Source organism: Nipponia nippon, unplaced genomic scaffold, assembly GCF_047370975.1.
Source record: "Nipponia nippon isolate SJK-2023a ecotype South Korea unplaced genomic scaffold, ASM4737097v1 scaffold_29, whole genome shotgun sequence".
In the NCBI taxonomy this organism is placed as follows: domain Eukaryota; kingdom Metazoa; phylum Chordata; class Aves; order Pelecaniformes; family Threskiornithidae; genus Nipponia; species Nipponia nippon.
Window position 1 is genome coordinate 6,104,480 of NW_028262346.1, and position 285,340 is coordinate 6,389,819.

General features: G+C 44.4%; 6 protein-coding genes and 2 long non-coding RNA genes across 14 annotated transcripts; 4 read left to right on the forward strand and 4 right to left on the reverse strand.

Annotated features, from left to right (window-relative positions):
* Positions 1-1,598: 1,598 nt before the first annotated feature.
* EPG5 (ectopic P-granules 5 autophagy tethering factor) lies at positions 1,599-78,419 on the reverse strand. The gene is given in 50 exon segments (XM_087763650.1): positions 1,599-3,543; positions 4,833-4,947; positions 5,927-5,938; positions 5,940-5,993; positions 5,995-6,062; positions 6,065-6,131; positions 8,310-8,529; positions 9,385-9,627; positions 12,509-12,653; positions 12,790-12,999; positions 20,125-20,310; positions 21,050-21,225; positions 22,140-22,243; positions 23,173-23,248; positions 23,914-24,121; positions 24,241-24,401; positions 25,195-25,408; positions 26,495-26,689; positions 27,693-27,849; positions 29,462-29,604; positions 30,199-30,361; positions 31,387-31,558; positions 32,646-32,787; positions 33,705-33,828; positions 35,693-35,914; positions 36,115-36,281; positions 37,927-38,046; positions 38,821-38,931; positions 39,531-39,728; positions 40,549-40,693; positions 41,468-41,608; positions 43,261-43,520; positions 45,073-45,195; positions 49,454-49,618; positions 49,831-49,971; positions 50,544-50,698; positions 57,096-57,253; positions 57,612-57,767; positions 58,713-58,863; positions 59,464-59,578; positions 60,079-60,187; positions 63,052-63,125; positions 64,199-64,306; positions 66,115-66,251; positions 67,124-67,150; positions 72,553-72,732; positions 73,434-73,470; positions 75,292-76,012; positions 76,014-76,228; positions 78,411-78,419. Coding segments are annotated over 50 exon segments (7,683 nt in total). The 3' UTR covers positions 1,599-3,360.
* Positions 78,420-79,556: 1,137 nt separating this feature from the next.
* LOC148054961 (uncharacterized) lies at positions 79,557-80,057 on the reverse strand. Its single transcript, XR_015706119.1, has 2 exons — positions 79,965-80,057; positions 79,557-79,656 (listed from the first exon to the last, which is right to left on the reverse strand). It is a non-coding gene; the product is annotated as an uncharacterized LOC148054961 (long non-coding RNA).
* Positions 80,058-82,536: 2,479 nt separating this feature from the next.
* PSTPIP2 (proline-serine-threonine phosphatase interacting protein 2) lies at positions 82,537-106,283 on the reverse strand. Its single transcript, XM_087763665.1, is given in 15 exon segments — positions 82,537-83,916; positions 84,119-84,180; positions 84,692-84,726; positions 86,061-86,142; positions 86,457-86,553; positions 87,056-87,154; positions 90,042-90,121; positions 90,502-90,547; positions 90,735-90,833; positions 91,290-91,352; positions 92,057-92,163; positions 93,260-93,294; positions 94,228-94,305; positions 96,592-96,692; positions 106,210-106,283. Coding segments are annotated over 15 exon segments (1,302 nt in total). The 5' UTR covers positions 106,243-106,283; the 3' UTR covers positions 82,537-83,631.
* An 11,375-nt stretch (positions 106,284-117,658) lies between these two features.
* ATP5F1A (ATP synthase F1 subunit alpha) lies at positions 117,659-125,622 on the reverse strand. The gene is made up of 12 exons (XM_087763659.1): positions 125,448-125,622; positions 124,341-124,419; positions 122,887-123,056; positions 121,896-122,069; positions 121,650-121,816; positions 121,357-121,505; positions 120,229-120,380; positions 119,874-120,098; positions 119,662-119,769; positions 118,971-119,115; positions 118,600-118,750; positions 117,659-117,868 (listed from the first exon to the last, which is right to left on the reverse strand). The coding sequence occupies exons 1-12, from the start codon at positions 125,505-125,507 to the stop codon at positions 117,787-117,789; spliced, it is 1,662 nt and encodes a 553-aa protein (XP_087619785.1). The 5' UTR covers positions 125,508-125,622; the 3' UTR covers positions 117,659-117,786.
* A 1,554-nt stretch (positions 125,623-127,176) lies between these two features.
* On the forward strand, positions 127,177-140,570 carry HAUS1 (HAUS augmin like complex subunit 1). The gene is given in 12 exon segments (XM_087763651.1): positions 127,177-127,192; positions 127,842-128,269; positions 129,467-129,641; positions 130,262-130,397; positions 131,998-132,136; positions 134,703-134,820; positions 135,010-135,020; positions 135,613-135,647; positions 135,649-135,676; positions 137,436-137,507; positions 139,408-139,455; positions 140,511-140,570. Coding segments are annotated over 12 exon segments (1,266 nt in total).
* Positions 140,571-148,768: 8,198 nt separating this feature from the next.
* On the forward strand, positions 148,769-199,816 carry ARK2N (arkadia (RNF111) N-terminal like PKA signaling regulator 2N). 6 transcript variants are annotated; one of them, XM_087763685.1, is made up of 7 exons: positions 148,775-148,934; positions 149,383-149,504; positions 167,100-167,442; positions 167,539-167,916; positions 186,386-186,568; positions 190,611-190,737; positions 197,865-199,816. In XM_087763685.1, the coding sequence occupies exons 3-7, from the start codon at positions 167,193-167,195 to the stop codon at positions 198,052-198,054; spliced, it is 1,128 nt and encodes a 375-aa protein (XP_087619811.1). In that variant the 5' UTR covers positions 148,775-148,934; positions 149,383-149,504; positions 167,100-167,192; the 3' UTR covers positions 198,055-199,816. The 6 variants fall into 6 exon arrangements, with proteins under 6 accessions (XP_087619810.1, XP_087619811.1, XP_087619808.1 ...); XM_087763682.1 differs by having other exon boundaries at positions 148,777-148,934; positions 149,379-149,504; positions 167,100-167,916; XM_087763680.1 differs by having other exon boundaries at positions 148,777-148,934; positions 167,100-167,916.
* Positions 199,817-202,344: 2,528 nt separating this feature from the next.
* LOC148054964 (uncharacterized) lies at positions 202,345-204,147 on the forward strand. The gene is made up of 2 exons (XR_015706141.1): positions 202,345-202,498; positions 203,931-204,147. It is a non-coding gene; the product is annotated as an uncharacterized LOC148054964 (long non-coding RNA).
* Positions 204,148-215,706: 11,559 nt separating this feature from the next.
* Positions 215,707-267,296, forward strand: ARK2C (arkadia (RNF111) C-terminal like ring finger ubiquitin ligase 2C). Of its 2 annotated transcripts, none has more exons than XM_087763677.1 (8): positions 215,707-215,828; positions 252,356-252,665; positions 254,729-254,854; positions 258,403-258,532; positions 259,507-259,611; positions 260,139-260,234; positions 261,433-261,539; positions 262,722-267,296. In XM_087763677.1, exons 1-8 carry the CDS (start codon positions 215,768-215,770, stop codon positions 262,837-262,839), a joined length of 1,053 nt encoding a protein of 350 aa, XP_087619803.1. In that variant the 5' UTR covers positions 215,707-215,767; the 3' UTR covers positions 262,840-267,296. The 2 variants fall into 2 exon arrangements, with proteins under 2 accessions (XP_087619803.1, XP_087619804.1); XM_087763678.1 differs by lacking the exon at positions 215,707-215,828 and adding an exon at positions 219,874-219,955.
* Positions 267,297-285,340: the final 18,044 nt, after the last annotated feature.

A 285,340-nucleotide genomic window follows, 5' to 3' on the forward strand; every position in this document is an offset into this window, starting at 1 on the left:
TAAGGAAGAAGCCCCACATTGGCAGGCCCTGGTCCTCACAGGGGACTCAAACCACCCACTCAAACCAGTATATACTGGAGGGACAAAGCACAGCAGGGCACATGCCAGGGGGTTTCTAGTACTGACCTCATTTGGCCTAACGAGTGTATTCCAGTTCCTCCCCCTTTCTCCCCCCAGTTTATGCACAGTCAGGGTTTGAGAGGATTTGGCCATTGCTCTGTTGAGCACTTTAGCTTCCAGAGTAAACGATACCAACTCCCATCACCACAACGTCCCAGCCCCTGTGGGATGCTGTAGAGTCAGCCTGCATAGGAAGCACTGTCTGCACATTTCATGCATCTTGCTGCTCAGACTTCTGGTTTTCCATTCCACTGACTTAAGTTAATGCCACATTCAACTGTTATGTCCATTTCCCTGTTTGGCCTTATTTTCTTAATAAATACTTAAGCTGCAATCCACAGGCAACAATTCATCCCAATGCAACAACTGCTGTGCAAGTCAAACATTCAAAAAGCCACAGATATTCATTCTCTGACTAAACTGCACAAGTTATCCAACCAATTATCCACTCATTACACAAAACTCAGCTTTCCTCTGAGATGGCCTGATTACATTTCTGATGTGAAAGAGAACACTGCAGTTCAGGGTAGGAGGGAGGGTGGGAGATGCTGAGAACGTTAAAGTCTTTCCAGTAAAACTAGAAGAAACAAGAAGTCAATCTGTTGGGCACCATTTGCAGAATGAGACTCCAAGCCCTGGAGTGCACATTTGTGACAGAAAACTGCCAGGGGATCTGTTAGTTCACAAAACTGCTCCCCTGTATTTGAGGAAAGCACAGGTTCAGACTTCTACCACTCTCCAAGAAGCCAGAAGATTGGTTTGTGGGTAACATGTACATCAAAAATAGCAGCTCACTGTGAATACTCCCTATTTCTTAGGACCTACCATAGTATTATTCAGAGTACTTTAACCATGGTAAAACAAATCATTTTCATCACAATTACCAGATCGAAAAATGGGAAAGAGTCAACAGCACCATTTCTATTACATTTTAAGTTATTAAAGAAGCTGTTTCAATGGTCAAGACAAATGGATGTGATGATGGTGTCAAGGGTGTTTGCTGACAGCAGTGATCCCAGCCTGGTCCAGCCCTGCCCACCAGCAAAGTCCTCAGCAAGAACTGTTGTACCACCAGCACTGGATGTATAGTTTTCCCCCTACTTCCCTCCACACCACCAGCCTTCCCCTCATTTGGGATAAATACCAAATTCCACAGGCTGGGTCAGTTTTGAGTGCTGAAAGACCTGAACCAGTGCATCATCCGACAGTCACATTATCACAGAGGTTTGGGGAATTTTGCCAGGACAGAGAAATGTTATTTATGCCATTACATAGATGAGCTTTCTCCTGGGTTCTGGGCACAAAAACAGGCTGTTGTATCCCATACATGTTAAATCCAGGATGTCTCCAAATCTCCATCAACTGAGCAACTGTGTGGCATTCCCCCATCATACTTTCATCTCCAAGAGCAAGTATGTATTACCTGATGTGGATTTTTCCAGCAAGCTGAAAATATCATGGTGTTTGTCACAAATTACTTGATTTTTCATTTTTATTTTGCGTGGTCTTTGCAGACATAGCATGTTATAAATACAACATTTGTAAAAACTCAACAGCTGAAACAATACCTCATTTTAAAAGTGCATGTCAAACATATTTCTGACTTTTTACATTTTTATGCAACTGATCAATAACATTGAATCTAATAAAAACAGTGCTTTTAAGTCTTTGGGGGGAAAAAAGCAGCAGAACGTATTCTTCCAGATCTAAATTTTCCAAAAGAGTCTGTTAAAAAACATGCTGCATCGATATCTGGTTAATATACAGAGGGATGTACATATGTGTATACATATATGTATATATATTTATAGGCTCACAGATAGACCAAAGAACTCTAAGACCACATTAAGATGAAGGTGATCTAATGACCCAGCTGGCATAGTTAGCAGAATCTGTCAGGAAGAAAAAGGTGGTTTGTTCTCCGGCTCCAGAACCACAGTTAAGAGCAACGCTCCAAAGCATTATTGACCAGACAGTAGGTAGCACGTTTTCTTCCACTAGTGACCAGAACTAATGTTTTAACATGTAACCATGTCCTAAACATAAAGGCACAATTAATGGAGGAAAAGAAGAAGCGATCATTGTTCCTTCATAGAGGTGTACAGACTGGGACTGCAGGACCTTGGGCCACTTCAGATAGATCAGTGATAAAAGGGACGTTAGACAAGCAACTGGGGAAACTCGCCTTCTGCTTTCCCTGAACAAAGGTGCATCTTATGATCAGACAAGACAACAAAACCAGTGATGATTCAGCTGAAACAACAGATTTACAGGCTCAGGGTTCGTGCTTTGGCAATAGAATTTTAACAAGTGATCACCAAATTTAATACAAGATAAATACCTTTTCACAGTGTCATCTAAAATCTTGTCGTGTCATGCCCAGCTAGGAAGAAAAGAATAAACTGAAGTGGTGGATGTCCACTTGTTAAACCACTATTTCCTAAACAACCAGACTTTAAGAATTAAAGGAATCCTCTCCAACATGAGCATAACTGACCGTTCCCCTCCCAGACACCGGGGATCCAGAAAATCTCTCTCTGGATTTAAGTCACCCAACTTAAAAGGAGTTTGGCTAGAAGTGACTTGCATTTAATCAAGCAATATAGATGCAGACTTACTAACATTTAGAAAAAAAGGAAAAAACAAAACTCTTTAGTTCTAATTTTAGTTTGTATTTACAGAAGTGGGAGAAGATTGTAGACATGCCTTTCAACTACAGACTTACGTGGTATAGCAAAAAAAAGTCAAAATTAGAAATACTATCTTTCCAAATACAGTGACCTCACGAGTCTCCAAACACACACTCACATAAGATTCAGAGGTATTGTGGTTAAGAAAGTCAAAACCTCTTTTATACCCAATCCACTCACTTTGAACTGGCCTGAGTGATGACACATTGGAAAATAAAGAAGGCACACAGCAAAAACTTAAGATGCTACAGGATGAGCTTTGCTGTCTAAGGATTTGTACATCTATCCTCAGGTATCCTCCTCTCAGATGTACACTATACACAGGAAGATATTCAAGTGTTTTCAGTCAACAGAAACTAAGCAATTCCACAGGCCTACAAATCAAAAGAAAAGAAAAATCTTAAAGAGGAGAAAGCTTGCCAGTGTGCAGTTCCCATTCACATTTCTGACTTAAAGTGGAACTCTGAAAGGTAAAAATTACTTGTGCAATAACAACATTAAGTGTAAACCAGAGTCATCAACATTGCATGATTCTGCGAGCTCAGTGCTGCTATCGTATGCTGTCCAAATAATGCACTTCTGGGTACAGAGTGTTAATAAGGAGAGCCAAGAGATTATTGCCATCTCAAAGACAATGTTCTGGATGCTTGATGAACTGAGAAGCCTGGGAGAGCTGCTCTTGATAATCCATATATTGTCTGTTTGATGCCATAGATTCAAGAGCCTGCAGTGCCTATAGACACAAGGGAAAATTCTGTTAGCTGTGTGTACTTCAGTCTGTAACAAACTAGTTCATGAGCCATCATATGCACAATTCCACTAGATCCTTATCTACTAGAGAACCCGGAGTATTCAGAACAAAACATTTATAAAATACAATCACGTAACAGTGTTTCAAGTCAACTCATTTTTCAAGCTATTCTCTGCCCAACATCAACACAACAACTGTTCTATCACGGCTTACGAGCATTCTGTAACCCAAATATTGTCAAATATTTACTTCATGAACTCAAGACATGGTTTCAAGGAAATTACACCAAGCTACAAACTGCAACACACTTAACTATTCATTTCAGGTTGTTCTTATGAACTTTCATAAAAGCATTATTTTGCTCCCATTAATAATATTACAGAGACAATGTCAAGGTAGAAATTACATGTAAAAGAGCCTATGCTGACAGTACCAGCCAGGGCAAACGATGGAAGTATGTTTGAACAAGTTTCATTCACTTCTTAGATAAGAGAAACAAGTTGTACCAAGTAAGTTACTTTGCTTGGGTTTCTAACGAAGTCCTCCTTCCTCTTCTCATGCACTTACTGAAACAATAACATGGTCAGTGCACATGCCAAAGAAGGAACGTTTATTTGTCATTGGGCTTTTAAGCCCTGATCTCACATAAGCAAATGTTAGTGTAAATGTAGTCCTGCTTTATCACTGAAAAGCAGGGCAATCACTGCAGCATTGTTTTTTCCTGTTTGTTTTAAATTCCTTCTACCTGTTATGTTCCAAAGTTTCTGAACTCAGGGTTTACAGACCTAAGTTCACCTGCACCTTTTCAGTATTTAAGATTAGAAACTGATGCCTTCATATTAATACAGAACGCTGTATAAACAGTTTTACCTAGGATTACTTTAAGTTAGGGCTCAGACACAGTCCTGCTACCAGAGCTCAGCAAACTCACATCATCACCTGGCCTATGCTGCACCTGGCCTTGTCTCTGGAAAATTCCAAGATGGTGTTTTGATGTATAGCAAAATAGTACACAAGTTTTTGGTACACCCCCCCTTGCCTGAGAAGACAAATGAGAGCAACAAAATATTTCTGAAATTCAGAATTTAGAGTTAGGTGTAAAGCAGTAGCAAAAAGAGATTGAGGGCACTCAGCACCAAACAAAATCAACAAGTTGAGAGTAGGATTTAGCTTGAAGCTACGCTTGCAGTGGCTTTTATAAGCCTCAGCCCACAAACTAAGCAAGGATGCAAAGACTGCATGTCAAGAAGCCAGCAACTGGCACACACTACCTGCTGGGCCTTCTGCGACAGCTTTGGCTCTGCCCCTGCTTTCAGGCGGACTTGACTCTCTGCGGGAATCTGTACCAAGAGGAAGGCAGACAAGCTGCGGGCAACCACCCGAAACCTTGCATAGGGAAAAGCACAGAGAGAGAAGGTGGTATCAAATCTGAAAGTCCTCAACAGCAGATAAACTAGAAGTGCTATCCTGTGAGATATCTCTTGCATGAGGAACATAGTAAAGGCTTTACGGGACTTTTTCAATGCATTAAAAAAAAATAAATCACTTTAATATATACATAATAGTATATCATACATACTAGAGGATAAGATCATTCCATACATACGAAATGTTACATCTATTCCAAGCTTAGCTGCAGCCTTGAGGCCACATATGAAACACTCCACCATTTCACAGCCTTTGAAACATCCACATCAGCCAAATCAAGGGATGAGTTGAAAGAGACTAAGATTTCAGAACAACTTCAACAGGATTGCATCCCAGGTGGTCTTTATAATCATAAAGTTATGTTTAGGTACTGTGTTGAATTGGTGTTCCACAAACATTCACATATTTTTTCTTGGCATTCTTTCCATAGTGAACTTGATTTTAATACCTAACAACCAAACTTGGTGTCTCTCTTTAGAGGGTAAAGTGAATAACAAGCAAGCACATATTTCTTTGAGCTTCTCTTAACATTTCCAACACCTCAAGGTTAAGATGGAAAAGGCAACGTGCATATGATCATACAAAATTCTTATGAGGTCAACTGGAACAGTCTTCTACAGACCAGGTGAAAGTATTTTCCTCTAACAAACAGTCTCCCTACCAACTTCGCTGGAGATGGACATTAAGCCAGAATCACAACTGCATTTTCTTTCCTTTTCCACCACAAACTTTGTAGAAGTTCATATTTACTTCTTAACCAGATTAAAACACTTGCTACATTTTTTCTGTGATGGGCCCAAGCAAATTTAAGGATTTAGGAACAGCATGGATTCAGAACATCTTTTGACATTGCATTGTGCAGTCTGGATCCAGGCTGCAGCTTTTTTAACATGATGACTCATTAAATCAACTAATTCACTGTATCTTCAACCCTTACCTAGGTGACAAAGCCTAGCCCAATAACACCAAGTATTCCAGAAGTCAGTCTCTCCTCAGCCAGCTGACTGCCTGCCCTGGATTGACAGCAGTGTCTGAATGACAGATTCGATCAGAATGGTGTCATCTTGCTCCATATCTGAATCAAGGATAACTGCATAGCTTTATGCCACCAAAGAAACAGCTTTGCCTCTTCCTTTGCTGAGCTTTAGGTAAGATTTAAAGAATAAAACCAAAACAAAATATAAATTTAAAAAAAAAAGTCAGATGCATAGGTTAAGAAGTTTGTATCTCTCCCCATTAAGCCCATGAAGAATTCAGATGGTTAATTAACGACAGCTAATCGTACTATATGAGGATAGCATAACTATACTACCCCACTAGTTATTACGCTGCTGTAACTGCTATTGTTATGGATTTGGTGCAGACATCAGCTAGCAGGTTTTAAGGGCCTGTAAGAGGACAAAGAACAATGCTTCCTTTTAAGCTTTACAACTGAGAATAAACGATATTGCAGCCATAAGTGGATTTAAATTTGTCTAAAACTTGGTATAAAAGGAAAGAAGCTGTAACTCCACTCTTTTTTTTCTTTACTTACCAATAAAACACTTTAGGAAGCACTAGCTGTTGTTTCCACAACAATTTAGACTTTTAATATGAACACTGAAGCTTTTTGTTGAGCAAAGCACAAAGTGAAGTTCCCCCTATGATATTTTTAATCTTTCCCCAAACAGTTTGCAGTTTAAGTTAACAAGCTCAGATTTTCCACATAAAGCATCAGCACGAGTTTCCTGCATCAGACTATCCTAACCTTACTCCACCCAATCATTTCCCATCCCAGGCACCCTCAGCTTTGATGTTTAGACCAAAGTTTAATTTGCTGTGTATGATGTCTTTGCTGTCTCCTTCACACTTCGGCAATCAAATTGCTACGGTACCGACAAAAGTGAAAGTATTCTTTGAATTTCAAGAAGCAGTGGGAACGTACATTTACCCAAAATGTTCTTTCACAGCAAATATGAACATATGGAAAAACATTCACCACGATTGCTAAATTCTGGCAATTTTGGCAGCAACTATAAATACGGTTGTTACATACTTTAAGTACAAAGTATTAGCATTTTAACCCTAAAGGTATCCATCCTTCCCCACCACAACCCTGTTATCTAATAAGTTGGTTTACAGCAACAGAGGCCGCTAACTCTGGGCACCCCACCAGATCCACTGGGTTCAGATTTGGTTCAGAGCTGCTGACAGTCACCATTGAGCAGCTTTGAACACCAGGTCTCTCAGGAATGTCAAACTGAATATTTAGCTCATAACTCATCCCACCTAGTGGACATTCCGGAAAGTGGAACCCACAGTGATTTAGGGTTTGCTTAAAGTAATTTTAACTTAGCACAAATCCAGGCTGCCATTGAAGTCATAGAACCATAGAATCGTTTAGGTTAGAAAAGACCTTTAAGATCATCAAGTCCAACCGTTAACCCAGCACAGCCAAGCCCACCACTAAACCATGGCCTCAAGCACCACATCTACCCACCTTTTAAATATCTCCAGGGATGGGGACTCAACCACTGCCCTGGGCAGCCTGGTCCAATGCGTGACTATCCTTTCAGTGAAGAAATTTTTCCTAATATCCAACCTAAACCTGCCCTGGAGCAACTCGAGGCCGTTCCCTCTCGTCCTATCACTTGTTACTGGGGAGAAGAGACCGACCCCCCCCGGCTCCAGCCTCCTTTCAGGCAGTTGCAGAGAGTGATGAGGGCTCCCCTCAGCCTCCTCTTCTCCAGGCTGAGCACCCCCAGCTCCCCCAGCCGCTCCTCCCCAGCCTTGTGCTCCAGACCCTGCCCCAGCCTCGCTGCCCTGCTCTGGCCACGCTCCAGCCCCTCCATGGCCGCCTTGGGGTGAGGGGCCCAGCGCTGAGCACAGCATTCAAGGGGCGGCCTCACCAGTGCCCAGTACAGGGGCATCATCACCTCCATGGTCCTGCTGGCCACACTATTCCTGATACAAGCCAGGGTGCCATAGGCCCTCTTGGCTACCTGAGCACGCTGCCAGCACATATTCAGGTGGCTGTCAACCAGCACCTCCAGGTCTTTTTCCACCAGGCAGCCTTCCAGCTTCTCTGACTGAAAACTGACCAAAACTGCACCAGAAGTGTTGAAATAAATAAAATTCCCTCTTCTGTTTAACCACAACAACTATTAGTGTTGGCACTGGGGTTGGGCAGACTCCATAAGAGTGGATATAGAAGGACTGGCCATTTCATCCAGCAGCCTGGTAAAGTTAACCTAACTAACCTGGCCACCTAATTATACCAGCTATACAACTACAGCCTTATTTAAAAGTCAAGACATAGTCAGAAGCCTTAAGTTTTGTACCTTGGGTACACTTGCTCCAGCCACTTGCTGATGGTTAGCAGGATCTTCATTTCATTGGTAAGAGTTTGGTTAGTGTTTAGGCATTGCAGCAGGTAGACATACAGGGTCAAGTAGCTTCCTAGAGACAGACACTCCTGCAGGAATTCTTCCATGGTTAGCTCAGGAACTTGGAGGGAGGCAAGTATAGGGCCCCAGCCTAACTCCTGGTGGTGAGGACCATCTATAAAGAAAACAAAAAGGACAGAACAAAGAATGTGTGAGAAAGCAGCACTTAGTAAATCCCAAGAACTAGAACTACTTCACTGTGTTCCTACAAGTTACAGAATTTGGGCTGGTTTAGCTGTTTTCCAGGTAATCAGTTTGTCATGCAACTCTGATGGAGAGAAAAGAAAAACTCCACTATCATAGGGCACCTCCTTGAGGTCAAGATGAGATATTTTCCCAGCATTCAGTAAGGATTAAATTTGAAAATTTTAGCAATGGAATTTTAAATATTTCCTTCAGGTGTTCTGAAATCTGATCACAGAGAATGTGGATGAAATAAAATGTAGTTCCACAAGGATTATGTAAACAGAAAGAAAAAAAAAAAAAACCAACACACCAAAAAAACCCCACACCACAGAATTTCGGAGTTTTACAAATCATGAGCATTTTTTTCTGATTAGCCTACAGAACACCCGAGGAGGGGACAAATACCTGTTGTATTCTCTTGGGATGATTTTTTTTTTTTTAAAAAGTCCTCCCCTTTAGCTGGAAAAATGGCAACCATTACACAGAGCAAACCAGTTTTCACAGAGACAGGTATAGTTCTTAAGAAAATACACAATTAGAGCAGTTGAAAAACTCAAACCACAATGGCCTAACTTTTCTACATCTAGTTACTACAGCATACATATGTGTGACAGTTGGGAGCCATCAGATACGAAGAAAGGAGCTCTGATTATGGAAACCAGATTAAAACCCAGTTCCAGTACGGGGCAGTGTGAAGCTGTAAGGATTCCAGATGATTTGTATTTAATGGGCATCCAAGACTGATCAAAGTTTTTGAGACAAGCAGGAGAAGACAGGCTCCTACCTTCATTGAAGTAAGCAGTGATACAGGCTTCTGTCGTCTCTGCCATGTGTCGCACAGAAGCCAGGCTCTGACACGCTGCTGTGAGAAGGGGCATTGCTAGCAACCCGTGCACTTTGCTGTCAATCCACTTTCGTAAACTCCCCCGTAGCGACTCAGCTGTTGTAACACTAGAATTGTTCATCATCGTCAGCGTTTCTGCAAAAAGACTGCTGAGGGCCATATGACGTGTTTGCAGATCCATATCTGAAAGTCAGAAATAAGAAAATATTTCAGTAAATAGACACTAGAACCCAAATTTTACTTCACCACTGAACCCTTTCTGGAGATACTGGGAAAAGCCTCCTGCTCATTACACACCTCAGTTCCTTGTTTGTACTTGTGAAACTGCAGTGAGACACCTGTTCCTCGCAGTCTCTTCCCTTGATGAAATAGTTCATCATTCATTAAACAGAAAGACAGCAGATCAGACTGTACAGCAAAGTACATTGGAGCCCATCTTTTACCTAGGGTCTTTTACCATAACTACAGTGCAAATAAATTGAATGATAAAGCACGTTTACAATCTCCAAGAAAACCTGGATATTAAAACACAGTTTAAAGTACAGCTTAGAGTGAAACAACCAAGATTTCAGACAATTCAATCTGCAATATGACCGAGATGAGCCTTGAAACGTTGCAATCCCCTCATGCATTTCCAGGATTCTAGACTTCCCGCTAATCCCAGTGTTCAACCCCAGAATATTTTTTTGAAACCATCTCTTGGCATTGCCTGAACATGTTATCATGGGCCACCTGTAACAGTACCCTCGAAGCACAAACATTTCGTGCACTTGGCTCTTAAAAGCCTAACTACAGAGTAGACCTTTGTGCATATTGATTGAAAAAAAGCCACCGTTGTTATAGAAGAAAATTGTCAAGCAAGATTAGGCATTGTAGAAGGAAAAGTTTCACCTGGCTATGAAAAAAAAAGTTGTGCACAAAGACAGATTAATCACTGGAAAAACATCGCCCAAAGAGGCTGAGACCTCCACGCTTGCAGATCGTTTGGAAGCTCACTGTCTAAGGCCCTGAATAACCTGATTTAACTTTGAAGCTAGCCCTCGTTTGAGGAGTAGGTTGGACTACCGGCCTCCAGAGGTCCCTTACAAACTAAACTAGTCTGGTTTTATCATCCACCTCCTAAGAAAAAAAAAAAAGAAGCCCCAAAAGTCATCTGTCATGGCACAGCTCTTCAGTAAGGTAAACACCTTATCACAGACCAAACGAGAAAGACAACGCCAAGTTAACTGACTTACCTAAGGTCACAAGTTTTACAGCCAAGTCTCACTTCACAGGCTGCGGATGACCAAGCGGGACCACCACCAGACACCTGACACCAGGGCCCACCAGATCCCCTGGGACAAGTCCTGGTGCAGCGCCCATGTGAGAATTACAGCTTTCTCCTCTCCAGCTGTTGTCAACAGAAGGTGCTGCCCCAGAGGCTCTTCCAAAAGCCTCCACCAGCCCCCTCCAAACCTCACAGAGAAGCTAAATCTGATACACACAACCCTTTCCTGCCACTCTGCATCAGTGATCCTCCTGCTCTCCACAGCCTGGTTGAGTACCTGTCCTGATTTCAGCTGGGATGGAGTTAATTTTCTTCTTAGTAGCTGGTATAGTGCTGTGTTTTGGGTTTAGGATGAGAATAATGTTGATAACACACTGATGTTTTAGTTGTTGCTGAGCAGTGCTTACACTGCTTAAGGACTTTTCAGCTTCCCATGCTCTGCCAGGTGCACAAGAAGCTGGGAGGGGGCACAGCCAGGACGGCTGACCCAGACTGGCCAAAGGGCTATGCCATACCGTATGGTGTCATGCTCAGTATATAACCTGGGGAAAGAAGAAGGAAGGGGGGGACATTCGGAGTGATGGCATTTGTCTTCCCAAGTAACCGTTAGGCGTGATGGAGCCCTGCTTTCCTAGAGATGGCTGAACACCTGCCTGCCGATGGGAAGTAGTGAACGAATTCCTTGTTTTGCTTTGCTTGTGTGCATGGCTTTTGCTTTACCTATTAAACTGTCTTTATCTCAACCCATGAGTTTTCTCACTTTTACTCTTCTGATTCTCTTCCCCATCCCACTGGGGGGGAGTGAGTGAGCAGCTGTGTGGTGCTTAGCTGCTGGCTGGGGTTAAACCACAACACCACCATGGAGCATCCTCTCTTTCAGCCCTTCAATACATATAAGCATGCACAGGGGTTCATGAAAGAGAGATGCTCCTCTTATACTGGAGCTCCTGTCTCCTCCAAAACTTCTCAGCTACAAAGAGTGTCAGCAGCAACAGGCAAACCTTCACTTCTCTTCAAGTCACAAAGAGTTTTACTGACTATGGGGCTGTCCTACAGAGCTTCCCCAAGTAGCAATACAAGTACTGAGAGACAGTTGTCACTCCCACAGATTTTCAGACACTTTCTGTTCACTTTTGCTAGCACACCTGTGTGGGTCATGGACAGGAAGAGACATGACTCCTGACAAGTATTTCTGTGTAGTACAGTGAGATGACTGATTTCACCTGAAGTTTTAGTTTGATAGAGGAAGCTCAGGACGGTACTAGTACTAAAATTGAGATCAATAAAAATGCTGTGGGTGTGGACACACCATACATCAATATAATTCCCCTACTTCAATACAGTCAGTTTTCCCAATTGCACGACAGTTTAGAACCCTTTCTTAGAACCCGATCCCTCAGGACCAAGAGATTGCATTTGTGTCATCCTTCCTTTTAAAAAAAATGGAAATTCCAAATAAAAAAAGATCAAAAAACTAGACAACAAAGAAAAGAAACCCTCAAGCTCCTGTATAGCAGTCAGTTTTACTCATAATATAACCCCTGTTTTTTCTGTTGGTTCTGTCACTCTTGACAGCTCTACAGGGTAAGGTTCATATTTTTGTTTTGTGCTAATATACCACCTATATATACACATCATCAAAGCAACATGCCCTGCTGCCCATGAGGGAGACATTATAGTAATGCAAGTAATTACATAGTCACAGATGTTCAAAAATCCATGCAGTACAATAAAGGATCTTGACAGCTTTTAAGTTATTTGCTTGACAACTTTAAAGTTACTATCTTTAACACAAACCTGGAGGACTAAAGATGACTACATCATCTAGCAACTTGGACATTTCTTGTTCCAAAACTGCAAGAGTAATCTTTCCACTTTGTTCTAAGGTGCTGAGAAACTGTACCACCTGGCGAATGTATGCTCGGCACTTCAGTGTTGCATCCTGTTAATCAAAATTAAAATCAATTAGGAAAAAAAAATCATGCCTAGAACTCTTTCCACACTCCATAATATACAAAAGCAGAACATTGCAAACAACAAGAACAGCTCAGAGACACTGCAAAACCAGTTCAACTTACAAGGTGGATGTGACTATCTGAAGAAGCACCAAAGCCTGCTGAGATTTTCAGGAGCTTCACTATCAGTTCAGCTGCAGCATCCTTAGCAAGGATGACAGAGGGAGGGTAGTGACTGTTGCAGTAGCTGATGATGCTTTGGTAAGATGAAATGCCCACAAGCTGCCAAGGAAGGGAGCTGGTCTGCCCAAGAAGATTTATGAGTGGCGATTCCTGAAGATTTAAAGACATCAGTCTAAGCTCCACCTTCTTTGCTGTTTTAAATTAATATTCACAGTACTCAATATTGGAAGGAAGCCCAGACTCCAAAATTTGAAGGAGACTTAGCAGAAACCTCACAGAAATAGATGGCCACTGGGATTCTGGCTGAAAAGCAACTCCTCATTCAAGCAGCAAGCCAACACTTGTATGTCATCTCTAGCATTCATGTAACAGTATTCAGACTGCTGCAGGAGCTCTAACCAAGCACAAAAGTCAGTGAGAGACATTAAAATTTGACATGTAAACATGTAAACATGTAAAGACAGCTAGAAAGAAATGGAGACCATACAAGGTAAAGTAACTTCAGTAGAGGTTTAAAAAAGGCATTAAAAAATTATTTAAAAAAAAATAATTAATCTAAGTTCACAGCAGAACCAGGGACAGAAGCCAGGTCCCTCAATTTTCCATTCACTGAATCATCTACTAACCTGGGGGACTCCTCAAGTGCTTATTCTCATAAATACCATCCCGAACAGTACAGCAGTCTATAGCGTCCCCAACTCACACAGGCAGTGCAAGTATGCAGATAGAAAAGTCTCTGTCTACAAGCAGCAGAGCGTCTAGCCTCAGCTACCACCATCCTCCTCTCATGGGTTTGTATACATCTGCAATACAAAAGGGCACCCCCTGGACACTGAGAAGCACCAAATTTCTCCACATTATAGAATGAACAAATACTGGAATTGTGCTGACGGCCAACACAACCTAAAGACTTAAAGGATCCAGAACTAACCCAAATTAGACTACATCAACAAGAATGTGACACTGGTACATCAAGTACTTCTCACGTTGCTCATGCACTGGAACATAGGGTTGAGAAAGTTTGAGATTTAGGTCAAGGTGTCACAGGAGTGTTCTGGGAGGTAAAAAAAATTAGTGACAGCATATCAGTGCTGGAGGCTAGGAAGGAATTCCTGAGGCTGACTCATACAATGTACAAACAGGTATCTTTTGAATCTTGAGAAGCTTCTGATAAGCAAATACATTAAGGTCAAAGCACATGAACTCTGGTAATTTTCCTACGCTGGAATACAATTTTGATCAAAGGCTGCTGGTCACATCTTGACGCAGCATCTCGTAATGCCTCAGAGGAAATGGAAAAACGGAAGACATTGCAATTGGGAGAAAGCTGACAGATGTGAAATGGGACTTCTTGAAAGTTACCCATCCCCTCTGGAAGAGTCCTCCAGAAGCAATGGACTGAATCAGACTGTGTTAAATCTACCCACACAGAGCTCTTAGCAAAAGCAGGGTTTGGAAAGTTCATCCTAACACTCAATGTTTCTCTTCCCTATTCCAACAATTCAGAAATACTGGAATGCAACCATAAATGGGAAAAGCGCTGAGAAATCAGAGATGATCAAATCCCCCTTCAGAGCAAGGGAACAAGAAAACTCAACTAAGATTCAACAGATAATGTAATCTGACCCCAGTAATTCATCAGAAGCAGACAGTGACAAGCTTCTTGAAGATATATCTGGTCTTCAAGATATTGTTACATCACTGTGACTTGTCATCACATCCCGGAAGCAGCATTCAGTCGGCGAGGCACGCGGCAGCAGCAACGGTAAGTCCTGTGACTGGACGCTAGATTGGGGTGGAAAAGGGGGTTTCCTGTGCCGGGGAACCTGATAAAGAGCCTGGTAGGGCCCTCATGCCAAAGGAAAACCGGCTGCTCTCGTGAGCGAGGCAGGCAGGGCTTGGGTGTTGCTGGGGCAACTGCCGGAGATTTAAACGGGCCCCTAGGGAGTGCGAGTGACCAGGAGCAGCAAACAGGGCATGGCGCAGTAGTTTGCGCGGCAGTTCGCGCAGGCAGAGCGAGCAGGTAGCTGGCGAGCTCTCCTTGTGGTCTACACTCTCCTGGAAGAGACTTAGCCATGGTTTCTACTCGGACAAGAGCCATCGCCAGAAGGGATGTGGCGACGCAGACGGAGCTCCCACTCAAACATGCAGCCACCCAGGTCTCTGGCTGCAGGGAGTGCCAGAGCCTTGCTCTGGTGATGGGGTACTGCCGTGACAACACCTGCGTGAGGTGCGAGCAGGTGGAGGATCTGCTCAGCATGGTGGCAGAGCTGAAAGAAGAAGTTGCAAGATTGAGGAGTATCAGGGTGTGCAAGAGGGAGATAGACTGGTGGAGCCACTCCCTACCATGCCTGAGACGAGCACGCCAGATGGAAGCATCAAGTGAGGGAGAGGCTCCCCTGCCCTCATGCCATCAGGCAGAGGGAGGGGACCCAAGAGAAGGAGAAGGATGGATGCGGATCCCAGCTCGGCGCAGCAGGAAAATCCTCTCCCGGCCAACCTCACCCCCCAAGGTGCCCTTACACAACAGGTATGAGGCTCTGGAACTTGAGGGTCAGGAGGATGAAGATACAGACAGTGATCCATCCAAGGGGTTGACTAGGGGGAAGCAGTCAGCCCCACACATTACAACGGCCGCTGGTAAGAAAAAAAGAAGGGTAATTGTCATAGGTGACTCCTTTCTGAGGGGAACCGAGGGCCCGATATGCCAACCAGACCCATCCCATAGGGAAGTCTGCTGCCTCCCTGGGGCAAGGATAAGAAACGTTACCAGGAAGCTCCCCAGGCTGGTGAAAGCTTCCGATTATTATCCACTAGTGGTTGTTCAAGTCGGCAGTGATGAGGTAGCTGATAGTGGCATCAAGACAATCAAAAGGGACTTTAGAGAGCTAGGGCGATTGCTTGAAGGATCAGGAGCACAGGTGGTGTTTTCCTCCATCCCGTCAGTGGCTGGGAGGCATATGGAAAGGAACAGGAAGACCCACCTCATCAACACGTGGCTCAGAGGCTGGTGCCAGCAGCGGAATTTTGGGTTTTTCGATCATGGGGCAGTTTACATGGCACCAGGCCTGCTAGAGACAGATGGGGTTTACCTGTCGCAAAGGGGGAAAAGGATCCTGGCCCAGGAGTTAGCTGGCCTCACTGAGAGAGCTTTAAACTAGATGCGAAGGGGGAAGGGGACAAAACCAGGCTTGCTAGGGATGAGCGTAGGGGTGGCATGCCTGTGTTGGAGAAGAGATCTATAGCCCAATTAAAGTGCATTTACACCAATGCACGCAGCATGGGCAATAAACAGGAGGAGCTGGAAACCATTGTGCGGCAGGAAAACTATGATGTGGTCGCCATCACGGAAACATGGTGGGATGACTCACACAACTGGAGTGCTGCAATGGATGGCTACAAGCTCTTTAGAAGGGACAGGCTAGGAAGGAGAGGTAGAGGGGTAGCCCTGTATGTTAAGGAGGGTTTTGACTGTCTAGAGCTCAACGATGGTAATGATAAGGTTGAGTGCTTATGGGTTAAGATCAGAGGGAAGGCTAACAAGGCAGACATCCTGGTGGGAGTCTGTTATAGAACAACCAACCAGGTCGAAGAAACAGATGAAGTATTCTACAAGCGGTTGGCTGAAGTCTCACAATCCCTAGCCCTTGTTCTCGTGGGAGACTTCAACTTACCAGATATCTGCTGGAAATACAACACGGCAGAGAGGAAGCAGTCTCGGAGGTTCCTGGAGTGTGTGGAAGAGAACTTCCTGATGCAGCTGGTAAGCAAGCCAACCAGGGGAGGTGCCCCGGTGGACCTGCTGTTTACAAACAGAGAAGGCCTGGTGGGCGATGTGGTGGTCGGAGGCTGTCTTGGGCTCAGCGACCATGACATGATAGAGTTTTCAAATCTAGGAGAAGTAAGGAAGGGGGTCAGCAAAACCACTACCCTGAACTTTAGAAGGGCGGACTTTGGCTTGTTTAGGAGCCTGGTTGAGAGAGTCCCTTGGGAGGCAGTCCTGAAGGGCAAAGGAGTCCAGGAAGGCTGGACGTTATTCAAGAAGGAAGTCTTAAAGGCGCAGGAGCAGGCCGTCCCCATGTGCCAAAAGACGAGCAGGCGGGGGAGAAGACCGGCCTGGCTGAACAGAGAGCTTTGGCTAGAACTCAAGAAAAAAAGGAGAGCTTACCGCCTTTGGAAGAAGGGGCAGGCGACTCAGGAGGACTACAAGGATGTTGTGAGGATATGCAGGAAGAAGATCAGAAAGGCGAAGGCCCAGCTGGAACTTAAACTGGCCACCGCCGTTAAAGACAACAAAAAAAGTTTTTATAAATATATCAGTGACAAAAGCAGGGCCAAGGAGAATCTCCCTCCTTTGTTGGATGCGGAAGGTAACCTTGCCACGAAGGATGAGGAGAAGGCAGAGGTACTTAATGCCTTCTTTGCCTCAGCCTTTAATAGTCAAGCTAGTCATCCTCGGGTTTTTCAGGCCCCTGAGCTGGGAGATGGAGATAGGATGCAGAGTGAAGTCCCAGTTGTTGAAGAGGTGGCAGTCACTGACCTGCTCCTCCACCTGGACACCCACAAGTCCATGGGGCCAGATGGGATCCACCCAAGGGTACTGAGGGAGCTGGCAGAGGAGCTGGCCAAGCCACTCTCCATCATCTATCAGCAGTCCTGGTCAACCAGGGAGGTCACAACTGACTGGAAGCTAGCAAACATGACGCCCCTCTACAAGAAGGGTCAGAAGGAGGATCCGGGGAACTACAGGCCTGTCAGCCTGACCTCAGTGCCAGGGAAGGTCATGGAGCAGATCATCTTGAGTGCCATTATGCAGCAAGTGCTGGACAACCAGGGGATCAGGCCCAGCCAGCATGGGTTTATGAAAGGGAGATCCTGTTTCACTAACCTGGCCTCCTTCTATGACAGGGTGACCCGCTTGGTGGATGAGGGGAAGGCTGTGGATGTTGTCTACCTGGACTTTAGTAAGGCCTTTGACACTGTCTCCCACAGCATTCTCCTGGAAAAGCTGGCTGCTCATGGCTTGGATGGGTGCACTCTCCGCTGGGTTAAAAACTGGCTGGACGGCCGAGCCCAGAGAGTGGTGGTAAATGGAGTCCAATCCAGTTGGCGGCCGGTCACAAGTGGTGTTCTCCAGGGCTCAGTGTTGGGGCCGGTCCTGTTCAATATCTTTATCCATGATCTGGATGAGGGGATTGAGTGCACCCTCAGTAAGTTTGCAGATGACACCAAGGTGGGTGGAAGTGTTGATCTGCCTGAAGGTAGGAAGGCCCTGCAGAGGGACCTGGACAGGCTGGATCGTTGGGCCGAGGCCAACTGTATGAGATTCAACAAGGCTAAGTGCCGGGTCCTGCACTTGGGTCACAACAACCCCATGCAATGCTACAGGCTTGGGGAAGAGCAGCTGGAAAGCTGCCTGGTAGAAAAGGACCTGGGGGTGTTGGTTGACAGCCGGCTGAGTATGAGCCAGCAGTGTGCTCAGGTGGCCAAGAGGGCCAATGGCATCCTGGCTTGTATCAAGAATAGCGTAGCCAGCAGGACCAGGGAGGTGATAGTGCCCCTGTACTCGGCACTGGTGAGGCCGCACCTCGAGTACTGTGTTCAGTTTTGGGCCCCTCACTACAAGAAGGACATTGAGGTGCTGGAGCGTGTCCAGAGAAGGGCAACAAAGCTGGTGAAGGGTCTGGAGCACAAGCCTTATGAGGAGCGGCTGAGGGAACTGGGGTTGTTTAGTCTGGAGAAGAGGAGTCTGAGGGGAGACCTTATTTCTCTCTACAACTACCTGAAAGGAGGTTGTAGAGAGGTGGGGGTCGGTCTCTTCTCCTTAGTAACAAGTGATAGGACGAGAGGAAACGGCCTCAAGCTGCACCAGGGGAGGTTTAGGTTAGATATTAGGAAAAACTTCTTCACCGAAGGGGTGGTCAAGCATTGGAACAGGCTGCTCACTGAGGTGGTTGAGTCTCCATCCCTGGAGGTATTTAAAGGACGGATAGATGTGGTGCTTGAGGACATGGTTTAGTGGTGGGCTTGGCAGTGATAGGTTAACAGTTGGACTCGATGATCTTAAGGGTCTTTTCCAACCTTAACGATTCTATGATTCTCTGATCATACGGAGTTAGGAGGGGAGCATTTTATGGGAAGAAATAAATGTTTGCAAAAGCAGTTCTGAGTAAGGACTGAACAACACTTATTTATAACTCCTGAGAAAACATGTTCAAGCAGACAAATAAATATTTTCCTTTCAGACAGCTATTAAAAAAACTGTGCTCAGATCAAGTGCTGCTCCTAACCTCACAGGGACTAATCCCATTGCCGAGTTGTGCTTAACACAATCAACTTGAAGTGTGACCAGTACTGAAGATCAGGTTGGAAAACATCACGAACATGCACAGTAAGAGACAGAGCCAGGCATAAGCTTTTCATAAATGAATGATTCCTTACCATCCCTCCACACATTCACGTTTGCCACTCAGAAAAAGAAGCAAGGCACAGCAGAGATTTACGTGACTGGCTGTCACTTAACTCAGTGAGCCTCCCAATTCTTCTCACAGCACCACAGGTGCTACAAGCATGAAGGCCACATTCAGTACTGCTCCTGCGCTCACAGCAGACTGCCTGAATCAAAGTGGGCTGATGCTAGACACCCTTTTCACTCAGGCTGTCAGAAAAAGCTTCACCTTAAGTTATATATAATATTGCATATATATACATATATGCATATGTACTATATGTAAATTCTTGCTAATACTACCTCTACTTTGCATGTGCTTATAACTAAGGCTCTCCAAAACCAGGAAAGAGAAAAGGAAACAGACATTTTAATTAAGGGCTGGCCTAAGAGACAAGAAAGATCTACTATGCAGTATCCCATATTTAACTATGAAAACAACTGCACAGTAGTTTTACATAACAATTTTTTTTTTTAAATATTAATGAAACTAACATACATATTTGTTCTTTCTAAAACCCAGAGAGTCATTTTGTAACTCCAGGAAACTGTCTGTATTTATTTGCCTACTCTTTACAACACTATTGAATGACAGCACCTACAGAAGCTTCTTAAACAGCAGCTCTTCTTTTCTCACAGAAGTTATACAAAATACCTCACATAAGGATTTACTCTTGGCCATCTCTAGAACATTGTTTGGGGTATTTTACCTAGGCACTTCCAAGATAATAATTCTGGAAGTCAGAAAGTTGTCACAGCCTGTGTCCTTGCTAGCAAAGGATTATTATTCTTCAAGACAGACAGGTATGAAACTTTTCAAAAATTACCTCTTTGCCTATAAGTTGTTCCTCCTTTGCCAACAGGACCATCATATACAGCAAACAGACAATCATGTTGTGAGTCTGAGGATGAGGGTTGGGATTCCAGGCATCAGAGAGGACACTGACCCAGTTTATTTCACATAAAACATAACCCAAGAATAAGAAACAACTCTTGGGGCTGCCTCTTTCAATCTAGGAAGGAGAAAGGAGAGAGAAAAAAAAAACAAACCAGGTACATAAAACAATGTAAGATACAAATACATTCATACTTTTCCACTCCTTAGCCAACCATAAATCCACAGCAGCATTTTAGATTGGCAGAGGAGCAGACAGACACTGCTTCTCCACCATTTTGCCCCCCACCAGAAGAATGGCACATATAACTTTCTAAGCCTCTCAAACAGCCAGTACAGAATACCAAGCTACTGCAAACCAGAAAGAAATAATCTATTACAAACTCTTAGCTGCATGATTGGATCCATTTCTCTTCACTCTAAGAGAAACTAAGAAACTCTGAGCCTGTTTAGAACTGCATGAAGAACTCATCCTAAACAGATAAGCAGTAAATCCTGGAGCACTTCCATGCCTATCTGCAGGTTTACATCGTCTCAGACAACTTCGAAGTGAGAACACAGAAATAGTAAAATATATTAACTCTAACTAAATACATAGTAAATATATATGTAATAATTGAGACATTCAGATAGAGCAACAATGGATTACAGAGACTGCCAGCTTTACAGCTCCCCACAACTTTGTATAAGACTCCATAGCACTCCTTCACAAAAATCATCAATCACAAAATGAGCAGCTGTGAATACTACAACAAACTTTAAAAGCTTACTTGCTAAAGCACTGTCTCCAGCTCTCCAGTTATTTTCAAGGACAACACTGATTATGAACTTAATTCAACAGATGCCAGTGTACTCACTTTAAAGAACTCTTCCATAAGCATCTGGTCTGGATGCATTTCCTTCCACGGAAGCCTTCTGAACTCAGTATGGAAAGTATAGAGAATAAACTCAGGCATTTTGGGGGTGGTGCAATATTCACAGTAGTGCATTAGATGTAACCAGAGAGCCCCAAGGTGGCTTGGCAACAGCTTATCTAGATTCAAAGGATATAGTTGAATTAACAATATAAAAAATTCCGGGAAGCTTGATTACAGAAGAAAGTCCAATTTTGAAGACGAAAAGCCATAAATGCAAGTTACATCAAAATACGTGTGCCAAAGAAAAAAAAATCTGCACTTTAAGCTTTTAGATTTTTTTTCCTCCAAATCAACAAGTGGGGGAGCTTAGGATTTCATGCCCTTCCTCGATCTTTTGAAGAGTTGCTGGACAATAATCTGAAGTCATAAAATACTCCTTCCATGTAGAACTTCATTGTTTTTATGTAGGGTTTTTTTGTTTTGTTGTTGGTTTTAAAAAGATCTTATGAATCTGGAATCTTATGAAACATGCAATGATATGTTATTATTTATTTATTTCTACAAGATAAGTTTGAATCTAGTTCATTCCTAAAGGTCGTTAAGAGGCATTTGTGAAATTAATTTTTTTCTATTCCTCTGTCTAGCTACACATTAGGCACAATAAGCAATACTAAATAGGAGTTCATAATGGTTGGTCCTGGAGATTAAATTACCCCCAAGACTCGCAGTCGAGACACAGGTATTGGTCATCATGACATGCTACTGAATATGTTATACAGGAACAACATACAGCCCTGGAATGAAGTCATGCAATTCTCAGGACAGCTCATTTTGTTTTGTTTTCCTTCACATTAACTTTGTTATCTGACAGAAATGCATTTATCAATCATGTTATCGACCCTTGCCAAGGAAAACAGCTGTCTTTTAAGGATGAAATACAGAAATGCTCCCAGCACCACTGCAGTGGTCATGTTGGCTAAAAATTCATAACAAACAAAATCCCCTCATGTCCCACATCTCAATCAAAATCTTTTTTGGTGTAATAGAACAGAAAGTGTCACTGCATTAAAACAGCATGAATTTCACCTACCTTTAAAACTCTCGTGCAAAAGCTTGATGCAATCTGTAAACAAACAGACCACGGTAGATGCTACAAGAGTGTAACTCTCTAACCAAGGGTAACAGGGCTGGTTACTTAAAAGAAGAAGTGAAGCAACACAAATTTCAGTGCTGAGTTACCAGACCATAAACAGATCATAAATACTTAAACGATTTAAATATTCTAAAGCATAGTAAATCAATATAGTAGGTAGTACATAGTAAATCAATATAGCAGGTATCAGCAATCCTTTCATTCAAACTCAATTCTTTAGAACTGCCTGTTTCTTCCTTAGAAGAAGTACATATTTTAACGTCACACTGAAGATCCACGATACCATTGAGTAAGCAGAGATTACTTGTTTGATATTTCATAACTGAATTAAATACCAAAAAACAGGAATTTCTGAATGACAACACATACCACCTGCAGTCAACCTTCTAACTAAATGTTGGAGGTGTGCTCACAGCTCAAAAAGCTTTTAGCTTTGGAAGAGAGTCAAATTTAAGTGTATAACATTACAAATAACTCTCCATGTGAAGACAGAGGTACACAAGACAATAGATCATCATAGGACTGATTTGGTCCAAGGTTTCTTTATGTACCACTGGCATTTGCGTTTGTATTTGTTTGGCACTTTTGGTTTGTTTTGTTTTAAACTAAGAAGTTATCCGTATTACGGAATCTTAAAAAAAAAAAAAAAGGAATCTAAAATTTAAATTTGAGTGTTTCCAGAACTAAGTGCAATTCATATTTTTCTCATCTCTGCTTCCTGACCAAAGCTTGGTTATATTTCTTGTATCTAAAACAATTACTCAATCCCAGTCTTGGAAAATTTGATTTAAGAAACTCATGAATTAGTTCCGTAATTGTTAAGGATATGACACAAGTCACAGCTATTTAATGGAAGGTCACAATACAGTCATGAATTAGAAAAAAATCAGATAACAATGAAAGACATTCCTATAGGGTTAAAGTCCTTACTTGAGCAAAAACTCATTTAATTTTAAAATGCAATATATACCTTGCATCTTCCTTATCCAAGACCAGTATCCATGGTTTAAACAATCCAGCAATGACTGAATACAAGGACTGCAATGCTAGAAGAAAATAAAACATAGAAGTTGCTTTTTCCCCCCCCTCAAATTAGCACCAGTGAACATATTACACTTTTCCAAACTTGAATACAATGTCTTTTGCTTATTCCAACATTTAATCAGTTCTTCCTGGTCAAATAAAAATTTAAAATACAATATGCTTATTAGTAACTCTGGTCAACAATATGATTGTTTTAGCAACAATCATAAGCATTTTAGATGTTTTATTAATATCACTTTAACACATCTAAGATTGTGGGTGTAATGATGATTCACACTTTAAACCTGCATATACTAAAATAAAAGGTGTTTTGGCGATTTTCTCCAAATCAAAACCACACCATGACAAAATTCAGTAATCCTTCGTTCCCAAACCTCTGCTCAGTGCAAAAGACTATTTTTCTTTGAAGAAAGTATGATCTCTTCATAAAATAATTTTAAAGCAAGCTCAAATATAAACAAGCTTCCTCCAACAAGCATAAAGATAAAGCATAAAGTCCCACATGGCCATGAAGTAGCATCAACATTTCCCATTTGTATTTTAATGTTATCATCATTGTACAAACGCAGAGTAAGAAGATTTTACTGTATATTTAAATGGTCTTTAACAGAGGAAATTAGAGAAACTGACTGCCTGTTCTTAAGTAATTCGCTTTTAAACACATTACCTGCTAGAATTCTGTTACTGCCAACAGGTTCTTGGGCTAAATTGGCAACTTCAGTGTCAATAAGTCGTTTAATAAGATACTCCAGAAATGTATTCACTTCAGCCACATAAGGACTCCATTTTGAAAACAGGCCAAAAGTCCTGAAGTCCATCAAAGCCCGTCGGAGTTTGCAGAAAGATGTGGAAAGCCATTCCATTGTCTCTCTAACCTGTGAAAAGGAGGAAACTATTAATCAGCTACAGAAAGACTGCACAGCAGTATTATTTGTCACTGGTGGGCATCTGCTTCAGCTGAAAAACATAATAAATCAACCAAAGAGGCACCCACCTGTTCTGCAGAGAGGAAAATTTTTGCTGCATCCCGCAATACAGGACTTTCAGTAGAATCACTTTTCTTGAAGCTTCCCTGTTTAGTCACTGGTGAACCACATCCCAAAGCTTTAAGTGATGCTTTCCAACAGTCAGGGCTTAGCAGCTGCTCTGATGAGCCTTAGGAGAAAGAGATGGGAATGCATTTGTGAAAATCAGGAGAAGGATATTAGTCCGTTTCTCAATACAAGTCAGAAAAGGTTGAAATCAGAGCTCCCTACTACATAAAAAAAATTACATAAGGCATGAGTTTGAAAGCTCCAAGTTTAAGGGTGAGAGGTATCTCTAATTCCCGAACATAAGTAATTTAACATTCCCTGTTGGCATCCACATGCTCTCTTCTTAGAGAGTTTCCCAGGCACTTTTAGTACATCTCTGGCTACAAACACATATTAAGAGACAGTTGCTGCCTCAGCGCATATGGTTTGACAGAAAGGAAGTACTTTTGTTCTCATTTTAGAGGCACAGCAGATTATAGGTAGTATCTAATGTCAACCAAGACATTTTCAGCAGATTTCAGTACCAGTCCCAGGTCCCCATAATTCCAGTTCTCGGTTTGACATTGAAGGGTGCTCAAGAACAAGGATGCTGCATTACAAACTGTGGCATAATTATAATTAATTAAAGTGCTTCCATTAATAGAAACCTCTCCTCCATCCTTCTCCTGTAATATGGGCTGAAAATACGTTGTCACTGATGCATGTACTTTGATCTGCAGAAGAGTGTTTCTTCCTAGCAGAGCTATGTCTAATAAAAACATATCACATAGCATGCACATAAAAGTGCATAGAGAAACTTAAAGTTTAAATCATTCCGTATTTGTTGCTATTTAATTCTACTGCATGCAGTTCATATTTTTAAGCCAGAAGAGTTCTGTACAAAAGGCTTAGTATGCATCGATTCGGACACTCACTTTGCATAATCAATCTTAGGAAATCACTATAGTGATCAGGGAACTGACACTAGAGAAGGTTAGTCCAATGCTTGCAGAAGATATTAAAGGGCATCAAAATATCTTCTTCAGGTTCAAGGCCACATGCATTGAAAGCCAAGTGAATAGACTCCAGAAGCTTGGTACGTTCAGATAGAGGTGGCTTAGCAACGCTTAGCCATTGCGTAAGGTCAAACTAGAACAGAGGACAGGAAGCATTTGTAAGTATAAGCTTTAACAGCCGCCACACCTTTAGGAGAAGGGAGAAATTGTCAGGGGAAAAAAAAAATCCTGAAGTTTTTATATATTTAAGAAAAACCTAATGAATTTGCACCTCATTAGCCCTAATTCAAAACCAAGGTAATGCTCTCCAAAGGTTATGATTTTAGCATATTGCAGAAGTCCCTGAATTTATGAAACAACCCTTGGCAGGGGTTCTCAGATTCATAAAAAGATGTGTATGAATTTCCACGCTTCAGTACCACTGCCAAACAAACACTTACAAGCATTAGACTGGGCTAATCTCCATAGTCCATACATTTTCAGGTGGAGATGTAAAGCTTTTGTAGCCTCCAGGCCATCTGTTCAGACCTAGGTCAGCAGGGATAATGCTGATCATTGCCACTAAGGACAGCTCAGTCATGCCCAAAACAGACTGCTTGCTATTCACAGCTGTCAAACCCTAATTAATAAGAGAATCAGAGTGATATCAAAGCCTAAGTATAATAGTAATTTCTCCACTGACAATACACACAGACAGTATCATGCAGCCCTGAAACAAGAGATGTACAAATCACTTGCTCTTACCTAACTCTGCATGTTTTAAGATAGGCAGGAAGGATAGGTGCCAAACAGAGATGGAAGATTCAGACACTGTTCCAAAATTTTTGTTTGTTTGTTTTTATTTTTAAGATACCTGGGATTCACTGGCTATTCTGATGAATGTCTCTGCAGAGATATCAAGCAGAAGCAGACATTGAGAGCCTGCTTTAATTTCAAGAGTGCAATGAAAAGTAAGCCCTAGGAAGCACATACTGATACTATCTGGGCTAGGAAAGGGTAGTTTAAGCTTCCTATTTGCTTTTGCCTCCAGCCCCTCTTGAGCTTAAATACAACACATACCATTCAGGATGAGCAACACAGGTCTATAGAACCTGTCAATGTTATTTTAAGTTACCAGATTTGCACCTCTTTCTTCCTTAGCCTAAAGTCACAGTCTTTAGGGAAAGAACACCCACAAAAGCAACCCACAAACCAGACGCAGTATTCACGAATGCTTTACCTTTGTCAGCAGCATGAAGACATCATCACTGTTAGCCTCACTCAGAAAGGCCACGACTTTTTCGTATAAAGTCACAAATTCACTGGGAGAGGCAACAGGAGTGAAGTAAGGAGAAAGGAGAGTACAGAGCCTTCGATTCTGCAGGATTGTCTGGAGGAGACGTTTGCACTCTGACTTGGTCCCACTGATGAACACCTGAGGAAATCGGGAATGGTGAGAAAAAAGGCCTAGTGAATCTATTAGAAAAACAAACAAACAAACAAACAAACTCTTAGAGCTTTTTGTTGAGACAAACACAATTTTGTCCTTTTAAAAAAAGAAAAAGTTTTCTGAAAAATGACAGACTGTATTAGGTCAACTTCAACTAAATACTGCTGTTCCACAAAATACAATGTAAAATAAATATATTTCCCTAGCACACTTAAGAACAGCACTTGACCACACACACACTGCACAAAAATACCTAGAAATCCAATTTTTCTGATGGGTTAACAAAAGAAAATTAATCCAGATTTCAGCAGCCCTGCCTGACATTAGGAAAAGTTTAAACAGAACTATGCCCATGAAGAGGCTCTTCAGCACCTCAGCTGTTAGAGGTGCTTACGTACAGCTGCACATGAAAACAAACTGCATTTAAGAGATGAAAATAAATGCCTGGTCCCAAAGCAGAGGCTAATGCTTTTTCTTGGAGCACCCACATAATGTATTCCCCACAGCAAATATTACCAGAAACAACAAGCACTTATGTGCTCTACCAGCAAACTTCCAGCTAACTCTCTACACAAAGAATATTTATTGCAAGGCTGTAGAAGAGAGGTGTCTAAACACAGAGGCTGAGAAGATTTATGTCAGCTAGAAAATGATCGATAACAGCAAAACCTATGCCAAAACACTCTTTTATGCACTGGAAGTATTCAAACTTTAGTTACCTGCCCAAAAATCCAGCCTACCTTAGCATTTAACTAACACAGCGAGCATTTATTAGCACTAAGCAGGCATCTCTGAGCAACAGTTTTTATTTTGCTTATATGCAAGCTTTAACTCTCCTAAAGATTGTGTATATTATACAATAACTTGAAAGGAAAATGGGATAGAAGCTTAGAAGTCAATTTTCAGGCTTCTGAATGTTTTATACCCCCAATATCAGCAGACAATTGGAATAAGCATTAGGCATCCAAATATCAGACAACAAACTCACTTGGCCTAGAATCTCAATGCAGGACGTGAAGAACTGCCTTGTGGGAGGATTGCGTTGAGTTTCATCACACACATATTCCACTAATGTAAAAAACAAACTAATTCCGACTTTCTTAATTGCAGGCATAGGCTGCACCTTGTAGATATTTATTAAGGCCCTGCAAAAAAAAAAAAAAGGCAGATTAAATTTATGTATGGAAAATAATCTGTGACAATAAAGAAAGGCTTCTTGCCAATATTCCCAGCTTACATGATAATCAAGCATGGGTTCACAGAATCACAGCATGGTTGAGGTTGGAAGGGACCTCTGGAGGACATCTGGACCAACCCTGCCTTCTCGAGCGGGCCCACCTACAGCTAGTTGCCCAGGACTATCTCCAGATGGCTTTTGAGTATCTCCAAGGATGGAGACTCCACAACCTCTCTGGGCAGCCTGCGTCACCTCTCACAGTAAAAAAGTGTTTCCTGGTGTTCAGAGGGAACCTCCTGCATCTCAGTTTGTGCCCATTGCCTCTTGTCCTGTCACTAGGTACTTTTGAAAAGAGCCTGGCTCCACCTTCTTTGCACCCTCCCTTCAGGTATTTCTTACCTTGATGAGAACCCCCTGAGCCTTCTCATATCCAGGCTGAACAGTCCCAGGTTTAGCTCAAGTAATTTTGCTGCCTGAAATGGGTACCTCCAAACCTTAGACAGTCTCCATAATCAGAGTCAGAAAGTGATCATCAAAAGATTTTTCACAGCATAGTTCCAACAGGTTATTTCTCCCTCAAATCATGTGTTCGTCGTGTTCGTCATGTTCTTAGGCCATCTCAACTATATCTGTAATACAAGAAAATTTAACCTCATTTTGCTTAACAGGCTCAGGATTAAAAGAATTAAAACAGAATCAATCTTTTTTTGTGTATTGCCAAGTAAATGTTTTATTGCACTCAAACCCCCATCTTCATTGAGTCTGAATTAAAACATCTGAAGAACATGCAATTCCACAGATGTAAATCCCAAGAACTAGATCATCCACAGAATTTTTCAGATTAATGATCAAGAATGAACATGTACAAATAGTAAACAAATATCTTCACTTATAGAGGAAGTACACTTTGTAGAAAACTAACTACACTAAAAGAATCCCAGCAGAAATATAGGAGATTGAGAAGAATGGTGTTGCAAAACTGGACCTCTGGGATGAACTCTAAAAGGCCTTCAAGAGGAAGGCAGCCTTGGACTAACCCATTTATTCACTCCCCCAAAAGAAGTGATATTATATAGTCCTCTTCCACTGCACGATTTTGTTTCATATATTGAAAAGCTACTTCAAATCATAACTCTCTATTAAAGAACTATGTCCCGCACTATAACAGGGAAAAACCTACAGAGAGATATTAAAAACATAGTTTAGCCTATGGCTGAGACAGCTGTGGTACGAGTTTGCCATTTCCTGAAGTTTAACATAGCATCTCCATCATCACTCAGTGTGCTTTTGCAGGGTTAGAAGGGCTATTCTAATGCAGAATACAATAAATTGAAGTAGAAAACAATACTGTGTGCCCTGTGGAGGCTGAATGACCAGCAGTTAGCTCTTCTGATAATACACAGAGTTATTCCTTTAGAGGTCTGTGTCACAAACATACAGGCCTCAGGATTCCAGCTTGTTGTCGACCCAAGCTGATAAGCATTATGAAAAACACACAAACAGATGCCACATTTTAACTCTAATATACAGAAAAAGAAATATAAAACATCACTACCTAAAACAGTATCTGAACAACCTACGTTATAAAATTTTCCACACATACTGCTGCTTCCACAACACCCAGAGAAGGTGGCTTCGTAGCTTCTGCCTGCAGTTGTCTCACTTCTTTACACAAAGCATGAAGCTGCTGGCTCACTGCTTCATTTTTATGTTTCCCTTCAAACTAAATGACAAAAAGACATATATTCATTTCAGATAATATCTTTTGCTCAAATTCTTCCATGTTGCACCTATATGTAAAAATGAAGCAGAGCCCAGTAAGAGAACTCTGAATATAGATGTTTTTTCTCTGAGAGTTTTGATGAGATTTATTACATCGTGCCCACGCACACATCCTTGGTCATGTTCCTATTTAATTATCACACACTAATATAATTCATGTCTTTTATGTAAGACTTTTAATCCACAGGGACTGAATCTTAGAGGGGATCAAGAAATTCATATACCAAGCAACATGGGAATACTTCTATAAACATTTTCATGCTTCTATTCCTATGTGAGCGTATTCCCACATTCACACACTGGGAAGCAGTTTAGAATGGACACTATGAGCAAAACAAATTTTATGCAACAACTTATTCTTCAGGAGTTGATCTGCATCTCCTTTTGAGCACTACATATTAGGTATTTCAGCTAACTATTACGTGTGTATGGATTTATTTGGTTAACTGCTACCATTCTTGTAACCATTCAGTTATTTCACTTTCATTATCCATGTCTAACAGCCCCAAAACAGAAGTGATGCCATGTCTCTAACCTGGATTGTTAGAAGAGCTGCTCCTTGGCAGCCTTTATTTGAAGTTCCCCGGCACTCCAAATGGAGGGTGATCTGCTCTTCCCGATTGACGTAGAGCTTAGGTAGTGCGTCCAATATTTCACTATTGAGAGCAACATGCTGAGATTCCCAGAGAGCTGCAGTTCTGAAAAGCATTTATTAATAAAGTTACCAAAATCTTTACTGAAAACAGTAATGCTAAGAATTTATAAGCAAGAGATGGGACTTCAATTTAATGTGCTGTACAAAGACTCATGACACTTTCCTAGAAAACATAAAAGGTTATTAAATGAAATTGAGTTAAAACTTCAAAGTAATAGCACTTCAAAGTAATAAAGAAATAGGTTCATAAGAACAAAACTACTCAAGTCTGCATGAGTTCTTTTTAATTATTCTATATGACAACCTGGAAGGAAATTAAGTACATCACCCTCTGTAGGAAATGTAATTTTCCATGAGAAAAAAAGCTGGACTGTGGGATGATTCAGTTAAAAACAAGCCCACCTAAACTTGCTGCTGGAATTGTTTAGACACATCCTCTCTTGGGCTTAGTGAGTTTTGGGGTGTTTTTTTTGTTTGGTTGTTTTTTTTAATGATAATATTGATATTAAATTACTACATTGGGCAAGAACAGCTATATATTCATCAGCTGTGTTTGAAAATACTTCAGCTGAATTCTCTTAGTAGGAATATTAAAAACAAAGCTTCCTCTCTTTCACACACAAAGCTAATAGTCCCAGAAATCAGATTTCTCTCTTGGGGGTTCCAGAGCTTCACACTGCAGCTACTAGATTAATGCAAAAGGGTTAACTAACTTATTGTCAACAAATCTAGGCTAAAGGGAGGCTTTATTTTAAGAAGTATGCCAAATGAGAACAGAAACTGTAGAAGTTAAATCTCAGCTGATGTAATCTCAGTCATTAGATAAGACTAGTAGTCTTATCTTGGTTAAAGGAGTGGAATAACAACATGATAGCCAAGGAAAAACAAAACAAAAAACAAAACAAAACAAAAAAAACCCACCCAACCACACCAACCAAAACCCTAAGACAAGAAGAAGTCAAGTACTGACAGTCTTATGCCAACACCATAAATGAGGCTGCTGTAAAGGGCACCCAAAGACACTGCTAGACGCGCTAGCAAGGCAGAAGGAAAACAGCTATGTCTTACTTGGCATGTTGCTGCAAGACTTAACGGTCCATGCGCATGAGCTGAATTGCTTCTTTCTGACTTACTAGACTGGCAGAGGAAATAACTGGCACAGGAGCTTTCATCATCTGGAGTGGAAGAAAGGGCTTGGGAGTATCAAACTTCTTCAAATTATTCATTATCCTCTCTTTGGCTAGAAGAGAAAGCAAAAGCAAGTTTTGTCAATAAGAAAAGTTTAGGTGAAACTGAACAAAACCTTTTTTTTGCATGAAACATTTTTAGCAGCAGACATTTCTCAGGATTCTTCCCTTTAAAAAAAAAAAACAAAAACAAACACTTATCTAATCTTCCTATTTTTGTTGACAAAGTTTATTTCACACGTCTAATTTTCATGACCAGCTCCATCACACAAACATTAGGATCCAAGGCCCTACTGTTTTCCTTGTTACCCCCAGCCACTACCTTCTACCCTTCCAATTTTCCTCTTATCGTCCCATTTATTCCCCTCATCTGACAGAGGCTCCCAGACCCAGTCTGCTAAGACAAATTCATCTTCCTTTCCCTACAATTCATCCTCATCTCTAGTCTTGTCAGCTCCAATTCCTCCACAAAGCACAGCCTCTCTCCCGGTCAGTTCTCCTCCTGCTGATTCCCATTCAGTTCCTTTGCCCAAACAGTGCCAATTCACCTATGAAACTATTCCAGTTTCCTTCTATTCCCCTCCCTCCCCTTTTTTAATCAGCCCCCAAAAAATCCAGTCTCATCATATCCTTAATATACCTACCATGACTATTACCCACTTCTGTGCTAGAACAACACTTTCACCATGCCAAAATTCCAGGGAAATAGCAAGGAAAGGCATGGGGGGGGAAACGACACATGACAAAAAACAAACAACAACAACAACAGAGATAAACCCATTTTCAGTTACAAAAAACCCCACTGTCTCTCTCTAAACTTTGGGAAAGTTCAGCCTGTCTGGAGCATGCTCTGTGTGGAAGAATGTTTGGGACGCTCACCCACGAAGCTCTAGTCACAATATGACCTGCTGTTCTGTGATGTGGCAAACTTCAAACCAAAAACATTGACATTAGCCTCTCACAAGGGGCATCTTAGTGAGAACACCATGAAAACTTCACGCAAAATACTGTACCCATAGAAAATAAACTGTATTAACATCTTTATTCACAGACATAATTATGTTCCTAAATAAACCAGGGCTTCAACATACAAATAATTCTTTCTGGCCCAGTTTCATTAACGATATTCTTATCTCTTACCTGATAAAGGGTTGGTGAAATCTGTTTGCCCTGCAGAAGCACAGGTTGTATGTGATTCAAGCTGAACCTGCAGCCAAAGGTTTAGAGCTTCCTGAAACTCGTGGTGTATGAGTTCAATATTGACATACTCCATCCACAAATCCTAAAGCACAAAAAGAATTAAATTATCATTCCCATTTTGGTCAGTACCTTATACTGTTCATCCATCCCAGTAGCTGGGGAACTAAAATAAGTACATAAAACCAGACTCTGCAGTTTTAAGTCATAGGAAAATTATTACTAGGCAGGGGAAAAAATCTATACTGAAGAAAAAAACTGCAGAATTTTTATCACATATACAGATAAGCCACTGAAAAGCATTCGTGACACACAGAAGAAATCTGACAATCACACACGATATCATTTCTAACAAATAAGAGAAAAAGGGTACAGATTATTAAAACTCTGTTCCTAATAAAGGAACACAGAGGAAACCAAGATAGTCTAAAACATCATGGCATGATTAACTGTAATCAGGCTAAAGCAGGCTGCATTTCCAGTAGTCATACACTGGAATAATAAAAACAAAGCAGTCATGAGGAAATGCCCTTCCAAAATCTCCCCTCTCACAGGTTTTTTAATTATACTAACTCTTTAGGCTTACTGGACAGAATAATATACACTTCCCACTCGCTAACTTATATTTGAACCTGACATATTACAGACTACCAACACGAGCAGATTTCGGCTTCCAGTCTTGTCATTTAAAGTTCCAACTTCAATAATTCTCTAAAATTATCTTAGAACATGAAAAGAATTACAGAACAGCACAGAATGAGGACTGTGTTCTCATTAAGACATGCAAGGAATCTATTCATGAGTCCTCACTCAATTATAAAGGAAGACGGTTTGGGATAGCACAGGATTTTTAGGAAAAAAAGTTAGAGCTGTAAAGCAACCATACATGCTGTACGTGTATTAAAGACCAGTGATATCAAGTCTCTCACTACTTTAGAGGACCCACTTTAACAAGCGAAGTGAATTTTGGATCCCAGATTGCCAACGTCATTGGCACTTCACCTGTTGATTCTGCATGACTTTAGCAAGTCTATGTGCATCACATTGCTTTGGTAAAGAAGGAATGTATGTGTCTCCTTTCTGGAAACTCTCTTCTTCCAACCACAAAACAAAAACATTACAAAGCCTAAGAAGAAAAACAAAAAAAGGAAAAAAAATAAATCAATGTGAACTTTAATTGTGTGCATAGCATGTATTACACAGCAGTCTCAATCTGGGGTTTAGAGTTAAGGCAACAAATCATGCCACAAGATGACATGGCTCATAACGTTGGTGTTTCTGATGCCTTGTGACTAGTGTACTAAGTGTCAGTTCAAAGACCAGCAGTGGAAAGAAGCTATTTAGGAAAATATGAAGGGCAATAACCAAGAGTAACAGGACAAATTTTGAAAAGGAAAACATTTACGCAAGTTAGCAAACACGACGCAGGACTGGAAGTGTCTCTTACATCAGGTAATCATATTGACAACCCCATTCAAAAGACATAATTTAATGAAGAAAAAAAAGAGTATGTCTGATCAAGTTTGGCTTCTCACCCCATACCTTCTCTAGAGTGCCTGTTCTAAAAGCTCACACCTGAGTTATATCTTTTAATTTCTTGTCAGACTCAAATTCATGGCTAGTTTATTCCCATTTCCTCCTCTGCTACCACTGTACATACTTCTTTCTTCAACTGACATCACTCTACTGAGGGGTACCCTTTTTATAATCATATCATCCAAGCTTTCCTGATTAAATACAGAGGAGAACTAGAATACCATTAAATCTTTGCACTGTGGTATTAAATATCACTACCAAACTCCTGTTTCCTGTATCAGTGTCATTGGTTACAAGAATAGAAGTAGGCTAGTTCTAAGAGTCAGCCCTTATGAACTCTACCAATATTTTTCCTCCTGTCTAGGTGGTCATTAAACTTCCTAAGCATAAAATTTACTTGGCTGTACAGCAGTCTGGTTTTATGTTGGAGTGAGGAACTCCTTTGAAATGAAAGGCTGACAAAATATTAATCAAGTTCCACCCAGTGAGCATCTCTGGATTATATTTCACATATGACTGAGGAGGATTTATGATCTGCCTTGTTTGTTTGTACAGTACCTATTGATTGCTGGGGGGAAGCACTTAAAAGAAGCTCAGATCCTGTATGCCCAAACCGCCTGAACAAGGGACTCTCAATCCTTTCAACTACAGTTTCTAAGAAAATCCAGATACTGTAATACTGCAAATATTTCTTAAAGTAGACTTCTCAAACCAAAAGTCTCTGTGTAACAGAATCATGGACTTCTGAACAGCATAGCTACAGTTTTGGTGTGCATGAGATACGTGGCTCTTCGAAGTTACCATTCCTTCCAAAAATGAGCAGTTGTCAGCTGAGCTGCAGTGAGTGACCATGCACATCTCCTTAGCTTACTCCAACACAAGGAGTCAGTCTTGTGCTAACATTTTGGTTAAGGAGACTTATCACTTTCCAGCTGGCACAGAACACATTTGTCACAGCTCAACTTTAACATGGTAACTGGGTAAATTAAATCATGTGCACTAATTAAATCATGTGTTGAAATATCCAGTAAATTCCCTGAAGAAGTAATCTTATTCAGACTTCAATTTGGGCCCCAGTCTGTGACAAACAGATGTATACGCACAAAGTAGCACTTTATAGCTAGTGACGTACATATAGGTAGCAGATATGTCTAAACAACAAATATTTTACCAGTATGGGGATACCATTAATTAAAAAGCAAAGCTCTCCCCTAAGGACAACTCTATCAACAATGTTTTATTTTTAGTAGTAAAAGCAGCCTCCCCACAAACAAAACAAGTTTTATCAACAGAGGAAGGGATTTGACTACAACTATGCGTAGAACAAGTGCCAGCAGTACATCTAGGTCAGCCAAGGGTCACATCCCTTCACGTCTCCCACAGCTAAGACTGTGCTCTAGTAGTTGCTCAGGTGGTTGCATTGAATAAGAGCGAACTGGGTAGTCTTTCTTTACCTGACAAGCTCCAGTTCTGGTGAAGTCAGGTAATCTGGTGAGCAGCTCGCCTTCTCTGGTGATCTGTCACTACCCTCTACAGGATTCTCCACTCTTAGTGCTTTACTGGCAGCATGGTGGAAGTCTACTACCTCTATTAAGCGCTGCTTCATTTCATTTAGTAAGTTAATATGAGCTGCACTCTGAAAAAAACATCTTCCAATACAGCCATCTACAGGTAATCTAAAAATGAACAAAAAAAGCACAACAAAGTCTTGTTGCAAGTGTCAAATCAGCATCTCTGCAAATAAATTGACTCTTTAGAGAAGTTGCTGGTACCCACTGCTTTCGGATGCAGTCTTAGCATGAGGCACTTAATCTCATTTGCAGTGCAAACTTCTTAGTGCTTGCTAATCAGCTCGAGCCTTTATGATCAGACTCACCCATATTGTGGTCCTGGTCGGTGAAGGTAAAGGAGGAAGAATTTCTGCCAGATTAGTGGCATGAGAGGGTGATCAGCGGGGGTAGCAAGGGCCTGGTGAGCCCAGTGATAGATCATGAGCCTCTGAAGGGAAGGTACGATGGGCAGCTTCAGCTGGGTCTGTGCTTTCTGCAAAAAGAACATTTTCAGACAAGTGTTCTGCTGTGGTTCCCTGTAACAGGCTGCCGCAGCTTAACCTAACAGATTAACACAGCATGAAAACTCAGCAATTACGGAGGAGAAAACTTTGGAAACATTCACAAATCTCTTACAGGTCTTAGTGGAAGAGCTGCCCAGCTCACAGTTGTGTTGGACAGCTGTTAAAGAGCAGTACTACACCTCTGATGCTTAAAAAAAAAAAAATAGCATGAATGGAAGGGCTACTGTGATGCAAGGCCAACATATGGGCCATTGGTGTTAATTACAGTTAATTACTGTTCGTCCTCACAGAGGTAGATGTTCCTGGTTTAGACTTCCATATAACCAGTGTTGTTAGAGAAGAAAGCAGCAGCCGTGAAGCACACAGCACGCACTTTCCAACCAGTAAAAATAAGTCTTAAGCCACATGAGGATGAAGAATCCTACAGCATGCTACCACTTTTAGCTTTTTCCAGACTACATTCCATACAGCCCTACAGAAAATCTAAAACACAAAGTAAAACTAACATGAAGAAAGAATACAGAAAGAAAAAAAAAATTTCATTCTGTATTTTTTCTTTTTGCAAAAGCAGAACAAAGGCAATGCAACGTATGAGCAGCAGCACTCCCTATTAGCAACATGGAACGCTACTCCACAGACCCACTAAATCATTAAACAGTCACACACCACGCTCGCATGGTCTGTGCCTGAAGCAGGAGAACGGGAGGCTTTCCCGAGTTCCCAGATCTCCGTGCAGGCCCTGGCACTACCTCACCCCCCACACTAGACCTCAGAAACCCTCAGCACCCTTTTCCACACACTCCCCACATAGTATCTCACTGTTTTCCAGGTAAATCGAGACATGCAAGCCAAGGGACAAATGTTCTCCAGACTAGTCTCAAAGGATACAAGACGTACCAGTCTGGACACAGCCCAAGCAAACCTATTTTCATACAGCTTCTAGACTACCTTCTTCATTAAAACACACTGAAACAGCTGAGATGAAGGATGGGCCAAAAGTTACACTTCAAGACTGGACAGCTTTGATTTCCACTTGCTTCATTCCAGAATTTCTAAATTAATTCGGACAAAGAACCTGGAAAATGTTGCAACGTGGCTTAAAGGACACCTAAGTGTCTTGTTAAGGGAGAGACCTAAACAGTTCTGAAAGCCTTGGAAAATAATTCAGCAAATACAGAGAAAAGTAAAGCCCAAACTTATGCAAAATTCAGATCATTCGAGAAACACTCTTTGAAATATAGACACATTTCCCCACCTGTAAAATAAGAGTATCTGCACTCCTCATCTCAGTGGTATAGAATAAATCCACTGAAGATCATGAGGCATTCAGATGACCCAGAAAATCATGCAAAAGCACTAATTAGTGACCAAAGTTTTCTGTAAATAATGCTATATTAAAAAACAGATATTTGCATGGTAGTTTTTAAACTTTCAACTCAAAATGTAAAGGAAAATATCCCTGAGGTATATTTTCTCCTGGAAAGCCAATCATATAAAGCATTAGTTATGCTTTTATCTTGGTAAGAAAAAGCACGAGATAAAAACTAAACACTACAAGAGAACACTTTTCTCCAGTAGTTCTCTCTAATAAAAGCAGATGAACAGTTCTCTCACCTTCAAAGCCTGATCAGGAGTTAAAGCATTGATAACCAACTCCCCCTCCACAACTCTGCGAAGCTGTGAATCTTCTTCAAATATTGACTCCATATTTAACACCATCCATGAAAACCATACCTGTAAAAAAAGTAGTAACAGAAACATTGATAACAAAATGGCAGGGGCAGGATGGGGAAGCTTATTGTTTTCTTAAGAGGAATGTGCCTTTGCCAGATTCTCCTTACAAAGTTGCAAAAGAAATACCATATCTCAACAAGAAAACTGAAAACCAGTTTCCTCCTTATCTACATTCAAATATCCCCTTTGTATTCTGTACAGTCTTGGGAAAGAAGGAGGAAACCAAGGACAACTGACAGACTTATCCAAAGAGTTCTGGAGAAAACAACCTGCTCAAACAAGATCTCCTCTATCCCACCTGCACTACACATCTCCAGTTGGGCTACTGCAGGGTTTTTTTCTTTTTGCTCAAATGAGGAACTTCCTCAAGCAGAGAAAAAGCAACTAGTATTCAAACTATTTATCAGAAAAAGAATGATCTAATAGAAGAGTAAGGCTTTACGTAATGTCTCGCATTAAATATATCAAGAACAACTGAAGATTAAAAAAAGATTTTAAATAATAAATCCTATTATATGAATTCTTAGACACAGATCAGACAAACTTTCTCTGTGCAAAATGTCTGTGTTCCCTTTAGTGTAATAAACCCACAGCATTCTCTTAGGCTAAATTAGGATTTTATCACAAGAAAACTCACAAACACAGGGACAGGAAGAAAGAGGGAACAAGAGAAAATCTGCGAAAATCTGTGAAAGTAAAAAAAAAAAAAAAAAGCTTAACACATGTATATTGCTTATCCCAGGGCTGTTCATACAACACCATCATACGACTTACCTGAGAGGAATTGGCATTGCCCTCAACAAAGGAAGGTGTCACATTGCCTGCCACAATCCAGCTAACAAGCGAAGACAGCAGACCTTTGTCACAATGATAGCCCAAAGCGTTCTACGTGGAAACAGAAAACATTTGGGGTTCTTTGTAAGCATCCTAACAGAAGATTTACAAGCTACAGGCATGTCACTACCTTCACCCAGGTTCCTTTCTGCCTCATGTAGCTACTTCGCAGCCTTAGCTCAGCCAGCCACCTCTGAATGCCTGCTTGCACTTTATTTCTTTTTTGATGAAAAGATTCTGGTTTATAGTGACACACTCTGCTTTCTCAGGAGAGGATGCTCTATTTTTGTTCTAAATACACTATTTCAACATAGGAAACGGAAAGACTACAAATCAAAATACTATGATAGAACTCATATGAATGAAACCTGTGTTCCAAATAGGTTTTAATTCTTCCTCTTATTATTATTCAAATATCAGATATTTCACTAATCGGTCTACTCGGAAACAAATCAGATAACACAACCCCATTACCACTGAATCGTAACTTGATTACATTTGAGTACTTCTTTTTACATTTCAGGAAAATACATTCACACCAAAATCAGAACGAGCAACACATGAACTGACCATTTACTCAACAGTCACACAAGCAACACGTGAACTGACCATTTACTCAACAGCCACACCATTATACCACACCCGTTTACCTTGTGTTGTTGGTAAAGCAGCTTTTGTACACAGTCCTCTTGACTGTACTGAAAAGCAGCTTTACATAAGTCATCCAGCAAGAAAAGTGTTGCCCGGTCCCTGTGCCACAGCTGCTGGCTGGTGAGGACCTGAACCCAGAACTCCAGTACTGCAGCTGGCCCCACTCCATGTCGCTGGTCACTTAGAAAAATGTGAGTCTGCCAAATTAAAGGTTAAAATTATTCAAGAGATTGCAGCTTCAATTAAAGGATAAGAATTTACTGAAAAACTGTTGCATAAGGCTGTGGGCCTATCCTTAAAATAAATAATTTAGGATGATCCTCTCTATGCCTATGTAAAAACAGCTTTATCACCTCCAACCTCCAAAAGAGATTCTGCAGCCTGCAGAGCTGAGCATCTTGTGCAATCAGCAAAAACAGATGCAAAAGCCATAAGCGGGACCTCTGTGATCTGCAAGCATAAATGGCACCTATTTCTGAAGTGTAGCCTGCTGTTCCTGCAAAAGGACTTCCCAGAGTAGGTAACTTTCCCTTTAGTCCTTAACCCTCTCTAACGTTAGGGGGCCTTGGTTCTTGACCTCTCTGCACTTTGAAAAAAATACTAGTTTCCTAACACAGAAACATTTTTCATAGCATAGCTATAAATCAATGGTCAAAAGCAAACCTTTCACACATTAATGTATCTGCTGCATTCCTCAACTAACACAAACGAGAAAGTAGTGCTGTGTATTACATTCCCTTTTTAGGCAGTTTTGACCTGGTATTAGAAAATGCGTTTTTCCGAGACGTCTGGAAGGCACATATCGTTGTTATGTCCAGCATCACATGTATTGCCAGATTTAGGCAAGTTTAAGTGGAAGTATTTCAGGAAACCAAAGCCAATAATTTGTGCCCCGTGGCTGCATAACTGCCAGACTCAGTATCCTTTCTAACTTTAAGCACTAACTTAGTCAAAAAAGCCTACCTGTTCTTAAAAAACTCCCCCCTCTTTTTTTTTTTTTTTCAGTAATCTTCTTACCTGTACCATACTACTGAGCAGCTTAACATTTTCTCCATAGCTCACTCCTGTCAAATGCTGTGTTACTTTATGGGTAACCTGCTGGGTCACACCTTGAGGGACTCCACTATCCAGATGAAGGAACAGTTGGACATAAGATAAAAACCTAGGGATGTCAACAAATTAAATTAATTCTAAAATTTCTCCTACAGCATAATATACAGAAAAGCTACTTCTAGAAAATTTAAAGCACCTCAACGGCACTGGTGACACCCATATACAAGGACTTTGATTCACAACCATGCTGCAGATTTAATTGCTCCATTTTAACCATATCATAGGCACAGTATGAGCAGTTCACGGCAGACTAATTCAAGGCAGCTCATCAGGACTGAATACAGTTCTTGATCCACATCAGCACCCAAATCTAGCCCAGGAATTGTTTGGGAGACTGCCAGGTGGTCCAAGCCAAAAGCACCCCAGGGACCACATTACTAATTTACCAGGACAGACAGCTAAGGTCCACCACTTCAGAACACTCCCAGCTGTTGCTCAACCTACCAGCAAGGACACAGTTGAATAGCACTGCCTGCTTATTTTTCTCATTCATCTAAAAACACAGCAGCTACTCGTCAATACAGCTGTTTGAAGACCACTTCTGTGGCACAACAGCAGCATCAGTGACAATTGTACATGTGATGTCAGCAGGAGACACTTCTACAACTACTTCCTCAACCACAGTCAATGTCAAAAAGTAACTTGGCAAACAAACGAGACTTACTTCCCCATCATCGGCATCGCATTCTCACTAGAGGCAAAACCCAGAATGAAGTTTTTTTTAACAATTAAATTAACAATTATCAATTTAACAAATTTAACAGTTAAGATTAACTTCTGTTGTTCTTTATCAACAAATGTATTAGGAACATATAACGCTTACTGTTCATTCTTCAGAAGATAATACTGGCAAGAGTAAAATAAGGGTAAAATTTTATCCATCACATGGACTACTGTTCTCAGATATCTAGACTGGATGAGTACACCCAGAAGAGGGATCCCTTCAGCACAGAACTTCTCAATGCTGTCAAAACAAAAACAAAATAAGGGAAAACACATTGACTATCAGTAGAAAGGGAGACAGGGTGTTGATTTTTTTTTTTTGTGTGTGAACCAAGATGTAAAGACATTCTAACTTTACACTTAACCTTTGAAATCCTAAACAGCTAAATCCACAGAGTTATTTTCTTCAGCTGTAGGAGTCATTCAATTGCTGACAGATTTGGTAAGTTTTTCCTGCCCTTCTGAGGGTTTGTGTCATGCAGATGTGGGTCTTTATCCATCAAGTTTCAATCAATTTAAAGCTCAAGGTTCTTGCCTAACCTAGTCAGCTAGTCTCCCTCTCCAGGCAGACGAAGAACCTACAGAGGGAGCTTCATATTACCCACCTTTGACATCTCCTCAGGATGGATGATAGACATCTTTCCTCACTACCTATAGATGGAGCTTGGAGGGTTTCCTTACAGCAGGTACGTAGATGGTTGCAGTCAGCTGAGATGAATCCTACTCTTACTGTCCAGAAAACTGACTAGTGGCAACTTACTTAGCAAAACTTGATGCAGAGCAATGTGCCATCTGAGAAGGGTCACACATTAGGAAAAGATGTAAAACATTAATACTATGTCTACTCTGAGGTCATGAAAATGAAATATTATGTTAAGTCACTAGCATACAGTACAGTGCTTTGTTTCTTCTGTTCATTACCATAACTGGCCTTGAACTTTTATGTGTGACAAATATCAGTGGTATTGTTTAGATAGGAGAAGGATGTGAAATGGTTCTTCGCAAGGCCAAATGGGGGGAGGGGGGAGGCGAAAAAAGCCAAAACAAAACCCACAGAAGTAAAGAGGTTTCTTGTTTTTCATTCCATGCTCAAAGTCATGTAAAAATTTCCACTTTCAAACCAGAATACCTTCTCAAATTACTCTAGTGCTTTGAAGAAGCACGTATGTATCTATGGCATAACTTTAGCATCAAGCAATGGCTTGGGGAAGGAGAAGAAAGCCAAGACAATTTCTCTTTGAAGAGCAAAGCAATATTATATGCAGAAAACAAGTTAGTGAAAATTTTGATTAGAGTAAGACATAATTAAAGAGATGACAGATTCAGGGAAAATAGACCTGGGAGAGACTGATTAACCTAGCCGTGGCTCTGTAGCTTAATCAACTAGTACATTTGATTATGTCGAAAAGCCTTACCTACAAACCAGCAGAAAGCACTGGAAAAGACTGGTTTGGAACACAGTCAGGGCTAGGACATTCAGTATCAAGCTTATAAAGCTCTCTATTTATTATTACTGGCATAAGTGTTTTTTGAATTTTCTGAATACTCTACTGCAGTGCTGCTAAACAAATTACCTGTAGATCAGCCCTTTCAGGAAGTGCGGTTAAAGGTTATTCCTGTCCATAGCAATCATGCTAATTCCTCAGTTTCAATACTATTTCTAATTACTATTTTGACTCTAACATGCAGAAGGCAAAAATATAGTACTAGGAAAAGAAAGGAAACAGCACGTTGTTTGGAACTACAGTCCCTGAAAGCCTGCTCAGTCCCTTACATCAGAAGTCCCTTATTCTTTAAACAAGCATAAAGATGTTAATAGCCCTCAGTTCATCATTAGGTAGGTTGCTCAGTCACTGGGGCCACACCTCCAAGGACACAAAAAAGCACACTTACCTGTGACCTAGCGTGGTCATTGCCAGTGCCAGGTAACAGCCGATAGGGATGCCTGCTTTGACAGCCTTCAGGAGGGGGTGAAGCGTGACCGACTCCGTCATGTCGAGCACGCTGTCAGACACGGGGACCGCAGGCCAGCCATGCTGCATGCCACGGTCATTTCTGTGAAGTTTTAACCTCAAAATCAAACCCCATGCCCACTGATTAAATGAAGTCTCTGGTGTTTCTCCGTATCGAACAATGCTGGCTAAGTAGGAGACCTGGAACAAAGCATCAGGAACAGGAATGAGAGGAAGCCCAGCCATACTACAGCAGGTATGGTGCTAGTCTAGGGCTTGGGTCAGCTTGGATGAGTTTCCTCTTTTATCGGAATACCCCGACACAAGATCAGACCAACAGTAGTTATTTTTCAGACACACCATGTGGCACCACCCATTAACTTTTTCTGAAATCTCTGTTTCTATGGCCTTGATTTCCACCTGCCCTTTACCCTTTTGGTACAGGCTATCAACCTATACTGTTTGGCTAAAGTTTTATAAATTAGATATTGGTTCTGGATTAAATTTTGGTTTTGCTATTAAAAAAAACACAAACAAACAAACAACCACACACAACCTTCGATAATGTCTAAGTCTGCTAGTGAAAAGAAAACTAAAAATATGTATACAAAAAAGCCCAAAACCTGGCAGCCTCTCCTTGGAAAGAAGTCTGTAACGTGGACCCGCAGAGTCTCTGTGCCATATAAATGTGTCCATTATCATGAAGAGTCTGTCTAGGTCAGAGGAAATTATAAATCTTTGGGAAAAAATACTGTACACGTTCTGACAGACCAGTGTAAACTGCAGAGCTGAGAGTCAATGCAGATATTTCATCCTCTCTGAGTGGGGGTACAAGAACTTAAGCATTATTTTCTCTCAAGTTCCAGTTACAAGCTCATGCAAGTCAGGACAGATTCACCAATACAAGTGGCAACCAAGGCTGAAATAGGCTTAAAAAGAGAACTCATCTAGCTGGCACAAGACAACAAACCATGACTAAGTAGTGCAGAGATGCAAGTCAGAAAAGAGCAGAGACAATAAGAAACATTCGAAGTGTGGGAAGAAAAGACTGGAGAAAAAAAGCACAGGGGAGGAGAAAGCACTGTACAAGAAACACTTGGAAGACAAAGCACTACACAAAGCTAAAAAGCTCTGAATAAATAAATAGAAGCATCTTGGACTGAATATCCAAAAAAGGGCTTTTTAACCTTGATCTTTCTATCCTTCCATTCCCCTTCTGTAACTTGGAGCCATACCTTCCTCAGTCACCAGTGTGCTGTAAAATCAATGTAACAAGTGTTTGTAGGGCGTTCAGGTAACAGCACTGATCACTACTGAAAAGCTCCTAAAATCTTGAGTCTTTAAACAAGGTAAGACTAAGACCTGGAGACACAGGAAGGATGTCTCTTATGTTCACCAGTAATAGTAAGTAGCCTTTCATTAAGCAAGTACTGGCCAACTCTGCATGAGTAAAGAATGCTTTGCAAGAACAGTTTGCAACTATCCAACTACAGGCTGGATAATAACACAAACCTACAAGGGGAACAAATTTAAAATTTCTATTTCTCATATAGATGTTCAATGTAAGTCTAACAGTATCTTCAAATAGGTCTGTGGGTGCAAAAATACTGAGAGTTGGTATATTATGATGCTCTAGTAGTATCAAGATAGCATAGCTTTTAAAAAGAAGAAATGAAAACAAGGTCTTAGCCTGCAGTTTTTCCTATATATCACCATCAATAAGCTATTCCCTGTAATTCTGAAGAAGGAATACCTGTTTTATGCTTTCAGAAAGCAGCCCAGCATATGGTTTGTGGGAGAGAGATTTCTGATATGCTTCCAGGACCATCAATGCAACTTCAGAATGGACAGCTGAATCCAGATGAAGAGCATCCTGCTAAAAACAGAATCATAACACAAAACTTTGCCTCATTTAAAAGGTCTCTACAACTGTATCTTTCAGTTGCACTACGGAGAAATAAATATTAATTTGAACAGCCAGAAAGAGATTAAATATTGTAATACCTAGGCAAAATCTTGGCCAGTAAGAAAAATTTCAGCTCAACATTGAAGAATAATGAGCTCACACTGGGCAATACAAAGTTCAACAGCTAGATTATTTCCAGAAAAAAGTAACCATAATCACTTCTCATGTGCATTTGGTGGACTTATAGCAATTAATCCAAAGATCCATAGATGGCATTTTAAATTACATAGCACTGGAAATCTTGCTTTCAAAACCAAAAAACATATCATGTTTTTGTATCAAAACATAGTAATTCCTCTTATCAATTGCCGCATTAAAGAACTATTTTTCCCCATATCAAGGAGTACAGACATGACATTGTTATTGCACAGCAAAGACCTCACAGTTAATTTTCCCTACCATTCCTTTGTTTTCACGTGTCATCAAGAAATAGGGAGAAAAAGTAAGGCAATCTTCACGTACAAGTATCAGCACAGCAAAGAGAAGAGTTCAGTACAGGCATTCTTCGATGACTATAACATGCTACGGAGGGACGGAATCCACCTGTCTAGAAGGGGCAAGGGAATCTTCAGCAACAGGCTGGCTAACTTGGTGAGGCAGGCTTTAAACTGAAGGACTCGGGGGGTGGGGTCCAAAACAGAAATGCTCATGCCACTACATCCAACTGGGGAGTAAGTCAGGCCAACCAGAGCGGCGACAAATGTTCCTTAGCTGTCTTCCAAGATGTGTACCAGAGGAGCAACCACCTCGAGTGTATGTATACAAATGCACACAGTCTGGGAAACAAACAGGAGGATCTGGAGCTCCGTGCCCAGTCAGAAGGTTATGATATCATAGGAGTAGCTGAGACATGGTGGGACAACTCGCATGACTGGGGAATCGCAATGGACAGTTATAGGCTGTTTCGCAAAGACAGGCAGGGAAAAAGAGGTGGAGGAGTCGCACTCTATATTAAAGAAAACCTCGAAGGTATCGAAGTCAACTACGGTGATTGTGAGTGCTCTATTGAATGCCTCTGGGTTAAAATCAGAGGGGTCGTCTCCAAGCAGGACCTTACAGTGGGCATCTGCTACCGACCTCCAAACCACGACGATAAAGCTGATGAAGCAATATTTGGACACTAAGGCAAGCTTCTGGTCAACAGAACCTGGTTCTCATGGGCGACTTCAACTACCCAGACATTTGCTGGAAGAACAATACAGCAGCTTGCATGTCATCCATCAAGTTCCTGGAATGCGTAGAGGACTGTTTCCTCTTACAAATGTTAGATGGGCCAACCAGGAAGGAGGCACTACTGGACCTGCTATTCACAAACCAAGAAAACCTGCTTTGTAATATCTCGGTCAGTAACAACCTTGGCTGCAGTGATCACAATATTGAGGAGTTCGGGATCCGGCTGAGCATGCTGAAGGTTAGCACCAAGACAAGGGTTCTAGATTTTAGAAGAGCAAACTTCAGCTCGCTCAGAGCTCAGTTGGGAGGGATTCCGTGGGAAGCTTCCATGGAGGATAAAGGAGCCAGCGAGTGCTGGGAGTTCTTCAAGAATGCTCTCTTGGAAGCACAAAACCAGTTTATCCCCTATAAAAGAAAGGGAAGGAAGCGGAGTGAGAGGCCCCCTTGGCTCAACCACGAGCTCCTGGGTCTGCTTAAAACCAAAAGAGATGTGTACCAGAGATGGAGAAGTGGAAGGTTGTCCACTGAGAACTACAAGGGCATTGCCAGAGTGTGCAGAGATGCAGTTAGAAAAGCAAAAGCTCAGCTTGAATTGGAACTGGCCAGAGATGTCAAAAATAACAAGAAAGGGTTCTTCAGGTATGTAAGTTGAAAGCGGAAACAGAAGGAAAACATAGGCCCGCTGTTAAACAGTAGAGGTGAATCAGTCACCAACAATGCTGAAAAGGCAGAGGTTCTCAACACTTTCTTCACCTCTGTCTTTACCAACACTGTTGGATCCCAGGCCTTGGGAACAAAAATCCAGGAGGATCCAAACATAGACCCACCATCAGTGATGAAGGAGTCAGTATGTGAATTATTACGGGAGCTTGACCCCTACAAATCAATGGGCCTGAAGCCATCCACCCGAGGGTGTTGAGAGAGCTGGCTGATGTCATTGCGGGGCCACTCTCTATAATCTTCGAGAAGTCGTGGAGATTGGGGGATGTCCCAGAGGACTGGAGGAAGGCAAATGTTACCCCTATCTACAAGAAGGGCTCAAGGGAGGATCTGGGTAATCATAGGCCCATCAGTCTTACTTCAGTCCCCGGGAAAGTCATGGAACGGATCCTCCTGGGGGCCATCACGAGTCAAATGAAGCACGTGATGATTGGGAAAAGCCAACACGGCTTCACCAAGGGCAGATCGTGCCTGACAAATCTGGTGGCCTTCTATGATAAAAAGTGACCTGCTCGGTTGACATGGGGTGAGCGGTTGACGTTGTCTACTTGGACTTCTCCAAGGCTTTCGATACGGTTCCCCACGGCCTCCTCCTGGAGAAACTGATGCGTTATGGCCTGGACAAGTGGTCTGTGCAGTGGGTGAGGAATTGGCTGATGGGCCGCACCCAAAGGGTGGTGGTAAATGGCTCTTTTTCAAACTGGCAACCTGTCACAAGTGGGGTCCCCCAGGGATCGATATTGGGCCCAACGCTATTCAATATCTTCATAAGTGATCTGTATAATGGGATCAAGTGTAGCCTGATGAAGTTTGCAGGTGACACCAAACTGAGTGGGGAAGTAGACACTCTGGAAGGGAGAGCCACCCTGCAGGAAGATCTGAATAGGCTGGAAGAGTGGGCTAACAGGAACCTTATGAAGTTTAACAAGGACAAGTGTAAGGTCTTGCACCTGGGAAAACATAATCCAGGAGTGCAGCTCAGACTGGGATCCACCTGGCTGGAGAGCAGCTCCGTGGAAAGGGACCTGGGGGTCCTGGTGGACAGGAAGCTCAATATGAGTGAACAGTGTGCTGCTACAGCCAAGGCGGCCAATAGGATGCTGAGTTGCATCAAAAAGGGCATCACCAGCAGAGATAAAGAAGTCATTACCCCTCTCTACTCAGCGCTTGTCAGGCCACACCTGGAATACTGTGTACAGTTCTGGTCCCCGTTATACAAAAAAGATGTGGACAGGCTGGAGGGGGACCAGAGAAGGGCCACCAAGATGATCAAGGGTCTGGGAAGCCTGCCATATGAGGATAGGCTGAGAGAGCTGGGCTTGTCCAGCCTTGAGAAAAGGACGCTTAGAGGTGATCTCATCACCATGTACCAGTACTTAAAGGAGAGCTACAAAGAAGATGGAGACTCCCTTTTTACAAGGAGTCACATGGTGAGGACAAGGGGTAACGGGTACAAGTTACTGCCAGGGAGATTCTGATTGGACACGAGAGGGAAATTTTTCACAATGAGAACAGTCAATCATTGGAATAATCTCCCCAGGGAAGTGGTTGACTCAGCTGGACATGGTGCTGGGCCATCTCATCTAGATTGTGCTAGAAAGGTTGGACCAGATGATCCTTGAGGTCCCTTCCAACCTGGTATTCTATGATTCTATGAAATACACAGATTACAATGCTAAAACGGATCACTGAACACAGGCAACAGGATTTTTTCCCCAATCTATTTCTGTTTCTCTCTGAAAAAACATTCACCCTCGATTGGATCCTGAACTGATGGAGCTCCTAGAGTAACCCATTCTATGGAATATTTTCCCGTTGTTTAAATAATGCTTAGGGCTTTGAAAACTCTATTTCAATCATGAGTTTTCTTGCATTGTGAAAAATGTACCTGCATAGAATCCTGCAAACTACAGTCACATCAATCTCATTCACTCTTCTTGGAGGATTCCTCTATTTCTGCAACCACAGATACCTTAACCAAGTGACTCACAAAAATTGTCCTGTCAGCTGTTTCCTCTTTTTTAGAGAGAGGAAACTCCTACTTAAATATCTCTTTTAATCTCAGCTGCAGCACTACAAGAAAGCAACACAAGCAAATCCTCAGGCAGAATGCTGCAAAATTACTGTGAATTTCCCATCCTATGCCATCAAGTGTACAGCCATCATATAAAAGCATGTAATTAACTGTTTTCAAATTCAGTTATAGTCCCAGGTTGAGTAATACTTTTGCTCTGAAAAACTGAGTAGGTTCAGGCCTCCTGTTTCTAATACATACATGCTCACCGAATCCCCAGTTTAGCCCTTCCAAGATAATGCAGGCTAGTTTATTCTCCACTGTTGTTAGATTGTAATTTAATAACCAGTCACAAATCAGCGCTATCTCGGACGAAGAAGGCTTCCACAGGTACAATGGCAGTTCTTTAAACAGATATAGAGAAACCTTTGAGGGCAGAAAAGAAAAAGGCTAATCAGTACTCATGGAACAATCATCAGCATTATGCCCTTCTATCTTAAAGAGTGATACAATCAAAAAAAACATGGACAGGACTTTAACACAATCCATTCATACCAAGCTGTATCTTATAACACAGTCTGGTATGGCCTCTAGTTTTAACTGGGTGCCTGCTTTAAATGATGGACATTAGCACTTACCATCCCAACTTTCTCGATGGTCTCTCTAACTCGATCCAGCAGTACAGAAATAATCTGTGTATGGATGCTGGCAATTGCTCCCAAGAGTTCTCGACCAACTTTTGAAAATGTCTCTCTTGTGGAAAGACTAACATAAGACACCTGAGAAGATGAGCAGACAAAAGTTACTGGTTATGGCTGACCTTCAATAAATCTGCAATAAAATATCTTTTAGAAAATACAGAATCAAATTGCTCTTGGTGATCCTGGACGAGGTTGATAAATGCCAATATGAAAACTGAAACCAATTGCCCTAGAAGATAATGAAATTATGTCACAGTGCCAAAAACAAAGTCCAAAACTAAACACAGGAACAGCAATGCCACATACATTAAACAAAAAACCCCACTACACACTACAACAAAACCACCACCACACAAGGAATTTCAGGGCTACAAGTTAGACCTGTGTGAGAAAAATAAAGCAAAACAAAGATACTTTCATTCATTTGTTTCATTCTGGCTTGGTCTACAGAAAACCTGTTCTTTCTCCCAGAAAAACATGCACTTCAGGATATTTTAATTCAGTACTAGATTATAAACCTCAGAAGTAGCACTTTCTTAGTTCCATGGCAAAACAAACTACAGAAGCCATGAATGTTCCACATCTTCCACTGTTAGAAAGAAAAATATCACATTCATCCTTTTCCTGAATGGACCAGTAATATTACTTGCCTCATATATCTCCAGAACAATGATTTTGATAAAATTCTCATCAACATCAGCCCGTTTGGTTTGTGCCATCTGAGCAAATGTGGTGAGCAGACAAATTTCTTCCGAGCAGTTCATTGATTTGAGATACTTCTCAAAATTTTCAAGGTGCTCTGGGTCTAGAAAAGTCACATGAAAGAAACATGATAAAAGAAGTGTTATAGGACATACATCATCAATATTTATACATTTATTGACAGTCCAATCCCAGAGAAGGAATCGGTGACAAAGGAATTATCATCACTGGGTTTGTTACATGTGGGATTCAGAAAAACGTTAATCACCAAGGACTGCTTAAAAGAAGTTAATCACCAACAACCGACAGAAACCAAGGACAGAGGAGAGGCCTGTAAGATAAGAAGGAATATCTGAATGAAATGGTGAGCTCAGAACAAAGATAATGGGGAGTCTGAACATAAAACAAGAACATCCCTGGACATTGAGGAGCATCAGCTGTGTTCCTAACAAAAAAAAAAAAAAAAAAAACAGCCAAATCAGCATGATTAAGTGGGAAAAAAAAAAACCAACAAGGTCAAGAAGCAGACAGCTCGAATTTGAGGATAACAACCACCAAGGACCCCCAAAAGAATTCCCAGAATTAAACAGCGCATGCTCCAGTGGGAGGGGAAATATGTTAATGATTTCTGGGAAATAATTGTAATATTGATGACTTTTCTTGGAAAATTAATGAATACATATGTTCAAGTTTGATAAATACCTTGCTGGCGTGACCTACGGCATGTGCGCTAGGCGGAGATATCCCCCGTGCATCCAGCACTGCAGTAAAGAATGCCTACTTTCTAAATGCCAAATTGGTGTTAGAAAGTTTTTGGACCGGTTTGCAGTAACAAGTTAGTATCCTCTCTTCATAAGTGGCTAGTATCAGCTGCTTTAAAATAAGATGCAAGAAACACCATAATATGCAGTGAGTCCATATGATTCAGTAAATATGCTAGTAATTCATAATGAAAGCTAAAACTGCTTCAAGAACAGCTGGAATTCAATTTTTAATGTTATTTTAACTATGCAATGTCGATCATCCACAGGAAGAATTGCTTGAATCTTTTTGCTTTTTAAAAATGTTATCATGGTTTTGGCTTCCATTACATACTGAAGCAATTAATTCCAAAGATTAAGTCCAAATTATATGAAAGGATTCTAGTTGTAATCAGCACATAGCCAAGAGAAGATTAAAACTAAGCCCATCCAAGCACAGCAGAGAGGTTTTGATCAAGTTGAGAGACTCTGCCCATTCCACATACCATGATCCGAAGCAGCAATTAAACTGGGGAGACCATTCTGATGACTAACTATTGCTTATCTTAGGCATACTCAAAAATGATTACTAACTGATAAGAGTCGTGATAGCCCGATAAGAGTCGTTAGAGCCTGATAAGAATCAAGGGTCGTTACAGACTGAGAGTCATTATTCTAAATAAAAAATATTAAGATAAAATTGGTGGGAGAATCAGCAAAAGGGATGAAAAGAAAAAGAAACAATTGATAAGCCTTAGGTTGTTGCATAAACGGGAAGTGTATAAATATGGACAACTGGTACACTGAGGTGTGGTAGCTTTGTGGGCTTACCCCCTAGCACCCCTTTTTGCGCAAAACGGATAATAAACAAATATCTCGACTCAGTGTGTGAATTGGTCACTGCACACCAGGTATCGGACCCCGCTTTTTGGGACAACAATTCTATGCCGATTACAAATAAAAATACTTCAAGCGTCTAGCCCTGGGCCTAGATTATGTCCCAGAGTTACAAGGAAAGGTCATTTTCAGTTTCTCAGACTCAATACAAGAAGACTACTGAATGCACTTGTTTGGAAAAAATCTCTGAAAACAGAGACCTGGAGCTGCACAGGACAGGAAGGCTAAGAGATGCTCTCACTTGAATCCAAGGCAGGTTTCCTCTTTAAATCCAAGACTGACATGTTGCCAAATGCAAATAAACATTTCATTGCTGGGGGCTGGGGACAGCAGGAAGGGAAATGTACAAAGAAACCTGAACAGGGCTTTAAAATAGTTTTTATTTTTTCCAAATAACTTTAAATAGAGTCTGTGCAGCAAAACAACCACTGAAAGCTGCATATGAGCTGTAAAATGTTTTGGAGAGTGGTCTACTTCTTCTGAAGCATAACATGCCAGTAAACTCTGTTTACAGTGATCTTACCATAGCAGTTGAATATACTGAAAAAGCACTCATTGTGGCATTCAACTACTTAATCTGCACAGGTACCTGCTCAGCGTGCTTGTGAATAAACACTTCCACTTAGGTTACATTCTGTTTTAAGGGCTTTCAAGAATTTTGCAACTGTACTTCAACCTGAGAAGGTCAGATTTGTACAGCCAAAACGTCTCATGAACAGTGTGCTAGAGGATTGTGCAATTTAAGGAAAGAGTTCTTCCATATAATAAGATATACTACACTCCTGATAGATACAATAGACATACAGGGGATGTCTCATCCATTCATCTCCCTTTCCTAATGCTATTTTTTATCCTTATAGCAGAAGTTGAGATATATATATATATATATATATATCAGAAGTTATATACAGAGCACTGTGTTTTTTGTTGTTGTTGTTTGGGGTTTTTTTTAAGGTTATGCAGAAGGACCAAAAAAAAAAGACTATGCCATTACTATATATAAAGGCATAGCAGAATTGTTGGAGATATGCGAGAAATAAGACAAAGGATGTTAAGGCAGAGGACGTTAATCAACTTCTGTAAACAGTTAACAAGACCTGGCCTGAGAGAAGAAACAGGAGAACACCACAGAAGAGTCTAGCAAGGAAATACCAAGATAAGCATGAGAAAACAAGGCCGCTGATAAAGCCGAAGTGAGAATCACTTGAACCATGAGTGAACTATCCTTATTAACATAGTAAAAACCACACCTCCAATAATGAAGCCTCCGGCCCAAGCAAAGACCCCTACCCACTGAGCATGCTCTGTAAATTTAAAACACACTGTACCTTTAAGTGGAGATGAGGCTTGTGAGAACCAATAGAAGCAAGGATGAATAAGTGGAATTGTGAAAATACTGATAACATACTCAGAATGTATAAAATGTCACTGTATGTTAACCAAGGTGTGCTAGCTTTGTGGAGTTACCACCTAGCACCCATCTCTGCGCAGACATGAAATAAACAAATATCTCGACTCTGTGTGTTATTCGGCTTTTTTGCACACCGGGTAAAAGAACCCTGCTTTTTGGGACAACAGAATGACCCACAGCGTGGGGAAGGGGTAGGACACGCAAGTAACGAATGACTCTATGACAGCAATTGTCATATTAGCACTGTGATGTGTGCGTTTGTTTCATTAGGCATAGACTAGCTAAGCAACAGAGAAGGGGTTTGGAGTGGGACAAAAGAGAAAAAAAAGGATCTAGCAAAGTTAAGGACAAGACCATAAGCAGAAGGAGGAGGGCTGGTGCCAGCTGCTGAGCACATGTGCACTAGACCTTCTCTGCTGCAAGTCACAGCTCTGCAATCTCCCAGCTTCCTGATTCAGCTGCACCTTCCTCTTCACTGTACCTGGGGTCGCCTGTGGGCTCCCCACGCTGCAGACCCCACACCAACCTCAAACCCACACCAAGTCACAGCTTGGGACTGAAGGATGGGGACAAGAAAAAAGGGAAGAGCAGAGACTCCACCCAAATCCTATCGTCTCACAGTGGAGCAACGACAACTTCACCACACAGTCACGACTTGAGCCAATTCCCTTCCTCCTCTGCACATTTGATCACACTACAATTCAAGTTCAGAGAGACCCTAAAAATCAGTGGCTCCTCAAATCTTGGTAATGGCAGTCAAGAAACTGTAACTAAAATGTTGTTCAGCAGATTCTCATTGCCAACCACAAGGGAAGCAAAGACAACACTGTTAATCTTATATTTATAAAACTTAAAGAGAACACGTTTGTACTCACACAGGCATCCAACATCAAGAAGAAACTACTAGGTCATTGCTTGTCAGTGAAAATGTGTGTTCCACAGTCAATTTATTAACATTTGGTCCACTCAAGAATACCTCAAGTAACTGGACTTCCCACATTTCCCCAGGGGGTTATTTTATATCTGGTAGCTCTCATAGTCCAGAGATCATCCTAGTAAGTGCAGCTCCATCACAGCACTCCATTTTAGCATGTTATTTCTACCTATCCTTTAAAAGTGACTATGCTCCCACCTCTATACATGCAAGACTAAACCTTCCATCAATTACCAAGGCTTGCTACCACCTGTAGATTCACCACTTAACATTTCTCAAACTTAATTTGGGAAGGGAAATCAATAAAAAAGGTTCTCTCCCAAGAGAATGTTAACGCCATGGTCTTCTAGGGTATGAATTACAGGAAATTAAGTCAGTGTTATATTAGTGACAGTCAAAAGAAGCTATTTCAGAAGATGAGATGGATTTCACTGAAAGAACTGTTGATATTCCCTGTCTAGACAGTTGTGAAAAATAGTATTGTGCTGACATAATCCATTGAGGAGAATGAAGAGGATAAAAATATTGTGCATCAGCATACTGGGGACTTTAAAACATAAGAGTTAGCTAGAAGCAAAACAAAGCCTGAACAAAACAAAAAAAAAAAAAATTAGTGTTTGTTACTGTCAGAGCTGCAACCCACCACATCATCTTATATTCTCTTTCTTTGAGATGCAGTAAAAATTTCTTGCAAAAACAAAAATAAAAACCAGTCTTACTGAAACAGTGTAACTGTTACTGATTAGCACTTGCCAGCCAAAACAGATGAGCACTTCATAAAGTATACACAGCTACAGTCTTGATATCCCTCTCCCACTCCACTTAAATGTTAGCTGAGCTTGCACAGAGTCAATATGCTCAGTAACCTCTTAAGATCGCTGTTTTCTTCTACTTCTCCATCAAAAGACTTGGTTGATGTGGTGACAGCTATCTGGGCTACCAGCTAGCTGAAAAGTAAAACTGACTGAGAGCGAGATTTGCTCTCCCTGAAGACAGCAAAGAGGCTGTGAAATAGGGAGTTACTGCTTTGTTTACCTGTCTCCCTGTCAACCAAGTCCTGAAATATTTTCCATGAAGACAGCAGCAAAGGGAAAGTAGCATTCCAGCTGACTTCTAAATAACTCTGGTATAGCTGAAGCCACCACAATCACTGTAGAGATCAACACAGGACAGAAGTCAAGGGGAAATAGAAAGAAAAGGCGGCATATAGGACAAGAAAAACATCAGAAGGCAGCTTGAGATAAAGGAAACATCTGTAGTTGTGGAAGATAAGCAGATCTCCCACAATATAAGGTACTGAAGCCAAAACTAGCAAGTTTAGAGGTGGGGGAAAAAAGAGGACTGGGGTATTTATACAAATATCAACAGCTCAAGAGTCGACAACAGTCAACAGCTCACAAAAAAAACCTAAGTGATACAAAATTCTTTATTTCAGTGATACCCTAGCTAGGGTATCATGTACATAGATGTAGAGTGCTCACAGACACTGTGTGCACCCACACATAGCGCACACACGGTGCATGCATACGCAGAATGTACAACACAAACCAACATGCTGTTGTAAATAGTTTCTAAAGCTAAGCAGAAACAGTAATTTTCCAATTAGCAAAACTACTAACCACTTGTGCCTTGGGAAAGGAATTTGCGAGGGAGCTAAAAGATATGAAAGTGTTTGTATAAGTAACAAACTGTGGAAAACTAACGGCTCTGGCCCTGAAGAAGAGCTAACAGACCGATAAAAGGGAATATCTTGGCACCAAAGACTGGACGGTAGCCAGAGAAGCATGAAGTTTGATAAAACTGCAGAAACTGGGTGAAAGGTAAACGCGGCGAGGGGAGATCACGACCACCGACTCAATTCAGGACCAAAAAGATTTCCCCCCCCCCAAAGAAGCATGCGTGCTAATTTACATAGCAAGCGAGGCTAATTTAAATACAGTAAACCAATAGTGTATGCAATGTTAATCGCTAACCAATAAGTGTAAATTTAGGCAGGTTTATACTAATCATGTAACCTGATAAATATGCTGTAGTTTTGTATGACAGTATGCACGTTAGGTGGAGATATCCCCCTGTGCATCCAGCGCTGCAACAAAAAATGCCTGCTTTCTAAATGCCAAATTGGTGTTAGAAAGTTTTTTAGACCAGTTTGCAGTAACATCAGGATTTAAATTTCACTCTCCAAATACTATCAAAGGTCAAGATGGGACCTGATACGAGAATACACAAGATGTACCTACTGCATGGCGCTTTTGCAGCTCTCTGAAGCAGCCAGTAGCAGTCACTGTCAGAGAAAAAACTAAAAGGACTGTAGACACAACAATTCCTGTTAAAATGAGAGTTTGGTCAAACAAGTGCTGGAAGCCCCTGAACTGCCCAAAACATTTCTGAGGCCACTGGACCAGTCATGCTGCTGCTGAGGGTGTATTTAACAATGAAAGCTGCAAAGAATTAAATCCATAGCTGATGCAGCAGTAGCTGAATGTATGAGAATTGGTTCCGAGTGAAGGAATTCTACCTTTGAGCCTTTGTTTGCAGTCAGCAGGTTGCAGAGTAGAGCAGAGCTTTTCCAGGTGCTCGCTCTCTGCACAGTGCATGACAAAGAAGAGCCTCCAAAGCATGTTGCTGGATAAGGTTCCGTAAGGCATCTCGGACATGAATAACCAGACTCCCAACCTGTTGGATTTGAAGAGGCAGACAGAAACAGTTTCATCCTGATAAATCCCAGCATTTGAAAAGGAGACATATGCCCACATCTCTGCCATATAACAGAATTAGGAACGTGAGGATGTGTCTTAGCATCTCAAATTCTGAGTTAACCTCATTCTGAACTGAACAAGTCCCCAGAGCTTCTGCCAGATGCTAGAATTCAAGGCATAATTCCTCCCCATCTTAATATTACCAATATGCTGAAAAAAGCTGCATATTGCAATCTTGTTTAAACCATTAAGTATTTAAAGCTACTGCAACTCCCCATTTCAAATATCTAACTCCTCCAAGATGAAGCCAGTATCAATCACATAGGACAGCCTACCTTTTTGCTTTCAGAACATGTAGAACAGCTCTAAAAAACAGTTCATCAAACTCCAGTTGCAATTTTTCCACAGAGTAGGGATGCACTACTGATCCATATTGTTTATTGCTGCTAATGTATTGGGCCCAGTGGTCACTCACATGACAAAGCGTCATCCTATACAGCAGAACAAACAAGTTGAAGAAGGATCATTAAGTATGTCATCACCATATAAAAACACACACAAGTGCAACTAGATCAGAGTCCAGTCGCAAGAAACATGTTCAACCCTTTGTCCTCTGGTTTCCAGAGATTTCCATATAAATAGTATTTCCCTCCCCTCTTCAGACAGGGTTAGTCTAAAATTCCTGTGTTATCCTTCCTTGGTTTTGCAAGCAAACAATGTATAATATTCTGTAATACCAAACTAGTTTGTGTATGAACTTTGGAGCCTTATGGTAATCCTACACTATGAAATGGCAGTACATGCGAAAAGCTCATATAGGAATAATTATACTGAGAAAGTTACTGCTCTAATAACACAAAGAAAAACATGGATTTTGTTTCTGATTTAACTGTATCCCCCTTGAAAACACACTCATAGGAGCCATATAAAGTGACTGCTAGAGATTTAAAAATGAAGAGCAACTTTTAGGTTTCAATTACATTTGCTTACTGCAACAATATGCTCCTAGAAAATCGTCAAATTAAAAACCCTAAAACAATTCTGGATAACAACGGAAAGAAGGCAGTAATACTGGTTATAAATAGGGGTGATTCAAGAAACTGTTTGTTGGATTGCAGTGACTTTACACACTTTTTCCACCACTTTCTGTGGTGTTCCACAGCTCACCTGGCTCCTTTGTAGCCACAGCATTTAGACTCTGCAATTCCCCACTTCAGAGGCAGCTTTAGAGTCAAGGACCCTGGGATTTCAGATTCCCAGATCAGCTAACCCTAAACTGACCAACTCTCAGAGCAAAAGTTACCCAAGAACTGTTGGGGGGGTTTAAGTTTTTTTGTTTTGTGGTGGGTTGTTTGGGTTTTTTTTGGCAGCTCTGAACTTTAAACCAAACTGTATGAAAAAGATTTAGTCACATCACAGAGAAGATATTATCTTACTTGATCAGCTGACCAATTCGCTTCACAAACTGTCGGTATTGTGCTCTGTTAAATGTTTCCAACCCCGCAGACAGAAGTTCCACTAAAGAGTTTGCAAAAGCAAAAATCTTCATCATCTCCTGAGGAGTTGTTTTTTCAGGAAAATAAGCACCTAAGATCAAGACAGAAAAAAGTAAGTCTCAAAAAAGTGTGTGAATTCTGGATTTTTTAAGTAACTTAACAAGCACTTAAAGTAACAGTTCACCATATAGCTGGCAAACAGTTCATTGTTAGTTATAGTGAACTGAAATTTATTTTTTGTTTCTGAAATGAACAATAAATACCTGTTAAGTACAAATAATCTATGCAGGTTATAAGATATCTAGCAAGCAATTATCTTGATGTACCAGAGATTTAACAATATAAAGAATAATCAAATAATTGGAGAAAAAAAAAAAAATCACAGTAACATTACAGCTAAGAGGCAAGTGGAGAAAGCTAGCTCTGAAAGCACATCTGTGAGTATAAATACTAAGCAGATCAAAACAAAGGCAAAGGACTAATGTTTTGCATGCTAGTATTGCTGTAAGTTTTTAAGTTATCCCATACACATGGCATATACTTCCGGCTTATCTATTTAGACTGTGAGCTGTTGCACAAGTTATTACTTCACTCAAAGACTGTCATAATGCAGTATCATTCTTGGCAGTTTTAGTCAATAATACAATTAGCATAAGCAAAATGAAGAATAACTCTTTAGTAGCTGATTTACCTCCAGACTTAAACCCAAGGAACTGCTGAAAGAGTTCATGAAATGGAAACTGTGACAACAGGGAAACCAAGTCATCTTCCAAAAGCAGAATCCAGCTTGTTTCAGGATCCTCATCCTATAAATTCAAACAGTCCCTTTTAGTAGCTTTCCAACAAAACACATGGTAGAAGGGCTTCACTATTGTACGAATTACAGTTTGCTTGTAAGAGGAAAGTACAAAGTTCACACACACACACACACACAACCTCCTAAATTCCTCTTCTGTGTGTGTTTCTACATAAAAGCCTTTATCAGCTAGGAAACAGAACTAGAGGCAACGCTATGCTAGTCCAACACAGCTTCTGAAGGGAAACGCCTCTTCAGACATATGTCTACTTCCATGCTCCTTTTGCATGCAATACCTCCAATAAGTTTAATTTCTACCTGTTAATACTCATTCCTGGAAACTTCACTATTAACAGTTATATCACAGAGATAAGGAGAGCAAAATAGATCTGAATTTCAAATTATGCTTTTTAACTGAACAACAGTAAGTTTTTCTTTCTCCATTTCACAAAATCAATACAACAATCTTGACCAAAAGCACAAAGGGGGAGAAAAAAAAAAGAGCTGTACCTCTTCTCCTCCCTCATCTACCAGGGTCCAGTTTCCAGATTCTTTCCCAGATGAAGAGGAACTTTTCCTTTCACTTGGTTTCATATGACACATGAAGTCCACCCGACTTCTGATTTACAGTGGGGAAAAAAAATCAAGTTTACAAAAATTACAAAATTAAAAATTCTGAATTTGGTCATCTTTTAGTTAAGATATTCAAAAACATATACAAAACCAAGAAATTAACAAGTACTTCAAATAACCTGATGTCCTACAAGACATGTTCTGATGGCCTTTGACATGGTCCCCCACAATATCCTTCTCTCTAAATTGGAAGGATATGGATTTGATGGGCGGACTGTTTGGTGGATAGCAAACTGGCTGGCTGGTCGCATCCAGAGGGTAGCGGTCAATGGCTCGATGTCCAGATGGAGAACAGTGAAGGAAGGACATGAACCTGTTGGAGCAAGTCCAGAGGAGGCCACAAAAATGATCAGAGGGATGGAACACCTCTCCTATGAGGAACGGCTGAGAGATTTGGGCTTGTTCAGCCTGGAGAAGAGAAGGCTGCGGGGAAACCTTATTGTGGCCTTTCAGTACTTAAAGGGGGCTTATACGAAAGATGGGGACAGACTTTTTAGCGGGGCCAATAGCGACAGGACAAGGGGTAATGGTTTTAAACTAAAAGAGGGCAGATTCAGACTAGATATAAGGAAGAAATTTTTCACAATGAGGGTGGTGAAACACTGGAACAGGTTGCCCAGAGAGGTGGTAGATGCCCCATCCCTGGAAACATTCAAGGTCAGGTTGGAGGGGGCTCTGAGCAACCTGATCTAGTTGAAGATGACCCTGCCCATTGCAGGGGGGATGGACTAGATGACCTTTAAAGGTCCCTTCCATCCCAAAGCATTCTATGATTCTAAGACTTGCACCAATCTGTTGCATTCCGTAAGTGATCTTCCAAGCAATATTCTGAACAATGTAAATGGCTATCAGCCCTGTAGAGCAAGCACATTTAAATATGCAAGAAATAACACTATTCTTTTCCATGTATAAGAAAAGTCCTTTAAAAAAAAAATAATAATCAAAGAGTCATACTTCAGAAGAGGTACTCTACAACAACCATTTAAGGCTATCACCTGGTGAGTCAACAATGAACAGGATGACTGCAGGCCAGCTCCACTACACAACTTTGATAGCTGCGTTAGCAGGACACCACGTAAACGTTAGTAAGACTGGTCTTAGGTACGCTGAGCCACCACAACTTAAGACCTTCCAGGGAAGAGTTGCATCAAATCAAGCCAGCTCCAGTTCCATGTATTAGATCACCTTAACTCTGGGATACTAGTTTTCAGACTCTGTACCATATAAATCCTTAGTTGTTCAGGCATATACCAGCAAGTTAAACAAACATGCAGAAAGGTTGTATAAAGTTGAAATCATAACACCCAACTTCCTTCTAAATAGAAATGTTCTGGCAGAACTCTGCACACAGTGCCACAAAACTCCAGCATAATATCACCCTCCTGATCTCCTTGAACTTATACTCTGATAACATAAACATATTAAAAATGAAATACAAGTTTTAAGATGCTGATTTCACAGACAAAATTCAGAATTCAAACTTATTCCTGACATGCAGCAGCTGTAACAGACAAGTGTCAGCTCTTTTAACAGAAAGTACAGCCACTATGGAGACTCCCTGTTCTTGTATTGATAGTTGAGAGCACCACTGCAGACACATTGAATTAGTCCTTGTTCAAAACACAAGCATCAAAATGCACTGGCAATACGCGTGCCCTCAGGACACACTTGTTTCCCCGAGCAGCTCTAGACAGGAAATGTAAAAAGCAAAATCCTGTAAAATAACAGCCTCCAATAAAAAGGGCTCCCACTTAACGCAGGTTCAGACTATCAACGTCATAATGGCAACCCTAAATACCAGCAGTTTGATTCTTTCACTTTCAAATTTGGGCAGAGGGGGAGGTAAGTTGTATATTTTATCTGAAGCATATAACAGTTTTCATTAGCAATTGATCTCATTAACTAGCTTCTCCAAGCACTACGTATTCCTTCTAGATAAAAAAAGGATGAAAAAAATGAAGAAGCACAACCAGCGTATACACCAACTTAACGAACCCTTTACTCAAGGGCTTCTGTTGCAGAGACAGTATAATAAATAGGCCATCATGCAAGGCAAGAACTTTATTTCAGAAGTCACAGTAACAAAACACACGGGTATGTCAGTCTTCACAAGTTATTTGACAGCTGAAAGCAAGCTGCATCATACTGTGCACAGTAGGAGAATGTACTGCTGATGTCAGTAAAGATTAACCTTGCTCATTTTACCCTAACAATACTATGGCATCATGAAACAGGATATATGTCTCAGAACAAAAACCCCAAAGTGAATGATAGTGTGCTTTGCTAACAGTCCGTAAAGGACTGCTTAGTGTTGCCAAAGTTAAGTGAACTTAGGGGAAAGGTAATTCCAGCAGGGGGAGATCACGACCACCGACTCAAGGACCACCCACTCAAGAAACCCACCGACCAAAAGATCTCGAGAATCATAGTGAGCATGCATAGTAATTTACATGGCAGGCAAAGAATTTTAACCAATCACTTAATAAAGGACAATGAATATGTATTAGACGATTGTATAAATAACTGTTAGTTTACATCAACGGTGTGCTGGTTTGTACCATGCACCTGTATTTGCACATTTACGTAACAAAGGAAAATACCTCGACTCTGTGTGTGAATTGGGCAACGCACACTAGGTAACGGACCCAAGTTTTTGGGACAAAACTGCCAAGGCTGTATTTGAAGATGAATGAGTAAAAAGAGTTTGAATTAAACTGTCAATCTCTTATTTGTGCCTGCTTTTATGACTTTGCCTGCAATTAACTTTCAGGGTTTTACAAGCAGATCTTGTGTCACGTTTTCTACTCTTAAATAATCAGAACATATTTATAAAATCATATTCATACTTACTTGACAGGAGACATAAGCAAGGCAAGAGATTGCATGAAATGAAAGACACCTGATGGGTTATCCAAGACTTTGATCTGAAATTAAATGGAAAAATCTAACTAAATCTAAATAAGTAAAACAAAGGGCAAATTAGTTTTATTAGAGAAATTCAAATTCTGAGTTTCACATTTTTCACTAGCTTTTTGTTCAGACTAAAAAGTATCCATAAAAGACAGTACCCACACCTTGGAGAAAGTATTACTATGGCAAAATACTCAGGGTTGTCCAAAAGAAGTACTTCTAGAAATTAAAGGAGGGGAAGAAGAAGAAGAAAAAAAAAACAAAACCAAAAAACATCAAAAGCTCCACAAAAAGACAACTTCTGTCTTTGTTTCATGTGTACTTCTGAGCACCAGGGGGAATTGGGATGTTGAGCACAGGGAAATTAGGATCCTACCACGTTAGGTTAACAGTTGGACTTGATGATCTTAAGGGTCTTTACCAACCTAAATGATTCTATGATTCTATTCTATCCTTTTATTTCATTGCTTGCCTTTCCCCTGTTAGTGTAATTGCAATCCTTTTCCTATGGCTAGATTTCCAACATCTTCCCCTCTTGGAGAAACAAAAATGTTCTTTGCAAGAACACCCTGGTGCCTTTGGATATCTGCACTCCCTCTGATCTATACAAAGTGAACCCTTTCCCTTGCCCTTGAAATTACCTAACTAATAAACTTTCCAGGGAAACCAGTCCCATTTCAACATGCAGGATATAAAAGTCTGTTCTTCCTCATCCTTTGTACATCACAGAGCTGCCTCCAATCTCACTTTTTTTGTATACAGCTGCTGCTCCAAGTCTAAATATTCTTTCCTTTTCTTGGAGAGCACTCCCAAAACCTGCTGCTGCATGAGGCCTTCTGAGGCGCACTGCAAGTCCTTGACTCCCTTTCATGGAGTCTCTCTAGCCAAGGATGAGAAGTGCATTTCCTTGTTAACCTATTCATGGTTGGACTAACATGGGTGAATACATCCCTTGACAAACCCCTCACTGTTACCATGATTCCACAGACCTGGAAACACACTGATGGATTGACTAGGCACAAGACACTCTCCTACCCACTGCACTCCCACTCCAACTTTCTGACAATAAAGTATTAAACATTCACACCTAAATGAACCGAACAGCCCATTCACTGATCCCAGCTGGACACCGAAGGATGTGGTTGAAGAGGAAGAGATGGTCACCTGGACAGCCAATTCTTTGCAACACTGACACCTAAAGGGAAGTATATTGGAATCTCGTAAACATTTCAAGGTTTGTTCCTTTCTAGTCTTGCTAACTAGAGTAATAGTTGTTTTGGGTTTTTTGTTTGTTTTTTTGTTTTGTTTTTGTTTTTTTTTTTCATTTCTCCTCCCATGCTTTCTAACAAACCTCAATTTTTAGAGCAAGTTACACAAGAACAATATTTAAAAGTCTGCTTGCTTGGCTTATGAGCCACTGTCACGTCCCACCTGGGGAGGAGGGGGGGAGGAGTGACAAAGATTCGCAAATCCTCTCGGTGTGGATTAAGGTGGGCCAACACTCAAGGTCCGTACACAAACACCAGCTTTAATAGAAAGCTTCTATAGAGACAAATATTGAGTGCAAATATTCGATACCCGCCAACCCTCTCACAGTTATATCCACCCCAGCTATGCGGCTTTATGGAAAGTCAAGGTCGGCCATGCAGTACTTGACTACAATTTCACAACTTTAACAACTTAATCACCTTAGGAAAAGTGAAAGAGAGAGAGAGAAGGAAAAGAGAATCACCAGTCCTGGATCCAGCGTTGGTCCTGCCAACAAGGGTATTCGGTGAGGAAAGAAGGAGAAGAGTGAGGAGAAGTGAAGGTTCTTATAGAGATGTTGATTCTGCGCAGGGTGCTCGGTGATAATAATTCCACAAATCACACACGCACGAACATGAGCACGAACACGAACATGAGTACCGGCACACACACAAGCACACAAACTACAGCACGTTTATCAGGCTACATGATTAGTATAAACCTGCCTAAATTTACACTTATTGGTTAGCGATTAACATTGCATACACTATTGGTTTACTGTATTTAAATTAGCCTCGCTTGCTATGTAAATTAGCACGCATGCTCCTTTCAGGTGTGGGGGGGGCAAGTCTTTTCGGTCCTGACTTGAGTCGGTGGTCGTGATCTCCCCTCGCCGCATTTACCTTTCACCTCCTTTCTGCAGTTTTATCTTCTCCGGCCACCGTCCAGTCTTTGGTGCCAAGATGTTCACTTTTGTCGGCTTGTTAGCTCTTCTTCAAGGTTAGAGCCGTTAGTTTTCCACAGTTTGTTATCTTTTAGCTCCCTCCCAAATTCCTTTCCCAAGGCACAAGTGGTTAGTAGTTTTGCTAATTGGAAAATTACATCAGCGACCAGTCAGACCAGGAGGAGTGATACCAGGACTGTCCCCCAGGCAGTAGGTGTGGGGGAGAATAAGACGCTTCACAGACCGCGGGGGATGGGGCCGAGGCAAGGCCGCCCTATCTCCACAGGGCTCCCTCCCTCACCCTCACTCCAGGTACTGTCCGGTCCTGGGTCCTAGCGACCGTCGCTCTGCATTGTGGTTTTAGCACCCAGGCTGTTTGAGACATCTCGTTGTTTTGCACTAGCAGTTCTCTACAGCCACAAACCATTTTTTTGGTGTAGAAAAATTAATTACTTTACAATTGCATAAAAAACTAATTTATTTAGAAATCAGCAAGAATAGAAATTTCTCAAAAATGACAAGTCTGAATAGTTTTACTTTCAAAATAAGTAAAAGCATAATGAATATGAAGTCCACTTTGAGCAGTGTTGGCTGCTCAGGTGCCAGTCCTCATTAATGCTGCTGACCTCCATTGACTTCATCAGACAAGGGAATTCATTCTAAAGATTCACTAACAGATTCTGTTCCTCAAGTAGAACAAACCCCCAAAAAATCATTGCATGTGGGACAGTGAGAGAAACACTTTCAGAAATTACTCCCGAATTCATCCCATGTGTTGGATCAAACAGCTATACCCATGCTTACTCCCTCACCAGTCTCCGCAGCCACATGAGAAGGTCACTCTGAAACTGAGGATCTTCGATAACTCTGCGAGTGAAACTGAAAAGGACGCTGATACACTCCTTCAAGTGGCCCAAGTCTGAAGAAAGATTTTCTGACTGCTTTGAAACTGTAAATTAAAAACAGAATCAAGGAGCTTTGATGAGCAGTTCTCAGAGTAGTAGCATAAGTAGTGGTTTTGCAGCTATATATAAAACTTGCTCTCTGTATCTCTAGATACCAAGATATTTCAACACAGCTGCTTGCGACATCTGACAGAGAAGAACGCTTATTTAGAGTACTTTATTTAATCTTACAATTAAGCACTGGATGCTAATTACAAGAAGAATATACTATGGTTACTCTAATAAAAGGCCTTCCCTCAACATAAACTTTGTAAGAACCGCCATTTACTATGCATATAAACTATCTGGGAGGTGGGGGGCAAAGGGAGGACTAGGAAGGATAAATATCCAGGGCAGGAGGGGGAGGAATACTTTGCTAAAAGATAATATTGGCACAAACCCGTATAAGTAATACACCTAGGATGAAAACCAAAAAGATTTCCAAGTATTAGAGCTGTGAGATTTCAAATGGCCTTCCAAGAGGAAGTAAAGCAGGAAAAATATCCAGCTGTTTTTAGAACTGTGCATAATCAATTTAGAAAAGGGACTGTATTATACGTTGCCTTTGACAACAAAAGATTGGAGTCTGGGTGTCCCATCCCACCGAGTGTTCCTCTACAGCAATCAGTGGTAGTATGCAGCTTAGACAGAAGAAGGTACTCCTGCATTCAACTTCCACTCTTAAAGTGAATAAGAGAATCTGAGTTTTTCCTGTGAGAAAAAAGTTTCACTGATCCCTACATAAGATCAGCAGGTTTTAGTATGAGAGGAGAAACACTCCAGTATACAAATTCCACCACAAGACTCCAAAACTGCAGATGAACAAGGTGCTGGGCACCCTAAACAGCGTGGGGAGCAGTCTAGACCAGCAACACACCTTGTTCTTGCTGCTGAAGAGCCATTGTGAAAGGCTTAAAGCCAAAATAGACAAAGCCACTGCATCAAAATGCCTCCTGAAAAGCCTAGGGACAAGGAGTATATTTAAATATCTTAGTCACTTAACTAAACAAAAGAAAGGCCTTTGTGATTTAGGGAGTAGTTAGAATGGCTGTAAGATAAGGGGGCTCAGGGATAATCCCATCTCAGACAACTGGGCCTTGGGAGAACAAATGCATGGAAGATAGGAAGTCACAATAGGATGACACAGTTTACGTGATGCTGGGACTGAGTTTGCGCAGAAGCAAAGGTCAATCAGCGAACACAGTGAAGAAGACTAGGAGCCTTCATCTGAAGACCCCCAAAGACCACTTGAAGACCACCACGGGAGACGACTGCGCATGTGGATCGTACATTTGCATATGTTAATGAGTTCCAGGAAATCTCATGTTTATGTAAATGATTTCTCGGAAATCCTGTGAATATGTAGGATTTTATAGTATATAATCTCTGAAAGTCCACCAAATCGGTGGAGCACTCATGGTGGAGAATCCCCAGTGCTGCCCAGCGCTGCAATAAAGGATACCTGCTTAATAGTAACTTCGTTGCTATTGAGTTTCATTTCAGGGACTCTCTGAATGCTCCCTTTCTCCCTTGGGGAGATTCGGACTGTGAGGAGAAGCATCCGTGAATTTTTGTATCAGTTTTGGCACCCCAGATGGGACCCTCTCTGCTCGGCTGCAGGACCCGTTGAGAATGGGACTCCCTAGGGCACCCCCGGAAAATTTCCGGAGGGACTCCTTGCCTCAATCGGATCGCTGCGGGAGCAGACAAGGACCGTCTTCGGAAAAAGGTATTCTTTCTTAAATTTGGTTTGGGACTAGTCATCTGTCGGAAACCCCTGTAAGCCGTGAGTGGTTCATGCTTGGTGGAGTATACCGGGCTGCTAGCGCCTTAAAGGTATACACTGGGGGCACTTCGATGCCCATCTGGGAGCACTTCTGTGCTCATCTGGGAGTACTTCGGTGCTCATTTGGAACGCTTGCATTTGGGTATATTGGATCTTGGCTTTGGAACTCGGTTATTTGATTTTGGGATTGTGTTTGGCATGTTATAAGGACAAGTAGTTGCTCTGTGTTTGCTTTTAGGATTTTTGTTCATTGTATTGGTATGTGAGGTTTTTGTTGTCAAAAGTGTCTATACTGTCCTGCGCGTGTGTGAATGAGACGTACTTGGTATTTGAGTGTTTTGTCGTCAAAAGTGTGTATGCTGTCCTGTGCGTGTGTGAATGAGACGTACTCTTAGTACGAAGCGAGTGCGGAGTCCTGATCCGCGGTTTCGTTGTCCCGCGAGGGAAACGGCCGGAGACGGACGAAGCGAAAGAAAAAGGTTGTAAGGATGTAAAACAGTAATTCTGTAACCCTCTAAGTGGTAAAGTGTGGACCGCGGAACTAACAGTTAAGATACTGCGGGAATACAGGAGAGAACTGGGACCAATAAAATGGGAGGGTCACAGCAAAGTAAAGAGATAGCAAAGAAATCTCCACTAGGTTGCATTTTATATCACTGGAAGGACATAGGGGGTCCTCCTGGAGGAAATGTGAATAAGAAAACTCTAATTAAGTATTGTAATCAGTGATGGCCATTGTATAAATTAGATGATGAAGAAAAGTGGCCTGTGAATGGGACTCTGAAGTATAATGCCTTGCTGCAACTCCTGTTATTTTTAAGGAGGGAGGGAAAATGGGACGAAGCTATGTATGCGGATATGTTTTTCACCCTCCGAAATCACCCTGAGTCCCAGAAAGATTGTGGTTTTAATTTTTCTCCCCAAAATCCCATGGTGTTGGCTTTGGAAAAGGAAAATCAGAAAGAGTTAGGGAAGTTGAAGCAGTGTTGTTCAGCATGTAGTATTGGACAGAGGTGTTTGAAGGTGAAAGAGACCCAGAAAGGCGGAAGAAAAGTTCCTTTCCAGATGGATGATGTGGATAAGTGGAAGGATGCAGTTAAGAGGTATAGGGAGGACCCAAGTGGGATTGCGAAAAGGTTTGAGTGGATTACTAAGAATTTGGACCCGGATTGGAAAGATGTGGATCTTATGCTAGATGCTATGACTGAAACTGAGAAGCAGCTTGTATTAAAGGCAGCCCGAGCTCATTTAGAAACATAGATTGAGGGACGAGTGTTACAGGGCACGGCCGAAGATCATGTGCCCTCCAGGGACCCGGGTTGGGACCGTAATGATCCAGCTCAGTACCGTTTGTTGCAACGATACCGAACCTGGATCAAATTGGGAATAGAACATGCGATCCCAAAGGCAGTTAACTGGTCTGCTCTGTATGCTATCAAGCAGGGGCAGACTGAAACGCCCACGGAGTTTTTAGATCGCTTACGGGCTGCTGTGAGAAGATTTACTACTATGGAACCGGAGTCAGAAGCTGCCACACAGCAGCTGGTGTCTCTGTTTCTGGGACAATCCACTAATGATACCAGAAAGAAACTTCAGAAACTTAGGGAACCAGATATAAGGAATTTAGAAAAGTTGCTGGAGGAAGCGTGGAGAGTATATCGGAATGGGGAGGGGGAGGACAGAAGGAAACTGGGAAAGGAGATAGTGGCTCCGTTAGCCACATTCTCTGTATTGAATCAAACCTTGTTACCTATAAGTAAACAAAATGTTAATGTTGTGGGAGCAACTGGGCAGGTTGAAAAAGCTTTTTTCTTGAAACCATTAAAATTTAGAATTGGGAAGAGTGTGGGGATTCACAAATTTCTCTACCTGCCTGAGGCTCCTAGACCATTACTGGGAAGGGACCTATTTGAACAACTAAATCCTGAAATAAAATTTAGAAATGGGGAAATTGAGTTTAAAATACCAGACAAAAATCACATTGGAATTTTAAGTATGGTTCTTACCGAACCCCAAATTAGAGAAGAAGAAATGATACAAGAAATAAAAGACCAGGTATACCCAGGAGCGTGGGCCTCAGGAATACCTGGAAAGGCTAAAAATGCTGAATTGGTTGTTGTTAAACTCAAAGAAGGGGCACGACCTGTTAAGATAAAGCAATACTCCTTGGAATTGGAAGATAGGCGAGGGGTAAAAAGTATTATAGAAGAGTTTATAAAATTTGGACTATTAATTGAATGCATAACACTTCCATTCTGCCTGTCAAAAAGCCTGATGGCAAACATTATCAATTGGTGCAAGATTTGCGGGCAATAAATCAAATAGTTGAAGATTTGTATCCGGTAGTGGCAAACCTATATACATATGCTGACTGGTTTAAAGGAAACCTATGAATGGTTTACTGTGTTAGATTTAAAGGATGCATTCTTTTGCCTTACCTTGGCTCCAGAAAACTGCAATTTATTTGCCTTTGAATGGGAAAACCCTGATACAGGATGAAAAACCCAACTGACCTGGACAGTGTTACCCCAAGGCTTTAAAAACAGCCCTACCATTTTTGGGAATCAATTAGCTAAGGAATTAGAGACCTGGGAGAGGCCCCCAGGAAACGGGATTCTTTTGCAATATGTGGATGATATCTTAATAGCCACAGAAAAGGATGAAGAGTGCAAGGAATGGACTGTGAGCTTGTTGAATTTTCTGGGATTAAGTGGTTATCGAGTCTCATTACAGAAAGCCCAAATCGTGAAGAAGGAAGTAATATACCTGGGATTCATGATTTCCAAGGGACAAAGACAGCTCGGGAATGACCGAAAGGAAGCTATCTGCAGAACTCCAGAACCGACCACGGTAAAAGAGCTTCGAACCTTTTGGGAAATGACAGGTTGGTGCCGATTATGGATCTATAATTATGGACTTTTGGTTAAACCTCCATATGAACTGTTGAAAATAGCCAGACACAATTAATATGGACTGATGAAGCTAAGAGGGCATTCAAGGAAGTGAAACTGGAGCTAATGAAGGCTCCAGCTTTGGGCCTACTAGATATAACGAAACCTTTCTGGCTGTTCTCATATGAAAGGCAAGGAGTGGCTCTGGGAATTCTGGCCCAGAAGCTGGGTCCTTATAAACGAGCTGTAGCATACTTCTCTAAACAATTGGATGGAGTAAGCAAAGGATGGTCGGGATGCCTTCGGGCAGTGGCTGTCGTTGTTTTGATTATCCAAGAAGCTCGAAAATTTACTTTGGGACAAAAGATGATTGTGCGCACTTCCCACACTGTAACCTCCGTTTTAGATGATATAGAAGTCATAAGCGATAAACAGGAAATGGAGACTGTCGTGCATGATTGTATAGAAACTATTGAAACTGTATATGCAATCAGACCAGACCTGAAGGAAGAGCTGCTGGAGGAAGCCGACCGAACCTGGTACACTGATGGGAGCAGTTTCTTAAAGAATGGAGTTCGAATGGCAGGATATGCTGGAACCACCACAGACCACCTGGTGGAAGCAAAGTCACCCCCTAAGGGCACATCTGCACAACGAGCTGAAATAATTGCCCTAGTGAGAGCGTTGGAGCTGGCCGAAGGGCTGCGAGTAAATATTTGGACGGATTCAAAATATGCCTTTGGTGTAGTCCATGCCCATGTGGAGCAATTTGGAAAGAACGAGGACTCTTAACTGCTCAAGGGAAAGGTATAAAACATGCTGATATCATTTTACGACTTTTAGATGCTGTACAACTTCAGTCAGCAGTGGCAATTATGCACTGCAAAGGGCATCAGAAAGGTAACACTGACAGGGAAGTGGGAAATAAATTGGCTGATCACGAGGCAAGACGAGCTGCGGAACAAGGTGAGGTATTAAGTATAATTCCTGAAAAATCTTTGCCACTACCTGAGACAAACATATGATGTAGATCTTTGTGAAACCACCTCTGACAGTATCTTCTGTGGACAACAGTCTCAATTATATGAACCATGCTTATTAGAACATTCTGTTAACAATTGCAAATGGATGATCCTGTCTCCTGATGTGTTTGAAATGTTTGTAGAAATTAATGCCAGACATGTGTGTTTAGTGACTAATAACTCATCGTAGTTGAAGAATATCACCTAATCACTCCCTTTATGTGTTTGCATATACAGAAGAACCAGTGGCAATGTTTTGGCTTAAATATAAGTCGTGCAAACATATCTCTGGAAAAATTAAACAAAATCTTGAACCAATAATAACTAAGGATAAACTTATTGGACTGTCTAGTCAAATTAAAGATGATACCTCCCATCATTGGTGGGGTATTTTCTCTGCAGAGAAAAAATTGAATGTTCTAACCCACCCACTCTTGATATTATTGGTGTTTGTTATTATACTAACAGTTGTCAATTGCCTTTTGTGGTATAAGCTGAAGAAATTGGCTATGAGAGTTTGGGCCTTGAAAACTTAAGACCTTTGTAAAGAAATTTACAAAGTTTAAAGAAAAGGGGGGAATGCATCCGTGAATTTTTGTATCAATTGATCTCAGCAGGGACAAGCTGCTGAACAACCTGTAGACATATGACTCCACCTGCAACTGGGACAACACCGAAGCGTATGAGTGCAGCGCCAGTGTCTGATGCACATGCTCTGCTTTGGCTTCAAACAGCTTTTTCAGCTCCCCCAACACACTTTCATTCAGCTCCACTGTCTAGTAGTGATACAAAAATTCACGGATGCTTCTCCTCACAGTCCGAATCTCCCCAAGGGAGAAACCGAGTATTCAGAGAGTCCCTGAAATGAAACTCAATAGCAACGAAGTTACTATTAAGCAGGTATCCTTTATTGCAGCGCTGGGCAGCACTGGGGATTCTCCACCATGAGTGCTCCACCGATTTGGTGGACTTTCAGAGATTATATACTATAAAATCCTACATATTCACAGGATTTCCGAGAAATCATTTACATAAACATGAGATTTCCTGGAACTCATTAACATATGCAAATGTACGATCCGCACGCGCAGTTGTCTCCCGTGGTGGTCTTCAGGTGGTCTTTGGGGCTCTTCAGATGAAGGCTCGTAGTCTTCTTCACTGTGCTCGCTGACTGACCTTTGCTTCTGTGCAAACTCAGTCCTAGGATCACGTAAACGTGTCCTTCAAGGCTGTCGTCATTCTTTTGTGACCTCCTATCTTCCGTGCATTTGTTCTCCCAAGGCCCAGTTGTCTGAGATGGGATTATTCCGGAGCCCCCTTATCTTACAACCATTCTAACTACTCCCTAAATCACAAAGGCCTTTCTTTTGTTTAGTTAAGTGACTAAGATATTTAAATATCCTCCTTGCCCCTAGGCTTTAATTCTTTCAGGAGGCATTTTGAGGCAGTGGCTTTGTCTATTTTGGCTTTAACCCTTTCATTAGCAATGGTGACCTGTCACTTTGCACTGATCTGCACAGAAACCCTAAAAAGAAAGCAATTATTTTATTTAAGTGGCTTTGTCATTTTGTTGGGTCAAGCGTACTTACAGAAATTAACTTTGACATAACCCTCCCCTCAACAGATTTCAAAGCTTTCATAAAAGGGGCCACTTCACAGGTGGACAAAACAAACATGTCGGAACATCCTACATACTTTTTAGAGGTGCTGATTACTGAAGATGCATATCCCTGACTTCTGAAAAGATTACTCTATAAACCCTCAATAACTCAGATTTAGAAATAGATATGAAGTGACTTGTCTGCATCACTGACAGATGTGAACAAAACCAGGTCTCTCTACTCCCAGTGAGCACACCTGCTTCCCAGTTTATAGATTTCCATAAATATTTGGCTCTCCTATTTTTAAAGCTAAAATATCTACTGAAACAAGATAAATATTTTTCTAAGCTCCCAGAACTCAATACGTATAGCAATTCCCCATTATACATTTAAAATTTTCAGAGATGAACTGTACTCTAACTTTTTCCCAAACTGGAATTAAAAGCTGAGACTAGTCTTCCTCTGCTCTGCCTCTAATTCTTCAGCACAAGAAAACCACAATACATAACATTGCTGTTATTTTTTTATGCAACCAGGAAACATGCTTCAGAATCAGTACTTTAGAAGGTTAGCTTGAAAGTATCCCTGTGTTTCCTAAGTTAGTAGAATAAGAATTTTAAATTAGTATAAAGACAACAATTTCTCTGGACATATAATAAATATATAGTGAATCAGACTGGAATAAAGCAAGCAGCGAGCGTAGCCAACTGTATGATGACCAGTGGGGACATAAGAGTGAAGCCAAAATTGCCTTCAGTGTAGAAAGTGATCAACACAAAACTGAGAGTTCAGTGAGGTTCAGTGATACAGGTCATTATTCCCTAGTAAAAAGCAAACGATTCAAATCCGTTCAGTGGATGTCACGTCTCAACTCTGAAGAGCTGCACAGGAGAGGCACTGCACTCAGAAACAATGGTAAAAGCCACCACATACATAGGTACTTAGCACCCTTGGACAATTTTGACGATGTGTTGGCTACAAACAGCATCAGAGCACCAGAACAATTTCATTCACTCCCACTGTAAAGTCCAACTCCAAAAACAAGTTACGCAGAATGAGTTTGGGGGAAAATTTTTCTGATGCATGCACCAAAGAGCTCCCCAGACTCCTCTGGTTTGCAGACAGAAATGCTACAGAGTACTATGACCAGCCTGGAAGTAGCTAAAACCACAGCACCACTTATGAAGCAACAGTTACTGAAAGTGGATGGACTTCACACTCCCTACGCTTTGAGCAACAGGGTCACCCACGAGCATGACTCAAGCTCCTCTGCAGCTGCCACCTCTGAGGGCAGGACAGTCAGGAATGACGTCAATGAAAACTGTCACTATAGGCAGCAGGCCAGATGGGACATCACCGCTACAGTCACGCTGAAGTCCTACTCCACCACATATCCCCTGCATCTACTGCGGCACAAACTTCACCTAACACTACAAGCAGAAGTGGCTGTACACAGGCTCATTCTGACTGACTACAAACATGAGTCTGACTCCAAAAGAGATCACTAACAGAGATCCCACTACCCGACACGCATCAGAGTTTAAAAACCAAACAACAAACTGTCTTAAATCTCAACAGGATGGTAGTTCGAAGTACTGGGAATCAGTGGAGAGACAGAAAAGCAAAGGCAATCATATCTTTTAGAATAAAACAGCTTAAATATGGTAAACTTGACAGCAAGTGAAATTAACGTCTGGAATCCCATCCAAATAGTTTGGATTCAAAAGTAGCTTCAGCAACAGCACCTGGACAGTTTTCTGTTCTTCTTTAAAAGTCCATAATCTCCCCTTAATATTTTGGCAGTCTGTCGTCATAGCCTGCAGCTCTGCCTCAGCCAGCAACAGCTGCTTCCTGCAGCGCGTGTAGTTCAGTAGAAGTTCATAAAATTCATGCCCGTCCTGATGAGCAACACTTTCAAATTCCTCTGCATAGGAGTCAACATTCTCCAACCATGAACATGGCTCAAAAATTTTCAGCTGTTCTCTGGTGAACGGCACCAGTTCTGGTTTGGTTGGGAGCTCTGGATACAGCCTTTCATTGTGAAACAGGGGTTTAACTGCTATTACGGTTGGTCTCTCATAGGACAATTCAGCCGACAAGTCTGGATAAACTGATTTCAATCCCGAACACTGAATACATGTTTTGGATTTCTCAGAGAGCTGTGAGATACTAAGAGGAAGCTTCTCTGAAGAACAGACAAGAGGATCTTTGACATCTTGTACCTTTTCAGTTCCTTTGTCCTGTACAAAGCCCACAGCTGTCTGAGAGCCAGTAGCACTGGAATGAAAGGTACTACTCAATAAATCAGAGTTTCCTGATCCGCTAGCCACTGCCTCGACAGGGCAGTGAGGTTTGTCCAACTTGCTTTTTCCACTCTTCTCAACATCCCCCCCACATTCCTCATGAGAAGGATCGGCTTTGAACTCCTCTGCATCTGTGGGAGGCTCTAGAGTCACTGCCAAAGACATTTGCTGAAGGCAAATTACTCTGGGGGATGTCACACACATCATTTATAGTTTTTCCATCCTCTGCTTCATCATTGAGTCGAATTTCTATAAATTCTCCAGGATGTTCCACTTGCACTTTCCTGGCTTCAGAAGACACCTCTGCCACAGGAGGGAGAAAGACATCATCAGACTCTTGTATCTGGGACTCCTCACTACTTTTTTTCTTTTTTTTTTCCTAGAAAAAAATATTAACAGCGTGTCACTACCAAGTGAATCTCTCCCCCTCACATCCCAAATCCCACCATCACCAAAACTAGTATTTGTCAACATCACAACTCCAAAAGCCCCTCCTAACACATTAATTTTCATAATATTAAAGGTAAAAACAAATGTACCAAACAGTTCCTTGTTCTTTAGCTGCCCTTTGAAGTCTGTCTATCAGTGACTATTTTTTTGGTCAGTTCTTGAACAATGCTTCAGCATTTCTACATAAAAAGCTATAAATATCATAGGACAGAATGTTTCATTAACATATAAAATAACCGAAATAACAGGACCCTGACCTCTAAAAAGAGTCACTAGGTTTCACCATATTACAAAAAAAAGTTACTCTGATTTGTCAGGTTTACAGAAATATTTTAATGAATGGAAAATTATTTTCAAAAAAAGTACTTGCAGAACAAAGAAATTCTGGAATGCATCCCCTAATTACATTCTAAAACCATCACAACATCTGTACAATTACTGAAATACCTATTTTCAATAGGTATTACACACTAGAGAAGTAGAAAAACTTAGCAGGGATATTAAAATTGTAAACTGATTGCCCACTTTTAAATCAAGATCAGTTGGGGAGTAAATAGTTCCCATAAACCTAGTCTAAGGTGTAGATTAGCCTCCTTCCTAAAGCACAGCATGGGAAATAATGTTGCGCAGAAAATCAACAAAGATTTTGTCAATCTGTAAATCATTTGCCAATTTGTAAAAAATTGGCAAAGTGTTTTACCTATTTGCAAATTGTTTGCGTATACCTACCAGTTTATTAGAAGAGAAACTGAGAAGAGTCAGGTTACAGCATTCCAGTTTTGGATGAGCCAGATAATATAACGAAGAACATAGCTGAAATAGGAAAAGCTCTCAATACTCCTCCATGATTGGGGAAAAGATGATAGTTTTGGAAACCTGCTGACATTATCACATATACTTTCACTAAACATCTGATATGACTTTGCCTTACGAGAGAGCATATATGAAAACAGCTCAAATCAAGGCCCTAGCTAACCTCGATCTCAAGCCTAATTTTACATCAAGCATATGCTCACAGCTCCTTTACAAAATGGCAATACGCTGCTTTGCTTTCAGACTGCATTTTCCAGTATATTAAAAGCTGTAAACACTTCTGATCACAAAACACACCTGACACGTTCCAATGCCAGCTAAAGCTACAGGTGAGAGGTTAAAAATAGATCAGCACAATTCTTTAAACTGGGACTTGTAGTTATAATAAACATCTCCTGACAATTAACTCAAAGTCAGCAACTTCCACAGGATACTATCTCACTAGATCGTATTTTTGACAGCATACTGATCTGCATACTTTACAACCACATCCTGGTCCTTTCCCCTTTACAATCTCAAAGTTCCCTCTTGCAGTCCTCATACGGAAGGAACTCCCTTTATCTTTGAGTAGCATCCTGTATTTCTCCCAAATGCTACTGTCAGATAAAATAGTTTCATTTAAAATTTATGAAGTGCCTTTCAGTTCTCAATTTCCAAGGCAAAAAATGCCATAATCGTTAACAGGGATTTCATCTGAGAAAGGATGAGAGAAATCAGGTCCTGAATTAACATGAAAGCAAAACCTGCTGTTCTCTCTTCTGAGGGTTTAGCCTTTAAGTCGAAGACAACACTCGCTCATTATCCTTGTCCCGTGCCTCACGATTCTCCTCTCCTAGCATGTCAGTGAACAACATGCTCTACGGACACCTACTATTTTTCAGGAGACATCTCTGGAGTAACTGAGTGCTACCCACCCAGATGCGCACAGACATACAGCTTCATCTTCACCAGTTCCAGGTTCACTGGTTTTGCCACCTCACTGTGTTTGAATCAGTCTGGTGTTACTGGTACTAGACAAGCTTAACTTTGAGGCTAATATTTTCAGAAAGCCCTGGGCTCCATTCCACTAGTTGGCAGCTCCACAGCTGAGCCAGCCTTTCTCTCAGCTCGTGAGAATTTCAGCTTTTCAAAGGATTATGGCTTTTTCTGAGGCATGGGAATGGCAAAGTCCTTAATGTGACTAGGCCCCAAACTGCATCCTCAAACACCCCTTCATATTAACAGAGCTGAGCATAACAATAGCAACAAAAATATCAGGAATGGGTCATGTGTAACACTGAAGGATTCTGGATTCTCACATGTGACATCGCCAGTGAATTGTTTCACAGTGAATTGCACCTGGAAGGGACGACCAAAGACAGCGGCTGCCGGAGTCACCATACATGTCATTAATGAACTACCAGCGTCATCTGTGACTCACCGCCTTCCCGCAAGAAACTAATTCTCTTAAGCAGCAATCTTTAGAGTTAACTGCCTTGCTCATGCTATGGGGCTGAATCGAAACAAAAACAATGACACACTCTTCTGGGATTGCTTTTCCCTCCAGTCTTTACTTGCCTTGAGTTCAGGAATCACAGCCACAGTTGATACTTGGATCTAACCCTTGTTTTACAAAACAGCGGTCAATTAATCCATTAATTTATTTTCTGAGGGCTTTGACAGCCATGACTCCAATGCCTTTGCTCTACGTGGGGCAGTTTACAACATGTAGAGCTTAAGCAATTAAGGGAAACATTTCCATTTTGACTCAACTCTGAGGCAAGACATTTCAGTTCGGATGATTTCCACAAACTACTGAAATTCTGCATAGCACAGCTGCAAGGAAAGCAAAGCCTTCAGAAAGTTCTTGGTACTAACACCATGAACAAGGAATACACTCACAATAGGATTAAAACCTAGGAAGTGTGGTACTTAACAACTGTAGCAACAACTTGCTTTAAACTCAAAGAGGTTAGGCTTGCATTGGAGATAAGGAAGAAGTTCTTTACTGTGAGGGCGGTGAGGCACAGGTTGCCCAGAGAAGCTGTGGATGCCCCATCCCTGGCAGTGTTCCAGGCCAGGCTGGACGGGGCTTGGAGCAACCTGGTCTGGTGGAAGGTGTCCCTGCCCAGGGCAGAGGGGCTGGAACCAGATGGTCTTTAAGGTCCCTTCCAACCCAAACCACTCTATGAACTAACGAAGGAGAAACTCTGTCACCTGCTATACATGGCCTCATATTTTGAGCATTTCAAAGCCAAATCTATATGTATGAGATGTAGTAAGATTGTCATGCCACACTATACTAAAACACTGCTAAATGCCGATAAGCTCTATTACTCTACAGCTTCACCGCAGAGGCAACCCCAGCTGCCTCGCTGCGCAGAGCTATTTGAGAAGGCCGTAAGCCATAAGAATAAAAAGCTTGTTTACACCCTTTTACAGCACAAGGCTTATCACACCCTTCACCTGGCTGCCAATTACTCCAAGTCTTCTTACATCGCTTCAGAAAAGCGCAGACATTCAGAAGTCTTTTTTAAAAAAACACTTCCCCGATCTCACTGCTTTCTGCAGAAGAGGACGAACAAACGTGGATATAAACACCGCCCAGAGCAGGCACCCTTTCCGTTGCTTTAAAAAACAAACAGAAAACCCGAGTAACCCCAAATACGAGCCAAACCCCTTGACCAAAGCCCCACAGTATGTAACAACATCCCCACACACACCTTCCCGTTGCGCTAAACCCAGCTCGCTACTGCAACCGCCGCCCGAAGCCGCCACAAATGGGAGGCGACGGTGATAGACCCGCCGCTGGGCCGAGGCCCCGGGACCGGGACAGCGGAACGACCCCCTGAAGCGCGCCCCGACCCCCCTACCTTAGGTCTGCTCTTGGCGCAGGCCTTGCGAGTGGCCCTGACGACCCCGTCTATAGCCTCCACCCGCTGCGGCGCTGCTCAGGCGGCTCAGGGCGGTGGCGGAAGGGGCGGGCCCGCCTCCCGGGAGCTCTCGCCCAATCAGCAGCGCGGCGGGTACGGCAGCCACGGAGGGACACACCGCCTGCGGCGCCGCGGGGCTGGCAGGGGGCTGGCAGGGGGCTGGCAGGGGGCTGGCAGGGGGCTGGCAGGGGGCTGGCAGGGGGCTGGCAGGGGGCTGGCTCCCCTACAGGGGCCCGGGAGGAGGCCCGGCTCCCACCTGTGGGGAGACCTGGCTCCTCTATAAGAGCCTGGGAGGAGGCCAGGCTCTCCTATAAGGACCTATGAGGAGATCAGGCTCCCTTATAAGAACCTATGGGGAGGTAGGGCTCCTCCATAGGGGCCCGGGAGGAGGCCAGGCTCCCCTATAAGGACATATGAGGAGGTCAGGCTCCTCTATAGGAGCCTGAGAGGAGGCCAGGCTTCCCTATAAGGACCTATGGGGAGGTCAGGCTCCCCTGTAGGGGCCTGGGAGGAAGCCAGGCTCCCCTATAGGTACCTATGGGGAGGCCAGGCTTCTCTATAGGAGCTTGGGAGGAGGCCACGCTCCATTATAGGAGCCTGCGAGGAGGTCAGGCTTCCCTATAAGAACCTACGGAGAGGCCAGGCTTCCCTATAAGAACCTATGGGGAGGTCAGGCTCCTCTATAGGAGCCTGGGAGGAGGCCAGGCTCCCCTATAAACACCGGCAGGGGGCCCAGGCTGCTGCTAGAGAGAATGTGGGTTGAGAAGCCAAGCCCCTACTGTTGAGGATGGGGAGTGTGAGGTCTCTTTTACCTGCACCGTGGCAGGACCTGGAAGTGCCGTTAGAGCGGGGCAGCCTGTCCTACAGCACCTGAGGCACCTCCAGCCACAGCAGGGCTGCTGGCTCAGCCTGGGGGGCCAAGCACCACTGCCCCTTCTGATCCCTGCCCTGGCGCCCAGCTGTCCTCAAGGAGCTGCAGCTGGAGCCGAGTCCAAGCCCCACTGGGAGCAGAAGTGACTTCTCCCAGTCCCTAGACAGACGAGCCCCTGCAGAGCTCAGGCCCACCTTGCAGAAGACATCGTAGTCAAGGAGTTAATGATCCTGAACAGGCAATGTCCACTCTATTGGACCTTGTACTTAGGGTTTGAGAAGCCCATAAGTTATTAGTGTGATCTGTAATTTACAGTATCTGTGGGCAAGGTAAACTGTACATGGGTCAAGGTGGGTGCATTGATCCTGACCAGGAAGCACATTCAGGAGCCAGTGATCCCCTTGGCAGGCACAGGGCTGTGCTGTGTGGCACAAGCCCCTCGGCCGCAGGATGAGCTCAGCCAGCTTGTGGTAACAGGAGGCCTGCAGGCAGCTCCCGCCTGGTACTGGCCCTTACGCCACCTGCCTGGCCCTGCCTGTATCTGGAAATGCAGCAAAAAGTTCTCATGTCAACTTCCTTTATGAATAGAGCTGTTTTCTTGTGATAATTTATCTATTGGCTCACAGAACCAAAAAGGGAGAGCTCCATCCGACTGCCCAAAGGCAGGGTGCCCAGCATCTGAAGGGACGTAAGATTTACTCACTATCTGTATTCCTCTTCTTATTCTGTCTTATTAAAGCAGTTGTCTTATTAAGGCATTTGTTGTCTCTCTCTCTCCCTGGGGGGCACCCTGGGGAGGGAAGGCAGGAGCTGCGCAGCTGGTTATCAGGGTTTGTAGGGAGGCCAGGCACTTGTATAGGCGTCTGGGAGGAGGCCAGACCCCTCTATAGATGTCTGTGAGGAAGCCCAGCCTCACTATAGGTGCCTATGAGGAGGCTAGGCTCCTCCACAGGGGCCTGGGAGGAGGCCAAAGTCTTCTGCACCACTTGGAAGACAACCAGGCAAGGGAAGATGCTGAAGATGAAAAGCCATTTCAGCTCTCATGGGCACACAGACTTGCTTCCCAGTAGCTCCATGTCTGGGCACTCCTCTTCCAACCCAGGGTTTGCTTGGCTTTAGGTCTATTCAAACAGTTGATGTATTCAGAACCAACACCCCCATTTTGGAATTACTTCTCTGCATTTAGTGAATGTGCGAGCCAAGTTTCAGCTTCACTGGAGATCTCTACATCCGGAAAAGCCTAACACCATCTATTGTGCTCAGTCAGCTGAAAAATCCCAATAAAGAAACCATGCAATGTATTGTAGAGTAGATACTCTTCCAGGGGAAACAGCCCTACGTGATCTACAGTTCATGGCTAATCACAAGTACTTGTTCTCATGCCAGCCTTCCTTGGTGTGTTCTCTCCCACAACTGTCTTGGTACCAAGCAAGTACTGAAATAAAGGCTGAGCAAGGATATGCTCTCATGGGCTTCCTTCCAGGAGAGGCAACTCACACCACCCAAACATCCTAGGGTGCTTTGAAGGTGTACCAGCCCCAGCCCCAACAGAAAGTGAACATGATAACCTTTTAAAAAAAAACCAAAAACATACCCAGCACACAAGCCTCAAAACTTATTTTTAAAATATGTATTTAAAGAACTAAGACTACAGCAGGCTCTTTCAAAAGAATGTTTGTACACTTGGTCTGTCAGAAATAAAATAGGACAACTGGTTCCTTGACATGCGCACTTTGCACAGTTCATTATAATGCAGCAGGACAGATGTTAAAGCTCACTGTAATCTTCTCCGCACAAGGAAATACAGTAAAAGCCCCAGGGACTGGTGGGCTTAGGCACACACTGAAGTCATGCAGATTCAACTTGAAGAACCTCATACAACTAGCAACTCCTGTTGCTCCGAGGTTAGTCACCTGGTACCAGGTTTAGACAGCTAAATTGTGTGCTGGTCCCCATGTCCTGTGTCCCTGTGTCCAGTGGCGTAAGGCACTGAGGAGCTGTTAAGCAACACCGCACACGGAGACTTCAGAGAGAGACCAGCAGCCCTGAGGTGTGTGAGCTTCTGAATCAAAGCCATAATCATATATATGGTAACACAAAGGGCATGAACTTTGAGGAGAACTGGTCAGGAAATGAGTTTCATGGCTCCAGGCCAGTGGTTTGTTTCCAGCGGTGCACAGCTAGAATGAGTCCAAGTTCAGGGACTGCCAGAAGTTAATCAAATGGGAGTCTCCAGAGCCTACCAGGGACAAGCTATACCATGAGCCTAAAAAACCACTATCCCCTCATTGGAAAGGCGGCTGAAAGAGCTGACCAATTTCCCTCAGATCCTTCACAACACTGTAGGGTGCAGGACGTCTCAGCAGGTTTGTGGTGGCACGGCCTCTCGCCAGGACTGCTGCACCAGGCAAGATGCAAATCAGCTTCCAGTATCAGCGCTTAAGCCTGGAGCACATCTACAGCTAAGCCAGACCCATGGTCTTCTCCATGGTTGGTGCTCCTCTAAGTAAGCTCCCTGAGAGACATGACTGAAATTAAATTTAAATTACAAGTTTAATCACCATTAATGAAAGACTTTAGAAACAGGCAAAAGTGTAACCTGAGATCTGAGTGGGATACGTATGCCCTGAACACAAGCCAGTGTGCCCAAAGCATCGCAACGCTCCCCTCAGCACATATGGCTTCTCTAGTTTTCTGCAGCGTGGGAGGCTCCAGCTTCTCCCAGAGGGCTGCACTTTAGAAGAACTTCAAATAAAAAACTTCCTCCGACACAGAAGATTGCCCCATGTCCAGGTCCATTGCTAATATTCCTTTTCTTCTTGAGTGTGAAGATGGAATATCCATCCAACGAGTCTGCTGATCAAAGGCACAGATTTTTAGTAGGCACTTTCTGAATGTACAAATAATTATCAGAGTCCTCAAATACTTTCTTAAAACAGAGAAGCACTTCAGCTCTGTGTGGCTGGGAATAACTGGAAACACCACCTCTGCCACGCTGGCCAGACCAACAGTGTCTTCTGCCTAGAGAACCTACAGAACAGGATCAACAGCATCTAAACCACAGCTCCAGCTCAGACAAATGGTGGGAGGGCTGACACGATCATCACTCCCAGTTGGTCACCTCAAAATGTCATCCCTTAACCAGTGGCCTTTCTTTCTCCACTGTCCCTCCTCTGTGTAGCTGCATCTCACAGTAAACCCTTTCTTCATCAAATGAGAGTACTTACTGTGGCTGTTAATGATGTATCAAGCTGTAGCCGTCAACTGTGGCATAATCAGGCTCACCTGAAACAAAGAGCACAAAAAAATTAGATCTGCTCATAAGAAGTGCTCATTACAAGACTTTATGCAGGACAGAAACACCATGCGCTGGCCACCCGTGTTAAAGGTATGGGAGGTAGGGAGGAATGAGACTCCAAGAGATGACTTGATTTGCCCAAGAGCCAAAGCAGGATCTCATTTTACCGAGTCCTGCTGCAGTATCCCATCACGAAAGTGGCACTGGGAATGATACAGCTCGTGCTGCTGAAGCAGAGAAGGGCCCAAACTGCAGAGACATCCTTAAGCTTCAGAAATGCCTACACGCAGGGCTTTGATCAGAACTCCTCCTGGGTGAAACCTTGCCTCCAAAGTCAGCGCCCAACTTCCCAGCATCTTTCAGTAGGGACCAGACTTAGAGCAGGAGCTTCACCCAAAGCAATCCCTTTAGAGAGCTAAAGCTCATGTTCTGATGGGAAGGAGCAAGAGCAGAGAGTTCCTCTGTGGGGCCAGAAACCCCATAAAGCAAGTAACTCACCTGGCGCACTGGTTGGGGTGGGTAGAGGTCCCCTCCTGCACAGAAGGAAACACAGACCTGAGGATCTGCATGGCTACAGGACTCCCGTTGCCCTGGCTCTGCGCTCCCCAGCTGCCCTCCCAGAGCTGGTGGGAGGGCAAGAGGTTTGGCCAGCCTGGGCTTTATGGAGACCTGGTACCAAGGCATGTTATGGTGGGCTCACCAATGACAGCCTGCATGGCAAACACAGGAATTGAAGCTGATACAGTGGGCGAGAGGAAAAAGTAACCAAAAAGCACTAAGTTGAGGAAACATTCACAAGTGGGCCTCAGGGCATGCCTTTTTGCATGTCTTTTTACATGCCTTTGCCCAGAGTGAGGCATCAGTAAGCCATAATTGGCCATGACTCCTCTCCTGACGTGACAGCCAAAGTGGTACACTCATCTTTAGCAAGAGTCTTTGGCCCTGAATCCTCATCTTCCCCCCGGCAGAAGCATCCTTCACACTGTCCTCCCTGCCCAGCTTCTGTCCCAGAGAGTGAATTTGGCTCTGCTGTTCCTCCCTCTACCCACACACACTTTTAACTGATCTATCTCTCCTCAGATAGACAGACCACATGGAGAACCATGCAGGGAAGCCCAGAAGGTTTCATTTTGGCATCAAAGGCTGCTCTAAAAGGGAGCTCAGATTGTTCCCAGAGAGAGCAAGACATGAAACTGCCTTGCTTTTCTGCTGTCTGAGTACCACAGCCACTCACCTCAATGCAAAGGCCTTCTGGAAGAGGCTTGGCACAAGAAAAAATGAGCACACCTTCACCACAAGCACTTTCAGAATAATATTCCCACCCATGAGAAGAGAGAAATGACCCCAAAAGGGGGAGCAAAGACCTCTGACTGGGCTCGAGGGGGTCCTTGAAGAGCTTATAATAGGCAGCACATTGACATAACTTAGGACCTGAGGGCACGGCAGGAAGATATGCCAGGGGAGGTTTAGTTTGGACATTAGGAAAAGGTTCTTCACCCAAAGGGTGGTGGAGCACTGGAACAGGCTCCCCCGGGGGGTAGTCACAGCACCAAGCCTGACAACATTTAAGAAGCATTTGGACAGCGCCCTCAGACATATGGTGTGAATTTTGGGGTTGCCCTATGCAGGGACAGGAGTTGGACTCGATGATCCTTGTGGGTCCCTTCCAACTCAGGACATTCTATGGTTCTATGATTCTATGATAACTCCTGCTGTGGAGAGTGATGGACTACATAGCATTGGAAATATTTTCCTCTAATACTCACAAGTCAAGCCTCCAAAAGACTGAAAGCAACAAAATATGCTTTTTTGGGGGGAGAGTGTAATTTGCAATAGCAATTGCAATTCTACATGTTATGTCCCTTACCTCGATATAGGTGCAGGAGCTGGACTTCTCACAGGAGTTGCATTTCTCTGTGCATTATAGTAGTTTTCATAAACAACAGGAGCTAGGAAAAGTTAACAACAGTAAAGTACAGACCTTTTATAAGCATAAACTACTTGTCAACACCAACATTCAGCTGCTAAGTCTTTCCTCTCTCTGGGAAAATGCCTGGTCAGGAAATTAAAAGTTACAGAAAGGGGAGATTATCTTCAAGGGCTGGTTATAAGTGGCAGAGACTAGTGCTGCATGCCAGTGAATGAAAGGAGGGATGCTGCAAAATCAATGTTTTTTGCATCCAAACTGATGCTGATCAAAGTAGCAGCTCCATGAGAAGTACAAGGAAGTCAGCACTACTTCGTGAGATTGTATTGAGCTTACCTGGAGCCAAACTTCCAGTTTTGCATAAATTTACAAAAAAATCAATATCCTTCTCAATGCTGCACATTTCTAAACTCTTGCGGATTTCCTCATATTTCTGCAAAAGGGAAATAAAAAGCATTTCTATACATCAGGTCAAAAAACAAGAGGGTTTTTTCCAATCATTTATTGGGGTGAAAGCCAGGAAACAAGGGTCAATGGTAGGGGAATCATAGAATCATAGAATGGTTTGGGTTGGAAGGCACCTTTAAAGGTCATCTAGTCCAACCCCCCTGCAATGAGCAGGGTCATCTTCAACTAGATCAGGTTGCTCAGAGCCTCATCCAGCCTGGCCTTGAATGTTTCCAGGGATGGGGCATCTACAACCTCTCTGGGCAACCTGTTCCAGTGTTTCACCACCCTCAAAAAACATGGGAATCCCAGAGGCAACCTCATCCACAAGAGCTCTGGCCAAAACCTTCTGCCTGCACACTCATGCTAGTGTCTGGTGGCCGATCAAGGGCCACAGCCCAACTTGGACATAATACAGCTCAGTGCACAGGAAAGCAAACTGGGCTTTGCTTTCCAGACAGAAAAATGAAGATTTTCATTTGACATACCTCATCATTCTGGACGCAGTCCTGGGAGAGCTGGTTGACATGAAGCCAGAGGGCGTTGCAGAAGTAGTTGATCCGCTCGCACTCCTGAGTCTCAAAGAACTGTAACGACACAGACAAAATGGCCCTAACATCTTTAAAACGAGAGCAAATCTCTTTTATCCTGAATGTTTCTCATCCCCAAGTGCCACTACAAAGATGACTGTCCTTAGTGAGGCGCAAGTGGTGGTGGTCTCCTGCAGGAAACATGGAAACCACAAGTCCTCCAGCTCGTCCAGAGGAGAAATCATCCCTCTACACAACTAGGTATTTCAAAGATGAGTGTTAAGCTCGGGAAGGTCTGCAGGACTGATGTGGAAGAGGTCACCCGGCACACCGCTCCCTCTGGGGAGACCAAGCCAACTTCTAAAGGCAGTGCATATTCCCTAGGGACGCCGTGGTCCTGTGGTCCCAGCTTATTTCCCTCCCACAGGTATGGAGCAATAAAAAAGCACTGGGGATGTATGAAAATAGAGGTGCATTGACTGGCTGCTCTTCTTCCTCTTTCCTGCCCAGTCCTTTTCCAAGCAGATTTAAACCCAAGTCTTTTGAAATCTGCTGTCTGGTATGCCTCAATTTCATGTGCCTTTACACATTTCCAAGAAAGATAACCTTTCATCCCAAGTGTACATATACACTTGTTATCAGTTTTGACCTTTGCACCACACTGAGAGGAAAACCTCCACGTGATCTCTCTGTGGAAGTGAAACTACTACTTTCCATGCCCCACCGTCAGAGAGGCTTCCAGAGACCCCAGACATCAAAAGCACACCAGCACTGAGACACTGATGCATGCCACACAAAACAGACAGCAAATTCCATTTCAAACGGAAAAAGTAAAATAGAGGCCTGATGAGAAGTAGCTTGGGAAGGGATTGGCACAGCTAGGAATGGGAAGGCTGTTTGCAAGCTTGCAGAAGACCTGGGATAACACTTCAGTCTCTACTGTCCCTGTCCATCTCTCGTCACAGATCACAGGCGGCTGCAAGACAGAGGTCAGCAGCAGAGCAGCTGCACAGTCCTCTCGCCACCAGCTCTGGACCTACCCAGGACATGCTTGCTAGACCACTTCGCTATGAGACAGTCTGCTTTAGGCTGATACAACCACTCGGAAGGGGTTCCCATGCTACTGCGTGGTCTGTGAGACACAAGGTGAAGGGCTCCTGGCACACAGTGTTCACGTAGAGATGGCTTCACCCAGCTTGCATCCCCAGCCTGCCACCAGCCTCTGCTGCAAAGTCATTTAAAGAAGTCTTTCAGAGTTTCAGACAGTCTGCTAGGTGTTGTTGCAGCTGTAGGACATATTGGCCTTGAGTCGCCGAGTATGCAGAGGTGGCCACGGCTGTTCAAGACGACAGCCACATCAAACATGCAAGCAGGTAATGGGCAAAAATGTCACTACTTTGACTCTGTCAATTTTTAAAGGTGGTGGAAGAAAAAATAAAAATAAAAAAATAGTGGAAGCCTTGAAGTAGTGAGACCTTGAATCCAGAAGCCAAGCATGAGGAGCACACAGGGTTAACTGCAACACATCCTGCTGCTTCACTGCCAGGGGAATACAGAGAAGGCAAATCCCCAGGAAAGTCATTCAACGGATCCTCCTGGGGGCCATCACGAGTCAAATGAAGCACGTGATGATTGGGAAAAGCCAACACGGCTTCACCAAGGGCAGATCGTGCCTGACAAATCTGGTGGCCTTCTATGATAAAAAGTGACCTGCTCGGTTGACATGGGGTGAGCGGTCGACGTTGTCTACTTGGACTTCTCCAAGGCTTTCGATACGGTTCCCCACGGCCTCCTCCTGGAGAAACTGATGCGTTATGGCCTGGACAAGTGGTCTGTGCAGTGGGTGAGGAATTGGCTGATGGGCCGCACCCAAAGGGTGGTGGTAAATGGCTCTTTTTCAAACTGGCAACCCGTCACAGGTGGGGTCCCCCAGGGATCGATATTGGGCCCAATGCTATTCAATATCTTCATAAGTGATCTGTATAATGGGATCAAGTGTAGCCTGATGAAGTTTGCAGGTGACACCAAACTGAGTGGGGAAGTAGACACTCTGGAAGGGAGAGCCACCCTGCAGGAAGATCTGGATAGGCTGGAAGAGTGGGCTAACAAGAACCTTATGAAGTTTAACAAGGACAAGTGTAAGGTCTTGCACCTGGGAAAACATAATCCAGGAGTGCAGCTCAGACTGGGATCCACCTGGCTGGAGAGCAGCTCCGTGGAAAGGGACCTGGGGGTCCTGGTGGACAGGAAGCTCAATATGAGTGAACAGTGTGCTGCTACAGCCAAGGCGGCCAATAGGATGCTGAGTTGCATCAAAAAGGGCATCACCAGCAGAGATAAAGAAGTCATTACCCCTCTCTACTCAGCGCTTGTCAGGCCACACCTGGAATACTGTGTACAGTTCTGGTCCCCGTTATACAAAAAAGATGTGGACAGGCTGGAGGGGGACCAGAGAAGGGCCACCAAGATGATCAAGGGTCTGGGAAGCCTGCCATATGAGGATAGGCTGAGAGAGCTGGGCTTGTCCAGCCTTGAGAAAAGGACGCTTAGAGGTGATCTCATCACCATGTACCAGTACTTAAAGGAGAGCTACAAAGAAGATGGAGACTCCCTTTTTACAAGGAGTCACATGGTGAGGACAAGGGGTAACGGGTACAAGTTACTGCCAGGGAGATTCTGATTGGACACGAGAGGGAAATTTTTCACAATGAGAACAGTCAATCATTGGAATAATCTCCCCAGGGAAGTGGTTGACTCAGCTGGACATGGTGCTGGGCCATCTCATCTAGATTGTGCTAGAAAGGTTGGACCAGATGATCCTTGAGGTCCCTTCCAACCTGGTATTCTATGATTCTATGAAATCTGCACCGTCCCTGACCCCTGCAGCGAGGGGTGAACATCCAGAGGACCACACTGCTGCGTGAAGGCACTTTGGGGCATTTACCTCGCAAGCTTTGATGTGCTCTTTCTGCCATTCTTCCTGGATCTTCTCCAGTGTGGTAACGCTCTGCTGGTAACTCCTGTCTGCGAGAGAAATCACACTGTCATCTGATTAACATTAATTAAGAAAAAACCTTCGCTAGAAGGTAATATGGGAAGCCTGAAATGGCTGAGACGTCAGGGAGAAAGCAGGAGTAATGTGTGAGCTTGGCTGTGGGTGGGCACTGCAAGGGGATGCAGAGCCACAGAGCAAGGCGGAGGGTCCTGCCGCAGGGAAATGGTGGGAGCAGCCTTGGTGGGGCCATGCAGGCTTCTCCAGGGCAGTGCCCACCTCCGGTATCTTGGGCATGTGTTTCTGAGGAGCCATGCTTGACCCAAGAGCTAGAGCTTGCCCAAGAGCCATGCCATGGCTTCACAACCCCCCTGCTCCCCTCGCCCTCCAAACACTGCATTTCCATGCTCACCAGAGTCCTCCAGAGCTGATTTCGTCTGAGCAAGCTTCAGGAGCAGCTGCCAAAAATGGTAGAGAGAAGAAAGGTAGAGGAGAGCCCTGGCACTGCAGCCCAACTGGGGAACATCACCAGCCCTCCCGTCTCACCCCAAAACCCAGAGCTGGGAGAAGAGCCATGGGGCAGGAGAGCTGCAAGAAGAAGCACGCCTTTCTCCCCCTGCCCCTTGGCGACCCACCTCTTCATACCTTCTCCTGCTGCTTCTGTGTCACCAGGTTTGCGTTGTGGTGCACAGCCTGTTCTGCCTCGTCCTTATCCCTGCAGCGCTGCTCATAGAGCCGCTTGGCCTAAGAGAGTCACCAAACGTGGCAGGAGCATGTCAGCAAGTAATGAGAAGCAAATACAGCTCACATGTGAGGCTTTGGAGGAAGGCACAGCCTACGAGTGAAGAGGTGGCTGCAGGCTGCCAGCAAAGCAAGGGATGGCACACAAGGCCCCAGATGCCCTACTGCTTGGGCAAAACCAGCCTCACAAGACAAGCTGCTCTTTGTTTGGGATGAAATGCTCATGGCAATCGAGTCCATGACATCTAAATCACTCGTATCCAACCCTGCAAGGCTACCACCGGCCATGTCCCTGGTGTACTCCAGTTTTTCTGAGCACACCGTGCATACCACTCATGCAGACACAACGTTGAGAGTTGCAGCAGAGGAGGAAGACCCTCGCATTTAAGTCTGCCCCAGCACTGTGCATGTTAGCAGCATTAACCCATATGGCAAGAAACAGCAGCATGTTTGCTTTACCTCCATGGTCTTCTTGTACTGCAAATTCCTGTTTTTGTGAATTGCCTCCATTATCATCTCTGTCTGTGAAGACAACAGACCTGGAGTCAGCACGTCATTGACCATCGAAGCTCCAGGATAGACTACGTGACTTAGGAAAGGAAGAGGCATGGACCAGATTGAGATGGGTTTAAGGACCTTCATCCATCCAAAGCATCTTCACAAAACCCATCTTTTATGCTTCTATCTAAGCCTCCACTTGTGTATGCAAAGGAGCTCTACAAATGAAATCCTAGCAATATATAGTACTGTATCATCTCCATAGGGTCTGGCAAAATTGGGAAGCCCGCTCCCCTCTGCTAGGTCCAAACCAACCCCTGGTTCTAACAGTTTTCCCTCATTTTCCAGACAAAGGAATCTCAAGCCAGAAGAAGTTAAGAGGCTTGCCAATTTTAGCAGACCCTATAGAGACCACACAGCACTATATATATGTTTTAAAAACATTCCTGGTTGAGGCTGGCATCCCCAGAGCTGAGGCCCTGCTATAGCTGGCCCCAAAAGGCACCCAAAGGAGAAGACGTGGCGGTGAGAAGGAAGTCGGAGGCTGCTGCACAGTTCACCAACACGGTTACAACACATAGGAAGGAGCTCAGGATTTCCTGGCAGCGGCAGGCACCGGGGGCATGGAGGGAGCTGGGGCATGGCAGGAGACACCAGCCAGGAGCAGCCCATCGCTGGGGCAGGATCAATACCCTGCAGCAAAGGCGCATGCTCCTGTGGTGCCTGACCTTTTTCCGATGCAGTTTTTGCTTTTCCCTGAAGTCCTCCATTTTCTTTGCTTCCTCCCGAAGGGTTTGTGCCAGCTGGATGTGACCTTGCCCCACATTGTCTATCTCTGCAAAGAAAAAAAAATCAAATATATATAATATATATTCCTAAGAAGACTCCGTTGCTCAAGTCAACTGTTGTAGCTGACATCAAACTGACTCAGAGATCCCACATCATACATCCCCTTGCAGAAACACGTAAAAGCAGCAGCACTTTTGAAGCTGCCTCCAAGGAGCGCCTGCCTATGTAAGGAGCTATTCAGGATCAGTCCTGCTGGGGCCTGCCCTTCAGTTTAAGAAAACTCATATCAAGAGAAGTTATTCAAACAAGCACAGTCACATCTCCCCCTCATCCAGATGAATTCAGGCACGTTTCATCACATTGCACCCTGAAGCAGCTGTCTGAAGGAAGCATTGCTCCAGGCTAGCAGACAGCCAACTTGGGGCACAGAAAAACTAATGCTAAAAAAAAATATCTCAGGCTCATCTTGCTGAAGATGAGCAGCCATACCACGAAACACCACCTCAGCAAGCTTATCAAGGGAGCTAAGCCAAACTGTAGTTCACAATTCAACCCCCAGAGCTGTTTCAAACCCGCAACTATTAATAGTCAGCTGCTGCGACGGCAGAGCCTTGTTAGGGAGGTCCAACAAGGTACAGGGCGGCAGACAAACCTGGCTGGGGTGCAGGATGGACTCAGCACAGGAGAGCAGAGCACTAGCCCTCAGGGTACAGGCGGGCTGTGACACGTGGCAATGAAGGGACAATATAAGGTGGCCAAAGCATCATCTTTTAAATGCTCTGATTACTGCATATGCATGTGAAGAGGGCAAGGCGAGCCACTCCAGCAGACTCCAGCTGAGCTCCCCATGCACCTCTTCTGATGCAGAATGCAAGCACGACTTCTGAGCTGCAGACAGCCCTGAAAGCCCAAGAGATCCCCAGGGGAACACCCTGTGGGTCTCCTCTCCCACCCGTGCCCTGGAATGGGTGGGGGACCAGTCCAAACCCCAGGCGCTGGAATGAGCCTGGCCAGGAGGACAGCCTATGCCTGACCCCAACATTGCACTGTTTTGGAGGTTTCTCTGCTATTTTCTTCCCAAGCAGTTTTGCAGGCTTTGGCGCTGCCCAGTGTCCTGACAAACATGAAGAAGAATTACTTACGTTGCTTGAAAACATCCAGAGATCTCTTCAGCGTGCTGAAAAACAGGCAGAGCATTAAAGAGTGGGAAAGCATGGCCAGGTGCAGGCATCAGCAAAGCACCTCTCCCAAACCAGATAGCAAGTCCCTCACTCAATGCCAGCCAAAGCAGCTCGAAGCAGGTTTATTTACCCCCTTTACACCTCTGTCTTTTTCCCTCTTGGCGAGTATAACACAGCTCACTTGGTTTGAGATCAACTTTACAACTTTGTGAACATTGGATGCTATTAAAAATCCTGACTTTCATGACAAAATATTTCAGGCAACCTCTTAAAAGTATCATTTGGGACATATGAGCACCTACATGGTGCATTGGCCAGTGGTTGGAAATGCAGGGAACTTTTCTCCCTATTAATATTGTACAATAAAGATTTCGGAAACATTTTAAGTGACACCTCAATATAAAACTGTAAATAAATGATCTTGGAATATCAGACCAGGCATGTATAAAGTACAGAAACAAAGCAGGAAGCAGAAGGTGCCAAGGGTTGCTGGGGAAATGGAGACCCACTCATGGAGCCAGCCACAGCACCCCTGTGGGGTGGTAGCACTCTGGGCTTTGAAGATTTGCATCGTTTGAGTCAAGGAAGTACCTGTACTTCCCTCTGGTCACAAAAACAGTCAGGAATGGACCCAAGGTCTCATGATCCTCTGCTGAACCACCAGCCCACATCTCGCTTGAGCATCTACGATGCTTTGGCTAGTCTACAGCTGGTGGGAACTTGGTGGAGTCCAACTCATTTATTGGCAAAGGCCAACCCAACTGTGCACCATTCATTCACAAGACCGATTTCAGATCATCTTCTGGTAGCGTCCCAATCACATTTCAACACTGTTTTGTCTCTCACAGCCTCCTTCCTTTTCCTCCTCCTTCGTTGCTCCAAGTAAGGACACTCATAAAAGCAAAACACACACAGGACTGTGAACTTACTTCAGCTCTGTCTGCCCGCAGGGCTGCTTCTTCGACAAGTTAATGAGCTCTTTGCCGTATTTTTCTTCTATAATTGCCCTGTTGAGAAAAGAAAGAAACGAGAGGAAGTTCTCATTTCAGAATGATACTTATTTGCAGCAGAGGCCAAGACCCTCTCTTAATATCCTCTCTGCCTTCTGACCTTCTGTAAACCAACTGTAGACAATTGGCTGAAGGAAGACTGTTGTTTGCAGTTACCCACTGTGAAAACACTTTGTTTTGCTGTGTCTGTGGTCCCGATGCATTGCTCTCCCCATCTCCCCATGGCCGATGGGTGCAAAGACCACCTCCGCAGGAGATAGAGGACGAAGCAGCCAGTGCAGCTGCTGGCTAGATGCAGCCTGGTGAGTCACCTGAGTATGTTTTAGCTCAGTTTCCTATGGGAACAAGGCTTGTGCAATCACACGTTTTCTGTATCTCGGCCATCAGCGTCTGTTGGTCCATCCACACAAAGTAATTTTGAAGCTGTTTTAAACCAAATGTGACAGAAGGGAGTAGGCACCTCAAAGACCACTCAGCCACCATACATGCACCCCAAAGCTCAGCTGGGCCATTTCAGCTCTTCAGCACTTTTTAAAATGAGGCAATAGGTACTCTCCCTGCCCATCTCTGGTCCTAAGGGAGAACACCTGAAGAAGAGGCCACATCTTGTGAGGTAACATAAATAACACCTTTGAGAGATCACATTGTCCTCCCCTCTGGGAAGAAGGAGGGAGAGGAAAAGAAAATCTATGTGTTGCAGTCTAAGAACAACCAGCTTTCTACAGTTGCTTTGAAATCTGTACAGACAACCAGGGCTGGACTTGCTTGGTCAAATGTAGATATCTCCATCTGAGCAAGCTGACCTAGCTGTCTGCAGTCAGTGGAGAGAAACAGGTACTGCTAGAGGCTTGCATTAGAATCATAGAATCATAGAATCATCAAGGTTGGAAACGACCCTTAAGATCATTGAGTCCAACCGTCGAAGGTCTACTGGATAAAATGAATAGCTTCCTAAAATGCCCGTATCTCTAATGCAGATGCAGATGCCTATGTTGTTGATTTCTAGAGTTTGGCAGTGGGGTTCACCTAACTTAATTCTTTAAAAACTCCAAAAGCTTGTAGGGAAATGGAAAAAATAAAGATTATAAATTGATTTTTTTCCTCTATCTAACAATATTCCCATGAACTTCCCTTTGAGACAAAGCATCAAATCCAACAGGCATGTTCTCCATGGCTGGGACCATGTAACAGCCATGCTGTACATGGAGAACTGGGCCACATTCAGAGCAGGATGCCAGTAGCAAGTCCAGGTCCAGTCTCTAATCTCCTCCTGGCTAGAGACATCGGCAGGAACCTACACCTGCTTCAACAGCAAAGATGAACAGGGCACAGGGTGTGGAGGAGGTTTTTTGCACTCTCTCCGTTGTCACAGATGAGTGAGACACGGTTCTCAGGGCTCAGTGGATGGTTCCTTAGGCAGCTGGCAAGCCCAAATTTTCCTGGAACATGGGATTACAGCCTAGACAGATGTAGGTGCATTAGACACTTTTAACTGCAGGTTCTCCTCCTCTTCATCCCCATTACATTTGTTCCAGGCTGTTTTGTACCAAGTCTTGTATTCAGAGGTCTGTTTTCTCCAGTTCTCAATACCAAAATTACATTAATTCATGGTTGTTCTACAACGCTCTTCATATTTAGCTGTTGCTAACCAGGTGAAGCATAAAGTCAAAATAAATGGCCAGACCATCTCAGTTTGCCTTTGTAGCCACAAAACCTCTACTTAGGTCGCATCTTCTGATTAATAAATGCACTATCTAATGCTACTACTTCTTTTTAACATAAAATCTGTGGGCTGTCCATAATGTACAAAGACAAATTCGGGACAAAGCCGTGCCTCTCCTGCAGCAAGGTCTTCACCTGATCTTCTGCAAGCTGAACTGCAAGGTGAACTTCATGGGAGAGCGTGTGGCCTGGGCAGGCCACCAACAGCTGCAAACACATCAGTACAGATGTCTGGCAACATGTAAGACTGAATTATTAAACTGCTCCTGATTCCTCTTTCTTTTTAACAGATAGTTCAAAATGTGAGCATCAAGCCCTGGGCACCATCGCTACCTTGCAGCTGAGTATTCCTGGGCATGGACTTCATACCACAGCACCAGCCGTGCAAGGAAAGGACAGCATAAGAAAACAAGTTCCTCATCAGTCAAAAATCAAAGGTATTTTAACATAGCAGACAGTTAAACGTGACAGAAACCAAACTAGGAATACAAGGAGTAGAAGTAGTGCCAGGGCCTCACTTCCCCGGTTCAACCCAACCCGTTTTCAGAGGCAGCTCCATACCTTTCCTTCAGAAAGTCTTCAAACTCTTTGCAGTTCTTCCTGCCATCATTCAGATGTTGAATGATGCTGTCGTAGCCAACTGTGCTTGTCAGATCCGTGCTCTGAGAACACAAGAACAGGAGTCACATCCCAGTCAGTGCCGTCCACGGCCACTGCCACATCCAGTGGCATTTGCACAAGCGATGACTCAGCTGGGAGCAAGCATGCAAGTGCCTCTTTATGAAATAAGATCTTTTTCTTTTAGGGGTGGGAGAGGCTCCAGAATGAAAACAGTGGCAGCAATCTGGGACAAGGCACTTCCATGACTTTCAGAAAACAGAAGAGCTCAGTCCTACCATATCCTATTGCTCCCCCCTGGCCTAAGCACAGCTGGCCCCACGGCACATGGCATCTCCTCCTAGGAGCTTAGCTGTCAGCTCTAACTTAATGAAATCAAACCCTAAAACCCCTCCAAGTCTCTAGATACAGCCTACCTTACTACTGCTCCTCCCAGTTTCTGCAGACATGGAGATGGATCTTGGCTAGTGTTGACTTGCCATATTCTGGGCATCACCCTCACGTCTGGCTGTAGGAACCTACATCTGGGCTGAAGGTGAATTTAGCAGACCTTTCTGCATGGGATTGCTCAGCTATGGACTTCCCTCACTGCCTCCACAGCAATGTATGGATGCACCCAATGACTGCTGCTTTAACAGCCTTCTCTTTAGCCTTGTGAAAAGCAACCCTCTCCCACTCACATCAATTCAAAACACCACTGCAAAGATCATTTCCCTAAGTACCAGGTCCTCCCCCACCACTGCTGTATGCCCTCCAACACATCACACAGGGCTAGCTTCTTCACTCCCCACAAAACATCACAGCCATGGAGAGGTCCTTCCTCTACCACCCATGGGGCCAAGTCCCATCTTCCAACCCAGGGCTCTCAGCACCGTAGTGCCACTCACACTTCCCATAGACTTCTGAAGGATCAGTTCTTTCCTTCAAATTACTTCTTAAAAACATATATTGTACTGATGCTTATTAAAAAAATAAAAGAAAGATACATGCAGCAATGATGTAGGTGGGCTAGGATGAAGGTTGACTAACTCTACCCCATTCTTTCCTCATACCCATGCCTGGAAGTACCTTAGGACAAAAAATGGATTTTTGCCCTATGACTGTTGAGGATTTACCACCATGGAGACCTGGGCCAAAAGCAGGGCTCCTAAGTACAAAGAGATGCTCTGACCATGAGTTCTCCTTCTCTGGAAGAAGCCTGAAGCAAATGCAGGGAGCTGAGCAGAAGGTGCTACCTGTTGTCTTCTGCAAAGAGGACCAGTCAGTGTTGCATATATGGGAGCAAAAAACATAGGGAAAGAGGCTGCAGAAAGGAAACAATGGTAGGAGCAGATATGAAACTCAGGGAAAGGAAGCAAAAGCCACAAACAGTTCTTAAGAAGCTCAAAGAGGAATAATGTCAGGACGGAGAGATTCAGGAAGTGGTTTGAAGCCGGGATGAGAGTACACAGAGAACTGGCATGAAAGTGTGGGCAGCAGAAGACGCAGAAGAAGTCAATGAGTCAATGAGAAGTCCTGAGTCAATGGACCATATGACAGGGATCAGGGGGGCAAAGTTCCTCCCACTGTAAGTGAAGATCAGGTTCACGACCACCTGAGGAACCTGAATGTATGTAAGTCTGTGGCACTTGACGAGATGCATCCCAGAGTCCTGAGGGAAGTGGCTGATGTAGTTGCCAAGCCACTTGCCATGATATTCGAAAAGTCATGGCAGTCAGGTGAAGTCCCTGGGGACTGGAAAAAGGGAAACATTGCAGCCATTTTTAAAAAGGGTAGAAAGCAGGCCCCTGGGAACTACCGACCTGTGAGCCTCACCGCTGTGCCTGGGAAGATCATGGAACAGATCCTCCTAGAAGCTATGCTGAGGCACATGGAGGACAGGGAGGTGATTCGAGACAGCCAGCACAGCTTCACCAAGGGCAAGTCCTGCCTGACCAACCCAGTGGCCTTCTGTGATGGAGTGACTGCATCAGTGGACAAGGGCAGAGCTATGGATGTCGTCTATCTGGACTTCTGTAAGGCCTTTGACACGGTCCCCCACAACATCCTTCTCTCTAAATTGGAAGGATATGGATTTGATGGGTGGACTGTTGGGTGGATGAGGAATTGGCTGGATGGTCACATCCAGAGGGTAGCGGTCAATGGCTCGATGTCCAGATGGAGATCAGTGACAAGTGGTGTCCCTCAGGGGTCCGTACGGGGGCCAGTACTGTTTAATAACTTCATCAATGACATAGTGAGATTGAGTGCACCCTCAGATGACACCAAGCTGAGTGGTACAGTTGACACACCCGATGGATGGGATGCCATCCAGAGGGACCTGGACAGGCTGGAGAGGTGGGCCTGTGTGAACCTCATGAGGTTCAACAAGGCCAAGTGCAAGGTCCTGCGCCTGGGTTGGGGCAACCCCCAGTATCAGTACAGGCTGGGGGGTGAAGGGATGGAGAGCAGCCCTGAGGAGAAGGACTTGGGGGTGCTGGTAGAAGAAAAGCTGGACATGAGCCGGCAATGTGCTCTCACAGCCCAGAAAGCCAACTGTGTCCTGGGCTGCATTCAAAGAAGCGTGGCCAGTGGGGCAAGGGAGGGGATTCTGCCCCTCTACTCCACTCTGGTGAGACCCCACCTGGAGCCCTGCGTCCAGCTCGGGGGTCCTCAGCACGGGAAGGACATGGAGCTGTTGGAGCGGGTCCAGAGGAGGCCACAGAAATGGTCAGAGGCTGGAGCACCTCTGCTATGAGGACAGGCTGAGAGAGCTGGGGGTGTTCAGCCTGGAGAAGAGAAGGCTGTGGGGAGACCTGATTGCGGCTTTTCAGTACTTAAAGGGGGCTTAGAAGAAAGATGGGGACAGACTTTTTAACAAGGCCTTCTGCAACAGGACAAGGGGTGATGGTTTTTAACTAAAAGAGGGGAGATTTAGACTAAACACAAGGAAAAAATTTTTCATGATGAGGGTGGTGGAACACTGGAACGGGTTGCCCAGAGAGGTGGTAGATGCCCCATTCTTGGAAACATTCAAGGCCAGGTTGGATGGGGCTCTGAGCAACCTGATCTGGTTGAAGATGTCCCTGCCCATTGCGGGGGGATGGACTAGATGGCCTTTGAAAGTCCCTTCCATCCTAAAGTATTCTATGATTCTAAGAAGAAGGGGATTTCTCAGGAGTTTGTACATGGTGCACGAAATGAGGAGGAACAGGGCTGGTATGTGTGATAAATGAAGGATTTCATTATGTGGACTTCCCTAAGGAGTCAAGGACTTGAATGTCAGTGGCCAGAAAGCAAGAAGTGAAGCGGAGATCTGGTGGAGTGGGACCTGCAGGAAATCCCCGGGTATCCCAGATCAGCTTTGCTCCATCCATGGCGTGCACGGGAAGAGAAGACTGTGGAGCAGGACCTAAGCAGAAACCAAAACAGTTTCTGTTTCTTTACAAAGCACAAACATCCCTCCAAAAAGTGCTTATTACTGATAAACCGACAACCAGTTTTCAGTTTGTGTCATGTCTTTGCTAATAGGGTCTGTGAAAAAGGAAACACACTTGCTCTGAAGTTACTCTTCATGACGGTTGCAAAACACAGGAACATCCTAAATTGACTTCCTGGTTTCAAAGAAATAAAATGGATGCAGAGAGCAACTATCAGTCACTGGAAGCTCAGGTGGGACAGAGCAGTGAGACCCACTTCGCTGCCTGTTGAGGGGCACCCAAAGGCTCCTGCATCCCGCTGTGCTGCCTGGGACACAAAAATGTGCACCAAGCTCTTTGTTTAATCACTCTTCCTCCTCCAGTAGAAGGATTTAATTCCAGCAGGTATGTATTTCCTAAGTGCCCAAGGCTGGATCAGACCTCGCACTGCAAGGTGTTATATGAAACATGGGAGGTGCTTCCAGGCAGTGGGAGCTCTTGGCCCAGAAGGAGCTGGGCAGGGTTGTATGCCATGAAACCAGCCTTCACAGCACCCTTCTGGGCAGACATTGGCACGGAAGGAATAAAAAGGACCAGCGTGACTGCCCGTGGGATGTCCCAAAGGCAGGGCTGGCAGGGAGCAATGAAAGAGGAAGGGCAACACAGTGAGCACAGAGCCATGGGCGCAGAGGACAAGATTTAAAGATATAATAAACCAAGAAAACCAAAGACGGGTATGGAGGATGGGGAGTTGCACCAAGCCCTCCCCAACCAGAGGGATGCAGGCAGACAAGCATCTCTCCTCCCACCCTGCAGCACGCAGTTGTCCTGGTCCTCCCCGCTGGGCATAGCTCTGAGCCCATGTGCTATTTAGAGGACAGCCCATGGAAACTAAAACCAGATGATTCAAGGTGACAAAGCAGCAGCTGATGTTTCCCAAGCCCATGGGTCTCAACAGGACGTGCCCCCTCCTTCCCAATCCACCGCCCGGGTTTGCGCCTTCCTCCCAACGGACTCAATGAGGGGAAGGACTTTGTGTGCTTGTTGTGATGAAACTTTCAGTTTTGTTTGCACTTTTAGCCAAAAGAGGGGCTAAAATGCTGTAGTGGGGATCTGAAATCACGTTATGACCTTGTGTCAGTAACAGCTAAAAGGAAAGCTGTTGACCTTGACATTTTCATCTTCTACCCCACTTTACATGGAAAACCCTCTCCAGACACACATGAAGCCAATGGCATGTCAGAATCATAGGATGAGAGAATCGTTTATGTTACAAAAGACCCTTAAGATCATCGAGTCCAACCGTTAACCCAGCACTGCCAAGCCCACCACTAAACCATGTCCTCAAGCACCACATCTACCCGTCCTTTAAATATCTCCAGGGATGGAGACTCAACCACTGCCCCGGGCAGCCTGTGCCAGGGCCTGACTGCCCTTTCAGTGAAGAATTTTTTCCTAATATCCAACCTAACCCTGCCCTGGCGCAGCTTGAGGCCGTTCCCTCCTGTCCCATTGCTTATTCCTGGGGAGAAGAGACCGACCCCCCCCGGCTCCAGCCTCCTTCCAGGCAGTTGCAGAGAGCGATGAGGGCTCCCCTCAGCCTCCTCTTCTCCAGGCTGAGCACCCCCAGCTCCCCCAGCCGCTCCTCCCCAGCCTTGTGCTCCAGCCCCTGCCCCAGCCTCGCTGCCCTGCTCTGGCCACGCTCCAGCCCCTCCATGGCCGCCTTGGGGTGAGGGGCCCAGCGCTGAGCACAGGATTTGAGGGGCGGCCTCACCAGTGCCCAGTGCAGGGGCACCATCACCTCCCTGGTCCTGCTGGCCACACTATTCCTGATACAAGCCAGGATGCCATTGGCCCTCTTGGCCACCTGGGCACACTGCTGGCTCATGTTCAGGCGGCTGTCAACCAACACCCCCAGGTCCTTTTCCACCAGGCAGCTCTCCAGCCACTCTTCCCCAAGCCCGTAGCATTGCATGGGGTTGTTGTGACCCAAGTGCAGGACCCAGCACTTAGCCTTATTGAACCTCATACAATTGGCCTCAGTCCATTGATCCAGCCTGTCCAGATCCCTCTGTAGAGCCTTCCTACCCTCAAGCAGTCTGTCCCAACCTTCCCAAAAATGAAAGGTTTGGGGCACTGCACTGCTCACGGACCATCAGTTGAAAGATCTTTATTTATGCAGAGCTCTTAGTATCTCTCCTCAGCCTAATCTGCTCCGAGAAATACAGCAGAAGCTGGATGTCTATTTTAGTAGTCGGAAACACCGTGCAACATTAAATGGCTATGCTATTCCTCCTCGCAGTCAGGACAGCCTCAAAAACACTCAGGGTCCTGCTGCGGTCACTGACACCAAGAAAAATGGTTTTGCTGGTGCCTGCAGGGAGCAGGATGAGGAGAGCAGGAGATGCTGCAAGAGGCTGCAGTTCCTCCCCATCCCATAACTGGGTTGATATATAACTCCTGGTTGACAACAGGATATATAGATATATAGATATATATACAAAACTCATCGCAGGGACTTACTGCAAATTCACCCACCTGCGAACCGCATCCTGCAAAAAGCAGCTTTTTGATTAATAATTTTCCATTTGAAGTTTCCTCCCTGCTATGCCAACACATGTACCCTGCTCATCCCAGAGACAGAGAAAGCAATGGACCATCCCACCTCAATGCAATTAATTCTTCCCACAAACCGCACCTTGTTCCTTTCAAACGACGACCCGAGGATTTCATAATGCTGCTGATAAACTCCTCCAAGCCAGTCCCCATTTAGAGAAGGACAAGCAGGAGCTCAGGGCTGGCAGCCCTCCCGGGTCCCCCAACAGCGGGGATGCAGAAAAAAGGAGTTTATCCCCAGCCAGCCTCATGAGGCTAAAAAAAAATCATGGCAACGAAGAAGAAATACAGCCGGTCACAGCCCTGACAAAATACCATCCATAACCCGTGGTAGCGGGTTCCTTTGCAGACACCGGCACTCCCTTGCTCTGCAGCAAGGGGTAAAGCATTTCCTTGCCCCCACGCTTCATTTCTGCCATTGCAAAAAGAGATGCAATAGCTCTTTCCTATGTGTTGGAGGGTAAATAAGTGTTTTCAGATACTTTACCACGTGCTTTGTTAGAAAATTAAATACACCAGTGCAGCTTTTACTGCAGATGACTTGCCTGAGCCATGGATTGTTTTAGCAGCATCATTTTTTCTTGGTGTGACAAGTAAATATTTGAGAGTGCCTCAAAGATTTAGATACCTAAGTCTTATTTTAAAAAATTGCTTGACCAGACCAACCTCAGTGAGAGTCAGCAGTTCTCAGTCTTTTGCATCATTTGCGTATTGTTTTAATGTTTTACCAAATGCTTCTTTTTAATGCACCCTGGAACGCACTGCAGAGAGCAGAAATATTACTTTGGTCTCATTAAAAGCAAAGTGACTGCGAATCCACTCTCCAAGTTGCAAGCTGTTAGCCAATAGATCAGACATAAAGTGTGTTTTAGCATTATCATCATTTCTATTTTTCCCCACAAAGTTTTACAGGTGCCTACAAGGACCGAATGATGAGACCCAAAGCTTTGCTGTTGGGTTCCTCGAAATATTCTGCAAGAGCAGGCTTGGAGAGAACCAAGCACATACCAAGAAAATGATTAAAGTGAAAGAAGAGACCTTGTAGAGTGAAAGAAGAAGAGCAGATTGCAAAAACCAAATGAAAACAAAACCCCACATTTGCTCAACTTGCAGCAATTGCTACAGGCGGAGCAAGAGGAAACAAACATGATCTTTGGCATATTTTTATTTTTGCACAGCTCTTTTGCAGGCAGCTGCAGGCAGCACAGGCTGCGGGAGGGAGCATTCAAGGCAACACTGGCCCTCACGTGCAGCTTCAGGCATCCCCGGACTTGGGCCCCTGGGCGAGCAGGAGCTGCGGTAGGATGCAAAAGAGCAAACCCCTTTATTTAAGGGAATTTATCATCTTGTGCTGAGACCTAAGAGCACGAGCAAACTCAAGTGCAGAGAGCAAACTCGCAACATGCTTTCCCAACGCAGCGCATCATGAGCATCACGCCATGAACTTTGGCAGGGACCAGGTTCCAGTGCAGGAAAAGACAGACAGACAGACACACACACCCCCAAAGAAACCAGAACTGCCAGGGTTTAAAGCTAAATCGGTCCCCAGATGAGCCTTGAGGCACAGCCCCACTGCCCTGGCAGAGCCGGGGGGCTGCAGCTTATGACCACAAAGAAATTCGGCAGTCGCCGTTCAGAACCCACCACGTTTCAAAGTTGGAAGCTACAGTACCAAAACCAGTTCAGCTTTTGGGTGTTTGGTTATCTTTTCCTTTGTCGCATCAATTGGAGCATCCCTCCCCTGGAGCCCTCCCAAAATCTCTTTCCCATCGGGCTGTCCTGACCACTTTGAAATCACTTGCTTTGGCAAAGAAGAGTTCTCCTTCCCTTTTTGACTTAGGCAAAGTAATTTAAGAGGAAAAATTGCAGGAGGAAGTTTGCGCTCTTTCACAGCACTTATCAGCAAACCAAAGCTGGACGAGCAGCCCTCTGCACCTCATCTAAATTTGTTTTTTATGCCCATCTCTCTCGTTCTGCCCTTCCCTCCCCAGCCCTCGCAGCTGATGCACAGTCACTGCTACGTGGCGTGGAGACTGCTTGGGGTGGTACCTGCTTTTTCCATGGGCCAAACAACCACAGCGGGGCCTCGATCTCTCCACTGAGTCACGTCCATCACGCTCCCATCCAACCTCCGCCCCAGCTGCCTGCCCCAGGCACGTCGATCGGGGGAAGTTGAAGCACACAGGCTTCGTAAAGGAAAAAGCCAAGCAAAATCCCTGGCAACACCGATAGTTTTAGGCTCAGCAAGAGGATTATTCAGTAAATAGACGTGTTTGCTATAAAAGGGACCGGGCAGGCATGAGCAATCCGTGCAATGTCCCGGCTCCTCCTCACCTTTGGGGCTTGGGGCAGCTCCTGCCCCAGTATTTTCTCCCACCGAGCCCCCTCCTCCAGGATCCTCCTTCAAAAAGCACCACGCCACAGCGGGAGAGGAACAAACCAGCCAGCGCTAACCGAAGCCAGTCCTGCGGCGAGGGCCTCTTCTTCAATCCAACGTGCCACTGAAGCATGACAAACCATGTCTACTCAGCTCTCCTGGCATCACAGTTATTCTCCGCAGCCGGGGGATGCTGCCACCACCCTCGCATCCCTGCACATTTGCAAAGCAAAGGGAGCACCGTGAAAATTTCTCGGGCAACAAATAGCTGAGAAACAGCCGCCAGACACAAAGCTGGCTTTATTTTCCAAGCCAGGCTTGATACCTATATGGCATTTACAGATTTGACAGCGCTATGCCAGATAACATGCTAATGATGCTGGGTGAGCCTGGTGCTCTGCATTTACCCCTCTTATTCCACAACACGCAGCAGCCCCAAACCTGGTGCCCGCTCCTCTGGGGGCCCATGCACCTTTGCCCAGTCCTGCAAGACAGGTGCTGCTTCCCAGGCATCGTCTGGGAAACCCTGAGCATTGCCATTCACAGATGGGGATTTTCAGCCCCGAAAGCCAAAATTTTGTAATTTATTTCCTGGTTGCCGGTACCTGGAACGAAGGCCCATGTACCAAGAGGAACTGAACAGCCACAGCCAATGCTCTGCAGCACATAAGTGGCTATTCAGCACTTCTCCATTCCCAAAAGCACAGCTCAGACTCAGAAAAATAAATTGCACGTTTGCCCAAACTGTGGCTTTTTCTCAGCAGCTGGCAGCAGCACACCGAGAGACTCGCTCCTAGTCCAGGATTAGCTCAACATCAAAGGACCCTTTTTGGCCGTGGTGCCTCCAAGTAGTTCATCAGTGACTAATTATTATTATCAAACCCTCAGCCCGGCACTGACTTCCTCCAACAATGCAGCAGCAGCTCACTGGGGCTGCACAGGGCAGGTTGCAAAGCCACAGCTCTCAGGACACGCGTGGACAGGCAGCACCTGCTGAGGGATGCTCAGAGCCTTCAGCAAAGGCACCCCAAGGACCACGAAGGCAGCTTTGGAGCCAACTCTGACCAGAGAGGGGTGATCCCCCCCGACCCAGCTGTGATCCCCCACCTCCAGCTGTGACCCCCCCATCTCCAGCTGGGTCCTACCCCGGTTCACTGTGCCCCCACTCACCCAGAAGTGGTCCCTGAACCGCGCTTCCCGCATGATGCCGATGCCGCCGTCGCCACCGCGGCTCCCAGTGCCGTTGCCGCCCCGTCCCGCCCCACCCGGCCGGTCCCACCCCACGTCGTGGTGTCCCCACCCCGTCCCCCCCCACGGCTACACCCACCCCACCAGCTGCGTGGAGCTTCGCTATGCACTCCTGGGTCTCTGTGGGTTTGGGGACCAGGGCGTGCTGCTGGAGAGGGCACCTCTTCCCATAGCAGGTGGAGGAGATCGGTGGGGATGCAAGGCACAGTATCACAGCACCACAGGGAGAAACCCACTAGTGATGGTCAAACCCAATTGACCAACACGGTTTCATGAAGGAAACATGGAGCAGAGGGTAAGCAACATGACTGGTCACTGCACAGCCGTGCCCCTGTGACCTGCAGCACCTTCCCCACCTGGCTTGGCCAGAGGTTACTGGAGTATTTTTGGGAAGGTTTCACAATTCTGTTCTTATCCATAGCTGATTAGGGGACACTACCTGAGACCAGACATTGGGTGAGCGACCTTAAAGCAGTTCTTAAAAAAAGATGAAAGCAGATGAGAGAAGATGTTGTGTGCTAGAAAGCCTGAATCACACCACTGCCCTAGTCTGTTGCATCTGCTTTAACATAGGATGTCGTGGTTTAACCCCAGCCAGCAACTAAGCACCACACAGCTGCTCGCTCAGTCCCCCCACACCAGTGGGATGGGGGAGAGAATTGGAAGGGTGAAAGGCAGAAAACTCCTGGGTTGAGATAAAAACAGTTTAATAATTGAAGTAAAATGAAATAGAATAGTAGTAATAGTAATAATAATAATATAATAATACAATAATAATATACAAAGCAAGTGATACACTATCCAATTGGCTCACCACCCGCCGACCAATGCCCAGCATGTCCCCAAGCAGCAATCGCTGCCCCCCGGCCAACTCTCCCCAGTTTATATACTGAGCATGATGTTATATGGTATGGAATAGCCCTTTGGCCAGTCTGGGTCAGCTGTCCTGGCTGTGCCCCCTCCCAGCTTCTCGTGCACCTGGCAGAGCACGGGAAGCTGAAAAGCCCTTGACTAGTGTAAGCACTACTTAGCAACAACTAAAACATCAGCGTGTTATCAACATTATTCTCATCCTAAATCCAAAACACAGCACTATACCAGCTATCAGGAAGAAAAATCAACTCTATCCCAGCTGAAACCAGGACAGTATCCACCCCTTATTCCATACCATCTACATCATGCCCAGGTCCTACACTTCCAATACATTCCAATTAATCACCACCACTTTTCCTGTCTTTTGAGAGATAGATATAGATATACACACACACAGATATAATTTCCTTAGTCTATGGGCCATCCCTCTAAAACGTTGGTTGAGTTCATTCAGTCCATGACTTTGGGCTTCATCTGTCATAACAGCCTTTCAGGGCAGGAGAGATGGTGTGTGGTGGTGGATTGTAGCATGCTGAAGCCAGTTCTGGTTCTATCACCTCTGCACTTTGCTCAGTTTCCTCAAAGTTTGTTCTTCATTAATTTGGGTGATTCTTACTTTATACCGTTGATATGGCACATAGTAACCATAGAAGTGATGACATCCAGTATTATATAGCAACAAACATCATACAATTCAGTTCATTGGCTATTTTCACCCAAAATCAAATCCCCTTGAGGTACACATCGGACTTCCCCATCCTCCCGCATCACCCACCAAGTGCACCCAGGTCCTTGAGCAAAAGCAATCCCACGAATGGGTTTACCTTTGCCTGAGGCGGGAGTAACCCAGACTGTCTTCCCCAGCATAATTTTTATGTGCACTACAGGGACTTTATCCCCTTCAACAGTACGTAAAAGTTTTGATTGGGCGGGGCCAGTGAAAGGATTAAAGCCAAGATAGACAAAGGCACTGCATCAAAATGCCTCCTGAAAGAATTAAAGCCTAGGGGCAAGGAGGATATTGTAAATATCTTAGTCACTTAACTAAACAAAAGAAAGGCCTTTGTGATTTAGGGAGTAGTTAGAATGGTTGTAAGATAAGGGGGCTCCGGGATAATCCCATCTCAGACAATCCCATCTCACACAACTCGGCCTTGGGAGCACAAATGCACCGAAGATAAGAAAGTTGCAAGGGGATGAAGGCCAGTCAGTGAACACAGTGAAGAAAACTACGAGCCTTCATCTGAAGACCCCGACGACCACCCAAAGACAACAAAGGAAGACGACTGCGCATGTGTATCAGACATTTGCATATGTTAATAAGTTCCAGGAAATCTCATGTTTATGTAAATGAATTCTGGGAAATCCTGTGAATATGTAGGACTTTATAGCATATAATCTCTGAAAGTCTACCAAACCAGTGGAGCTGAAAAGGGGCTTTTAGAGCGTAACTACGCTTATCTAACTATTGTGCAAGATGATTAAAGTGAGGAGCCTTGTAATCTCACAACAAAGGACAGTCCCTGATAAACAGAAACTTATCTCAAGAACCAGCTGAAACCCACCCTGCGATTTGGACAAGAGCCAAGGAGCAACGAGGTCTGCACAAGAACAAGGGGTTAATAGCGGTGACAAAGAGGAGTCATCAGCCTTCATCCCCACGACCCCCGCGGCCACTACCAGGAGGCACTGCGCAAGCGCAGTTGGAAGGAGTTTATGGAAACGACTCCCTGGGGCTAATTTTAATACGAAGCGGGGACAGGTCATGCATATGTATAGGCGTATTGGGAAACCTTATGTATATGTAACACGTTGTTGTATAAATCCAGGACAAGCTACCACGTGGGCGCGCACGACTTTGGCAGGATGACACCCCCCCCCGCCCCCGTGCTGCCCAGCGCTGAATAAACATACCTACTTTACAACCTTACGGGTTGTGGAGTCTGTTTCCGCACGTCAGGGCACTCATGGTGGAGAACCCCAGTGCTGCCCAGCGCTGCAATAAAATGCCTGCTTAATAACACTCTGCTGTTATTGAGTTTCATTACATAGGTTTCCTTACCCAGCCCCACCTAGCTTCCCACCTCGGTGAGGAAAGTTAGAAAGCAAGGGGGTTCGGAGAACACTGATATTTGTATCACCAGCTCGACTGGCAGATCCCCTGGTGTTGACTAACCAGGTGGCCTTTGCTAAATGTGTATCCCAGTGTTTGAATGTCCCAGCACCCATTGCTCTCAGTGTAGTCTTTAACAGTCCATTGTATCGTTCAATTTTCCTGGAGGCTGGTGCATGATAGGGGATGTGATATACCCACTCAATGCCATGCTCTTTGGCCCAGGTGTCTATGAGGCTGTTTTGGAAATGAGTCCCGTTGTCTGACTCAGTTCTCTCTGGGGTGCCATGTCGCCATAGGACTTGCTTTTCAAGACCCAGGATAGTGTTCCGGGCGGTGGCATGGGGCACGGGATATGTTTCCAGCCATCCGGTGGTTGCTTCCACCATTGTAAGCACATGGCGCTTGCCTTGGCGGGTTTGTGGGAGTGTGATCTAATCAATCTGCCAGGCCTCCCCATATTGATATTTCAGCCATCGTCCTCCATACCAGAGAGGCTCGAACCGCTTGGCTTGCTTCATTGCAGCGCATGTTTCGCATTCATGGATAACCTGTGCAATAGTGTCCATAGTCAAGTCCACCCCTCGATCACAAGCCCATCTATATGTTGCATCTCTTCCTTGATGGCCTGAGGTGTCATGGGCCCACCGAGCTAGAAATAATTCACCCTTAGGTTGCCAGTCCAGATCCACCAGAGCCACTTCAATCTTAGCAGCCTGATCCACCTGCTGATTGTTTTGATGTTCTTCAGTGGCCTGACTCTTGGGTATGTGAGCATGTACGTGACGTACTTTTACAACCAGGTTCTCTACCCGGGCAGCAATATCTTGCCACAATGCGGCAGCCCAGATGGGTTTGCCTCTGCGCTGCCAGTTGCTCTGCTTCCATTGCTGTAACCACCCCCACAGGGCATTTGCCACCATCTATGATTCAGTACAGAGACAGAGCATTGGCCACTTTTCTCGTTCGGCCATATCTAAAGCCAGCTGGATGGCTTTCACCTCTGCAAACTGACTCGATTCACCTTCTCCTTCAGCAGTTTCTGCAACTTGTTGTGCAGGACTCCATACAGCAGCTTTCCACCTCCGATGCTTCCCCACAAGACGACAGGACCCATCAGTGAACAGGGCATATTGCTTCTCATTTTCTGGCAGTTTATGATACGGTGGGGCCTCCTCAGCACGCGTCACCTCCTCCTCTGGCGATATTCTGAAATCTTTGCCTTCTGGCCAGTCCATGATCACTTCCAAGATTCCTGGGCGACTGGGGTTTCCTATTCGAGCCCGTTGTGTGATGAGTGCGACCCACTTACTCCATGTAGCATCAGTTGCATGATGTGTACAGGGGATCCTCCCTTTGAACATCCAGCCTAGCACCGGCAGTCGGGGTGCCAGGAGGAGCTGTGCTTCAGTACCAACCACTTCTGAAGCGGCTCGAACCCCTTCATAGGCTGCCAATATCTTTTTCAGTTGGAGTATAGTGGGCTTCGGGTCCTCTGTATCCCCGACTCCAAAACCCCAGGGGTCGACCTCGAATCTCCCCTGGTGCTTTCTGCCAGAGGCTCCAGGTAGGGCCATTCTCCCCGGCTGCAGTGTAGAGCACATTTTTTACATCTTGTCCTGCCCGGACTGGCCCAAGGGCGACTGCATGGACTATCTCCTGTTTAATTTGTTCAAAGGCTTGTTGTTGCTAAGGGCCCCATTTGAAATCATTCTTCTTCCGGGTCACTTGATAGAGAGGGCTTACAATGAGACTGTAATTTGGAATATACATTCTCCAAAAACCCACAACGCCCAAGAAAGCCTGTGCTTCCTTTTTGCTGGTTGGTGGGGACATGGCTGTTATTTTGTTGATCACATCCATTGGGATCTGATGATGTCCATCTTGCCATTTTATTCCTAAAAACTGGATCTCCTGTGCAGGTCCCTTGACCTTACTTTGGTTTATGGCAAAGCCAGCCTCCAGAAGGATTTGGACTATTTGCTTCCCTTTCTCAAAAACTTCTGCTGCTGTGTTGCCCCACACAATGATGTCATCAATGTATTGCAGGTGTTCTGGAGCCCCACCCTGTTCCAATGCAGTCTGGACCAGTCCATGGCAAATGGTGGGGCTGTGTTTCCACCCCTGGGGCAGTCGATTGCAGGTGTACTGGACCCCCCTCCAAGTGAAAGCAAACTGTGGCCTGCACTCTGCTGCCAAAGGGATTGAGAAAAACGCATTAGCGATGTCAATGGTGGCATACCACTTGGCTGCCTTTGACTCCAGTTCATATTGAACTTTTAGCATGTCCGGCACAGCAGCGCTCAATGGTGGCTTGACTCTGTTCAGGCCCTGATAGTCTGCTGTTAGTCTCCACTCTCCATTAGACTTTCGCACTGGCCATATGGGACTGTTAAAGGGTGAGTGAGTCTTGCTGATCACTCCTTGGCTCTCCAGTTGACGAATCACCTTCTGGATGGGAATCAGGGAGTCTCTGTTGGTGCGATATTGCTGCTGGTGCACCATTGTGGTAGCGATTGGCACCTGTTGTTCTTTGACCCTCAGCAACCCCACAACAGAAGGGTCCTTTGAGAGACCAGGCAGGGCAGACAGACAGCTGTTTAATTTCCTCCGTCTCCAAGGCAGCTATGCCAAAAGCCCACCGGTACCCGTTTGGGTCCTTGAAATAAACCTCTCCTGAGGTAGTCTATGGCAAGGATGCACGGAGCCTCTGGGCCAGTCACAATGGGGTGCTTCTGCCACTCCTTCCCAGTTAGGCTCACTTCAGCCTCCAATACAGTCAGCCCTTGGGATCCCCCTGTCACTCCAGAAATACAGATGGGTTCTGCCCCTTCATAGCTTGATAGCATGAGGGTACACTGTGCACCGGTGTCCACTAGAGCCTTATACTCTGTGGTGGTGCATCCCCCCACCCCTTCCTCTGGACCACCTTACGACCACAGGGACTCCTGTCAAGGCTTGGCCTCTAAGCAATGAGTCTGGTGATCAGGCACCCCTTGGTCGTACCAGGCACTCTTGCATGGTTGAGTTGGGGAACAAGACTGCCTTGATCCCACCTGGTATAATCAGTCACACCTTGACAGCTTGGGAACACATCATTGTGGATGGTACCTGCCTTGCTGAGATTAATGAGAACTCAGCAATAACTGATCACAGCTGTGGCCAGAATGGAAATTTACTGATGCCTAAAGTCAGTCATCTCACAACCCTATAAACAGCAGTACCACGGGAGACCCTTTGAGCTCTTCTGTGCCGCAGCAGGCTGCACCAGTATCTCCCTCTGAGTGGGACGCCTCTCAGAGTTGCAAACTCTTAAGTTTGCATATGGAGGCCTGGCAACAGGATCTGGGCTTATCTCCAGTACCCTGTGCTCGTTGAGGTTCAACCCTTCACCCATTGAGACAATCACTGAAGTGAGTATTTCACTGAACTCGAGGGGAATTTTTGATGGGTATCTTTATCTGTGCATATCAAATTCATGAAGGATGTTAAGAGGTATTCTTTTATTAGGCCTACTGTGTGATTGTGTGTGTATTACACAAATACTGTCATAAGCTTCATTTAATCACTTTGTAGATGCTAGAGTAACCAATGATTAGTTACTACTAAATTCTTGTGATTCTCTCCTTGCTGTGAATAAACCTAAGTTGCTGCTAAATACATATAATCCTTAGACATAAACCACTGACCAAGTCTGAGACTAGAATTAGATCCAGCCCCACCTAGGCTCTTCTTTGAGGAGTAGTTTAGAAAGCAAGGGGGTCTATTCCAAACTTCGTGACTCAACAGGAGGGCCTCCTTTACCCTGCTCTTGTGTTCCCTTCTACCTGAATATCTCTCCCTCTCTTCCTCCCCCCGTACATTCCATTCATTTAATAAGTAATAGAGTGAACCTTGCCATCGAACTCTGTTAAATCACCCTTTTATAAATTTCTTTTAAAACCACTATTTACTAGTATCTGTGGTGGTGATTATTTAAGCTAACTGCTCATTTGCAACTTACTCCAGTGTTCTGATGTGCCAGGCCATCGAATCCACACAGTCCAGTACTTTCCTCCACCTGGCTGGAGGCAGGGCCCCTCTAGTCCTGGTCATAGCATTCATTACTCACTTCTTGTAAATGCGAGTCAAAAGTCCCTTGATTAAGATCACAAGCAAAATCAGCCCTTCTACCCTGTCTAGGGAACTGCTCACTGGAAACTGGAGCCGCAACTCTCCTGGGAGAACCCCCTCTTGTAGTTGTTTTTCCTTGCAACTCACGTACCCGTGCCTCTAGGGTCGAGCTAGATTTTCCATCCCACTTCCTCATGTCCTCTCCGTGGTCACACAGATAAAGCCACAGGGTGGCCCGTGGTGTGTATTCACTACATCTTCTCTCCTGAACATGAGGGATGCTTACTCCTAATGGCTGAGATACTGGTCCGTACAGGTGAGGAATAGGACATATCCTCTTTGAGTTGCTGGAACTCCTAGGATAATTTCTCAGCTAGCACATCAGGCAGTTTCTCCACAGCCAAGACGCAGGCCCGTAGGGAAGAAGAAAGACTTTCTTTCTATTGTCAGAGTTGGCCAGCCATTTCATCCACTATTGGTCCCTCCCTCTTCATCTTTTCAGGTCAGTATTGCCAATGAGTTTGCTTGTGATGATGGCACGCTCTGTACAAACTTCCGCCACATGGGTCGTGTGCACTGGACTTCATCTGGATCTTTGGATAACTGCTCATTGTCCAGGTCATTATAAATCACCTCCAGCACAGCTAATTCCCTCACGTACTGGATACCTCTCTCCATGGTGGTCCACTTGCCTGGGTGACATATATAACATCTTCCTTGAAGGGATACCTTTCCTTCACGCCTGACAGGAGTCGTCTCCAGAGGCTGAGGGCTTTTGCCCCTTTTCCCTTCCCTAGAAAGGGATCCCAGCTGCTTGGCTTCCCTACCCTCTAATTCCAGGCTACTGGCCCCATTATCCCAGCATCAGAGCAGCCAGGTGATGATGTGCTTGCCTGGACCACGACCGAAATCTTTTCGCATATCTCGCAGCTCACTCAGGGACAGGGATCGGGTGGTTACCACCTCATTTGTGGGTTCTGCCTCTTCCTCCTCCTGTTCTCTTGATGGCCCTGGTTCATCATCAGCCCTTACTAAACGAGCTGATTTTCTTGTGTGTTTTTTTCTTCTGTATAGGGGCAAGTGATATTGGCATGGGTTGGTTCTCTGGCATAGCCGCAGCACCTGTCATTTTGTTGTCTCTTCCCCTTGTGGGTTCTGAATAGTGTTGAATACGGCTCGGTAGGCATGGGCCAGGCCCCAGCACGTTGCAGTGATTTGTGTCTCCCTAGAATTGCCAGAGTGACAGCATACTTTTTCCAAATACTGTACTAGTTTTTCAGGATTCTTCACTTGTTCAGGGGTGAAGTTCCAAAACACTGGAGGGGCCCACCGTCCTAGGCATTTGCCCATGCTCTCCCACACACCCTGCCACTCATAACTGTCCAGCCTTGGGGCAGATTTCTGGATGATATTCTTAAGCTGCTTATTAACCCCCTTAGACAAAACCAAAACGATATTCCCAAGAACTACCAATGGATATATCTTAACTACCCAAGGATGTTCAAAATACTGAAGTTGTTGTAATGAAGGAGGAAACATCATAGAAGAAGGCAGCGAAGGTGCCATTCTGTATTTCCTCCATAAAAAACCTCTCAGAGGAAGAGGTATAATTGCTAATTGTCTCCATGAGGTGGTACCCAAAGTACAGTAATGGCTTCAGTACAGAACCCAAATACCAGATAACACTCAAGACCAGCATTTAATAACAAATCTCCCAGGCAAAACATCACTAATCACTGCAGAGCGCAGCAAACTGCAACACCCAACACTAATCTTTAACATGTACTGCAAAAGCAAGAGCATGGTGCAGATCAGGTAGACTAATACTGAGAACAGATGAATCAGTATTATGACCGGCAGCTGTTAACAGGTACAAATTCCTTAATACACTCTGGTTAATCTGTTATTATCTCAAACCCTTCAAGCCCCACATTGGGTGCCAAGAAGGACTGTTGTGTTTTAACCCCAGCCAGCAACTAAGCACCACACAGCTGCTCGCTCACTCCCCCCACCCCAGTGGGATGGGGGAGAGAATTGGAAGGGTGAAAGGCAGAAAACTCCTGGGCTGAGATAAGAACAGTTTAGTAATTGAAGTAAAATGAAATAGAATAGTAGTAATAATAATATAATAATATACAAAGTGATACACTATACAATTGCTCACCACATGCCAACCGATGCCCAGCACATCCCTAAGCCCCCCTGGCCAACTCCCCCCAGCTTATATGCTGAGCATGATGTCATATGGTATGGAATAGCCCTGTGGCCAGTCTGGGTCAGCTGTCCTGGCTGTGCCCCCTCCCAGCTTCTTGTGCACCTGGCAGAGCATGGGAAGCTGAAAAGTCCTTGACTAGTGTAAGCACTGCTTAGCAACAACTAAAACATCAGTGTGTTATCAACATTATTCTCATCCTAAATCCAAAACACAACACTACACCAGCTACTAGGAAGAAAAATCAACTCTATCCCAGCTGAAACCAAGACACAGGGACAGCTAAAGCAGTCCAATAATGTGTAAAAAAAAAAAAAAAAGACATTTTCTACTTACTGAAATAAATCTGCTCAGTTGTGACCTGAGGCCACTGCCACTTGGCAAATGTTTGAGGTTTATACTGATGAAAGCAGGTTTCCATAGGCTTTGTTTTTAGTGTTTGTGGCTGCAGTTCCTGCCCCAGCAGCAGAGGTAGCGTCACATTTTATTTCAGATCTGAATCAAATCTGCTCAGCTGTAAACACACAAAATACTCCAAGGTATGAATCCTGGAATAAATTTTCAAGTTTTCTCCATCTGAAAATGGACAGGCAGACAAGCCCAAGTGGTGTTGAGAGCCAAAGTGAGCAGGACAGGGCAGCTCAGGGCAGCATATGCAACAGTCATCATCAGCCCCACAGGAACAGCCACAGCTTCAGCATCACCTCCACAGAGCAGGTGTTATCGCAGTACTGGCAGTTACACGTCACAGGATACCATACTGAAACAGCATATTTCTGGGATCTTACTGTGATTTTTCTGAACCAGCTCTTCAGCTGATTTAGTGAGATGACCTTGTGCACACTCCCAATAGAAGAGGGCACAAACCCTCACCACAAATCCACACCATCACAACCCCCTCTGCTTTCCAGCACTACCCCACAGCCAGAGCAGCCCACAGCACCTCTTGGGACTTGGAACCCATCTTTCAAAATCAGCCCCTCCACCCTTTTGTCTGACCAGACTTATTTACCACACAGTGCTTTAATGAGGAAATTATCACCTTCCTGAGTTACAGCAGCAACAGGGCAGAAATCAGAACTTTGGAATATTTATCAGTTATCAGAAACACATATGTCTATGGACTAAGATACCCCTGAGCTTGATGGCTTTCTAACCACAGCAGCACATAAGTAAAGCATGACACAGCAACACCAACAAGTAACTTGGGTTTAGTCACTGTGCAAGAACAGAGTAGCAAGCTGTAAAAGCTGCTATGCTGGATGGACAAGTGATGTAGGGCAGCCACAGCAAAAAAGGCTCCACCGCAGTATTCCTTCACAAGGATTAAGGATTGAGTTCCAGCATACCAGGTAAAGTTGAACACACCACACAGAGCAACTTGAAACTGAACTTTCCCACATCCCAGATATAAGTTCTAACACTAGGATCTTGAACCTCACATAGCATGCAGAAAAAGTCAGGAAATAAAACATGCTCTAGTATATAACCTCCCCCCAAATCATTAACAATTGCAGACAGTTTATTGACAGAACTAGAGTCAACTACAGAGGATGGTAGTATTTAAATCTAGCAGTTCCTACTTTAACAGCTAAATGTGGTGTTGTCCTGAGACACAAGGACAGTCTGTTTTGGAAGAACTGATCTTCTGAAAGCCAGGCACCAGGATGGGTTAGACAGCTATTCTAAGAAATACTCTGTCACAGTATCAGAATACTGTGAGGTCCAACTAGTTACCACCCATGATAAGAGAGCATAAGCTGCATCCCCAGTCATATGCCTTTCTCTGAGATCAGTTGTCAGGTGAAAAGGATAAAAACTGCAAGAGTGACTCTCAGCCCTGTCACAATGGTAACTGCGGTCTTGGCCACAGAATCCAACTGCTACCCCTACTCGTTCTTGCAAGGGGAGTTTGATCCGCCCAACAGTTAAGATGCCCCCTGATTTTTCAGGGTTACTTTAGCAAGCATGCACCCAGGGGAGTTCAGCTCAGGTTTTAGAGGCATGTGTTGCTCAAGTAGCCAGCCAGAAAGGCAATAATTTAGAACAGAATATACAAGCCTTTTTCCATGGAAACTTTTATTCTCATTGAGTTCTGTACATTCAAGTCACACATACTTTTAAGTCTTTGATGGAGCCGGAGCATGGGATTATGACAACAGCCTGGTCTGTTTGAACAGTTAAGAGTTTATGCCTCAAAAGTAGCCAGGAAACTTGTGACTATTTCCTTCAACTTAGCTTCTGTCTGATCAGAGATCTTTCCTTCAGCCCTGTTGAAAGAGTTTAGTTAAACTTCTGACGCAGAAATACAGACACGGTCAATCCCTGACTAAGGCAAAGAAAAACTTTACAGTGAACCTTGCAGTTTCTAACAAAATCAGCAGATGAATTAACACATTTCTGTTTGATGCATGAAGCTATACCACTGAAACGAACGTAACATCCCTTCTAAAAAAGTTAGTCCTATTTAAGAACTAAGGTTTGTCAACAAATACTTTCAAAGCAGCTGTACCTAGTTCAACAAGACTATCTTCTATAGGGCTATGCCTCAGAGATGGAAGGCACATGATTTGACTCATGACAAAACAAGCTAGGACCAGTTTACAAGAGAGGACTATAGAAATACTAATCCCCAACAGCCCACACTCAGCAGCAGGGAAGGGAGTGAGCAGCACTTAATCCATAGTACTGTAATAGCTTAAAGCTATCAAAAAATATGGGAACTGACTAGATTAAGTGATCTTGGTATCAGATTAGGAGGGGTATTAAGGTAGGTTCATTTTAAGCATCAGCTGGATTTCCTAAGTAAAGACCAGAGACAATAAGCTGAGCTCTGGACAGTGCCAGGACAGTAGGAAGGCTGATTTAACCTCCAGTTCTGGTACAGGCAGCTTAAGGCCTGATGTTCTAGGATACACTAAATTAACAGCTCAGTGACCATTACCTGCACTCCAGCCATCAAGTCAATACCCTCAGGATGAAGTAAAATAAATCATCATACCTGATCGTGGAGAGGAGGGCCTGGTGCTGGCTCAGCACGTGAGCTAGGAAAGCACTCTCAAATTTAGTGATTTTGCTGGGCTCCAGCTTGTCCAAGTGACCTCTTACACCAGCATAGATGACTGCAACCTGCTCCTCAATAGCCATGGGAACTGCAGAAAAGAAAGCATTCATGCCATTGGCAACTCTTATAGAAGGACACATCAATACTACAGAGTCCTTCTTCGGAGATCAACTGCACATATACAACATGGTTCAAATAAATCTACATTTACCATGTCCACAGAATGTCTTAATGCTGCCACAAAGACCAGCCTTGTTAGCACAAGAGACTAATAGGCAACACAGACTTGTTATGTCCAAGACACTCACCATATTGTCCTTGTTTGAGAAGCTCTGTCAGACGTACACCACGGTTCAACAGCTGTTGTGTGGCAGCATCCAGATCAGACCCAAACTGAGCAAAGGCAGCTACTTCACGATACTGAGCCAATTCCAGCTTCATGGTACCTGCCACCTACAACACAAGATACAGGTCCAGTTTGACCATTTTTTAAACAAGTCTAGTCATTTGCAGGTTATCTTCAGCTGACAGTTGTCACAAGTCAGCTTTGCCTTGCATACTAGTCAAGTGAATCTCAAGACTCAGATTATTATATGCATTTCTAAAAAATCCCACCATCTGCTTGGCCTTTTAACATGAGCACACCATTCCTCCCTAAAATGGGCACAGCTGATATTTAACCTCTCTAATTCCATATCTGGATTAAAAGTGTGGTGTTAAGAGAACATTCTCTATTTCTAGTTAGATCAGTACCCAGTTCAGCATACTGAAACTTAGTAGTCCTACATCTTCATGCAGATACTATTTTCATTTCTCCCCCCTCTCTCAGCAGGCAACAGAAATATCAGAGATCCCCAAAGTTTGTTCTTTTATAATTTCATAACGCTAAGGAATCCAAAGCTTTATGCCCTCTCTATTCACAACTCTTTAGAGCAAAATGGGTTGGAAAGCCTATACACTACTTGTCTCTACTGAGAGGAGCAGCAGTTTCATGCTTACCTGCTTCATAGCCCTGGTCTGAGCAGCAGAACCTACACGGGACACGGACAGACCGACATTGATGGCAGGACGGATACCTTTGTAGAACAACTCAGTTTCCAAGAAGATCTGTAGGAGAAAATTGTTTTATTATCTTGGTCAGAAGCCTGGAAGCCTCCTCAGAGACCTGCCAGTGAGTTACGCAGAAGTACTGGCGTGTGAAGATGTCCTACCTGTCCATCAGTAATGGAGATGACATTGGTTGGAATGTAAGCAGACACATCACCAGCCTGAGTTTCAATGACAGGCAAGGCAGTCAGAGAGCCACCACCAAAGGAATCATTCATTTTGGCTGCTCTCTCCAGCAGGCGGGAGTGCAGGTAGAACACATCACCTGGGTAGGCTTCACGGCCGGGTGGACGACGCAGGAGCAGAGACATCTGACGATAGGCAACAGCCTGTATGGTATAAGGAAACCTCTCAGACTACAGTAGCACATTTAAAATTTTGAATTTCTAGACCTGAAGTGATCTTATAGCTACAAACACCAATGCTAGACTATGAGGCCTATAAACAATGTTTCCTGACCTGTTTGGATAAGTCATCGTAGATGATTAATGCGTGTTTTCCATTGTCTCTGAAGTATTCCCCCATGGAGCAGCCTGAATAGGGAGCCAGATACTGAAGGGGTGCTGCATCGGATGCTGTGGCAGACACCACAATAGTGTACTTCATGGCATCTGGAAAGAATCGGAGACACACCACTAAGTATATTACCTCATCATACCTGTAATCAGCAAATAGAACATGCATGTGAAGAACTAGTTGCTGAAGCAAGCCCAGGCAGCATCACTACATTGTCACAGGAAAGAACACCGTACTTGATTAACAAGTCCGTTAGCTCAACTAACTCAAGAAGTTTCAAAAGCCAGTTCATGGCAGCTAATATCTAACATTTGCAGACTTATTTCCCATTCAAAATGACGTTTAAACTTTCACTAAGATACGCTTTGGTTCCAGAAGTAACTCAGCCTTAAAGTCTGTGATTTCCTGGCTTCTGCAAGGAAGTACTACCTTTTGTTTCATAGCACCAAACAAATTATTGTCTTTAAAATGGGTTTATTCTCCCGCTAGATACAGCTCTGCTTGACCTGCAGGCAAGAGGTAAGGTGTCTGATCTCTTGCAGGCTCTGTAACATATGCAGCCTTGGTCAATGAGATCACTGTTTCTGAAAAGATGCTATCATTTAATACCTTAAGTTTGGGCTGTGAAGTCTATGTTTTAGCAGTAAAGTCTCTCCGCTAAACTTGCAACTGCCATTCACACTGACTTGCGTACATATGAAACAATTGCCAAGTCCATAAATATTTGTAGGCCACAGCTTGTCATCAGGCCTGCCTGACTGCCAAGAGGAAGCTCTCTGACCTCTGCTAAAAAAAACCCCAAACAAACATGGAAGGTGACTTTTCCAGAAGCAATTCAGCAGTTTTGGGGCCTCATACTAATCTTCTAATGCAATGCAGCAAAAGACAGGTTTTTCTTCCTCCAGGTACCCAGAAAGATTTCTTGTCCAGAAAAGCAAGTAGTTCTCACATCTAACAAGAAAAGAATTCTGTCTGTACTCGCAGCTAGGAGAGTTCATGGTAGTATTCAGCATTATAACGAGAACAGGATGTCACTAGCTGTCAGGCTCAACCATCTTCAAAAATCTGTACCTGTATCAGTGAGCCTCTTCACCAGCTGAGCAACAGTAGACCTCTTCTGGCCAATTGCAACATAGATACAGTACAGCTTCTTTTTCTCATCTGTTCCATCATTAAATCGTTTCTGGTTGATTATTGTGTCAATTGCAATTGAAGTTTTCCTGTGTAATGCAGAGATCGGTAAGTTAAGCTGCCTACGGTTCTCCCAACCTCTACACAGTTCTGTGCTCAGCTTTGTACAGCAGGATACGCTGTACTCCTGTCTCTGTTTAAGGAAACGTTTTTAGCTTGGGCATTTAACTTACCCCGTCTGCCTGTCACCAATGATCAGCTCACGCTGGCCACGACCAATTGGCACCAAGCTGTCCACAGCCTTAATACCAGTCTGCATAGGTTCACGCACAGAGATTCTGGGAATGATTCCAGGGGCCTTTAAGCCAACTCTTCTACGCGTCTTAGATGTAATAGGACCCTTAAAAGAGAAAAAAAACCTGTTGCAGTCTGTATCACATAGATACAAGCCGAGGTAGTAAACACCTTGTTACACTTACCTTCCCGTCAATTGGATTGCCCAGGGCATCTACAACGCGGCCCAGCAGCTCTTCCCCAACTGGAACATCCACGATGGCACCAGTCCTCTTCACAACATCCCCTTCCTTGATCAGTCTGTCATTACCAAATACGACAACACCAACGTTGTCAGGCTCCAAATTCAAGGACATACCCTAGGACAAAGATCACATTATCCTGAGAAAACCCATGCCAACATTTACAAAATTTTGACAGTTTAATACCAATATGATTATTCTACAGTGTAGAACATCCAACATCATCTTACCTCAATCTTATTTGTAACAACAATGTTCTGCTTTCATATACAATGCATGTATGTTTTTCCATACTGGTGAGAGAACCTGCCTAAGCCTTTGACTTACTACATAATTAATTATACTTGCAGCAGTCTAGCATTAAGTCATTTATCTCTAAAAAGAACAGAAAGGATAAGCAGGGTTCAAATACAACATTTCTCTCCTGCCTAGGAACTGGACAAGGGAAAAGCACTGGCTTCTTCTCTGCCTAAGGCAAGTTAGGTCATTAAAAAAAACTGGAAAAGATAGATGTTGCAGTACCCTCAGAACAGTCAGACAGCTTTTTAACTCTAGCCTACTCTTAGGACTACAGGTCAGCAAACTGCACACTGTATTGGACTACAGAGGCTATTATTCAACAGTAAACAGACAAGCCAGCCTGAAACCAAAGAAAACAAAAATCCAATGCCAGATTCATTCTTAATGCTTCCTAGATGAAGACAGATAAAGCTCAAATGTTGGCCAAGAACCATATACTAATACTGAAAGCAAAGTATTACTAATTCAAAGAATATTTGCTTTTTGTAGTATTATTTCAACTAGTTGCTATGCATTAAAGTTGTAATTAAGTCTGCAAAAGGTCCATATGGGTAACTCTAATCATAGTCTCAGGTTCTCCTTTAAAAAGTCTTTCTATTTCTAGGCTAAACAAACTGCTTTAGTGAAGGCTTACCTTCAATCCAGAAGAGAATTCAACCATTTCTTCTGCCTGGACGTTTCTTAGGCCATACACACGGGCAATACCATCACCAATCGAGAGCACACGGCCAGTCTCCTCAAGTTCAGCAGAGGTGTCAGCTCCCAAAATACGTTCCTCAAGAATAGAGGATACCTCAGCGGTGCCTGGAAAGAGAAGTTTCAAACCAGATTTAGCACATCAAGGTACAGTATGAATGCAGCAAGCTTGTCTTGAATTCACAAGCCAAGGTACCCTTTTTCTCAGGTATGCCACAACGTCTAGCAAGCAACGCTCTTCCTGACACATGATGCATAAGATAAATAACAGCTTCTGTATTCACAGCCAATAAAAGCAGCTTCAACTCATCACAAGTCAGCTTCAATCAAGACGCTGACGGCTGTTTAGTTATCAATTTCCTTCATTATGTCCTATACTATTAGCAATCTGTCCCCCTAAAAAGCAATTAGATTAAATAGATTAGACTTCGCTCAGAAAAAACAGACACGCTAGCTCCACTTGCAGAGCATTTACTTAAGACTGGAGGCATCAAAACACCCTGTCAACTGATTTGTAATCCAAGATCCAAATATATTTAAAGGAACTCAGTACATTTAGGGATCACGGTGTTTGATAGAAGCTATAAAAACGTATTCTCCATCTTGCTCAAATTTGTTTGGCAGTGTACCTCCAACAACTTTTTATTTCTACAGCTAGGAAACAATAAATAACACTGTGAAACTATTATTTCCTAATAGAATCATAGAATACCAGGTTGGAAGGGACCTTGAGGATCATCTGGTCCAACCTTTCTAGGCAAGAATTTGCAGTCTAGACAAGATGGCCCAGCACCCTGTCCAGCTGAGTCTTAAACGTGTCCAGTGTAGCAGAGTCAACCACTTCCCTGGGAAGATTATTCCAATGGTTGCCTGTTCTCATTGTGAAAAAATTTCCCTCTCGTGTCCAATTGGAATCTCCCTGGGAGTAACTTGTACCCGTTACCCCTTGTCCTCACCATGTGACTCCTTCTAAAAAGGGAGTCTCCATCTTCTTTGTAAAATAATACCTTTAATCACCCTAAACCACTTCAAAAATTGTACATGAACCACTACCACATACAGCTATGCAATGCCACTGCCTCCTCTAAACACCAAGATACTGGCAGCAAAAAAACTGTACTCAAGGACACAAGGTCAAACCCAGACAGGCCTGTGAAAGTCATCCATTCCTTCATAATTTTGGGCATAATTTGAATAGTTATTAAAGTGAAGTCTCCTGGATGTGACTGCATAACAGATAGTTTACTGTCAAACACTGTCAGTACATAAATGCCCTCAAGTGTTTTGTCAACTGACATACACACGCCTCACACTCCATATTCAAACTCCTTTTTATCTGATCGAGCAAGTTCTTAAACTGCACTCTTATATGAAGACCTTTCTCAGACTCACCAGTTTTCTGAAAGCATGTTTTGGAGACATGGATGTTTCTTGTAGCAAGAAGTGCTGCACCCAGGATGTTTCTGGAAATCTAAAATAAGTAATTGTTTCAGTAACAGCTAGATTTCCTCAATCATTCAAAAAAAATGTTAAGAGATAACATACTGAAATTTTTGATCATGAGCTCATACATTTAATGCATCTCAGTTTTGAGTTGAGCTCCACAGCACTCCATTCACAAGCTGCAGTTATGGAACCAAGTCCAACACTACTAAGGGAGGACAGATGGTAAAAGATACTGCTCTAAATTACTCGCTGCATTTTTCTGCATTGCACTGATGTCACCACCACAGCACCACAGCAGCTCCCAAAGCAACACCTCCTCTCGTTTGCCACAGAGAAATCAGTGTACTTCTCATGGTTATGCACAAGGAAGAAATAAGATTGTCTTCTAATTGTTGGCCTTTCTAAGAAAAATTTAACTGCAGAATTTCTGAAGTATGGCTAGAACATATACGATAACAGAAACGAAAAAAAAAACCACAAGCTTGTGGTAATGAATGTATTAAAAGATTATAATCCTACATCCCAAGCAAAGCTCCCAGTGCAGTCCCATGCAGTGTTAATGCTATTTCTCTGAAAGCCTCGGGAGGCCTCGCCTCCGTTCACCTTCACAAGGGACGCCGGCCGGGAACACGTCCTGACAGATCCTCACACCCTCGCTCTCTCGCTCTCCCCACAACCACGGGAAAAAAAAATGCCGCCTGGCAAAGCCTCGCGGCTCAAATCCCTAACCCTGACTAGGATCTAGCAGCTTTCAGGAATTAACTTGAACCCCAGCAGTACCGATCCACACCTCCGGCGAAGGGCACACCGTCCCCTAAACCCCTCCACCCCTCACGTGAGGGCACCCCCGCTCCTCAGCACGAGGTCGGGTCCCGCTATCACCCAGCCCTGAGATGAGCCTCCTACACACATACCCCGCCCCAGACTCCCGAGAGCGGGAGGCCGCAGCCCCTCAATGTCACCGCAGCCCCCAAGATGGCGGCGGCGCCCGTCCCGTCCCGTCCCGTCCCCCCGGTCACTCGCCCGCTCGCTCCGACGAGAAGGCGCGCTCACCAGGCCGGCCTGCCTCGGCAGGGAGCGGGCGAGGGTGGCAGCCACATGGACGAAGAGCATGGCAGCAGTGGCAGCTCCTCCGGAGAAAACTGAAGCGAAGGGAAGGCGGCTACTAGCCCCACGCTCTTTCCACAAAATGGCAGTGGCGCGCTCAGTCCCTTTTGGCGGCGAGGCCACGCCCACGGCGCGGGGCGGGGCGCAGCCCGGAAATGCTTCCCCTCGCCGCCACCGTCCTCTTCAGGCGTCAATGGTGTCTTCCTTATCCTTGCGCCTCTGAGCGATGAGGGAATATATAGATATGTATAAAATAATTATAAAAAAATGAAATGAGGCTTTTAGAAAAATACCTTGTTGTGGCAGGTGCCCTTGAAATGGCTCTCGGCGGGTGGGAAGGGTGGGGAGTGGCGGCTGGGCTCGGCTCGGGGCATGAGGTGAGCAGGGGCCAGTGTGAGGCGCAGGAGACTGGGGTGTGAGGGTTGTGGGGCAGCCTGGGGCTGGGAACATCGGGCATGGGGTAGCGGCATAGAGGCGGAGAGCAGGAGTGTGAGGGGCTGGGAGGCAGAGGGTGGTGGTGTGGGGCAAGGGGTGGTTGGGGGGTGTCCCCCATTTTCTGGGTGCTCGCGCTCCTGTCCGCCTTGTCTTGTAGCAGCTGCTGGTGGCAGAAGAAAAAGCATGGCAGGGGAGTGCCGTCATCTCGTCTGTGCTCTGGAAGTGGGGATAAAAGGGCTGCAATGTGCAGCGCCGTGTTGGTTTCCTTACCGATACAACAGAGGAACTTAAATTTCTTAGCCAGTCTTGCTGATAACACATGAAATGAGCTGAATATGAGCTGGCAGTGTGCCCAGGTGGCCAAGAAGGCCAATAGCATCCTGGCTTGTATCAGGAATAGTGTGGCCAGCAGGACTAGGGAAGTGATCGTCCCCTTGTACTTGGCCCTGGTGAGGCCGCACCTCGAGTACTGTGTTCAGTTTTGGGCCCCTCACTACAAGAAGGACATTGAGGTGCTGGAGCGTGTCCAGAGAAGGGCAACGAAGCTGGTGAAGGGTCTGGAGCACAAGTCTTATGAGGAGCAGCTGAGGGAGCTGGGGTTGTTTAGTCTGGAGAAGAGGAGGCTGAGGGGAGACCTTATTGCTCTCTACAGCTACCTGAAAGGAGGTTGTAGTGAGGTGGGGGTCAGTCTCTTCTCCCAAGTAACAAGGGATAGGATAAGAGGAAACGGCCTCAAGTTGCGCCAGGGGAGGTTTAGATTGCATATTAGGAAAAACTTCTTCACTGAAACAGTAGTCAGGCATTGGAACAGGCTGCCCAGGGAGGTGGTTGAATCTCCATCCCTGGAGGTATTTAAAAGACGGGTAGATGTGGTTCTTAGGGACATGGTTTAGTGGTGGATTTGGCAGTGATAGGTTAACAGTTGGACTCGATGATCTTAAAGGTCTTTTCCAACCTAAATGATTCTATGATTCTATGAAACCTAAAAGCTGACCCCATAGGTGCTGTCAGAGGTGACGGTGACAGGATAGCAGCATCGCAAGCTGAGGAGAACCTCACTGCAAGAGGTGGTCGTGCTTATGGCACGTGGGGGGTCTCTCCCTTGTCGTGATCCGTCTGTCAAGGCCTAACCCTGCGGGGACAGCACACTTCGCAACCAGTCCCATATGTGAGAGGTAGGATTTAGTCTGCTGGGATGAAAGTGCCAAAACTCAGGCAGGCGCAGTGTGATGGTGTCCCCATGGTAATCCAGAGAGGTTAGTAAAGCACAGATCCCAGCAGAGGTTTCTGGGAATTGAAAAGATTAAGTGAAAAGTCCTTAACCATTTTGGCATGTGTTGTATCAAGCATGATGCTTCAGCAATGTTTCTCATGCTGATTATTTCAGTAATCACTTCAAATTCTGTAAAACTGCCTGAAAGAAACCAAATTGATTTAAATAACTCATTTAAGTCTTGTGCATTTGTACTTTTTCTATATTCCTAAAGAAAGGTTGTTCCTTGATAATTGTTTAAAGGGTTTGATTCAGAAGATGCGTTTTTATGGCATATTTTCTAATAAGGAGCACAGCTTTTATATGAATTTACATAAGCAGTGATATACAAGCTATTCAAATTTCAGTTTTTACCCTTTAACTTAAATATATGATTTAAGCCTTTTTGACGAAGAGCTTTATATGCCTTTATTTGTAGTTTGCCTTATGATATACGTGAAACATACAATTCCATCAAAAAACAAAATCCACTCAAATTATTTTACTGATTCAAGACTTTTCTAAAAGTATTTGGTATAGGGGAAAAACAGATTCTTTCAAAACATTTAGAGAATTTAAATCCACTTTGGTAAAAGCGTTTACTGCAGCTAGTGAATTTAACTGATTTTTTATTATTTCCTCTGTGTTTCAAGAATTTAAAACTAGGAAACTGGGCCCAGCCCCACACACCTCCCCGAACTACAAGTCCCATCAGGCCCCGCGGCGCGAAGGCTGTGCGCGGGGGAAGCCGGGACGGAGGCGGGAGGCTCGAGGCGGTGGAGGTCGCCATAGAGGAGAAGCCCCAGCGGGTGACGTTGGGCCTTGTTCTGGCTCGGTGTCACGTGTGTGGGGTTTCTCTAGGTGGTCACATTCTCTGTCTGCTTCTCGCCCGCCTGGGGGCTCCTTCCCCGCCGGCCCGGCCTGGCTCAGGGCCTCGTGGGGGGCACTGGGTGGGGCGGGTGCGGCGCCCTCCTGGGGCGAGCTGTGGGTGCTGGGGAAGGTACCGGCGCGGAGCTGGTCCCGGTGCGTTATCGGAGCTCTCGTGCTGCTCTCCCGAGAGTGTCTCTTTCAGCCCTTACAGGTGAGGGACCCGAGTGGTTGCGCTGAAGGTTTTGCTGGGCCCTGGCAGCGTTCGCTCTGCTTGTCTGGCGCTCGGGTGTGCGGGGTTTAAGAGTAGAAACGAGCCCGTGTCTTTTTCTTGCCCCCCTAAACGTTGGGGGACAGGCAAGACGTGGTCGCTGGGTGGGTGTTGCAGCGGTAAAGTCTGTGTTCACCTACTTCATCCTTTGCTACTAGGTAACAGCCTGAGCTCACTGACCTTTAAGTATAAGCTTACAGCTGGTTTAAAATGCTAGGTTATGAAGATCTTGGATGTCTGAAGTTTTTGCATTTCAAATCATTGTCCTTGCAGAAAGATGCAATTCATCCTTTGATCGTGAACTTGGCATTTTTGCAGCATCAGAGGTTTCATCTACATATGGCTACTGTTGTTTGCTTCTAAGGGCTTCATGGTTTTCTCCTCAGAATAGCTCAGGGTGATGTTTGCTGTGTGCAGTATATGTAGCTGAGATGCTGGTATGGTGGAAGCATAAAGAAGGACATGCTAGAAAGAAATGTCTATTTAAGTTATAAGGCTGAGTCCTTTTCCATCATCAGGTTGCTTAGCCTTAGACAAGAATTTATGTTTCCTCAGTGTTGAACTTCCATGTATTCAATTATTATTGGTCATAATCTAATTTTTAAGTGCCACCTGTGATCTCTCTCCCATTTCTGACCTTGTTTTCAGTGGTAGAAATTGTGCTCTGCAGGGCTTAGGCCAGCACATTGTAGTAACTCTTTCTCCTCTGTTAGCCTGTAGAGACTGTTCCCAATGATAATGGTTTGGGCAGTTTTATCCCACACTGCTTTAATGCAGTTTTCACCAGCTGCCCAAATACCCATTTAAGATCTCTTGGATCATGTGTGTCTGTAGCAAACAGGTCATGTAAATAAAAAGGTAAAATTTCATCACCTGGAGATAAGCAGGTATCCAGAGAAATAAGGGAGATTAAAAGGGAAATGGTTTTCTAAACTGCAGAGGGTGTTTGAAGAAGAGACAAAGAAGTTGTCTCCCCTTTTTCCACCCATGCCTCGACTGATATAGTAGGAGTTATTCTTCAGGAACGCAGAGCTTGCAGCACTTTACATTTCTTGCATCTGTCAGCTATTTTCTGTCGTTTCACTTTTTTTTTTTGTTTTGTGTTTTGTTTTTTTTTTTCCCCCTTCCCTTCTCTGGCAGGTTACTTTATGGCTAAAGAAAATATATGGGAATTGGCCTATTCCACAGTACAAAGTGAATGCAAGGACAGTTGATATCTTGTATGAGGTTATGGAATGCAATGAAGCCAGAGACAGGGATGTTTCTTTGCTGATAGAGGACATGAAGCAGAAGGCAACAGAATATGAAGCAGAAGGTGAGTCTGAAGCTCCACTTCTCAATTCCATCAAAGCTAGTTTTTCTTAGTGACCCTGAAGATTGTCTTTGTTGAAATCTTACAAATAAATAGGTATATATTTATAAAAAAGAATATATGTAAAAAAAATTGGAATGAACTAAGCTGTTGTTCTGGTACAGCTTTTACTGTAATGCCTCTCATGCCTTCCTTTCAGCAAAATTTACAGTGACATAAGGTTGGTCAAGAGCAATTTTTTAAGCCGTCTTGAGCAGGCTGTAAATACGGACAAGCAGATTAATTGCTAAAACCTCCTAGCCTGCTGGGCTGAGTAGCACAGCATTGAAATATTGGCTGGATAGACAGGGAAGCAACCCTCCAGCTGATTTAAGAGTCTGAGCTGGTGCTAATCCACTGTTAAGGAAAGCGCTCAAAGAATCTGAAACAACAGTGAGGTGATTAAGTTATGCTCGAGTTGTCTAGAGTGGGTGTTTGATAATGTAGGGTTTTTTGAGCAACAGGGTGGTTCAGGGGACCATAATAGATTTTTAACACACTCGTTAAAAGAGAAAGTCCTATCTAGGCCTTAAAAGAACAGTAATACAAAAAAATTACTATTTTGGGTTGTATTTGTTTTCCAGCTAACTATCTGCAGGGCATTCTCGCAGACAGCCTGGATCTTTCCCTATGCAGTCTGTCCAGTGAAGGCACCAGCTGCCTCAATGTCCTGGTAAATAGCACAATGACACTTGAAACAAAGGACACTTCTCTTGCCAGGTAATTCTTCCCACTGTGCATCAGGGGTGATGGTCTGTGCTGTTTCCCTCTGGTTTTTCAATTCAACAGTTTCAAACTTGACTTTCACACCAGGAATCTTACTTGTCCAGCTTCTTCTGCACCCCTTGGGCGGCTTTGGAGGACACAGGAACTGAGCACAAAGCTCTAACTCTTGATTATCCCAGCAAATGAAGTCTGAAGCCCGAGAGGTGCCTCGGCCGCAGTTAAATCCCTCTTTTGCCCCTGCTTTTGCCGTCAGTGGCTGCAGGACCGCTCAGACTGTCGTGCCAGGTAGCACAAGCTAGAGCAGGTTTCATACTGCTTAGGCAAGGACTGGGGAACCGTAACTGGTCTTTCAGTCTCAGCTCCTCTTTCTTCCCTCTCTTTACCTGGCCTCAGTTAATGTAAGGAGATTTCTCTCAGCCACAGAGAAATGGCAGCTGTTAGCCTGCTCTTCCTGGGCTCCTCTCCCTAGCCTGGCTTTGACCCATAACACAGCAGGTTTGTGCTGAGCACTGGCAGTAAGGAAGGGCCAAAATGTGCCTTGGAATCCAGTTTTTGTATGCTGTTCAGGAGCTTGGCTCTTACAGCTCTTCTGCTGAGGTGGAGGGGCAAGCAGCTTTGAACCATTTGGGAAGAGGAAGAGACTGAGATACTGCTGGGTGTGTCTCGGGGACGTGCATTTTCAGCGACTGAATACAGTTTCTCTGAAAGGCAATTTGGCAAGCCAGGAGTGGAGCATCTGATCATGTCAAACCCAGTGGTTATATTCACTAGAGTGCCAGGTCTTGTTCCCTTCCTCCTGCTGAGATTGTTGGGCCGTTTCCCCTTCCAGATGAAGTCTTTGTTAGTTAAGGAGAGCAAATACCCTTAGTGACTTATTTTACTTTCCTCCTTGTCCTGGTTTTGGCTGGGATAGAGTTAATTTTCTTCCTAGTAGCTGGCATAGTGCTGTGTTTTGGATTTAGGATGAGAATAATGTTGATAACACACTGGTGTTTTAGTTGTTGCTAAGTAGTGCTTACACCAGTCAAGGACTTTTCAGCTTCCCGTGCTCTGCCAGGTGCATAAGAAGCTGGGAGGGGGCACAGCCAGGACAGCTGACCCAGACTGGCCACAGGGCTATTCCATACCATATGATGTCATGCCCGGTATAAAAACTGGGGGGAGTTGGCTGGGGGGCAGCGATTGCTGCTCAGGGACATGCTGGGCATTGGTTGGCAGGTGGTGAGTGGTTGCATCACTTGTTTTTCCTGGGTTTTGTTCCTCTCTTTGTTGTTGTTTTCTTTTCCACTACAAATTATTATTATTTTATTTTAATTGTTAAACTGTTCTTAACCCACGAGTTTTCTCACTTTTGCCCTTCTGATTCTCTCCCCCATCCCACCGGGGGGGAGTGAGCGAGTGGCTGTGTGGTGCTTGGTTGCTGGCTGCGGTTAAACCAGGACACTCCTCTAAAATAGCTGGCAGTTATCTGATGTATCATAATATAAGAACAAAAAAGAAGTCATTTGTGGAAAGTGTGGAGAAAATAATAATAATTCTGAGTTTCAGGAGAGCTGACTCCCAAGCATTCCCACTGAATCTCTCTTTTCACCAGCTTCTTCTGTGCCATCAATGAGATGACCGCGGAGCTGTATGCAACAGAATCAAAAAACAGAGAACTGGAAGTGGAACTGACCAACATTAGGAAAAAACTAACTGCAGCGCTGGTGCTGGAAAACCAGTTAGAGCAGTGAGTAATGGATGAGAAAAGGGAAAGATGTAAGCAGTACTGCTGATCCCTGCAATGTGCAACATCGGCTGTGATAACTAACAAGGATAACTGAATTTTCAGGGGTTTGACACATCTCTAATTCACAATATTTGGAAGTATCTATCAAAAGCCATGTGCTTTGGACACATTCAGTAATCAGAAGAGATTTGGGGTATCATCAAACCCATTATTTTAAACAAAAAATGGTCTAAAAGTAGTTTTCAGATATGGGCTGGTATCTTCCACCAGTTGCCTTCATCTGAGGTTGAAGGCAAACCTGATTTTCTTACCACATTTAGCGTGGGCTCTGTAGTCAGAGTGAAGGAGCCAGGCAAAGCAAAAACCGTTCCCAGGTAAGAATTTCCTTTAACCAGTATGTGGGAAACTTAAAAATAAAAAAAGTAAAAAATCAGTACCGAGTCCATTCCCTAGAGGATGTAATCTGAAGTGCTTTGCCAAGCATAGCAGGATCAACCCTGCCTTGAGTGGGGATTGGCCCGGATGATCTCCACAGCCCCCTTGCAGTCTAATTATTTTCTGGTTTTTGTCTTTTAAAGTAGTAATTGTGGCACTACTTGTAGCAAAGACACCGGACCTGTGTGCTTTGTGCAGGTTTGCCATGGCCCCTCTCTGTGATCCAAAGTTTAGCTTGCATAACAGGTCTCCAACTGAATTAGGGAGTTATCATAGAATGCTTTGGGATGGAAGGGACCTTTAAAGGTCATCTAGTCCATCCCCCTGCAATTGGCAGGGACATCTTCAACTAGATCAGGTTGCTCAGAGCCCCGTCCAGCCTGGCCTTGAATGTTTCCAAGGATGGGGCATCTACCACCTCTCTGGGCAACCTGTTCCAGTGTTTCACCACCCTCATTGTAAAAAATTTCTTCCTTATATCTAGTCTGAATCTACCCTCTTTTAGTTTAAAACCATTACCCCTTGTCCTGTCGCTATTGGCCCTGCTAAAAAGTCTGTCACCATCTTTCTATACAAAAAAGATGTGGGCAGGCTGGAGGGGGTCCAGAGAAGGGCCACCAAGATGATCAAGGGTCTGAGAAGCCTGCCATATGAGGATAGGCTGAGAGAGCTGGGCTTGTTCAGCCTTGAGAAAAGGACGCTTAGAGGTGATCTCATCACCATGTACCAGTACTTAAAGGAGAGCTACAAAGAAGATGGAGACTCCCTTTTTACAAGGAGTCACATGGTGAGGACAAGGGGTAATGGGTACAAGTTACTGCCAGGGAGATTCTGATTGGACACGAGAGGGAAATTTTTCACAATGAGAACAGGCAACCATTGGAATAATCTCCCCAGGGAAGTGGTTGACTCCGCCACACTGGACACGTTTAAGACTCAGCTGGACAGGGTGCTGGGCCATCTCGTCTAGACTGTGCTCTTGCCTAGAAAGGTTGGACCAGATGATCCTCGAGGTCCCTTCCAACCGGGTATTCTATGATTCTTATAAGCCCCCTTTAAGTACTGAAAGGCTGCAGTAAGGTCTCCCCGCAGCCTTCTCTTCTCCAGGCTGAACAACCCCAGCTCTTTCAGCCTTTCCTCATAGCAGAGGTGTTCCATCCCTCTGATCATTTTTGTGGCCCTCCTCTGGACCCACTCCAACAGGTCCATGTCCTTCCTGTGCTGAGGGCTCCAGAGCTGGATGCAGGACTCCAGGTGGGGTCTCACCAGAGCAGAGCAGAGGGGCAGTATCACCTCCCTCGACCTGCTGGCCACGCTGCTTTTGATGCAGCCCAGGATACGGTTGGCTTTCTGGGCTGCGAGAACACATTGCCGGCTCATGTCCAGCTTTTCATCTATCAGTACCCCCAAGTCCTTCTCCTCAGGGCTGCTCTCAATCCCTTCATCCCCCAGCCTGTATTGATAACGGGGATTGCCCCAACCCAGGTGAAGGGCCTTGCAATTGGCCTTGTTGAACCTCATGAGGTTCACACAGGCCCATTTCTTGAGCTTGTCCAGGTCCCTCTGGATGGCATCCTGGTCCCTCAGGCATGTCGACTGTACCACTCAGCTTGGTGTCATCTGCAAACTTGCTGAGGGTGCACTCGATCCCACTATCTGTGTCATTGATGAAGATATTAAACAGTACTGGCCCCAGTACGGACCCTGGAGGGACACCACTCGTCACTGTTCTCCATCTGGACATGGAGCCATTGACCACTACTGTCTGGATGCGACCATCCAACCAATTCCTTATCCACCAAACAGTCCGCCCATCAAATCCATATCCTTCCAATTTAGAGAGGAGGATATTGGGGTTGACCGTGTAGTTATGCAGACAACTATTACTCTTTGCTTTTATGCAGATGGCTTTCCCCTTGGCCTTTTTTTCCCCTGGCCTTTGGGACTCTGAATGTAACAGCTGTGGATGTTTCCACTGGGAAACCTCACAGGGAAATGCAAGTTTTTCTTCATTCTCTCCCTGCTCGTGTTGGTTGTATTACAGGGTTTAGCTTGAGCATAAATAATTAAGCAGTATTTGTATACTGGCATCTTTTTTAATGTAAAAGTTTGTTTCTTTTTGTATTTTTTTTAAGGGATCTTAAAAAAAACCAGCAAAACTTCTGGAAGTAGAAAAGGCTAAAGCTGACAGCCAATCCCAGAACTTGAAGTTCCTGAAAGATAAATCTGAGGATTTTAAAAATCAGGATCAAGGCTGCTGAGTTAGATGGAAGGAATTTTCTAACGAGACGTTGTGACACGATGGCACAGTCATGGTTGGTCAGGCCCAAAATTGTAGTTATAGACATCCCTGGAGCTTCCTAAACTCCAGGATTTAGTAATCTTGGGCTAACGTGTTACTGCACTTCAGTTGTTCCTGCTATGTTCATGGTCTCTCTCCAGGACATCCTATGGTAAATGCAAGGACACTTTCTCTTTCACTGAGAACTGTATTAGCTCTGACTACCTTGTGCTTATTGTGAGGTACTGTCACTTAATAAGAGTATACAGACAGCTACCAGTAGAGCAGCTGATTCACTGAGGTAAATTGTGTGTCAAAATTCTGAATATAGCCATTTTTTTAAATTAATGAATGATTAAACACAGAAGGCAGAAGTTGTTCTGTCTTCTCCTTCACCTTTCCTGCATGGTGAAGGACATGTGAATGCTTTATTTAACACTTGGATGCTGTCTGATACCTTGACAAATATGAGAGGGAGAATGTATTAGAGTTGATGACATCTTACTGAGAAGCCTCTTCCCAGTCTTGCCATGTGCTCTTCTCCCAGTAGTTTTCTGAAAAGACTTGTTATTCTTGATATAAATTTTAGTAGCAAATGATTTCATATACCAGCTATCGCTGTGGTTCAAATAACGTGTTTCTGTTGTTGATAAACTGTGTTCTTGTTTGCCTGTTTAGATCAAAACCCAAGGAAATGGTTTAAATCTTTCTCCTCCCTGTTATATTTTGTGGTCAGTTATGAACGAACTCTTTCCTGTTTGTAGGAGCAGCTTGCTGCCACGGGGCTGAACCAATTGCTGACACGAGTCACTCGTGAGCCTGTCTGAGGTAGGTCTTTTGGTACAAGATGGATGTTTCTACAGTGCTACAGACCAGGCTTGTTTGTTGGGTGGTTTCAGGAAATGTAGTTTGCTATTTGGTTACCTGAACAAGTATTAATGGTAAAAAGGAGCACAAATAAAAATCCAGTAGATAGATACCTCTGAACTGGGGTATGTTGGATGGGTTTGTCTCTCCTAGAAACTGAGAGGCATTTGTGGGTGCTGAAGGGGTACCTTTTCTTCAGGGTTAGATGTGGGCTTATTTTGGACTTGGGAGGAAGCTTTCCTTCTGGGCCGATTGAGGGGCACAATTGGAATCTTTATTTTTGTTGCCTTTTGGTTTTCCCTCTCTTTTCTTTCTGCCTCTGTCTGTAATGGGGAATATAGCCTACTAGAGAATTTCCGTGGAATAAATTCCCTGCCACTAAAAGAAAATCAGCAGCCTGTGATCTGCCTCCTCTCTGTAATGTGTGTTATAAACAGAGTGGATTTTCTGTGGACTATAATCTGTTACATGGCTGCCTGTATATTGCAATTACTTGGTAGAATGACCCAGGTGATTCTAGTTTGTGTGAAATAAACCTGCTTTCAAACACTTCAGAGTGAGGGGAGGAGGTCAAGTGAAACCCAAATTCTGAACCACTATGTGCTTTTTTTCTTGTGTCTTTATAAAATTTTTCAGCTGTGTTGTAAGCTCGGTGGGATAATTTGTTAAAGGTAAAAGCACATTTCTTGAGTTACTAGCTATAGATTCTCCAGCTTTGTGCTGAAGCATTTGTACACGTGTAACGTGTATTTGTGTTGTTCTGTCTGTACTCACCACGTTTTAATGTTATTTGCTGTTACTGTAATGAGAACTTAGTCCTTCTCCCAGTTTCTTTTGCTAGCTTTTCCTGCATGTTAGTTAAGTTGAACAATGAAAATAGGTTTCCTGATTTTTATGTTGTCGTTCTCATGAACCAGCACTGGGTGGCAATGTTTACATTGCACAGTGTTTCAGAAGAGCACTAACCAAAAGTCATTTCTGTTGGAATTTTACGTACAAAAAGCCTTAGGCTGTTTTTCTAGACTTGTCATCTTCTAGAACCTGAGCGTAAGTGCAGGTCTGGCTCCCTGACATTTCTGTATCTGCTTTGGCAAGAGCTCAGTGAGTCGGGCAGCACAAATGGCTTTATCTTCGGAGTGCATTTTTTTTTACTTTAAGTTGATTATTTGAAAAGAGTTGAGTGCTGTGGACGCTGCTGAGTTTTCAGCCCCAAAGAGACACTATTGCCCCTTGTTAACAGAGTAAGCAAAGCAGTGCAAGTGTAAGGGGAGTGTTTTTGGTGCTGCATGTGCAAAACTGTTTTCACACAGAAGCCATAGGCATGAGAACATATCTGCTTCCTTGGGGCTCAGTTCTCTCTCTGGCTTACAGTGAGGTTGACAGTGAAAGTTCTCTGGTGGATTCTCATTTGAAATCCCCTCTCCTTTCAGGGAGGTGAGATCAGGTGGTTATTCTCTAAGAAAAGACATCTGAAGGTGTCTTCAGAACGAAGAAAAATTAATTGATACCTCTGTGTAAAATTTTAACTGGGTTTGACTGACTGATAACTGAATGAATAGCAGATCTTTAGTTTTCCATGGGCTTTAAGAAGGATCATGAAAGCTCTCACCAACATCTGTGAATTCTGAAATGCTGTAGATAATTGTGGATCTATTTCACTGATTTACATCACTTCTACAAGTAAGACTAAAGAATATAATCTGCCTTGCTCTCTTCACAGAAGCTGGCTGGACTGCAGGAAGAACTTGTGCCTTTGAAGAAGAAACTGGAGGCCTACCTAGATTTACCTCCTGTAATTATTTTTTCCATTGTTCTATTGTATTTGCGATCAGATTAATTTTAATGGACTTCAGAATGTAAAGGATATTGTTGTGATGGTTTCAGTGGGCAGGTAGATGTCCTACAGGTCTATTAATGGTGTAAACAGAAGGCTATCTATTTATTAATCAAAGGCAAGAAATTAAGTATGCTTACCAGGCAAACTTTATTCTAACAAAATGCACAGATTTGTTGGGTGAGCTCAGTATCGAGGTGAATTAGCTAGAAATTAGACAAAGAAATGTGGAAGAAAAGATAATTCCTTAGTATAACAAATTTTTTGACATTTACCAGCTCTACATGTCATCAGGCTGTCGATGTGGTGGACACAGCACGTTGTGCAGAGGTTGGAGCTCTAAGCCAGATTTTAACGATTATGAAGAAATAGCCAAATGTAGGCGTTGTCCCCTAAACAAGTACTCTAGCTTGTGCAAGTACTGGCTGCTCCATCATTTTATTTGATTTCTCCTGCGGGTGCTGGGTACTCACCTGCACTCGGAAGATGCAGGTTTCTCATTTAGGTGACTAAATTGCAGTTTTGAAATCTCCTGTCTGTGTATCTTTTCTTCATTTTATATTTTGGCTATTGTCACTATTGGTCCCTGTGCTAGGAGTTACTATCAGACTGCCGTGTGAAGCATCTGTTATGAAAAGGATTTTACTCTTTTCAAATTAGAACACTTGTTACAAAAGACTTTCAGTTAAGGGTAATTTTGTCAACAACTTTATAGTGGCTTAAAGAAGTCATGGGTAAACCGGGCTTTAGCCCATGAAACAGAAGCCCTTGGCTTTGTGTGACGTCTGTACATCACCACCTGTGATATTTGGGACCACTAAACCCAAGTATTTCCAATCTCCTTTGGAAGATTGCCATTGCTTTTACAGGTAAGTATTAGGGACTTTTCTCTTTGTCATTCAGGGGAGAAGTAGCAAAAACTGGAGCGAATAGTTGAATGGGGTTTGGTTTTATTAAATACAATTGTGACTGTCTAGTTTACAGTTCTGTATTTGAGTTACCTGATATGGCCCCTGTTACCTCCTCATCTGAGCACCCCACAGCCTTCAGTAGAGCTAACCTCAGACCTTTCTGTGCAAGAGGTGAAAAAGATTTATTCCATCCCATTTATTTATAAATGGGGCGTAGAGGTCCAGAGAAACAAAGAGACTTGTCCAAAATGACATAGAAACTCTGCGATGAATCGCGTCTCTTGTATTATGAACTCGGGACCGCTGGGCCGCGCTGCTCTCTGCACCTCCTTAGCCCCCCGGCTGAGTTCCTGCCTCTCAGCACATCTCCCTCGTACAACTACTGCTGTCTCCCTCCTGGATGAGAGGGATGAAGGGAGAGGGTGGGACTCCTCTTTTAAATCCATCTTACCCCAAGAGGCAGCTGCCTCCTTTCCTCAAGTGAAACAGGACGTTCAAATTGGATTAGGTTCTCCAATTCCCCCCTCTCTCCCATCTTGCTGTCAGTGGAGACAGGGAGAGCCCTGATGCCTCACTTCTGGTGGAGGCAGAAGGAGGGAGGAAGGTTTATCCTTGCAAGCTTATTGTGCTTTGGAAAATTCATGCACGGATATGTTTAAAATCCAGTTCCTCGATTGGTAGGTTTGGAAAATTGCTAAAAATGGTGGTTTTTTAGACTTTAGGCCATACCAGACTTCTGAAAAATATGTGCTTGCCCAAATCAAAGCGATACTAGGCTTTTCATGTCAGTACCTTTTGCATGTGAAGGGTGTACACAAAACTGATTTCATTGTCCCCAAATTCCCCTGCGGCACATCATTAGACTCTTGCAATGGTGCAGGGATTCTGTTTCCAGCTGAAATACTGATTTTTTTTTTTTTTTTTTAAATGCCATTTTCTCTCATTAGAGTCATTCCCTTGCACAAGTGAAGATTGAAGTAGTAAAACGAGAACTGGTAAGAGTTGTTTGTTTTTTTGTTTTTTTTTTTTTAATCTTTCACAGTGATTTAAATGAGTGCTGTCATTCCAAAACAAGCTATATATATTAATTGGTTGTGGATTTATCTACCTCAGATTGTAGTCTTAATGATCTCTAGAGGGAAATTTTGCTCTGGTAAGGCAGAAGCCGTGCATATTGGTAAGAGGAACTGGTGGAGGAATGATATCTCAGCTATAAAGGCAGTTGGGCATAATGGTATCAGTGGGGATTAGGTATCTATATCCCTCTGGATTTTGTCTGCTTCACCTGTCAGAATGTTTATTCACTCAGCTGTGTTGCAGCTTATTGGTCTTGCAACCTTCCTTGCTGTTCCTGAACTCTCAAAGGGCTCTAGGGACCATATTTTATTTAACAGCTGCCTTGTAGACTGCAATGGGGACCTTCCCCTATAAAACATAATGCCCATTTCATCCATGCTTCTGTGATCTGCAGGTATGGTTGTTGGGCAACACTCATATAAAGCTGTTTGGGAAGTTCATATGTAGCTTTCCTGAGTGAGCTGGGCCACATTTGAGCATAAAACCTGTCTTTATTTCTTTGGGCTACTGTCTGCTTGCTCGTAGATGAAGCACAAGGTATTCAGTGATAAGCCTTAAAGCTGTGATCAACAATCACAGCGATCTGCGAGTATTTTGTACGTTTTCAGATGGGACTGCTCAGGTTGGTAAGCCACTTGGTTTTGGTTCAGAAGCACAAGCTCACTTTATCAGCCTGAGGCTTTTATCAGGTCAGAATACTCACCTCTGGAGTGTACCTGTTCAGCTTGAAGATGTTTAATATCACATTGGGGCGCAGTATAAAGGCAACTGAGCTTGTTTAGCTCTTCATTTGGAGACTTCTCTAGCTGCCTACAGAGACTATTTGCAGTAGTGAGACTTCCCAGTTCAATACTTGAGTTAATTAGTGCTAATAATATCCCAAGGTTTGATCATTGTAGATATGTTTGTCTAACAAGAAAGTAAGAAAACTGTTTCATGGTCACTGATTCCTCTTGTTTTTCTCTCCTGCTAGAATGCCTTGGAGGCAGAGTTCTCAAAGCAGATTGAGATGCCACAGCCCAGAAAACTCTAGTTCACCTGAAGTTGCCTGTGTGGAAGATTTCCCTTCTACTGTCTATTTATTTGCACTAGTAAAACATTTTGGAATTCTTACTGTACTTCTGCAACTTTCTGCCTTAATCTTCTTGCTGTTGGATGGCACGCTTGTGACCTTCCAGCAAGCATGCTCATGTTTAGGGGTTCATGTAGCCTTGCATTTGTAAACATCACCTATTTTTCATAAAATAAACCCCAGACTTAACTGTTTTCTTTATCAGTTCTTTTTCCATATGTGATACACACCTGTAACTGGCCTCCAGACGGCACCTTCACTGGGAGGTGTCCCTGTCAGGATTTGGTTGACCATTACCACTTCGAACGGAACTGATCAGGGAGTCTGGTTTTCTCCTTTTTCCCTGTCCAGGGTCTGCATTGTGCTTTTTTCCTGGAGTCTTCTCTTCGGTGGTGCAAGTGATGACAGACTCTCTTTACATCTACTAGATCATTGGCTTTTGCTCCCCTGTTTTGTTTTCTCTTGTCATTTCAGGGTTGGGGAGACGTAATTTTTTTCCCAATCACAGCATGTCTGATGTTTACCAAGTTTGTGAAGATGAGTTCTAGGCTCGTGCCTGGAGTGCTTCTTAGTTTGAGCATTTTCTTTAAACAGAAGTGAACAGTTAAATTTCTCCTTAATGTCTTCAGCAGGGATTTGATATGTTAATGACGGTACGGAAATTGTGAGCTAGGGCTCAGAAGAGTGGCTCCCGCTGCCTTCTAAAGCCCCGCAGCATCTGAGACAGCCCACAGGGGATTTTCTTGTGTGTGTGATGGCTGTCGACCTTCAGGGGAACAGGCTGAGCTCTGGCTTGTTTCACATGGGTCACAGTATTGGCATCACAGATCAGCAAATGGTACTGCTGACCTGTAAGAGATGAGATGAGATGTAGCGGCATCAACCTGCAAGGTTTGCCCATGTTCAAGGCTTTGACAGAGAGCAGTCTACTGTTGACTACTTGTTGTTTCTCCTGACGTTATAAATAGAGCTAGGCCAATGAAAGTAGATAAACAGCTTTATGGATAGTGAAGGGATAGCTTTCAAAACAAAAAGGGGCTTTATAGTAAGACCTTTCTAGGTCCAAAAATACATGAATATTTTTGCAGAACCACTGTGGGATGCTATCATTTCGAAGCTAGTTTGTACTTTCCAATTCAGCCTCAAATGTCATCTTCCAAAAGGGTCCCAGAGCCCTCCTCTTATTTTCATGCCACCACCACACCAGCCTTAAACACCCCAGCTTTGAAAAGTTGTTTTGTACTAAAGCCAAAAATCTGAAAATCTCCTGTGGATGGGGAAAAACCGAAAACTAGACATAGTGGCAGCACCTGAGGACATCAAGCGTGGACTGGGGCCCGTTTGTACTGGGCACCATCCAGACAAATAGCAGCGGTGCTCTCGGTGACAATTTGTAGCTACAATTTGTTTGCAATTAGAGTCGCAAAAGATTATGGTAATGATTTAGCGTGGTGCGCCTGTCCCCAGGAGCTGTTACTTCACTGCAGAAATTTGATTTCACTGATCTGCAGGAAGAGAGATTCTTTCTATTGCTTCATGTCCTCCCTTGAAGCGATAGCACCATGAGATTTGTATTTGATTATGCTTAGGGTGTTGCTCTGATTTCTGAAGCCGCAGACTCAGAACGACACTGGTGTGGGTGAAGTGCCACAGCCTCCTCACCTGGTGGCCGCCTTGCCCTCGTTTGTCTCACTGTAACTGGGAAGAATTGAAGGATGCTCAGAGAGCCGCTGCTCGTGGGAACCTTCGGCCCCATCTTCCGCACGCCAGAGGGAGTTGCTGTTTAGTTTCAGGTTTTTAAATCAATACGTTAGGTTAGGGTCAGTTGCCTTAGTTTCATGGCTATGAAACTCCAGTTCCTTCTGGGCTAGAAACCAAGATGGCAGGAGCAAGTGGACAAGCCATCTTTTGTACCCGTGGGCTAAACTGGCTAAGGGGAAATTACCTCAAAGGTACCTGATGTGAAATCTAGAGCAGGCGTAGTAGCGCAGGGATGGCTGCAGGTGTGGCTACTGCTTCCCGAAAACACTACCAAAAGAAGGCAAGGGAGTAGCCTTTGAATCTGGAAGGAGCAAGAACAGAGAATCATAGAATCGTTAAGGTTGGAAAGGACCTCCGAGGTCATCAGGCCCAACCTGTAATTATTTTTCACAAAATTTTTCTGGAGATCGTTGAGTCCACCATGATCTGATCTTTCCTGTTGTGGAAGGGGAAAGAAGTCATAGTCTTCAAAGGCACCAGGGCGTAGCTGGGTAGGCGTTGGAGAATGATTTAACGAGAAAGCCATTGTAAGGCAGGGGAGGTCATGGCCTGACAATTAAGGAATCTTAATCACTGGTGGCTTTTAAGAGCAGATAGGAAGTGCTTTGCTTAAGTGTTTATAATGCAAGGGAGTATTGGTCACGCTTTGGGATAGAAAGGTGGATGAGATGACGGCTTGAGGGTGGTACCAGCCCCGCTTTTCATGAGAGCCTCAAGACTTAGTGGGCTAACGTTAGATGAAGATGTAACCACGGCTCAAGGCTTGGGAGGATTTCCCAGGACTGCGGCAGTCTCCTAGCACCGCTTCATCACGTAATACCGCACCAGTTGTGAAAGCCAGGGGGTGTTCTCCCCCTGCGCCCCCGGGCAGCTGCTCCGCTCCCCGGCTGCTGCTGTTTCACAGCATGTGCCGTGTCCCGTTCGTTGGCAAAGAGCCCGGATACAGAGAGCAGCAGGGACAGACTCTGACTCGAGAGCCGTCCAAAGATAGCCACGTGTTGCTTCTCAGCATTGGAAATACAAAGAGAAAAAAATACCCAGCAGCTGCATTCGAGCGGCGTGCCACGGCTGAGCCATCTGCAGCACGCCCAACATAAATCAGCAGCCAGTTGTTGGGTCCGACAGTTCGGCTTTTGATGGAAACGAGGAAAGTCAAATAAACGAGATTTATGTAGCCAGTGGACTGTCAGTAAGATTTTTCGGCTCTTCAGTTACACATTTGCATGAGCAGAGCACCTAGTAGGGCAAGTGGAGATGTCCTTCCTCACTGTTGGTATTTTGGGGCAGTCCAGCTTCTCCAGCACGGGGATGGGATGCCAGTGCAGGAATGTATCACAGAGGTCCTGCTGAGACAGGAGCGCATCAGCCTGAGTGCTTGGCTAAGAAAATTTTTAATTTTGGGGCTTCACCCTCTGTCCTGGCAGCTGTTGAGTGTTTCCACGGAGGTCACAGCGGGTGGTGAGGAGCTGTGTGGCAGCCTGGAGGGAGGCTGCCAGCTGGACCCCTCGGCTGTTGTATATTATGAAATAATCGCCCAACTGAGAATGACAGGAATGTCTGGAGAGGCTTCTGCTGCTTCAGCCTTGCTTCAGATTACATCAGCTGCTCCATTCTGAACTCCCAGCCTGATTTTTGGAGACACTTGTCTATTAACACCTGCAAGCCAAGAGCAGTTGTGCTTGCTGGGAACTTTGTGTGAGGCTCCTGCAGCTCCGGGGCAGCTGCCCACGGCGTGGGATGCTGCAGGGCCGGAGCTGGAGCCAGGCTGAGCTGCGGATCCCTTGGGTTTTACGGACTAAGTGCAAAAGGCATGCACGCTTTATCGCCGTGCACTCGATTCCTCCTCCTGGAAAATGTGAGGATCCAAATTCCACCTGAAAAAAAAAAAAAAAGAATTAAAATTATGCGCTAGACATGAAAGCCAGTGGTCAGCCTCAAGTGTAAACTTGTATACATTTTACCACAAAGAGACAGGCTGCTTTTATCAGGCCAATGTGCAAAATAATAACTGCTTTAGGAAAAAGATTAGAATTCATCCCCAAATTAGCTAGGGGATAGGGATTTATTTAAAAGAAAACATTTAAGTCATAATAGAATATATATATATAGAATAATAAAAATAAAATGCTAGAGAAATGCAAAATATGGGAGGCAGATTTAAGGCTACTGAGCTGCAATATGTATCTATTTACTCAAAATGCATTGAATCCAAACATGTGGATGGAATCTCTTTTGGCTATATATTTCAGCTAGTACTATAGAAATACTCTATTTGTTGCAAACATTTCATTGTGGTTGCTTTTCAATCTTCCTCTGACTGAAAGTATTCAAAATTTTTTTTCAGTCATATCAATCCTTTAGTAGATACAGACTATTAATATGGGACTTTGCAATTAAACACAACTTTAAAAAATATTAAAATACTTTCAAGATTTATTTTGAAAGTAAGTTGGTTGCATTTTGTACCATCTCCAGTAAAACATTCCAAATATACTTTTGATACTTAGCTCTGTTTTGGGTACTTACAATTTGACACATCACATTTTTTACTTATAAGTGTACTTCAGATTTTTTTAATTACATCTAGTACTGAATAGGTCTTACAGGTCTGGAAGAGATTTTGTATTTCTGAGCTATTCTTTGAATTTTTAAATTACAGGGTCAGCAGTGAAACAATAGTAATCCCGGTCCGCGCAGCCTTGCGTGCCGCAGGAAATCCTTCACTTTGTCTCTGGGTACGCAGTGGCTGTTAGTAACTTCATGCAGCTTTAGACACATTTTTCATTTTCTTACATGCTCACTTCATTAAAAAAATTCAGTACGAGGCTGGAAGGATTTCTGCTTCTCCAATTCAGAAATATTTCTTCTGAAAAAAACAAAACAAACAAAAAAACCCCAAACCCACAAGCGAGTAAGCAGAGGCTTTACCAGTAAGCGTGTATTTAAAGTAAAACTTGTGGTTTCTTCTCTCTTCACTGGGTACGGCCTATGTGGGAGGATACAGCGCTGCCTCCCATCTGCCTTGAAGTCATTCAGCATTACACCATCCTCCCTGAACCAAGTCATCTCTGGTTAAAAACAAAAACAACTAACAACTCCAAAACTAGGACCTAATCTAATAAATGCTTCCTCTAGCCCCTTGCTAAAGACGCCTTTAATACTAATTAAGCAGCACAGATGCTTAATTACCCAATATTGGCTGGTAAAACCCAGCAGCAAAGAAAGATTTTGTATCTCTTCCTTCCCCAGAGGACGTGGGCTGCAGCTCGGGGGTGGGTGAACCCCTCGGTGTCCTAAGCAATTTTCCCATGGTCCCTGTTTGGCTGCTGCTGGTGGCTGTAGAGGAGCCTGGGTGACTTCGGCGTGAAGGAGTGGGAGTGCAGCGAGGAGATGGCTTGGCTGGGTTTCAGCGGCTCATTTGTGATTTCAGATGCTTGGTAGCCTGCAGCCCAGCTTGGAAAATGGGCGTTGCTTAAATGTTACTCGGAAGGTGAAGTGTCTATATATTCCTTCTGCAGAGGATGCTTAGTCATGTGCTTATGGATACTGCCATCAGATGCATGAGGATGAGCTCGTGAAAAGTCATTCTCCCAGTCTGGAGCTGGAGGGGAACTTTTGGCTTGGGGCTGGTTGCGAGATAGGAGCAGGGATGGAGGAGCTCTGCTCCCCCTGCAAAGAGCCGGGTGAGGGAAGCCGGCCAGGAAACCCTCACGAGCCAAAGTGCTCTCACAACCAGCTTTTACTTTGACATGGGAACGTGGCTTGGGGTTGCTCCTGCTGTCTGCTCCAGTGCTGAGCTAATTTCCTCCCATTGTCTTTGGGGAAGTGCAACAGAGGAGAGGTGGTGGTGGTGGCCCCCTGGAAGCTCAGATGTGGGGCTGCACCACTGGGGCCCTCCGCAGCTGAAGGAGCCTCCACCACTCCCTTCCCCTGTAAGCCTTTCTAGAGATGTCCCACTGAGACTCTCATTTCTCAGCTGCATTTCTTCATGGCGGAGGAGTTCTTATCGCTTCCTTGTGGAGGTAACTAATGCTGAAATCATTTCACTCTTGGCAGAGGCGGTCGAAGAGCGATAAAACGGAGCCAAAGGAGTGCAGAAGAGGCGCTGGGCTGTACTCCCGAAATTCCTGGAGCCAGTATCACCTCTTGCCTTTCCTCCTCCCTTCCTAATATTTCAGCCCATCTCCCTGAAAATTCAGAATGAGTCCCCTGGTGTTTCTCCTAATCTGGCATTTAAAATCTCAGGCAATAAAGCTTTCACCACTTCCCTTAGGGAGACAATTTTCCAGCCTACGGTTCTCCATTCAAAAGCTTTCCACCCTAATTCTCAGCTCAAACATGCCCTTCCTTAATTTCACCCCATTGAAATCATTAACGTATCACCAGTCTTCTCCCTTCGTGCCACTTCATTCAAATATTTACAGATCACTAATGTCTCCCTGCTTAGTTTACTAATTCTGTTGTACCTTTGATAGTCAGAATTTCTTTTTTTCTTTCGTAATGCCTCCAGGCTGCCAGTTCCTTCAGTTGTGGCTCTTTGAGGTCCTTTCTATTTATCACTCTTCTTGCAAATGCGAGGCAGATGCTTACCACCCTTGCCTGTGTTATGCTTTTCTGTATGTCGTCCAAAACTGCGTTGCCTGTTCCTTGCTGCCATGTCCTAACGCCTGTGCAACAGTGTGCCGTCCTCCGGGCGCCTTTCAGGAGTCATGCCTCCAAAGCACATCCTTCCCTGTAAATATTGATTCTGGATTATTTTCCCAGAAGTAGCCAGCTGGGTTGTGGAGGTTGATTTTAGTTGGTGGGAGGGCACGGCTAGAGCTGCGTAGGAAATCAGAGCAGACTCTGGATTAGAGCCCCCAGCAGCCCCACACAGGGCAGGTTTTATCTTTTCCTAAGTATGGATTTCATTAGCGCCCTGCTTGTTCCCTCTTATGCCGACACCGCCAACATTGGATGCAACAACGAGGCTGGTGCTCTTGCAAAGGAAGTTTTTTACATGATTGGTGAGAAATATCTTGCAAAGTACTGTTTTAAAAGAGAATAATGGAGTCCTGAATACGTAGCTCTACTTCTACCTGACTCTCATTCTGACTTCTCCTCAATGTGCTAAATTCTCCTGAGGTAGCGTGTGATGTCTGTCTTTGTTTTCCCAAGTCCATGTAGGTGATTTGGGTGGTGGTGGTGGGTAGACGCATACGCACATTTCTATACTATCAGCCCTATAACTGATTCTGTGCCACGAGCAGTGGCTGTGGAGGAGCAGGATCCTCCAAGGGTGCTTCTGCCATACGATGCATGTTTAACACTTGAACTTCCCCAGCGTTTGTAGGCCCTGATCAGTATTTAGGGACTATATTGAAATGATTGCTGCCACGTTTTCAAATTGCAGACTGCTACCTACAATGTATTGTGCAGTTGTGCAGCATATATACCCCGGGGCTGCACAGCTAAATACTCCGATTAAGTAACACCAGAACGATGTTTAATGTATGCATTATAATGTTGCCCTAATTGCATACCGTGCTTCCCCCACCCAGCCCCCAGGTCTCTGATCTCAGGGAGTGCAAAGGCAGGATCACCAGGATCAGCATTGGAGGGAGAACGAGCACTGGCTGAGAGACTTTGTGGTGCTGGGCTCCTGCTGCCTTCGCCTGTGTCTCTCCCGAGCTCGGCCCTCCTCATCACCCAGCCCCTGCACCAGGGGAAGATGTTTCTTTCTTCTCGTTTCCTGGTTTCCTTCTGCTTCCTCCTCTGCTCTTTTCCTCCGGTGAGTCAGCTCCAACCACCGTGCTTGGTTTGCACACTTCTGCTTTGCTGCTGGGAAACCAAAGAAAGTGCTGTGCCGTTAGCCTGCAGACAGGTCTCCCTCCTGGCTGATTTACCAGCCCTCGCCTGCCTCAGCTTTCCCCTGTGGTGGGCGACCCACGGCTCCAGCCAGCGTGAACTGGCTTTGGCGGTGGCTGCCTGCCGCTGTGCCCCTCACGCGGTGTCGCAGCCTGCCCCGCCGCCATGGGAACAGGCACCTCGACTGGCCGAGGCCAAGTGCATCCCCTCAGGCAATGCCTCGCAGGGGTCTCACTGGGCCTGCGGCGGCTCGGGGATCTCGGGAGGGGGGCTCTCCCGCGGGTGTAGGCGGGGAGGGGTGTGTGGGTGTCACGGGGGGGAGGGGGGGGGGCACACCCGGAGGGTGTGAGGGATACGCGATACCCGCGGATATCCGGCTGTGTGCGACAGTCCTCTCCTCTTCTCTTCCTCTTCCTCTCTTCTGGCAGAGAGGGAGGGGGCGGGGCCGAGGCCGGCAGGCCCCGCCCCCGGCGCCGCTCTGCGCCGCGGGGTGGCGCTGGCGGGCGCGGTGGCCGCTGGCCGCTCTGCGCGGGCGTTCGGCTGCTCTGGCGGCGGCGGGAGGAAGTGACGCTGCGCAGCGGAGCTCTGCGGCCTCCGGTGACGTTTTCTCTGGCGTTGGGGTGGCAGTGGCGCGGCTGAGACCCGGCTCCTCCCGGCCGCTTATGCCCCAGCTGCTGCTCCTCGGGGGGAGGCTAGGAGGGGCCCTTCGTCGTCCAGGTGAGTGGGGCTGGCGCTGGCCGCGGCTCGCCCGCTGCGCGCTCTGGCGGGGCCGGGCCGGGCCGCCTCGCCGCAGCCGCGGGGGTGCCGGGTGAGCAGCGGAACCGTTGCTGTTAGCCCCGCTGCGCGCGGGTGGGAGGCGACGGGGCACCACAGGGGGGGCGGGTACGCCCCCCCTTCCCCTGGGGCCGGCGGTGGCGGGAGCGGGCGGCCCGGCGGTGCCCCGGAGCGGGCGGGCACGGCCCCGCGGCGCCTTGGGGGGCCTGGTCCCACCACCAGGGCTGGGGAGGCGGCCCTGCTCGCCCCGGGCATCCTCCGCGCCGGCCGAGGGGTGCCCGGTGGGCGGCTTTTCGCGCTGACCGCCTGGGTGAGGGGTGACCTCCATCCTGGAAGGCAGGAGTCCATCTGAGCCGCTGCTTTTTTTTGTCCTAATCTTGCCCGGAGTCAGTGGATGAAAACCTTGCCGCAACTCCTGGAAGCAACTTCTGGCCACTTTGTGTTTCCTAGGACTTCTGTAATGTGTTGTGGGATCGTATTAGCTGTTTGGAGAAAAAAACTTTGAAAAACAAGGTGTGTAACTGCTCTAGCTTTATGCTTCTCTATTTTTTTTTGCTTTGTTTACCTTGGGTGATGTGGGAATATATATTTTATGTGGAAAAAAAAGTTCAAGTTGTTCGATGCTTATCTAGCCTGAGTTTCCCTTGAGCTCCTAACATCTAATGGGTTGCAGATGTGGCTTTCAGTGACACAGCCATCCGAGGAGAACATAAAAATTTAACCGTGCTACTTTTTCTTTTTAAAAAGGGCAAAGGTAATCTGAGCAGACTTGTAATATTTTAACTATTTCCCCAATTCCAGTATTGTAACTTTCTTTGTATTGAGGTTATTAGACACCTACTTAAAAGGCTACTTTTTGAAAGACTTGGTTGGTTTTGGGTTTGTTTGGGTTTGGGTTTTTTTGGGGTTTTTTTGTTTTACATTGTGTAGCTGGTAGGGAGAGCTTCTACCTTTGTTAAGTAGCATTTAATTGTATTTATGTCGTAGTTTGTTAATAGCGGAACTAGGCTACTTGTATTAAAGTTTGTAGGTACGTTTATGATTCCACAACTGCAATACCTCAGTTAAACAAGGTCTCAGTTGTAACTAGTTGCATACTTTAAACCAGCGCAAAGTACCTAATAGCATTTCAAAGGCTGAAAAAACTTGTGCGTAGAGGTGCTACGATGTAAGTGTAGATCCTCTTTGGTTTTGCTTGGTTTTTTCACTGGCAGGTAATTCTGGCTTTGAAGAATGAATGTGTAGTAAATCTTTGAACCCTTGAGCGTCTCTTTAAAAATGTAAAATTTCTCTTAATTTCCTCCTCTCTCCCCAAAGATTTTATTTGGTTTGAAGACTTCTCTGGTACTTGTCAAGCATAAGAGCAAATAATAGTTTCACTTATAGGCAAGTGCTAGCCTACTTCCAGTTTTCAAGCTAAAATTTTAAGTACAAACAGTAATAGCTCTCCCCTTAGAACAGCAAACAAATGTTAAATTTAAAATGTTTCTCTTAAGCCTATTAAAAAACTTAATGTTTGACCTTGAGGTGGAAACAGGGTATGGTGTCCTTTGAGGTCTTCATCTTGTGGTTCTCCTGCCATAGTTAATACCTGTAATTGCTCTTTCTGTCATATAAGAGCTGAAAGTCAGGCAGTCACAACAGTGCAGCTTCCACTGTTGCTCTGGAGGAGGAAAACATTGCCTTTGCGGGGTGAATCGGTTTGTAACAAGCACTGAGGAGAACAGTAAGTTGCTTGTCATGTGTTTGCTAAACCCAGACATTCCCCCTGTATAGACGTACGATAGAAAAGCAGTGAGATGAGTGAGTGTTCGACACCAGTCGTTGTTAAGCATCATTTTCTGAGTATTTCTCACATCTAGTGATCTAGAAGAGTCTGGTGCTGGCAAAAGAAGCTCCAAAGGGGATGGTTATGTGGCTACTAAAAGCTAATAAAATACTGCTTTCTGTGGTTCTGGTATACCAATAACACTGGTGTTCTGTCTAGGGGATTAGGAGGAGGGACGGTGGGGGTGATGGAAGGTGTTACGTGAGTTTGGGCAGCTGGTATTTATGCTCAAGTATGAGGATAACAGTTCTGACTCATTTTTAAACACTTGAATCTTTAATTATAATGTGTCGACTATTTCTGTTTGCTCTTCAGCCTAATTGCTAGTTGGCATCATGAAGAGGTGTGATGAGAAATTCTTGAGAAATCAGGAAGAGGAAAGGACTGTGGTCTTACACATTCAAGTGTATGATATGTATTGCAGTGCAGCCTGGCCATCTATGCTTGCGTTTGATAAGTGCACGAAGGCTGTCTGCTTGGTAGAAATTAAAGTGCACAAACAAGTTGGGAAACGAGTGGATGCATTAAACCCGATACTGCAGAGGGAGGGGAAAAGAGAAGGAACCTGAAGCCAACCACAAGGCAGTTGAGAACAGTTGATATGGAGCGGTCACAACACACAGACCAAGCACTGCTCTAACTGATAAAAGAGAGGTAGGAAGGATGTTTGTGTGTGTTTGACAAATGGGCAGATGACGCTGGCAGCTGACAGTGTGGAGGAGGTGGGGATTAATGAGGTAAGATAAGATTGGATGAACAAAGAGTAAATATAGAGAATCATGAGGGGCTTTGAACACGAAGCATTAGGGAGATAAGTTGGTGTAACTTGATCGGAGCAACGAGAAATAATTGCCTTGATTGTCCTGACCCCTCATCTCCTTGCTGTGTATTTACCTTTAAAATGCAGGCTTCTTTGCCTTGCCTTGATTTTTGTTCACTTTCTTTGCTATATCTTGTATATTATCATATCAACTCCCTGCTCCACCAAGGATGTATATGCCTTCTGTGACCCACCTGTATATCAACATCTCAAACATCTGTTAATGAGATGGGAGCCTCTACGTACCACACAGTGAAAGGAGCTGCAGACTGAGCATTTGCAACTGTCTGGTTACTCTCTAGATATGTCACCACTAGATATGTTAAAGCTTTGGAAACTTTTAAAATGTGTAAATAGTTTCAAGCAACCTGTATTTAATTTTCTATAACATTTCAAAGTTAGTGTGTTGATGGTACTTTTTGACAGAATTGGGTCTATGGTCAATCTCAGCTTCTGTGTTTTTATCTGCAGTTGTCTAAACGACTTACAAAACTGTAAACATTGACAGAAACTGAGCAGCAGATTTAATAACACATTTACTAGATCAGAGTGAAAGATTTAAATACCATAGTTGCAAGTGTATTACTCACACCTCAGAACAAGCACTCTGGAAAAGAAGTACCAAAACTTGAAAATCTTTGCTGGCTTGAATGTTATCAGTAGCAATGGGGAACCAAAAATGAAGCAGAAGTGGGAGAGGGGGACAGGCACAGTGCTGGGAAAGAGCTCTGGGATAAAGTTGTGTGGTGCAGTGTATGTTGCTGCACAGTTACAGCTCCGAGATAACCTGAGGCTTACGTGGCAAGGAAACCACTTATGTCTTGTTTTTCTAGTATGTGAATTGAGGTTCAGCAGAGAACCAACACTTGTGCCTTTAACTTTAGCACTGTAACTCGGGAGCAACTGAACTGTTATGACAGCGGAATCTGTGGCAGCAAATATTATTGCAGGGAACTTTTCATGGTGATTTGTGTTGTCTTTCTGTTGCATCTTTGTTCCAGGTTTTTAATGCATAATGCAGTTCGGAGTCTGCGACTTGGTCTAGAATGCAGTGTCTACAAATGTGCAATTCTGAGCAAAAATAAAACAGGATAAAAGAGACTGTAAATAAAAATGTGTGTATAGTGTAAATATTAGCCTCTGCAGTTGCTTTCTCGTAACAGAGTACATCTCTGAACTAGACTGGTGTGACTGATACCTTGTCACTTGTTCAGTGTTACTGCTAAGGGTTAGAATTTAAATTTGTGGTTGTCCATTCCCCCTTGTTAGTGTTCCCTCTTCACATGTCTGATCAGGATGAATAGAGCCTGTACAGTATAGCAATTTCTCCACGGATATGACTTACTTTCTGCAGTTCAGGCACGCATCGATTACTCATTCAGGACTGAAAATGAGATGCGGCTCGGTCACTGAGGTGTTGCCGTTACATGTTGCAATGCATTACTGAATGCATGGGGAGGTCAAGTAATATTCCTGTGGTCATGTGGCGAGTCAGCTTTAGATTTGGAATGATCCAATCTAATATCCCTTTTTATTTAAGAAGGTATTTAGGATTTTATATCAATTTGACCACGTAGTCTGTCTCTTGAATGCTCAGAAATTGATTCAAGTGGCAGAACAGTGTACAGGCTTCAGCCCAATCACGCCTTGTGATATTTGGTCTCCCAAGAAGACAGCTTAAAAGCTGTTAGGACTCAATCTGACAGCTTTTTAATCATAAGCAAAGCAGGTGGTCACTGTTTAATTAAATGCAAGTATTTAAGACTCTCTCAAGCTAGTATTTTTGTATCCTAGAATCATAGAATAATTAAGGTTGGCAAAGACCCTTAAGATCATCGAGTCGAACCGTTAACCTATCACTGCCAAGTCCATCACTAAACCGTGTCCTTGAGCACCACGTCTACCCTTCTTTTAAATACCTCCAGGGATGGAGACTCAAACACTTCTCTGGGCAGCCTGTTCCAATGCCTGACTACCCTTTCGGTGAAGAAGTTTTTCCTAATATCCAAACTAAACCTCCCCTGGCGCAGCTTGAGCCTGTTTCCTCTTGTCCTACCACTTGTTACTAGGGAGAAGAGACTGACCCCCACCTCGCTACAACCTCCTTTCAGGTAGTTGTAGAGAGCAATAAGGTCTCCCCTCAGCCTCCTCTTCTCCAGGCTAAACAACCCCAGCTCCCTCAGCTGCTCCTCATAAGGCTTGTGCTCCAGACCCTTCACCAGCTTTGTTGCCCTTCTCTGGACACGCTCCAGCACCTCAATGTCCTTCTTGTAGTGAGGGGCCCAAAACTGAACACAGTACTCGAGGTGCGGCCTCACCAGGGCCAAGTACAGGGGCACTATCGCCTCCCTGGTCCTGCTGGCCACACTGTTCCTGATACAAGCCAGGATGCCATTGGCCCTCTTGGCCACCTGGGCACACTGCTGGCTCATACTCAGCCGGCTGTCAACCAACACCCCCAGGTCCTTTTCTGCCAGGCATCTCTCCAGCCACTCCTCCCCAAGCCTGTAGCGTTGCATGGGGTTGTTGTGACCCAAGTGCAGGACCCGGCACTTAGCCTTGTTGAACCTCATACAGTTGGCCCCGGCCCAACGATCCAGCCTGTCCAGGTCCCTCTGCAGGGCCTTCCTACCTTCAGGCAGATCAACACTTCCACCCAACTTGGTGTCATCTGCAAACTTCCTGAGGGTGCACTCGATCCCCTCATCCAGATCATCAATGAAGATGTTGAACAGGACCAGCCCCAGTACTGAGCCCTGGGGAACACCACTCATGACTGGTTGCCAACTGGATTTGACTCTGTTAACCACCACTCTCTGGGCTCAGCTGTCCAGCCAGTTTTTTACCCAGCAGAGAGTGCACCCATCCAAGCCATGAGCAGCCAGCTTCTCCAGGAGAATGCTGTGGGAGACAGTGTCAAAGGCTTTACTAAAGTCCAGGTAGACAACATCCACAGCCTTCCCCTCATCCACCAAGCGGGTCACCCTGTCATAGAAGGAGACCAGGTTAGTGAAACATGATCTGCATTTCATAAACCCATGCTGGCTGGGCCTGATCCGCCAATTGTCCCGCATGTGCCGTGTAATGGCACTCAAGATGATCTGCTCCATGACCTTTCCTGGCACTGAGGTCAGGCTGACAGGCCTGTAGTTCCCCGGATCCTCCTTCCAACCCTTCTTGTAGATGGGTGTCACATTTGCTAGCTTCCAGTCATCTGGGACCTCCCCGGTTGACCAGGACTGCTGATAGATGATGGAGAGTGGCTTGGCCAGCTCCTCCGCCAGCTCCCTCAGTATCCTTGGGTGGATCCCGTCTGGCCCCATGGACTTGTGCGCATCCAGGTGGAGGAGCAGGTCAGTGACTGCCACCTCTTCAACAACTGGGACTTCACTCTGCGTCCTATCTCCATCTCCTAGCTCAGGGGCCTGAAAACCCTGAGGATGACCAGTCTGACTATTAAAGGCTGAGGCAAAGAAGGCATTAAGTACCTCAGCCTTCTCCTCATCCTTTGTGGCAAGTTTCCTTCCGCATCCAACAAAGGAGGGAGATTCTCCCTGGCCCTCCTTTTGTCACTGATATATTTATAAAAACATTTTTTGTTATCTTTAACTGCAGTGGCCAGTTTAAGTCCTAGCTGGGCCTTTGCCTTTCTAATCTTCTCCCTGCATAACCTCACAACATCCTTGTAGTCCTCTTGAGTCGCCTGCCCCTTCTTCCAAAGGTGGTAAGCTCTCCTTTTTTTCCTGAGTCCCAGCCAAAGCTCTCTGTTCAGCCAGGCCGGTCTTCTCCCCTGCCTGCTCGTCTTTTGGCACATGGGGACAGCCTGCTCCTGCGCCTTTAAGTCTTCCTTCTTGAATAACATCCAGCCTTCCTGGACTCCTTTGCCCTTCAGGACTGCCTCCCAAGGGACTCTCTCAACCAGACTCCTAAACAGGCCAAAGTCTGCCTTTCTGAAGTTCAGGGTAGTGGTTTTGCTGACCCCTTCCTTACTTCTCCAAGAATCGAAAACTCTATCATTTCATGGTCTCTGTGCCCAAGACAGCCTCCGACCACCACATCACCCACCAGGCCTTCTCTGTTCGTAAACAGCAGATCCAGCGGGGCACCTCCCCTGGTTGGCTCGCTTACCAGCTGCATCAGAAAGTTATCCTCCACACACTCCAGGAACCTCCGAGACTGTTTCCTCTCTGCTGTGTTGTATTTTCAGCAGAAATCTGATAAATTGAAGTCTCCCATGAGAACAAGGGCTAGGGATTGTGAGACTTCAGCCAACCACTTGTAGAATGCTTCATCTGTTTCTTCATCCTCTTTGTGTGGTCTATAATAGACTCCCACCAGGATATCTGCCTTGTTGGCCTTCCCCCTGATGTTCACCCATAAGCATTCAACCTTATCACTACTGTCCTTGAGTTCTAGACAGTCAAAACACTCTCTAATGTACAAGGCTACCCCTTCGCCTCTCCTTCCTTGTCTGTCCCTGTGCCTTGCTAGAGAGACAGTTCTAAGTAATCTGGCAAAAGAAATATTTTAGGGAAAAAGGTTGGTAAAGAGTAGGTCAGGAAGCTGTCTACTAATTCCATGTGCTTGTGGTTGGAAATACAATGTAAGATAAGGGAGGTTTAGAGGCTGTGTCCTAATGAAGTAAGTTGGATGAAATGCTGGTAGCCTGAGGCCTCATCGTCTTTAATAAGATGTCTTTTGGAAATGAAGTTGTTGTTGTCGGAAAGAATGGGCTTGTGTGTAGCAGTTTACTGATAAATACGATTTGAGTTGTCAATAGCTATGGTTCCTCCAGAGCTGGTAATACCTTTTGATCAGCACTATGTAGAATCTGTGAGGAGTTATAAAAAAAAACATTTCTTTGAGTATAGTTTTTAAAAAGCCTCTAAGGTAGTTTTATTTTCCATGGTTCCAGTTACTGATATTGATAAGTCAACCTAAAGGCAATTCACAGGCTTTGAATCCGCTTGTTGTAATAAAGAAAATCCAGCAATTGTTGAATACTATAAAACTAAGCTAGGGAAATTTAGTGAATATCTTGCCAGAGTTAACTAATTATTGAGGGCTTATGAAGTTATAGACCTCACCTCAATTTAAAGCTGGTTTGATAACAGACACTTGGTTTCCTTTTTTTGTTTTACAAGATCAAACATACACTGTCTGTATGGAACTCATCAAGCTAAAGCAATAATAAGACTATGTTGAATGAATGGAATGGGGTTGAATTCATGCTCCAGACTTGATGCTCTTTTTTCTTCTATCTCCCCTTTTGCTGGGGAAGTTGTATATATTTACGTCTCCTGTTGCTAACCATTAGTTTTATTCTTAAGAAAGCTCTGCCAGCTGAGACTCTCTTTCCTAAATCAAGAACAATAATGCAACAAATAATTTGGGGGTAAATGATGCTTTTATTTAAGGGTAAGGTTTTTTTCAGCTGTTGTTTGTCAGAAGCTTATTCTGAATTAACCTCCTGCACTGTCCTTTTTCTTCACCGGGCTTCGTTCTCCTCCCTTAACAGACCGTGCCACAGTCCCTCCAATTCTGCCAGTGTCCGCAGATGTTTGTCTATGGCTGCGGCATCCTACAATAATTTAACTTTTTTGTTGTGATAGTTTCTCCTCCTTAGTTGAGCTTTCCTAAGAGTTTTAGGATTTGTAAAGATACAGACTCAAAGGTTAGCTATCTTGAGTTAGCTATGCGCTTGAGTATGGTTTGGTGGCATGGGTGAGCTTTCTTGGCGAGAAGGTAGCGGGTTGTTTCTAGTGAAGCTACGCCTGTTGCTACTGAGTCCTAATTAGGTCAGGACAGACCAGTGTCGTGAGTGCTTTCTTCTTTAGGAACACTTTGGACACGTAAAAACTATGGTATCAATTGTTAGTAATCCTTAGTTAGTTCCTGCACTTGGGTCACAACAACCCCAGGCAACGCTACAGGCTTGGGGAGGAGTGGCTGGAGAGCTGCCTGGCAGAAAAGGACCTGGGGGTGTTGGTTGACAGCCGCCTGAACATGAGCCAGCAGTGTGCTCAGGTAGCCAAGAAGGCCAATGGCATCCTGGCTTGTATCAGGAATAGTGTGGCCAGCAGGACCAGGGAGGCGATAGTGCCCCTGTATTCGGCCCTGGTGAGGCCACACCTCGAGTACTGTGTTCAGTTTTGGGCCCCTCACTACAAGAAAGACATTGAGGTGCTGGAGCATGTCCAGAGAAGGGCAACGAAGCTGGTGAAGGGTCTGGAGCACAAGCCTTATGAGGAGCAGCTGAGGGAGCTGGGGTTGTTTAGCCTGGAGAAGAGGAGGCTGAGGGGAGACCTTATTGCTCTCTACAACTACCTGAAAGGAGGTTGTAGCGAGGTGGGGGTCAGTCTCTTCTCCCTAGTAACAAGTGGTAGGACAAGAGGAAACGGCCTCAAGCTGCGCCAGGGGAAGTTTAGGTTAGACATTAGGAAAAACTTCTTCACCGAAAGGGTAGTCAGGCATTGGAACAGGCTGCCCAGGGAAGTGGTTGAGTCTCCATCCCTGGAGGTATTTAAAAGAAGGGTAGACGTGGTGCTTGAGGACACGGTTTAGTGATGGACTTGGCAGTGATAGGTTAACAGTTGGACTTGATGATCTTAAAGGTCTTTGCCAACCTTAACGATTCTATGATTCTAATCTGGTGGATGCTGAAATCAATTGGCACCTCTTATTACTGGTCAAAAAAAATCAAAGGTTTGGTGTCAAGAACAGCCAAACAGCAGTTGGTATCTTACTGTTACTAAAATTTTCATCATTTGAATGCAATGTGACTTTGCCTTTAGTGTAATGATACCATTTATTTTTCAGTAATATACCTACTGCAAATTCATGTTGCAATATTTAGATCTTATACTGCTAACTTAATAATTAAAGCAACAAATGAATAATCTTAGTAGCTTGTGGATGAGAAAATGACTGAAGATCAGGGTTTGGTTTACAGTTCTTTTCCAGCCTTTCTGTAGAATTTGGGCATGTCACCTGATCCTTTTTCAGTTGGCCAGACCATAAAATGGATATGTTACTGCCCTGTGGCAGGAAGATACTGGTTTAAGGCAAAAGCACAGCACTGGTATTGAATTAAAGTGTTTGAAGCTTTAAAATACCTGAGGGTCGGTTTTGTTTATTTCCTGTGTACTAGCATGTGGCAAAGATGTGTAAAAAGGACTGATCATAAAATACTTACAAACTGTAGAGTCGCTTAATATCGCTTAATTCATCTTTGTTAAATGGCGGTCGTAAATCCATGCCGCTTCTCATTCAGCTCGAGCTCTTAGATAGCTGTAAGAGATGAGATGCTGGCAAGTTGCTGTGTGAGCTACGGAAGTACCCGCAAGACAGCCTGGGCGGTTGTAGTGTTGCACTGTTAGTGGAAAGGAACGTTACACAGAACTTGACAAAACAGCTCTCTTGCCTGCTAAGAGTATCTGTCCTCCTCATGTCAAGGGTTGTGCAATTTTGGAGTGGTGTTTTGCAAGGTCAGGTGAATCGTCCAATGCTCTTCCTTGTTCCAAGTCTGTTGCCGCTGTCTGTTGTGTAAGACGCTCACCTTGCTCTCCTTCTGGACCCTGACTGATCTCATTCGGCCAACTAGCCCGATGATGAGGTGCACAGCTTTCCTCTGGGAAGCTGAATTACAAAAGAACTTGATGGGTGCTAACTGGCCCAGCAGGTAGACGGTTCTACCTCTTTACAGGGGTAGTGGACTTGAGATGGACTGAAGGGCTCCTGGAACTGCAGCCTGTGTCCCGTGGCACTCATTGCTGCTTCAGGATTTCCAAATAACAGCAATAGCAAGATACATTTGTGCCTGTCTGTGCTGGACCAGCTTTGATTTTTGCAGGAGACAGCACAAGCCCTTCTCAAATGAATATTGCAGTACAGAGATGACTTCACTACTTTGAAGTTATGTTGCAGTTGTCCTGATCTGCCAATTGGAACTATTAGCGGATAACACAATGTTTGATTACTTTCAGGATACTTCAGATAAATATTCTTAATAGAAAGAAAATCTGTGCTCTGAAAATCAGGATTAATTTGTTACTGTTATGCTCAAGTAATTTAAAATGTGGCTTTTCTGTGAGTGCTACTTTATTGACCATGGTAGAACAATAGACCAACACTTCTTGAGAAGAAGAGGTCTGTTTATATAGAATGGCATGAACCAGCAGAGGAAGCACAGAATACATTTCCTTTGAATAACAGAAATGGATAGGTAAAGTAGGAAAATTTGTTAAACTCAAAATCTTAGAAAAAGATGGTACATCTGTATGACTGTCTTCAGTAGGGTGATCTTCTGAAAGCTAATATATGTCAGAGAGAAAAAGAAATGAAGCGTGGCTATCCTAGCATTGATTTCTGCCAGTAATTTTGTTGAAAGAATAATGAAAAATCTAAGAGCGAGTAGCTTACATTTTTAGGAACAGATAGTAATAAAAATATGCCCCCTCTAATTTTTAGAGTAGAGAACATTGTAGACTTTAAATCACTGCGCACTTGAGAAAAATGGTTTCACTATGAGAAAGAAATGAGATTTTGAGAAGGCTAAGTGCAGGCAACCCTGTGTGCCTTTATCTCTATGCTAATGAATTTATTTTTACGAGGACTATGATTTTTTTTTTTTTCTTGTGGGGTTCCAGTGCAGCTGGTGAATGTTTCTGGAAGCCTGTGTGCAGGCTTGTGAACTAACTCATAGCTGGTAGTTACCTTTCATTTGAAAGCGGCAGAATATGTGCATTAAGCATTACAATGCAAAAACCTGTATTTAAATGTAAAGTCTCGCTTCTTATTCATGATGAAAAATGTTGCTTTTCAAGGTTGCAAAGGATGCTCTGCAAACCTTCAACACATATACTTGTAATTTTTGTTCAGTCTTGGATAATTTGCATATGCAGCCTGTTGAGCGCTCAGTAGGAGCAGCCTATTTTTAACCTTCATTTGTTTATGCAAAACCAGTTGAAACACAGCATTAGTTTAATCCTTTCTTCTTTTGTTTCACACTGCAATTCTCTTACCAGGGTCCTATTCTTTAGAATTGCTACCAGGCCTGATTTATGAATCATCTGATAAAAAGCCAGCTCCACTCCCAGAAATGTGCCTTAGGTACAATTGTATGCCAGTGAGTCAGCTTTAGGGCAACATTTTCAAAGGAACACTATATAAATTACACAGTATCCATGTGGGGGTGGCTTAGTGTTATGAAAAATCTTCTCTGGAGCATCGTGCACACACATCCACACAGAGCTGAGTCAACTGTCTTCAGCTAAATTGAGTGCTGGTCACACTTCTGTTGTTTTAAGTGCACGGGTGTGTGTGACACTTGTAAGAAAATAAAACAGAATGTATGGTATCTTGGGGAGGAGATGAACAAGCCCAAAAGACAGCAGTTGAGAAGCGCAGAAAGCTTTGGTACTTCTACGTTTGTCTGGATGCAGGTTAGTTTTTTCAGATAGAGGTCTAATTATTTGGATTGATTAGTTTTTAGTTACTTAGACATATTGTCGGGCATGTCTGTATATGATGTTACTCGTACTATAATGTCACTGGTGAGTTTGCAGAATTAAGCATGTTGGCTCAACAGAAAGGAAGGCGATTGGAGTAGAAAAAAAAGCGTAACCAACACACAGATACACCAACAAAGGGTTTTGGTGCACTTTCAGAAGTGGCCGGAGTCACAGCTTCACATCTTCAGAGTTATGTGGCTCTCTGTCAGAAGAGGACATAACCTTGGTCTTTGCCAAAAGTTTCTCCTGTATTAGGAAGTGGACTTGTGCGTTACAGTCAACTTGTCAGTACCCAGGTCATGTGCTGCTTCTGTCCTTTCCCAACCCACCATCCTTAGACACATAGTCTATCAAGTGTTTGATTCAGAGTTCTTGATGGGCTTGCCTGAGTGTTTACATTAAAAAAAAAAAATCATGTTTTACATAATTCTATTAGCCTCGGTTGTATGTTTGTCATTACCTCTCTCACACCTCTGACTTATTCCATCTATGCTCAGTTACGTTGGGTAAATGTGAGATAATGTAATCCACTGGTGATGGAAATAATTGTTTAAGTATGAGCCACTATTAGTCTTTAGTTCTGTATAAATACAAAAACATATTCAGATTTAGATGAAAATACTGACTTCTGTGACGCTGGAGCTGTGAAGTAGTAGATGCTCTGGAAGGATCTCTGTAGTTAGCTGTGTATGCTGAACAAGTAACTCCTATGCAGCAGTGCAGTTTAACTTTTCATTTACATAGTCACAAAAGCTTAAAGAACGTACTTGATGTTATTTTCTGCAAAAATGTAAGTACAGTTTCTCATTTTTTTTAAAATTACAGCTTGTGAATGAATGGCTAGCGGTGCGAGGAGGTAGGTTGTTCAAACTGTTTTCTTTCAGTGCTAAAATGGCATTAAAAGACAATGTTCTGCTAGAGAATTTTTTTCATTTAAACAATTGCTAGAACTGTCATAAGAAGGTGATACGGTTGTAAGCAGGGAGAAGTAGTGGTCAGTTGGACTCTGAATAAGGAAATGGGTCAGTAATGAGCTAAAGTGGCTTCTAACAGCAAGCTGCTATGAAAAACTTAGTACTTTTGAAGTAAGAATCTGTCATATCCACAGCTACTGAGAAAAAGAGCTGGTTTACTTCATATAATCTAGGCATTCTTTATCGTGAATTGGTTGAATAACACCTAAAATGATAATGTGCAATTAAGGTTAGGGTATCATGGTGTTTATTAAGTATTTCAGGCCTTATCGTTTATTTGAGTGAAACTCATTTCCTTCTGACATTGCAGGATATACAATTATAAAAAACATTTAGTGAGAGCAAACCAAACAAAAATATTATGAAGGATGTATGAGTGGCCAGTTATTGATTGATAAAGGGCATGCATGCCATCTTTCATATAACTTTGTGCAGTAGTATGTATTACTTAATAGCATACATGCCATGATAGTTGTTCTTTAGGAAGCTACTGGCACCTCTGTTTGAATTTAATTTTTTGCTTTTTAATCATTTTTATCTTCAAAAATCTGTTCTCAGAGCAAACAGTGATGTGAAAGAAATACTCGGTACCTTCTTCTGTGTCTGGTTGGAACCTGTGAGTTCAAGGTGCGATAAGACCAAACAGCAGGTAGTTTTTAATCAGATTTGTTTTTTTCTAAAGGGATGTTTTTTTGCTTGACCTCCCTTCCCTTGTCTTCCTGTCAGCTCTGGCAGAAAATTTCATTTATTTTCTGGTTTTGTTTTCTGCTGGCTTAGTGACGTGAATCTACCCAAGAAAGTATGAGCCAGTTCTGGTGCAACGGAGGGAATATGACTGTGCAGTCACGATTAGGTGCTAAAAGAGTAGGTGGTAAAACCCATCCCTGTTAGTGGCAGCAAACTGTTAGACTGACTGGGCTGTCTCTGCTAATCTGACCTTCAGAATCCGTCTGGATTTCTTCAGTAAAGAGAAGTTTTTGTAGTGTACAAATTGTGTGCCTTTATAAATGAGTCCATGATTTGAAAATATATCCCAGGGAAAGGTAGTTGGATATTTAATGGCTTCTGCATACTGGTGTGTTCTATGTGTGGCTGGAAAATAAAATAACTTCTGTTGGAAAAATCTAGCACAGAAGTTTTTACAGAATTGCCTTTTAAAATCATCAGTGCAGTATCTGTGCATCAGAAAAAGGAGAATGACATTTCTGAGCAATGTCTAATTAAGTATCCATCTGTATCTGTAAGCGTCACAGCTTATTTTTCAGTGCTATGTTCTCATTTAAGCAAGAAACTGGTCTTTCTGTAGCATTACCTTGAGATTACCTTTTCTAATACTGTTACTAGAAAAGTAAGTGGAAATAAAGGGAGTTTTTCACTATAGTCTCTTCCTCTCTCTCATCTATACATTTCTCAAGTAGAACTAAATCAGTACATTTCTTTCTTTCTTTGAGATAAGGCTTTCCTTGGCATAAATATTTTCCTCTGAACTGCCTGTATTGTTCCCTGCAGCAAAGTCTGTTTGAGTCATGACAGACTTATTTTCCCACTGAGATAAATATTAAGTTCTTTTTTTTTTATACATACTAATACTAGAATTGTTGACTTTTTAAGTAGCCAGTTCGAGGAATCTGGAGAGTACAAACCTCATCAGAGCAAGTATTTTTTTCCACACAGAAGCACACATCAATGTTGACCATATATACTTTTGCAAAATTACTAGTCCCTGTGCTGCCTTCTCACTGCAAATATAATTTGCTGATCCCTGTGTGAGGGATCTAGCCAGCATGGTTTGAGTAGTGAAAGTAAGATCCTACTTAATAATAAAAAATCTTCTTAAGTCATTGAACAGACTTCTAGCAAGGTGGTACCATGTACATGAAACATTATTTTTTGCTGGCTGATAGGCCAGAGAGATGGAAAGGCAAATACGGGTGTTCTTATAGTCCCTTTGGGAGCTGTGAGGTAGACGATGTTCCCAACTAGGACGTTTGTGAAAAAAAGAGTCTCTAGTTCACTTTGGGTGCCCTTTAGCTTTGTGTCAAGCTCTGTCCTTTGTGCTCCCCAGGCTAAAAGGATGAATAGTGCAGAAACTGTTTTGTTGTTATTAGTATGAATATTTAAATACATTTCTTTTGGCCAGCCTGATATTCTTTTTATATGTGTTTGGGCAACCAAATTTTTCCTTGCATGTACATTTCAGAACTCTTAGAAAAGATATTTTTCATTTCAAAGTGCATGACCAGAGCAAAGCTGGGCGTTGCACTAGCAGGTACAATATATATCCCACTGTGTATAACTCTTGGCCAGTTATTCAGTCATCAACTCTGTGTTTTAATTATCTGTATAATAGGAGAATTATTTGATAATGTAGATTTGCGGATGAAATATGTAGAAATATATCACAATACTGATTTTATTACAGTATGTGGATGCATTTTTATCTCAGAACATGTATTCATCATTTGAGTTTGTTGATGCTGTGCTGTGCCCTTGGAAATAAATTGGTTCTTATGTGATATTTATTGTCTACCTTAAATTACCATCTCCAGAAATTCTTCTTTTAATTTGCTTTCATGAGAATTTTAGTCAGAGCAAGTATTGGCAAGCATTTGTCTTATATATATGTTCCTGTATTTTACAGTATGTATTTTATTCTTTTTTTTTGGAAGTAAAATGCTGGGTTTACTGTTTGTTTGGGGTTTTGGTTTGGGGTGGTTTTTGGTTTGGGTTGTTGTTTTTTTTTTTTTTCATATTTAGCAGACCTAGAGTTGTCATCTCCATCTTTCTTGTGTTGTCTGATATTAACTAAGCTTTCTTTCCTTAACTGGTGTTTCTCTCCCATAAATATTTTCATAATTCCCTTGCACCATCCAGCATTTCATTCGTTAGCCTGAAGGACGCATGAACCCTATTTTAATATTATTTAAACATGAAGTTGCCAAGTGGGTTAGGGCAGACAGGACAACACTGAGCTTTTCACAGTACCTTTTAGAGGCAGGGAAGTAGCCTTATTCTGTGCTGCAGATGGAGGAGGGGAAGCAACATACAATTACAGGCAGCTTGGGATGGATCAGGAAACTGAAGGAGGATTGCGAGGCTACAGAAAAAATCTCTCTGAACCATCCATGCTTTCTCAGGCTGCTCAAGTACTAATTGCCCTTGTCTTCAGAAATGCATTTTTTAAAAGCAGTAGATTAAATCTTACTACTGCTTTTTCTTTTCTACGCTTTTTTGAAGTGCCATAAATTTATCATTTACTATACTCGTAAACCCATAAATGATTTGTTCCATACCATTCATCTGTAAGCAAATGTGGTAATTGAAAGATCTTTATTCTATGTTGAATTCCAAGTGAAAATTTAGGTGAAAGGCAAAGTGTGAATAATGAATATAAGATGATAAATATTGATCTCTCAAATAAAATTTCCCTGAAGGTGCTTCAGGTACTTTTGGGTTGATAATCTGAAAGTTATCAGTCAGATAAATAGCTTGGGTTTTGTATTTACACTGAAGCAATGCAATTTATTAAATTATAACTTGAAGTAAAATGTAGGATACTGGTGTGGGTGGATACTGTTTCTTGCTTGCAGCCCATACTATTTGATGCTGTTTTCCTGGCAGATTTGAGAGAAACTAGATCAGCCTGTAAGTTTTCATACAACCAGGACTTGTATGGGAGACACTCAAGGAGCACTTGAATGGTGTGTTAGATACTCCTAGAACATCTTTACATGGCTCACCAGCATGGTGGTTCTCTGCTGAGAACAAATCTGTGTAACACATAGCTAATGCTTCTGAAGACCTTGCCTGTAGATGTCTTAAACCCTGTGTCCCTGACAATTTAGTATCATTTCATGGCACTTCTTGTAAATACATCTTTGGTACGTGAGATCTGCTGGCAGAGCAGTTCCACTGGAAAAGGAAAGTGTGTGTAGTCTTGCTTTGTAATGTTCAACAGCTGCTTGGTTTCTGTTCAAAGTTGACTGGTTTTCTCCTATGTTGGTACTGTAAGTTTGCAAGTTACCATAAAACCATTGTAATTTTATAAGGTTGAGGTGCTGTTCAACTGAAAGTAGATTTCTCATAGATACGGAAACTGAACTATTGTCGTGGTTTAACCCCGGCTGAGAACTGAGCACCACACAGCCATCTCCAGGAAAGCAGGGCTCCATCATGGGTAACGGTTACTTGGGAAGACAAACGCCATCACTCTGAAGGTCCACCCCTTCCTTCTTCTTCCCCCAGCTCTATATGCTGAGCATGACATCATATGGTGTGGGATGTCCCTTTGGCCAGTTTGGGCCAGCTGTCCTGGCTGTGCCCCCTCCCAGCTTCTCGCTGGCAGGGCATGAGAAGCGGAAAAGTCCTTGACTAGTGTAAGAACTGCTTAGCAACAATTAAAACATCAGTGTGTTATCAACATTATTCTCATCCTAAATCCAAAACACAGCACTATGTCAGCTACTAAGAAGAAAATTAACTCCATCCCAGCTGAAACCAGGACAGCTATATTCTGGTCTGTCCACATACATGCCTACTAAACCTGGGAATTTTCAGGCTGGCATTGTTCATAAGAGCTAAAATTCTCCATTAAAATACGTTTGAAGTTCTAGGTAAAGAACTTCAAAGAACTTAAAGAACTTTAGCATATGTTGCTTATAATATATTGATTTAAATTTTATAAAGTAAGAGTTTAGAAATATTTTTGTTATTTTCTGATCTGTTTTGATTATACTAGTGAGGTGAACCGCATTTAATGTGATTCCAGTACCATCTTTCATGGCTGTGTAAAAGGAAGAATAGTTTGGTGTCACAGGATGAGTTCACTAGGAAAGAGTGAATGAAGAAAACCAATATGATACTGAACCATACTGTCTGTAATTGAAAGCAATGAGTTGTTTAGGTAATACTGTGAAGAGCAGGATGGAGTGAGTTATTTGGGTAAATTATTCTTACTGTTCTGTTCTTGTGCAGGCTGCTGTATTTCTGAAGTCCATATCTAGTTCATACAGTTTTCAAGACCATGTGCTCCATGCTTTGAGACCAGGAGGACCTTGGTGTTCTGAAATGAAGATGGAGGCAGTGGGAAAAGCAGAGGAACTTGTTGATTCAGAAGTTCCACCAAAGACCTCTGAAAAGCAAGAGACTGCTCCTGATGAAGATGGGCCTATAGAATTGGAGGCACAAACTCAGAAAGACAACGTGCCCACTGCAGCAGACTCTGCGGTGCTCTCTTCGATGCCTTGCTTACTGATGGAACTGAGGCGAGACTCCTCGGAGTCTCAGCTAGCATCTACAGAGAGCGATAAGCCAATGGGTAGTCGAGTTTACGAGAGTGACTCTTCTAATCATTGCATGCTTTCCCCTTCTTCCAGTGGGCATTTGGCTGACTCAGATACATTGTCTTCCACAGAAGAGAATGAGCCCTGTCAGGCTGAAGCTGCTGTAGAGGGAGACCCTTCTGCAGTGCCTGGGGCTGCAGTTGGGAGGAAATCCAGGCGATCCAGGTCCGAAAGTGAAACTTCAACAATGGCTGCCAAGAAAAACCGACAGTCTAGTGATAAGCAGAATGGTCGAGTTACCAAGGTAAAAGGTCATCGAAGCCAAAAGCACAAAGAAAGAATCCGGCTGTTAAGACAGAAACGGGAGGCAGCTGCTCGCAAGAAGTACAACCTGCTGCAGGACAGCAGTACCAGTGATAGTGACCTGACGTGTGACTCAAGCACGAGCTCATCAGATGATGATGAAGAGGTTTCAGGGAGCAGCAAGACAATCACTGCAGAGATACCAGGTAGAGGATGTTTTTTAAACTGAACTGTAACGCATCTGACATCGTTTCTCAGCTGTCATGCTAAATTAGATGAGTGACACTTGAGAAAAACCAGGAGAACTGCAGCTCTGTGTAAATTTGAAGACTGCAGTATATTAACAAGACACGGGCAAATTTTAAAATCTGTTCTGACGTTTCAGTGCACTTTTGTACACCAACAAACCATAGGAATGGTAAATTGGAGGAAGGACTATCTTTGAATTCTGGAATTTTCAGATCTTTTCCTTTGTAAGCCTATATGAACTCCTATCAGTGCTGTCAAATCCCATTAGATGGTGATAATCTAATAAATACATTCTTAAGATAAGTGGCCAGCTTTGCTTTAATATATTAAGACCACAGCTTGGCAGCTGTGTTAGAAATAACGTGGCATACCTCTTGCCCGTGTTACAGTAAGGCCCTGTTCATTATTGCACTTATGCTGTGCTTTCAGCTCTAAGTTTCAGTGCATGACAAACCTACTTAGCCTTATTGTAAATTCTTGCAGATTGCAGCTGATCACCTATTTTAGGACGTGAATATGAATTTTTTTTACACAGGTGCCCAAGCTATATCCACACCTAAATTTTCAACATTTTAGACAAAACTGTTACCATTTTCCTATGTCATAAGGATCTATAATTTCTATACTTTTAATTTTCTGACACATTTGTGTTAAGGTTAGAGACAGCAAATTATAGGGGCCTTCTCGTTATTTTATTAGCAAAAGAAAGATGAATTCTTCAAGTTTTTTTGTCTGCTGAGTCTGTTATTTTATTAGCCCAGGTGCCGTGGACAGGATTTTGTGTGAATTATTCTTGCAGCATATTATACCATAGAACCGTCAACATATGGCAATCAAAATAAAATCACATCAAAATAAACTTTTTGGCTTGCCAATTTTTACTGGGTTGCATGCCTTTTTGCCTCTTGTGCTAGAAGATTTTTTTTTTTGAGAAAAATATCAGCTTACATAGGGCAAGAACATTTAAAGGAAAACTGCAATAATTAGTCTTAAGTTGCTGAACTAATGGTTGCTAGATGAATTATTTAAAATATTTGCAGCAGATTTTACAAATAACTGTTTTAACTGACTTGATTACGGTGAATGATTCTGTCAGCATGAGAACTGACATTTTTCCCACATATTGCTAGGAAGCAGGTTGCACAAAGGAAGTTAATGTTTATTATTAGAAAGTCTGGGAAAGGCATAGTCCTCCTATAATTATTGTGTAGTAAACTTTTAATAGAAATTCTAAAATTGTTTTTACCGATTTAGTAGTTAGTCAGACTTCTAGCTTTCATAGTTTTGTGCCTTTTTATTTACTATTTTACACTTTGCTGGGCAATTAAAGCCTGATTTAAAGTCTGTTGAAGAAGACTATTTAGTTGAGTTTTGGGACAGGTTCCTCCCCACCCCTAAAAAACTCAAAAACACACAGAGTAAATCCCCCAGGTTATATTCTTTTTTTTTTTAAGTCATAGAAGTACCTTGTGACCCAGAAAGGCACCACGTGGTATTTTCAGATATGCTTAGATTTCTGACTTCCATTGCAGAGGCCTGGCACCACTCTAGGGTACTTTTTCTGTGTCACTGGGCTCTCCCGTATTTGAGCTCTCAGTCATAACCGTGAGGTGCTTGCAGTGAAGAGGTCCCATTGCAGTGTATGAAAGAGCTTGATGATTTCGTGATGATTACACCAAGGCCCAATTTTACCTGTGATGCAAAATGTGGGAGTGCAAAAACCATCCTGAGGAAGTGACCTTTATTTTTGTTTCATAGCCTGTATCATCTGCTTGATACTAAATTACATTTAAGACGTTAAAACTTTTGAGCTGTCCTTTTGGAATTAGGTGCAATGCATACCTGCCACGTTGCGGTTTTCCTTTAAATAGAAACAACTTTGGTTTGTGGGAAACAGTCTCCAAGTACAAGAGAAAAATATTCTCTATAGAGATAAGGACAAGGTTGGCCAAAAACGCATCCCATGCTACTCGAGGGTTAATGAAATGTTGTGGTCTTAACAGATGCAGTGGAGTTGTGAGTCTGGGTAGGACTCCCAGCACTCCGTTGCAGTGGTAGGTTCACATGCCATCTGCGATCCCTCTTCTTGGAACGGGCAAAGTGCTTATCTTGAATTATTTTTTTAACTAGAAAGCCATTTTAGTTCACTTAGCATTACACTGTGAATATCCTCAAAATTTAGGGAATGAGCATGTAGTTAGAAAATAATACAGGGTATCAAAAAGTATTGCTGGAAGTTCAGGCCATGAGTCTCCTCTGTACACAGTCAAAAGCTAAGACTTGAACTAAAAGCTCGATACTTGAACTTGAGTGTCAAGAAACTACAATGCATCTGTCAAAGTCATAAGCATGGAAAAACTTTTCCTTTTGAAAAAAAAGAAGTCTGTACACATTGATGCAGAAGAGTTTTTTTACAGGTAGCCTGTGTTCCCCTTAGCATTACTGTATTTGGACACTTCAGCTGTAGTGTTGGTTACTGTCTCAACATAGCTTATTATTGGGACTGATTTTCAAGTGTCTGTTGTCTGAAAAATAGCTTTTCCAACAGAGATGCTCTAAAATTTTTAGTGACAGTTAATTTAATATGGCCTTGTACGAAGGTTGTACATACTCTGGCTCTTAACCTTCTATTGACACATGTAGTGTTACAGAAGACAGACCACTTGTGTGTGCCACGTTAGAGAATACAGTAGTAGTCTTTCATGTCGTGTTACTAAACCTCTTCCGTTTTAATAGTGCAGTTATTTTTTTCAAACCATCCACATGACTGGCTCTGAAATATGTTTGGCTAAATTAGTAAGGTAAGGAAAATGTTCAGTGAAATACATAATAATGCCGTGAACATCTTTAGTGTTATTAGCTTCATTTTGTGCATGTACCCAAGTTGTGAACTGAGCAGCTGTGCAATAGAGAGTCAGTTCTCTCTGCTGAACTCAAATGTAATGTGGATTAAAATACTGTCAGGCTTGTTTTTCTTCTCAAAAAAGACTGGAGAGTAAAGAGTTAAGATCTTACTGGTGATACTTCAATACAAATATTGTGAGCTCATTAGGAGCTAAGCATAATATGATATGTTATTCTGAATATATTTGTTATTCTGAATATATTATATGGTGTTAATTTATACCTGAAAATACAGGTTCAGTCTAAACTTCATGGACGCTACTGAGAATCTTGTCACTGACCTGAGCAGTCATAAGTTTGGGATCTTTAAGTCAGAGAATGCCATGATTTTTGAATTATTGCAGTTGAGGAGCAATTTCTTACATTTTAATGACTGAGCCTCTCTGTTGGCATTTAGGATTTTACCGTTCTTTAACAAGTACTAGGTAGCATTCACTTTGAGCATAAGAGGATGATCTTTGAGTCCTGAAATAGGTTCTGCTAGACCTGCTGCTGTTGAAAGTTTTTCCTTTAAACAATTTCAAATTTGACCATGCAAATTAACTCTGAATGAAATTGGCATGAGAGCAAGTCTGGGAATCAACATTTATTTCTGTGTAAACACTTTTCTTTGGAGGAAGGGGGTTTTAAAAATTCAAATAACGAAAAAATTGGCATTTCACCACCATTGTGCTTTCTACAACTTGGGAAAATCTGAATTGATATAGGGGTGACTCATGTTTTAGGCTTTCAAAAGAATCTGTTGCAAAGTTTGAGTATTGATGTTAAAAAAGGTTTTGCGGCTCATGTTTTAAAAAAGAAGAAAAGGGGTTTTAGTATGTAGAAATCGAAAGAGAGGAGAACAATGTGTGTGAGGGACTGTCAGCCAGGTTACTTCCTCCTAAGAATTGTGCATAGACCTTGGATGAAGCATCTTGCAAGGGCTGAATTTAGTTGAAGTAACTCAAAATGACAATAATGTAAGAACAGTGGGAAAAAAAAAATGTGCTAAGAATGATTTGCAGTAAAATACTCATTTGGAAATGTCAGGTAGCATAACAACATGGAGCAACCTGCCATTGCTAATTAGACTGGAGATACTGCATATCTTCTTAAATTGTTACGTTGTCAGACTTCCTAAATTAAATAACTTCGGATTTGGTTATTATTTAGCTAGTACTTAATAGATCCCATAAAGAGACAGCATTGGTGCATTTCTTAGGTGATGTTTTGCAGGAGGTGTTGTCTTGAAAATAAGATAGGGGTCTTCAATTCTGACCCCTTTGTGACTGCAAATTTCTTTGCCTTTTAACTTGGCGTAACTTCAAAAACTATAGAGCTGTAAGTTTACAGATAGCAAAGGGACCAGTTAGATAAATGCTAGCATTTTTAATATAATGAAAATGCATTTTTAGGTTTGATTTTCTTTTTAACCCTGAAGGCCACCAGTAAAGAAAAGATTGAATAAAGCTTGTTATAAGAAGGGAAGCATTTGAAACATTGATTTGCTGCTGCTGTAAATTGTAGATATACTATGAATGATGCCTTTTAAAAATAGTATTGCAGGGTAATATATATTTCAATACATAGTCGCTTCAGTTTACAAAACAGTTTTGTCAACTCTGACCATGCTAGCTCATTATTAACTTTAAAAGCCTAGCTAGATTCTCTCTCACGTATCACTATCAATAATTTTAATTTAAATTGCAACTAAAATATACTCAACATTACTTAAAGGTGTCTGATCATAAGCCGGTGGAAGCCAGAAAGACTGCCATTTAGTTACTTGATCTAGGATAAGATCCCTGACTAAGATGAATAAACAGAATCATACTGCATGTTCAACACTAGGAGCGTATTAACAGAAGAAACATTTTTTTCAGCAAGGAGAAAGACATTGAATATACAAAAGGAACCACATTTTAGGAAAAAGATACCATTTTACTTAATTACTTTTAGTTAAAATGCAGTCAGAGGGATGTAAATTAGTTGCTATAAAGTAATTTATTTTTGAGTAGAGGACCTGAATGCTGAATTTCCAGCCTGCCTGATAGGTGAACAGATGGGAGAGAAGACTTAAAAAGTAGGGGTTTTAATAGAACGTTTTTGGCCCCTGGTGGGTAGCATTGCTACTGCTCAGAAAGAGAATAATCCTGGGCTTTGTTTAGCTGTTACTGAAGGACTTATGTATACCTCATTTAAATAGCTCCTAAAAAGAATGTGTTAAGTAATACTGTAATTTCATGTACACAGTGAAATCTCAATAAAGATTTAGTGCCTTATTTTTTTATTAGTAAATATTTGCTTAGGTTGTGCAATGGTTTCTCTCATTCTTAGGGTATTTTCTATTATTCTTAAGCTAGAGGATCCTGCAGGTTTCATGTTTACATATTATCAGGTTCTGTAGCTGCTTTGTGTAGTTTAATGTGATGCTTGTCTTGTTTTGCAATTACCTTAGGTAACGTTTGTGTGTTCGGACAGCATGCACATATTGTTTATTATTGCTCAAACAGGTAGAGACACTCATTTTCTTGGGGTTTTATTGCTTCTTAGAGGATTCCTGAGTGAACTCTAAACTTAAAAATATAGATACCACTGCCTTTTTTTATTGATATGTAGAATAAGATAATGAGGATGGCCTTCTCTTCTTGCTGCTAAAGTTCTTCCTGATAATACCAAAGCCAGTCATTTTAACTATCTTTTTGATGGATAGAAGGAAGGAGAACAATTTCCTTCCAACTCTGCCCTGTTTGTTTTCTGCCTTGGCTAGAAGCAACACTAGAAATGCTGCACAGCCGGTGGCTCGTGTGATGAAGGGTGTGCTTCTAGTTGATGTGAGGTTGATCACTCCTATGTGTTGCGTGGATTACCCCTGTGATGTAGCTGTGTCCATCAGACCTAACAGAGGGTGCTTTCACCTCGTGTATTAGCATAGCATTCACATACCTTTTCATGCTTGTGTGTATATGTTTGTGTTGTGTATTCTCTTCATTGGTATTTAGCGTGTTTTCCAAAATTAGACCAAGAGCTTTGGGCTTGGCTACTCTAGATGCTGCAATCACTATATCAGCCTTTAACTCTGTTATCCCGTGTACAATTTTGTGTATGTTTGATAGTCCATTATAAAAGGGTTCAAGTATGTAAGTAAAATATGCATAATTATTCAGGTTTATCAGTTAAACAGTAGTATTTTGCATCACAGCTTAATAGAACTAAACGTGTTATTGTACAATGTTTTTGACACCTTCAGTTGAATTCAAAACAGAAATTGCAAGGGAATTGGACTAATTTGGTTTATTTTAAAAGACCTTTGTGACAGAATTGTCTGAGAATTCTAGAATAAAAATGATTTTGAAGACAAAATTTCTATTATAAGCTCAGTTGAGTGTAAAATGCCTTTTTTTTTCTTTAATGGTAATACTGTTGGTTAATATTTGCTAATTCCTCCCCCGTTGTTATATCCAAGGTACACAATTAGAAAAGTTTGTTTTCCTGAGTTAACATGCCTTAATAAACAATATTATGTTCTTACTTAACGATGTCTTATCAAATGGCCTCAATGTCTTTAAAGCTGGCTTCAGTCGTGCTGGGGGATCTGGAGGAGCGACCAGGGAAATTCCAGGATTGCTTGACAGGGGCACCGTGTGGGATAGGAACTGCATAGGCAATGTCCTGGAAGAGGCCATGAACTGCTTTGCCGAGATGCAGAGGCAGACAGAGCAGAAATTTCGCATGTGGATAGAAAAGCTAACCCGTCTTGACACAGATGAAGAAAGCAAGCAACAACTGGAGCCCAGGGAACCTAAAATTCAACTAGTTGGCCAAAGAATCCCCCCTACCACACAGTCAGGGGCTTTCATACAGATGCCTGATAGCCAAGTACTTCCACAGCAGTTGTTTAATTCTTACGTGGGCTATCAAAATGTTGATGCTACGCTAGAGTTTCCAGCGACTTTTAATAACAATTTTTCAACTATCTTTCCAGAGAATGGGAATATTGCAGAGCCTGATCTGAATCAATCATAAACTTAAAAAAATCTGATCTTTGCAATCTTGATGTTACTTTGGATTATGCTAAAAACAAGGTTTGCTTTTCTCTTTGTATGTGTTTGTTTTGTTTTTATCTTTTGGGTTTTATTACCATGGATTTTTTTTTTTTTAATTTATAGAGAATATATATCTAGTTTAAAAAAACCCACAGTATACTCACGTGCATGTGCCAACACACACATACAAATACCTTTAAAGGTGTGTGGGGGAACCACCCTAAGCTTTCGTCACCAAACTTGGGAAAATAAAATCCTGGTTTAGATACCCCAAAATCAGTAGAGCTGTGTTTGTTACAATAGGAGCATTCAGAGTATTCATCCAAATGCTCTTTTGCATGTTAAAACATTTGTATAAGGAAATAAGTTTTATATTTAAAGATGTAAAATACCCTAGAGAACAAGGCTAGATAAAGACCTGTAACATTTCCTTAACTATCTGTTTATTCCCAAGTTTTGCAGCTTGAACATGTCACACATTTTTTTTCTTCTTCCTTTTTAGGCAGAATTAATAAATAAGTTTACCCTAAAGATTTAGCTATATATAACAAATGTGCACAACTGATTTTTTTTTTTTGTCTCCCATTTAGTAGTTCATTTTCTGTCCAGAGTTTTTATTAATGTCACTGCTGTGTTGCACATGGCATATTTATGGAAGCAGCTGTCTTATATTGTGTGCACAAATATGCACATGTATACATTATATATATGTCTTCGGTTTGGGTGGAAGTCATCTCCTCTAATTTTAGGTGTCTAGTTTGCTGTTCTGTGGATCTCCTTCTGAGTCAGTGGGAAGAGATAAGCATCTACAGAAAATACCTCCTGGCAGTGTCTTTCTCTTCCATTAGTTGTCTAAACCTCCCTTATAAACAGTTTAGATAACTTTTGGCTAAAGTTAGGTGAGATGAATCACACCCAACTGCGTGTGCATGCATGACCTGTGCACACAAAGCACTGCTGCTTCCTTCTGTATATACGATCAAACTGCATCCTTCATGCTGGAATAAAAATAGTTGTGTCAGTCCTAAGATAAGCAGCCGTCGGTGGATGGATTGAGTCTTGACACAGGAATTTAAAGGAAGGCTTGACAGGCAGATCAGTAAACGCTCTGGTGGTCTGAAGGTATGGATTGCTGGTCTGGGTGAGACAGCAAGAGCTTCTTCTGAACCATGTCTGAATGCCACTGAAATCATTATTTACTTGTGATGGGGAATGCCAGAACATTAGTTTCGTTTAAATAATACAATAACTTGCTATTGTGTGGATTTTTTTATACTGATAGTTATCCTGAATAGGCAGGCTTGAAACTGTGATGTTTAAAGTAGGATTAATTTAAACTATATATTAGAAATCTCTATTTAATTCTTACTATTATCGCTACACACAGGGATTTTTTGGTCACCTCTCCGTTAAGACCTTTCTTGTGAAGTAACTTCTCCGTAGCTACCAAAAATGTATATTTATCATCAGTTAGAACTTGCTAAAAGTTTCTAATTCAAATTAAAATTCTAATAATGGAAATTGAAAGTCTTTGCATAGACATAGTTTAAGTAAAGAGAACACTATAGGTCTTCTTTAGCCCTGTTATTTTGTTTTTTAAACCACAGTCACTTTTTTCCCTAATTATTTTAGTGTAATTCCTTTTCTTCCTGTTGGAAATAACCACTGTATCTTCTGTAGGTCTGATATTTTTTTTTTTCCTTCCCTGAAGTCAGTGGGAGTTTTTCCATCCATTTACATGGGGGTTTGGATCAAACCTGTAACAGGAACTCAAGAAATGCTTTTTGTTATTGGAGTAATACTAACGCTGGTGTTTTAACATTGTTCTTGGCCCAGAGTTACTTTTTTTTTTTAAGTATGTGATGCCTTCATTAAAAAAAAAATGAGGTTAGAGAGCTGCGTTATTTTCAGAGTAACTGTTTGAGAGACTATGCAGGAGATAATTTTTAAGTACTGGAATAAATTCTTTACAGATCACCTTCATGCATAATTTTGATACAAAGATTTTGATATGAACTTGTAGGAAAACTCTCACATCTGAAATTGTGTGCATTTTTAACTTAACTAAAAGTAAATGTTAAATGGTAAATGGTAAAAGTTAAATGAGTTATTTTATGTTTGATTGCAATTTAGTAAACTTGTCCTCATCTGTTTAAAATTTAAGATCTTTCAGGGAAGATTATTTGCTGATATAAAAAAAATTGGATCCTTTTGGTGTTCATAGATTTTTATATATATATATATATGTATACACACACGCCTTTATGGTGAAGATAAGAGCAGCATATTTTGAAGCATGACAGCTTTACAAGTCTTCCCGTGCATGCAGAAGCAGCTTTTTGTAGTGACTGTTTCTTCTGATGTGTAAGAGTCACTTAACTCGATATTTCTGTAAGCATGCCCTTAACCTTTTTTATAAAATAGTATATATGGAGCAATTAGGTATTTCAAAACAAAATGTGTAAGGAGATCAGTTGAACTTATTTATCTATCAGACTGAAACAGACTTTTAAGTACTGATCTCATAAATGGCTAACTTTGTTAGGGATGTAGCCAGTAAAATTTCTGCCAACTTTCAATGTCTTAGTTATGTAATCTCTTCAAAAAAGTAAAAAATATTGAAATCATTCAGTGTATTAATAGATTTAAAAAAATGGATTTGGTTACTATAGGCAAAAATGAAAAATTGTAAAACATTTTTATCAGTTTATGTTAATTTTTTTTTTTTCAAAGCAAGTAGCTATGAATGTGAAAGAACAAGCAGAGGATTATAGCAGTTGAGCATACAGACTGTACTCTTTCTGGGGTAAAATTATGCCAAGGCACCCAGAAGACTGAGGGAATAGTTCATATTAGATATAATTTTAACTTAATTTCCCCACCAAAGCCACCTAGTGTTAAGAACACCTGGGCAAGACCAATGGTTGTAAACAGTTTTGTAAATGGTAAATATTATTTTGTTTGGTTGCTCTGAAAGTGAAAACTTGCCTCAAACCTGGAGCCAGATCTTCAGCTGTCATAAATTAGCTCCTTTGAAATGAAAAATGTGTGCTGATGTACACAGTTGAGTATCTGGTCGATGAGCTTGTTTTCCATGTGAAGAAGTATGTTTCTCCTTCTAGGAGGTGAGAGGGGAACCCCACCTTTCTGTTGTTCAGGTGTAGTATAACCTACCTGATGAAGGATTTGGCAGGCTGTGCAATTAAACAGGAGCATCTCTCTTCTTGCTTTGCATTGTGAATTTGAAAGATGCAGAGCACTGAAGAAGCCACCCCTCAGATACCAATACTGGTGATGAGTCTGTATTTTAAATGTGTGTGTGACAGCCTTTGGCATCTCTTTCAGAAAACAGATTCCTAATAGATAATTTCTCATTTTTTTTTTTTTTTCCTCCTGGAAATATTTTTGCTATATTATATGGTTGCAGTTAAGTTTGTCTTCATTTCCACTATAAGCTCTTATTTTCAAAGGGCTTTGACTAGAAACTTTCAGGGAGTTAAAATTTCTTCAGCTGAAATTTTAACAAATTTTAATCTCATCCATTCCGTATTTCATTAAAGCAGTCTAGACTTGTTTAAGACTATTTTAAGATTATCAGAAGGAAACTCTTCTACTTTCCAACCCAGAGTTATAATTTGTATGTATGTTTTTGCCCACATCTCAACAAATTACTTCAAAACCACCAAGTTTAACAAGTAGCGGAGAAATCAGCAGGAGTTTTGCACAGATGTGGAGAATCACAGATGATATCTTAGAGTTTCTCTAATTGCCCTAGGTTTTATTCTTCAGAATGGAGTAAAGAAACATTCAAGTTTCTTTAAAGAATTTTACTTACCTTATGGTTTGAAAGAGTAAATGCATCAAGTCAGATCAGCTGGTGTAGACTGGTGTAAATCCGGGGAAGATGTTGCCAGTTTAAACCCAACTGGTTTATTCAAGTTTCTATATTGCCATTTTTAATATCGAATTACAGGTTTTCAATGTGGCAGCTGTTGGCATGGGAGTAATTGAACACCCATATGACTGCAGAGTCAGGATTTAGTAGCAGGTGAAACACAGCTACTTTGTTAGCATTTTTTTGTGCAAGTGCAAAGGAAATAAGTCTTTATATAACGGCTCAATTTAAATGTCACTAAATGTCAAACTGGCAATTCAGTAAATGAAAAATTAAAGGATCTGCTCCTAGAATTGGACCCTATGTAGGAGTCCTTGGAAGGCCAGGGGCTTTAGCGTGCAGTGTTTTTGCAGGCTTGGCTGCAGGTTCTTCCCCAGCCATTTGTGCTGCTTCCCTCCCTCAAGTGGGGTTTGGTAAGGAAGGTCTATAGGAAATTCCACCCTTCACGTACCATTTTATCTGAGGGTTTGGGGTTTTGCTTCACATGCTTCTAACAAAACATCTGAATTTTCAGGTTTTATTTAGGAAAAAAAAAATTAAGGTAATATACAACGTAAAACAAATTCAAGTAAAGGCAGTGAAACTTTATTCAGTGTTTCTATTGCAAAAAATAACTGAGCAGGGGAAAAAAAAAAAGAAAAATCTTAAACATTTCAGATATACTGCTCTTTAGTGTTGTTTTTAACAGTATTAGGACAAAATAATTCAGGCAGAAATAGACCTATTTTTTTAAGTTCACGGTGTCTTTTAGTGTTTTTGCAGGATTGTTAGGTTATTTTATCTGAGCTGCTAGAGTTAAGACTGGAGGACCAATCTTAACTTAAATGAAACGGGATTATATTTGGCAGTTATTTTACAAATTGAAACATATTTATTATCACTGATTTCTCTTGTTAATATATTTTGTCTCCTCCTGTATCCACATACTGTAAATCTCTTTATTTTTTTTTTTAAAGTAATATTTCAAGGGCATTAAGAAATTAAATCCTAGCCCTGTTCAAACCAGTAGAAAATTTCTACTAATTTGAATGGGGCTAGCATTTCACCTCATTAGAAACTGAACTTATTCTGCAGTTTGGTCAGAGAATTCTTCAGCTGACTTTAAGGGGAGTCTTTGCCTGATGAGTGTGTGTAAATCATACCAGTTGAGTAAATGTTTTTAAAGTAATCAAGGTCTGTACCGTGACCACTGCAGTAACATTTGGAAGCATTAAAACAAATGCGCTGTGTAATTTGTACTGTAGAAGCTGAAATATTCAGGCTGACTGATAGAGATGGACAGTACCTTGTAAAACATGCAGCTGGAAACTGGTCTTTCTCACAAATTTTATTAGTCTCATAGTGTTAGATCAGCAAAATGAAGGCACATGGAAAATAGGCTTATTAAGTTAGAAACGATTTCAAGTGCTCTGTTAAATCTTGCAGAGTGATCGAGCAGGGGGTTAGTCTGGACCATCAGAAGTTTTGCATCAAGGCTGTACCGGTCCTTCCACGGGAAGATGCAGTTTGTACTTGCAAAAATGTGATGTTGTCTGGAGGGTTGTGTATAGGGTGTGTGTTTGCCTGCCTTTTCCTAATGTAAGTTGTATTTACATAGGGAATTTTTTTCTTTTTTATGTGTCATAGCTATGTCAGAGTAGGGTGTAATGATTTCCAAAACCCTCCTGATACACTTTTGCAAGTAAACCTGGGGAAGAGATCTGGCTAATATATCTGCTTCCATAATTAATGAATCATTAGGTGGCATCAGGGAAAATAAATCCTATAATGAGATATAAAGTGCACGCCACTTCCTGATATTTTCAATACACAGCCATGTTCCATGTGCCTTTGCTTAACGCACAATGAAAAAGAGACTTTATTGTGACTTATATATAATATGGTAAAACAAATCCAAGATATTTTCCATCTGGTCATGAAAAAGCCTGAAAGAATGAATGTTGATCAGCAAGACTTGAATTTTTGAGATCTCTTTTGATGTGATGTATTAAAAATGATCCAGTCTGAGAACAGATACTCATTTGATCATATTGTTTTGATTTTATTATTTTATTATTATGGTAAAAAAAATCAAACACAAAAGCTTTACTGTGTGAAATGAAGGAAAATGTGAGGAAAGTGGATTCATCAATAACTTTTTGTTCACTTTATGATTTTAGAGAGAATGTTGTTATACTGCTATTGTTTTTTATTGTATTTACTATGTATTCTTTGCCTAACCCTGTAAATTTTGAAATTTAACTACTGTAACCTGGAATAAATAAATAAATAAATAAATAGTAATGAAGTGTTTCATGTTGCTAAACAACATTAAAAAGCACAGACATATCTCCTACCCCCCATCGCCCTTGGGGAATTGTTTTAGGGTTCAGCTAGTTTATGCCATTTGAACTGCACATACTTTACGAAACCGCAATTCTGGATCATGTTTTAAATAATACCAGGTTTGTATTGTTTATTTAAATCAAAAAGACTGTCACTTCAGCCTGTAGACTTTTATATGAAGCCTTTCTGTTTGGATCAAAGTTACTGATGTGTCTACTGTAAAGCTATTTTGGCAAGTCATTTAAGATGAATATTCTAGTTTTTGGCACAGAAAATATGATTATTTCGATTACTGTAATGATCATCTGATCTTAAAATTTATATTGGTATTAAAGTCCATTCTATGTCTTGCTTAATCTTGAAGTAAATGGAGTTATCTCTTAAATTTAAGTGTCAAGTGTAAATGAGGGCATTCTTAGAGCTTTTATTATTTTAAAATGTCTCAGTATTCTTTTTTGTTGTATAAATATAAATGCAATTTAGTTTACAGTACTGAGATTGAGACAAAGCAGTGCCTGTGTTCACAGTGAGGATGCAGAGGTGAGGCTGGGAGAAGCCGTGTCTCCTTGGGCTTGCGATTACCTGGGTGCCTCTGTGTTGCCTTTTTAGCTTTTGCATGTTTCACAAAATAATTCCTAAATGCTATTTTTAAACTCCTCGATAATTTGCCAGTTAAAAATAGCTCAGTAATTTGAGGGGAGGGTTGTTTTTAGCAAAGCTGAGCTCCTCTGCTTGTTAGCCTTGAGCAAGCTGCAAATCTCTGCTTGCCTTAGTTTTTAGTTTTCCCCCGTAGGCAAAAGGAAGTTAATAACCACCTCAGAGCTCTTTGAGATCCACTAATGGAAAGTTTTTTTCTAAGAATAAGGTGCTGTAGTTATTATTGCTATTATTATTGTACCTGTTCTGTGTGTTTTAAAGCTTAGGGTGATATTCACACCTAAATAAGGCTCCATGTCTCCTCATTGCAAAGACACTAATGACTCCAGAGGGCGATTCAGACTGCCAAAATTAGGCTCTTAATTTTGAAATTATTTCAATCAGGATAGTCCTCAAGAGATTCCATCTTTTTCCACTACTTGTAGAGAAAATATAGCAAAGTTTATATCCCATCCCTAAGGCTGGAATTCATCTTGCTGAACTTCAGCAGTGTAAAAGTTAGGTGCCTTGTCTAAGGTGGTTTTCTAAGCTCTTTCTGTGTACTGGGGAAGGAGAGGAGATGATGCTCCAGGCTGCAATTTCGAGGCTGAGATTACTTGACCGTGATGTTCCTTTCTCTGGCTACAGTGGGAGGGAGTTCAGGTGATGAGCTTGGCACTTCGTGCCTAAATTTAAGAAAGCTAAAGAGAAATAATGACTTAAAGGATTAAATTCCCCATTCAGGTTCTGCTAGCTAATGTCTTTTGTTTCCTGTGATAAAGTACTGCTGTGCATTGATACACAGCTGTTGCAGCGCAAAGGTATGGTGCTTCTTACAGGATCACTGCTTTTAACCTACAGCTGAAATTTTACGGTTGATTCCACCTTTTTGCTTGTGCTGCCATTATAATGCATTAAGGGATAATAGGAGTGTGGATCTTACAGTGGATCTTACAGTAGACTGCTGAATGTTGAGATGTGACTCTGTGAAAAGGATGTGAGTGGCTAGCAGATAAGAAATAATTGAATTTTCTATGTTGCAGGCTTAAAATAAAAATCGACGTGTGTAGACCTGAATTTTTTGTGCATGTGGCTTCTGATTCGGTTGTCCTGAGTGTAATTAGTTTTGATGAGCTGTGGAAATTAAGAGAGAATTGGGCACTTGGAAACACTGTCCCCATGATGACCTCTGCCTCTGAATTCTTTAAAAAAAAAAGAAAAAAAGCAGTCTTTCCCTCCCCCTGTTAATATTAAATGTCAACAGCTGTATTTTGCTGCTGGTACTTATTAACTTTCAGCCTTGTCTTTTTCAAGCATTTATTGCTTTAGAAATGAATTAAAGCTTATCACCAGGGAAATGTAAGTCTTCCAGCTACCTTGGCTTCTCAAAAGATATGATCTTTCTTAAATAGATTGTTTAAATTACTGACCAGGGAACCTCCTAACTGTGCTACATTAAATTTTGATTCTGGTGTGGTTTGTTTTGATGTCTGTTTTTCTATCTGTTGAAGTCCTGTTACAGTCAGTAATTATGAGGAGTGGCTCTATTGTAAAGAAAAGATGATAAGTTACAACTATGGTTGTAATTAATCCTTTTACCTTTTCAACATGAAAGCATTTTTTTGCTTATTTCTTAGCTGAAGCCAGTTGTCCTTATTTCTTGGTACCACACATTTGCTTTGCATCACATCATTGGATGATCACGTAGTTGGCTAGGGAAGTATTATTTACTTCCAAATTTAACCCCTCCTGTCCCGTACTTGTAGCACTGAAAAGGAAACAGGCTTTTGGGAGTGAACGATTTTTAGAGGATTTTTTTTTATATGCCTTTGCTGCAACTTTCGTCTAGTTGTAGTTGTCTGCAACTTATATGTTGGTATGTTTTGGTTTGTTTTGTTTTTTTTAAGCACACATAGGCATTTATTACTTATTTTTTCTTTTATATATGCTGGGAATCCAAGGATTTGTTGCGGCATCATCATCATTATCTTGGCCTCATTGGTCATTTACTGGTGATAAGTGTGGATAACCCCTGTGTCAGGGGCCTTTCATTTCCAAATCTGATCCTGAAAGGCAAGGCTGAGAAAAGCAAAAATAGATCTCTGCTGTGATTGCTTTGTAAATAGGCAGCTTGTTTTTTCCAGATTGTTAAATTGGTGGCTATTACACTGACAAATATAATTACAGTATATAAATTATATTGAAAATATTTTTGTCTGTTTGATGTATACTAAATTTAAGCTAAGTTATAAGGTGTGCTGTTTGGAAGTGTGGAAGATACAAGAGTGGAGCTACAGATAACAAGTTTATGCTTGTATTTCCTACTGATGAAGACTTTCACACAAGTTATTTCTATGGGTAGGTGATGAGAATATCACTCTGCATGTATATACATTTATTATACGTTTTTGCATGATTATACATGTAGGAGTGGTACAATTTTGACTTGAGACTGTTGGTGCCTTTTGTCCAAATATAATTTTACTTGTGTAGACACATCTTATCTAAAATCAAATTTCGCTTCTGCTTTTTGGAGATCTTAGTAAGAAGCGAGAGAAACAAAGACCTGAAGGAACAGTACATAGCTCCTGAAAATTGAAAAAATGGTCAAATAGTCAATATTGTACTTGACCCTCGTATCTTCTGCACTTGACTGTTTATTTTTATAGATCACATTATATATGTTCACGCTGAACTCTGACGATAAGACTGAAAGAAAACATGCCTCTCATGATTCAGTCCAGTTGTAACTTCTGCATGTAATTTAATCATCGGCTTTCACAAATAATTAACTGAACATCAACCAGCTTAATTCTGAACTTGATATTTCATTATTTTGTAATTGCCTTTTAAAAAGACAAAGATTGCCTTTCAGTTAATTATCAGGACTTCTTTTCCAGTCATATAATCATCAGTGTTTCATGTTGCGAACAGTTTGGTCTCTCATACATTGGCATTTAACTACCCATTTATTTTTGTCGGATCTGTTTTAAGTTTGTAATATAACATTGGTTTATGAAATTGTTGTTTTGGAGGCAGGTCTGATCGGAAATATTTTGTGAATTTCTTCATACCTTGTTGCAAAACTGATCTTTAGTACAACTTAAGCAATATGGTCACTCTTTAATGAAGTGTGTTTGCTAATCACAAAATAGGCATTTCTTCAAATAGTGGGTTGAATTATGTTTCAGGGACCAAGTTACAAAAAAAAACAAAACCACAAAACCCACTCTAAAAGCCTCAGTAGAAACAGCTTTTCAGAGAACTAAATTTGAAATTTGTAGTTCATCATGTTCTTTCTGTCTTCAGCAAGCACTTAACACTCCTAAAAGAAACTAATCTTTCCTGAAAAGTCTGTTCATTTTATTCCTTGTGACTTCTAAAGATTTCTTTAGTCGTTTTGTAATTCTGAAGGTCCTATCTTCCTAAACACATTAATGATTATTTTATATTATCCCATACAAATTATACCCTCTATGTATCATACTCATAACAAAAAAGTCCTGCAGACGCTCAACTGCCAGAACTTCCTTGGAGTTAAAGAATTGCAGTAGCAAAGCAGCTGAGCTTTGGCCCAATCTGTTTTTCTATTTCATACTTGGTTTTGTGGATGAAGTCTTGGCCTGAAGAAGGTTTTGATTCTGCCATTTGGGGAGCGGGAACTCCAACCACTTTCATCTACTCTGAGTCAATAAGCTGTAGCTGAGATGAGGCATTTGAGTTAAAATGTGCATCCTTTCAGAATTACAATATTTATCCATTCTCTCTGTGCTTCCACATTAATTCTTGTCTTGAATTTCACTTTTTTTCTGAGCCTCCTCTGTTTCTAGCATGCTTTCCCGTTATCATCGATTTTCATTCCTCACAAAGAAAAAAGTCCATCCTAACAAAATAGACCAAAAATAGCTTTTTGTTATTCCTCAAAAATAGATTTCAGAATCATGTAAGCAATTTTCTCTCCCTCTTTTCCCCTTCACTTTGGCCAAAAATGCATATGGTAATCATAACTCAAAACATTTTTGTCACTGCACGATATAGTTTTTTGTCTTGTTATTCTTGATCTTAAAAAAACAACACCAAAAAACATTGCCATTTTTAAAAATTCCCGTCTTTGACAGGTAAATGTTATGAAAGGAAAGTTGCCTAATGTTAAATTTATTGTCACTGGATCAGTTATATCAAAAAGTTAGTTTTATTCAATCAACCCTAAAGTAATGTAAGCTTTCACTTGAGTTTTGTAAAATTCTCTAGATAAATATCTTGTCTTGCCAAGTTTAATATACTGTAACTTATTATTTTTTATTTTAAACTGAAGGTTTTATCCTTTTACAATTGTAAATGTAATGTTGCCAGATATGGAGATGTTTATGTGTTAATGTAAAAGATAATACACAAATAACTGATACGTTGATAAACGTGTGTTTCTTACATTTGTGTTTTCTGTGTATGCAAAGGTTAAAATGTCTCTGTAATCTCAGACTATGTTCATTAACTGAAATTTAATAATTTATATAATTTATAGTTCTTTAAAAGCTTCATGTAGGAGATTGCAATTAATCCTTAAACAACCTTTGTACTTTTAAAGGTGTTTTTCACAGTATGCTGATTTCTAATATGTGTTGCTTTTCTCTCCTTCTGCAGATGGACCTCCAGTTGTAGCTCATTACGATATATCAGACACAAATTCAGACCCAGAAGTGGTAAATGTGGACAATCTGTTGGCGGCTACAGTAGTTCAAGAGCACAATAATTCTTTAGGAAATCAAGACTCGGGATCTTCTTGGAGAACCAGAGGGCTGCTAGATGAGCTGAGTGCTGATACAGGTTTGTTTAAGTTCTCTTCCTCTGACATTTGTTCCAGCATCTCAGCTGGTGTTTCTCCCTTTCTTGCTTTCAGTGTTTTTGTAATTTATACAGTTTTAAAAGCTTCCAGTGTGGATTTTGCAATAAAACAGTACAGGTGCTTATTGAAAAGGCCTGACATTTATTCCAAAACAAAAGTGATAAAAATTGACTAAGATTCCTGCAATGTATTTTTGACACTAATTTTCTTAATTAATTTTTCTCCTTCTTTTCCCTCTAATTACTTTTTGGAACTTAGATCTGGGGTTTTGGTGTTGTTGTTCTTAAAATGAAAGTGAGCTAAGCTTGCTACTGAATGGTTGATAATGATGACCCATGCCACCAGCTAGTAAACCGATCATAATCTCATTTTAAGTATTGTGATTGTCTGTGTATGTCTTTTTTGTTTGTCTCTTTATTTCCTTACAATACAAGCATTAATTATTCCATATTCCATCTGCATTTCTAACATACCTTAGAAAATTGGACAAACCAGCACCAGAGAAAGGTGAAGGGTGAAAAGGTGCTGGTAAGTGGGCTTAGCATCAAGAGACAGCAAAGACATTTTCTTCAAGAAAGGAAGAGCAGGAATACTGTGGAAGAATTCAGATAAGTTCAAGTAGCTCATAAAAATTGTTCAGCTTCACGAAGTGCTCTCTTCACTAACAAGAGTTAAACAACAATGTGAAATGCTACTGTGTTTTGGATGCAGAGAGCTAACGGAATATTTCCCATCGACTTCATCCCGTAGCCTTGTGTGCCAACATATTGCCTTCTTTTCCACTCATTTTTTTAATACCCATGTTAAGATTTTTAACTGCATAAGACGGAGTCTTCCCTGCAGTGGTGCAGCACAGCAGTTTTTTGTTTCATGCTGTGTTTTCCAAACATAAGTCTGCCAAAGGGCACCTACATTGGAAGTGTCTGGTAACTCTGGGCTACTGTTCAATGTCTATAAGGCTTAAAGAAATACAAGTACATAGAAGATTTTGAAAGAAATGTTCCATTATTGTATAGTGGACAAGTCTGTTACTTGAATATGAGGATCTCTGTTGCATTATTTTCACTGTGGTCTGTGGCTGGATGTTGTTCCAGCCTTTTTGAAGCTAGCTGGTGTTTTCCAAGCTCAATGGTATTGTTTGCAGGAGGGCAGCTGACTGATAGTTAGCTATTTGACCCTGAACAAGCCCACTTCTTTATAAAGCGATTTATTAAATGATTAGAACAGCTGAAATTAACTTTTATTATATAGCACTAATGGACTGGTAATTCAAAGGAGTGTAACAAAATAAAAAGTAATGTTTCTTACCAAGCTTTCTTCCACTTTCTGCTTATAAGTACAATGCTGCGATGCAGGTAGAAATTTGTTTTCCTTCCTCCACCTGTATCCAAAAGGACTTGCAAGGAAGAGGTTGCCAGGTAAAAGAAAACTAGAAAACTTCAAGAAACTTCATCCCTGACCCTATGGGAACATGTCCAAACAAATTTGCTCCTGGTGCTTCAGTCATTTCAACGTCTGAAAGGATGAATCTCTCTTTCTTCCTGCATACACCTTGCCCCAGAGCCCTGTAGCCTCCATACACCTCTGACTGCACATTTGTCAGCACTGGCCTTTTCTTACCATGTCTGGGATTGCACATTAGGAAAGCAGAATTTCCAAATCTTACATCTTGTTCTCAAATTTAATCTTCAGCCAGTGTCTATTTTAACAGACATTAAATGATGTGTTCCCATGGGAAAATAACAACATAAGCTTATCTAAGTGAAAAATCTTATTAGGACACGCTATCGCATCTTTGTGCATGGGCAAATATTTTGGGCTGTTTTGCAAGCCCTGATGTTGTAGGGCAAACAAAACATCTCCTTTGGGCGTCATCGTAATGTTCATGCAAAGAAATTAACAGCATAGGCATGTTATTAGGCATGAAATTTATACAGCCAGAGGCTGTAAATCTATCTGTATGCTATAATCCTGATTTACACTCAGCTACTCTTGCAATATTTACTCTGCTAATCATGGTTTCTCTACTGCTAATTACCTTTTTGTTGTCTGAACTTAAAGCCATGGTAACATATGAAAGCTCTTTTGGGGCTCTCATTTATACCTCTGGGGATTCATTTGGGGGCTATTGAAGAGGCGGTCTGCTTTGCCCCTCTGCCAGACATTACCCTGTCTAGCAAAGGGTGCAGAATGGTGGTATGTCATTAATGCATTAATACAACATATTAAGGCAGGTTGATAATCCATGCCAGTTTGCGTGAATCAATGACCAAGGATTGAGTTGCTGTTCTGCTGCCTGTGCTGTAGCAGCAGTGATGTTCAGGAGCAGGGCGATGCAAATCACTGGGGTGGTGATCACGTAAAGCTCATGGTTTGCATGGCCAGCACATGAATCAAAGCCTCTGAGCGCTTCCATTTCATGTTCCACAGTGTGCCCAGCCACTTCCCTTAAAGAAATATCCGTGACCCATTTTGGGACGTTCTGGAAGTCAGTGATATTTGCCAAGAAATGTTCAGCTGAACTGTAATGTTAGGAAAAGTCTGTCTGGGATATTAATTTGTTTTAAGTTCAGCTGGCAAATCTTTTTTTGTCTTGTGAGGTGGAAACTCCTCCTTTGGGTACATGGTAGCACGCAGGTTTCCTTCCCTTGCTGACCCAGATCAGATGTTGCACCAAAGGTCTTTGCTTTCCAAAAACTGAACATACAGTATGCTCTCTGCCCCATTATTTGCTTGCATCTTTTCCAAGTACTTTAAGAAGTCATTAGAAGGTTTCCCTGGCACTTGTTTTAAGTTTAATTTCTTCTCTCTGTGTCCTTTTGATCTACCTGGGGGTACAATCAGTTCTGCACGTTCGCAGGTCTTTGAAATTCGATGGATCGTTATTGCATCCTCCTCCTCTCATCTTTGAAGATGTGTCCAGTCAAACTAGATACACGTGATATATTCATCTAATCTCAAATTTTCTACTTGATAAATGATTCTTCCCGTGTGTAATATAGCTGAGTGAGTGGTTTCTAAGAAGTAGGGAGTCTCATCTGCTTCAGGGCTGCCCAGCGTCCCCTGGGTTACTGCTAAAGAGAGACAGTAGAAGTAATCTTTTTTTCTTTTTTTTTTTTTAGGGAAAAAACCCTAGAAGTTATCTCTTTATTGAAATCTTATTTTTAATTGATTTTTTAATCGTTTATTTTCTGTAAAACAAATAATAATTTTGGCTGTTTTGTGTTTTCCATGCAAGTATTATTTATTGTGTCACAACACAGCTTCACTAATTGTGGTGAAGAACCTTCTTAGCAGTACATGGCAGAAAAGACAAAACCTGCCACACTCTTTGTGAGCATTTAGAAAGGACTTGTTTTTTGACAGACTGATGAACTGGATAGCGTTGAGGAACTGTAATAAAAAAACAACACTGATGCATATGGAACTTATGAAAAACAGATTTTTATTTTCAAGTATTTGTAATAATGTTAGAGCAGATGTGTGAAGCAGTGCAACCAGAAACTGGTGGGTTTGTTGGGTTTTCTTCATTGACTGTCTTCCCCTGGGTTTTTTTTTTTAGGAAAAAAAAAGAAAATAAATTCATTTTCCTTGGTGTGTGTGATGTTTCTGTCCATCCTGTAGGCTTTGTTTACTACAGTATCATTGAGTTTGATTTATTGACAATAAATTGTTGTGTTTCTTTATTTCAAAGAGGTTTAGGCGCAGTCTGACTCCTCACATTGTTGTAAAATAACAGCTGGAAAGCCTAATTACATCAAGTGTTCTCGATGCACTGGTCGGGCTTTGTTCACATTTGTGTGATAACACCATCACTAGAGGAATTGAGACTGGGTCAATCCAGTGGTCATCCTGTATCAGGTGATGAACTGAATGTTGGATAATTTGATCTAATAAGATTTTCCAATCTCACTGTTTCAGTCTTTTTTGTTGTTGTTAGCTTGGGAAATTCCTTTTCCAGCTGATTTCTGAGTTGTATAAGCTGTTAAACATTGGCTGTATTTGCATTTTCCCCATCTGTAGGTCATTTGGATCCAGGCTTCCTTGCAAGTGACAAAACCTCTTCCGGTAATGCCCAGATCAATGAAGAAATTAATATTGCCTCTTCTGATAGTGAAGTAGAGATTGTTGGAGTTCAGGAACATGCCAGGTATTAATTCATTTTTCTTACTCTAATATTTCTTTCATTTTATCAGAATATCTGTTTTGCCAAAATCAATAAAGGTAAAAACCCGCTGACTTCCACTTCTGTAGTTATCCATCCATGATTGATGCCCAAAAGGTAGCAAACATTACACTCATTTTTTCTATTCTGCTGGTCATGGTGATATCAGAATGTGTTTTTCTTTAGAACATTACCAACTTGATAAGTATTCAGATTAAGCTTGTGATTTGATGTCAAACATTAACAGCTAAGCATATGTAGTATTAAAATACCAAATATTGACATACCAAATTTATATACATCAGGAATTCAGATTTTAAGGGTGTAGTGTGAATATGCAAATACATAAACAAAAATATTTATGTGGGTTCATTTCCTTTCAAAATATTCACTTACTTCAAGCATGTAATCAGCTTCCAGTTTATTTAATTAATCAGTAGTTGTAAAAATACCATCAACTTTTCAATGGCTAATGTCATAACATAGCCCCTTTAGATTAAAAATCAGATCGTATGAATCTTGGTTTTATTTCAAGATACAAGAGAGTTCAAATCCCCAAACTAGATGAGGATAAGGAAGCCAGAGGTTTCTCTCAAGCTCACATAGAAAGCTGTCCAGCTGTGCTTCAGCTGTAATTCTTGATAGGCATTTTTTGATGTTACTCTTCTTCTTTAGTCTATGATCTTTCCTTGGCTTAAGACACTAAGAAGCAGTTGAACTGGCATTTTCATATAGTATGGAGGGTTAATTTGGTGGAATAAAAGCAAGTTAAAACAGTATACAGACAAGCTCTTTCTAAAACTAGTCTGCTGCCTGGTGGATGCTTGGAGGTAAAAAAGGGGTGTGAGGGACAAGGAACAGAGCTGTTTCTTGTCATCCCTTCACTGCATCTTTCCTGAGAAAGGGAAGAAGGAAAGTGTACAGGACCCAATTTCCCAGGCAGGAAACTGTACAGATAGTGTGGACACAATCCAGTGCTGTTGGATGTGAAAAAAGGAGATTTTAAGGTGCTGAAGGAAGAGAGATTTAGTCTTCACTTTTAGAACAGTGGAAGTCATTGAATGGCTAACTCTTTTGGAAGATACTAATTCCTTAGGGAAGTAGCTCTCCTGGCTGTTTATCCAGCAGACCCAGGGCTTAGAGGATCTTTGCTGTAATGATAAGCAGTGTCCTCCACTACTAGTTCATGTAAATCTGTCTTAGCACTATGTACACACAACCTTTCTGCTTGAGGTCTGCTATTCAAAAGCTTTTCATGCTGCTTGCCTTGATAATATTTACCATGTACAAGAATGGAAATGTTAAGTAAATTCAGAGTTGATGTTGCAAATCAGTTTACCTGCCATCTCCTGAAGACTAGGTTTTACTAGCTCCGTTGAATACTCACACATTTCAGTTGCTCAAATCCTATTTTGAATTTTATTTCTCTTGCAGGTTTAGGCTTGCAGTTATGAAATATTGATGGGCTTCTGACCAGGGTTGTCATTTGGAAAAGGTTTAGGTTTTTGATCAGTATCTTTTTGCATGCTTAGTTAGTATGGTGTTTGGATTCAGTTCTTTTGCTCACACTGTTTTTTATTGTGCTGCATATTCCATGTCATCGTTGGACTGGTGTGAGTCATGACACCCTAGAGTTTGTCCATCATTTGTAGTTTTTCAGATTGCTAGTGAATTGGTGGTGTTTCTCATCATTGGAATATTACTTGGCATCTATTTAGGACACCAAGTCATGTTTTTCAGTTTGTTTAATTTTTGTCCAATAGATTTTTTTTTTTTATATGCATGCATATGAAACAGTCTTCCTCTGGTTTTTTTGGTTGTTTTTTGTTTTTTTTTTTTTTCCTAGGTGTGTTTTTCTTTTTTTGGTTGCCTTTATTTATTTGGTATCTTCCTCTTAGCCACAGATTGGAAAGCATGTTCCCTAAGCTAATGTTAGATTGAATGTTTTGCTGTTGGCTGCTTGTGTGACTTGTTTGAGGGTAAACACTTTTATTTTTGTGAGGTATCATTTCTATGAGATAATTTATAGCTTGCTTTTTGTCACCTTCAGGGAGAAAAGTTAGTATTATCTTTACCTAAGCATTGAGGACTGTTCTGTATCTGAACGATGGACCATAGTCCCTGAGACAGAACATCATATTTAGTTTGCTTTGGCTATGAGCTTTTCTTGTCAGTTACACTTACAAATATTTCTTCTTAAAAGAAAGCTTTTTAGAAAAATCCCCTACATCTGTTAAGAGTTCCAGTCTCTTATTACTTATTCTTTGTAGATATGTACTTTAAGTATGTGTTTTTAAGACTGAAGAAGTAATTAAAAAGTCATTCTGAACATCACATCCAAAACTAAATAGTGTATCTGAGAAGGAAATGAGACATTTATATTCAGAGAAGTTAGAGCTCAGAGAATGAGATTTTTCATTCTATTTCGTGAAATTCTAACCAGAGCCAAGAGAGATGAGCATAACCTAAGTAGTTCTGGAGAAAATAAATTGCACTACCTTAAATTAAAACAAAAAAAAATGTAAATGTCAGGGATGCCACTACGAAACTTCCTAGCCTGGTACAGCTCTCGGACGATTACCCATGACTGCTCTTCCACGTGGGTGGCAATCAATCTGCAATGTGTAGTCCAAGAGCGATCAAAAGAGACTTCAGGGCCTTGGGACGGTTGGTGAGGGATCTGGAGCACAGGTTATTTTTAACTCTCTCCTTCCAGTTGCAGGCAGTGACATTGGAAGAATTAGACGGACCCAGGCTATTAATACATGGCTCCATGGCTGGTGTCACCGCCACAATTTTGGGTTTTTTGATAATGGGATGGCCTACATGGCACCAAGCTTGCTGGCATCAGATGGGATTGACCTCTCTCAGAGGGGGAAGAGGGTCTTTGCTCATGAGCTAGCAGGGCTCATTGACAGAGCTTTAAATTAGACTTGAAGGGGGAGGGGGATGATATCAGGCTTGCCCGTGAGAAGCCATGGGATGACACACCAAGATTAGAGGGACGGGCTGCTAGCAAGGGCCCTCAGCCTGTTGCTCTGAGATGTGCTGGCTACACTGGAGCACACTTGAAGTCTTACGGAGATGAGCCAGGGGCTCCTGACATAATAGGAGCCAACAGGAAAACACCAGGGAAATACCTGAAAGGAAATCAAGGGTGTTCCTCTAAAAAGGTGACATAGCCGACAGCCCAGCTGAAGTGCCTCTACACCAATGCACGCAGCATGGGCAACAAACAGGAGGAGTTGGAAGCCACCGTGCTGCTAGAAAGCTACGACTTAGTTGCCATTACTGAAACTTGGTGGGACGAATTCCATGACTGGAGTGTGGCTATCTAAGGCTACAGGCTGTTCAGAAGGGACAGGCGAGGAAGGAGGAGTGGAGGGGTTGCCTTCTGCATCAAGAAATGGATAGAGTGTGAAGAGCTGTCTCTGAAGAATAACCATGAGCAGGTCGAAAGCTTATGCGTAAGAATCAGAGACCGAGGCAACAAAGGGAACCTTGTGGTTGGTGTCTACAGGCCGCCCGATCAAGGGGAGCCTATTGATGAAGCTTTCTTACTCCAGCTCCAGGAGGCATCGCGCTTGCAGGCTCTCGTCCTGCTGGGGGACTTCACCCCGACATCTGCTGGCAAAGTAGCACAGCAAGCTGTAAGCAATCCAAGAGACTCCTGGAGAGCACTGAGGATAACTTCGTAAGCCAGGTAACAGACAGCCCTACCAGAGGGGATGCAATACCGGACCTGTCGGTCACCAATGCAAATGAGCTAATCAATGACGTCAAGATTGGAGGCAGCCTGGGCTGCAGTGATCATGCACTGGTGGAGTTCGCAGTCCTGAGGGATGTGGGTCAGGCGAAGAGTAAAGTCAGGACCCTGAATTTTAGGAAAGCAAATTTCCAGCTGTTCAAGGAGTTGGTCAGTTGGACCCCCTGAGAAACTGCCCTCAGGGACAAGGGAGCAGAACAGAGCTGGCAGATGCAAGAGCTGTCAATCCCCAGGTGTAAGAAATCAGGGAAGGAAGGCAAGAGACCAGCACAGCTGAGTCAAGACCTGCTGGTCAGACTGAAGGGCAAGAAGGAAACGCACAGGCAGTGGAAGCAGGGACAGGTATCCTGGGAAGAGTATAGGGACACTGCCTGGTTGTGTAGGGATGGCATCAGGAAGGCCAAGGCATGGATGGAGCTGAACTTGGCAAGGGATGCAAAGAATAATAATAAGGGCTTGCACAGGTGTGTCAGCCAGAAAAGTAAGGCAAAAGAAAGCATACCCCCCTGATGAGCAAGATTGGCAAACTGGTGACAACGGACAAGGAGAAGGCTGAGGTACTCAGACAACTCCTTTGCCTCAGTCTTCACCGGCAACCTCTCTTCCCACACCTCTCAAGTGGATGGATGTCAAGATGGAGACTGGGGGAGCAAAGTCCCTCCCACTGCACAAGAAGATCAGGTTCATGACCACCTGGGGAATGTAAACATACATAAGTCTGTGGCACCTGATGAGATGCATCCCAGAGTCCTGAGGGAAGTGGCTGATGTAGTTGCCAAGCCACTCGCCATATATTCAAAAAGTCATGGCAGTCAGGTGAAGTCCCTGGGGACTGGAAAAAGGGAAACATTGCAGCCATTTTTAAAAAGGGTAGAAAGCAGGCCCCTGGGAACTACCAACCTGTGAGCCTCACCGCTGTGCCTGGGAAGATCATGGAACAGATCCTCCTAGAAGCTATGCTGAGGCACATGGAGGACAGGGAGGTGATTCGAGACAGCCAGCACAGCTTCACCAAGGGCAAGTCCTGCCTGACCAACCCAGTGGCCTTCTGTGATGGAGTGACTGCATCAGTGGACAAGGGCAGAGCTATGGATGTCGTCTATCTGGACTTCTGTAAGGCCTTTGACACGGTCCCCCACAACATCCTTCTCTCTAAATTGGAAGGATATGGATTTGATGGGTGGACTGTTGGGTGGATGAGGAATTGGCTGGATGGTCACATCCAGAGGGTAGTGGTCAATGGCTCGATGTCCAGATGGAGATCAGTGACAAGTGGTGTCTCTCAGGGGTCCACACTGGGACCGGTATTGTTTAATAACTTCATCAATGACATAAACAGTAGGATCGAGTGCACCCTCAGCAAGTTTGCAGATGACACCAAGCTGAGCGATGCAGTTGACCTGCCTGAGGGACAGGATGCCATCCAGAGGGACCTGGACAGGCTGGAGAGGTGGGCCTGCGTGAACCTCATGAGGTTCAACAAGGCCAAGTGCAAGGTCCTGCGCCTGGGTTGGGGCAACCCCCAGTATCAGTACAGGCTGGGGGATGAAGGGATGGAGAGCAGCCCTGAGGAGAAGGACTTGGGTGTGCTGGTAGAAGAAAAGCTGGCCATGAGCCAGCAATGTGCTCTCGCAGCCCAGAAAGCCAACTGTGTCCTGGGCTGCATCCAGAGAAGCATGGCCAGTGGGGCAAGGGAGGGGATTCTGCCCCTCTGCTCCGCTCTGGGGAGACCCCCCTGGAGCCCTGCGTCCAGCTCGGGGGTCCTCAGCACGGGAAGGACATGGAGCTGTTGGAGCGGGTCCAGAGGAGGCCACAGAAATGGTCAGAGGCTGGAGCACCTCTGCTATGAGGACAGGCTGAGAGAGCTGGGGGTGTTCAGCCTGGAGAAGAGAAGGCTGTGGGGAGACCTGATTGCGGCCTTTCAGTACTTAAAGGGGGCTTAGAAGAAAGATGGGGACAGACTTTTTAGCAGGGCCTGTTGTGATAGGACAAGGAGTCATCATTTTAAACTGAAAGAGGGGAGATTCAGACTGGATATAAGGAAGAAATTTTATATGATGAGGGTGGTGAGGCACTGGCACAGGTTGCCCAGAGAGGTGGTAGATGCCCCATCCCTGGAAACATTCAAGGCCAGGTTGGACGGGGCTCTGAGCAACCTGATCTGGTTGAAGATGTCCCTGCCCATTGCGGGGGGGATGGGCTGGATGGCCTTTAAATGTCCCTTCCCACCCAAACCATTCAGTGATTCTATGATTTGACCAGTGCGGAAAACTTGGGTTCCTGAAATACGGTACACGTGCCTTCACATAGAAACAGTAAAAGGTTACCCCAGCAGCCAAACATCTGCTTAAGTATGCAGCCAGGAGCAGCCACAGCCACCACCAGTGCTTACAAGAGCAAAACAAATTTTAGAGAATTAGGTATAAAGTTTTACTAGCACTTGTTTAAGATTTACAGCTGGGAATGGAGTGATCATCTTAAAGACTCCAGTAAATTCTTTTTATCACTTCATCATATAAAAAAAATTAATCTGTCTTTCATTTTGTTTTTTTTCTAATTATTATTCGTTTGTACTTAAATTGTCACATGTCTATTATGACTATAACAGGTAAAAATACTGTGCAAATAAGTAGATATGTACCTCACTTCAGCAAGGCACTTGAGCGTGTGCTTTTCTTTAAATACATGATTTAGTCTCACTGACTATAATTACTGAAAGCTTAAATGTTTTGCTGAAGTGGGGCTGTACTGTTAACGAGTGAGCATTTCCCAGCATGCTTGTAATTTTTAGTTAAGAAGTTAAGACCACCAAAGAAAAATCAAATGTAATAATGTAATTACAGGCTCTCTCTTGTAATTATTTTAATGAAAGTATCATTATGTGCTTATTTTAACATGGTTTTGATTTCATATAGAAAGATAGCTTTTCTCTTTGTCTCATCAAGCCTCACTTAAAATTTTTCTCTTTTTAAAAGTCCAGTGGGTAAAACTGCTAGCAGGAAACTGTGCTTCTGAATAATGCATGGTACCTCCCATGATGGGGCAGACTTCAAGATCCTTGGGATCCGGGATCCATGCACATATTTTGTAAGGAATATCACTTTACACCCACTGGCAGAATTCAGTTCTTAAAAGTAATTTAATCCCCCTCAAGTTTAAATTTTAGTCTCAGCTTTGTTTACTGGGTATTTAAGATGTCATGGACTCTACAAATAGAAAATCCACAAGGACATTTTGGAGAGGGACATGTTAACAAGATGCCTAAGTGATAAACCACTGCAGCTAAGAGTCTTGCGCCTGAATTCAATAGTAGCTTTAATCCTTTGTGTTTTTTGCCTTACTACAGGTGTGTGCATCCCAGGGGAGGTGTGATTCAGAGTGTGTCTTCCTGGAAGCATGGCTCAGGCTCACAGTACATTAACACTCAGCAAACACAATCATGGACAGCTGTGACTCCCCAGCAGAATTGGTCTTCGCCCCCAGAAGTAGTAGACCTCACTTTGGATGAGGATACCAGACGCAAATATCTACTGTAATGCGGTGTCACTGTGTTCGTGTCCCCACCCCTTCTCCCCTTTGTGGCGCAGGAGTTCATTGTTAAAGCTTCAGCTTCAGAAGTCCTGTTCCTGGCATTACGAAATTCAAACTCATGAAGCTTTTCATTTCCGTAAGAATGTAGTATAATTTCAGTATCATTTAAAACGTTTTTGCCTTCTCAAAGGAGGATTCCTCCCAGAATTAAAAGCCAATAGCTCCAAATTTAAAAACACATCTGCAGTTACTAACCTGTGTGTGTGTTAATCTGAAGAAATAACTGTGCAAACTTACATCCTCCCACCCTTTCCGACCTCCAACTTCAGAACATTTTTAATTTATCAGTATATTGAGATTGTTAGTAGAAGTTAGTGTTTTGCTGTGTGAACATCAGTGATTTTGAGAAATGCTGTGTCCTCACTGATTTCAGTGGAACTGGGGGTATTCAACACTTCTGAAAATTGGGCCAAGAGTATTTATACCCATGCTGATTTGGTTACGTTACCAGCAGGAGGGACTGTCTTTAATACAAATGGCCCATAACATATGCACTGAACAGCTTTTAATTAAAGGATTTTTATTTTCAATATAATTTATAGTTTACACTCTTTTCAGTGCGGAGTCTTCTGTCTGCTTGACTACTGTGTTTCACTGATCATTTCCCACAGCTTGTTACGGTTTAAAATAGTAGTGACTTACTAGCAGCTGATTATTGCAAAAGCACAAGAAAAAGAAATGTAGTAAGAAGGCCCAGCATCCCTCTCCTTTTTAAATATAGCTGAACTTTACCTATATCCAAGTCTTGCCTGGAGTAGGAGAAGAAGAGAAACGAAACATTTTGCTCATAGTCCTCATTTCTACTGTTGCTTATTTGCTTCATTGACCATCTCAAAAAACTTGCAAAGCCCCAGTCTGGCAAAGCACTTTAGGAGATGCGTAGCGTTCAGCTTGGACAGTTCGCTGAAACTCATGGGGCCATTCAAGTGCTTAAAACTCTGTACTAAAAGATGTTGCCGGATCAGGGCTTAAGGTTGTGGATTTTGTTTTTTGGTTTTTGGGTTTTTTTGTTGTTTGTTTTTTTTTTTTTTTAAACTAGATCTGCACCATTTTCCTGGCTTTAGGTCATATCTCTTATCCTAGTTTTGGAATTGTTTTAGGGTATGATCCACAAAATACTTTCTACCAGAATATTTACCAAAATCAGTGGAACTTACTTTAGCAGGCTGTACTTTGTGTAGTGTATGTGGAAATTCCTGCCCCTCATCTGTCATTTTGAGCCTTTCTCAAGGCAAAAACCAAAGATTAGACTTTAACAAGATGATATTCACTTTAAATGTCTATTGTGCAATTAAAATGTTCCTTTGTATTCAAAAATGTTTCTAGTGGGAATTTTGTACAGTTCTATCATCAGATTTTTTGCCATTTAAGGCTGAACGGGGGTAGTCAGCACATGGAAAGTTTTGTTTTCTTTTTGTGTTGGTTGATTTCTAAGTTTATTTGGCTTCCAATAATTTTATCTGTGGGCAAAAAAATAAATAAAATTACCTGTGTTGTCACATAAAGGAAAAAAAAACCAGCAGTGGTGGTATAGTTAGTAACAAACAGCTTTTTCTTTAATAAGCAGAATGGTTATGACTGTACTTTAAAGAACAACTAGGTAAGGGATTGATATTCCAATTTCAAGCTTTTTAAAACATTGAACATCAGTGTATTGCATGGCCAGAAAAATGTATGTGGTGCTTCTAGTGACTGATTTCTTTCTCTGGGGGTGGGAGGGAGGGAGCGGCATGTGGATGGAGCCCATTCGCATTGCAGTAGGGAAAAGCCCTGTACTATTGGGGCACTATATCAGTAGTGGCTGTTGATCTTTTTTTCCTTGTATTTTAATCACGCAACTCAGCTGTTGTTTTCGTGGACTAGCACACATGCTGTAAAGGTAACTTTGGAACAGTGATTTAGTGTGGCTGCTTTTTCCTCTTTCACAAAGTCTTCTAAAGATCAGTTTTGAAGAAAGCTGCAGGGACTCATTTGTAGTCCTTCCATGAAAAATGCAAACTAGCTTTCTTGTTTTTCAGTTTGTATATGATGTGACTTCCATGTATATATATATAAACAACTGCGTCCTAACCAAACTTCCTCTAATTGTGCACTGTGTTTGTTTAAACAATTCGTGTATTGTAGTCTGATGCAGGTTTTCTTTTCTTTTATTTAAAACACTACATATTTTCTCTTATTCTTCACAAACTTGAAAGGGTAGTGATCTGAAAACCGCAGTCACTGGATAGCTAGGAAGTGTTTTTGTTTTGTTTTTTGTTTTCTTTTTTTCTAAAAAAAAAAAAAAAAAAAGAGCAAAAGGTGCCTGGATGGTTTTGCTCTTCTCAGCAGGAAAGAGAAATGCTAGCCGTTGTATGGCTAAGAACCAGTGCACTTGGGGCCTGATCCAGAACCCACTGGAGTTGATGCGGGGCTTTCCATCGACTTCAGCGTGCATTGGCTCAAGCCCTTCATGGTTTTAGCAATTCCTGAATTGCTGGAGTGTGAACTTGGAATCTTCTGTATTGAAGACAAATCATTGCTTAGAATATAAATGTTTAAAACGTGCGACTCTAGTTAAAAAATTTTATTCTTCTCAACACTCATTATTTAGTTCTCATTTTCCATCTAGTATTTAATGGTCTTTGGAGAAAAAATAATAATAAAACAGAGTGTTATATATATATAAATATATATATTTTTGGTGCAAGATGAGACCTTCTGTTTTTTGAAACAAGTCTGTAGCATAAAGGTTAAGCTATTTTAAGACAAAATAAAATAGAGTGTATTATTTAAACAATATCAACTTGTTTGGGATTTTTTTTCCCCCACTTCCATTCAACACGTTGCTGTTTGTCACATCTCCAAAATAAAGCCTTAAGCTCTGGGAATGGGTTACAACTGCCCAAATTCAGCACTGTTCCCTGCATTTTATTTTGAATGTCCAGAAGGTAAATGTGATTTCCTGACCGGAAAAGCTTGCTTTTATCTCCCAGACCAGAACAGGACCACCGCTTCTCCCTGTAGCACTGGTGGGGAATGCCAGGGGATGCGCAGGCAGCGATAACGAGCAGCTCGGCGGAATCCCTTCTGGGGACGCGGTTTCCACACAGCCTCCCATCTTCCCGCACGCCGCAGTCCTTCAGGTGCCTGAGCAGCCTTCATACCTGTATTTCTCCAACCGCATCCCCTCGTCCCATCCTCAGGGCTGTCTTCTGCTGTTCAGTGAGACCGTTTGACCAAGAGACCGATATTAGAGTCGGATTTTCTCACACAGCCAGGTAGTGCTGACGAGCTCAGATCTACTCCCATTTGAAATGGATGTGTAGACCAGCTATGAAGCTCTGGGCAGGTCCTTGCAGACCACGAGAGGTGGTGTCAGACTGAACAGCGTTTGGAGAACCACTGAATTATGCAGAAATTTACAGCCACGAGTAAAGAGAAGGATGGTAAGTATAACTGCACTGTGCTGAACTGAAGGTCCCACTGCCTGCCAGTCTTCTCATAGCCAATATGAAAATAGGAATAATAATAATAATAAAATCCATTACATTTCCAGCTAAATAGGGGATTTTGCTTTAGTTCTGATTTTTTTATCACATGAGAAGGCTCTCAGTGGTGCAAATAAAGAGAGCTGTTTATCCGTGTATTTTAAATGTCAAGATTAATACTAGTGAAGTGAGTTGGCTTTTCAGCCCCACTGAGTTCTTGGCTTTTGTGAAGCTTGAAAATACAAATTCTGGACCTGGTGGTGGTTGTGGAGGTGGACACCAGACTCATTTTATTTCATGTGTATCACCAGCTGAGGGAGAACAGTGCTGTGGAGTTTGGTGCAGATGTGGAAAGATGAGAGCTGACGTATCTCCTTTTTTTCTCCATCACCGAGAGATACCCACAGTCTTCGGACTTCAGGATACACCGAATGGAAAGCTTAAAATTTCTCCTGCAGCACTCAGCACATCCCTCGTGGCTCGGGCTGCTTTGCTTTGTGGGAACTGTCATTTCTGGGGCAATATGGGAACTGACAAAAGCTACCCAAACAGGTTAGATTTTGTATTGCTTTCCCCAGTGAAACTGTTGCAATGCAGATTAATTTTTTTGGCTGAAAATTTAGTTCGTCTGCCTTAAAATGGGGACTGAAAGTGTTTTACTAAGTGGATTAGTTACCCAGTTCCCTGGAGAATCTGTAAATGGTGTCCTTTGCTGAGTCCATCGTCTCCATTTGCTGAAATGGTTTTCCCTCTCTTTTTTAGGGTTGTCGTTTGTGAATGTCCGCTGCTGCGGCTTTCTCTTCAGAGCATCACAAGGATGCAGTTTCCCTCCTGTCTGCAAAGGAAAGGAGCAGCACGCCTGCAAAATGCAATCTTGCGATGGACAAATCCTGCATTTACTTTCGTCTTTGATGCAAATAAGGTGAACACCCTCCTTTTATTGCAACTAAACAGCAGCTGAGGAGTCCAACCCTCCCCAGGTCTATATCTCGATACCAGGGAGTTTATGAAAGTATAAATGCGTTCCTAAGAGTCTTTACGACTACTGATTCATAAATGCCCCTTGGAAGTTTTCTCTTGGAGCTGGTTAGTCATCTGGATTTGTAATTCAGTTTAAAATTAGAATTGAGTGCCAGCTACTGGGAAGGAAGGATCTTTCAGACAGTAAATCTCGGGGCAAAGCTGGAACAGACACGGGAAAATTGTCTGAAAGTTTAATTTCAGATAATTTTCTACATTTGTTAGCTGCATTGGCAGCTTTGGGTGAATCCAGGGCAACATCAGAGCTGGAAAAAGAAACAAATAAAAGCCCCCTGTCAAATTTGTTTTTCATTACTGTAGGTGATGCAGATTGAATGCAGAACTCCTGGAGTCTGACCGATGCCTTTTCCAGGGGCAAAATGCCATCTCATACAGCCGAGGTTCACATTTGCTTTGTCCATGGCTTCAGAGCATTGGTAGCTTTTGACTGGCCTGTGATCAAGGACACTCAAATCGTTCCCGTTTCCTTTCTGCCAGGTGCTTGTGTGTCTACCTTAAACTTGACACGATTGAACTCCAATGGCACATCCATCACTCCAGCTCATCTGACCTCATCCACGTCTTCCAGTATTGACAGCACTGCTGCACAACACCGTGTCATCAGCAGTTTTTAGTAGAAATCTCCAACTCCGTATGCCAAAGTCACGCATTAAAATAGTGACTTGCCATTGCTTCCTTGGAAATGCATCTTTTCTAATGTTACCACCCACAGATCATGGAATCATTTAGGTTGGAAAAGACCTTTAAGATCATCGAGTCCAACTGATTTAATTATCTGCATCCTAAAATACTCTTGATTTCCCCCCACCATTACAACTATAGTCCTCTGGATGCCCCAGCATTTGGCAGCATGGACCTCCAGGGGAGGCTGCCGTTTCGAAGCAGGGCGCATTCAAATTCCCCCTCTGGGGTTGTAGATACATAGGAGATGTTTATCCATGGTGTTATGAGCTGGCAGTGGTCCTGTAAACCCCAAGAGGAGCTTTTGAGTCAGAGGTGGTTGGGTTGGAGTGATGATTTTAAGATCCTAATGGGAAATGTGTCACTTGTGTTATGTGTTCTCACTCAAAGCTCATCTTACCTGGCACGGTATATGACAGAGATTCATGAAAGGGTAATTTTATTGCTTTTCCACATAATTACACTTCCCATTCAGGTCCATTTATTCACACTCTCCCTGGACTGTGTGTGACAAAACCGCCAAATAAAAATACCCCTCACAGGAGCTCTGCCAGTTACAAATCACCGGCCGAGTGCCACAGATCGATTTTCTGACATCTCACCAACACCTCCCTTCTGCCACTGTTTTACAGCTCTAATGGGATCTGTCGTCTGCACGAAGAGCCACAGCGAAGCTCTCCATGACACGATGATGGGCTGGAAAGAACTTTGGCTGGGCTTTTCTTCTTCTCTTGGCCAGCAGCACACCCCCGGGAGGAGGATACCCCCTCCTCGTCTTGCAGCAAGAGGGAAGGGCACCCTAAGAAACCCATTTCGCACTTAAATAAAGTGGTGGTGTGGGTTAATGAATAGATTTGGGCAAAGCAGTGGTTCTTCTAAGCATTCGGGGTTGGCTCTTGAAGGTGAGGGATTGCACTTGCTCAGCTTTTCTGTCTCCGTGGCTTGGGAGTGGGGAGGGATGGAGGCATCTTCACAGCAGGGGGTACCAACGAGGATGGAAGCAGCACATCACTGAGGGCAGCTGATGGGTGACTCCTTAACTGCTCCTCCAGCTTTGCCTCTTGCTTCTGGAGGAGATCCCCAAGCCCTGGGCAGAAGGGCCATATCCAGCACGGTGGAGAGATGTGGCCAAAACTTCAGCTTGTAAACATATCCTTGGTGGGGACGGTCTCTCCCTTTCTCAGCAAAGGGGGAGATGGACTGCCTGTCTGTGAGATGCATCCCAAGGAGGAAAAAACACAGTTTTGGGTATTTTGTCAAATCTTTTTCATTTCTGATGGTTCTTTACATGTGCTGGGTCTTTTCTTGGAAATGTTAGTGTCACATTTCCAATCCCATGCTGAACATTAGGCTGGACAGGTGGTGATGGGAGCTCACCCTTGGTCTGTGGAAGGAGTGGAGCTCTTCAGAGCCATTTTCAGCTCCAGACAGGTGAGTAATGGAGATTATCCAGACAAAATCCTGGTGGACAATCAGATATGGGAACACCAGCTTGTAGAAACACCCACATTTCTGTGCTTTGCCCAACCAGCCTCCTAAATACCTTTCATTAAAAAAAGTCCCTGAAACAATGAAAAATCCAATCACTGGGAGTTGCTATGTGTCCACAAACCATGTCTGGCCCAGGAAAATCCAGACACGGGAGCCAGGAACATGTAGGGGAAGCAGTGTATATGCAGTACAAGCTTCCCCAGGCGCTCGGGGCTGGGTGGAGGTTTGCTCCAACAACCCCAGGACGTACTAAATAACCAGGCACTCAACCCATCCCTTAACACCTAACACAATCTTGTGGCTTTTTGGTGTCTGTTGGCTTCAGAGGAAGTGTGAAGCTGCTCAAATGATCATGCATTAGGTTGGAGCAAGTAGGCTGGAGTGAGTAAGCAGATGCCTTCCCTTGAATAATTGAAGACCGTGTGTTTACCTGTGCTGGTGCACTCATTTGCCACGGGTGTGTTGTAGACGTGATCTTGATGATGAGTGTCAGACAGCTCCAATAAAGCCCTTGGACTCCTCTTGTGTAACCAAACCCATGCAACCACCTCAGGCCCTGACACATGATGCCTAGGATGTGATTAAGGGACCAGAGCAGCGTGCTGCCACATGGCTGCTGCAGGGAGATGTAAAACCAGTCTCAATATCATTCTTCATTCAGTAGTTGGTTTTTTGTTTTCTTTTTTTTTCAGTTTGCCAGGCAAACCCTTCTCAAAGGGAAGTCTGCTGCCTCCCTGGGGCCGGGGTTAAGGACATCACCAGGAAACTTCCCAGCCTGGTACAGCCCTTGGACTACTACCCATTATTGATCTTCCATGTAGGTGGAGAGGAAGCTGCAACGCATAGTCCAAGGGCAATCAAAAGAGACTTCAGGGCCTTGGGACGGTTAGTGAGGGAATCGGGAGCACAGGTTATTTTTTCTTCCCTCCTTCTAGTTGCAGGCAGGAACACTGAAAGGAACAAACGGATCCAGTCCATTAATACATGGCTCTGTGGCTGGTGTCATTGTCACAATTTTGGGTTGTTCAACAATGGGATGGCCTACACGGCACCAGGCTTGCTGGCATCCGACGGGATTCACCTTTCTCAAAGGGGGAAGAGGGTCTTTGCTCAGGAGCTTGTGGGGCTCATCGACAGGGCTTTAAGCTAGATTTGAAGGGGGAGGGGGTCGATATCAGGTTTGCCTGTGATAAGGGGTGGGATGGCATGCTGTGGTTAGATGGACAGGGTACTAGTGGGGGATGGGATGCTAGCAGGGGCCTTCAGCCTGTTAATCTGAGGTGTGCTGGAGACACTGCAGCACAGTTGAAGCCTTACGGGGATGAGCAGGGGGCTCTTGAGGTAATAGGAGCCAACAGGGAAATATCAGAGAAATTCCTCAAGGGAACCAAGGGGTGTTCCTCCAAGAAGGTGACACGGACGACAGCCCAGCTGAAGTGCCTCTACACCAATGCACGCAGCATGGGCAACAAACAGGAGGAGTTGGAAGCCACCGTGCTATTAGAAAGCTACAACCAAGTTGCCATTACTGAAACTTGGTGGGACGAATCCCATGACTGGAGTTCAGCTATTGATGGCTACAAGCTGTTCAGAAGGGACAGGTGAGGAAGGAGGGGCGGAGGCGTTGCCCTCTACATCAAGCAATGGATAGAGTGTGAAGAACTGTCCCTGAAGAATAGCCATGAGCAGGTTGAAAGCTTATGGATAAGAATTGGAGACCGAGGCAACAAAGGGAACCTTGTGGTTGGTGTCTACTACAGGCTACCCGATCAAGGGGAGCCTATTGACAAAGCCTTCTTACTCCAGCTACAGGATGCTTCGCGCTCACAGGCTCTTGTCCTGATGGGGGATTTCAACCATCCTGACATCTGCTGGGAAAGTAACATGGCAGGCGGTAGGCAATCTAGGAGACTCTTGGAGAGCACTGAGGATAACTTCTTAAGCCAGGTAATAGACAGCCCTGCCAGAGGGGCTGTGATACTGGACCTGTTGGTTGCCAACACAAGTGAGCTGAGCTTGGCGGCGTCAGGATTGGAGGTAGCCTGGGTTGCAGTGATCATGCACTGATGGAGTTTGCAGTCCTGAGGGATATGGGTCAGGCAAAGAGTAAAGTCAGAGGAGAGTCAAGGAGTTAGTCAATAGGACCCCCTGGGAAACTGCCCTCAGGGACAAGGGAGCAGAACAGAGCTGGCAGATCTTCAAGGATGCCTTCCATAGAGCACAAGAGCTCTCAATCCCCAGGTGCAGGAAATCAGGCAAGGAAGGGAAGAGGCCAGCATGGCTGATTCATGACCTGTGGGTCAAACTAAAGGGCAAGAAGAGAATGCACAGACAGTGGAAGCAGGGACTGGTATCTTGGGAAGAGTACAGGGACACTGCCTGGTTGTGTAAGGATGGGATCAGGAAGACCAAGGTGTGGATGGAGCTGAACTTGGCAAGGGATGCAAAGAATAATAAGAAGGGCTTCTACAGGTATGTCAACCAGAAAAAGAAGGTTAAAGAAAGCATACCCCCTCTGATGAGCAAAACTGGCAAGCTGGTAACAACAGACGAGGAGAAGGCTGAGGTACTCAACAACTTTTTTGCCTCAGTCTTCGCTGGCAACCTCTCTCCTCACACCTCCCAAGTCAATAGGCCATTTGACGGGGGATCAAGGGGGCAGAGGTCCTCCCACTGTAAGTGAAGATCAGGTTTGTGACCACCTGAGGAACCTGAACATACATAAGTCTATGGGTCCTGATGGGATGCATCCTGAGGGAATTGGCTGACGTAGTTGCCAAGTCACTCTCCATGATATTTGAAAAGTCATGGCAGTCAGGTGAAGTCCCTGGGGACTGGAAAAAGGGAAATATTGCACCCATTTTTAAAAAGGGTAAAAAGGAGGACTCTGGGAACTACCGACCTGTCAGCCTCACCTCTGTGCCTGGGAAGATCATGGAACAGAACCTCCTAGAAGCTATGCTAAGGCACATGGAGGACAGGGAGGTGATTCGAGACAGCCAGCACGGCTTCACCAAGTGCAAGTCCTGACTGACCAACCTAGTGGCCTTCTATGATGGAGTGACTGCATCAGTGGATGAGGGAAGAGCTATGGATGTCATCTATCTGGACTTCTGTAAGGCCTTTGACACGGTCCCCCACAATATCCTTCTCTCTAAATTGGAAGGATATGGATTTGATGGGCGGACTGTTCAGTGGATAAGGAATTGGCTGGATGGTCGCATCCAGATGGTAGTGGTCTATGGCTTGATGTCCAGATGGAGACCAGTGACGAGTGGTATCCCTCAGGGGTCCGTACTGGGGCCAGTGCTGTTCAATATCTTCATCAATGACATAGACAGCGGGATCGAGTGCACCCTCAGCAAGTTTGCACATGACACCAAGCTGAGTGGTACAGTCGACATGCCTGAGGGACAGGATGCCATCCAGAGGGACTTGGACAAGCTGGAAAAGTGGGCCTGTGTGAACCTGATGAGGTTCAACAAGGCCAAGTGCAAGGTCCTGCACCTGGGTCGGGGCAATCCCTGTTATCAATACAGGCTGGGGGATGAAGGGATTGAGAGCAGCCCTGAGGAGAAGGACCTGGGGGTACTGATAGATGAAAAGCTGGACATGAGCCGGCAATGTGCTCTCGCAGCCCAGAAAGCCAACCGTATCCTGGGCTGCATCAAAAGCAGCGTGGCCAGCAGGTCGAGGGAGGTGATTCTGCCCCTCTGCTCTGCTCTGGTGAAACCCCACCTGGAGTGCTGCGTCCAGCTCTGGGGTCCTCAGCACAGGAAGGACATGGACCTGTTGGAGTGGGTCCAGAGGAGGGCCACAAAAATGATCCGAGGGATGGATCATCTCTTCTATGAGGAAAGGCTGAGAGAGTTGGAGTTGTTCAGCCTGGAGAAGAGAAGGCTCCAAGGAGACCTTATTGTGGCCTTTCAGTACTTAAAGGGGGTTTATAAGAAAGATGGGGATAGTCTTTTTAGGAAGGCTCGCTGCAACAGGACAAGGGGTAATGGTTTTAAACTAAAGGAGGGTAGATTTAGACTGAACCAAAGGAAAAATTTTTTCACAATGAGGGTGGTGAAACACTGGAACGGGTTGCCCAGAGAGGTGGTAGATGCCCCATCCTTGGAAACATTCAAGGCCAGGCTGGATGGGGCTCTGAGCAACCTGATCTAGTTGTAGATGTCCCTGCCAGTTGCAGGGGGGTTGGACTAGATGACCTTTAAAGGTCCCTTCCATCCCAAAGCCTTCTATGATTCTATTTTTTTCATCTTCTTTCCATTGTTCATGGTGTGTTCCCCCATGGGTTCAACCCTAGGTTTGAAGACCACTGTCCCCTTGCAGAGGTGGGGAGATGGGTGCAGGTTGCCTTTGGGGTAACCGAGGGCAGACCCAAGCCATTAGAATTCAACAGTGGGAAGGTGAAGAGCAGGCTGGAGGTTTAAGACACCCAGAGCAGAAGACAAAACATAATGAGTAAATCCTAATGAAAAGAGGGGTAACTTCAAAAGGCAGCTCACAGTGTGTCTCGGACAAGGCTGGGCGAGTTGAAAAGGCTGTTTAGTTCATCTCCTCCATTGCTAAAGAAGGATGAGTCCCTGGTGCACACCTGACTGCCCTCCACACCTCCTGAGAGTATTTGAGGACTTTTTCTGTGGCTAGGATGCTGCTAAAACATAGTCTCGGGCCATTAAAAACCCCATCCCACTTGGAGCTGCAGAACGACGGGCTCCTTGTGCAATCTCTCCTTCCTCCAGCTGCTTGTCAGGAGGAAGAACTAGGGCAATTTTTAAAACAGTCCTGCCTGGGCATGGCACAAGGCAGGGAGCATGCTTTCCAGGAGGGTCTGAGCTCCCTGTCAGCCAAAAAAGTGTGTTTATAATGCTCTGTACCTCGGTAAGCAGCAGCACTGCATGCTACGGCCAAGTTTTCAGAGAGGTGATGCTGAGCTCCCCCATCCCTCCATGCCCAGTGTGAGGTCTTGCCCTGGACCAGCACTCCCAGCTTGTGCGAGCGTATAGTAAAACTCTCAAATGCTCAGAAAAGTTCTCAAAAATGCTTCAAAACTAGCTTTACACCCACATCCTCCCCTTCCCTGTGCCCCAGGGAGGAATCCCCTTAATTCCTGGTGCTCCAGGCTCAGCCCGATGGGCTCCCGGCCCCACGGAAAGGCTGGGGGGAGGCTTGCAGGTGGAGGTGAGGGGTCTCAGCAGCACCCTGTCTGCAAAGGAGGTAATTTGGCAAGAAATATTCATGATTTTTAATGCAATTTGGTCACTGACATTTTAGCTCTGAAAGCACGGGCTGGAAGCAGCCCGTGGGAAGGCACTAGATGGCACCAAAGCCAGAGGATACAGGCTCCGGGCTGCCATCGCACCCTCCGCTGCATCCCCCAGAATGGGGGAAAGTGCCCCCAAAAACAGGCAAAAGGGCTTGTGCGTGTGAAAACACCAAATTTTCTGGTTTTCCTAACTATGCCGGACTCCATTGCCTTGGCCGGACCCTGCCCGTGCAGCCAGCATCCATCCCGCGGCAGGGAAACGGACCCCAGGAAGCACGAAAGAAAACAAATCATCCAGACTTAATGCCAAAATTAAATCACCCAGCTGTGATTTCAAGGTAATTAATCACTGACAGGTCCGAAGAAGGGTTGTTTCTCTGGGTTTTCCAGCCTGGGATCTGGAAATGCAGACAGGGGTCATCGACCTTGCCTTATTTTTGGTTAGTGCAAAGCCACCTTGAGAACAAGGAGCAGATTTCACAAATAAAATATTGCAACGTCCTTGATTAGTGGCAGAAACCGCGGGGTTTTGCAGCAAGTCTGCTGCTGAGAGTGTTGCCAGGACAGGGCTTTCCTTTTGCCCCGACTCTGGCACCGGCTGTGGTTGCATCCCAGAGCCGCTGCCACAGGGAGCTGGTGGGATGGTGGGATGGGGAGAGCATTGGGGGACCACCAAGGAAAACACACCAAAACCTCTGCTCCCCAAAAATAAGGGTAGGATGGGGGAGAGAGGATGAGTTTGGGGCCATTCTTCTTGAGGAAGGGTGATGTGAAATATCCTAAAGCCCAATCCCTGCCCTCTCCATAGGAAGGCACAAGGTCGATGTCGAGGATGTGCAGTTAAAAGTGTAATTTGAAGGAAGCATTTAATCAGCCCCAATATCCTGCTCTGAACTCGTTGCAGCGAAACATCACCAGTTCCCATTTTGCAACAACTCACGTGTCAGAAAAATGCCGTTATTTTGTAGGCTGCTGTACCCGCGCAAACGGAGAATGAAATTCCTCAAAGTAAAATAGTTCAATTTTAGCAAAATGAGGAGACATAAATGGGGGCATCGCAACGCCCTGTCCCCCTTTGCTGCAATAAATCGAGCAGCTGTGAGCTCCCAAAAGTCCCTGCTCTTGGAGGAAGAGGAAAAGCTGCCTCCTGCTTTCCTCCGGAGAAAGTCCTGGGCTGCATGCTTGAAATCTGCTCTGGCAAAATAAGGGCACGGTGTTTTCTTTCTCATCTCCCAAATGATTGCTCTTTGGATGTGAGGTTTTTACGCATTTTCTTATTTTCTCCCCGTAAAACTGGAAAATTGAAATGCCGAAATATTTCATTTTAATTTTAAGTGAATGCATAATGATTTTGTCTACCTCACCTCTCTTTTTTTTTTTGGAGAAAAGAAAAAAAAGAAAGAGGGTAAAAGGCAGAATAGAGAAAATTTCAGGGAGGCAGAAAATGAAGGAGCCAAATAAGCATAGATTAAACTTCAGTGTAAATAAATCTCAAATAAAACCCTTTCATGAACCAGGAGCCCCCCACTTTCTGGCTCCCCACCTGTGTTTGTGTTGCTGTCGCTCCCAGGCACGGTACGACGCTATGGTGTTTGCTGGAGAGATTTCTTCTCCCTTTTCAGCTTTTCTCTATCCATTCCTCATTTTGCCTTTAATTTTTCCACCTTCACTCTTCCCTGTAGGTTCTCTTCTTCAGTGCTGGTCTCCCAAGCAGCTTTTTGTCTCCTCCCCATCTAAGACTTGAGACCCTCAAAACCCCAGACCTGTTCTTCTTAATGGGGTTTGTAAGACCTGCCACGCTTCCCACCACCCTTGCCCTAGAAGCACCATCAAAGATCCAGCCATGGCCATGCCAGGCCACGTATCATTGCTGACATCAAGACGTGCTCCCAAGGAAATCGTTATCCAAAATGTAGATGAGTATCAGAAAATAATCAAAGGCTCAGATCATTGTCTAGCAAAGAGATTACGCTGTCCATATACTTCATCCCTACCACGAGTGAGGCATCAGGTTTTTTCATGCCCTCAATCCCAGTGCTCCCTATCCTGCCATAAAATGGCCTCTGGGGGTGCGAGGTGTCCATCTTGAGCAAACCATGGCTTCAAAACTGCTAGAAAAAGTCCTTCACAAGGGTTTTTCCACTGTCCTGCCAGAGGTCGGCCCAAAAAACCCCAAGTTTGAAGGATGCTAACTCATCAGTTTTTGAGCTAGTTCATCCCATCCTGACTTCCCAAAGGATTTCACCCAGCTCGGTTTTGCAGAGAAGGTGCAAAATCCTGTATCACATCGAAATTACCAAGGGCTTTGAGGTGGGCAGAGGGTCTGGAAATGAGCTGAGAGTTATGGTCACCCCCAGACCCGCCCGAGGATGGTGGCTGATGTGCCATATGTGCCACAGGACTTCGCAACTGCTCTGTATCACATTTATATTTCTTGAATATCCTCTGCGCATGCCTGGCTAAGGGGACAAGCCTTCCCCGTGGGTTCACGGGGTGAGACAGCCCCGATGCCTCGATGCCTGTGCTGCAGCACCTCCAAAACATCTACTCCATAGGTACACTGGTGGCACGTGTGACATCCACAAGACTGGCGAACATCTCATTAAAGAAGAATTTCATGGTGTTAATTTTTAAAGAGAGCTTGGGGCAAAAGTGGGAAGATGCCCCAAACTGGGGGTGCTGGGACCCCAAAAGCTACACTGGGGGACACCGACAGGCACCGGCTGTGCTGGCAGGAGGAAGCCAAGGGCTAATTTTACCGTCAACCTGTGCCCGCGGCATCTGCGTGACACGCGTAGCCCCAGTGACGGATCAGGTGTCCCAGGGCAGGGGGAGCGTGCGTGGATGAAAAGCAACAGCAGTGAGGGCTGAACCCCGCCAAATACCCGCGACAACTGCCACGGCGGGGCCGGCGGCCACGGGACCAGCTGCCCAAGGCAACCGGAGCCAGCGGCGGGGCTGCAGCCCCCGGCCTGGGGCCAGCGGCGGTCTCAGGGGACTACGGAGGGGATGGCGGGTGCTTTGCAGGGTCCATGCCCGTCCTGCGAGCCCCCTGGGGCCCATCCTGCAGCCGTCATGGTGGGGACGGGCACGAGGAGACAAGGTGGAAATCTCTCCTTGGTTGATTCATGTGTGGATTTGTCTACATTAACTCCCTCCAGGCTTTTTAACGCTTAAAGACGTGTCCCTTTGTAGGACCTGTTTAATCCAGCGCGATCAAGCAGATCACACCTTGCTGCTGGAAATGATTTCTTGCCGCTGGCAGAAACGGGTGGAAAGCTGTAGTTTTTCCATGCTGCACCACAAACAGGGCACGGGAAGCATTTCATTGCAGCACAACCATGGAAAAAAAAAACCCAAGTTTGCTCCTTCCTTGGAAATATTCATGCTGGTGTGGACGATGTGTGGTACCTGCAAATACCAAGTGTTGCAGACTGCACCTGGCCAGCACAGTAACAGTGGGGGACAAGATCCAGCCTTCCCCCATGGAAAACCCTCCTGGGAGACACCGAGGGGGGCAAGGCAGGAGGGAGAATCCAAACTGGGATGCAATCGGGTGGGCACTGGGAGGCACTGGGCACCTGGGACTTTTCCTGCTCCCATTTGAGGGGAGCTCGGCGCAGGAGCGGGGTGAAATCTTACCCAAAAGGCTCCTTTTGGGTGGGTGTCACAGCTCTGAAGAAGGCAGCGAGGATGCGCAGGCAGCTGCCTGATGGGGCTGGCCTCTGCCCTCAGGCTGCAGGGCTGGGAAGGGTTAACCAGATCCAGGTTGCCAAGCCGCTGTTTTAATTCCGATGAGGCAAAAAAAACCCACAAAATAAACCCAACGACAAACCCAATGCAATAATCCAGGCGAACAAATCCATCGTGCATATACGTTAGGAGGCTGCCGAGCGCTCAAACCTGCCAGATGCAGGGGATGGATGAAGCTAAGCCAGGATTAAGGGGGATTCCCATGGTGGGACAGTGGCCGGCAGCAAAAACAGCCCCCAGCCTGGCCAGGGTGGAAAGGGCACCAAAAAATTGGTTTGCACCACAGTAAAATGCTTCCCGGGACCCTGTGCCCTGACAGAAACCTGTCCTATGCAACTGGGGGTCTTACTTCTTTAAAATGGTTTTAAATAAACAGGGATGAGCTTCTGGTTGTTGGTTTTTTTGGGGGAGTTGTCCTCCTTTAAGCCAGGGGGGTTCTTTACCCCATGAGGAGGGCGGCGAGCTCCTGCATCCCTCTGGGCCCGGACGGAGCCATTTTAGGTCAGCGATGCCACAACGAGTAAATTCTGTGGGTAACGGGGGCGTCAAGACAACAGGGCACCGGGCCGCCTGCAGGGACCGGACGGGACTGGACAGGGACAGGGCAGGGACAGGGATGGGGATGGGACAGGGACAGGACAGGACAGGGACGAGGACAGGGATGGGGATGGGCTGCATGCACACTCATGCTCGGGCACGTGCAAGCACATCAGTGTGCACAAATGTGCACTCACACCTGGGTGCGCTCCTGCAGCCGGTGTGATCCTCTGCTTTGGGCCCGGCTCAACGTGCACGTCCCATCCCTGCCGCGGCCCCGGGCGCCGGTGCAGAGGGACGTACGGAGGGGAGAGCAGGGCCGCGGCCCAGGCGCCACGCGTGCTGACCGCTGGCCTCGGGGCGCGGGGCGTGCCCGTGTTTTGGGGGGGAGCAGGTGTGTTTGCACGCCTGTTCGCATGCGTGCATGTGTGTGCGCCTCTGCAGTTGCGTACGTGCGTGGGTAGGTGTGCATGTATACGACGTGTGTGTGTGCCGACGTGCATGCATGCTGAGTGTGCATGTGTTTGTGCATGCTGATGTGCATGCATGTGCCCGAGTGTGAGTGCATGTTTGTGCACACTGATTTGCACGCATGCGCCCAAGCATGAGTGTGCATGTGTTTCTGCATACTGACATGCGTGCATGTGCCTGAGTTAAGTGTGCGTTTGTGCACATGCTCGAGCATGAATGAGCACGTGTTTGTGCACGCTGATGTGCATGCACATGCCCAAGTGTGAATGCACGTTTGTGCACACTGATGTGCATGCACGTGCCCGAGCATGAGCGTGCACGTGTTTGTGCACACTGACATGCATGCACGTGCCCGAGCGTGAGTGCATGTTTGTGCATGCTGATGTGCATGCATGTGCTCGAGCGTGAGTGTGCACGTGTTCGTGCACGCTGACGTGCGTGCACGTGCACGAGTGTGAGCGCACGCCTGTGCCCGCGTTTGTGCCGCGTGCCAGTGCCCCTGTGTGCGCACACACGACCGTGTCTACGTGCGCAGCGCGCGCCTGCCGGTGCACGTGTCCGCGTGTGCACTTGCGTGCACAGGCGTGCGCCCGCGCACAGGTCCGCCGCCGCGTGCCTGCGCGCGCGCCCGCCCCTGCACACGCACGCCCGCGCGCGCCCCCCGCCCTCGGCGACCGCGCGTCCGCGCAGCCCCGCCCTCCTCCCCTCCCCTCCTCCCTTTCCCTCCCCTCCCCTCCTCCCCTATTGGCCGGCGCGTCAGCGCGGGGGCGTGGCTCACCGGCGGAGGGGGCGTGTCCCCGGCCCGCGGCGCCCTGCCATTGGCGGCGGGCGCCTTTGTGTGCCGGCGGAGCGGGCGGCAGCCACTCGCCGCCGCCGCGTCGGAGGGGCCGGCGGGACCGGGCCGGGCCGGGCCGCGCCGCGCCGCGCCACAAAGGCCGCAGCATGGTCCTGGTGCACGTCGGTTACCTGGTGCTGCCCGTCTTCGGCTCCGTGCGCAACAGAGGTACCGCGCCGTGGGTTCGCGTCCCGGGGCCGCTCCGCGCTGGGGGAGGGGGGTGGTGGGCGGGCTCGGCCCGGCGGTCCGGGTCCCCCCCCGGCGGTCCGGGCCCCCCCCCCGGGCAGGAGGAGGGGAGCCGCCGCTCCACCCCGCTTCCCTCCCCACTCGCTCAGCGTCAGGGCTCCGCTCCCCCCTCAGCAGCGCCCGTGGCGGGGGTCCCCGCGCCTCCCCGCCGTGCCTGGGTAGGTCCATTCTCCTTCCGTTATTTCTTTTAAATTTTGTTTTATTTTTTACTTTAACCCACCCACTCCCCCGCCCCCCCCCCCCCCCAGTCTCGCCGTGTAGCGTAGCCACCAGGCCATTTCAGCGTAGCTGTAGGCGATAACAGCCATTTTTGTATCTTCATCCTGTTTAGCTGAGTACATTACACTGTAAATTCCTGTTAAGTGGATTCATTTTGCTGTGGTCGTCGGGCGCAGAGTCTCCTGGGGGGGCCAAAGGCTCCCAAATTGCGGCCAACACCCCCCCCACCCCCCCAAAAAAAAAATCAAATTGGGGAGGGGAAATCCGGCAATTCGCCTTTGTTCCAAAAATAAAATTGGAATAAGGTTGGGAGAATAACATCTGTGGTTAAACGGGGCTAAAATCCCCCTGCAAAAGCTGCTGGCTACCGCTGGTGAGAGTCGCCTGCAGAGGGGTTCGGCATCCCCGTCACCGCAGCCAACAGCTGCCCCCCATGGGCACCCACCCAGCCGCTCACCCGGCCTTCCCACACCCCATCCCGCCTGGCCCCATCAGCCACAAGTGTCCCGTCCCATTAGCGCACCTCTGATGTGGCAAACGCACCACCCCACCCCCCAAATTTGATTGCGAAAAGAGACGACTGGCAAAATGGTGTTCCATTAAACAGGGATAACACTTTTTTCTGCCGTGCTAAATTACTTCCTGTTCTTATTTTGTGGGTAATTTTCTGTATCGAATATCCTTTGGTTGTGTATCTTCACCTTTTTCTTGTACTAAAACTAAAGCATGGTCTGTATTTTTTTACATTACCTAGTTTCTGATGTAAATCTCTCTGTAGAGACATACCCTGCTGAAATGTAACGTGCTGTAGCCTATACATCTGCTCAGTGTACGCTGCTTTTGTTCTGTTGCCCTTCCATAGCATGGTGGGCCTTGCCTTTTTGTATTGTGTGCATGATGACATTGTTACACACGATTCCACTAATACTAATATACAATCTCTCAATAAAGAAACTAGTTTTCCTATATTAACCTAGTGTGCTTTTTCTATTGCTGTTTTCCCATTTATTGTCGTATCCTGCTGTTTAGATTTTTTCCTTGCTTTCCCCCATCGTGAGGTTTGAGTGAGTGGATTTTTTTCCCCGTAGTGCAGATATGGGGGCTTTTTAATACATATTTTTTTTTTTTCTCCTATCCCATATCTACCTTCAGCATTAGTCTGTGTGTACGTACTCCCTAGACGCACAGTCCGTATTACTGTTGTGCCGATGCAGAATTCTGTTTTACCACAGAATAGCAAAAAAAAAGAAGTTTATAAATCCAAGCCCTCATTATTAATCAAAAAAACCAGATATTTGAGGACGGGTCTGCTGCTTATTTCATTCTAGTTACAACATTACACATTCCTTACCAGACTGATACCAAAATGAGAGGGATGACCTCCGGATGGATGTGGGAAATTATTTCTTTTTTAAACTCTGAGGTAAATGAACCTGGGGGTGGGGAAAATCCCTCTAATCCATTAGCTGTATATTTAAACATATACATATATGCGAGTGCCCTGCCCACCATCTGCTAGGCGAGAAGTTGCTGTGCTTCGGTCCTGTGGTGACTGGCACACAATAAATATTTTCACTAGAGCCCTGCAAGGCAGGGCTCATAAAACTGTCTCAGCTGCTAATGTTGTAACTACATTTTTCTGCTTGAAGCCTCCAGTCCTGCCATCTTCTGGATAACTCGATTTGGTCAGAAGAGCAAACTATGGGGTTGGGAGAAAGTCAGAGGAAACCTTAAAATATTGGAAGCAGGGAGGGATGGACAACCAAATTGTGGTCAGCAAGCAATTTTGCTGCAGCTGCAAAGCGATAATAATACCGGTCACCTCTCCCCGTTCCTGCGCCAGACCTCCTTTCCCAGGTCTGCAAAATGGTCCTGTAAAACCTCCCAACTTTGGCTTGGATGCCACCAGAAGCTGAGGGAAGTCAGGGCTCCTGAAAGCAGGAGATGGGGCTGGGGCTGGGGGTGGGGGGAGCATCTTGTCTTAATTGCATTTCCACAGAAGGTGGGGAGACACAGGATTGGTTATTTCTCTTTAATGAGAGGAAGACAAATTCAGCAGGTCGGTGGTTAAAATGAGCCGCTAGCAAACAAAAACAAAAGCGAGTGGCTCCAGCAACCTGCCCTGCCTTACCCCAGCATCCCTCGAAGAGACGCATCATTTTGCAAGGCCGTGCCTTTCCACCTCCCTCCTAGCTTTATCCTGAGTTTGGTTGTTCTGGTTTTTTTTTTAAACATTAATTTATTATTTCCTTCTCCATCTTTCCTTTTCCGTGTATCTCGGTGACTGTTTGGCCATCCTATCCCCCCTGCACAAGCGGGTTGCCCCCCAGCTTCCCCCCCTGGATGTAATGTATGCTGTGGCCCTTTGTTCTTGCTCCACCCTCTCCCCGGGCCAGTGCTGAGCTCAGTGTGTGACACATGTCCCCATACGCATCCCGAGGAGGGAGGCTGTGCTTCTCACTTGCATGAAGGGAGACATGCATGCCTGTTGGGGCTGATCAGTTTCCAATATGATTTTTTTTTTCCCTTTTTTATTATTTTTTAATTCAACCCCCATGTGAGACAATGTAATTTGGGTTATGGCATGGAAAAAATGAATCTCCCCTACCCCACCCTGAAACCCCGACATGGATAAACCCAGTCCCCTCCGAAACATACCTCGTGCTATGGGCACCTGCAGGCAGCTGCCCTGTTGTTAGGAGTGGAGGATTCACTGCAGCGAGTGTAATAACCCCCCAGATCATCTTCTGCAAATTAGTGCTAATACAGAGCAAAGCTGTTTGGTCAATATACTGAGGATACCTTGGTAATCTAATAATACAGAAAGCTTCTGGGTTAATGGCAACTCGTACTAAGCAATTTATCATCCGCATCATATTTTGACCTGTCTTGTTAGAAACATGTTCTTACAAGAGGAAACATTTCCCCCCCCCTCCACCTTCCCAGCCGTATTAGTCAGTAACCACCAGGCTTTCATAGCTCATAATCCATCAAATGCATCCACAATTTAATGACTTAATTCCTTTGACACTCTTGAGTCTTGAAAAGCCACCTGGTACAAAGAAAATATTTGATTTTAGTATCGCGGGCTGAGGAAATCCAAGACGAGTCATGTGCTGGTGGTGCTGCTGTGGGTGTGGAGGCACATGCAGTGATTTCTATAAAGCCTATACATTTCTCCAGCACCAACCTGTATTCCTGGGCTGCTTTAAATAACTTCTTTCGATAACAGGGAGATGGATAATCCCAAACACGAACAAAACAGCCTCTGAGATTCATTTATGTAAGGGTTGTGTAAAGGTCTTACACGCACCTGCGTGCATTTAACGATGCCAGATGGGAGCTGGACCAATCTGTCTCTTACACGGGGTTTGGGGTGTTGTCACAATTTCCATCTTTTTTAAGAAAAAGGTAAACAAATGGTGGTCACATTTTGCTCATATTGGGAATTATCAGCAAAGTCTAATGAAAGCTGATCTGGATTTACCTCGCTGTGTGTGGATCCGGCCCCGTGGAAATGTGTTATTTAAGAACCGGTGAGTTGGTGCCCGAGTGAGAAAGCAAACGCAGCTGCAAAGCTGTGGCGGGGTTGGGGGGTGTTTGCCACAAAACCCAGGAGCTGCCATGGCCGGGGGACACGAGGCAGTGGGGACACGGTGGGGACACAGTCCGGCATCACTCGGTGCTTCCCGGACAGAGTGTGGGGTGCAAAACCAGGGGACGAGATCCATAGGCACCAGGACGCTGCCAATAACCACCTCGGGCCTCGCCGAGTCGCCGGTCTCACTCCAAGTCCTCCTCCATGAACCTCCTGGAAGGACTGTCCTAGAGTAAGTCTGAGCTTCCTTTTTGTTGTTGTTGTTGTTGTTGTTGTTTTAAACCCTGCTTGTAATTTGGGGAGCACCTCATTAGCTGAAAAGGGAGGATGGAGCACTGCTGGAGCAGGTGCAGGAGCCCCGTCCTCCCAAACCTGTAGGGGAACCCCCTCCAAGTGCCGCAGGGAGCACGTCCGACATCCAAGATGGGCTCATCCCTCTCCACCAACCAGATGGATGATGGTCACAACCGCTGGAGGTGCAGGGGTGGCCGGAGAGGGGAGGATGGCTCTTTTGGGGCAGAAGACCCGGTAGTGAGGGCATGGGCATCCCCTCCAACCTGTTTACACGCTGGTTTAAACCCAAACCATGCAGTGGGGCTGCCTTGTGTCAAAACTGGAAGGTCCCTATCTCTAGAGGTGTTCAAAAAGGGACACGTGCTGCAGGAGGGCAGCAGAGAAAAGCCTTCCCCTCTCCTTAACCCAGGAACACTTGTTTTGGGGAGCATTACATAAATGTGCCAGAAATGCAAGGGGAGACTTCGCAGAAGGTCTTCTCCTATACCGAGATCATCTTTGATGTCCATAACCTCCACAACCCGAGTTGGTTTTGCAATTGAGAGAGGTGTGATGGCACTGCCAAATGTTGTGTGACTCTTGGGCATCTCACGGTATTTGGGTGTTTCTACATAAACCTGCAGTTCCTGGAGTTGGGTGATAGCACAAGGCTTTTCGATTAAAGGGTAGTATATAAAGTAAAGTTTCAAACTGCTGCTTATGGCAAACTTGGTGCTCAAAACTCAGCTACAACACTTGGGAAGTTTTTCAGCCAACGCGGTGGTTTAGGAAGGAGAAGGGCAACGTGTGGCTGTGGTGGGGCCAGGGCAGGGACCTGCAGGTGGGCAGCAAGAGTGGGGCTAAGACCCAGTGGGGAAAATGATAATTTTCTTCCTTTTTGGGTTCAATTTGGGGAGACGGAGTGGGTCAGTTGGCAGAGGAGTTGGGGTTTCCCAAGCCGTGCTGTGCCCATGAGCAGCTCCGCACAGGATCCCATGGGAGATGCCCTAATTTAATTCTTGCGTGGTCTTGTCTTACTCCTAAACCTTCTTAGGGAGAAACTCAGGTCTTTTGAGAGTGGCTAAATTCTCCCTGTAAAATAAAAAACAAACAAACAAACAAATCACTTTTCAGCCAGAGCAGCAGATTCTGGTTGTTTCAGAGACTGGGCTCCTGTGCCGGAGAGCTGAGCTTGGCAGAGCTCGGCAGAGCCAGGACACAGTGAAAGCAAACCCGTGTCCTCTCCATGCCTCCCCACCACCTTTGCTTAACCCTTCCTGCTCCTCTGCTCAGTTTTGCAGTTTCCTGGGACCTTTTCTCACCCATTTTCCTGCCTGCTGGTCCTTTACATTTCCCAGCCACAGCTGGGTTGGGCTGGTTGGCACGTGCTATGGTGGATTCCTCTTGGTAAGTGTCCTTAACCACTCGTTTTCTCTCCCTCCCTTTAAAGGCTGTAAAATGTGCCTGCAGGAAAGTTGCACATGTGTGGTTTGTAGCTCTTTAATGAAGATTATTGCTTTGGTTTGAGTGAATAAGCCCAGCAGGGTCAGGAGCAAAGCTGATGCTGGAAGCAGTGAAGATGCAGGTTATGGGGAGAGGCAATAAGGGGCAGGTTGGTACCCGTGGGCTGGGACCCTTCGAAGTGAGGCCATGCCTGTGGGGAGATGTTCGGATCAGGATTTCGGTAGCTTGGAGAAGGACCTGGATGTCTCTGTCTCTCACCCTGTATCCCTGTGCTCCTGGCTGCTCACAGTGGCTGCCCTGCCTGGAGGTGACACCCTGAGGTGTGGGTGACCACCGGCTTAGACGGAGCCACTGGCCACTGCTGTTTTTCCCTGGAGGGCTCAAGTGATGCTGCGGAGCTGTTACCGTGTGTCCCTCCTCCACCTCCTTCCCTAAATGGTACAAGGAGCAACCATTTCCCTAAACGAGGAGAAAGCTGAGCCATGGGTACCTTCTGGGACTTCTTTGAAGGGACCTTGAGCAGGACTGATGGAGCTGGACAGCCTGCCAGGCCAGGTGTCCAGGCACTCAAAGACGGGATTGGGTTAGGAGCTGTTCCAAAAACCTGCTCTTGTCTTCTCCAGGCTCAGAGGGCCTCTTAAAGACATTCAGAAACACAGTCCCTCGGGCACCTGCCGTGCTGCGGCTGCTCCCCACGTTGGGCTCCTCCAGCAGAGGGTGGGATTGGGAAACATCCCCACAGCAAATGTGCCCTCCCCAGTGGTGCTTTGCGTGGTATCTCTGGGCTTTCTCCTCCTGGTGGCATCTGACTCTTCCTTCAGTCACGCTGCTAGCTCAAGGTCCTGATATATCCAAAGGGATCTTAGGTTTTTTTTGGAAACTGTGGGTGCGTGAGGAGGCACCATTCATGAGTACTTGCCCAACCAACCTGTTTCCATGATATATCTGCTTGAAAACTGGGCATCTGCAGACAAAAGGAAGCTTTCTCCTCTTTTTTTTTTTTGATAGCAGAGGAGGTGCCTGTTCCTATGTAGCCCTGCCTGCAGCATTAGGTAGGATCTCACTTGTCTGTGCTCCTTGGGGCAGTGAAGGATGTTTGTCTGGTCCATTCAGGGCTGATCATCATCAGTTGGTGGGAGCTGAGACTTAAATAGACTCTCCTGTGAACCGCAAACCTCAGTGAGGAGCAGCTGGAGTCAGAAGTGAGCTGTGGGTTCATGGCGAAGCCGCCTGGATGTGGGATTGGACACCAAGCTGGAAAGGTTTGAACTTTGCCTAGAAAAGTTAGACCAGATGATCCTTGAGGTCCTTTCCAACCTGGTATTCTATGATTGTTTATATGTGAATAAATCCAAAATAAGTCCTCAACTTTTAAAAGAGTTGCTTGGCATTTATACTGGGATGAGTAAGATGAGAATCTAGTTTGAGGTGGGTTTTTTAAAATTAAAATAAGAAACTAATTGGCAGCAAACTAACCACAGTCTAAAGGTAATTTCTTTGCATGAGGATTTGGCGATACAGTTATCTTTGCAAGACTATCAGCGTATTTTCAGCCTTGGCGTGGCCTTTGCTGGCAAATTTGAGCAGGAGATTATTTTTTTTTTTTTTAAATCTTGGGCAGCATCTGAAGGTAATGGGGGTGCTAGTGCTTCAGGAGAGGTGTCCGTCAAGCCTGGCAGTTTCCACTACTCCAGGTGGAAAATACCATGTCTCTAATTTGCCTGGCAGGAAAGGAACTGGAAATCTTATGCAGATTGCCACACTTCTTGTTGTGGTTTGTGAAATCCACATTTCTATTTCTTGTAGCCTGACCTTTAATATTAATATCTTTAATTTCATTTATAAATTCACTTATCAGTTTTCATTAGTCATCCTGTTAATGATCCCAGGCAATAAATTTGTCATTTGACGTCAAAAGGCAGATTAAGGGGCTTCTAGAGCCTTAGGAAATGGCTTCATGCTGCACCGGAATTATAGCGGTTGGCATATGAGGCTAATACTATGTATAATTTGCATCTGCTGCTCAGGGGATGAGTGATTATTTTATATATTTAGCAGAAAACAAGAGCATTTCTTAATCATGAATGGTGTTACATTTCCTGCAAACTCTGCAGTATTATGAATCACTGGGCTATAAACATCTTGTTGCTGGCGTGCCTGGTTTCGCATTACCATGGTGGTAAACCCTGGAGGGTCGGATCCTGACAGCTCTCCTCCTCCTCTGAGTCATTTTACTCCATGAGTGGCTAATTCAAATTAAGACATTCCCTCAATGCTAGGAGCTGGAAGGGACTGGGACTGGATTAAGCTTTACTTGGTCAAAATTGAGCATCTTTGGTCTCTGCTCTTCCTTGGTGGGAGGCGAGGGTGTTGGTAGGGTTTTGAGATGGGCATCCAAGGTGTGAGAGCTCAGAGGGGATGAAACCACAATGTTTGCTCAAAACATCTGGAAAAGAGCAGGGTTAGACTGAAAATGGATGAGATGCAGCATCCCCAGATACTGGCCCATTCAGGCCTGTCACGATGAGGCTTTATAAATGTTAAGAGCAACCAGCGTGTTGGAAGAAGCCTTATCTTGTACGGCCGTTATTTGTGATATCCCACTAATCTCCAGGGGCTGAGATAAGGAACGAGAAGGCTTTCTGAGCAGAGATAGCATGACATGAGTGGGCTTGGGGTTACAAGGCTTTTTTTTTAATAGTGAATGTAATTATTACATTTATTAGTAAATGTAATTTTAATAGTTGTATGCAGCCCTATAATAAAGGATCCTCTCCCATGCTGGCCACCTCCAAAGCTGGTCAGTAGCCCCAAACTCCCTCCTCTGGGCAGGGCTCCCTTTGAGATTGGTGGGCTGCAGGCAAGCTCTCCATGAGGCTGAACAGAGAAAATTTTATCCATCATGTACCAAAAGCACTTACTGAGCTGGTTTTGCTCAGCCCTCGTTGGCCTGAATGGGAAAAATCTATATGAACCTGAGATAATGGTCGTATCGTGTGTCAAGTGCAACTCTGGGAGAGTCTGGAGGTAAGCAACAAACCTGGCCGGGGGATGTAGACTGACCTACACCATCTGGCATTTTGACTACTGGTGTGTGAACCTGGCCTGGGTGGGAAATGATGGCATGGGTGAATCTGGGTGGGCAGGAGGCAGCCAGAGGTTTCAGGGATGTGGGGAGGTGGAGCCCCTCAACCTCCCATCTGCAAGGGCTGAAGGGTGACCCACAGCCCAGGGAGTGAAATACCTGCTTGCTCTTCCCAAAGCAGCAGCAAAACTCATCGTCCATCCTTAATCTGTTGCTCAGCTCTCTGCCTGACTCCTTCCTGTGTTAAATTAACAAGTGGTGCCTGGACTCTTGTCTCAGAGGTAGCTCCTTGAAGCTGTGAGCTGAAAAAAATGGCAACTCATTTGCGATGTGGAGGAATATTGCATGGGAATTGGGCCCAGAGTGAGGGATGTTGTGTCCCAGCGGCAGCAGGGGGATGCACAGTGGACCAGCAGCTCAGCTGATGGCAATTCTATTGACACAAGTTGCTGGAGACTAGAGCTATGTGAAAACAGAGATATCTGGTTTTGATGATTATTATTTTCTGGTTCACTGGCTGAAAATTTATTTACCTACTTTTATATTGCCTTTGGTGTTTTTTTTTGTGGTGTGTGGTTTTTGGTTTTGTTTTTTTTTTTTGTGGGGTGTGGTTTTTTTTTGGGGGGGGTGTGTGTGGTTTTTTTGTTTTGTTTTTGTTTTTTTTTTAGTAAAATGAGAGGGGAAAAAAAGGCTTTTAAATGGATCATTTGAAGTGAGATGGAATATGCCACAACCCCAGAAGTGAAATGTTATCTTATGACACAAAATGAAACGGCATCAACTGGATCTAGGGAATAAACCCAATTCATCATAATTTTTCACTTGGATTTTTTGTACAGAAATGGTTCACCTAGATGTCATTTTTTTCTTACCCGAGAGATGGATTTGGTGTTTTGTACTCACTTGGAAAGCATGCAATGGTTAGGAATAGACAGCCCCAGTCCACCATGTTCTTGTACTGTGAAACCATGTTGTGACTTCGGTGTGTGCAGGAATTGGATTTATTTAATCAACAGAAAGTGCTTTAATGCTTGAGATGAGTCTTCAAGACGCAAAGGCTGTGTTCCAGGTGTGGGAGGTTGCAAAACGTAGTTGACCCTTCACAAAACAAGGGAGGTCATGTCAGCCCCTGCATCTCCTTCGTTCTCACCTCTAATGGCAACGAGGGTGGGTTTCCAGGCTTGCAAGGACCGGAGGCAGTTTCCAAAATGAAAATGAGAGCTGAGGTCTTGAAGGGGGTGTGCAGCCACTGCTTTGCTCCTCACTGGGCTCATCCGCCTGAGTTACTTCAGCCTGCGGGGACAAATAATACCTTTTCCGTGTCATTGCTTGATTTGAGTACAAAAATCTGTCTGGCACGTGTGATTACAAACTTGCTGGTGGAAATCCTGAGTGTTTTGCTAAAGGAGACCATAGAAGGTCCCTGGAGGTAAGGACATATCATCTTGCCCTGGGTCATTTGCAAGAAGACCAGATGCATGTGATGCCATCCAGGTGCTTCAATAGGGTGCAGGGGTATCCTGGGGAAGGAAAATATTACCAGGAGGCAGTTACAAGCTTAGAAAAATAGGACATGGACCAAGGGGAAGGGAGGCAGGGTAAATCCTTCCCGTTCCTTGGACAGAAAGCAGTTCCTCCTGAGTAGTTGGGGTGCTGTTAGGGAAGCCGAAGTATGTTTGTTAGCTGTCCGGTGTGACTCTGTTCTTCCTGTAACAAGTAATTTTGAGCCCCATTAACAAAATCAAGGGCCAGACTTCAACAACATGCAGAAAGTTCGTAGCAGTTTTTGGGATATGTTATGCTGGCTCGTGCATTCATTCAGACCATGAGGGACCAGCTGTGCTGAGCCCCTGTCCTTGTCCTGGGACTCCTTATCCACAGCCCAGCATCTCTCATTGATTAGAAACTAAGGAATGAGAGGAAGTCTTTAAAGCCTGGGCTGACCTCGATGCTGGCAGACCCAGGCTTAGACCTATCCTTCAGCTCTCTGCAGAGACACAACATTTGCTGCTCTTCAGCAAATGCATTACGAGGCTGGTTATGTGCCAGATGAGAAGTCCTCCTGGCCAGCACTGCTGTTGGTATTACCTTCACTTGATTTTTTTCACCTTTACCTCTCTCTCTTCCCACCATGTTTTTAAATATCTGCCATGTTTTCCGCCATGGATGTGATGGATTTTTCTGAATTACTCCTTCCTTGCATTCATTCCCCAGGCACCAAAGTCTTCCTCAGGGCTGGTGCTGGCTTTGGGGCTCAAGCCTGCTGGAAACACTTGAGATGCTCAAGGACACTGGTCTGGTGTGTGTTGGTGCAGGGGAGGGTAAGGCACTGCTGTCCATGGGATAGTGTCTCCAGAAGATGGAGGACCTCCTTGGGACCTCAGTGTGGGCTGAAGGGATGAGGAGACTGAAGAACAAGTGCTGTCCTCTGGCCAGTGCATCAGGAGATGGCTGTGATTGATGCTGGTGTTGGGAACGAAGTGATGGGGAAGTCTATCTCATAACCGGACTACTAGCTTTAAAGCTTGGTCACATTGGTCATTTTGCCAGTGAAAACGAGCATCGTGGTGTGGTGTCGAGAGGCCTCTAGGTGCACATCTCTCATCTGGCTTTGCTTCTAGAAAATATTACTTTTAGAGGGGGGCTGGTTTTGATGGATGCTTTGCAGAAAATACCTGTGCAAAAACGCTGCTGCTCTTCCATCATGTTGAACAGGGAGCACTGGTGCCTCTCCTCTCCCCCACCTCCTGTTTTTGGTGCACCGGCACAACTGGTCACAGCTTTCTGGCCCCATGATGGGAATGGGGAGACAGCAAGGGCCCCTTCCCAATGCCCTGTAATTCAAGTGGGAAATAGGGGGATGGACTTGCTTTGCAGAAACCCAACTCACTGGCAGCATCCTTTGGGGGGAAGTGACATCCAGGCCAGAGCAAGAGCCGAAGGGCATCAAAGAGGTGCTAGGACCCTCCTGCGAGCCAGGGCTGGGCAGGCGGATGGTGCAGGGGAGGAGGGATGTACCAGGGCACCCACCAACTAACCCCACTTGGAGCTGCCACCTCTGCAGAGGACTTTGGGGACTCCTCTTTGAAAGCAGCCCGTTGGAGGTAAGTTTAAAGGAGCGAGTGCGTGTGCAGAGTTGGCACCCTGCCCCGAGCCGAAATGCTCCTCTGCAGCCCATGAATAGACCCAGCTCCTGATTGCTTTTCTTTTTTTCAGTGTAAAGAACAAGTTCATTTCTAGTGATGCTGTGACACATGCACTTTTGCATCACACCAGGGAGCTGGAGCTTTGAGAAAGCCAACAAATATAATGAGACTTTGTGATTTAAAAAAAAAAAAAATGTATAGAGAAAAGGAATAAAAGCCCAGAACACAACAGTAACGTGAAAATGCAAAGTGTTTGCCAAGGTTCAGACACCAAAAAGCCAATGAAAAGGTGCTTTGTTCTTATCATCAATGCCTGCCATGAGGGGTCTGCTCCCCACATCTCCTAGGGCTTGGGGTTGGCTGTGGTGCAGTCCTTAAGCTGTAGGAGTTACTTTCTCTGTGTGTCCACATGCATACCACCTTCCATGGTGAGAAAGGTGGCTTTCACCTCTGGTGTCCTGCTCTCTCCAAAGAGCAGGGCTTAAAATTCCTGGCAAATTTGCATCTATGGGAGAGGTTTTAGCTGAGCTCTGGTGTGGAAGTGCTGGGTGATGGTGGAGGAGGGAGGACAACACACAGCGGGAAGCCCAGGAGGCTCTCAGGGCAGTGGGTGATGGACCAGAAAGTTAAGGAAAAGCAGCAACATAGAGAGAGATCCCACACAGCAGGCTGGGGATGCTCGTCAGTGTGGCTTGGTAATGGTTAGGAGAACTGTGGGTCTCCACTGCACCTAAGCTGGGCAGAGGTTGGGGGTGGCTGTTGACTGGTTTCCACAATATTAAGAGACAAGGAGACCTTTGTCAAGCAAGCTGAGCTGCTCTGAAGGGCTGGGCGTTTTGGTTGAATGAGCCACCACTCGTCATCGAGAAAATGGGGCATTCAGGAGTGTGGCAACTCTGCCCAAGCTGCCCCTGTAATACCAGGGCATCTCTGCATTTAAAACTACGAGCAGGATAGGATAATGCTAGTGGGGCTTTACGCTGCTGTGCTGCGACCCTGAAACACAGAGAACAGAAATCCATACGCTCCAGCAGAGCAGAAGAATAAATGACCTGAACCCAGGGGTCTCAGCAGGAAGTTTGCCAACTGCACTGCTTTTGTTGTTTCTCTAAAAAAAATAAGAATGATCCTGCTGTAGAATGTCAGAAATCAAGATTCACCCATCCAGCTTTCTGTCTGAGGGTATTCACGCTTTGGGGCTAGATGTTTGCAGATCTGCCAAATTTTGGACAACTTCCAAGCCAGCCAGCACCTCCTAATGGGGTTCGGTTTGATATGCTTGGTCAAAATTCTTCTGAATGGAGGAACAGGATTAGATGCTTTGTAGTCTATGTTTCTCAAAAACACAAGAGAAATTTTAGAAAAGCAGTGTGCAGCTTGGCTGGTGTTCTAGAGGCATCAGGCTTTAATTAACATCACTGAAAAGTTCAGATCCCAACTTTAATTCCTTTTTGTTTGTAACTGGGAGCTCTGAGGAGTCAACAGATTTTGTGGCTTGAACAGATGTTATTTTTTTCCCCAGAGCTGGGTTGAATCTGAAATACACCTTTATAATTGCTGCTTTTATCTCTTCTACTTGGTATCTGCCAGAACCACTGACCAATGGACATTACATGGGTTAGTGTTATTCATGCTGTATTATTTCAACTCAGGCAGAAATCTTCTCCTGGATTCAGCGGTTAGCGCTGTGAAAAAAACTTGTAATCTTTTTCTGCTTTCTCTAAAGGTTCAGTTATGCTGTGAACTGACAATATAAATGGAAAACGCACATCTAGGATTATTTTTATTCCAGTCTGTGTGTGAAGTCTGTGCTCCTTGTGATGCAGAAGTGCTGTGCACTGCACTGCTCTGTGCATGTGTGTGCATTTACAAGCATACCCCTTGCATGGGTAGAGGAGACTTTTCCATGTTGTTGGTGCTTTCAGAGCTGTAATGTGGAGGTGCATACCCAGCTGCCCCAGAAGATGCTTAATTTTTTTTTTTTTAAGAGCATCTTCCACTGGCTGATAGAGTTGCAGAATAATTCAGCTGGGAAGGGAGCTCTGGAGGTCTCCAGCCAAGCCTTCTGCTCAGGGCAGGGCTACCTTCAGAGTTCTTGAGTATGCCAGGGTCTTGCCCAGCCAATCTGGGATATAGTCGAAGATGGAGATGACAGCACCTTGGAGGTGCCTGCTCTCTGGACAGCAGTCCCTGGGGGTACACCTGCTCCCAGGGCTGGATGGGCAGTCAGATGGTGTGGGCAGGTGTGCAGATGTGCTCTCTCTTGCCGTAAAATTCAATGTTGGACACTTTCTGTCCATTCTGCACCGGGATTGTCTCCTCCAAACAAGGGGACTTTATGTGGGCAGGGAGATCCACTTCTATGGCCTCATCTGCATGGGGAAGATCCCAAGCGACCATGGGTCTAGTTCAAGGACAAGCAGTTGGGCTGTGTCCAACACCTGGAGCAGAAACCAGGTCTCCCCAAAGGGCTGGACATGTTCCTGCTTGCCCAAATGGCACATGTGGGTCTGGGTGGACAGCGGGCACAAGATGCTGACCTCTAGCTCCATGGATCCCCACTCAGACCTCTGGCCTTCCCTAAGATTGAGTAAGTGCTTTTGGTCTCCCACCTTTATTTCTCCATCTGTACAATGCACCAGTGCCCATCTTGCAAGCCACTGGGTATAAAATTCAGGGAACAAGGAAAATGTGGATGATTCTGCTCCTTCATAGGTAAAAATTCCTGGGAAAATGTAAATGTGGATAGGGAAAAGTGTATTTCTGGTTTTCATCCTCCTTTCTGTGGTCACTATTGAGGAAATGTGTTACAGGAGATGTCTGAAGAATTGTATTTAGCCATAAAAACTTGGTCAGATGTCTTCTGCTTTCTTCAGGAAATAGATTTAGAAATTAAACAGAAAGCTGATAAAGCTGAGATTTTTTGGATGAAAACCAAAAACCTCAATTCTTTCTTATTGTCATATATATATAATTTTTTAAGAATGGTTTTTAACATTATTTTGTTTTAATCCGGGCGGGTATTTTCCCAAGGCTTCCCACTGCAGTAGTGGGAAGAGTGACTCAGGGCCCCATCTCCTCTATGAAATCTGCTTAAAAATAATGATCTGGGGGGGAAACCTGGCTGCTGACACTAACCATATGACTTCCTTATCTAGCTGCTCTGATCAATAGGTTTGCTTTCCCCATGTACCTGATAGATCTTGACTTTTTGAGTCTGACAGCAACTTTTTGCAATGCCAGCTGATACAGGGCCATGGAGACTTGCGGCCACTTCTCAATAGCAGTGGATTTGTCGAAGTAAATCAGATCTGGAGTCACAGAGAGGGAATTAATGTGAAATGCATTGATGTTAGTTTTACAGTGGCTTTAATAGGCATAACTACACTATTAAACTGATCTGCCTTTATTTAACTCTTATTTGTACTTGAGTGGAATAAATGTTTTCCTTTAGGAAGGATAAATTTTACAGAGTAAAAGAGCTATTATAAAACTCCCAAATGCCTCAGCAATAATGACGTGACAGCTTGCAGCCTGAAATCTAAACTGCTTATACTGTGGTAGTGCCTTAAAGTCCTATTTCATCCCCTTCCCCACCTCCTCTTCTCCCTTACCCCAATTACACTTCCAAAATGTCTCTGAAACGATGGTGTTGGGCACACAGCTAGTTAGACCTTGGGTAGTCACACACAACTAAAATTGTCATCTTGCTTCAGCAGAGCAACTCCTGACTTCAGACCAAGTCAGCTTCTTTTCTGCATTGTTGCGTTTTGTGGTAGAGAACATCCTCACCTTTATACCCAAATGGGACTTTGATAAATTAAGGCTCTATAAGAAGTTGAAGTTTGTATTGGTCTGGTATAGACATGAGCTGGCTGCAGCCCAGATTTGGGTTAATTGTGCTAAAGTGTAGGAAAAGTGTTTTCTGATGTTTTTCAGTGGTAGGTCCTCCTTTGCCCATGAGTGACAGTAGCCACAACCACTTTGTTGTAGAAGCAGGTGAAGTGGGCCACCAGCCGTGGGACCATGCCGGGAGGCTATGGGCAGATGATGGGGTGGGCACCTGCATTGCTCACAAAGTGAGGGATGGAAATTGATGTCTGGGGGTGAGGGCTGGAAACTGAGACAGAACAACCCTGCTGCAATCTGTTTCTTGCTTTTGGGATTTTTTGTGTATTTTTTTCTCCCCCCGCCGGCCCCCCCCCCCCCCTTCTTGGCTCTATCTTTCAACTGAAGCTTGTGTAGATTTGTCACAGGTCAGAAAAACTTAAGCCATGATTTGTAGAAGATGAATGGACTTTTTAAATCAATTTTGTGGTCCCCAGTGTCAGTGGGGTGCCAATCACTCTGTGCTGGTGCTGCCTGGTTCCTCTGCCGGTATCACTAGGAGACATGGGCAGCATTCATTATGGGGAGGCTCAGTCTCACTGCTTGTTAATGGAATTGAGCTGCCTGACCTTAATGTGTGACTGATATTTAATTTGAAGTTTCTCTGGACACCAGCAGGCTGTAACAGAAACAATACAGGCCCAGCAACGCAAAGCCTTGGCCCTGAGAAGAGAGCAAGATAAATTACATTTAGTAATTAGTAAAAATCCTTGGGGCCTGGAGGTCACATGTGGAACTAAAAAAAGTGTATTTTTTTTTTCCACTTTGCAACTGCATGGGTTTCTGGTAGTGTCTTGTATGCCGTGGGGAGGAATGTGGTAGACTATTTGCCTTGGACTCATGGGAAGTTTTGAGGTGCTCCTGACCCCACTCAGATGGGTGCATCTCCAGCCCCATAGCCATCACCATCACCCTTCTGGTCTCCTTTGCTTTGCTGAGATGCACAGGGCCTGTACCCCAGAGACCCTCATCCGTGGGTTTTCTCCTGATGCACCCATAGCACCATGGGATCCCTCCTTGCAAGTGGGTTACCTGCAGCAGCTGGGCTCCCTGCAGTCCCCGTCTGGCCTCGGGCATGGTCATCTGCTAAAAATCGAGCCGCATGCCCAGAGTGGATGTGGTCACCCACCATCCCTGGTGCTCAGTTGCAGTCCTTGCTCTGGTGGGATGTGCAGGCAGCAGGTTGAGAACATCTGTGCAGATGGGTCACAAGCTGGACTGGACAGGGGCTGTTTTCCTCTAATCCCACAGGATTTTTGAGACTGTGGGAAAAAGTACAAACCTCTGCCTAAGCCTCAGGGCTTTGGACTCTGCCTGGGACCCAGCACTGGCCAGTTCCTGCCCTGCGAGTGCCAAAGATTAAAGGTACGAGTAAGTGTCTGGGCTGGGATCATCAAAGAGTTTTACTGCCCGTTCTCCTCTCCGCATGAGCTGCACTTGCCCCTTGGTGCAGCAGGGCAGGCAGGCGAGGTACAGGCAGGGGTTTCCCAGCATGGGGCTCTTGCAGGAAAAAGTAAAATTGGAGAATGAGCCCACCATCCCAGTTGTTTGGCAGGGAAAAGCGTGGTCCCTCCTGAGTCTGGAGCAGATGAAGATGTCTCTCTGGAGCCAGGAGGAAGCTCTGGGCCGGCATGGTGCCAGCTAGAAGATCAAATTACGGTTTCCTAAATACCTCCTGAACGTCTAGGGCCACGATGTAAAAGGTGCTCTGTCATCCTTTGGGAAGGAAAGGTCTCCACTCCCTAAGATGCAGGAGTGATATACATAGACAAAGCTGAGCTATTTTATGGTCTGTAAATCTGCTGCCCAGCTCCCTGGGGCTGACCCAGTGCCCTTCGGGATGAGTCTTCCTACTCTTGGTCATGTGTGTCCATGGCTTGCAGGGCAGAAAACCGCCTGCTGCTGGGGAAAAATGGTTCATGTAAGGCAAAAAAAGGAGTATCTAGGCTGTTGCTGGTAGAAACTCAGCCCTGTTGTTCTTCTTTGGCTTGTTTTAACTAGCAATGGTAACACACTAATCGGCGTGGGAGCCCTGGGTGGGGTGGTATCTGTAAATGCCCTGCAAGCATGGGGTGATGTAGGAGACCTTGGCTGGTTGTAGGGGAAATGGTGGCTTCAGTCCCTGAAGCATCAATAAGAGGCGGTGGGAAAGGAACGGCATGGCAGTGACCTGCAGTTGTACAAACACCTTTTCATGGGATATATGCAGAGGGTCTGGCCCTGGGTCCACCATCCACCACTTCTGCTGCCCAGGACAGCTTTGTCCTCTGCCCAGCTCCCATCTCCTCTTCTGTAAAACAGGGTGCGTTAACCAGCCTGGTTTTCTCTGTGCTGGATAAGTGTCCCTCCATGCCATTTAATTACAGAAACAGCTAATTTGGGTGTGCCGTGATTCACCACGACACGGAAAGTCTGCCTGAAGGCCCTGCAGAGGAACCGAAATCAAACAAATTTCAGGTGGTGTCACAAATGAAGCTGAAAGGTCATAACAATATCAAGCAGGAGGTCGTGTGCAGCACTGCAAGCCTCCGATAAATATCAGCCAAAGATTAGTCCATCCTCTCTGAAAGGCCAAGAGCTATAAAGGCTCCGAGTTCCTTCTGCATGTTCAAACGTATGGCATCTAAAAATGGCACAAGCCCCTTATGAAATTGAGATGCAACTTCAGGAACAGCAAATTCAAGGGAAAATGTCAGGCCGGTGAGGTATGTGAAAATGAATTTGGAAAACTCTTAGATTTTTTTTTAAAGCTAAAAGGGACTTGTAGATTGTGTGGCTAGCGCTAATTAATTTGGTGTTTTGCCAAGCATTGTCATCCCAGTTTAATCAGCAGCTGTGAAACAGAGCGTTGTCCATCTGCCAGCCTCCTGTCCTGGCTTCCTGAGGATGGCCTCAATGGATGGACAACCGTTTTGAAAAATGATTTTCTGGGGGTGGAGCTTGAGCCAGTCTGAGATTGATTAACTGCTTGTTTAGGCCCCCAGTGAGGTGGGAACGGTCAGTCCTGTCAGGCTATGGTCTGCTGTGTGGTTGCATCTGCTTGGCCATTTCTGGATGTCCATTAGGAACATCACCACGTCCTGTATTTGTTTGAAAATCTGGTCTTTTAAAGGCTTCATCTGATGTAAAAGTTGCCCATGCAAGAACTGTACTGGAGACAAATTTCACCTGGGAAAAGCAGAGTCAAAGCATCAGTTTAACCAGGGGGTTAGACTTTCGTGGAAAGAGCTTAACAAGGCTACAGGCTTCTCCCCAAGGCCACCAACCTTCTCCTAATGGTATTGTGCTAAGTAACTGGCAAATTCCTCGGCTCTTGTGCTGGTATGGATGGCTGGTCTAACTGGGTTTGGTAATTCTCCCTAGATCAATTTCTGGTGTCTGACACCGGGTCTCCCACAACCTCCAGAGGTCCAAGAGCAGGAGTTTGAGGAGCAGCTGAACCTCACACCCATTAAAACGACTAAAAGCCCATACGAGACACCCTGCAAACATGAAATAACCCATTGGTATGAGAAAAATCTCACCTCGCATGTGGCGGGCAGTGACTGATCCTGAAAACATGTGGGTGGATGCATCAGTTAAGTTAAAAAGTGCCTGGTGTGCAGAAAGCCCTGGGGACACATGCTTTCCCTGCCACAGCATCCTCCTTTCCTCCCTACAGCTAACAGCTCACCTGATGCCAGTCATTCCCACTATTTGTATTTATGGGACACTTAACCAGACCTATAAACAACAATTTACAGGTTATTCTGCAACCTGTAACTGAAAACCTCCTCTTTGTTTTGTTGTCTCTGTTAAGAGGCACCCGCAGCCCCGGGAGCTGAATTCCCTCCGAATGCCAGTTTTGTTTCTCAACAGCAAGGCTGGCTTTGGAAAGCAAAATAACGGTGGCAATCTGGTGCTGCTAATGGGCTTCTCCAAGAGGGTTTGCTGGTCCAGTGGGGCTGAGGGCTGCGTAGCCTCCCCGTACCTGTGCTGTGCTCGCTGGTTATGCTGAATGGCAGCGTGTAGGTTTCCACGGTAGATGTAATAAAAACAGCATCCATGTGAGAGAGGAGAAATGTTTCTGTCTGAGCGGGCTCGGCACAACCACTGTCAGGAATGGTAAAAATCATAACGGGAGGTCACCTCGGGTCCCAGCTGGGCCGTTTGCTCCTGCGCACAATGGGAGGAGGCAGTTCTTTGAAAGAAAACGGTGAAGGGAGATAAACTTGACTGCCACTGCCTTGGTAACCCTCCATTCGGGTGTCTGAAGGCCGCCTGGTTTGGCTTGTCCCCTGCTGAGAAGCACTTTCTTCTCCCAGCAGCTCCCCCAGGTCCCTGATCCTCTCCACCCCACAAGGTGCCCATCATGTCCAACCAAGAGTTCGGATGCAGTGTGAGGACTCTGGATGCAGCCCAGTTTCTTGCCCTGAGATGCTCAGTTTAGCTCTGCCTGAATTAATTTGATGGGGACCAGACTGCTGGAGGTTGTGTTTTGCTCAAAGGAGAGAGCAGACTTTACTGCCAGGGTCCCTCTCCTCCTCCTCTGAATCCTCCTCATCTGCTTGAGCCCCTCATTCCTCCTGCGGCAGCTGGAGAAGACATGAAACCAGGGGTTGCAGGTTTGCATATGGGCCTCCCTCGTCACCTGGCTTGGTTCATTCTGGATTTGTTGGTAGTTTCTGGGTCTTTAATATTCACATGGATTAATCTTTTGACTCTGCAACAGCTTTTCTGTTTGAGGTAGCTGGGTTTGCTTCTTTAAACTAGTTTAATTACTGGCACCCTATTGCCTTTAAATCTAAAAGAAAAAAAAAAAGCTATTCATTGACAGCAAGCACAGGGAGCGCAGACCCACCACTGCCGTCTTTCCTGCAGACAGATTAAAGCCAGCGTATGTGGTTTGCAGCAGGCACAGCTGGCGCTGGCCTGATGTTAAGCAAATGCTTCCCAACCGTAGACCATGCCTGGTGTTTTCTCCAGAGACCCAGCTGTGGGAGCTGGATTACCTCTTATGTGAAAGAGAGGTGGGAAGATCTTGCTGTGGTTGGAGGTAGCTTTGGATGCAGTGTTGCAATTTATCCACTGAAAAATTCTTGCAATGGCCTCATTGCAGCTGGAGGATGCTTCTTTCTTGGGTGCAATTGCTATGCCATGTCAGAGTAGTTTCACATGAGTGACTTCTTGCTGTGTCATCTCCTACGTATTTTATAATGTGGCTTGTGTTGCTCAAGGACAGATGGCCTGAAGTGTACCTGTATATTTGGGAGTTTTTCTTCCGATTCACCACTCCCTCATTCAGTGAGTCACCTGGATTCTGTGAAAATCAATACTATATGTGGGCTATTACCATTCCTCCTGAAGACTACACATCCACAGTGCTGGCGGCAGGCTGGGACCTTCTGGGACAAGGGGTGGGCTCTGCAGTACGAGCCACCTGTCTTGCTTCCAGCCAGCAAATTCTCTATACCTATCTTGCAAATAATTCTTTGCTGGGTCTGCTGGAATTTGGGGAGGCTGGGATGTGGGACAAGTGTGTGCGGAGGCTCTGTGCATGCTGTTGGGTTGTAAGCTGGGCATTGAGACGGAGAACTTGGTGGAAGGCTGTTTTTGGGGAAAATTTCCAACCCTGTAGGGTTGCTTTCAATCCTCCCTCCCAGCAAATGGGGACGTGGCTCAGAGGGGACAATGGGTGGATCTGCACCCTAAGGAAAGGACATTTTCCTAAAGTAACATCTGCATAGTCCTCCTCAGGCCATGTTGCATGACCCTGACCCAACATCAGCCCAGCTCCCCATACCAGTGCAACATTCCCATATCCAGCAGCCCTCCACTGCCTCCTGCAAAAAATCCCAGCCCTGCAGATAACAAAGCATTCGAATAACAGCACCAGCTGGACAGTAGCCCAGAGTCGCACTGGGGACCCTCCAGTGTCTGGAGCTGACCATATGAGCAAAATCACTGCTATTTCTCTCTGCTCCAGCTGAGGTGGACTTTTGAAGGGCAGCCAAGCCCTTGGGCTGGGGGCTTGGGGCATCTCCTTGGCTTTTGGCCAGTGAAAAGTAACTGGCCTTGACAGAGCGAACTCTGTTTGGGGTAAATCTGAAAGTGCTAAATTCTGGCAGATAGCTGACAAAAACCGATGCTCACCCAGGGGCTGGTTAGATAGCGCTGGGCTGCAATAACTGCCTGAACTCAAGAGAAGTGGGATGTCACAGGGTCACAATTAAAACAGCAATCCATCCCCAAAACATTACTGACATTGATTAAAGGGCTTGGGGAATTTTACCGTGTTTTAGCTCCTTCTGAACATCAGGCTTAATGCGCCAAAGATTGAATAATCCAGGGTTGCCAGTCACTCCTGGAAATCTTGGGCTGCAATGCTGGCACTGCGCTGGGTGAAGGACATTGATCCTGGTAAAGAGCAGATATTAAAAAGGCAAGATATTTGAGAAATGGCATTGTGGACTTCGTGTATCTGAAAAAAACCTGCCATTATTCAGTATAAGCTGCTTTTCCAAAATTATCAGAAGGTAGGAAAAAAAATCCCACGCATTTTTCTTTCCCCATTTTACATGTTTAAGCCAAAAAAAAAAAGGCTTATGAGATTTAAACTATTTATTACTAAATAAAACTGCATCTGGACCGTGTGCTTCTGTGCCCAGTTTTGGCCTCATGAGAGTGTCACTGAAATAGGGAATAAACCTCTTAACACCAATGTAGCATTAAGAAGCAGGTATTCTCTTTATTGCAGCACTGGATGCACAGGGGATAGTTCCACCTAATGTGAATGTGCATGCTGTATGTTGCATCAGTCAAAGCTTATATCCCCCTGTTACATACATACGCATTGGATTTCCCAGAATTACTATACATATTCATTCTATTTCCTGGAACTAATCATCATATTTGCATAGTCTTTACACATGCGGCCTGAGTCTCTGAGGGCTTCCATGGGGGGGTCTTCGATGGTCCCTGGTGGTTCCTAGTGGTTACTGAAGAGGTGCCTCTTAGTGTTCTTTTCATGAACTCTGAGTCTTTTCTTCCAGATGTGGTCTTGTCTTCTCAGGTTCTTTGTCTTGGTTTCAATGGGTTTATCTGCACTCCCCCAGGATATGCCAGTCACAGTTGGAAAGTCCTTGGGTGCATTCTTGTCTGAGGCCCCTGATAACAATCTGCATTCTTGTCTGAGGCTCCTGATAACAAGAGCACAAACATCGAGAGCTACCAGCCCCTCGAAAGTGAGGTTGATGACAGAAACATTGACTTAGTCTTAATTCTCTCAGGGATGCCAGATACTTGTTGAGCTATTTCAGAAGCTGGTTGCAGGGAAATGAGATGCTGCCTGTGATGTGGAGCCATATCTGCAGCATCCTACCTGGTTGCTCTGGGGCCACCTGCAGCCCTGTGGGATATTCTTGATGGAATAAGCAGGAACCTGATTTCCTATTCCCATTGTGGAAAAGCGAGTCCCTTGCAATGAGCCTCCTTTGGCTTCAGCAGGAGGGGAGAATACCCACAAGTGGGTGGATTTTTCATGTCAGAAACATGACAGCTGTTGTCACCTTCTCTATCCCACATCCCAAAATTAATTCTTGTCCAAGTGAGTGGAAGTCCTTTAGGAAACCATCCAGCCTGGGCTTTGTCAGCCCTGGTGCTGAGGAGGGGATTTTGGCTGTGGGCATGTGGTGTCCAGTGTTTCAGCTTGTGTTGGCTGCAGGTCAGTCTTGGACAATGGGTTTTGCCAGACTCTTTACCAGGCTGATGAGCCTCATCCTGCCCAACCAGTGCAAGGTACCATTTTAGGCTGTGCTCAACCACAGTTTCATCTTTGCTCTTGCTGATGTGGAGACACAGGTCCCCTGCAGTGCATCCCTCCAGGCTGCATGCATGGCACCCTTGGGCTCCTCTCCAAGCCTCCTTCCTAGCTTTGGCATCAATATAAGGGGCTTATTGTTCCCAAGTGACCTTACCCCCTGCTTTTTATATAGCAAACACTTGTGCCTTCAGATGCTGCTGGGGCTCTGGGAGCTCATAGTTTGATGATTACCAAAAATCGCTTTCCCTCGGGTAGCCTGCCACCTGCAAATAGGACCTATATGTTTTTTCTTAGATGGATGACTTTACGTTTAGCCCTATAAAATACATATTTCTTGCTGTCTGGGTAGAGTTTTCCTTTATGTTATTACAGCAGGGCTTAGCAGCACTAACTCATGCCAGGACCTCATGCAGAAATGTAAAGTAAGAGCTATTTTTGCATCGAGAAACTGATGTTTTACTTGTACTTTTGTCCTGATTTCAGCTGGGATAGCATTGATTTTTCTTCCTAGTAGCTGGTATAGTGCTGTGTTTTGGATTTAGTATGAGAATAATGTTGATAACACGCTGATGTTTTAGTTGTTGCTAAGTAGTGCTTACACTAGTCAAGGGCTTTTCAGCTTCCCGTGCTCTGCCAGGTGCACGAGAAGCTGGGAGGGGGCACAGCCAGGACAGCTGACCCAGACTGGCCAAAGGGCTATTCCATACCATATAACATCATGCTCAGTATATAAACTGGGGAGAGTTGGCCGGGGGGCAGCGATTGCTGCTTGGGGACATGCTGGGCATTGGTCGGCGGGTGGTGAGCCAATTGGATAGTGTATCACTTGCTTTGTATATTATTATTGTATTATTATATTATTATTATTACTATTACTACTATTCTATTTCATTTTACTTCAATTATTAAACTGTTTTTATCTCAACCCAGGAGTTTTCTGCCTTTCACCCTTCCAATTCTCTCCCCCATCCCACTGGTGTGGGGGGACTGAGCGAGCAGCTGTGTGGTGCTTAGTTGCTGGCTGGGGTTAAACCACGACAACTTTAAACACAGCGCTCTCTCTCCTGGAGTGACACATACCTATAAAGTTCGGGATATTAAGTTTAATAGGGAATGGGCTTCCAGGATCTTTGATTTTTAGTTACAGAGTTCTTATTCATGGAGCATAAAAGGGGAATTGCCAGGATGCGGCACATCAGAACTCACAGTAACTGGGGTTTTCCCAGACCTCAGTTCAAGCCAGTTCAGTGCAAAAAGCTGCTGAGCTGCCCTGACCCATGCCAGCTCGCTGCTGGCACCCACAGCATCTCATGTGGCTTCTCTTCAGCCTTGGTCCTTGGGATGGACCATGGCCCCAGCTGCTGCTGTGGTGCTGGGAGCTCAAACAGGTCCCTGCATGGCACCTCCAACCAGTGCACAGTGATGGTCTAACCTCCGAAGTCCTTTAGGTTAATTAAATGAAGAGGTCCAGTGGGGACTGGGAACTTGCAGGAGCTCCAGAGGTGCAAGCCCCCATGCTGAGGGCTGCTCTTGGACCAGGTGGTGAGCTCGTGGGCTCAGGATAGAACCCGTGTTGTATGGGGGACTTGCTAACCTTGTTGCATTCGCTGCATCCCACGGCCCCATCTACCAGGAGTGTCTCTTCTCTCTCTTATGAGACAATCTTCATTTTTTGTACCCTAGCATTTGTAAGATGTTCCTGTCTTCTGTATATTGTCACTTGGAAGAAGTGCCAGCTGCTGAACGGCTCCTGCCTTTTGCCTTGTGGGGTGAGGAGGGGCAGTTTTTGTTGTGGTTTTTGAGCAGTCTGTAAAAAAATCGAGAGGGACCATACAGTATATTGTCTTCCCTGGCTGGCAGGTACTGCATGTGCTGCAGTGTTGCCCTCCTGGCCCCACTGACTGTCTCATGCAGCCTGGTAAATGCTAGGCACATCACTTGGCATGTCTCTGCAAGGTTTAGGATGAATCCAGAAGGTGACCTGCAACATGGGATCAACCGATCCCTTTGCAAGTGGATGTCCCATGTCCTGAGTCTCATCCTTGTCTCTCATCGCTATGAACTCTATTAGCCCTCAGCATTAATAGTGGCACTAATGACCACCACTTGCCACCTCTCTTTCTTTAATAGCTGGCCTGACTTCTTGCTGCTCCCCAGGGCTGCACTCTCTCCGTGAGGTCAGACAGTTGGTTTTGGTGGCATGTTTCTGCAGATGCTAGGAGAAACAAAACTTGGAGCTGTGCTCCGCTGTCAAAAAGTTCTGGCTTTTGGGCTGATTTGCCAGAGAGACAGCAATGAAGAAAGGCTGGACTGTTTAGAGTTGGGCTCGACAATCTTGAAGGTCTTTTGCAACCTTAATGATTCTATGATTCTATGGCTGCAAAAACATCCCCCATCTAACTTGATGTGCTGTTGCCAGAAAAGGCAAAACCCTCCACCCGTTTCCCAAACCTGCCCCCCAGATCACTGCCACTCGCTCTGGAGCTGTGCAGACATATTGGGTGGGATCTCCCACCTCCAGGCTTAAGCTGGTAAATAAATCAAGCAGGAAAAGCCAGCTGGTGATTACAGCCCCATTTGAAATGGGGTAGGGGGAAAATCAATGCATGCAAAATGGAGACAGATGGGATTGATGCAAGTAACCCCCCCAAAAACAGCCTCCTCCCTGTTTTTAGGACAGGTTTCAAATGATGCTCTGATCTCTCCCTAGCAGGGAGGTTTAAAGCAGGTCAGGCAAACCATGCCCCAGAAATCACCTCTCCCTTCTTTGATGATAAGGGGAGAGCAGGATGGAAATCTTCATTGGAAATCCCTGTGGATAGGGGAGACAAGGTATGTAGAGAGGAGAGGGCTGGCACTGATGCCACTGGTCCTCACCCAAAAGCTGCTGAGGAGGGAGGGGATATTGGGGCTGGCATCCCCACAGCCTTGCAGAGCAGAGCAGTCCCATCCCCTGGGCTGTGCCGGGACTGTGGATAAGCCGTGGTTCCTGAGTGCCCACGGGGTACGGGTGTACTGAAGGGCTCAGCTCCTGTCTGAGCTGCTGCCGTGTGGCATGTGTTGATGCTGAGCAGATGCAGGTTTGAGACCAGGTGGGATCACAAAACTTTTTGCTTAAAAAGAGACAGGAGACAGCTGAGAACATTGGCTTTTCCTATTAGTGGCTTTTCCCATTAGTACCTTCTCCGGAGAAGGGTTAAAGTTGCTTTTGGATTTCAGACCCACCAGCTCTGGCAGCATTTGGATAGAGGGTTTCAGTTTGGGTTGTCGCAGAATTAAGAGGCTCCGTGAGCGATGTAGTGCAACACTTGAGATCCTTCCAGGTCCTTGCAATGTGTAGCTGGGGTTTTTCCCTCATGGTTTTGGCTTTTTGCCTGTTTCTGGATGTCCTGCATATCATTACTGGTGGGAGGGAGCTGCCGCAAACCCCCCAGCCAGTCATTAGGAGCAGTTAAGAGTGTTTTAAGGCAGGTGTTGAGCACTTCCAAATGCCTGGGGAGGGCTTTGGACACTGTGAAAGCAAGGAAACATTGGAAACCCAAGTATTGAATTTCCCTTTCCAAACAACTGGATGCAGCATATTGCTGCTGTCAAAGTCGAAGGCTCCTGCATGCACAAGCCAGCATGTTTTTACATTCCCAAGGGCAGGGATAGGGCTCTCTCCGAGTGCTTCCCCATTGCTCTCTGCAGGCAGAGCCAAGTAATAGACTGCTGTCACATCAGGATTTTTAATTTTTTATTTTTAAATTAAGGATGAATTCCTTCCCCTGGTTAATTTTCCCATTTTCAAGTTGGGGACTAATTCACGTGGATATAACACCCTGCTAGTAATGTATAACCACGAAGAAATGAGCTCTCTTGCCTCCTTTGACCAAAGGGGCCCTGGCCCCCTCCAACTCCATTTTCAACTTTTTTTTTTAATAAGGCTAACAGTCCAAACCCTGGAGAAGAGCTGTCGAACCCAGGCTCCTGCCAACAAACTGGGAAAATCTCTGATTTTTTTTTGCCTTCCCGACTGTACAGCACATAACATGGGCTTGGGTTACACATAGGAGCTGGCTGGGATGATGGTGGGGGAGAAGGGATGGGTGAGCAAATCAGGGTGCCCGGCTGATGGCCAAAGCCCCAATAATTGCCTTGAAGTTCAGGTACCGGCCAAACCCTCTCTGCCCTCGGCAGCGCAGGGGTTTCACTTGGGCATAAGCCCTGCAAATGGCTGAGCAGCCCAAAAATGTTGGTGAGACCTGAAATGCCACCGCTGCTTTTAGCGTAGGATTTGAGGGCAAGCAATTCCTGTTGGCCGTTCATTCTCCACCCTTCCCGATGCCTTCAGACTGAACAAAAATGAAAAAAGTCGCAGAGGGGTTTTGCAACATCTCCAAAGCTGGGTTTCCTCCAATGCCCTTTCCTATAATATGCACAGAGCTGAGTCAAAATCTGTCAGAAATGGGGTGGTTTGGGGAGGAAGAGCTGGGCTGGGTGGAAAACATCACGCCAGGCTGCTGGGGCCACCCGTCCCTCCAGGCACATGAGAGCCTGGAAGGGGAGGAGTGAAACTGGGACCATTAAATCTCAGAAAACATTTCCTGTAGCATGGTTTGGCTTGTTTTTTTTGGTGCAATGATCTGAAAATGATAAATACACCCTCAAATGCCATACATGAGAATAAAGCTATAATTAAAACATAGTGCGAAGTACAAAAGCAAAAAGACGGATTTAAGTGTAGCAACACTGCTGAAGTGTTTCTCCTTCCTCCTTGGAAAATATTGCTGAACTCAACATGTTCCTGTGAAACATCATCTTCAGCAAAACTTCCTGCCCCCCACCCGAAGCTACAGTGGAAAAGGGTTGCAGGAAAAAAACCCTCAACCAGCGCTGTATAAACAGCCATCTCTCTCCTGTGATGGATCCAGGCTGCCCAGCTGTATCCCACCACTAGCTCTCACTGCTCCCCATCCCCACTGCTCAGCATTGCTTCAGCCCTGACATAAATATGCTGATAAATGCTGGTTATTGCCAGTTGTAAGTGTTTTTTTTTGTTGTTGAATGCTGAGTCTAGGCTCTGGAAGGAGTCCCACCTTGGCTTTTTTTGGGTGCATCAGGGCTGCACGTGGTTTCACCCCATGGTGTGCAGGAGAGGAGATGCTTTGCTCAGTGTTAGGGACGACGGGTGTGTGTACAAGCCTGTGCTCCAGCCACGCCAGCTAATGTCACTCAGCAATTAAGGAGAGGCTTTGTTAGGGCGAGAGGGTGTTGAATGGGGATCCTACAAGCAGGCAGGGGCAATCTGCAGTCTCCAAGGTCTGTGTTTATGTGTTTTTTGGGACAAGCTGAGCTGTGTTTTGCTGTGCCTGCACAGAGGTCCACAGAGGCCAGGTGCAATGAGGGCTGTTGGGTGGCAGTGACCATCAAACCATTAAACAGCAATGGGGGAGCCCATCTCAGCCCCATTCCCCTAAACCCCTTTGCAGCCCTTTTCCATCAAATGTGCAAGACTCTGAGCAGGAGGATGACAAACCTCCAAAACCTCATGTTTCCACCCAGGACCCAACCATGCTCTGCCAACCACCACAGACCAGCCCTTTGCCCACCGCAAGGGCTCCATCCTGACTCGGTCCCTGGCACTGCACAGCCTGGCCAAGCAAATAAGGCAAATGAAAATGCTCTTTATCCATTGCTAATGTGTGCCGGGGCTGCTCCTTGCCCAGCTACGGGCTGATGTTGGGGTCTGCTACCCATTGCATGACACTAGATGTGTGGGATGGCAGGCTGCACCCTGGGCTGGATTTAAGCTGGCTGCCCATTATTTTTGGCACGGTTCTTGCCATTTGCTAAATGAAATGAGAAAGCTGTTGGCAAAGGTGCTGAAAGTGAGACAGATTCCTTCCTGTTTGATAATCTTTTCTCAAATTCTTTCCTCCTCCTCTTCCATCTTCCCTGCCCCAATCTCCTTGACCTGCAATTTGCTATCCTATAATGGGAATGAGACAGTACGATATCTCCCTCTGTGCAAGACCACTAAAGTTTTCTGCAGCTGAATATACCGTGGATTTGGTCTGGGGGTTTATTTTTTAAATTTTTTGTTTTCCAAGTGCATTGTCACCCCTCCTTTCCTATTAGTAAGTCAATTTGACTCATTTAATAAGGGTATATCCACAAATAATTTGCAAAAGGTTAATACATGGCTGACCATGCCAGGCAATTAATAGCTTGTTTGTAAACGCAGTCCTTCTCGGTGTGCCACTTGAAGCCAGAGTTGCTCCCACAATTTTAGCCTTTACTCGCTGTATACTGTCGGGATGGATGCTAACTTCCCACTGCCTTCCTGTCTCCAAGGGGAATTTTAATGCACATCCAGGGAAACAAGCTGCAGGCACCTGGGCTATTAAAAGCCTGGTAGGCTCTCTGCAGAGTCTGGTGCTCAGAGAGGCATCCCAGATGGCTCTGGTTTATGGGGTTTATCTGCCATCCCAGGACAGGAGGAGGGGTTGTGGGGGCTCTAATCAGGGTGAAATGGCCGAGACGGCACGGGTCCATTCCCTGGCTCAGCTGATTGCAATGGGCAGATCTTCTGTGGCTGCAAAATCTGTCAGTGAGTGAAGTCAGGACTCTCCAGGAGCTGCCATCTCCTGCTCCGCCACGATGGGATTGAGATGTATAAATAGCCCCAGCCTCCCTTCCCACCCCCTGGCCCTCACACACTTGCATGCAGACCGTGAATGCCTCGACAAGCTGGCCAGGTTGCCTTACCCAGGGGAAAAATTCGCATGCATCGCAAGCAGCTTAACAGCATAAGACAGATTTTGTTTTCCTTTTGAAGGCAGCCGCGCTCCCTGGGCTGCAGTTGTCTGCTCGAGATAGGTATCCCCAATGCCAGCTCTGGGCCTGATCCTGTGTTCCTTACCAGTAGCCTGATCACTTCAAAAATATTGCTGCCATGAGGAAAGCAGGTGGAAATAAATTGTTCTGCTTTCTGTGTTTTTCTTTTCATAAAGCCCATAGCATCTCTTGTCTCTCTGCAGGGTTTACCCAGGGGATTTGCATCTCCAAGATGGGTCAGTGTTTAATGAGCACATGGATCCCTTGAGCCTTTCTGGGTGAAATGTTGGTGGATGGATAAATTTGCATGTGCATATGCATAGTCAAATCCTGACTGATGCTAAAGGAGAATCCCTGGTGACAGAAATACCCAGTATCAGACCAGTAAATTTCTGTGACTCGATGTCACATACCAACCTGCAAAAATATATGAACTTGTCATTTACGGGGTTCACCTGGGGGCGTGAAGGAATTGGGAGCATTTCTTTTAATGAAAAAAAGTCTAGGCTGCTTCAGATAATGTATAGAAACAATAAATATTACTGTAGAACTGAGGAAAAAAAAAGAAAAAGCCGTGGAAGTGAGAAAGCGGTGGCGAGGCGGACGTGATGAGTTTCCCCACGGGTTTCTGCCACATTCGGAGCCTGCATGAGTAAAGGGTGGAAACGGCACGGCGGTGAGCAGCCAAAGAGGTTCAGCTATCCACGTGCCTGCATCATCTGTTGGCTTTCTAAAAACAAATTTATACCTCCTCAGTTTGAGACTACAGCCTGTAATGCCATCTTCCAGCTAAGCTTTCTGGGTGTTTCGTAAATAGCTGTTAAGCGAATTTCACCACAGGCTTTTTAGCTGAAGATCATCTTCACAGTGCAGGTAGGGAGATGGGGCCACGGTGTCGCCGAGCTGCATAGCTGTGGGAGATACAGCAGACCCAGCTCCATGGTGGGTCCTCGGCATCATGGCGCGAAGCCGCAGCACCTGTCGCAGTAGCAGAGGTGAGCCAGGCCGTTTGGGGCAGCTATTGATCTGCACTCGTGTTCTGGCAGTGGCAGGAATTAATGAAGTGCCAGTTCCCCCACCCCTTGATCCCTGGCGCTGACCTTGGCTTCGGGACGTGACAGAAGAAGCCAAGGGGGAGTGGATGCAGCAGCTATCAGAGCATTACACAAGGCAGGGAGGTGTTGCTGGTGCTCACCCAAAGGCACAAGGTGGATAGGCTATCCATGGGCACATGGTCCTACACCATCACTCCATGCCATAGCTTCTTTTGAGCCAGGCTTGGCTCCAGGCATGTCAGAGGACCACATAGCTCCTCTTTCCCATCCCACAGTTAGTCTGGCTTGCCCAAGACCTGATTCATGTCTCCACTGGATCCCATCTTTGCCTCCATGTGTTAGGGCAAACCTTTAGACTTTTGCAGGGCACTTTTTAGACCTGGATTAGCTGGGATCAGACATTAGCTGCCTTTGTGGCTTAGCTGAGGCCAGAAGGGTGTAAGGCAACAAGGGTTGTCCAAGCTGGGAGCTTGGGTGGGAGGGTGAGCAGGCTGACAAAGATAGCAGACCTTGCAAATGTGCATGGTCAGTAGAAGAGCATGAGGAACTAATATGGAGAGGGAGAGGAAAGATAAAGAAGGAGGGGAAATATCCCCCGGCTCTGCTAAGAAATAACTCGGTTTAGATGCTTGCATTGAGACAGAAGTCTCTGATCTCAGTGACATTTGACCTCAACCAGTTAATGGGAGTCTACACAAAACTGGAGTAAGTTGTCTGCTTTGCTGACACAGAAGTGACGCATTGCTCATCTCAGAGCTGCTGATCTGATGTTGCTCTGAGCTGTCATCATCTGCCAGAGAAACAGCATTTAAATGAAAGGAAGAAGCAATAGGACAAGGAAAGAAGGATTTCTGGCTGGTGGGCAGCCTGACAGTGAGCCCAGAGAAATCAGTCTTCCACAGCTCAAGATATGAACAGCTGGAGCTACTCATGCCACTGGAAGGAGCACGTCAATGAGCCTCCCGCAGCAGGATGGACCCTCTCCTCCTGACCAGCAGGCTGGACATGAGGACACGTGTTTCCAGGTTGGCCTCAGGTCAAAAGCCTCTCAGGGCTGGTGAGGACTGCATTGCCTCTGCAGCAAGGACACTGGGCTTCCTCCTCCTTCTTCAGCTGGAGGAGACAAGTGTTTGCAGCAAAGGCCACTGAAGCTGATGAACCCGTTAGATGCCTTTGGGGTAGGCCATAAAAAGCCATCCAAGATCTGGCTGACCCCTCTTCCTGCAAAATCAAAGTAGCCCAATGGAGAAGGATAATCCTGCTGTAGGATGAGGACCAAAACTCTGGAGCTCATTGAGTGGGGAGAGGGTCTCTGCCTTGCTGATCCCAGAGCAACATTGCCTTCCTCCAGCCACCACTGGGGCATGTGGTGGGGAACGTGGCTCATGGAGGATGCAATTAGCGGGTCTGGAGCTTGATAGGCACAGTTTCCAACCTCATCATCTTTGGTGCAGAAATGTCCTCAAAGCTTAGCTAATGAAAATGTCAGCCCTGGCCTTGTTCTGGGGAGTAAAAACAAAAACTGGAGTGGGGTATCTGGACTGGCTTTTAGTTATGGATTGCTCTCTGCTCTGGCAGACATTACTGTCCAGGCAAAATGCAGATTAAATCCATGAATCAAATTTTCTTGAAGCATTTTATGGGCAATGCTTGTTGGTTCCAATGCAAATGTGATCTAGGACCAAACTGCAGCTTGGGAAACAGAAGGAAGATGTGCTAGTGGAGTAATCATTAATAGACACTGCTAACGTGAGATCCTCTGTTACGCTGAACAGAGGTGAGCGCCTGCAAGCCAGATTCTGGCGTTGGTCATGGCAAGCTACCTGGAGTAAGGCTGTTCAGCTGGTGTCAGCAGGGTGACACTGGATTTACCTTGTGTATGCAAGATCAACATGTGGACTTGGAAAGCAGGCTCCACCAAGGCCCCTTGTGGCTAGATACAATGAACAGAAGAGGGTAAACTTGAAAATAGATAACTCAGAGATAAAATGTTCTGTTGTGCACTGTTATTTGTTTGCCAGGGCTTTCTGGGGTCCACCAATACCATGCTTGGCAAGGACTGGCTCTTTGTTGTGCAAGCTAGTTCGGTTATGCCAGCTGTATGATTTGATGACTGCTAATACGCACAGATTTGCTGAAGTATTCCCCAAAGTCTTTGCTTTGCTGTCAAAATCCTCATCAGCAATTGGATTAGTTGTAAGGAATGAACAATTGCAACAGAAGATAGTGAATTATGTTAAGACAAATTGTTGGGTTTTATTTAATCATATGGTCTCGGTCACATCTTGATAGTATTTTTCCTATGGAGGGAAATGCATCATTGCACCAGTAGGTACCAGAAAAAATATTTTAAAATGCTTGTTTTAATTGACCAGTGCCTAAAACTAAGGCAAATAAACTCTCTGTACCAAAAGAAAATTGGTTAGGCTTTTACTTTAGGTTATGTTGGCTCTGCACGGGCCCTGCATGCCTTCCTGCCCAGATATCAGACATAAATTTTGCACTTTCTGGACTGCAGGGAAGTGTATGACCAAGTTCCTCGCAAGGACTGTCTTGGTGTGGGAGGAAAAATTCAAGTCAAAAGCTCTGACAAGATGATCTGCCCACCCTGTGCTCTCTAGTTCATCATGGCTCTGGCATCAAAGGTCCTGCAGATGTTTCACTAAATCAGACTAAGGCCTCCCAAGATACAGCAAAAGGCTGGAAATCCTTGGCTAAGGTTGCACCAAGCATCAAGAGATGAGAGAGACGCAGAGGATGAGAGACTGGCTTTTTCCGCTTTATTTATGTGCTACAAAATTTGTCCCAGTAAATGTGGGGGAATAGAATAAGCTTCAATGTCTTGTGTCCTCCTAAGCCAGTTTTGTCTGAAATACAACTAAATTGCTGCTTGGTGGCACAGGCTGGTGTGTTTGGGTGTGCAGAAGGATTAGCACCTTAACCTGCTCTAGCACCTTGTCTTCAGGTGCCGTGAAGACCTGGAGGTGTAGAATGGCTCACCTGTGACTTGCTGTAGCTGTTTTCCCTTGGGAGGACCCATGGCCATTAGAGGTTGAGCAATTCACAGTGAGTTGCTCTGCAAGTACCTAGCAAACACAGCAGTTAGGAGGCATTTCCCCTTGATTGTGGTGTTGCTCAGCTTGAACAATGGGCCAGGGCAGCACAGGATCCCCATTTCATTATTCAGCCTTTACCCTTTAGTGGAGTACAGTGAATTGGGGCCAAGCCGACGGCAGCAAATATAACCCACGGCACTGGGAGATGGGGTACACTGATGGCTCAAGGGTCTGAGTTTGCAGCTCCATCATTGGGGAACAGTGGGTCTGATCCCACCTCCTCTGGTTTTAATTAATAGGGTAGCTGAATCATGCCATTATCTGACAGCATGAGAAATTATCACCTTAAGAAGTTCTGCTGCTGGTGGCACAGGCATTTGTTACCCACTGCCTCTCTCAGAGGGGTGCTACAGAGGATTAGTTTGTATTTAAGAGATGCTGCATGTAATTACTTATACACAGTTTTGCAAACCATTCGTTTCTGTTAGGGCCTCTCCCATTGTTTCTCTTGCTGGCATCTGGCTTGCTTTGTGCATCTCCTGTTTCCATATGGACATGAACAGAAAGCGCTTGGGGCTCCCTGAGCTGCTGTGATGGACTGGCCCTGCCTGCTGGCAAAAAGGAGATGTGAGCAGAAGGGATCTGGGTGAAGAAGGCATCACAGGCATGTCTGGCCTGTGTCTTGGGATGACATTCAGTGTCTCTTGGTGCTGTTGTTCCTGGGCAAAAATAAAAAAAAGGAGTTATTAGGAAGATGAGGTGTTCAAAAGACTGTAGGTGTCCTATCCTGGTGCTGATCCTCAGCAAACGGGTATCTCTAATAGCCTCACTCGAGTCTCATCCTTCACCTCTGAGCTGCCTCTCTCCCTAGTTTAAGAGCCAAAAGTTTTGCTGTGATGCCTGTAAATGCTCCAGGAATGTAGGAATTAACGTGCTGGATTGGGCCAAGGGCCCATCCAAGCAAAGATCTTGAGGGAGGTGCAAGACAGTGACAGATGTTCTGCAAAAAGCCTCCACTACAAATATCTTTCACACCTCATTTCTTCCTCATTCCCTCCTCATTCCCATCAGTCTCATGGCTGGTCTCATAGCAGTCCGTGTTGTGTTTCCTGCAGCTGCTCTCTCCCTGCATGCAGCTCATGAGGATGGGCTCTTGAAGGGTCTCAGCAAAGACACATGGTCTTAATCCTGGCTCTCAGAGGTGGAAGGTGTCTCATTCATGTCCTGCAGTCAGTGAGAGACAGTTTCTTAGAGTAGAGATTATTTCCTTGCCTATGAGACATTTGTAGACAGGCAAAGAAATACCTTGAATTGCATGGAAAGTCAACAAGCTTTGAAAACTTTGGTGAGCTCATAACCCATGAAAACATATTTTAGAAAACAAATTTTTTTTTTCCCTTTTCTAAAATGTTGAGGCTTTTTCATAGAAACATAGAATGGTTTGGGTGGGAAGGGACCTTTAAATGTCATCTAGTCCAACCCCCCTGCAATGAGCAGGGACATATTCAACTAGATTAGGTTGCTCAGAGCCCCGTCCAACCTGACCTTGAATGTTTCCAGGGATGGGGCATCTACCACCTCTCTGGGTAACCTGTTCCAGTATTTTACCACCCTCATTGTAAACAATTTCTTCCTTATATCTAGTCTGAATCTACCCTCTTTTAGTTTAAAACCATTACCCCTTATACTATTGCTAAAGGCCCTCTTAAAATTTTTGTTACTTTTCTCTTTAAGACATGCAAATCAAAGCAAGCTGAAGCAGTTTTCATCAATATACACTTCAATTTGGAGCCAAAAAGTCACCTTGAACCCAAACCCATGTTTTCGTTCCCATATTTTTTGGAGGAGAAAAACTATTAGTCAAAATCAACATTTTTCCATGTAATCAGTGTTAACTGACCTGTTCTCTCTTTTTTAACCCTTTCAGCAGAGAGGAGAAATAGCTGTTTGCTCAATTCTTGTCTTGGATGGGCAACCCATCTTGGATGGGCTGGGGTGTCCCGGCCACTGCTGGCCCCTATGACGGCCATGCTCTTCTCTTCCAGGTGCTCCTTTTCAAAGGTCTCAGCATCCCCATGCTACCTCCTGCCGGCACTTCCACCTGGGTCCCCAGCCTCAGCTCTCCGCTGACTTCACCCTGCCTCACGCGGTCCAGCCCCAGCCGGGGCTGACCCCCCACATGGCCCCCACGCACCAGCACAGCGGTCCCCTGCACCAGCCCCTGGCACCGGTGCCAGCCCTGCCCTTCCAGGATGTGGCTGGACCCTCCTTCCTACCTCAGGCGCTTCACCAGCAATACCTCCTCCAGCAGCAGCTCCTCGAGGCACAGCACCGCCGGCTCATGCCCCATCCCAGGTAAGGGGTTCTTACTCTTCCTGAAGGATGCTGAGAAGCCACATCAGCCTCACTTCAGCAAAGTGGCTTCTGCAAAGCCCTGGCAGTATGTGCTAATAACGTTGGGTTTTCTTCACAAGTTCATCTGTGTACCCCTAAAATGCATCCAGCAGAAGGGAAGCTGCAGGGCAGGTTACACCTGCAGGTGTACCTTTCCCATGGGGATCCATACTGTGCTCATCTAGTATGTCCCAAGGTCACCTATTATTGTCACTCATAGGAAAATCATGGTGGTAATACCTTGGTATTGCAGTGAACCTGTCCTGCATGGCAGAGAGAACGATAGACTGCGTGCACAAGCTACCTCCTCGTAGCTGCTGTTTCAAAACCATGTAAGAGATAGATTGTATCCACCTGTCCTGTCAGGTTTTGCACATGAAGAGCTTGCTCCTCTGGGTCTAGGTAGGCTTCCCAGATCTATGATGGAATGGTGCTGTTGACCTGCAGCACATTCAATCACAGAAAGCAGCCTAAATTCAGACTGGGATGATGACTGCAGAAATAATTACTGTAACTCAGCAGAGGTGGAAATGGATGCCTGGACTTGTCCTGAATGTGTTTCTTGAGAAGAGAGGGGTTTAGATGATAGCACGTAGGAGAGGAGTGCTTTTTTTGGAAACATATGGAAGCTATTTGTGGGTTGTACCCATGGATCAAGAATCAGAGGATGAGTCTTTGTGATAATGCTTCATTTGGAAAGAATGATACAGATGGAAAACACTTTCTTTCCATACCCTTTCCGTCTGAAAATTGTGTGTTCTTCTCATCCTTGTTTTGTTTTGCATATCTGGATTTTAGGTGGATTTAATGATTAGTTAATAATTGGGTAGCAAATAATGTGCAAAGCTGAGGCATTGATGATACAAGTGTTTCTCTCTTAGTCATAAGCTGAATTCAAATAAAAGCACAGAGCCACAATTCCATGCAGAAACTGCTTTGGTAAATGCTGTCAGTGTTCCATTTGCAAGTGGATTGTGGTGTGGAAAAAGGCAGGAATCCCACAGCCTGTTTCTGAAAGCACAGCTGCTTCAGAAGAGGGTGTCAGAAGCCTTACAGGTGTGGGGCATGAGGTCCCAGTAATGGGATTCTGGGTTGTGCTTTTAAAAGTGAAGCCTCTGGGCTTTGGCTGCATGAAAAATTCTTTATCTAGCTGTTCTGTGCTCTATTTGCTCTGGTGTTTTCCTGTAGCTTTGCTTTGCGATGGCTCCACTGGTAAGCAGGGAGGAAGGGGTATGAGTCTGTCTGTAATGTAAATCCTGCTTGTTCATTCACCTTGTCTCTCTCCAAATGTGGACACTGATCAAGCAGCACATGCTCTTCCCCTGAGTAATTCAAATAAGCAACAATCACGAGAAGAGACTCAAATCCCTAGAAAAACCTTGCTATATTTTCTACTGCTTTCCTTTCCCTGCCTGCAAAGGTAGCAGAGCTGGGAGCTGGATCCCAGCCTGGCCTGTCCATCATCCAGAGAAATGTTAGCAAAGGCCAGCGAGAGTAAATTCTGCTTTCAGTTACTCTTGAGTAATCCTGTTATGAATGAGGTTCCCCAAGAGTTTATGGACTGCATGGGGAAGCGAGACAACCTGCAGTTTCTTTATGATGATGGATAATGGCTGAACCAGGGACAAGTTTTATCTTGTGTGTTGTTTATGGGGCTGGCAGTGGAGAAAAAGAAAGTAGTGCAAATGGCACAAAACTGCTAAGGAAGAAGTTGTTTGGTTTCCTCTTTGTCTCTCCATGTTGCCACCAAACAGCATCTCTTGTAAACTGAGTGTATGTGGATGCCACAGGGGGTGAGAGGTATGTGTTATGTTTGTGGTGACCACAAGTAAACGACATAGCTCTGGGTTCCTCTTCCCATCATCCCTGACACCTGCCTGGACTCTTTTCTCTTGGACACATATTCACAGTCCCAACAGTTTGAGTTTTCCTCCAGTTTATTGATATGGGCTCGGAGCAGGAGCCATTCATATGCAGTGCCCACTGCATGTCTAACTCGCTTGCTGGCATTCTCCTTCCCGCAGGCGGGCTCAAGAGCGCATGTCTGTTCAGCCTCACCATCTACACCTCAGCTTTGACTTCAGCCATCAACTGCAAACTCCACAACCCATCGGGCCCCAGCCCAGGTATTTAGCCGAAGGCACGGACTGGTAAGTGTTCCACATTTCACTTGTGTGTTGAATGAGGTGTTTAATAAGTCCTGGGGAGGCTACAAGGGTTGGTGAATGTCATCATGGATCAATGCTTTCATGAAAGCTAATGGTGCAGCTCAACAGGTACAATGTGGGAAGTGTGCAATGGGAAAAGTCATCTCTGGGAGGGCTACGAGTGCATGCTAAAGCCTTTATGCATGTATATGATAACATCGAGGCATCAATATTGCCCATAACTCTCCATCCATGGATGTAGAGTGCAGCCAAGTGTTAATCTTCCTCCAGGGGCTTTTCCTGCTGCAGGGCACAGCCAGGGTCTTTTTCCTGTAGACCAATGTCTCTGCCTGAAATAGATCTTCTGCTGTCCACCAGGCACTCAAAAAACAGTGGCCACAACTTTTTCTGTGGTCTAAATTAGGGAGCATGGTGCTGCCCTGCCCCGCAGGGTGGTGTGAATGAATTAATAGTTGTTAATCGTTCTCCCACTGTAGCATTCGATACCCTGGAAAAGCCGAATAGGGAATTGATAATTTTATTTTCAGAGCAGGTTTTGAGCTCTTGCACAGTTAATAAGGTATGGGGCTCTACTTGGAAGAATAAGAAAATAAAAACGTACTTCTGAGTAGCTGCTTCTTAGCTGAGCAAAGTCCATCCTGTGCACTGAATGGAAAAAATAGCATGTGAACATGTAATTAGAGACAATCGCAATGTGTATGCACAAGGGGACCAAAATAAAATGTAACAGGAAATTTTAATTATGGCATTTCCTAACATTATGGCATTTCCTTGCGCTTCACTCTGCAAATGGAGAGTCCTTTTAACACAGGGGTTCTTTTTTTCCCCCTCTGGGGTAATAATATACAACCTAAAATATGGCCAGATCCTTCTGCCATTTTCTTCTCAGGTGTTCCCATTACTGGCACCACTGTGAGCTGAATTTGGCCGGGATGACATTGTTCAGATCAGTTTGCAAAGCAGTTCACGTACCATCTGGATAAAGCCATTCTTTTTGCCTCTCTTTTGGTGCAGAGTGTTTAATTATAATCATTAGAAGGATCTGCTAAAGCATTGCTTTATGTTCCCCCTCCCTCCTTTTCCCTGCTGTGTTGCTCCATAGCCTTATAAAACCTAAGGAGTGGGGATGACAGAAATCATATACTGTGTATATATATTTGGGTGACTCACTTCTCCTTGGGGCACATGTACAGTTTTGCCCAGTGACAGATATAACAACTTTCCTCTAATGTGTTACCACCGCGTGAGCAGCAGCGACGCTCGCTCGGAGGTGGTAGGTGGTAGGCACTGTCGCAGGAAATGGGGATGGAAGAAAGATCTGAAGGTGATCAGTCATCTCGGACAGCCCAACCTCAATTAAAATTCTTCTGGTGAAGAAGAAATAAACTCCCATTTGGTTCCTTAAATCATCTTCTGCATCCACATCCACATTTAGTGACGACCATCCAACCTGTTATCTGGGTCCTTTATCTTTCGCTTTTTTGGTTGTTGTCAGCCCATGTACCATAGGCGTCATAGCTCTTGAACCTCGCATCTGAACATCAAGATGCTGTGCAGTTGTCCAAGTAGCACAGGCTAGAAGGTGGTGGTTCGTTTTGGTTTTCTTCAGCTAATGTGCTTTGCTTATTCACCTGCAAACCCTGAGAAAACACTGTTCCATGCAGTATTCTGCTTTGGGCCCTTCTGTAGACCCACAGCATCACTTCAGGAGCCTCAGTATCTGATTTTAAGGATCTAGATGCACCAGTGCACAAACAATTCAGCAGTGCTGTTATTGCAATTACTTGTGAAAGTTAATAATGGCCGTTCATCTTCTGTCCTTGATCTTGAAGAACTCTGTGGATTATTGCATCTATTTTGTAGACAGGGAATATGGGAAGGCAGAGAGGAAACAGTCAAGGTCATGCATCAGGCCAGTGGCAGGGCTGGGAATGGACCCAAAGCCTCCTGATTTCCAGTCAGACCTTCCATCCACCTGGGAACAGTCTTCAGTAATTGGATAAAAATCCAAAATTGTGACACAGGAGCTGGAAAATACCCAGTCCTGTGGATTCTCACCCTGGTTGTGTTCCTGCCAGTCGCTTGCTGTGTTTTATCCTCTGCCAGGTTTTGTCTGTCTAGCACATGGCTAGCACAGGGCCAGCAAAGATAGTCCCTCTCTTTGCTTCAACTTGGTGTGGGGTGTCTTATTGCGGGTACTAGAGCACTGGAGCTGCTGCCTGGTACACAGGCTGATCTGGGTAAAGGATTTCTGCATTTACTGTCTCCTCACATCCATTATCTGCTGTTGGGTGAACACAGTTTCACAGCTGCTGGAGGACACATCTGGGTTGCTCCTAACAAGCCATGGCACTCGCTGCCGCTGTCCTCCGTGGAGGGGAAAAGAAGTTCAAGGATGAAATAGGAAGCCACCCCTGTGCTCTAATTAGCTTAGCTTTGGCAAATGTGAAGACAATGGTTATTAGAGCTCTGGCTTTTGTAATTATGATAAAGTGAATGACGTTCAAAGCATTTGTTTGCTGAGAGACTCTTTGGCTGGAGAGACAAGGGATCAGCTAATTGGATTATACATGGAGATGCTGTGTTATGTTTCCTCCTGTCCCCTCCACGTGGTGTGGGGATGGGGTTTGCAGTTTGTCTCTGCATGCTTGGATTGGGCAGAGCTGCGGCATTTGCCGGGACCTTGGTCATGTCAAGTCCCGGGTTTGAGCTGGGTTGTTTTTCTGGAGGGACAAAGTGCCCAAACTCACCAAGCTGAGCCCCAGCCTAGGTGAAGATCCTGCTTTACTTGCCTGGGCCAGGCTGTGTGCAGGTGAGCGGGACCATTGGGGATGTCCTGCTTCATTGGCGTTGATCTGCTGGCTGTGTGACACTGTTTCCTACAGCAGTCTTATACAGAAATTTCTTAAAACTGTTATATTTTCTGCACAAACAGCAGTTCTGTGGTTCCCTGAAGCCAGGTTTGGGTGAGGTGCAGTCTCCCCTGTCTCCCTAGGTCCTCCTGTGGCCTGGGCTGGGACACCTCCAAGGAGAGCACAGGCACATCAAAAAGCCCCTGGAGGGTGCCTAGCTGGCTCCTAACAACTACCCAGAATGGCTCATCGGTGTGTGCCCCGAGGCATTTAGCACAGCTAATTCCTGCAAAATATTCAAGGCGAAATGTAATTGTTTGCAGCGAAGGCAGCACAGGGAGGACCTGGTCTGGCCAGGTTTTGTTACTGAGCCTGGGGATCAATCGGGAGCCACCAAAATGCTCTTGCTCTGAAATTAGCAGGCTGCTGTGCAGCTCTTGACTCTAGCTAACACAAATTCTAACTGGCGTAAAAACAACCCCTCACTCCTTCATGCTGGCCTGGTGGGCAGTTGCCCAAATTGGAGGAAACTCCCTTCTAAGCAGTAGCATCACCCCAGGTTGAGGAACCCACAGCAGTCCACCAGTGGAAGTTGCCCCATGAGCATGATCTGACTTGCTGTAGGCCATGCAATAAATCCGTGCAGTCAAAACTGTATCTTCATCCTTGTGCCCACAGGGACCTCAGTGTCGATGCCGGACTGACTCACACCCAGTTCCAGGTCCGGCCGGTCCCTCAGCCCTATCAGCATTACTTAGCTACACCTCGGATGCACCATTTCCCCAGAAGCACATCCTCAACACAAATGGTAAGTGAAATGCTTTTACCAAGAAATGTTTTATGCATTGTCTGCCAGAAAGCAGTCAAAATAAAGGCTGCTGTCACCTGTCTTCTGCGAATCCCACTTATCTCCGGCTGTGGGAGGGAGTGTCTGAAAGGATAATGTTGCATCATTGCACTCTGGATTAGAGAAAGGAAAGAAAAGCTCAGCTGCTCTTGAAAGATTCGGTCCATTGCGTGCAGCACCACGCTCACAAGCTGGTCTGCAAAACCTGGGCAGGATGTGAGACTCAGCAGTTATTACTAATAATATTATTAATACTGGAACAAATTATGGGCTCCCAGAGCTCCCTGCATTGGCAGTAGATGACTCCCTTCCCTGAGCTCAGCCCCGAGGACCATCCCTCCTCACATCATTGCTCTCTGCGTCTATAAAGGTTTTGCATGACCTGTTGCACAGATGGAGATGGAGTTTGACAAGAAGAAGGGCTGACTGGAGTCATTTGTTGGCCCTTCTCCTAGCAGGGTGCTGTATTTGGAGCTGAGCCATGCCAAGCACTGCTAATCCTTAAAGCATCCTCAGAAATCCCACGAGAGTGTTTTTTCCTCATGTCCATAGTCGGACCCTGACACCTGCGTACTACAGCAAGGCTTAAAAAAATCAAAGCTTGGATGAAGAGAAATCCACCCATTTAAAAACAAATAAAATAAAATCTCTTTTTAGGCTAATCCATCTTGAGAGCTTGGAACTGCAATGTTATAGATGCAACAGGAATTATAACAGATAGTTTATTCAGAAGAAATGCATGTTCTTAGTTATCATTTATAGGAGATCTATTTAATAAAACCTCATTTTTTGGTTATTAAAAGGCTTCCATTGGGAAAGGTGTCAGTCTGCTCTTTCATTTTTAATTTTTAAAGCACTAGATTTAAATCAGGGCACACAAGGGATTTCTATGTGCAAGTAGGGGTGGCTTTATTTTTTTCCCTCACTTCTCGCAGGTTGTTCACGAAATCAGAAATTACCCTTATCCTCAGCTTCAGTTACTTGCTCTTCAGGGACTGAACCCAAGCAGGCACATGTCTGCTGTGCGGGAGAGCTATGAAGTACGTATCTCGGGGACTGGAATTATTATTAAATTTTTAAGTGCTGGGAATCGATGTAAGCTCTGGCATCAACTGTAAGACTGTTTTGTGGCATGGCAGTTGCATTGAGTCTTGCAGCAATTTTAGGAATAACTGGGAGGTGAAGGGGTTGAGCGGGTTTGGTAAAAGATGGTTTACTCCAGGGTGCCTGAGTTTGGCTCAGGTTGACTCTGGGTCACTTCATGTTTGTGAACAAAGTGCTTCAGTTCTACAGGGTTTTGTTTCCCAGCCTGTCAAACGGAGCTCACATTCCACCCTAATTTCTGAAATACTGGATATCCAGCTCTTTGCCTTGAGCCCTTAGTTACTAGCCCAAGAACCGGGGCTCAGATTCATCATTAAAGCATGGCTGATTTGGGTTTGATGGACATTCCCACCAAACAAAGGACAGGAGGGAGCGTTGGTCCCCAGCAGGTGGGGTGGGGTGGTGGGACCTCGTGCCCTGGGATCAATGCTGATGGTGCTTTGGTGCTGTTCCTGCACTGCAGGAGCTGCTGCAGCTGGAGGACAGGCTGGGCAGTGTGAGCAGGGGTGCCGTCCAGAACACCATCGAGAGGTTCACTTTCCCCCACAAGTACAAGAAGGTGAGCATCCCAAAACCATGGCATGGCTGCCAGCCTCTCTCAGTTGGTCAAGGGTTGTGGGCATGGAGCGGACAGAAGGAAGGACTTTGGTGGGTCGCAATCCTCAGGGTTGGCAAACCGGTGCCATCAATATTCCCTGAAATGGGGGAGGAATGTAAAATCCAGAATTGGTGCTTTAATATCTTGTGGGGCTCCCGGGCTGAAGCAGTGGCGTAGCTCAGCTGGCTGTTTCTCACTTCTAGGCTAGGAAGCTGCAGGCCAAATTTTCAAAAGGGTCTCAGCCTTCTCCCACCCAGCGGGTGCAATTTCCCCCCTGTCTGCACCTGGTAAGAAAGTGCACACACCAAAGGGGCTTTGTGCATGCAAACCCACCCCATTCTGCATGCAAGCGGCACTGCCCACACGCCCACGAGGGCGCTGGCTCCGTGGCATGGGGGAGCTTGTCCTTCCCCTCGTTTTACAAGAGGTGTCTCCTCTGTTGGAGCTGATCTCCTGCCCATAAGGAAGTGGGTGCCATGTTTTTGGGTCGTGCTAAATAGAAAATGGGAAAAGTGTTTGTTTGCATAGTAATTTCACATGTTGGTCATTCCCAGCTGGGCAGTAACAAGTAGGGACATTGCATTGCTCAAGTTGGAAGTGAGTCAACTCCTCCTGCGTTTATCTCTGACTGCATCTCCAGTGGACCCAGAAAAATTATATTAGTAGGAATGGATGTGAGGGGAGCAAGACAAAAGGGGAGACCTGACAAGCTAAGCCCTGCCCCATGGAACAGTGTGGGGCTGTGCCAGTGGCCAAGCTGGCATGGGGCACAGTGGTTGCCCTTCCTGGCAGTGGTGGCCTCCCATGCTTTGGGGTATCCAGGAGAATCCTCCAGCAAAGGAGACCATGGGGCCATCCCCACTGCAAGGAGGATGGAGGAGGTGGTAGGGGGCTGTGTTAGGGCAGCAGAGGACAGGCTGCTCCTTGGGGCACTACCACCAGCCCCACTGCCACCAGCCCCAGGAGGAGATGTGCCGACCAGCAGTATGTTGGTGGCATCCTCCCCTCACTGGCTGTTTTGGCTAGGCTGGCTTCCCCAAGCTGAAGGATCTGGCTGATAGACGAAGCTCTTATTATTTGCCTTCCTGCAACTACCTAGGCTTGGGAGAGCATTAGAAAGTCAAGTCCTAACCAAATTATGTCTTTAACCTTGCTGCAGAGAAGACCACAGGAGGGCAAAGCTGAGCAAGAGGATGGAGAGGAGTCAGACACCGATGAGAAATGCACAATCTGTCTGTCCATGCTTGAAGACGGAGAAGATGTCAGGTACGATCCTTCCATCTGCTCCTCTGCCTCTCAATGCCATCTGAGTTGTGTTTATTGGGATTAATGCCGCTGTGTGCTGGTGGGGTTGTCCCTGTTCTTGTCCTGACAAACTCACTTGGGCTGTTGCAGGGTCTGGGAAACCAAATGTCATTTATATGGATATTGGTACAGGCTGTAGGTAGGAAGAGCTCTGCAACAGCAGGAGGGCCAAGTTTTTATAGTATCTCCTGGGTTTGGATCACCTACTTCAAGGCTGTGCCAATGGGCCAGGTGGCAAGTGTCAGAGAAGGATGGGTCCCAGGTCTCAGACAGCCATCTGGAGCTCGGGGACGTCAATGTCTGAGCTTGACAGATGACCAAAGTATGATAAAAGGGAGTGTGGGTGTGAAGTCCAGAGGAGTTTGGCTTGTGGCCAGGATGGAGCTGCTTTATTGTAGAATAAGTGAGATAACTCCGCCCGCATGGTCACAGGGAGCCATCCTGAGCCAACAACAAAGCCCCAGTTATCCCTCACAGACGTCCCCAAGCTCTTGGCTGGGTCAAATCTCTGCTTGTGACAGAGGATGGGGACAAGCAATTGCAAGGGGCTGAGCTACCATGGCTGAAGGAGCTGCAGGTTGGCAGTGCAGCTGCATTACCTGGTCCTGCTCCTCACCCTTTAATTGCCTTGAACTATCAAGAAATAACTCTGATTCTCTTGCTGTGGGTCCTTGTGGTTCAGGGTCTCTCTGGCTTGCGAGGGTGAGTGAAGAGATGACAAAGGTGATGTAGGTGAAAAGCAACCACATTCCCTGGGGCACACCAGGCACCCTCATAGGAGCTGTGGGGACCCACCTGTCTGCTAACGAGTCACAATGATGAAGAACCAAAAGGCCTTGGAGTATAACCTAGTACTCCTGAAAGGTTAAAAAGCAGCAGCCAGGGTAATTAATAACTGGAACAACTCAATTCAGGAGGGTGTGGGGTTTTCTAAAAGGCTTTTAGCCAAGAAGGACACCATCTCTGACCTACTACCCTATGTGAGCTGGTGTGGCTGGGGGAGGGTGTAGGACCTAGGCAGCACTGGTGTCAATACACTGGTGCTTCTCCATGTTTGAAGCAGCCCTGGCTGCTGCTTTCTGGCTCTTCTTGGTCCTCTGGACCTCCTTCATCCTAACGGGGTGGGTACTTCTCTCTCTGCAGGCGGTTGCCCTGTATGCATCTCTTCCACCAAGTGTGTGTGGACCAGTGGCTGGCCACCAGCAAGAAGTGCCCGATCTGCAGGGTGGACATTGAAACACAGCTCGGCTCGGACAGCTGAAAGGACTGGCTGGACACACCATTTTCCTTACCAGGTCGTATGACCATAAACCCTTGCAGCAAAATTTTTGCCTTCTGAGCCATTTGATTGAGAGGAAAAGTCTGCAGGCATGTTAGTGAGGAAGAGGAGGAGGTGGCAGTACAATATCTAGCGGTAGGAGATATTGCACATACGCAGGATATGGGCCCGGTGAAAGGGAGCTGGCATTCCCAGAGCTCAGAGACCCCATGCTGCAGAAGATTTAGTGTTGAACATGAAGGAACTAGTTGTGGTAGTCTGGCCTGTCAATCCTGCATTTCATGAGGATTGTATATATACCTCTCGAATACGTAGAAACATGTTAGGGGTCCTTTAGCTATTTCTATGGATGGCAGCTGGAGCATGTTAGCTTAAGAAATGTTGTGTTTGATGCCCTACTCATCTTGTGGTGGACATGTTGCTGTTACCTAATTTGCACCAAATATTTTTTCATAGATTCCTTATTTTGGTGCCTGATTAATACATAGCAGAGGGAGAATAAAGAGGTCAAGCTTTCCCACCCTTGGGGGGGAAGAGGCAAAAAAGCAAAATCCTGTTTACAGTCAGAAGGGTTGCGCTCTTTGCCTCAGCCACGTGTGCTTCCTTTCCTTGCATTTACAGTGCGTTGCAAATTTAGAGAAGCTTAAAAAATAAAAATTGGGAATGAAATGAATGAAGCAATAGGGAGAAGCTTCATTCCTGCTTATCTGCTGGTGCTGGACGCTTTCTGTAGGGGCACAATATTAGAGTAGATGCTGTTTCTTTGCTTTCCGTATCTTAACGAAGTAGCTTGGCATATCGAAATCCAAGGAAGGGCTGTCTTCATGATTGCCATTGTCCATGATGCTTTCTCCTGTGAGCCATGAGGCTGGTTGGCTTCAGCAGCTGCTGCCAGCACTGGTCCAAAATGATGGTTACTGGAGTCGGCGCCTATAGCTGTGCTTTGGGGTATAATAACGCCGGAGAGGTGCTGCGAGATGTATGCTGCCAACTCCTCTCCCATGCAAAAGCATCTCTGATAACAGGACGGGAGAAAACTCGATGCTCACAAGACACTGCTGAGGCCATGAGCATTTCGGCACAGGAGGGGAAGGCAGGTTGGAAGGGGGATTTGCTGCTTTCTGGAGGGGCTAGGTTGTAACACTGCCTCAAAGCACATGCACCTGCACCCACATGCGTTTGTATACACATTTCAGGCCATATCCGTATGGAGAATGGAGTGGTTGTTCAAATGAAACCTAATTGCATTAACACTCAAAACAGAATTAGGAGGTAGCCCCTGAAGGAGTGAACCGTTGCGATCCAAGCTCCACCTGAAATAAAGACCTCAGCACACCAACCATAGGGACCAAGTTAAAAACCCTCCGGAGAACCAGCATTCACAACCAAAACCATTTTTTTTCTTTTTGTTTAAATACTTTTTTTTTTTTTCATACTAGGGGAGCAAAAGAAAGATGCCAAGGAGCAAGGGGAATTAGTCAGGAGCATTACATATTGAAAATGCTCATGTGGCGGGGATGATTTCTGGCTCCCCTGAGCATCTACTTTGCTGGAGCCAAGCAATGCTCTCCAAGTAGAAACAATTACAAATTACTGTCGGAGAGATTGTGGGATTCCCGTGACATGTAATTGGAAAACACCAGAGGCACCCCAGAGATTTTTTTTTTTTCCCAACTGGAGAGGGAGGGAAAGAGTGGAGCCCTGCAGGGTGCAAGGATGCAGGAGCCCCTCTCTTGCTGTGCCCATGCAGGTAGGAGGGAGTAGAGGGGGACATGTGGTGGCATATAAGGAAGATATAAGGAAGAAATTTTTTATGATGAGGGTGATGAAACACTGGAACAGGTTGCCCAGAGAGGTGGTAGATGCCCCATCCCTGGAAACATTCAAGGTCAGGTTGGACGGGGCTCTGAGCAACCTGATCTAGTTGAAGATGTCCCTGCTCATTGCAGGAGGGTTGGACTAGATAACCTTTGAAGGTCCCTTCTAACCCAAACCATTCTATGATTCTATGATATATTTGTCACCCAGCGCAAGTGATGGCTTCTTCTGCAGCAGGGCTGCAGACTCCTTGGGTCAAGGAGTGGTCCATCAATACCTATGGGGCTTGCTCCAGCAGCAGCAGATTGAAGCAGCATTAAAAATAATATTAATATTACTAATAACATGGACAAGCAAAGCAAGGCTTTGCTGGTGAAATACACTGTAAGCCAGTCTGGTCTGTCCAGATGTGAGCTGGGGGCAAAGCAGGGGGAAGAATGGGGCAATTGGGACCCTGGCCGGGCCAGGAGGGAAGGAGGAGCGCTTCCGAACCGTGCATTTTCTTAAAGCCTATGCGAAAGTATTACTATTTGCCTAATGAACAAGCACAGTTTTTAAAAAAAAAAAAACAAACCCTTGGTGAAGAAAAGCACCAAACTCCCGTGATCTCGTGTGAGTGACTGATCCCGAGGTGCATGCGAATTTACAGCGTCTGGAGTTGCATCGGTGTGTCAGGTTCCTTTGCGTTTAAATAATTTGTACGAGTAGGTTTCGATAATAGGGTGAGTCTAAAAACAAAATGAAACAAACAACAAAAAATCTCTAGGAACAAAACATTGATAGTTTACAGGGTTTTGTGAGTTTAAATGCCTTATATTTAACAATCATAATTTATGACTAATTTGTAGATATTGTGGGTTCTTATTTAATTATTTTGATAGTTGTTTTTTGCCTTTTTAATTATAATTTATTTATTTAGAAATTAATACTAATTTTTTATTACTCCTATTACCTCATTTTTGCATTGTTTCTGGGAATGGAATGCTTTGCATGCATTGGTACTTTAAAAAAAAATTAAACATGGGATGGGGGGGGTAATGCTTATCTTGTCCAAAAAAAAAAAGAGAAAAAAAATCAGGGTGTGTGATTACAAACTGTATTACTGTGGTGCTGTTACCTTGGATACATTCCATAAAAATGCAAACCTTTGATTCTGTATGCTGTGACATAGTGGAAAACTGCAATATAGTAACTGTGTTTAGCACATATATATGAATATTATTTGCACTCATAATCAAACTCTGGTGAACCTTTCACTTGCGCCCTTGCACATTGAATGCAATTAAAGGTGCTCTGCAAAACCAAAACGTTTTGGTCGATTCCTGCTACCGCTCTGTCCCCGACGCTGCTGGTGATGCTACTGCTCTTGCTGCATGTGTTACCCTGCAATAACACCCGGCGGGCCCCCGCTACAAGGCTATGCTTGGGGCAATGCATGCATTTATTGCAAGACTCTGCAAATTGCTTCAAAATCCGAGGAAGAAAGCCCAGGCGTGGTGGCTCTGTTCAGTTTTTGGTGCCTATCTGTGCTCAGTCTGGCTCTTTTCACCCTCTGTGCATGCACCCAGCTGGGCGCTGCAGGGAGGATGAAGGGGGCAATTGATTGAGCCTGAGCTTGGAAGCAACAAAACCGAGGGATTCATTGCAATTTTTAAGGGTTGACCCCTGGTCTAGCTGAGAGGGGCTGGGATGGATGTGGGAGCGATTTGGCATCCCTTTGTAATGCCTGGCCATGAGCATTTGATATAACCCAGCTGTGAAACATGCATGGAGCAGAAGCCCTCAATGCTGATCTTCTTGATCAGTTGGTTTCATCCCCCCTGTTAAGGAAGAAACCTCAACCTGGAGCTTTTTAATCCACTGTAGAGCTGGGACCTGCACTGGAGCCCTCCTGTCCCCAAGGAGGAGGTCAGCCCCAAGTTGACATCCCACTCCTGCAGCGGTGGCCAAGCATTCCCATCCCCAGTCATGGCCGCGCCGCTCTCGCAATGCACTTTTCCCAAAAGGCTCCTGAATATCAAGTGCTCGAGCCTCACAAGAGGGTTAGAGCACCTTTGATAATATTTTAAGCTTTAAGCCATAACCACTCTTGGTCAGCGTAGATGCTCGGCCATGTATGGACAGAAGTGGGGTTCGATGCATGTGCTTAGCCAGTAGCCGTCCCCCCCCCAAAAAGGCTTTGGATGCAATTCTCTTTTGGGTTAGAAAGGCACAAAATGACTGTACCTTAATTTTTTTCTCTCTGTCCCTTCAGGGTGCTGCTCTACTTTGTTGACTTTGCCTTACCCTGGGTTTAAAACCTGTCTGTGTTTTTTTCCTTTCTGCTCTGTAACACTCCTCCCCTGTAGCCTGGAGCTGCGGTTTTGAGACATGAGGGGACAGGGGGTTGGTTGTTCCCCCCAACAAAGACACTGTAAAAGGGATAAATAAACCAAGGAGCAAGCAAACAAAAATCCTCTCCTTTAATGACCTGGGCTGGTGAAAGGATCACCCACATTTTTGTACTCCTACTGGTGTTCTGTTGTGCTGTGCAACATTTTGCTACATAGACTATTTTATAGAAGAAAGCTAGAAAAATATTTATTATTAATATTAAAGCAATAGTGCATTGAAGAAATGAAAAGACATTAGAAATTGTGTAAATGCTTAGATTCACTTTTGGTGGATTTTTTTGTACTTTATTTATAACTAATAAAACAAACTGCATTGCTAACTATAAACCTGTGCCACACAGAAGTCACCTGGCAGAGCGATCGCTTGGTCTTTATTTACTGCTTGTTTCTTGTTTCTTTGGGTCGGAGTCAATTCTTCTTTCACTGCTTATGCCTTTGGACTTTGATGTGCAAAAGAGATGCTGCTGGGGTATAAAATATTCTGCCCAGCTGTTTTGCAGAGGCTGTTGGTGCTTGAGCTCCATGGCAGAGGCAAGGTGAGGCTCTCCACACCAGGCACACCACCGTGAGTGATATCCTGTGGCACCAGTTTTGTGATTAGGTACTAAAAAATCACTTTCTAGAACCAGGCTGGAAATTGCCTGTTAAAGAGAGATTTTTCCTCTAAACACATCCCATGGTGCCTGTAGAATATCTCTAGCAAGTCCTGCAGAGATACCAACAGGTCCTCCATCCTCCCGGTGCAGAAGCATCTCCCTCCCTGTGGGTCTCATGTTTAATAACTAAGGAAAGAGAAACTTATCCAAGAAAAAAAAAAAAATCCTTCAAACTAATACAGACATATTTGAGGGTATTTTCAATCCTTTTGTTACCTGTTGGAGAATCCAATGGGCCATACACCTAACTTTGCATCCGGCACAGCTCATTTCATAGGTCCTCTTGCACTTTTATTTTTTCCCACAATGAATGGTGCCAGTCTCTCCTCCTACCTACTCTTGATTCGGCTGTTCCTCCTCATGCATTTCATGTAGAAAGGCTGAGATCAGTCCCCAGCTTTGACTATGTGATTAGACTAAATAAGCCTTGGAGACAGGCAGCTGCTGATCTTAGAGATTTGGTTCCCGTAGCTGAGGGGAATTGCCGGCTCCTCCAGCACCCAGCAAAGGCTGCATAAGGGATGCACTATATTCAGGCAATATGAAGTTCCCATTATGGGAAGCTTTTACAAATTCAGAAAACAGAAAACAGGTTAAAAATGACTTGCTGGTCCAGCTGGGGAAAATCTCAGTTGCTCACTGAGATCTTGCTGATGTCCTTCGAAAGGGTAACAGCGCTGAGGGAGTTGCTTGAGATGGCAGTTTTGCTTCAAAGCTGCCGCAGCAAACGCCACTGCAATCTGGTAACAGCTCTGCCAAGTGCAGTGAGCAGTAACCAGTGGCTGTGCTGGGGAGGGAGAGGGGTTGTGCCCATTAAGGTATAATGCATGGGCCAAGATGCAACATCTTTATTCACTGTGAACATTTGCTCTCGCAGCAGCTGCCCGGGGTCGGGAAGCTTAGCCCTTACTTGTGTTTTGTAGTATCTAAATCCTCAGCTGGCCCACAGGCTGCAGCTCAGAGCTGTATAACCCCATTAGTAAATATCTATTTTTTGTTGTTGTCCTGATTTCAAGTGGGATAGAGTTAATTTTCTTCCTAGTAGCTGGTATAGTGCTGTGTTTTGGATTTAGGATGAGAATAATGTTGATAACACACTGGTGTTCTAGTTGTTGCTAAGTAGTGTTTATACTAGTCAAGGACTTTTCAGCTTCCCATGCTCTGCCAGGTGCACAAGAAGCTGGGAGGGGGCACAGCCAGGACAGCTGACCCAGACTGGCCAAAGGGCTATTCCATACCGTATGACGTCATGCTCAGCATATAAAGCTGGGGGAAGAAGAAGGAAGGGGGGGACGTTTGGAGTTATGGCGTTTGTCTTCCCAAGTAACCGTTATGCATGATGGAGCCCTGCTTTCCTGGGGATGGCTGAACACCTGCCTGCCCATGGGAAGTAGTGAATGAATTCCTTGTTTTGCTTTGCTTGCATGCACAGCTTCTGCTTTACCTATTAACCTGTCTTTATCTCAACCCACGAGTTTTCTCACTTTTACTCTTCTGATTCTCTCCCCCATCCCATTGTGGGGGGAGTGAGTGAGCGTCTGTGTGGTGCTTAGTTGCCAGCTGGGGTTAAACCACGACAGTTGTGTTTTTTTAATGAGGCTTTTTTCTATGTCAAAATGGGCCTCTACACATAACAATGGGGCCTGGAAGATTATAAGATGGATACTTCACAGCCCTTACTTATTCTGCCTTCATGCACGTAAGGTTGGTGTAGGTATATGATGCTATTAAAAAAGTTTCACAACAATTTCACAGAGATTTTCAAATAGTTCTCCGTGTCCTGCAGCAAGAGACAACCAGTCCCTCTTAGCATCCAACACTGCAAAGGACTACTTGTTTTCACTGTCAGCACCCAAGTGCTTTTATAAACGCAGCACTTCATTGGGCTCCTGAAATGATGGGGACCACAGAGACGATGGGATAGCCTGGTTTTGAAGACTCCTGCTGGGTGTCACCACGCTTGTCCTTTTCTCTTGCTTCTCACCTGCATTAATGGTTTTTGCTGAAGGCTTGTGCACTAAACCCACACCAATTAAGAAGCAAAAAGCAAAATAAAAAAAGGTAGAGAGTGGCAGAGAATGCAGGAGCTGTGCATCTGCCCAACAGCTTCAGGGAGCTCTGCCCTAGCAAGCAGAGATTGCCTGAGCCTTGCAAAAGGCACAGCCCTAGGACAATTTTGGCTTTTCTCCTCCTCAGTTCTCCACTTGGCCAAGAACATATTGGTTTTAGCAGCTTAATGCAAATCCAGCCCTTGGAAAAACTCCACTCTTGCCTTATTACTTTTGTAGCATTAGTTGTAGCAACAGAACAACTCCCCAGAGCCAGGGTGGACTTGAATTTTGCACAAACAAGGGGCATTCTTTAAGTCTGTAGAAGAAAAAAGCAGAGTTCTTTCATGCTTTGCCAAGGCTGCCTTCCTGGGAGGCAGTGAGGTTGCTGATCCTGTATCAGCAAACTCCCCCTCAACCCTTTTTAGGGCAGCATTGCCTGGAGGTCAGCACACCTTCTGTGTTAAACATGCCTGTCCAGGAATGGTAGGTGGTTTTGATGGCAACCCAGGTATCTGCAATCCCATCTTTCACCTACGCAGTGGTTTGGTGACCCTGAAGATGTTCATTCCTGCTTCAACAGGACCTCAATCCATGGCCGTAGCTACTTGCTACAAGTGATTACTCCCAGATGTGAGCATATCTCATATGCAAGATAAGGATTTGTCTTTCCTCCTTGCCCTATGCAGGGATGGTGTGTGGATCAGGAGCTGCCTCACTGCTACCAAGGGCTGGAAGCATGGAGCAGTACAGGTCCCACATGCATCGTGCTCAGGGGCTGGCAGGGGTTAAACTGCTGCTATGCAGCGATGCTGCAAAACCAGCATCTCTATCATCTCTGCACCAACTGGGTGCTGACTGGAGCCAACTAGAAATGCTGGGACTACAGCATTAGACATTTTAATTTGTCTAAAAATGGGACAAATCTATTGACAGGGAGGGTTTTTTCATAGCCCTGGTAGACTGGGGTGGGAGGGAAAACAGAGAGATCAAAAGCCTGACCCTTTTTTTTGTTTCAAAACATCCACTGGGGAACCGCTGCTTTGCAATGACACTGCAAAGTGCAGCAAACTCTGCTTGTGGGACCCCCCTGGCTGTCTGGGGAGCCCAAGCCCCATCCAAGCAGGGTCCCAGAGATGCAACACACCTGCTGACCCCAGCACCCGCCTTCAGCCCTCTGGATGTCTGTTCTGCTCCTCCTGTGAGCTCCCTGGGGAGGGAGATGGGGCTCCAGAAGTAACGATTTGTAAACAGCTTTTCTTGTTGGTATGCGAGTAGCTGGGAAGAGCTCATCTACAGGAGCACTGGACCTTATTGCGGCTGGGAAATCCACCACAGAAAAAAATCAAAACAGCAATCCTTATTAAAAGAAAAAATTTAAAATGAATGGCAGCTGCTCTGAAACAGAGTTGGTATTCAGGCCATATAGGGTAAGATTATCCTGAGACAGCTTTGAATACAGTTAGCACAGCTTCCTTGCAGTGGAATTGATTATCTGGTAGGTCTTTTGCTCCAGCTGCTGGAACTGTAGATCTCAGCTCTGGGCAGATCAGGACAAATTCAGCCCAAGAGCTGGGTCTGGCTTGGGGGGAAAAGCCCATGGGTGAAAAACACCACCCAGATCCCACCCCTTGAGACCTGACTGGATGGATAATCATAGAATTATAGAATCATTAAGGTTGGAAAGGACCTCTGAGATCGAGTCCAAACTGTTAACCTAACTGCCTGGTCCACCTCTAAACCATGTCCTTAAGTACCACATCCACATGTTTTTTGAATACTTCCAGGGATTGTGATTGTACCACTTCCCTGGGCAGTCTGTTCCAATGCCTGACTACTCTTTCGGTGAAGAAATTTTTCCTGATATCTAATCTAAATCTCCTGTGGCACAACTTGAGCCCATTTCCTCTTGTCAGGTTGCTTGATACCTGGAGAAGAGACCAACCCCCACCTCACTACAAACTCCTTTTTCAGGTAGTTGTAGAGAGCAATAAGGTCTCCCCTCAGCCTCCTCTTCTCCAAACTAAACCACCCCAGTTCCCTCAGCTGCTCCTCATAAGACTTGTTCTCCAGACCCTTCTCCAGCTTCGTTGCCCCTCTTTGGACACGCTCCAGCACCTCAATGTCTTTCTTGTAGTGAGGGGCCCAAAACTGAACACAGTACTCAAGGTGTGGCATCACCAGTGTCGAGTACAGAAGCACAGAAGAACCTCTGAGCAGAATGAAGAGCTACTCTCTCTGCTGCAGCTGAGTGTTGAATTGCTTAGAGAGGGAGAGAGTGCTGGCAAAAATTCGGCACGGCTCAGGATTGATCCCTTTTGCTTCCTGAAGATGTATGCAGAGCTGAGTGGGGCAGGTATGGTGACTGGCTTGAGTGCACATGATTTCAGAGTTGGGAACATATGAAAAAAATTAAGGGGAAAACCTGGTGAGCACACACTAGGCATGATTCTGTGATTCGTGAAGCAGGGATGTGCTATGACCTAAGCCAAGGACCAGTAACGCTCTTGGAGTAGCTTTGCCTGTGGAAACACATCTGCAAGGAGCACAGAGAAGAGGCATGCAAGCACATACCATGCACCCCAGCCTTGCTTATATTTTAGAGGACAACATAAAACCGTGGCAGCACAGTGCGCTGCGATTGCCACCAGCCCAAAGTGATAACCCAATGCATTGCCCATCTCTGCGGGCTCAGGAATCAGCTCCGTCAATGGGGTCTCCGTGCTGACACTCTGAAAGCAACATTGTGTATGTAGAGAGCCCTTGGGAGCACTTGGTGTTCTGAGCAGGTTGTCAACTGATGTCATTATAAACCTTAGATCTGAAATATAGTGATGTTGAGAAACCTTTCAAGGTGTTGGATCTGGCAAATAATTTTACCAGCGTTTTTCTTGCTGACCAGACATATTTCTGCAGAAGCTGTACAAGGTGCCCTTCCTGCCCTGTTTTTGGTCACTGCTACTGATTGCTCTTCATTGACTTGTTCTCTACATGTCCTCCTTGGTGCTCTGCATGTGTTCAGGCATCCTTCTAGTCTATATTTCAGAGGCATAAATCCTGATCCTACAAGGGTAATCTAACTTCAGCCGCTGATGCTTGTCCTTTTGTGGATCCTTTTATCCTGCCGGACTCCTCTGTCCCTTGAAAAGTGGAGTGGAAAATTAATCAGTGACATCAGAATAAATATTATAGAGGAGGTGCAAGGAGCAAAGCTCCTTGAAAAATGTGGTCTTTGATTAAAGATCCCAATGTACAATGGGTCACTTTTAGTTAGAGCAGCTTAGTGGCCAAATGGGAGCTGTAAATTGCATCATCTCCATCCTTGGCTAACGTAAATGAAATCCTTTGGTGTTGGCATATCACTAGCAGGTTGTAAGAAAGAGCTCTATGAACTGAAGCAAAAGAGTTAAAGAGAAACATTAAGGCATTTTCTCCCTTGTCTGAGCCTGGTTCTGTCCTCCTCTTTCTTTTTATTTAGTATTTATTGCACTTTTATCATTATTTGTAATGGCATGTTTTGTGATTCGGCACCAAGAATGTCAACTCGATTTTTAGCCTTTTCAGAGCACGTTCATTAGACCATGACAGGTGATTTTCCCTTCTGTTTGGGCTCTGCCCTTGTACTCCTCACCCTGGGAGCTGAGCGCATCTTTATAATTCAGACGATGGTCCAACAACCACTTCTCATACGCTTGCTCTCACATCATCTGCCTCAGGGGGAGCACGTGCACCAAAGTGTCTGCTGCATTTTAGAATAATTTTTAATATACACTGATTATGGTGGAGGAGGCAGGTGACCTGCTCTGGGAGTGGTAACCCAGGATTTGTGACGGTCCCCAGTTCCTGAGGAAATTGATTTCTGGTGTTGGCTGGGAAGCCCAGGTAAACTTCTCCCATAACTTTGCACCTGCTAAAGGGAAAAAGTTGCTCACCATCAATCATGGTACAAAATGTTTTATTATTCTCAAGGGAGGTAGGTGTGTTGTGGCCTGTGCGCTTGTTCCTTTTGCAGAAGCAGCATGCCCAGGACTCAGAAATAAAGTGGTGATGTAGCACAGAGCTTGCAGTATCAGCTAGCCAGGGCTCAGTAATACAGGGTATAACAGATACTTTGTTGAGGGCATCTATGATGTCATGTACTGTTCAGTAGTAGATTTTGCACTAATCTTTATCAGTTTTGTTTTGTGTCTTGCTGTCTGTCTCCAGCACTGGTTCTGCACAGAGGATACAGCACTAGGCATCTGTCATGGCTGCTTTTGCTTGGAGGAACAAGGTACTCGGGTAGACTTCAGCGGTAGATTTTGAAAGTTGCTCATGTTTGCCCCAAATATAGTCACAGTGAAGTCCATAGGAGTTTTCTCATTGGTTTCAGAAGAAGCTGAGCTCACCCTTGCTGTCCTTTTAGACCCATCCTGATCCCTCTGAAGAACTTGGTTCTCAAACTCACTGACATGGCATGTGGGAAATCATAGAATCGTCTAGGTTGGAAGACCTTCAAGATCATTGAGTCCAACTGCTAACCTAGCTCTGCCAAGTCCACCATGAAACCATGTCCCTAAGTACCACATCCACATGTTTTTTGAATACCTCCAGGGATGGGGACTCAACCGCTTCCCTGGGCAGCCTGTTCCAGTGCCTGACTACCCTTTCAGTGAAGAAGTTTTTCCTAATATCCAATCTAAACCTGCCCTGACACGACTTTAGGCCATTTCCTCTTCTCCTATCACTTGTTACTTGGGAGAAGAGACCAACCCCCACCTCGCTACAACCTCCTTTTTCAGGTAGTTGTAGAGAGCAATAAGGTCTCCCCTAAGCCTCCTCTTCTACAGACTAAACAACCCTAGCTCCCTCAGCTGTTTCTCATAAGACTTGTTCTCTAGACCCTTCACCAGCTTCATTGCCCTTCTCTGGACACGCTCCAGCACCTCAATGTCCTTCTTGTAGTGAGGGGCCCAAAACTGAACACAGTACTTGAGGTGCAGCCTCACCAGGGCTGAGTACAGGGGAACGATCACCTCCCTGGTCCTGCTGGCCACACTATTCCTGATACAAGCCAGGATGCCATTGGCCTTCTTGGCCACCTGGGCACACTGCTGGCTCACATTCAGCCAGCTGTCGACCAACACCCCCAGGTCCTTTTCCGCCAGGCAGCTCTCCAGCCACTCCTCCCCTAGCCTGTAGCGTTGCATGGGGTTGTTGTGACCCAAGTGCAGGACCCGGCACTTAGCCTTGTTGAATCTCATACAGTTGGCCTTGGCCCATCAATCCAGCCTGTCCAGATCCCTCTGTAGAGTCTTTCTACCCTCCAGCAGATCGACACTTCCACCCAACTTGGTGTCGTCTGCAAACTTCCTGAGGGTGCACTCAATCCCCTCATCCAGATCATCGATAAAGATATTAAACAGGACCGGCCCCAACACTGAGCCCTGGGGAACACCACTCGTGACCGGTCGCCAACTGGATTTGACTCCATTCACCACCACTCTCTGGGCTCGGCCATTCAGCCAGTTTTTTACCCAGCAGAGAGTGCACTTATCCAAGCCATGTGCAGCCAGCTTCTCCAGGAGAATGCTGTGGGAGACAGTGTCAAAGGCCTTACTAAAGTCCAGGTAGACAACATCCACAGCCTTCCCCTCATCCACCAAGCGGGTCACCTTGTCATAGAAGGAGATCAGGTTAGTCAAGCAGGACCTCCCTTTCATAAACCCATGCTGACTGAGCCTGATCCCTCGATTGTCCCGCACATGCCACTTAATGGCACTCAAGATGATCTGCTCCATGACCTTCCCTGGCACTGAGGTGAGGCTGACAGGCCTGTAGTTCCCCAGATCCTCCTTCCGGCCCTTCTTGTAGATGGGTGTCACATTTGCTAACTTCCAGTCAGCTGGGACCTCCCTGGTTGACCAGGACTGCTGATAGATGATGGAGAGTGGCTTGGCAAGCTCCTCTGCCAGCTCCCTCAGTATCCTCGGGTGGATCCCATCTGGCCCCATAGACTTGTGTGTATCCAGGTGGAGGAGCAGGTTGCTGACTGTTACCTCTTCGATAATTGGAGCTTCATTCTGCTTCCTATCTCCATCTCCCAGCTCAGGGGCCTGAATACCCTGAGGATAACTGGTCTGACTATTAAAGGCTGAGGCAAAGAAGGCATTAAGTACCTCAGCCTTCTCCTCATCCTTTGTGGCAATGTTTCCCTCCGCATCCAATAAAGGACGGAGATTGTCCTTGGCCCTCCTTTTGACACTGATATATTTATAAAAACATTTTTTGTTATCTTTAACTGCAGTGGCCAGTTTAAGTTCTAGCTGGGCCTTTGCCTTTCTAATTTTCTCCCTGCATAACCTCACAACATCCTTGTAGTCCTCCTGAGTCGCCTGCCCCTTCTTCCAAAGGTGGTAAGCTCTCCTTTTTTTCCTGAGTCCCAGCCAAAGCTCTCTGTTCAGCCAGGCCGGTCTTCTCCCCCACCTGCTCGTCTTTTGGCACATGGGGACGGCCTGCTCCTGCGCCTTTAAGACTTCCTTCTTGAATAACATGCAGCCTTCCTGGACTCCTTTGCCCTTCACGACTGCCTCCCAAGGGACTCTCTCAACCAGACTCCTAAACAAGCCAAAGTCTGCCTTTCTAAAGTCCAGGGTAGTGGTTTTGCTGACCCCCTTCCTTACTTCTCCAAGAATCGAAAACTCTGTCATGTCATGGTCACTGTGCCTGAGACGGCCTCTGACCACCGCATCACCCACCAAGCCTTCTCTGTTCATAAACAGCAGGTCCAGCAGGGCACCTCCCCTGGTTGGCTCGCTTACCAGCTGTGTCAGGAAGTTATCATCTTCCACACACTCCAGGAACCTCCGAGACTGTTTCCTCTTCGCTGTATTGTATTTCCAGCAGAGATCTGGTAAGTTGAAGTCTCTCAGGAGAACAAGGGTAGAGATCGTGAGACTTCTCCCAGCCGCTTGTAGAATGCTTCATCTGTTTCCTCATCTTGGTTGGGTGGTCTATAACAGACTCCCACCAGGATGTCTGCCTTGTTAGCCTTCCCCCGATCTTAACCCATAAGCACTCAACCTTATCATTACCTTCGTTGAGTTCTAGACAGTCAAAACACTCTTTAACGTACAAGGCTACCCCACCACCTCTCCTTCCTTGCCTGTCCCTTCTTAAGAGCTTGTAGCCGTCCATTGCAGCACTCCAGTTGTGAGTGGCCATCATGTTGATGGCCACTCCCTTCTGAAAAGCAGCAGCAAGTTTTATCTAAGCAAAAATGAAGCTAAGGCAAGTTTGGGTATTGCATGCTATATAGCAGTCTGCTTTCCCTGGGGAAAAGAGCAAGGGCAATTCAGGCACCAAAGACTTCTCTCATCTGTCTGGTTTGGCCTCCCTGACCTCTTGCTGAAGGAAAGGAGGAGTGATGCATGCAAGGAGGGGGAAAGGGGAACTTGTACCAGAATTAAATGCTGATAGAGGACTGTCAGGGAGAAACCACACAGGGAGGAATGTGGGTGAGCTAGGTCTGCAGCTGCTGGAATAGACCAGGCATTTCCCCAAATACCCATCATCATCCTCCCAGGGCTCGCTGGGCACGTTCCCCCATTTCCTATTCCTTCACATCAAGGGATCCTGGCAGTTTGGAAATTCTCAGAGCCAGAGCAAATATTCCCCAGGGCACAAACACCAGGGAGGGCTAGACCTGACACAACAGTTTCCAGGATAACATTCAAGATAAGGGGGTGGAAAAATAAAAAAAGACAAAGAATTAATACAGGCTGCGCATCGAGCTGCAATCCGCTGGAGGAACAGCTTGCAAATGCTGCGCAGGGAGCCATTTCGCCATGGATACCCAAAGTGAGGCTGAACCAAGCTTTGATCAGCTCTACAGAAAGGGACAGTCCTGTATGCACGGGGAGATAGGCCAGATGACATAATAGGTCTTTTCTAACTCCAAGTCTTACGCTTCTATAATCTGGCAGCTAAAGGTCACAGATTTCTCAAGGCTAATGCTCTCTGTCTATCTCCTGCACTGAGGCAGCAGGGGAACTAGCCTGTCAATAACAATCAGAGCTGATAATAGAGGGTTAAAGGTTTCACATGCTTTAGTTAAATGGACTGAGTCAGAGGCGCAATGTGGTTATAACACTGACTAACATTTAGATAAAGCTTATTTAAATGAACTGCTGTTTAAGCAGGAGCCCACCCAAAGCATTCGGATTAAACTGTATCTATCATCCTAATTAAAACATTCTGCTTACACATATACACTGGCACAGGCGAGATGGCAGCGATCCATTTTGCTTGGTGCAAAACCAGCCAGCGAGGCCGGGTGCTGGAGCCGTGTGTGGATGGATGAACATGCCGGTACGCTGCCCTGCACAGCACGGAGCAGCATGTCCCAGCAAACGTGTGCCATTGCCTCCCTCTAGACAAGAGGCTTCAAATGCAGTGCTCGTGTGCCTTGAGAGGCATGTTTGGCAGCTGGACAGGACTAAGAGCTGTTTTTTCTCTAAGGCCAAGAATAAAAAAGTTGAAGTTAGTGGGAAGAGTTTGTTTTTCCTTCCTGTTTCCCCCCAGGTTTGTCTTTTTATTGTATTTAGGTTTTGTTTCCATCTGGAACAGGAAAGCTTTGCTTCTGTAGTGATAAGAAACATAGCCTGGCTTGTCTGCAAAGGTGAGATGGTGGCTGAGGCAGCCCTAAGCCCAGTGAACCTCAGAAGGCTGCAAGTCCAATTTCTTCCCTTAAGAAAATGAGTGCAATTCCTCAAAATATTTTAAAAATTTCATTTTACACTCTGCAAACTAGGATGTTCAAAGCTGAAACTCATGCAGGACTCAATTCACTTGAGCCTCTACTTGACCATGGGTCTACCCATGTCATGTTGCATGGGTGACACTCAGGGTGCCGTTGCATGGGAGGGGTCACAGAAGGCTCCTGGGCAGTTGTACCTACTTTTCAGTTTTCTCTGGCAGAGGGAGACCATTTCGTAGAGCTCCCGCTCTATGAGACCATCTCCTTCATCTTCATCCAGCCATTTCCCACACGGGAAGGTTTGCTCAATGCCAGTGAATGGGCAGTAAACCACCACCTAGGAAAAGAGACTGGGAAGGTGAGTTTGAATATTCTGTTACTGGCGGCCCACAGGACCTTGATACTGAAAACTTAATTGAAGCAAAGACAGAGCTGGAGATCTTGGTCTTGCTCTCAAAATCAGTTTTTCTGGACCAGCATGAACTGGACTGGTTGCACGATTCCCCATTTGGAGTATAGCTAGGACCCATCTGTCCTGTTATTCCCACTTTTCCAGAAGTACATCAAAACAGGTCAACCAAGAAGAGGTAAAATACCACGAAGGGAAGGGAACAGGAACAGGCAGTGTGGCTGCAGGACTCAGCATCGTGTCAGTGTGCAGCACATGCCCTGCACCACACCAGTGCACAGTAGGGTTTAGCAGAAAACACAAGATGCAAAAAGCCTTCAAACACATCCTAAGCTGATTTTGCTTTCCAGGAAAACTGCATTTCCTGCCAGCTTCAGAGTAGGCGCTGCCTCTCTCTCCACCCTCCCATTAGCTCCTGCTGATCTTGTACATGATTTCACATCACATATTGCTCCACTACTTCACAGTGACAGCTGTGGTCAGCTACTTCTTTTTCTGAGCTCCAAAGCAGCATCTAAAAACTTCAGGAAAGTCTGAGTATAGATGATAACTTTGAAATGCTCAGCACAATCCAAGGCTGCATTTCTGTCTGGCCCCTTGGGCAAACATCTGAAGGTGCAAACAATAATCTCTATCTTTGTGACTGCAAAGGGGCAATCAACCCAATTAGCAAGTGATTGATTTATGCATCTAATGTGCCTTTGAGGCAATCAGCTACCACCATGCATTATGTATAATATTGACTTCTTAAACCAAGGATATTGTCATCCAAATAAAAGCAGATTTTTTAACTTTTTTTTTAAACAGTATTTGGTTGTTGGGGTCAGGTGATGAATAGGAAACAGTCTGAAAGCTGCCTACAGACAAACAACTTAGTCTCACCTTCTCACAAAACCAGCCAGAACTGACACCACAATTATCATGCCCAATGGTGACTCTGCTGAGAGGGCTGAGAAGAGCAGCTATCTCCACGTTAAAGAGATCTGTCCTGGCACGCTCAAATTCACCTCCTTCCAAGAAAATCTTCCCACTGTTCTTTAAGCCTTTGGAGCCATGGAGGATTACGTGAATCTTGGAGTTTGTGCCAGCTCCTCTCATATCTCCTGTCACTTACAGCAACATTGTACACAATACCTGAAGGAATCAGGAATTCAGTTAGGAAGAAAAGAAGGGAGGAAAAAAGGCTGAGAGTAATAATTTTTGATTGGATTTACATCGGGCTCTAGTGGTTTCCCACTGGTCTTTTTAGCTTTCAACTTACACACAGTGCAATGCTTTATTTGTTTCCATTCCACACATACTCACAGCTACTTTCAGACTGTCCAAGAGAAACAGGTTTGTGGCAACAAAAAAATTGAATTGGCAACTAAATTGCTTGATTTTGAGAGGTACCAAGCACCAGACGTGTCAGAGGATGCTTAGAGGATGGAGGGGTGTTGCTTTAAACAGTGGTGGCAAGATGCTGCTGAAGCCAGAAGGACCCTCACTGCCACTCTGAGAGCCTAAAGATCTCAGCAAAGCAAGGCTTGGGAGAGGTATTAGCCCAGCTGGAAGAAAGAAAAATATTTCTGAAAAGAAGTCTATATACATAAAAGTTCACTTGTTTTTTTTCTAGCTGTAAATGTTGGTCTAAGAAAGATAACACTTCTTCCTACAAGCCTTCCTTCTCAGTAGGCTCATTGACAGGCATATCTTGGGGCTGTGTCATGGCATCAAATAAGGAGACACCTCTGTAACTATAACAGTGTTTTAGGGAGCATGTATAAAATAGTCGAGGTCCAAGCTAAGTTCTTCCTTTGCTTAAATCACCCAGAAATTTCAATAGGGACTTTGGACCAAATAGAAACATCAGAACTCACAATCTTATAAACAATCCTCTCTTTCTTTAAAGTTTACATTAAAAATTGTATATAGGCATGTTTTACTGTGCTTATGGAATATCTTCAACAAAATTCATGAAAGAAGGAAAAAAATGCACAGTCATGAATAGTAAAAGAATAAGAGAAGCTTTTAGTAAATGAATTGCATTTTTTTAGATTTTTTTCCCCTGTCTTACCCTAATTTTTCCCAACATGCATCCTATGGTCAGGACTCTGCACCCAGACCACTTTACCTGCACACATGTGGGGAGGTGTATGAGGACTGCAGATGTTGAAAACAATGCAATAAAAAGAACAGCTGTTATGTGCATAGTCAAAATGTTTACCTTTATGCTAATGAATAAATAGAGGCAGAAGACTATCCGAATCATCTTCTGCCTCATAATAATTTGTTTTATTGACTTTACATCCAGGTTTCTTTTAACAGAGACATAACTTTTGGTTGTCTCTGCTCTAATCACGTTGGATAATCAAAAAGGCGGTTTTAGGGCTCCACACTGCCTTTCTTGTTTTGTAAAAGGATGCATAGTTCTGTAGCCAAGAACCTGAAGTACAATATGTACTACTGTGTGGCAGGTTGGTGACTGTGAAAATATTAATCCACTTTCTGAAGGCTGGTGAGCAACTTGCTGAAGTGCAAGCCAAATATTTCATCCTTTGCCCATCAGCTCCTTCTCTAGATCCACCAGGTGATAAATCAGCATGTAGGTCCTGCACAGCTTCATCAGGGAGATGTGGAGGTGGCAAATGTGATGGTAGTTCAGGGACCCTCACACACAACTGCCTGTCACCAGCAGATGGTCCACTGCAGGCCTCCCTGAGAGCAAGGCCTTCAATCTTCTAAAGAGAACATGGCTAGTAGTATTAATTAGGCCTTTGTATCTTTGCATTTCCCACCATGGATTCAGCCCATGACTTTACCTGTGGCTTCAGTGCCCCCAACAAATATGATTTTTTCCATCATCTTCATCTAAAGAAAACCAGCGTCCAACTGGGAATTGGTACACACATTTATTGCCAATATCTTCAATGATCACCTAAGAGAAAAGAAACAGCACTTTACAAAATACACGTGGAAAAAGCAAAGATGTTACACGAGGGGGTGACAGAAGAGCAGAAGCTTAATGTACACACTCTCACCTGATATTTAATATATTCAATACTCAAGTAGTTCCCTCTCCATTCCCTAATTAGTACTGATAGATTTTCAGATAATCAGTGAGTAAAAACTAGGCTTTTTTCTTTTCTTTTTTTTATCCTGTGAACTCAATCTGCATCTTTCGCAGTTATGTCTCGAGACCAGATGCTTCTGCTAGCAAGACCAGCTGGCTGGCCTGTCTTCCTTCTCTCCAGAGCCTGTTTGCTGGCTACTCTTCTCCATCAGCTGAAAGGCAGCTCTTTGTTCTGCTTTGAGAACAGGCTGTCTGTCTTCTTTCTCTCTGTTTTAAAGCCTTGTTATAAAATAATACCAAGGAATTTTAGGACAAATCAAGACTGTCAGATCAGCTTATGTGACCTAGTAATGTGTTAACCCTACCCAGTTAGTCCAGGATAGAACCATTGCAAAGACAGCCATGAAACCCTGTGGTAGGAATAGTTTCTAATTTGGAAGGATTGGGCTCTTGGCCCTACTCTAGAGACATATTCTACTGACATGAGCCAGGTAACAATCTTCACCTTTAAGCCAGTGTTACCCATTTGAAGTTTCTTGTACCTCCTGCTGAGACATTTCTTACCAACATCTTCTTCTTGGTTCGTGAAGTTTGCCATTGAGTTACTTCAGTATTTTAAACAAGCAGTGAAGAGTACTGAAGATTTTCAGCCAGAAGAGAAGAAATCAAAATCGCTACTCGCCTGCATGGCTTATATCTCAGAGAAAGAAAAATTCACTATTGGGGACAGAAAGTCATTGCCACTTTTCTCTGCCTTCACAGCAAAGAGGGAGAATCTGAAATCTATCCTTTCTGATAGATTAGTGAAACCATTCTTTGGGAACCAGAGCTTCCCCTCCTGTCACTCATCCCACACTGTGCTGTTGCCTGTAGCATTACCGATTCTCATTGTACCTCTGTAGACATGGACAGCAGTGTCTGCCAGGGTTGGGATTGCCAGCATGAGGTAGCTGGAATGTTAGAGACTAAAATATATGAGGTTCAGGAGAAATATCAACACTCAGATTCCCCTCTACCAGCTGATCCTCTTTGGGTTCCTGTTAATATCTTTATTCATATATTTAGAGATGGAAAACCAGCTCTGAGTATAAGCCACACTGAAAACCCAGGAAATATATGAGAAGAACTTCTAATGATGCTTAGCAAGTTCATCCAGGAGTGCCAACGCTAGAGTCCCCAAATATTGGAGCAAATTAGAGAAAAACATCTACTGACAGTAGAAGATAACTGGGCTATATTTTAGCTTATTTCTCCAAGCTTCCAGTTGAACTTGCAAGGCAAAAGTTGCCTTTTACTTAATCACAAACATCTCAGTGGCTCCTGTGGCAGAACATAGGATTAGTGTGTTGGATGCTACTAGTCACTACTTCAGGCTTTGGGACTTAAGCAACCTAACCAACATCAAAAATCATGTCATGCAGACTTCATCTGCAATGTGAGAATGAGGTTCCTTTTCTGTGGGTTTTTCCCCCCTATTTATTACAGGGAGCACAACAGCTCTGGTTTTCATCTTCTGCATTTTTCATGGACAACCAACATAACTTTTAGTGCAGCTTATGGTGACAGTGGAAAAGCATGTGCTAATGTAATAATAATACTAATTTGTAATACATCAAACCACCCTGTTATCTAGGATTTACAAATTTGGAGTCAGATGTTCAGTGGATTAAAGCCAGCTGTGTTTAACTACACCAGCAAAGGAAAGAAAATTAGATTAGAGGAAAAAGTCATAGATTTCTCCTTTTAAAATATTCCTTCAACCATTTCACTAAAAGCTGCAATACCTTCACACCTTAGAGCAGGAGATTAAAATGGGGAGGAAAGTGGGAGTGGAAGAAAAGGATCTTTGTGGCAGGTATATCTTTTTTGCTGTGCCAATGATAAATCACTTAAATTTGGCCAAGCTATAAGTCTTTGCAAATTTCCAGTGTAAATAGACTCAACAGATATTACTTAGACTCTGGTATCTTTACCATCTTGGTAATGAGTTAAGTCAACAGTGTGAGAGGGGGCTTGGAGGACCCAGATTGGAGAATTCCCTCTCATCTGTCAAAGAAACTGCAGTGACTGAGACAGAAGAAATATTATTAGAGCAGACAAATTCAAGTCTTAACAACTGGATTTTCTCACTGCCACAAAGTTGCCTGAGATGCTTGACAATTTACCTAAACCCAGAGTGTCCCTTATTTTCTAACTACCCAATTTGAATCTGCTGCAGCTGATTTAGATGCACCACATTGGCATGCACCAGGCTGCTGCCAGTGCTTCATCAGCCCCCCTTTGCTCTGCAGAAAAAGCAAGCGCTGGAGAGGATATTTCTGGAAAGGTGAAAACTTGATTTGTGCCTTTCTCAGTAACCAGGAACCTGTATCGCCAGCAAACATCCTTGCATTTATTGGCATCAGACCACCGAGAGGGTAAAAAGTGAGACATTTTGATCCCACCACATGCTTATGTTAAACATCTCGGGAGCAACTAACCTTTGCGAGGAACCAGCCAGCAGAGCCTCCCTTGTTATTATGACCTATGTTAACTTTCCTTAACCTTCCCAAATTCAGAGCATCAAGTGTGAACTTGTCTTCTGCTCCCTTTTCGAAGTTGTCTTTGTCATTGTCCAGTTTCCTCACACCTGAGAAAAAATAAATATAGAGAAACCAAGGAGGAAAGAGTTACTGGCACATGCGTGTTTGTAAGTGAGGAAATATTTAGGAATGTCAGCACTGACTGAAACAAATATTCTCCAGGTACCAGCTCTCTGTAACCAGGATTCAAGGTAAAGGCAGAGGACTTTATATTTTAATAAGAAAGGTACCTTTTCGTAAGCACGCAAAAGACCAGGATTTTCACTCTAATGTCACAGTTATTTACAGCTCTCAGAGTTTTCAGAAATATATATCCAGATGGCGCTTGCATCTTTTTTTCATACCACCACATTTCCCTTTTATTTTTAATGTCTTTAAAAATCTCCAAACTGTTTAAAAAAGACTTTGGTCACAAGCTGCAGATTTTGACATTTCAGGACATAGGATTCTTTGCTGCATCACACAGGAAGGATTTATTTTCAAATTAGGACCCAACCAGGGGTATTGGCTTTTCCTGATCTCACAGGAGCTTGCCTTTATGAAAAGTATTAAAGCGCTGACCCCAGTTGCAACCAACGCTGTTCCTGTGAGAGCGATGCTGTGAGTGGGATTGAACCCACCCAAGGCAGCAGTTCAGGGAAAGGCAGTTCATCCCACTTACCTTAGAAGGGGATGAATGATTTTCTAGGGGTGTTATTCCTCTGTGTGGATATGACAGAGTGCCTGGACAACTGGCTTAGATTTAGACTCCCACTTTCAGATGTCTCCAGTGAGATCAGATGAATCCC

Excerpts from the sequence above, each read along its gene's own strand:
- ARK2N (XM_087763682.1), top strand. The coding sequence starts at position 167,193 with ATGAAGATGGAGGCAGTGGGAAAAGCAGAGGAACTTGTTGATTCAGAA. Across the intron at positions 186,569-190,610 it reads TGAGCTGAGTGCTGATACAG|GTCATTTGGATCCAGGCTTC; the intron begins GTTTGTTTAAGT and ends CCCCATCTGTAG. Across the intron at positions 190,738-197,864 it reads GGAGTTCAGGAACATGCCAG|GTGTGTGCATCCCAGGGGAG; the intron begins GTATTAATTCAT and ends GCCTTACTACAG.
- ARK2C (XM_087763677.1), top strand. The coding sequence starts at position 215,768 with ATGGTCCTGGTGCACGTCGGTTACCTGGTGCTGCCCGTCTTCGGCTCC. Across the intron at positions 252,666-254,728 it reads CGGCTCATGCCCCATCCCAG|GCGGGCTCAAGAGCGCATGT; the intron begins GTAAGGGGTTCT and ends TCCTTCCCGCAG. Across the intron at positions 259,612-260,138 it reads CTGTGCGGGAGAGCTATGAA|GAGCTGCTGCAGCTGGAGGA; the intron begins GTACGTATCTCG and ends CCTGCACTGCAG.
- ATP5F1A (XM_087763659.1), bottom strand. The coding sequence starts at position 125,507 with ATGCTCTTCGTCCATGTGGCTGCCACCCTCGCCCGCTCCCTGCCGAGG. Across the intron at positions 123,057-124,340 it reads AACATGCTTTCAGAAAACTG|GCACCGCTGAGGTATCCTCT; the intron begins GTGAGTCTGAGA and ends TTCTCTTTCCAG. Across the intron at positions 122,070-122,886 it reads AATTCTCTTCTGGATTGAAG|GGTATGTCCTTGAATTTGGA; the intron begins GTAAGCCTTCAC and ends TCTTTGTCCTAG.